General features: G+C 40.2%; 2 protein-coding genes across 5 annotated transcripts in view; one reads left to right on the top strand and one right to left on the bottom strand.

Annotated features, from left to right (window-relative positions):
• Nucleotides 1-5,572: 5,572 nt before the first annotated feature.
• magi1b (membrane associated guanylate kinase, WW and PDZ domain containing 1b) lies at nt 5,573-230,519 on the bottom strand. 3 transcript variants are annotated; one of them, XM_036559163.1, is made up of 23 exons: nt 229,723-230,519; nt 130,440-130,556; nt 92,618-92,737; nt 89,282-89,482; nt 83,773-83,977; nt 82,253-82,335; nt 77,814-77,849; nt 72,069-72,126; nt 70,490-70,575; nt 69,201-69,314; nt 66,056-66,241; nt 64,470-65,108; nt 46,809-46,840; nt 41,857-42,100; nt 37,496-37,587; nt 35,096-35,288; nt 31,770-32,075; nt 24,050-24,253; nt 18,285-18,378; nt 18,083-18,170; nt 14,653-14,793; nt 11,549-11,687; nt 5,573-7,458 (listed from the first exon to the last, which is right to left on the bottom strand). In XM_036559163.1, exons 1-23 carry the CDS (start codon nt 229,997-229,999, stop codon nt 6,224-6,226), a joined length of 4,890 nt encoding a protein of 1,629 aa, XP_036415056.1. In that variant the 5' UTR covers nt 230,000-230,519; the 3' UTR covers nt 5,573-6,223. The 3 variants fall into 3 exon arrangements, with proteins under 3 accessions (XP_036415056.1, XP_036415058.1, XP_036415055.1); XM_036559165.1 differs by having other exon boundaries at nt 24,050-24,217; nt 41,851-42,100; XM_036559162.1 differs by having other exon boundaries at nt 41,851-42,100.
• Nucleotides 230,520-282,112: 51,593 nt separating this feature from the next.
• Nucleotides 282,113-288,358, top strand: part of slc25a26 (solute carrier family 25 member 26) — a 91,757-nt gene continuing 85,511 nt past the window's right edge. For both annotated transcript variants that reach the window (XM_036559740.1, XM_036559741.1), the window contains exons 1-3: nt 282,113-282,272; nt 284,169-284,325; nt 286,330-286,439. In XM_036559740.1, the coding sequence (XP_036415633.1) occupies nt 282,240-282,272; nt 284,169-284,325; nt 286,330-286,439 (300 nt within the window). In that variant the 5' untranslated portion in view covers nt 282,113-282,239. The remainder of the gene's footprint in view (nt 282,273-284,168; nt 284,326-286,329; nt 286,440-288,358) is intronic.

Raw genomic sequence — 288,358 nt, forward strand, 5'->3', positions numbered from 1 at the left:
GTGCCAACCCACTCAAGCTCTGCCAAGACAAAGAAGGGAACTTGCACCAAGTTTATTCAGTCCTCGAGGTATAAATCTCATTTCCGTCAATAGAGCTGTTTAGCGGCAATTTTATTAACTCATCAATGCCACCCAAGAAGAAATGATGGCAGTGACAGCCACGTCTTCAATACCTGCTAAACTGATTCACTACCACATTTCAGGAATCGTCTGTAAACACAAAACGGTGCCGCACCAAGGAACATGAATCCATAATTGACATCTAATTTACTGTGGTCTCTGACAGGGGGGGATAAAATGTGTTCTTGCTGGGCTAAAAGCCTGCACTCGGCTCTCATTTATAAAAGTCCACTGAAAGGCACTTTCTGCTGTTTGACTCACTCACTTGAGTGGTTTATTAACTGGAGAGTCACAACCTCTCCTTTCAGTAGATGTTGGCTTGACATTCTGTGACCTGAAGAGCCTAAAATGTTAGAAAAAGAACATTTAGTTTCTTCCAAAACACACTAATCAGGAACATAGGCTAGGCTATGGGTTAGCCAATTGAACCTAATGGTCCATTTATTCAAAAATGGATTCATTTCTGACACATACCCATATGAATTTAGGAAAAAAACAAAGAAGTGTAGTGTTTTGTGAACCTATTTTGACTAGAGATTGGAAAATCTTAGCTACGTTGCTGTCGAAGTCCTTGTTAGGGAAAAAATATTCCGGCCAGCTACGTTGAGAAACAAACAACAGTATGTTGGGTTGAAATTTCACTTTGACTGAATGTGAAAACATCAAGGAAGACCTAAACCCAAATAGCAACATATAGCTAATAGCTATGAGAATGCTAGCTGTTATGGAGAAAAGGTGGAAAACATGCTAATCAGGGGCACAGAAAAGGATGTGTGAAAAAAAAAAAATCTATTGTTTTGTGAACACATTTTGACTGAAAGTGAAACAAATGAAAAAAGAAATGGTTGCTAGCTATGTTGCTGTCAATCCTTGTTAGGAACAAGAAGATTCCTGCTAGCTACCTTTCAAAACATGCAACAGTATACCAAGTCAGTTGTGATTTCCCTTTGACTGAAAGTGAAACATCCAGGAACACATAAAATAAGCCAGCAGCACATTGCTAGTAGCTAGCAGTGGTGAAAGCTAGCTGTAATGGGGGGCCTGCTGGTGGAAAACATGCTAATCAGGAGCACAGAATAAGATATGTGTTAGCTAACTGGACCTAACGGCCTGTCCAGTCAAACGTGGATTCATTTGTCACAAATTCTCATCTCAATTCCCAAAAATGAAATAAAATCTAGTGTTTTTTGGACACATTTTGACTGAAAGTGAAGACCTAAAACAAGACAGCAGCATATTGCTAGCAGCTAGCAGTGGAGAATGCTAGCTGGCACTTCCCATGAATAGAGTTCAGTTTATCTTCCATTACCTTTTCAAAAGCAAAGAGAGGCTGCTGTTTTTATTTCTGTAAAGGGATCTGTACTTTAACTTTAACTTCAAATAAAATGATAAAAATTAGCATTTAAATGACCACAAAAACACTCCAAATGCCTGTCTCCAGCTTTAACATGATTTTGGGCTGTCCCACCTCACTGACACTGAACTTCTCTAAGAAATATATACATTAAAATCCCTCAGTGACACCATGATTACAGTGTTATTTTCTTCGGTTTTGAGCAATTTGATGTTAAAAGAATGATTTTCCCTAATAATTAAATTAACACACAAAATCCTTTTAACCAGAGTCTCATATTTTATGTGCAACCCAAACCTGATGCTATATATAGGAAGTTGCATCATCTTATTGTTTTCTGCAGAATGACCATCAGACAAGTAAGTATTCTTATTTTCTCAATTTACACACACGAAAAATTGATTTGGCAGCTTGTGTATAGCTTGATCATTCAACCCTGTTAACAAAATTACTGTTAGAAAAAAAAAATATGCATAAGTACGTAATCTATATGGTTATTAGTAGTTAGCATGTAGCATGTGTGCCCTTTCAAGCTAACCACTCCTGAATGCTAGCTTATTTTAGGCTAAGTTCGCAAACCTGTTACCCATCTTTATAAACTTTTACAAGTTATTTTAAATGAAAATGAAATGAAAATGGCCTGAGACAAAGATTTTAATGAAAGTGTTTTGTCCAAAACAACAAAACAAACATCTTTCTGTTCTGCTCTATGTTCTATACTTCATATGTTTTTTATGGCATTAATATCATCTAAATGGTGACTATGACCTCTGTGTTCAGCCCTGTTACCCAGTCAATTATGATGAAAATAGCACATATATTATCTGATTTGACAGCCTGAAGTGGGAAAATAACATTTTCTGAAGGTTAAGCACTTACCTTGATTTATACTTTGTCACACTAAAGGAAAAAGTACACTTTTATAGAGTTTCAAGGCATAAAATGAACTCTACTCACAGAAGGTGCCAGCTGTTATGGAGGGGATGCTGGAGGGAACTAATGTCAGCGCTAACCCTCTTGTCATAGCTTGAACTACAGAGGAAGCTTTTGCACCTCCGAAAAGTAGTTTAGTAGTGCCAGCAGCTCTGTCTCTCGTTTATAACTTGCAATAATTTCCAGGAAGGATAATATCAGGAAAATCATGCTTCCATTCATTCATGAAATACTGAAATGACTGGAGTTTAGTAAAGGCTATAGAGAAGCCTTCAGACACTTCCTTCAGGTAATGCAACAGAGCCAGCTTTAGTCAGGCTTTAGAAACTATTTTCAAAACATGAGAAACAGCATCATTTAGCTGTTGCCAAGCTAAAGGCTTACAGATCCATGAAGCCTGAGGCTAAAGGTGAGCGCTAAAGCAACTGTAAGAGGGCTACAAATGTTTATTTCATGGAGAGAAACCACTAAGCTGTTAAAGTGTTAAAGGCCATCGTTATGATGTGTGAAAAGCAGTCAAGCCTCAAGTGAATGTAAAGTTTACCTGCACTGGAAAAAACAGGGTTGGTTTCTTGTTTGATTTGAGCATATGTAGTATGTTTTTTTCATCATACTTCAACACGTCCCTTCTAATATGGCAAGAAATAGACCTCTGAAATCATGCATCATTCTACAGATGACATCATTCCCATATCAGGAATTCCAGGGTCTAAGCCATTTTTCTCTGTGGGGAGAAATGAATGGAGTACAGTATGACACCATGACTTCAGCGGTCTATGAGGCTGAAACAAAGGTGGAGGTAGCTGCAGGTAGCTCTGAAAGAATCATGAATGCTTCTGCTTGCTGCACTGCAAAAATTTCCTCGGAAAGTGAAAGCTCCTTAAAGCAGCACTATGTAAGATTTGGGGATTTGGAGACCTCTCTGGCAGAAATGTGTAATTACACACAAAATGTGCGTTTTGTAATGTCGGTTGTGCTTTGGACCCCACAAGTATAAATAGGTGAAGGATGTGTCTTCTGAGGATGTGAGTGGATGATCTCGTAGTTTTATCATACTTTAATCAGTATAATTAAGCAATAAGACATGAGAGGTCTTGTGTTACTGTGATTTAATCATGGGGAAGGGTGTTCTTAGGCATGACACAAAGTGGAGCCCCTAAAACCCCCTTCCCTGTGATAAAATCGCACTGGCCTCTTGTGGCTTCTTGCTTTTATAAAATGTTAATTATTATTGATAATAAATGACAAAGTAGTATTTCATCAAGAAATGTAGTTCCTTAAAAGCATGATGTTGTGACCAAGCAACCATAGACTGCTGAATGAGAACAACATTCAGTTGTATGAACTTTTTAACTTTTTTCTCCTTGTGACTCAGTACCTACTTCTTTCAGTTTAAAAAAAATGTAGTGCAGCTTTAAATATAGGCAATGTATGTAATACTTGCAATTATGATGTAGGAATATTTTTGTGAGTATGCAGCCTATTAATAGATGTCACATATTTTGAGAAATGTCAAGTAAAACTGCCCACAACTACAAGAATTTATCTTTATGCAAAGACCAGCATCAGTGATCAGTCGCTGCATCACACTACCAAATGAAGAAAACCTCATATTCAGTTGGTAAAATATTTACTTTTACATATTTCACTATGTTGAAAAGTGATTTTGTTTTTGCTTCCACTTATTTTGAATAGCTCCATACTTTTAAGTAAGACTTTGACACATTATCAGTGTGTTCACTTAAGTGTAATTTGTCTGCACCTTTGCTCACCTCTGCTTAAAAGAATCTTGATAACATTGCTATTAATAAATAAATAAAAATAATAAAATTAGTAAAAGAGAAGTGAAAAACTAAATATCACACATTTCAAAAAATTGGAATTTTCAAAAAGGAATTTTGGAACATTTCTATTGCTTCATTTATGATGAGATTTTCACAAAATGTAAAGGACAGGTAATATGTAAATATATTCTTTGGACAGCAACAATATGCCTCAGTCATAAAGTCTGATAATGAGATGTTTCAATTTCAAAAAAAAATATGAATTTCATGATGAATGGACCAAAAGAAATGCTTCAAAATCATTTGGAACAAAATCTCTTCTCACCTTACAAAGAAAGTTTTTGATGTCTCCTGTAAACTTGCCATTTTGGAGATACTTATGACATTCTGGACAGTGACAATTTATAGCCCACATTGCATATATAAGCTTTTGATACGCTTTACCTTCACAATCTCTTCTTGCAGTGTATTTGTAAGTCGACCTGCTGAAGATGCAACTAGAGAAAACCAGTTAAATCCATGTTTTAAATGAAAAGTTTTAACTATCTTAATGACGTCCAACAATGTGAATAACAGACGATTACCAACCTGACTTGGATAATGGGGGTCAAGTCAGAGGAACTTGCTCACCAGTCCTGGATCACTGCTTTTCGATCAGGTTAAAGAGAACCAAGTGATCCAGAGACTGTCTATTCAACTATGTAGAGTAACAGCGCTGAGTCATAGATGTCTCTTTTTTCCTTGTTCCTTTCTATCGTATTTATGCCAGTGCCTCTGTCTGTCAAGGTTCCTGGAACGATGTTCTGCTTCCATGTTATTTTATTCATTAGGATATGACATCAATATTCTTTACTCTGAGCGTAAGCATTATAAATACAACCCCAACTGCCCTCTATTCTTTCTCCCCCCGTCCTCATCTTGTCATCCTCTCTATATCGGAGAACAGGCGTCTCTTTGCTATTCAGCAGATAACCCCGGAGAGAGACCGAGAGGGGCACCTCGCTGGATTTTTAAGAGACGTCGACTCCGTGGGTTGATTATTGAGTCTCTCGCTCTCCTTCCCCTTTTGAACCAGCATGGAAATAAAGAAGTCTTTCTTCTCTCCTTCTCTTTATTTGAGACATGTTTGCACAGTCTTGCAGAAGAAATCCACATCTTTCAACAGCTTAATACACTATTGGCCTCCCCCACAAACCCACCTGAATGTACTGCTACTTCCTCCTGTCAAAACCCAAGGCTACATCTCGCTCTTCTTCCCTTTCTTCTGTCTGTTTCAGTCCCACTATTTTTTGTTTCCACACTTGCCTGCTAACATGAGAAGGGCAAGCTTTGCACACTGTACACACTGGATGTGTATTAATCAACACAAATCAAAAGAATCTGTATATATATTACTTTTATTTTCACATTATCATCATAATTTTTCTTCATTTTCCCTTCATTCTCGTAAAATGATCACCTCTGAATGTACACATACTGCAAACTGTCAAAAATATACAAATGAATGCAGACTTGTGCTATACTCTGGTCAAATGTTTAAAAAACATTGGCACTGAGGGAGAGAAAGAAAAAAATAAAAGGAAGAAAGAAAAGACACTGAAAAGTGTGAAGACATGCACAGCATACGTGAGAGCACCAGGTGAAATGAGGTGCTCGCTGCATGGGTTTGTTCTTTGAAACCGAAGATACTATAGTCAGACAGTAGTTCAAAAGGCTGCCCTTTATAAAAGAAAAACCATCAAGAATGGTACTATTAGGCACATAATCGTTTGCTTTATACATAGTTGTCAATCTCTGATTGAATGTAGAACTGTTTTGGAATTGTAGAAAAAGAAAGGAGAAAAAAAAACAAAAAAAAACAACCAACAATTCCTGGAACGTACAAGAAAAACCATTCTTCCGCTGTTACAAGTTGTCAAGGAATCTCTGTCTAGGAAAACACAGGAATGTCAAATCCGTAGCATGGTATCCAGGGTCTTTGTGTGGTCCTCAGGTGAGGGTTGTGGAGTTTGCCGGTCCGCGTGGCGGTGTATCAGATGCTGAGATCTTTGGGGTTGTCTTTGTTGGCCTTCCTCCTGGGCTCGGGTAGTTTATCATTGGCTTGGCTGTAGCCAGACTTGAGCTTGCGGTAGTAATCCCTCACTCTGTCTTCTTCCTCTGAATCTTCCTCATCTGTAGACAGGTCTCGGCCAAGGCTTCTGGTCCTGTAGCGGGACGGCCCTGGAGACTCTGCCTTGGTGTATCGGCCCCTTCTCTCAGGAGAGCGACCCCTCAACAGTGAGCTGTACCGTTGGAAAGCTGTGTCCGAGTCAGGGGTTCGGACACGGGGAAGGCTCTGGTCCTGGTAGGCCCCTCTAAGCAGGCTGTCCCCTCTGTATGTCTGCTCCATGGATGTGAAATCCTGAAGGCGGTCAGATGACTTGCGGGTAAGAGTGTCGTCCTGGTTCAAACGGTCATATGACCGTCGAGTGAGAGCGTCATCCAGGTTCAAGCGGTCATAAGATCGTCGGGGGAAGACACTGTCCTGCTCGTACAAAGGTCTTGGCAGGGGACTCTCCCGGTTCAGCCTGTCTAAGGCAGGAAACTCTCTCAAGACGCTGTCTACGCGGGATGGAGGCTCGGGAGGTGGAGGCTCCCTCAGGACTATGTCCTCTTCTTGCTGGGGCTTGCCATTGCGAGGCCTGTCTGAGGAAGGGTTAGAGGGCAGGTGGGGGGACTGGTATCTGTAGCGGTGTGGGGAACGATATGGTGATCTACGCCGGTGGGGGGAACTGTGGCGGTGCCCTGACCGGTATGGTGAACGGTGCCTATGAGGGGACGAGTGCCGATGGTGTCGTCTTTCTGGCGAGCGGCCATGCCGTTGTCCATTGCGGCTGTCCAGGGTATTCTCTGCGCTCCTGGCCCTGCGCCTCCTTTCTGGCGAACGGTGCCTCCGGTGGTGCTGATGGTGCGAGTCGTCCTTGCTGGACTTCTTGTTGCTCTTCTTCTTGAAGAATTTGCCAGCTCCGCTGCCTTCCTTGTTGTGGCGCTTGCCCTTGCCCTTCTTGTCTGGAGAGCGATGTCTGTGGTTGGAATGGTGATGGTTGGAGCGGCGGCCGTGCTCATGCTGACCCGTCTCTCGTGCCCTTTTGTCCTCATTCCGGGATGGTTTATGGTCTGGTGGAGAGCTGGAATCCAATGGAGGATGGGATTGAGTGTCAGGAGGTGCTGTGTTCACTTCCGAAACAGTTTGAGCCCCGACGACGGGGCCGTTGTCGATGTTGTTGTCTGGAACATAAACAATCAATTATAGGTAAAACAAAGAAAAATTTGAGCCAGGCTGGCCCAGTGCTTCGAAAAACATTAAGATCATCACACAAGGGTAAAGAGTGATTACCACACATGATCTTAGCGCTATCCTGAAAAACCACTATGCGACTGACATATTTTGGTTTGATGCAAAGGACTAATTTTTGGCAATGCCTTGTCTTCAAATCGACACTGTAGTCCAGGCATCCAGATGTCCAGCTAAGGTCATCCAGGGGTGCCACAGCACTGCAGAGTTGAAGACTCCAGCATACCTGATTCAACTCCTTTGTTAATTAACAAGCTCTTAATGAGCTAAATCAAGTTTACCCAAGTGCTCTGACACCCAGAGCAATCATCAATAGGAAAATTTATTAGCAGTAGCATATCTAGTGACATGACAAAGGAGTCATTAATCACGATACTGAAAACCCATGAATCATTTTAGCACATACTAATTGCTTTAGCCAATCCAGTCCTAAATCTAATTTAAGGGAGAAGACGATGAAATATAATTGCAAGCCAGAAAGCAATGTCTCATATGAGGGCGATGATTCAGCCAAAGCATACATGGCATAAATGGCAAATGGTTTTATGTATCCAACACAGCAATATGTTCAAGCTCCCATTTAGAACAATCTTTGGTTTGGCTTCAAGACAAAATCTTGACATTCATGCATTTAAGTAGTTTTACCCAACTGAGATGATATGTTCAAACTTGCCCAGGGCATACACAACGTATGAGTACACAGTCTGGGAAAAACAGTGGTACAGAAATAAGCACATTCAGGCTAGTCTTAGTGCTTTTCGTGCTCTATTAACAGTAACACTCCATTAAAAGTCCTATACAGCCTACGCCTGTAATTACAGGAATAGTTTGGCAAAAAAAAACTGCTTCTTTAGTTTAGCTCTGGAGCTACAGGGCTAATGTTGCTGACAAAAACTTGAAGTCAACAGTCACCCAAATCTTTTTTTTTGCAAATCCATCCCCAAAATGTCTCTCAATCCACATCCAGGTCTTCATTAAGGCTGTCCAGACTTGTCGATGTGCTTGTAGGATACAAAATATTAACATACTATTAGATTAAAAAAATAAATAAATTTGCCATATAGCTAAACATTGTGGGCAGCCAGAATCAGCACACCTGCCCTAAATGGGCTGCCACCTGTGTGAAGCTACACTGTGAAGTCTTTACAACCTTAATGACCACCTAGATGCGGTTTATCAAAGTTTTGAGCAAGTATTTATGGAAAAGATTTTGGGTAACTATTGGCTTATAGTATTTGTTTGTAATGTTAGCCTCATAGCTTCAGTGCAAAAATGAAGAAAATTTGGACACCAAACATGTCTTGGCTGAACACATTTTTGGGGTAAAAGGAAAATTATGTAAATATGATCTTCTTAATTAAACCATTCCTTTACTCAGACTAATAAACCTTACAAAGCTATTAGCACATCTTGCTCAGCCTCTTTCTTAACAAATCTACAACTTTACTGAGGCCTATACTGTGTTTAGCACCGTACAACATGGGAGGGTGTGATGTTAACCTACTTTAGCTAGCCAGAAACCCAAGCTAGACAGAAATATTGAAACTGTGGGATTCTGCGTATGTTAATGGTGTCGAAAGATGGTTCACATTAATATCAAAATAAAAAATAACGGAAGACACCTATACCAAAACTGATGGATGGCGACTTGCGCATTTCATCTGTGAGAATGTGCAGCCACAGTTCAAAGGCGTGAATCCATCCCCGTTGGGACAGCGCGACAGGAGTGGCCATAGCACTGGCAATGCATTGAGCGTAAATGGATTCGTCTGCATGGAGTGGAAGACGGCGCGGATGACCGGCTGAAGCAATGACGGAACGGCATGGACAAGGCAACTACAAACCGTGGTTTGGTTTTGGTAGAAACCAGGCTCTCCTGCCTTTTCGTTTCTCGCACCGGCCGCGGCTTGGGGAGCGGCCATCGCTGAGACAGGAGAAGAAGAGAGCCCGGGACGATAAAAGGTATGCAGATTCAAATGGAAACAAAAATAAAGAAGAGAAGAAAAGAGAGAGAAGCAGAACATTTAGAACCCTGAAACAAAAGGCCATGAGATAGTGATAGTGGTTTTGCAATGGAAAAAGGTGTTTATTTGTTCAATTAGTCAATCAAAGATAGAGATTGTCCATAAAATGCCCCCACCCTTGAGTGAAAAATAAAACATGAAGAGAGAGAGAGATCCACAACACCACACACAAGCACCCAGCAGCATTATAGACCCAAGCTCCATAGACACTGTGAGAGTGGATGCTTTAATATGTCCATACAAATACAGTCCTGTGTAAAAGCTGACCCTTCAAATATTACATTTGCACTCAGATCAGCCATTAAGTACAAGTTATTCCTTATTTAGGAGATATTTCTGAGTAGATAAGGAAGCCTAAGGAAGGAGAAAGTCAAAGGGAAAATAAGTGGTAAAAAACAGGTTTCCAGAACTGGAGTCAAAGCTACAGAGAAAATGGGACTCCTAGCAACCACCTGAAAGACCTGGTAGACCACCACAACTGTTACTATCACTTAAACAGTACTTTAAAGCTCAAAACAATGGACTGCCCACCCCAGAGCCAGGACATTGCTGTTTGGGATTACTTGGATTGTGAGAAGCAGGAAATGCAACCAAGACTGAACTTTAGAGGAACTTTCAGAGGAAAAACTGAAAGCAAGTATCCTGAAAAGAATAGAAGCTGTAATAAAGGCAAAGTGTGTAACACTGACAACATGATATTATATTTAGCTGTTGGGGCGTCTATGCAATTTTCCATTAAATATGTATTTCCTGTTTTTCCTGATGCTGAAAAATAAATAACTTGTACTTAATGGCTGTTTTGACTGTAAATGAAATAAATGAAGTGTCTCTGACTTTTGCAGAGTACTGTAAACACACACATACACACACAGTCGCTCACTCAAGTCACACACGCACAACAGTGAATGAAGCGATTTACATTGCAAACAGAAACTGGCAAAAAAATGTGGAAGAATGAAAAAAGAAAACAAAAGTACAAAAAATGGTACAAAAATATACAACCTCACAGAGTTATCATATTTTGCGGAAAAAGACACATCATATCACATTCTGAACTTGACAAAATACATGAAAGAAAGTAGAGAACGAAAAAAGAATGCATAAAAAATAAGAACATCAATCGAGATCAGTTGGAACAGGTATGACGAATCTTCCATAAATATTATGGAAAATGAAGTCTTTAAAAAAAATGGTTTTCACTAAAGACGTCATGCAGCAACAGACATTTTTAATGTTCGGCAAGTGAGCTGGATTATGGCTTGATTTTCAAAATCACACAGAAGAACGAAACCTAATGGTAGTGGAGAGCGGGTGAAGTCCACGAAGCGTCTGTTCAGAGTGCAGCCTGCTGAGTCTGCAACGTTACATAAAGCATGTGTGGCGAGATCCGTGCGTGAACAGGTTCTACTACAGTATCGAGTGAGTTCTCACTGGAAAGGGTAAAAGGTCCTAGAGCTTTCATAGTCATCAAGTCTCTACAAGTCTTCTCAGTAGCGTACATTCACCTTCAATAAATAGCATAAATATGTTACTTACACCGCACTGACTTGGTAACGCCATCAACCAGGAGGGTATAAAAAGCAGTTTATCAAGTTTATCTTATTATCAGCTTTAAAATAGATCATTTCATGAGGGCTCTGAGAAGTAGTAAACTTAGAATCCAGTTTTAGTTTTACAAACAATCTTCCTGCTTCCTTTCAGTTGCTCTTTGCTTTCGGTTTAGCATTAAAAACATGTGCCCAAGAACGTAACCACTACCCAAAGAAAAGGAAACAAAAAACAAAAAACGAAGTAGAACTACATTTCCCAGTGTCCCCTGCTAGGCTAGCCTGGTGCACAGAAGCAGAGAGGAGGGCAAAAGGCAACAGGAAGAAGGCCCATCACCCAGTAGCAGGAGCCCAGGAGAGAGAAGAGGTGCTGCTGTCGCCCCAGAACCCCCGGAAGCTCTGTCAGGGCGTGAAGACGGGGGAGAAAGGGATGTTTTCGTAGATGGACCCACCATATTCGGGCACGGAGCCGTCACCCCTCTTCAGGACGAGGTGCACTGTCCGGCCACCGTTTTTGATCAGTTCTATGGCGCGCGCGTGCTTCATGCCTTTGGTGCTCTCGCCGTTAATCTCCAGAATCTCGTCCCCTACCTGAAAGAGATCATTGTTATCAGAATCGTTATTATGATTATAATTGCAGGTATTATTACTGATCATATTGTTGTTGCTATCTTGAACTGAAGTGAATGAAAGAGAGAGAGGCGGAGAGAAGACAAGAGAGAGTGAGAGGAGATGAAAACAGAAAAACAGGAAATGAGACAAAGAAAGAAAGAAAGAAAGAAAGAACAAAGAAATGATAGAATGAGAATGGCAGAGAGAGAGAGAAAAGAGAAAGGAAGGATAAGTGTAAGATAGGGAGGAAGACAGAAAGAGAACAATAAAAAGTAAGGAGAGAGAAAGAGATGAGAAGGAGATAAAATGGAGTGATAAGAGCAAAAATGAGAAAGAAATGAGAGACAGAAATGAGAGAAATGGAAAAAAAGGAGAGAAAGAGAGAAAGGAGGGGTGAGTGAAAGATAGGAAGGAAGGCAGAAAAAGAAAAATGGAAAGGAGGGAGAGAGAAAGAAATGAGAGAGAGAGAGAGAGAGAGAGAGAGAGAGAGAGAGAGAGAGAGGATAAGAAAGAAAAGGAGATAAAGGATGAGAGTGAGACAAGAGAGAAAGGAAGGAGAGAAAGATAGGAATGGGTACACAGAAAGAAAGAAAGAAAGAAACAAAGAAATGAAAGAGAGGATGACAGACAGAGAGAGAGCAAGAGCTGAACACGGAAAGAGGAGAGAAAGAAGAATGAGAGAGACAAGAGAAAAAGAGAAAGGAGGGAGAGAGAAAGATAGGAGGGGATTCAGAGAAAGAAAGGAGAGAGAGTGAGAGATGAAAAATCAGAGAAAGGTGGGAAGAGAGAGAGAGAAATAGAGAAATGAGAGACGAGAGAAAAAATGAGAGAAGGGGAGAGAGAGAGAGTAGAAGAAAAGAGAGAACAAAAGGAGAGAGAGAAAGGAGGGATGAGGAAAAGGAAGGCAGAAAGAGAACAGTAGAAAGGAGAGAAAGAGAGAGATAATGAGAAAAGCAGAGAGAAACAGCAAGAGACACAGAGGAATGAGAGTGAGACAAGAGAAAGAAGAGAAAGTCAATGAAAGAAAGAGAAGAGAGAGAGAGAGAGAGAGAGAGAGAGAGAGAGAGAGAGAGAGAGAGAGATGGGAACAGAGTAAATTAAGTCACCAGCAAATCAAACACAAATCCAACACCAACATCTCCACATTTCTACAATCAACACTGTCAACACAGCAGTGACGGGCGGGAGAGACGCACAGAGACGGAAGCTATCGAGACTACGAGAGACACACGGAGAGGGAATGATGCAGGAGTCCTTTTGTTCTATTTTCCTCCCCGCCTCTGGCTATCTGTCAGTTGTGTTCTCCGGGGGAACGCCACTCCGACAGCCGCTCTCTGTTCCTGACACCTTCTCGCTCTGCTTCCCTCAGCCTGAGCTCCATTATCCTCTCATCTCCCTCTCCGAACCCAAGTCGCGCTCCGGCGCTAACTGCCAGCTAAAGCTGCATATCTACAGCTTATTAGCACGCAGGAGCTGTTGCTAATGACACCTATAGTTAACCCTTCCGCTGACCCGCAAACGAACCTGCGAGTAACAGGACAGGTTCTCAGTGAACCGTCACATTTCGAGCAAAGACACATTTGTGAGAGAACTCTGGAGTGAGAGTTCTACTAGTGCTAGGAGTTCAAAGCTACGCTGCTGAGGAACAGAGCTGGAGACCACGAGAGACTCCTTCTCTATAGCAAGAGATTGTTATGGAGCATATCAGGGTGTGTGGAGATCTGATCTAGGAGCAGTTTTCCCAGCTGATTTTGGTGAGCTTAGTAAAACTAAAGAGCTCCTAGACCGGCTAGCTAGCTACTCCTGCATCTCCATGCCCCAAAGCCCTTCAGATTCTCCTTAGTTAGACTGCTAGCAGTAGAAAAGTAGTACACAAGTATTGAAGGACATTGTCCACATTTGGCTGCCTCACCAGTCTCCTTTATCCTGGTTTCGCCTCTCAATATACCCACTGCCCTTAGTCTGTGACACTGTTTGACATGTGACACTGTTTGACAGGGACTGCATTCTAGTAAATGACACTGTCCCACAGCTATCAAATAGATGAATATATAATAATCAATAAGTCTGGGCCCATATTGTCAAAATAGCAAGTGTATAATTTTACATTTTAGAGACAAACTTAAAAGTGACCCTCACTCCACCACTGTCCATGATTTGTACTGCACTGCCTTTGAGAAATTCACCCCTGATTGAGTATTCAGAGTCAGATGTGGTAATCAATAAGTCTGACTATGAGGGGTGTTGAGGTTTATGGAGTCAGATGTGCAAATCAATAAGTCTGATTAGGAGGTGTGTCCAGGTTCTGGGAGTGAAACGTTGTATTCAATAGTTGTGATTAGGATGTAGGTTGAAAGTTAGTTATACGTAAAAAAATGTTTCGTTACATTGTTCTATATTATTAGTTAATTATTGCTCAATTGTTCAGTCTGAAAATTTAAGGCTTATTTTAGTCGAAGTACAAATAAAAATCTACATTTAGAGAACATTGCACTATTGCTACTATTGAGTCTTTATATTTTCCATTCAACAAGCAACAAAACGGATGAAAGTCAATAAAAATAACCCTGAAAAAGTTAACAAGAAACTGTTGCTGAAATGGATGTTTATTTTTTTTTGGCACAGTATTCTGTGATGCTGTCCTCAAACAAGGTCTTTTTTAATCTCTATAATTTCAAAATAATATGAAAAAGATATCCAGCAACTCTCCTAACTGTCCCTCTGGTTATTCTGTTGCTAGTGAACGACTAGACTTCTTCTCCGGCCCCTTCTAGTAAGTAAAAGGTGTGCACTGGCACCTAGTGTACCAAAGTAACAACTTTTCAAAGTTCAAGCCTTTGCTGCTGATTTTGAAACCTCAAATATGAATTAGTGATTTGAAAAATGTCTGATTTTGATAATCATCATGGTGTAACTGTCCAGGCCTATGTGAAAGGAGACGTACCCTCATCTTGCCGCTACGCACTGCTGCTCCATCCTCGGCAAGTCTCAGGACGTACAGGTCCATGTTGTACTCACGTCCTCCTCGCAGACTGAAGCCAAAACCTTTACTGTCCCGCTCCAGGTCCACTGAGTAGAGCTCATCCTGATGCATACAAACACATAATTATGGATGTAAGTACAAAGAAAGCAACATGTATATGGACACCACTTAGACAGGCATGTAAATTTGTCACCTTAGAAATGAATGGATTTGATTTAGCTTGTTTTGGAAATGCATCATGAAATATCAAACGTCACCATGTTTTAATTTGATTTGGTTCTTTTGATATAGTATGTAATTATTTGTACACATACACTACACAGACAAACGTGGCTGGTGGAGATTTTACAAAGCAGTGGAATTCAGATAATAAAAATAATAATTTTGAAAACTAATGGCCAAAAATGAGCACATACTTCATTAAGTTGGCTTAGTTTTTTCTTCTATGCTGAAAATTTAAACACTTTTAACTTCTACAGCTTTTAAACTAGAAGAACTAAATTTTAAAAGCCTATATCCAAATACTGTGCTTGTGCTTTTTGAAATGATCAGATGTACGATTTTTGTACTGCGTTCATTCAAAGATGATTTTTTCTTTAGAACGTTCAGAAAACTCACATCTAGCTGCCACAAAATGTCACAGTAGACGTCTCTCACACTCAGACATTACATACAAATTCACAAATTTACCAGCATACACTTAAAATACTATAGCTACCATAACAACCATGTAAAAATAACCTAGTAAACACCTGGAACACCACAGCAACCACTTAGAAACTCCCTAGCAATAACGAGAGAAAACATAGTAACCATTTAACCACACCTTAGCAATCAGCTCCAAAACCTCAGTAACACCTTAGCAACAACAAGAGATAGCAACCATCTGGAACACTATAGCAACCACCTAACAACCTTTTGGAATTACTATATAAACCCAATTATCATCAAGAAACTTTCCCCGATTCTAACATTACAAAATCACCAGCTTCAGATTGATTGCCTTTTACACCTCTAGTAAATGTGCATCCAGAGTGCTGCGTATGTACAAACACACAACCACACAAACACAAACCCCCAAGGTCAGACTCTGTGGTGTTTTTTTCCCTTTTCTTTCTTTCTTTTAAAGCGAGGCTTTGGTTTCCAGAGAGCAGCCCACAGTCACCTGCAGGAAAGTCACCCACATATTTGATAGCAGTGGCGGCTGAAGCGCTGCATGAATAATAGATAACAGCAGGCCTGGGCCGCGTGGGTATTTTTGGGCCAGGAGAGACAGAGAGGAGAAAAAGGAGAGAGAGGGCAGGGGGCATCTCTAAAGCAGCAAAGAGAACAAAGCAGGAGGACACACTCGCTCGACCGAACTCTCCACCACGTCACAGCCGCAGAATGTCAAATGCTGGGCTGAGCAAGAAGCCAACACTGCAAACAATCGTACCTGATAACATCACGCTCTGGTCAAGACTTTGACAGATCACTTTTAATATTCAGACGGGGGTTTTAGACTGTAAATAACACTCAGAGTGTACTATCTGCGATGTGAAAGATGTTGTAGATACTGAGTAGGGGAACTAAAAAAGTGCTTATTAACAGGGATGTCCCAATCTGATCTGAGAGAAAAGCCTGTGTCTATTTTAACTGATCTTTATCACCTAAGTTGATTCAATTCTGATGCTTTTTTGTATTTTACCTCACTGGGCTCTATTTGTGCTATTGTTATAGATGTGACATTAACTGACATTCAAAATTTATGCACAACTCACATTTAAGAGTTAACAAGCAGTTTATATTCACCGATCAGTCATAACATTATGATGACCTCCTTGTTTCTACGCTCATTGTCCGTTTTATCAGCTCCACTTACTATATAGGTGCACTTTGTAGTTCTACAATTACAGACTGTAGTCCATCTGTTTCTCTGCATACTTTGTTAGCCCCCTTTTACCCTGTTCTTCAGTGGTCAGGACCCCATGGACCCTCACAGAGCAGGTACTATTTGGGTGGTGGATCATTCACAGCACTGCAATAACACTGATGTGGTGGTGGTGTGTTAGTGTGTGTTGTGCTAGTACGAGTGGATCAGACACAGCAGTGTCACTGCTGGACTGAGAACAGTCCACCAACCAAAAACATCCAGCCAACAGTGTCCTGTGGGCAGTGTCCTGTGACCACTGATAAAGGACTAGAGGATGACCAACACAAACTGTGCAGCAGCAGATGAGCTATCGTCTCTGACTTTACATCTACAAGGTGGGCCGAGAAGGTAGGAGTGTCTAATAGAGTGGACAGTGAGTGGACACAGACGCTGCGGATAGGGCTGCCCACGGCTCCGGGAAAGTATGCTTACTGCCCCCTAGTGTGTGTGGATTCACTAGTGTGTGTGTGGTGTTTCACTGCACGGATGGGTTAAATGCAGAGGTGAAATTTCCACGTTGTGGGACTAATAAGGGTCACTTAATTTTAATCTTAAATTAGCAAGTAATTGGCAGCTTAGCACATCTGACAATGTGTTCACATTAGGAAAGTAGGCTGTAGGCTTTGTTTACACAGCAGGTAAAAGTTGCATGAATTCCGATCTGGCTGTTCAGACTGAGTCGCATTCGCCGCATATCGGATACGTATCGGATTTCAGTACCACATATGAAAGCGTCTCAAATCGGAAATGAAAATGTCACATTCAGTGTGTTTTTGCTGTTCACACTGACACACAGACACACATCTGTGTCACATATGAAGAAAAAGATCAGATTTGGGTCACTTTCACCTGCTGTGTGAACAAAGCCTTAGAGACTTAGGAGTAGCTGCGATTTAAGGACAATCAATGAGAAATGTGGCAACAGGACTATAAGCATATAAATTATGACACTGTGAAACAACAGTGTAAATGATTTGGTCCAGCAAATTCCACTGACCAATCATAGACATGGGTTGCCTGAGGTCCCCAGGCTTTACTCTGAATATTTTGTTTTTATCAGTACTTTCTTCTGATTCTCAACACATGGAAGAGAATCTAATAAATGATATAAATGTGTAAACTTAGAACCATTGTTCATATTAAAAGGGATATTTTTAAAAACGCTGACAAGAGCTGCCTTGACACCCACCGAAACATTTGGGGCCACATTAGTGATTTCTTGCCCCGATGTGAAAGTACTGATTAATAGTCGGTATTGGCAGATACTAAATATTAGGACTTGGATCAGATCAAGGTTCAAAAAGAAAATAACTACAGAACACCACTAAGTATAGAGGCACCACAAATAATGTAAGCTACAATATAGATCTGTGCATCTGTGTACACTGTACAGTGATGGTGCTGGCATACATGAAAAGAACCCCAGCATTGGTGTGTGTGTGCGAATGTTGGTGATGCAGCGTGGAAGAAAAGCTGTACCTGATTTTGAGCTTGTGTTGGAGCTGCTGGAGGAGGAGCTTGAGGCGTTTTGAACTCGAAAGACTCCTGTTTTGGTTTGGTGTTGTTCCTGAAAAAAAACAGAAAAGAAAAAAAAAAATCAAACAATATAATAAATTTGTGTTCTGAGCTCAGCAGAGTTTGAAGCTCAGATGTATGTATGTGTGTGTGTGTGGGGTGCTACCTTGGCTCAGGTGCAGTTTGCTGTTGAGGTGCGTGTGTGGTTGTGATGGTGGCGATTTTCTCAGCGTTGGTCAGCAGTGAAGCGTTGGAGGATTCTGAGGATTGAGAGAGAAAGGCACTCTAACAAACATGCACTATTAAACAGAGTGAAAGCTATAATTATTGCCACCCTTGGAAAACATTTGTCGGTATGTTATTATTTAATAACTGTGTGAGTGAATGACAGAGTGAGAGACACAGAGAAAGACAGAGTAAATGTCAGTGAGAGAGAGTAAATGTGAATGTGAGTGAGCAAGAATGAGTGACAGAGAGAGAGTTACAGAATGAGACAGAGAGAGAGAGAGAGAGAGTGAGAGTGAGAGAGATAGAGAGCGGTTGAGTGAAAGTGAGAGAGTGAGTGAGAGACAGACAGATAGAAAGTGAATGTCGGTGAACGAGAGTGAGAGACAGTGAATGTGAGTGAGCAAGAATGAGAGATAGAGAGAGACTGAGTGAGAGAGTAAGACAGACAGGGAGACAGAGAGAAAGTGAAAGAGACAGCAACAGAAAAATAGAGACTGTGAGTGAGTGAGAAAAATAGAGATGTAGAGAGAGAGAGAGAGAGAGAGAGAGAGAGAAACAGCATTTATGAGATGAGTGAGAGAGAGAGAGACAGACATAGCTAGTGAGAGAACGTGTTTGAGAGTGCGTGAGTGAGAGAGACAGACAGTGAGAGAGTGAGTGAGTGGGAGAGAGAATGAGTGAGAGACAATGAGTGAGAGAATAATTTAGTGAGAGAGAGACTTAGCTAGTGAGAGAAGGTGTTTGAGAGCAGGTCAGTGAGAGAGAGAGCGATAGAGAGAGAGAGAGAGCGAGGGAGCGAGTGAGACAGTGTCTGAGTGTGTGTGTGACGGATAAAGCAAAAAAAAAAACTAGGATTTCTCAAAAGCTTTAGGTTTTTAAATCTCAGAACTCTATTCTCCACAGCGCGTCTATAGAACAGTCTAACTGTGACTGCGGTGCAATGTTCCATGCGCGTCCTGCATTAGAAACCCATTTCCAACCCACCTCAACTGTAATGCGTAAATGCACCAACCGGCTTAAAGCGCTGCTCCGATGCTGGCGTAGCGCGCCAAAGCCGGACGGGGAAAATAATTGCACATTTATCACACCGAGCAAACGCTGTCACTGCGGCGGTTCCGTTTCATTCTACACAAGGCTGCTGTCTCCAAACCCCCGCATGGCCTCCACTCTCCAAAACACTTCTTATCGTATCAGAGTGCTTCTTCAAAATGACTGCGGTTTCAGTCACTTTAGCCAAGAGCTGTGAGACAGACTACTGTTCAAAAGTTTGGAATTACCATTAAAAATCTGGCATCACAGTTTTCAATAATGTAAAGCCAAATTAGCTGCAGGTAAGTGTATAAAATGATTGTGATATGATGTACTCTCCAAATAATGAACAGAAAGTTGATATTTTAGATGTGGCAAGAAATTAATAGATAAGAAATGAGAGATTAAAATACAGTTTAAGAACTTCTTATGATATTGAATAAAGCTTCTAAAAAGTATACTGTAGTCTCTTGCTTATAATATTTCAAAACATATTTCAATAAGTTAAAACTGAATAACATCTATTAGTATGATAACCTACAGAGCCCCGCTGGTGACATCCTGTATAAATAAAAATAATGCATAGCCATTACTTAGTAAGGCATGGGAACAAGATAATGAAGTCATGGCCACGGCTTAGTAAGGCGTGGGAACGAGATCCTAATGCATGGTCACGACTTAGTAAGGTGTGGGAATGAGATCCTAATGCATGGCCACGCCTTACTAAGTGGTGGCCACGACTTAATTATCTCATTCCCACACCTTACTAAGTCGTGGCCACCCATTAGGGTCTCGTTCCCACACGTTAATAAGGCGTGGCCGGGCATTATTTTTATTCATGTGGGATGTCGCCAGCAGGGCTCCATAGATTCCAACTTTTTAAACAGTAGTTTCCGCTACATTAGCTGTCTTCATCTCATTGGCTGAGCTCCTGTTTCAGCCACCGCCCATCTTGTTGACTGAACTATTCCTTCAATTCAGTCTTAAAATAGCAGCCTGTGTCACTATTTTCTCTCCGTGTTTATCTCCCTCTCTCTCTCTGTCATTTCCACTCCAGTGGTCATAGAACACCCCCCCGCCCCCACACCCACTCTCCATCTCTCCATCTGAAACATTCAACACACAGGAGTGTCTCAGGCTATGGCAACGTGTCATGGGATAAATTATAGAGAGCGGAGAGAGAGATAGACAGGTTAGAAATATACAGGAGGGCACGAATTTCCTCCAGTGGTTCTACCCACTCTATTCAATGCATACGCATATGAATACACCAACCCCCACACAAAGACAAAACAGGGCGCCCTTCTCCTCTGATTAAAGCTCAGATGGACCCCAGAGGCAAATGTAATGCAATTGGCATCATATATTACAGCTGAACACAGACTAACTGAGGCACGAGGCCATTTGCTATGAGCCTCTCTCTGTCTTCTAGCCATACAGAGTCTTTATATTGTGTGAAAATGTCAAGATGAATGGAACAATAGAAAGGCTCCAAAATCACCTGGAATAAAATGTCTGCACACTAACTTACATTAAAAGTTAGGAATGTAAGTGTGTTTGTGTGTCTCCCTGTCTCACACACACACACACACATACATATATACACATATACATACATACATAATATATATAATGCCCGTTATGTACTTGTGTTTTATAATGTATTAACAAGCTTAACTGTCTTATCACAATCTTTACTGTCTAAAAAATATGTATCTCTATTTTTTCTATTTTTATATTCATCATTCACACAGAGCAGCTGTCCTTTACGTTGTGTTAAAATTTCATGATGAATGGCCCAAAATTAATGGCTCTAAATTACTAGGGGCAAAAAAAATTTCATTGCATTGACCAACATTTTTTTGATCGTAATGATATGTAATATGCATATGTAGTAATATGTATTATGTGGATTATATACACGTAACAGTATATAATATAAACAATATCCTCAATATCCTCTACAATCTTTCCCCACCAAATGACTCAGAGAAAACACGCGCTAGTGTCACATAGCTGGAAACACAGGAAGCCACAGTGTAGAACATGCAGTGCTGCTTCCTTCAGTTCTCTCTTCATTATCCTGCACTTAATTAAGCTGAATGTTCAAGCTACCGTGGAACAGGGCGTCCACACACAGATACATCAGGTCATTAAACCATAGCAACCAAAACAAACTGCCTGAATTGTACTCAACTGACCAGCTCTAACTAACACAGTGTCCAGTTTCAGGCTTGGAGAGCATCAGTCCAGCTGAACCGAACAGTCCAATCTGTGTCCAGCTTGGTGATTTCCCTGCTCAAACACACCTGATTCAACTCAGCAGTCAGTTAGCTGGTTTATTAGCTGTGTCTGAGCTGGAAAAATGAAAAAATAGAGCCAGATTTCAGCCCTCCAGGACCAGACCTGGACCCCATGACTAGGCGGTACTGATAAAATTCAATATCCTGACATTTTCACAGAATATCATAGAATCAGGGTATTTGATACTCACACTGCCAGAGTACTGGCACTCTATGCTAAAAGAATGTCGTACAAACTTGACATTATTTTGACAATGTTCTGTTTTCTTGTCTTAAAATGACACGCAGTCTTGGAATTGATGGGCAGATAGAAACCAGACTTATTTTATTTATTTATATAGAACTGATCTTTCTGTTCTTTCAAAGGGGTCTCACTAGTATACACACTTAAAGATGGTTCTTCAAGGATTCTTCAGGCAATGTTTTTTTTAGAACCATGTGTTTCAATATAGAATATTTTATGCTTAAATGGTTCTTTGCATGGTGAAATGCTTCTTCAGCTTAATGGAGAATGGATACGGTTCTACACAGCACCAAAAAGGGTTCTTCTATTGTTACAAGCTTAACATTGGATAGAGCTCGACATATTTTGGATGGAAGAACCATCTTTAAGTGTGTAGATGGTGTAACACCCTAATTCTCAACCACAGTCGTTAAAAATGGTTTAGTGAAAAATCGTATTTACACAATTTCCCACAAACCACAGATATAGTCAATCAGCCAAGGTATGTTTGGGGTCAGTTTTGTGCCTTTACTTTAGCACTGGAGCTAACATTGCTAACAAAAACTAGAAGTCACCCAATAGTCACCCAAATCTCCAGAAGCTGAACATCCAGGTCTTCATTAAAGTTGTATAGACTTGTCGATGTGGTTTAGGACACAGCCTGATTTAATGTGAACTACTGAAATGAACAAAACTTTGTGTACACTCTTTAAAAAGTGGTTCATTAAGGGTTCTTTAGTAAAGAAAATGGTTCTATGTAGAACTATAAACACTCAAATAATCATTTGCATGATTAAAGTTTCTTTGTATCATGAAAGGGTTCTTCAGATTGATGGAGAATGTGTTGTAGTTGGTTCTATATAGAACCTTTTTGAAAATTGTTCCATATAGCACCCAAAAGGGTTCTTCTACTTCTACTAACAATAGAAGAACCCTCTTGGGTGCTACATAGAACCCATTTTCAAAAATGTTGTATGTAGAACTGTTTATAGCACATTCATGTAAATTCATCCATCTATGTGCTGTAGTTGGTTTTATATAGAACCTTTTGGAAATAGTTCTATGTAGCACACAAAACGGTTATTCTATTGTTACAATGTCAAGTTTGTAACAATAGAAGAAACCTTTTGGGTGCTATATAGAACCCCTTTCAAAAAGGTTCTATTTAGAAAAATTTATAGCACATTCATGTACATTTTCCTTCAATTCAAAGAAGCCGTTCATAAGGCAAAGAATCCTTTAATCATGCAAAGGGTTCTTTGAGTGTTCATGGTTCTATATAGAACCATTTTCTTTACTAAAGAACGCTTAAAGCACCATCTTTTTTTGAGAGTGTAGTTTTGAGGATGTTTGTCTGGAAAACATCTGAGGTGACTGTGTTTATTAGTGACAGGAAATTGTTTAAATTTGATTTCTCACCCAACTTTAATGTATAAATTGTCTCAGGGGTGTGTAAAAGAAGGAATAATGCAGACTAGAATACTGCAAACTGACCGTGTTTCCCCAGTTAGGAACAACTAACCAACAATTGACCCGTCCACCGCAAATTGTCACTGTCCAAGGAAAAACAAATCTCCAAAATGGTAACTTTACAGGAGAGGGCAAAAACACCCTGAACTTTAAATGTAACTTAATGTTAAAGTAACTTAAAGTTTATTCTTATTGATTTTGGGGCTTTTCTGTTGGTCCAATCATCATAAAATTTTCATAAAATGGAAAGGAGAACTGCCGTGTTCAAATGACGTAGAAAAATGAAAATCACCAAATTGAAAATACATGTGTTTTTTAGGACAGCGACGAGATATATTTCTTTCTCAGCAACTGCTGCAAGGTTAGACAAGCTTTACAGAAAGATAAAGCCTAATAAATTAAATCTAGAGTTTGATTTGCTCAACTGAGCTGAGCTGGATGTATGAACTTTCACATGCATGCAAAGTAAATACCATAAAATGAACACTCTAAATGTAGGAATTTTGACAAAAACTGAGATACAACATCTCATTTAGATTGAATGGCATTTTGTAAAGCTTATATCACAGTAACTACAAATGAACACGTTTATAGGCAGTGCATGGACAGACCAACTACAGCCAATCAGAAAACTGATTTCAGATCAGTGATAATGAATGAAAGCTATCATGATCTCACCGTCTCCTGGAATGATGCGCAGAGTCACCGTGTTTCCCGCCTCCTTGATCAGGTTGACGATGTCCGAGTGGGATTTGTTGGTGATGGAGCAGCCGTTAACGGCCAGGATCCGATCGCCCACCTTCAGCTTCCCGCAGCGGTCCGCCGGGCTGCCCTCGATGATCCGCCCTATTTTATGAGGCATGGCCACACATGTGTTTCCAGCTTTTGGTATGTGTGTATGTGTGTGTGAATTGTGTGTTTTGGTAAAGAGGGTTGGAGGGTTTTTTGGAGGGAGGTGCAGTTGGGTGAAATGGGGAGGAAGTGTAAGAGAAGGAGAGAAGGAAAGAGAGAAAGAAAAGAAAGCATAGGGGTTAATACACCGAGCCACCAAGCCAAAGTGACAAACTGCAGTATAATGAAGAACGACCGTATAGAGCGCCCCATTCAAACTAAACACAGCTGAGAGAGAGAGAGAGAGAGAGAGAGAGAGAGAGAGAGAGAGAGAGAGAGAGAGAGAGAGGTTTAAAATGACTAAGTAACAGAAAGAGAGAGAAACAAAAAGAGAGAAAGTCCCGAGTGGGAGACCGCAAGACAGGGAGAGTGAGAGAGAAAGAATAGAAAAGAAAGTGAGAGACATACTAAGGTCACAGAGAAAGCGAGAGAGACAGACATTATGAATGAGATAGAGAGAGAGAAAGAATAGAGGGAAAAAAAAGAGTGACAGTAAGAGACTGCGAGAAAGAGTGAGAGAGAGAGGGATAGAAAATAAAACATTGAGAGAGAGACATAGAGAGGAAATAAGAGTGAGGGACAGTAAGTCCCTCAAGAAAAGACCACTGACCCCATGTAGCACAGTGGGGCTCTTCTGAAACTTTAAAAGCTTTTATCATATCAGTGCCTTGGTAAAAGGGTTAAAAAGTCACTACAGTGCATTTCAGCTCAGGATTTCATTGGGTTAACTTTTAACCTTTAGAGTTAATCTAATCTACAACTGTGATATAATAAATGCTTTTTGATTTCCAGAGTTCTATGGAAATTCATTATTGTGATTTTTGAAGCCCCATCCATAGACCATCACTAGACAACAGATACCCAGTTATTATACAATACATACAAAAAAATCATAGTGATTAAATGGATGCATATTGCAGCTGCAGCATGTCTTGTAATATATCACCATTGCTGGACCATAAATAAAATATTATTAAAAATACACAAGTGGTCCCCTTTTTGTGACATAGTTGAAGACTGACCTTTATTTGAACCATGTTTGAGGCCAAGATGCTCACACCACACAATGAATAAAGTGACGGGTAAGTAGGCTCACTTGCATTTTGCAGCCTTCTGCAGTGGCAGTACTGCAAAGGCCAATATCACCATAACGATTAAAGATATACTGTGCAGCCGTAGTGGAAAACAATAGTGAAACCCTCTGTGCTGAAAACAGATCTTCAGCCTTACAGCACACATACACACTCACCAGTCACATTCACTAACATTACATTTAGCCTGTGTAGCTTTTATAAACTCCTCCAGTCCCTTTAAATTATTCATCCCACTTTTTCAACTCTAAATATGTTCCAAACTCTTGCTCGTCCCCACAGCGCTGTGCATTGTGCCCTCGCTCTGCCCGCGTGATAAATTATGGAAAACACAGTGATAAATTATGATGTTTGAATGGAGAGATTTTTTTGTGTGCTTTGAAAAATTGCACACAGACTCAAAACTCAAGATTTGAGGCCAGCTTGTAGGATCAGATAATTACACTCCTATCTAAAGTTACGGAATCTTCTGAATTAGTTATGCTGGAAATGAATTCCATCTGTGTTCTGAATAAACCCGTTTGAACTACTGCATCAGTTAATATTTAAGGTATGAAGGTTGTGCTACACTATATCAATGCATATAATCATATCTATATATGCGTTAAAGGAAAATTTGAGTGCAGTCAATCAGCCAAGACGTGTTTGGTGTCTGAAGTTTGCATCTTTAGTTGTGCACTGGATCTTCGAGGCTCATGTAGCTATTGCAGATTTTGTCCATTTTGATATATAACAATGTCACATGGTGTCAGTGAAGGAATGTACTGATGTGTAATGTGTTTTAGAGCTGTGTTATAGGCTATTATATTCAGTACTGTGTGTGCTGTATCTAGAACATTCTGTTCTGCCTATTTTGTCTATCCCTACATGGTCATGTCTTTCACACCTGTCACTTGTCATGTATAGGCTGGGCCTAATCTTAGCATCAGTATATAAGTATATCGCTGTTGCTGGAACAATACCTCGTATCTCCAAAACGGTAACTTTAGTCCATTCATCATAAACTATAAACAATGTAAAGGGCAGCAGGTATTTTGAAATTATGTCAAAAACTGAAAAACAATACAGATACAAGGTTTTGTCCCGACAGAAGCGATATAGACATATATAATTGTGACCATCCATTGTCTAACGGACTGGCTAAATGTCTGGATACCCGCGCAAGAAATAATCAATTTTCCAGACTTAAGGCTGCTCCCTGGTTTGGTGAGGGTTTGGATTCTTCATCAGAAACCACATAAACAAGCCTATGTGGGATTACTTTACAACTTCATGTGGTTCAAAGCCCCAGGGAACCAAATTTATGTTTTCTTTCAAATTAGGGCAGTCTTGCATTTGTGGACACACATTATATGTCTACAAAGTGTCCTATAAATAATATTCCAACGTCTAATAAATTACCAATGTATTTCAACCAAAATTCTCCATTCTCAGTGTAAACTGGCCAGCCTTTATCTTGGGTAACATTTACATAAGTGGTACCCTCACCATTGGTCAAGACTGATATAGCTTGTCCCGCATACACAGCTTGAACAAAACTATGCATTCCCCAATGGTCTCTTTACTGGAGAGTGAAAGCTAACAACCAAGCAAAAGCTACACTAGCAAGCTTTACTGAAATATCAAGCTAGCTCATATAGTTTAAGCTAGCAGAGCACTTACTGCTTACCCCGTTGTGTTTGGTTGTGTTTTGGTGACACAAGAGGCTGGGAGTGTTTGATAGAGGGAAGTCAAGCACGCTCATTAGAATATTAGGACCACACCTAGATCTTTCTCTGATAGGCCGGATTAGCAGAACATTCCCGAATAGTCTTTCTCTCTGTTGGAGAGCGAAAGCTAACAACCAAGCGAAAGCTAAACTAGCAAGCTTAACTGACATATAAAGATAGCTCATCTAGCTTATGCTAGCAAAGCACTGTGTGCTTACACTGTTGTTTTTAGTTGTGTTTTGGTGACATAACAGGCTGGGAGTGTTGGATAGAGGGATGTCAATCATGCACACTCTTTAGAACTTTAGGACCACACCTAGATCTTTCTCTGATAGGCCTGATTAGCAGAGCATTCCCCAGTGGTCTTTCTCTCTGTTGGAGAGCGAAAGCTAACAACCAAGCAAAAGCTAACCTAGCAAGCTTAACATTAAGACCACGTCTAGATCTTTCTCCATTAGGCCTGATTAGCATATTTTAAGCATTTTATTATTATTCTGTCCCATTCTTTTCACCTAAACTTTGACAGATGTTTAATGTAATGCTTAATCTTGGCATCATATAAACATTAAACATTTTTACTGTGTTCAACGGGACTGTGATGTGTTAGGCACAGTTAGCATAATAAGCTTCCTTTACTTGTTAGCTACCTACATTAGCCTTGCAGCTTCAGTGCAAAGCTATAGAAGCAAACCTCAGACACCAGACATGTCTTGGATAACTGACTAAGCAGGGAAATGGTGTAACTTAGATTTTTAACCAAACCATTTCACATGAAAGACACTGAGCTTTCAGCAAAAATAAATAAATAAAGAAATAAATGTTAAAAAGGCAGATGAACTGCAGGTTATTTGTGAAATAAGTAAATACAAAAATATTGAGCTACACTTTTATACGTGGGATGCTCAGTTTTATGGGCCGTTCGTGATCTTTAGATTACAGCTATATATGTTGCATAAATAACTGTGTACCGTGTGACTGACAGCATCTCTGTTTTTTTTGCCCCGAGGCCTCTATCCTCCTACACTCTCTCACTAGCGTTAGTGCCAGTTTCATCATTGCTGAGAATGAGCGCCACTGCTATCGCTTTTCATTCCTGTCAGAGTCAGGGTCCGTCATGCCTCGCTCTCTGCCGTTTTCCGATGTGTTGTGAGCACCACGCCGATGCCATAGCGAGGACACCTGCTCATAAACGGAGCAAACAGTCCAATCTTGGTCGGTAAACATTGCTTATTGGAAGCAGAAAGCCGCCAAATCCTTGGCTTTCTCCCTCCCAAGTTGATCTCTTTATCTTTCGTGGCCATGAAAACTATGAGTGCTTTCCATCTCTGCGCAGCTAAGTCCTATCAGTCTTTGTTTGATGTCTGTTGAGATTAGGACAAGCAGTGTAAGACCCAGGAGAGCAGCCCCAATTCAACAGCTATTTAAAGGAACAGTTTGGCTTAAAAAAAAAAACGAAATATACACAATTTTTCCCTCAGATTAAAGCAGTCCAGCACCCAAGAAATATTTGGGAGGTTTGCTTCTTTAAGAATATGCAGTGTTGCTAAAAACAGTAGCAGCCTCCACACTGTAGCCATATTTTGTAGCCTACATTTTTGTTCATTTTCATAGATAACAGTGTCATACACTGTCAGAAACCATATAAGCAAGTCTATTTGAGATTACTAAACAATCTGAGGTAAACTGAGGTTCAGGCATGCAGTCTGCATGATGCTAACTGGTAAAGGATAAACTTGAATTAGCTACATTAGCCTCGTAGCTCCAGTGCAAAACTAAAGAAGCAGACTTCATGTCTTGGCTGACCAACTACATTTGGGGTCAGGAGAAAATTGTGTACATTTGATTTTTAAAAACTCTTCCCTTAAAGCAATGATGGCATGTAGGCTTTGTGAAGCTTACACTCTTAAAAAAAGATGGTTCTTTAAGGTTTCTTAGTAAAGGCAACCGTTCTATTTGGATCCATGAGAACTATTTTGTGCTTTGCATGGTGACTTGGTTCTTCAGACACACTGAGAATGTGCTGCATATGGCTTTACATGGAACCTATTTGAAAATGGTTCTATATAGCACCAAAAAGGGTTCTTCTACCGTTACAAGATTGACTTCATTACAGCAGAAGAACCCTTTTGGTGCTACACAGAACCATTTTCAAAAATGTTTCATATACAATCATATACAACAAGTTATCCAAATAGAACTAAATAGAACCGTTCCCTTTACTAAAGAAATCTTGAAGAACCTTCTTTTACGAGCATAAAGGTTAACCATGAGAACCATTTCATGTTTTGCATGGTGAATTGTTTCTTCAGACTGACTGAGAATATGCTGCATATGGTTCTAGATGGAACCTTTTTGTAAACGATTGTATACTGCACCAAAAAGGGTTCTTCTAGTGTTTGACATCGTAACAATAGTAGGATCCTTTTTGGTACTATATTGAACATTTTTCAACAATGTTCCATATAGAACCACATACAAGTCCTCCAAATAAAACTGAGTAGAACCATTGCCTTTACTAGAACCCTTGCAGAACCATCTTTTTAAGACTGTAAGGCTATGGTATGAGCAAGACCCAAACAGACAGAGAGAAGCAATGGGCTGCAACCTTTATAGAATTCCCTTGTTAAAGATAGAAGATAGAAAAGGTGGCAGACAGCAGAAAGCAGGACATGCAGAAAGGCACAGAGAGGGATGACATACGCGCAGTGGAGACAAAGTCAAGTGAAGTTTTTAATATCACAAACAAAGAACTTGTTCAAAACAAAAAAGGGGTCACTAAGACTGCAAATCCTGCAATCCTCTTCCCAAAAGCAGCTTTCATTTTCAGCAGAAGAGGATGATCAACATAAAAACTTAGTAATTACTTACTTTATAGTTTTTTTTTTCCTAGTACTCTGCTATGACATTTTTATTTTTAAGCCAGTAAGCTGTGCAAATGTCATCCAACTAAATTTTCACGTATCTGATTTGGCAAACTGGAACATAATATGCATCTCAGCAATCTATAAACTAAGAAGAAAGAACACTTTGGCAAAAAGGTTTAGTTTTCCCATTAGAGCTGCACAATACATCATTCTTATTGTTATTGCGATGTGAGTTTCTATGATCAACATATTGTTAAGAGCTGCGATAACAGCACGGATCAAATGACCTTGAACGGAACAAAGTATTTGAAGCCCTACAAGTGCTTCCCTGTACTGGGCTTAAAACCTGCTCCACACGGTGAGCCAATAATTTAAACATCTGATTAAATGTCTAAAGCAATAATGCAAAAATGGCTATTGTCACAACAAAGCTGCATCATGATGAGGAGCTTTTTAAGTAATTAAATATATATTTGTATTAATTTTTGGGATCTACATTAAAATTAAAATCTATCTTTTTAGTTGTTTTTGTAGCCTTTGAAATTTTTGCTTGTAGGAAGCTATTTGCATTTAATTATTTTAACTTTGCATAACAGTGAATGGTGCTTTTAATTTCTTTTTTAGTTTTTTGCAATTAGCTTAAAGGAGATGTTAGTTAGATTTCAGTTTGTGCCAAAAAAAGAGGAACATCCAGTCAGAGGCACACTATTTTAATCAGAATTTAGCACTTCTCATATCGACATTCAGTGTGTTCACATGCACTCAATAATCTGATCATAATCGGATTTATGCAGTTATCCAATAATACAAATGGTCATGTAAACACCATACTCCGATCTAGAAATCCGATTAAGAAATCCGATAAAGAGAGCTGGATTTTAGCTCAGCAATCGGATTTCTCTGTGCATGTGAACTCTTACTCTGATTTCTTTCAGATTTCTCAGTCAGCATATGTGCGAAACAGACTGCGATATGGAAATAAACGAGCAGCCCTGCCGCAAGAAGCAGCAAAACATTTTCAAAGCGACAATGAAACCAATTACATGCTTGACGAAATGAGGGATTTAAATATTCTTCCTCTTCTAAATGATGTATGTTCATATTTTCAGGTAAAGTGGTGCGATGATTTAAAAAAAAAAAAAAGTATAAAGCATGAAGTTTAAGTTTTACATTATGTTACGTCACGTCTTCTGTGAGTTCGTGGCTGGTTGCAAAGCAGAAATCTGATTACTGCCTGACTCATGCAGACCCAGAGTTTCCCATTATCTTATTATTCAAGTGCATGTAAACGCATTGATCTGATTACTGACAAAATCTGATTTTCTGCAGTTATCAGATTATTAACTGCATGTAAACGCACTCATCCTAATATCCAACAGCTTCATTAGCATTGCATTTTATGACCATATCATGCAGCCCTATTCCAATATATTGTCTGAAGTTTCTTTAGTTTGGAACTACAGCTACATGGCTAACGTAGGTAACAAGAGATGAACACATATAACCAGCCAATTAGCACTTTGCTAACTGCATCCCTAAATCATCACATATTTGCTGTAAACTATGTTTTCAAGTAACATCATATAGACCTGCTTATGTAGAGTGTTTTTGTTTTGGTAGTTTCATTAATCTTCATTAAGATTACTTGCTAGGAAAATTATTTTCTTGTTGCGTACCAGTTTTCTTCACTATTTTGTTATATATTTATCATATTTCATATATTCAATTGAAAGAATAGACTAAATACTGTATATTTGATTCATGCGCATAATGAAGAACATGTGCATCAAAACCCAACCTACTGAACTGGCCAATCAGCACTGAGAAATGAAGCAAGTCTCACCGAAAGTGGTTCCCGCGTCGGGTCTGGACACGGACGAGACGATGACGAAGCCGAAACCTTCATTCTCGCCGCGCCGTATCTCCACATCGTATGGCTGGATGGCGTTGGGCACCACCGTGCTGGCTCCGCCTCCTCCGCCCCCACCGCTGCCGATGCCGCTGGTGGAGCCAGAGCCGGAGCTGACCGTATTGAGGGAGTTCTGGCTACCCTGTGGAGTCCGCTTATCCTCCGTCAGCGAGGCTGCCTGCGTGCTGCTGTGGTGGGACGAGGCCGGCGAGGGAGGAACGTCACCATCCACTTTTGTTACTGAGGAGACAGATGGAGAGTCGTTATTGTGGGAAGTGTTTAAAAGGCTGATATGGGCCCTTTAAAAACGAAAACTCCAGAAATCCAAAATAGTTTTCTATAACAAACTGGAATTGATCTAATAACCTATACACAATGAGATGAATATACATGGTCTTATTCAATGGAGTTATGCAAAGTTGACCGAATATAGCATTCATGTTTATTATACCTCTCTATAAAGTGCATTGAAAAGAACAATTAAGGGCTAACAAACCACATAACATCACCTCTATATAATGCAATATGCTCTATATGGTAGCACTCATTATTACAGTTACCATCATGATATGAAAGGCAAAATCAGTGATCAGTACTTTCACTCTGAGACTTCAGATGAGTACGATCCCTTTGTATTTTAACCTGAGAACACAGAGGATATGCTGAAACATCAAAGGCATCACAGATGCTCCATTTGATGCAATCAAAAAACCTTTCCCTCCAGATAAACAATACAGTAGACTCCATTCTCACAGCAGTGCAATAATAACATGCGGAGTCTGTGGGGAACGTGCTGCAGCTCTATGACCTATTTTCATTTTCATATAGTTCACGGGAACCGCTGCCTCAGATCAGCCACTCCACTGCCATGGAACAACGTGACAAAGTGGTGTTTTGGGGGTGCTGGGGGAAGATTCACGAGCCCAAAGTGGAGGAGGTGGAGTGACATTGCGCCTAAATGCCGTACTTTCTCATCAGCAGGCGGGACGGAGGAAGGACTGGAGCGCGCTCAATCACATTTATGGTCACTGTTTGTTCCCTGGCAAGGCCGCTGCGTCTTTCCACACTAACGACAAATGGACAAATACACTTCTGGACAGCTCAAATGTGTTTTTTTTTTTAGACGAAGTTAAAACATTTAACCATTTCTCTTAGAAATGTTCATAGACTTTGGCAAAAAAATGTAATTTGCACATATTTTCCTTTACCCTAAAAGCCACTGACAATGGACATGCCACATCAGGTAGAATCAGTTAGCAGATACAGCGCAAATGCTACATACTACAGTGCGAATACTGCTATCCTACATAGAGTGTGTCGCAGTGAGAGGGTCTCAAAATGAATGTAATTAAATGAAACTTATAACAACTTAATATAATGGCAACTCTTCATAGATTCTTTATGAGCTGAAAGATACAAGCTAAGAAAAAGACTAGGCTAGTAATGCTAGCTGTGGTAACAAACCATTAGCGTATGTCTACAAGACTGCCTGCTTTTCTCTGTGTGAATTTTAAGCCACAGGTCATCTATTATGACTTTCTGTAGTCTTCATTTGGCTTTAATGTAACATAGTAATGGTACAATGCTGAGAGGAGCACTGTGACTTGCCACACACGTTTTTGGATGTTGTGCGACGTAACGCAGCCAAGTTTGGTGTGCAAAGCCTGCTTCTTGAGTTTTACTCTATAACAACGAGGCTAATGTAGCTAACAAGCAATGGAAACTTACACCAACCAGTTAGCACTGCACTAACTGGTTTCTGACACACTAACATTCTGTTACCAATAAAAATGGACAAAAGTATGTTGTATAAGTAAGAAGTTGCATTCTTAAAGACTGAATTTGGTCTATACTTACTTAGCTAACTTATTACTTACCAACTCAACATATTTGGGGCAAGTGTATGATGATTTAAGCATGCTAACTGGTGTACAACCTCCTATTGCTAGTTAGCTACATTAGCCTTGTATTTCCAAAAACTGGACTAATCAAAAGGGTTTTGAATGAAGCTATTCCTATTTTTAAAGCTCTTATATTCTAAACTATAACATATTTCTCTTATAAAGGTTAGGGGAATAAGTCATTTGCACAATTTTCCCCTTAGCCTCTAATCAGCCAAAACATGTTTCATGTGTGAAGTTTTGCACTGGAGCTTCAGGCTAATGTAGCTAATATAATCCATTAGTTAGCATTATGCACCCTGCTGAAAAAACAGAAAAGTTTCTGTTGGTTCATGGTGGTTTCCAATAGTCATTAATGGTACTAATGGTCTTTTTTTCATCAGGACACACTGGTTTCTGACACTTTATGACACGATAATCTACAGAAATGGACAATAGCATGTTGTATAGCTAAACAAATGGCAGAAACCATGAAACCTGACCGTTCGTCCATAATTTTGTCCATTTATTATGTCATACTGTGTCAGAAACCACTTAAGCAATTCTTCTTAACAACGCTACAAGGTTTGAAGTGTGATGATTTACGTGTGCAATTTGCATGATGCTAATTGGCAGAGTATACTTCCTTTACTTATCATCAACATTAGCCTCATAGTGCCAAAACTAAACAAGTTAACTTTAGTCACCAAATGTGTCTTTGCTGATCACCTACATTTGGGCTAAGAGGAAATTAGTGAAAATTTGACTATTATTGCTTTAAGCAGAGTGTTTGTGATTCTTTCCCGGGGACCTTCCTGCACAGTTTCATGCTGCCCTGATTCTCCACACCTGACTAACGAAAGTAATTAGCTGAGGGGTTTGAATCAGATGTTTTAGAGCAGGGAAAAACATGGAGCTGTACAGGGTTTCGATCTCCAGCGCAAGGACTGAAAACCTCTGGGTTAGGATTTTATTAGACACTAGACATAGATCAAGATTCAGCGAGTGCTCCTTCATTAACATGCGCCGTGAACTCTCATTTAAATAAAATCTGTCTAGTACACATGAATAATTAGAGCGTATTTTGCATTATTCATAATTCCATTAAGGTCATAGAGCATTCCAGGCCAGGACTTAAATACTACATATGAACCGCTGGACTACGGTTGTCTGAGCACAGATTTTAAACCCAGATCTTAAACTTTGATCAGATCAGAAAGTTATGAAAACTCGCTGTATCAGGAAATATCATTTGTTCCTATTAGATAAGGCAAGTAATATGTAAATATGTATATATATATTAATCATTTACTCATGGCTTCTAGCCTGCTATGTTTAATACTAAAGTCACTGTTCTTTATGGGTCCAAGTGGTGCTCACCTCCGTATCCAGTCTTGCGTCTGACGGTCAGGTTAACGTGGCCCTGCTTGGCAGCTTGCTGCATGAGTTGTACCACCAGCTGATGGGACTTTCCCACCACAGCCGTCCCGTCCACACAGATCAGTTCGTCTCCGGAGCGCAGGCGGCCATCTTCATCTGCTGCCCCATACTTCACAATGTGACCAATATAAATCTGGATAGGGGCAGAAAAAGCTTTATGTCATATATATATTACACACACACACACACACACACACACACATATATAGAAACCTTTATTACTTCCTGCTCCCATACTTTTGGCCTACATTGTAGTTCTAGATTTATAATTCAAAAGACTCAAATGTTTTGGACAAGGCACCCCCAATTAAAGCATATTTTAAGGTTTGACGATCATTAACTGTTTTTTATTTTTAATGTATTTTAACAGAAACATGCATCACTGGAACGACTTGACAATTAGCTCTGGAAGACTTCGCCTGTTGGCTCCAGCTGAGTCTTTAGCGCTGGTCGTCTTTATGCGCTCAAATTTCTGTTTATTTTGGGCCTAAATTGATGAGTGGTGCTTGCCATACAGATAAACCCCTCATGAAATGTTTGGGACCAAATCCCGTTACCACCCCGGCCAAGAAAAAACCTCATGGGGGCCATTTTATCCTTTTCTTTTGAGAAATGCAGGCCAAATAAGCAACGTGTGAGCTTGAACAAGTTTCAAACTTGGCTTCTTTAACAGAGAACATGGGTGGCCCAGAAGAGATTTTTTCTCTGCCAGTATGAGACGGCACAGTTGAGATGAAAGCAGGGACTGAGTTGCGGGGATTTAACGACCACTCGACCACACACGCATAGACAGGGGATGCTTTTGCTGGGCCCGAGTCCTGCCAAATAGTGAGGGTTTCGTAACGTAGCATGCAGCTCACTGGACATGGAAATGGATGTCATAAACAAACTGCAAAGGCTGAGAGTTGAGGCCTGCCAAGCAAGCCTACTCTATTACGTTTGGAAAATCTTCAAAAGCCTTGAGATCTGTCTTTGTAGCTGTGAGAGAGAAGGCTCCGGCTTCAAACGACTGATGAGCCTCCGACTCCTCTAATTAGAATTTTTAATGGACAACATTGTGGAAAGCCTTCAAGTATGCCGAGAATTCAAACTTTTACAGATCAAGTAAGCACCCAGGCTTGGTTTCATCACATCTAAAAATAGAGCGGACCTCATCAAGATGTACTTGACATGACCTCAAGCAGCAAATGTAGTAAAAGAACAACTTAATAGTGATGAAAAGGGGCCTACCACTAAGATTTAAGTTCAAATCCCAGTTCTGAGCTCACATGTGGTGCAAGAGGTTTGCACAATAGGCCTTGGTGATCTCTTGATGGTACCAGACTCAGTAGGTGACGCAACTTATGACAATGTAAGCTGGGCAATCGTGCTGCCTAATGTCTTTATTGGCCCCCTTATATCGCTACTTATCGCTACTTTATGCAATTTACACTCGGCCTTATTGCTCTCTTGATGTGTTAGACTCAATAAGTAGTGTAATTTAGTGCAATGTAAGTGAGGCAGACAATTTTTTTAATCATTGAAGGTAATTTTTGAACGGGGTTCCCATGTTTTTTTTGCAATGGAACCCACATGATCCTAGCAAAAACACTGGTCTTAATACTGCTGTTTATGGTCAGGATGTCTCCTCTACTGTAATTCCATAACCATTAATAGTGTCACCCATCATTTGGCAGAATGGGACACTTCAGGCTCGCTCCTCATCTAAGACACATTAACATCAACAGTCTAGCCATCTTGACCATCTGGGGTGTAGTCAATCACACCTAAACATAACGTCCGTCTGTCTTTAGAACTGTGTAAAACTTATGTTGTCGACAGAGGATAACTCGACACTGACATGTTGCCGCTGTTCTCTCAATTGCCCGATTTTGTCTGTAAATACACTACATTTCCCATAATTCTATGAGCTGTGATGCTCCTTGGAAACCATGCATTGAGAGACTAAAGTCTGAGAGTAAAAAATATGGGATTAGTTCTTTTCTCCTGCCCACAGTGATTGATGGTGCACCATTCATCGCCTGATGAGTTGAAGCAGCATTCATGATCCACAACTAATCAAAATACATCAGTACTTGATCTCACTAATGCTCTTGTGGCCCTCTGCAATCAAATCCTCACAGCTATGTTACCACATTTAGTGTAAACACGTCTCACTAAAAGAGTCAAGAAAATAGCTATTAAAATCCTTGATTTCAGAAGAAGCACTGGATGAGCAGGATGGGCATATCCAAACTCTGGGACACAGTAATATTAGCATGTATTATTCGTGCAGTTCAGAATATGAAGCTGAATGAATGAAAGCTGAAAAAATAAATAAAAATAATAACAACAACTCACCGGTTCTCCTGGCTCGTTCCCTCCCAGGATCCGGAAGCCGAAGCCTGTGTCTTTCCTCCACAGGAAGATATCCTGCTCTTGGTAATCCGGCACTGAAAAGGGACAAATAACCCAAGGCCACGATCAATTCACCTGCAGCATGACGCAAATGGTCTGAATCATTCCACTCTGTTCCCTTGATGTCAAGTGCAGCAGCTGCTGGGGAAGGCGGTAAAAAGCAATGGCGAGATGTAGCGAAATGGTGTCAGCTAATAACATCATCGTTTTAACGACTGCACTCTGGCTGGACCCAATCAGAATTATGGTCAGGTTCAGCTTCAAACTCCAGGCCCTTTTCAATCTTTAACAAAGCCTTACAATTGACAGCCAGGCCTGAACCGGCAGCTATTATTACGAGAAAATGATCCAGTAAATCAGTACACCCAGAATGAAGTAACAGAACTATAATACAGTATTATTATTTAGCACCGTGGAGGAAAGGAACAAAGTACAATGCAACAAATCTTATTTGGTAAAATAGCTGGCTTCTCATGTAGTGACTCATTGAATTACCTGAATAAATGACTCACTGAATTCATTTTAAAGCCTTACAGGTTACGAAAGTACCTTGTTCATTGCATAAAACCTCATAATTCTCAAACAAAAGACATTTCAGACATAACTACATGGAGGATATCACAAAGAACAGGCATTCGCAGAGTGACCTGATCCATTTCAGAGCTCCTCTGAAGCACTAAACCTGTTTGATGCTTTCTTGCCCTTGGGCTTTAACCTCACTCTAGCGAAAAGACACTGTTACCTTCTACCACTCCGTGTCAAATCGGCCAAGACGATTGACAGCACTGCCACTCCTTCCTCTGACGTGTTTGCTAGCACGCATCAGCAGGATGTCAGGATGCTAGGCTGCTTAAGTAAAAGAATCACACGCCCCTCGCTCAATGTTCTGCCAGATGCACAATTTCAAAACAAATGCGTGCTAAGAAGGCAATTAGCAGGCAGGGTTACTCATGCGATGTCTGTTTCACTTCATCAGGTTAGTCTCGTATTGACGATCTGCAGATGTGTGCAGAAAGCAAACAGGCAAATGCACTAGGGTTAGGTGTGGGGCTGATGTTGCAGTCAAAAGGCACTCTGTCTGAGAAGGTATCAAGTTTTAGATTGTGCCTAAACCCAGATTAGGGACAGCTGTTGTTAAGTCATCTCAAATAGACTTGTGCATTCTGACACTAAGACAAAAGGCCTGCTTAACATCTTTTGCTTAGCAGCACAGTTTGAGGCTCTGGTGATCCAGACGCATCGTTTACACAATGATAATCAGAGAGGTACAAGCGTCCGTTACTTGTTAACTTAAAGAATTTGATTATTTTGCCGAACTATTACTTTACAGCTACACTGTGGAAGATTTGGGGATGTAGACCTTCCTGGTAGAAGCAACTTCATGCAATGTGCGGAAGAACAATTTGTAACTTCAGTTGCGCTTCGGTTCCCTTCCCTGAGGGGATGAATCTGATGATTGTGAGTGCATTGAAAGAGTATTCCAAAAGAACTAACTCTGTGAAAGACGTTTCCTCTGAGAATTTGCATGAATAACCTACTATTGTCATAGTATTTTCATCACAGTAGTGTTAATTTTGCATTTGAAACCCACACATTTATCTGAATCTTCTTTTTAAGTCTATGCGCGTAATACATTAATTATGACACGATCTGAAAAACTCCGGCCAAATCCGAATTGATAGCTCTGACTTTTAAATGGTACTTTTAGGCTTTACTGGGTGACTCACAGCAGCGCACAGACATTACATTTTATCTTGTTGTTTTTCTCGTGACTCATTAATGCTACTCTGTTCAATTTTCTTCAAACCATATATGGTGCAGGAAGATCTTTGGGTCGACTGGTGTTCATATAAGAAACCAAGTGCTAGAGGGAGTTACTCTGACACCATCCTGAGACCACTTTTGTTGCATGGCATATGATAGGGATTTGGGTGATGGCGAGCTGTCTGTTGTGAGAACAGGCACTCCTCCATTGTCGAGCCAAGCCGATGCAGCAGGAAGCAATGTGGGAGCACCAGGAGCAGGAGCAGCTTGGGCTGCAATCTGTCCACTGAATCGACAATTAGGCATGCGGTGTTCTACCCTGTCTCCACTCCAACAGCAGAGGGCAAGGCAGCCCGCACACAGAACAAGAACAAGGTTTACTTCGACACCATTTCATCTGCGCAGTTTAGCAATAATGCCTGGATTCTGCCTGGTTTTACTGTGGAATTGGATGCACAGACCTCATGCAAGGGAATATGATAGTAAATCCTGCCTTATCATGTCTCTGTGATTCGATTCGCTGGAAGCAAATGACTGACTTGAATCTCTTCCCCCTCCCCAGTGTTTCACTGCGGTGTTGCACTCTGTCAAGGTAATCAAGGCTAGTTTGATCCAGACTAACTGCGTCTATGTTAGCAGTCCAGACAGAAATGTCCATATATGAGTATAGTTGGAATAAGACAGTAAATCCCAGCTCATCATGCCTTTAGGATTAGATTCGCTTGAAGAAAATAACAGACTTCAATTTGAAATGGCTTCTCCTCGCCCTTGCAACGTTGCCCTCTGTCTAGGTAATCAAGACCAACTTGATCCAGACTATCTGGGTCCACGCTAGAAGTCTGGACAGAAGTGTCCATCACACGGCCAATCAGAGGTCTGAGTGCCTCCAGCGGCATACAAAATGGCCCCAGCTCGGAGAGATATCCCGGATCATTCCATCTCCATTAAGCTGCCGGAATGAGTTTCCAAATTGCGCATTATGGCTTGCCCCAGCTTTCAACCTACATTCACTTAAGCTGCAGTCACTTAATGATACTTTTGTGTGCTTAAGCTAAACTCTGAAACACCCACTAAGGGGTGCTCAAGCCGGGCATAACAGACCTCTGGCTGGCTTCAAAAATGGCAGATCGATCAGAATCTCATTGATCTGCTGCTAATTCGATTCAGGAACTCTGAACCACAGCTGACTGTGGAGGCCTATATTGGCTGTTCTCGGATGCAGACTTCATGTTTGATTGGGCCCTGGACTCCAAAAAACTGCACCACTGCAGAAAAGAAAACACAGAGGTGACAAGCCTTTTCTGAAGCAACCCTTTCCTCTTCCGCCTCTCCTGGCTCCTCTTCTGTTCTCCCAGCCCAGCTAGGATCCGTGGGCGGTGCTGCCGGTCCCAACCCCCTCCTTTGCTGTAAGGCGTTCAATAATGAAAGAGCAGCATGAAAGCAGGGTGCACTGGAGGAATGATTAGCCACTGAAATCTCTTGACCTGAGGGCCGAGCCTTCAACACCCGCAACCTCCCGACAGCAGCTGAAGGATATTCCTGCTAATTAGCCCACTCGTCCGTCCACGTCCGCATCACGTGGACATGAAAGAAATATGGGATTTTGCCATGTTCCGTCGCCACCAATTACACACACGTTTGTCAGAGATGGTTTTGAGGGGCACCGATGCGTGTAAGATCGCTGATAGCAGGACGGTATGTAATTGGTCAGAAGGGCTAGACGGTACGAGATGATTTCTCGCGCCTTTGTTCCAGAAGTCCGACGCATAGAGGAGGCAAGTGAACCAGGCTAATTAGAACTAGACCAAGTGTGGATGGCACAGCACTACAGTATAATGGTCCTTGACAGCAAAAACACACAGAAGAGTCTTACAGAGGGCTAATGGTTTTCACAGAAAGATTCACTTGGCATGCCAGAGTTTAGCTCAAAGCACAAGTTGGAAGTTAAGGCAAGTGGCAGGACAGTTTCCGGGAGTGCATGTCTAGACTTCAAAACACTTAATGGGAGCTAAATCAATACAGAACTTTATCATGCTCTTTGATGTTAATCTTATATTTGCTCTTGGCACTTTTTTGACCAATACTGACTGAGCCAATGGCACAAACAGACCAATTTTGAAATCAAGAATAACACACTACCTTGAGCCACACATGAGATAAAACAATATAGTTTGACAGTAGGTCAGAAATCAGATCTGAAACTTGCTACATCTGATGAAAGCCTTGAACGTGACCTGAAACCTCAGGTTTTTAACTTATAAAAAAGTCTGTTTCTTGCTGCAGTATAGAGTGAATGTATGTAGCGAATAGAAAAGCAGACCACAGAGAGTAATTGTGTTAGTAAAAGCATCATGACTAAGGTTAAATAAATAGGAATGCATTGCCTAGTCCACTTATCCCAATATAGCACTGCTGAGCATCCATATCCCTCTTTACTACTTGTTACTTGCCCCTCTCCATTTTCCCAGTGGACCCAGCAGCCTCCAGAGATCCAGCTCCCCAAGCTCCCGCCACCAAAATCCCATATTACTTACGCCTACTTTCATACATGCTCCTTGACTGGGCCCAGATTTTGAAGGGGTCTGGTTTCTTGGCGAGGGTGCCGTCTGCCGAGACGTCCTGCTGGGGCAGTCCGGGCAGCGGCTGGACCGGAGCAGGTGGGGCTGCCGTCTCGGTGGCCAGAGCCTGCGAGGCGTGGAGGGGCGAGGAGTCCGATGGGGCACTGCGGTGGCTGGACACACTGTGCTGAGAGCTGCCTTGGCTGTCCTTTCTCTCCAACTGCTGCTGTGTGTGAGTGGGTCAAAATGTGTGGGTGGATGAATTGAGTGGATGGTCATTATTAGCATGTGGGTGTTTGTGGATGTGAGAGAGAGATAGAGAAACAGGAGAGAAAAAAAAAAAAAAAGAACAGTAAGGAATCAGAAATGCTCAGTTTTAACCACTCAGTCAACGTTATTAGATCAGTGAAATGTATCTTATTAGATCAGTGAAAACTCAAACTCGAGGTTTTCCCCAAACTCCAAATGCAATCGACCGGCCAAGACATGCTTGGTGTCTTAAGTTAGCAGTTTTGCGCTGGAGCTACAAGGCTATCTAACAAATGAAGGAAGCCTATGTACAATAATCAGCATGGTACAAACTGCATGCATAAATCATTGCAGCCCCTCCTCAATCCACATTAAGTTGGGTAGTGATCTCAAGTAGACTTTCTTATGCACTTTCTGATACATTATATGAGAGCTAGTTCCAAGGGCATGATCTGATTGGTTGAGAGGCGTTCTAGAGGTTGAGAGGTGTGCTGTGACAGCATTTTTTCCATAACAACTGATCCATTCTACTGAGCATCAATTAACAGCTTTTATGCTGCAGATAACCATTGCTAACTTTTAACTTTAGCAAATACAAAAACAAAAATGGATATGTTATATGAACGATAACACTTTCTATGAATCCTGTATTCATAATGCTTTATGCATGAATTTATAAAGCATTACATGGCACACATAACACCTTATAATACCATACATGCATAAGCTTGTATAATTTATCTTCAGTAGGTATAATTACATGCATAACACTTTATAAAGCAAGACTATATGACATAATAAATTCAGACTCAAATTCACACAAATTTTTGTCCTTTTTAACCAATACTTCTGAATAATGCTTCTTTTTAGCAATGTTGGTAACAACTGTTGTGATAGGTCAGGGTGTTATACATTGTGAAGTCTTTTCTTGCTTAACTGTTATGCATGTAATTATAACTGCTGATAAGCATTCATACTGGCTTATGCCAGGCATTAATAGGTTTTATGCATGCTATATAGTTAATATTTGACCTGCAACTCTGAAGAAGTCAAATTTCGAACCTGTTGTTGCTCTTAAGCAAGCTTTTGTGTTTGCAACTGTGATGGCAGAACAACCAAACAAAGTGGAACCAGCCGGAAATAAATAGAATATAATTCGACACACCGGACAGGTTGTGAAATTCAGGTTAATCTTGCAAATACTGAAAAAAGCGGAGCTGAACCCGCTATTCTGACAGCTTTATGGCTCTATCCGTAGCTCAAAAGGCTGAAACTTTTTTTGGGCGGAATGAATCCCAACATTAAAGCACGTGATTCAACATTTAGGGCCTCTTTGCTTTAAGCAAGGTCATGCGTTATTCACAAAAACATGCCCTGCTAATGTTCTATTGCTTAAATATGATGAGCTATTATTGATAGAAAAATAGACCAAAGTATGTCACAGAGCTCTGCTGGTGACATCCTGTATAAATAAAAATAATGCGTGGCCACGATGTAGGAAGACGTGGTAATGAGATAATTAAGTTGTGAGCACGTCTTAGTAAGGCGTGGGGATGAGATCCTAATGCGTGGCCCTACTTACTAAAGCGTGGGAATGAGAAAATTAAGTTCTGACCACGACTTAGTAAGGTGTGGGAACGAGATCCTAATACATGGCCCGACTTGGTAAGGCATGGGAATGAGATGATTAAGTTGTGAGGATGTCTTAGTAAGGCATGGGAACAAGATCCTAATGTGTGGCCCAACTTAGCAAGGCGTGGGAATGACATAATTAAGTTGTGACCATGGCTTAGTAAGCCATGGGAATGAGATAATTAAGCTGTGACCACACATACTATAGGCACAGTATCATTATGAGGCCTAGTACTTAGCGTATATTTCCATCTTCTAGTCTAACTCTGGTTCAAATACATCACATCTGAACCCATTCGCTTCTTCTCAAACATATTTCATGCACCAGCCATTGCCTGCTAATTGTTTACAATCTTTGTTTCGGAGAAAAAAAAAAATCCACTTCCAGGAGCTTAATTTTTAATCATAAGCATGCAGAGATATGAATTCTCTCTGTGCTCATAAAGCGCAAGCAAAGTGGATTTTCCTTCGCCGACCCGAAACTTTCAGTCCTTTGAGGCTCGACAGAGACTGATCAAGCAGTTACAGTGAATGGGAAAGGGGCGGGCCGCTGTGAAAGTAAGTAAGGCGCGCAGTATTCATTTCCTCTTGATCAACAGAGAGAAGAATTCATCAGTAGACGGAATGCCCTTAATCCCAGAGATGGCTCACGTTGTTCCAGAGAAGGAACAGCCTCCAACAGGCAGAATTCCACTGAGAACGGTTTTTAATGAGACGCTGATAACACGGTAAGTGAATGCCAGTAGTGCAGCGTGACAGAGTAGCACCGTTTGCCTCTCTGCTGAGCAGCTGCATGACGTCTTCACCTATGACTTAAAGAGACGGGGGAAAAATCTATTTTCTGACCAGAACTGGGCAGTGAGCTGCTTATACTGCTGCTTCCCCAAAAAGGCCTAATCAATCATGTTCTGCGTATGTACAGTACCGTGCAGAAGTCAGAGACCAGTTAAAATGACCAATAACTCAGCTTCCATTCTTTTCAGGAGACTTGCCTTTAGTTTTTCAAAGACATAGGCAGGGATATTTTTCACACCTTCACAGTTCGGTCTTAGAAGTTGGTTACATTTTCTGCTTTTCATGATCCAATTAGTTTAGACTCAGTCTCAACAGCTACACATCCTTTCAGACCCATAGTGCTGAGTTGTCTTCGCACTGTGGAAGGATGGACAGAAACACCTGTGGATTCTTTCAGATTTGAGTGGAGCTTGATTTTCTCCTCTCTCTCAAAGATGAAAGCTTTAAGTGTTGTTTATCTGATGGGGACAGTTTTGGTGTCTACCAGGTCTTCCAGGTGGTTGTTAGGAATCCGTTTTTTTTTCTTTATCGTAATTATTTTTTGAACTTCAGTTCTGGAAATTCCTGTTTTTCCACATACTTTCCTTTGACTTTCCCCTTCCTTATGCAAGTGGATTAATTTGTATCTCATATCAGTAACATATCTCTTTTAATCATTTTAGATACATGCGAGAAGGAAATCTGCAAGGCAGCTGAGGTGAGTTTGGGTAGTTAAATGTGTGAATATTACTGTCAGTGAGTCCTTTGGGAACAGCTTTAGTTGGGAGGACTCTGCTGTAACTCTGTTTTAAGCTTGGAAAGATGGAAGAGCTGAAGTGGCAGATGATTTAAGTGCACAGAAGAAACCAGTGGACAAAATAAATACTAACAGATATTATACTATACTGTACACTAAACACATTAACAAAAGGGTGGTCTCTGAGTTTTGAACAGCATTATAAGTACATAGTCTTAATAAATCCTATTCAACTTCCACACCCGTCCTTGACCTAAACCTACCACAACCCGCACCACGTCATACACAATACAGCACATTTTACAGCTCATCCTCTGCAGACGTATATATTATCCAGGCTTTACTATTAAGTCAGACACTCCTGCGCTTCTCAGATTGCTCAGACTCTCATGCCCAGAGGGATTGATGCAACTCTTAGACTAAAGTGGAAACTAAGATTCTCTTGATTGTATCTCTGGCTATACACTCGCTTACATGAAACCATGAGGTATCGACAGATTTAAATGAAATACACTCAATTAAACATATTAACTTATAGCTGTGGGGGACATACCATAATCAAAAACATAATATCACTGCATACACCGCAGAATGTGAAAATAAATACAAATATAAATTGTATTGATTAAAAAAAACAAAGTATATCAATATTACCATACCTACTGATAATAGTAAGTACTAAAATACAATAATGAAAAAAATGTAAATAACAAATAAAAAAATAAGCCATAATAACAACAACAACAATAACAAATCATAAAATGTAAAATAAAATCTACAGGATATAATTAATAATAAGAACTGTTGTTGGAAATAGTACTAATAAAATGCAATAATGTCAAAAGAACTTAAAAAGGAAAATAAATAAAAAATGTAAGAATTAAGAAGAACAACAACTACAATAATCATCATCATCATCATCATCATCATCTGCTGTTCATGAGCATTTTCAACCTTCCATAATAAAGCATGTTGACCATGGAGTAGCAAAAGTCTGGTTTTTAAACACCTGCTATGAGCAACACCTTTAACAGTGTGCTCCTGCAGGGGGCGCCAAGCAGCCCTTTTAGCTCCATTAGGTCTTCAGGGATCTCTCAGAGGCTGGCACTGAGAGCGCAGTGAAAACAAACCCTCTTCACATGCAGGCATCAGAACAGCAATGCCAAGAACACATCCCAATGCCCCTCTCACACACACACACACACACGCACACACACACACACACACACACACACACACACACACACACACACACACACACCCCTAAACCACTCCAATTAACTCTCACACACAGCTTCAGCCCCCAACAAACACACACCATGAGAAACTGCACACGCTGAGAAGAGCGAAGCAAAGTAAAGACAGGTGAAACAGCAGAGAGAGATAAGAGAAAATAGGGAACGGGGGAGAGAGAGAGATAAAAAAGGAGGAAAGCAAAGTAACAGTAGGTGAGAAAAGAAAGGGGGGGGGGGTAAAAATGATGGCTAAAAAAGATGAAAGAAAGAAATAAAAGAATACTCACCAGTTTAGGGCTTTTCTTTGCAGGAGCCACCCCTGAAAAAGGCAACAGAAGGAAACATTAATCGGACGTGTTAATATTCCACCTTCAGCAGACAAAACAAGCCAGAATCCCAGACGATCGCAGCGCTCGGCACAGCAGCAACAGCCTCCTCTCTCTCTCTCCCTCTCTCCGTCTGTCCCTCTCTCTCCTCTTTCTCTCCTGCACTCTCTCCCTCTCCAGTGCAAAATAAATGAATAAAGGGCAGTGTGCTCTACCCGCATTCAGCGCTGAGCGCAGGAACGATCCATAAAGCTGAACATAGTGAACAGCTCAGCGAGAGAGAGAGGGAGAGAAGAGAGAGAAGGGGAAGAAAGAGGGAGAGAGAGAGAGAAGGGAAAAAGAGAGCAAGGGACTAAGAGCAAACAAATGAGAGAGTAAGAGTAAGAAAAAAGAAGAGAGGGATAGAGAGAGGGAGGAAAGAGAGATAGAAAGAGAGAAAAAGGGAGAGAGAAAGAAAAGACAGAAGGAGAGAGAAGGAGAAAAAAGCAGTGAGAGAGCAAGTAAGAGAAAGAGACAGCACAAGAGTGAGACAGAGAGAGATGGAGCGTGAGAGAGAGAGCGCGAGAGAGAGAAAGCGAGAGAGCGTGAGAGCGAGCGTGAGAGAGAGAGCGTGAGAGCGAAAGAGAGAGAGAGAAAGAGAGAGAGTTAGAGAGAAAGAGAGAGAGTCAGTCAAAGCAAGCTCCAAATCTATTACCCATAGAGAAGGAATCCAAGATACTGAACATTAAATTGTAGGCGACGGTCAGTTCCCCTCTTACTGAAACCATCTTCCAGCAGAGCTCCTCCTGCATCTACAGCCGCTCCGCACTCCTCCCCTCTCACATACACTCCTTTTCCCCCCTCTCTCTTCCTCGCTCTATCCTCTTTCACCCTCCCCCTCCGCATTAGGCGGCCATGCATCAGCATCCCTCTATCGCTCGCTCGCTCTGTCTGCCTCTCTCTCACTCTACTCTCCGAGTCTCTTTCCATCACTTGTTCTCGCTTACATACTCTCTCTCCATCTCTCTCTTTCTCCATTCAATTCAATGTTTTCTTTGATTGACACGACAAATTTACATATATATTGTCAAAGCAATGCGACCAGCAACACAATACATACAGAACAATAAAGTAAATGCTTCTCTCTCTCTCCTTCTCTTGCTCGCTCTCTCGCGCTGCTTTTGCAAAAGCTTAAACGTCGAGCCCCATTTCTAACCCAGCCTCTCAGCACTACACAGACATACACACGCTCTCTCGCTCTCTCGGTGGGGGCTGACAGCCCCCTGTATAAATAATGTTCATACATAAATAGCAACCCCAGCTTCACAGCTGGATGATATGAGCGAGGGAAGTAAACGGACAGATGAGAAAGTGCAACGCTGAAGATTCCATGCAAGATGCATTAGCATCAGTCCATCAGTGTGCCAGAGCGCTCTGATCTTACAGCTGTATGTTTTGCACGTCCTACTGAGGGTCCTGATCCCAGCCTGGCCTGGAAATCATTGTGCGCGAGAGAATAGCGGACACGCGAGACTGGGGGTCCTTATCACCACCATGGCTTATTCACACACCAGTAGCGCTTTAAACAGAGAGACACAGCTGTGCTTCATTCATATTTTTTTCCCTCCTTCAGACACATCAGGGATCTCTCTTTCAAATTGAAGGGGAATTCCACCTCTTTTTCACATTTTCTGGTTTGATATGAAGTGGCTCATTGCAGAGAAACTTACTGACTTCTTTACAGTGGTGGTGATAGGAACCAGGGGTCGCAATGTCTACAACACTAACATGGCCATTTATTTACTATCCAAAATGACCAGGGATCCTACACACGTAGTGTTGATATTAAAAACGTCATAATCTGAAAAAAAGAATTGTTAACTTTGGATACTGCTTTGCCTTGCATGCACCATTCTGTCATGAACACATTTGAAAAAAAATACTTTTTTGGGTCGAAATCTTGTCTCAAAACTATCACAAAACAATGTCATCATCAAGCAACATATTACTAACCACTTTATGTAATAGCTTTCTGGGAGGGAGCTTTTAAAGGCAGACGTCTGGTTCCTATCACCACCACTGTGAACGATTATTATCCTTTGCTTACATTCTAACTAACCCATGTAATTGTGCAGAAATTTTGAAAAGAAAGGGTGGAATTGCTCTTCTTAAACAACACCTTGGCCAAAATCAAGTTTACTTAACAGACATTTGGCGTCTGAAGTTTGCGCCTTAGATTTGAACTGGAGGCTAATGAAAGTAATAAGAGCTTATAACCCACCAATCAGCATCATCAGCACCATGGAGACTGCACACAAAGGGGCGGGTGCTCATGCTGCATTTTGCTCAAGGCTGAAAAAACGTGTAGAGCACTGCACTGCCTTTTTTTCCCCATTTTCTGAAGCCTGCTTCTGGCTGTGTGTCTCCCTGTTGCTAGGCAACAGAAGCATCATAGCTATTATAGCTATATTTCAATACGTACAAGCAGAAAGCTCTTTAAAAGATGCTTTTTGTTAAAGCCTTGGGAATTCTGAACGCTGAAACTGTACAGTGCCACTTACACTGAAGGCCTGCCTTCCTCTTGATCTGACTGGTCAGCACAGAAAAAACAAGCAAACAAAAAAAAAAAGCTCATGATGTAAGCTGCTTGACTGCTTTGAGAAGCAGCGCCACACAAAAGACAGCCCAGCGCTCATAATGCATCTCCACCATTAAAAAATAACTGGAAATAAGCATATGAATCTGCAAAAAAAAAACTTGCATAATGTGACGCCCCCATCACACCTCTCAGTTTTTTTTCTTTTCATTTTTAGTTGCAGTGCAAAAAAGGTATTGTGTTTTACTCTGAACTACCACTTTAATGAGGAGAGGCCAATGAGGACACTGGACCTGTATCTCCTTTCATGCTACCTTCATCTGCTGCCCACACAGCCAGAGGCCACGCCCCCTTCAGCATCCATACATTTCTCCTCAGCGGCCTTCATCCTCCTCCTCTTCCTCCTCCGCCTCTCCAGCTGTGCTACAGGCCATTAAATGTTAAAACTTTCTCTACCTCCACCCCCTCTTTTTGCTCACTCGTTCTCTTTCATTCCTCCTCCTTTTCTCTCTTTCTCATTCTCACTCTCCCTTTCCCCTTTCTCTCTCACTCTTTTTCCATCTTTCTACCTCATTCCGTTTCTTTCTCCTCTTATCCCTTTCCCTTGTTTCTCATTCGCTCTCTTTTTTTCCATCTCCCTACCTCATTCCTTTCTTTTCCCTTTTCTCTCATTCGCTCTCTCACTCTTTCCTTCGCCCCTACCTTATTCCTTTCTTGCTCCTCTTCCTTCTTTTCTCTTTTCTCTCGTTTGCTCTCTCACTCTTTCGTTCTCCCCACCTTATTCCTTTCTTTCTCCTCTTCTCCCTTTCTCCTTCTTTCTCATTCGCTCTCACCGTTTTTCCATCTTCTTCCCTCTTTTCTTTTTCCTCTTCTCTTTTCCCCCCTCTTTTTTCCTTTTCTTCTGTCTCTCTCTCCCCTATTTCTTTTCCTATCCTCTCTTTTGCCTTTTCCCATCTCTCTCTATTCCCTTTCCCTGTCCCCTTCTTTCTCTTTTACCACGCTCTCCCTTTCTCTTTTCCTTCTCTTCCCCTTTCTCTTTTCCTCTTCTCTCTCTCCTCCCTTTCTTTCTCTCTCCATTCTTCTCTCTTTTTCTTTTTCTCTCTTCCCTTTTCCTGTTCCCATTGCTTTGACCTTCTCTCTCTCACTATTCCCTTTCCCTGTCCCCTCTTTCTCTTTTACAGAGCCCTCTCTTTCTCTTTTCTTCTCCTCTTCTCTCCCTTCCCCTTATTTCTCTCTCCATTCTTCTCTTTTCTCTTTCCTTTCTCACTCTCCCCTTTCCCCGCCCCCTCCTCCTTGCTTTTACCTTCTCTCACTCTCTCTCTCTCCCCTCCTTCCGTCTGCTTCAGTGTCTCTCCATCTCTATTTACCTCTCACCGCCTTTACCCCCTATCTCGTCTCAGTCTCCCGCTCTCCATCATCTCCTCTTCGCTCCAAATGTCTGCTCTGTCTGCTCTGTGTAGGAGAGGATTGGAGGGGAGACAGATGTCAGCTCAGAGGTGTAGTGTGAGGAGAGAGCAAACGAGGAGGCCGGCCAGGGAGACGAACACTCAGGCAGGATGAGGACGAACACAAGGTGAGCACAGAAAAAGACAGGAGCAGAACCCATGGGAGGATCCATTTCACCCCACCTGTCCTCCTGACTCACAGCTCTTAAAGTGATAGTTACACTCACCAAAAAATATTATACCATTTCCCACTTTAACCCACGTGTAGCTGACCAGTCAAGATGTGTTTGGCATCTGAAGTTTGCTTCTACTGTTTTGCATTGGAACTGCGAGTAGCTAACAAGAAAAAGAAGCCTATCCTCCCCACCAATTAGCATCATGTAAACTGCATGCAACCCATGTAGAGTTAAAAAGTAACCTCAATTAGATTTGCTTGTGTGGTTTCTGACACTGTATGACAGCGTTTTCTGTAAAAAGGACAGACATGTGCCACAAAATCAGTAGCAGTGGTCTGAATTTTGTGTGTACCTTCGTCCATTACTATATGTAACATTATAACATTACACAACAGCTATGTTAGCCTCACAGCTCTAGTGCAAAAATAAAGAAGCAAATTTCGAACCCCAAAAATGTTTTGGCTATGATATTGTAAATAATCGTGAATTTTGCCTTTAAAGGGAAGCACTATGCTGATAGCTTTGAGAGTCATTCTACAGAAACGTCCATTTTTGTGTCCCTAGCGGAAAAAAAAAAAAACATTTTTCTGCAATTTTACCTGCAATAATCTATACATGACTATGAAATATATGATTTAAATGATAAAGAAAATAAATGGCAAAAAATATTATAAAATATATGATGAAAGTTGTGGTCCACAGGAGTTGTGTCACTGTTGTTACTGCATAACAAAAAATCTCTTATTTTGAAATAAAAATCACATGGTAAGTTGACTGTCATTTCAGTTATCAGATATTTTCTCATTTAACTCATGATTTCATATGAAGCTTTTAGCTGAAGTCACTGGTGTGACCGACTTTATTCTTAGGTAATTGTGAAAAAAATAGAACACAAATGGATTAAATTACATATTTTAGTGGATATTCAATGATTGATAACGTAGTTTGATGCTCTGTAGCAGCCACTTTGTAAAATGCATTTTCATTAAAAATGTCTCTGGCGTTACCTTTCTTATGTGTAACACCAGTGATGATCAGTAACACCAGTGACTCCTATAGACAGATTAAAAAGTGGACGTTTCTATAGAATGACGCTCAAGCATAATCATCCAGACCACTGAGGCCCAGAAACACTGAATAAACACCCCGACCACAAGTAATAAAATAACTGTTTTCTTACGAGACTATGTTCAAGTACGAGAGAGAGAGAGAGAAAAAAAAAAGGAAAACAGCACTTATTTTTCACTGTCGCTGAGGTTGAGAGTGGATGGCACAGGGCTTGTTCTGAATTTAAGTGAGCATCTAGAGGCCAGACAGAAGCACTAAATAAAGCTTGGGTAGAGCATTAGGTCAGAAACTCCTTTTGTACTTCGGGCGAAATGGAATTCTGCTCAGAAATGTGTGTGAGGAGCCCTCGGAACAGCGTGAGCCTCGTCAGGCGCAGCAGAAACTAATCAGACTGTTAAACGAGAGGAGATTATGATTAAGTGGGGTGCGGGGGGCACAGATTCCAGCAGACCAGCCCATCTGGCGGTGACTGACACGTAAAGGATAGAGATATTGTCTCCCAGGCAACAGTCAGAGAACAACCACGCGCTTCTGACTGACTGAGAGTAAAGTGGCCTGTTCATTAGGCATATGCACCTTGTACCTGTATACTACTTGCTGGCCATTTTATCAGAAACACCTAACATATGGGTGCAGCTAATTACAATGCTTCATAGCCCTAGACGCTGGTCTGTCCAACAGTGTCATTTGTGCCTGACGCCATCAGGTTGATCAGTGATCATTCATGGTGAGCTGTGTGTTTACTGTGTTAGCTGTGTTTTCTTATTTATGAAGATGTTTATTTTAAGTTGTATGTAGATGTATCTGTGTTATATGTTTGTGTCATATGTTTGTATAAATAGTCATGAATTGCCTTTAGGATAAATGTATTAATTAGTTTATTCAATTAAATTCTACTCAATTCAATCGCTGCTCGGTCCATCAAAGGAAAGCGACCACCATTGGACAACCACTGACCAGACATTATGTAGGTGCTGGACGATATATATATATGTATATAGATACACACATACATATCTCAGCCGTATGGTAATGTTTGAATATATATACACATATACACATACATGCACATATATAAAATACCCCGTTTTAAAACACCCCCAAAGTACCCCGTTTTTTTCTTATGTTATATGGAGTTATACTTCTATAAACATGCATAGTCTCGTGCCTAGTTACACACATGAATGTAAGTCCAAGGCCATGATGAGAAGGAATGCTGCGCTGCAGCTGGGGACAAACACAGGCAAATGTGCTTCATGCCGAAGACACGAGGTGCAATTGGAATTGACAGAGCATGAGGGAACATTAAAAGGGTGGCCTGGTGTGCACCCAAGCAAGAGACACATACACACACGCAATAAACACACACAGGCACACCTCACGCGCTCCAGGTGGTGACAGAGCAAAGCTGTCAATCCATAACGTCACCAAGCATCTCTTCTGATAAATGCCAAATATACCTCTGCACAACACACACACACACGCGCACAACACACACACGCAGATCCTGCTGGCTGGGTGACGGGGCTGTTTATAAATCTCTCCTGGGTGTAGCCGTGTTCCTGAGACTAAGCAGCCAGCGGTCTTTCAGAGTGAAAGAATAAGACAGGAAGCTTTGAGAGTATAAAACACACAGAGACACACGCAGACAGCTATCTGTCTAAAGCTGACAGACACTGCGCTTTGTGTCTGTGCGTGAGCATGCATGGATGTTTGTGTGTGTGTGTGTGTGTGTGTGTGTGTGTGTGTGTGAGTGTGAGAGAGTGCATACAGCATGTAATATCCAGTCAAAATAGCTATTAAGTTACTCATATTCAGCATCGAGAAAAAAACCCAGAAAAAATATATTTAACAGAAGCTTCAATAACTGAATATAATATCAAATATTTCAGTATTTCGTGTCCACTTTTTTGTCATGATCATGGTTGGGAGGGTTACTTTACAAGTGTATTCTAGTACACATTACCGATCACATCATTAAAAAAAATCAATTGTGACCTAATTCAAAGGTGCAAGGTGTTCACCCTCCATTTCTTTTGATGTATGTATTGCATGTGTTTAAAATGGTATACTGGTAAGCAGTGAGGCCTAAAAAGGCCTAAAAACTGACCATCTTTCATTTATGTCTGTTCTATCTGCTAAAATGCCTAAGGCTTTGTATAGGTGCATCCTGTTGGGGTGTAATTTGTAGATGCTCCCTTAGCTCCCAGAAATCTCTGCATCAACATGTCCTATGAGGTTAAAAAGGCATTATTTCACACCAAAACTGGTTGTCTTAGTTGCATATAATGATAACGTGCCCATATTAACATTTTGCACCCATAATCTCTAAGGTTTTGAAGAAAAAATTCATTTCTACAAAAATGAAACCAACTTTCCTGCTCAAGAGACTTCACTTTCTTTTTTCGCATTTCGGAACTGTCGGTTAATTTTAGCTCACTTCAGCATTAAAATCTGACAAGTAGCATTAGCAAAAGTTTGATGTATATGATGTATATCCAGTCAACTGTAGAATTTTACTGAGCTGTAAAATCTGGCAATAAGGAAAACCAGGTGCAGATGCCTAATTATGAATATCTTCAGGGAAATGCTGCAGATCTTAGTTCTGCCAATAAAAATAATACGCATTAATTTTTCTAGAGATTGCATGGCTTTTTAAAGTAGTCCCATTTTCTCTGTTGCTCTTCATGAACTCCAGTTTTGGAAACTCCAGTTTGATTTTTTCACTTATTGTCCTTTGACTTTCCCCCTCCGTATGCAAGTGGATTGTTTCATATCTAATATGTTCAGAAAAATCCCCTTTAGCCATTTTAGACACACAAGAAAAAAAAAGTTTGTGTATCTGCTTGTGTGAACGTTGTTGACGGGGAACATTATATTAATATTTGGAAACAGCCTTTGTTGGAATGACACAGCTGTAACCCATTGATTTTAAGACTGGAAGGATGGAAGGGTTAAAGGAGAATTCCACTATTTTTTTCAAATATCTGCATAATTCAGTCAGTGAGATTTAAACAAAGACATTCAGAGTGGTTTGATGTGATGTACTTTGTTACAGAGAAACTAACTGACTCAGATTTGTTTACAGTGGTGGTAACAGGAACCAGGGGTCATGAATGCAAACATAGGCATTTTATTTAAAATGACCAGGGAACCTTTTTTTATGTAATATAATAACCTAATATAATATAATAATCTCAAAACCATCATAAAACAATGTCTCGGGTATCAGGCAGTATAGTCATAACTTTCTGTGAGGGAGCTTTTGGAGGTGGACATCTGGTTCCTATCACCACCACTGTGAGAAATTCTGACTCAATACGTTTCTCTAGAGCATTTCACATCAAACCACTCTGAATGACACAAAACATCTTCATTTAATTTTGCAGAAATTTTTAAAAATCGGTTGAACTCCCCTTTAAAGTGGCAGGAGAGTGCACAAAAGTAAAGAGTGGACGAATTAAATACTGTCAGATTTCATATTACCATATTTAAAAACATTTTTTTGTTAAATATATGTTTACTGCTTTTTTTCCTGACACTAAAAAATGAATAACTTGTACTTAATGGCTGTTTTATGAGGAATAAATGAAAGGCTGATCTCTGACTTTTGCACAGTACTATATGAGCAGAGCTGTGCGTGACCCTCCATCTCATTCATCACACTGGCCTCACTGTGTGTGTGTGTGTCCCTCCGTCTCTTTCATCATCATCATCATCAGAAAAATGCCCCCCAGCAAAACGCAGAAGGCCATCGTCATGGAAACAAGCTGCAACACACAACACAGCTCCACCCCTCAGACTAAAGTGGGGTGGTGGTGATGAGGGGTGGAGCACCTAGTCATCGTTATAGCGAGCATTTCCCTCCATAATATTCACCAGCATCATTATATATCCTCCAATAACAACATTACAGGCCCCTGGCTCCGCTGGCTTTGATCCGCAGCCTGGGCGCATTTATTAGTTCATTGCTTTTCCGAGAAACAACGTCGTTCATTATTGCTGCGCGCACGGTCAGCAAAACCTTAATGCGAAGGGGTGCAGGAAAAGTGGCCGGCGCCTTTCTTTTTAGAACGTTAGATCAATTCCTGTTTGTGCGCGCTGCTTGTCGCTGTCGTTTATCTTATGCTTCTCTTTGTCTGGCTGATATAGGGAAACGTATATGTGTATTGGGGCTGTTGTGTTTGTTTGGTGGTCCTCTGAACTTCTCGAATAAAGGAATCATTATCTGGGTATTCTGGCGAAAGGCCAAACACATAAAGGACTGCCAAGATTTACTCTGCGTAAGATTTTCATGTTGAACCTCAAAGTCTACTGCAAAGTTTAAAATGATTAACCCCTTAAAATCCCAGGCTTATTACATACTAAGGCTTTTTTATTCAGTAACTACAGGGACTTCAGTGCAAACTGGCTTCTTAGGTTATAGAAGGTTATGGAACTGTGTAATAAAACACTGGGCCCTCTGTGGGCCCTGGCCATTTTTTGGTTCTGAGAGAATGAAGCATAGATATATCCACTCGTCCGCACTGTTGACTAGTGGAGGATAGTTCCTGAGTTTAGTAATGAAATACAGTGGTAGGAGAAAACAGTGCTGAATAGGCAGGAGAGTCAATTAAGTGTTTTCTTCTGTTATCCTCAAAGCCAAAAATACTTTACTAGACCGAAAATAGGCCCATTCCACTGCAATCTGTGTGACTGTGTTATTCACTTCTTTGCACTATTCACTGTGTATTCTCTGAAATAGAGTTCTGTAAGTCAGACAATGCAGATTTCAAGAACAGCCTATTTTAAAATGGTCCGTCTACTTATGTTGTCAATCTGTTATTGCTACTGCATTGTACTGCACTACCACTTTACTGCTGACTGCCAAATAAAGAACAACACTGGTCATTCAGGTTGAGAGTGCTTTTTGTTTCTCCTCGGTTCAAACTGAGTTGGGTGGGACTATATTGGAAGATGCTGACGTCAAGTGGCCACACCTAGACACTGTACTGCGACTGGCCAAACTCCTACTTGCATTGGCCACTTACTCCTGGCTGAACGTAACTTTACCTCCAAGACCTGACAGCTCAGATTTCAAGTCTGACCTCTGCCAGAAAATAAAAGCTTAGAAAACAAGAAAAAAAAAAAACAGTTGTCGTGGGGTCGATTACGTTGCTGTGGCTACAATGCTGCACAGTCACAGTCCAGATCCCAGTTTTTTTCAGCTTTTAACTGCATTTAAAATTAGATTTATTGATTCCAATCAAATCTGGTTAGTGATAAGTCACAAAAAGGATCATTGGGATTGTTTTAATATCTGCACTCGAATTGTCAGCTCCTTAAATCAGGAAGATCCATCTGACTGACATGCAAAACCAACCACAGATCAAGGTTTTAGAGTGGCATGTTGGGGCAGGTGGGTCAAAATGGTGCCACAAGAGAAACAAACGAGTGAAAAAAATTGTACACCAATTGGAAAATGTGATCTCATTTACTAGTCTGGGCTTTAAATGAAAAATTGAAAATGAAAGAGTGAAAGTTTTCAGTGCATAGACTATATCTCGCTCTGAAAGATGCATTGTTGTTGAGGTGGGTGGCTGATTGTTACTAGCTAGCTACGATGTGCAGAAGCAAAGACATGCATAAAAGGGTGGTCATTTTGGTCCAAAATACACAGTAAAGACCACAGTCCATGTACCTCTGTGGGCAGAGTGACTGAAATACACCACAAATGCTTCTGCAATGCATATCCACCTCAAAAGGCAGAATCTGCTGCTAGCCACTAGTGGAAAGCTACCAACAAAATGTCCTTTTTCCCCCTACAGGGGTGGGCCAACACTGGACCTGGAGATCTACCTTCCTGCAGAGAATAGTTCAAACCACAATTTGCCACATCTGCTCCAGCTAATCAACCTCTTCCCAAGTCCCTGATTGGCTGGATCAGCCTTATTAGAGTTAACTAAGGAGCAGGGCAGCTTACTGGATACAGGTTGGAACTAAACTCTGAAGGAAGGCAGCTCTCCAGGAACAGGCTGGAGACCACTGGTCTAATGACAGGCTTACTCACTGCCTCACTAATACATTGACCCTATACCTGTCCCCCCTTTCTCTCTCTCTCTCTCTCTCTCTCTCTCTCTCTCTCTCTAATTGGAATGCTTAAGGTGGATGTGAGAGAAAGCAGAGAGAAAAGCCTATAGCCTGTAGCGGATCCACCGGGGAGACGACACTGCTGCTGCTGTCAGCGCTGACTGATGACTCATAAAAGCAGCCCATCAGATCAGGAGGACGCTACACACCTTTCTACCCCTCCTCATCACACCGTCCACAGTCTTTACATCTCTCTCTCGCTCTTCCTGTCTCTCTCTCTAGCTCTTATTTTCCCTCTTTTTATCTCTCTTGCCCCCCTTTCCTTTTCACTCTCCTCTGCCTCACATTCTCTCTCTTCCTCTATCTCTCTTGCTCATTCGCTCTTTCACTCCTCTCCCTCTCGTATGTGAGTAACAGTGGCCTAAGTAACTCTATGTAGGCTGGGTATTGAATGGCCATTGTCCTTATGTCAACAATCCTCACTGGAGGCCAATTAAACCAACTTAAAGTCTATAAAGCGCACAGTAAAAGGAGGTCTACGCTCGTGTACACACACTCGTTGGTATTCCTATCTTTTTGAGGGCATTAATGTCAGAAGCAAAATTAAGCCGCTTTTCTTGCGCGGACCAGCAGAAACGTCCTGACAAATATACAGTTTTAATGTTGTGCAATAAAAAAAAAAAGCTCAAATGAAATTTCCAAACGAATAAAATATATCACAAGATAATTTTGTCTTTTAGTTGATTTCTTGCTGACACAAGCATGCACACACACGCTTCCACTGTACACAGCTGATTACTTCAGGCACAACAGATGCTGCTTCCCCATTCACTGTGGGTTATGTGCAGTGGCATTTAGAGCCAATCAGTAGCACCATCTCTGGCTACAAATTAACACACACACACACACACCCACACACACACACACACACACACCCACACACACAAAACCTCTCAGAATGGGGAGACACACACCCAAACAGACTCTCACACATAAACGGCACTTATAAGCACTGCCAAATATACAGAACATCCATCAATCGTAACAGCCGGAAAACATAGGAGAGAAAACAAATGTCACAAAACATTCCTTTAATTGTTAAAACTGTTGGATTTAACACAACACACCCCTAGACACACACACACACACACACACACCTACACACACAGAACAGCTGAGCATGTTAGAACTAAGATCATATAAAGAACACAAGCTGTGAGCCAGTGCTGAATCTTCCTCTGTTTGATTGAGATCCGAGCCTCATAACTGCACCAGTCAATTAGCCAGCTCTCCCACCGAGACAAACACACACGCATGCACACACACACACACACACACACACACACACACACACACACACACACTCACACCAGGATCTAAGACACACATGCTGAGCTGCCTTCCCTACAGATCTAAAACAGGTATTTGTGTGGTACTTTGTGTGTGTCTGTAAAAGACTGCACGTAGGGGGATGAGGGGGTGTGGGGACGAGGGGGTGGGGGGAACCAAGAGAATCATGCTTTTGACAATTATGGCCTTTCTCTGTGTGTGTATGTCTCTGTGTGCGCTTCGCCGACTGACACACAGAGTCGTAATTAAGGTTAAGGCGAAAGCAGAGAGTAATTAGAACATGTTGGGATGATCCACCCACCGGGGGGGGGGGTCTCGAGCATGGCTCATGCCAGCTGCTCACACACACAGGTCTGACATCATCCATCCAGAGATCAGGGTCTGACCGATGTATCATTTGGATGAAAATATCAATACTAGATTAATCAATAATAAGGTTGCACTGATTTGTGTGTACATATACATATGGTTGATGAGCTGAATGCATGTGTGTTTAATGAGGCAGTTTGGTGAAGTCTGCAGTGTTTTGGCCCGCGAGGACTGGCAGGGCACACGCTTTCAGAAACACAGATACCACAGACCAGACATGGCTGAATCTGTAACCACCATCTTATACTAGAATTTGGATAAAATCTCACAGCTGCCAGCTTTTCAGAACAACGGTCCTTACATCGAACAGTTGTTAGAAAAGCCTTGATGGTCAAGCTCCTTGTCCACACATTAAATGTTAGCTTATGAAAGGACCACTTCCTTTAAAAGGTCCTGCCCAAAGCTTCTCCTACACACTGCCCAGAAATGATGCAAGCTTGGGACGTGCTCCTCTGACAGGAATTGACTGTCAAAAATGACTAATTGGAATGTTTAATAAAGCGAGAAAAGTTGCGGCCTCACTGCGCGCGGAGCCCCGCTTGGCAATTTTCGGCACCCGTTATAAGCACTTAGCCTAAAACAACAGATAAGAGGTCTTTCAATTCATCAAATTAATAATCCATACAGGCCGGCTGGCCTGTGTCAGCCCTGAAAACCGTCCAATTACAGCATTGACAATGTAAATTCAGGGTGCTTTTGAGACCGCTGCTGATGGCCTTGGGGTTTTTGAGCGAATAAGCCGCCAATTCAATTGCGCTCTCTTGCCTCTTTTCAGACACTGCTGGAGAAAGAGCACAAATCCCACCGTCACTCAGTAGATCCCACCATTCAAGGACCAAATAATGCGTTTCACGCCAATGCCCTATACGTGTGCGCAAACACGTGGGCAAGCGACTGTGCACAGGCGGAAACCAATGCAAGCTCTCATGCACATTGACGCACTGTGACATAATCGTTATCTGCCTATGCTTCGTGCAGCTGGTTAATGCTGCAGCCTCATGAGTAGGAAGGGGCTGCAGGTTTTCTCTTTAATACGAGTCAGTGCTAAAAAGATCCTCCTCCAAATCCTACGTTGGTGGTTCTCGATGCCAGTTGCTATCTGACGTAAGGATGAACCAATCTAATTTATTATTTTCAGGGATGTACCAATATGGGAATTCTGGGCTACATATCGGACATAAATATATAATCAAATATCAGCTTTAAGTATCGGCCGAAGTCTGATGTCAATAATATTTAACACATATCTGCCACTACCAATGTGATTCTGTTATCATTGCACATCCTTATGCTGGCTTTACATGGTGAAACTTTAATGCAAATAGTGGCATGTTGTGAGTTGCCTGCAATATAATTTCCATGCAACTTGCCTTACACAAAATTCAAAAACAATAAACCGCAGAAATAAACCAACTTGTGCTTTTTATCCTCATCCACTGATCCAGTGAAATCAATCATTTGAAATTATGTCATTTGACATGATCACATGATGCATTACCGGCATGTTGACTGGGTGTTACATGAAACTTGTTTCACAAAGTCAAGATGGTTGCAACCGTTCCAGCTGACTTTCAAAAGAGTCGCAGGACACTTTACATTGTGTAACTCAAGTGCAATTTATTTTCATGTAGATTTCAGGCAACTGAAAATCAAACATTTGACAAAAAACTAAAGTTTGACAAGCAATTAAAGTTTGAAACTAAAGTTTCAAGCAACTAAAGTTGCATGACGCCTTACTGGTATTTTGATTGTGAAATAAGTTTCATGAAACAGTGTGGTTGCTCAATGACACTTACGGGAAACACAGTCCCAGCAGAGTTTCAAATGAGTTGCAAGATGCTGTGCAACTCGTGCAATTTATTTTTATGTACGTTTCAAGCAACTGTAATCAATCATTTGACATGATGCCATTCGATGCGATCATGTGATGCACTTCTGCCATTTTGATTGGCTATCTCACAAAATTTGTTTCACAAGACTGTGATGGTTACAACTGTTTTGGCCAAGTTTCAAATGAGTTGCAGGATGCTTTACATTACGCAGCTCAAGTCAATTCATGTCTGTAGGTTTCATGCAGGTTTCAAGCAACTAAAGTTGCATGAAAGCTTCACTGAGGAAAGCCAGCCTTGGTCTTTTTTCACCTGGTTCCAATCCCATTAAATATTGTATATTTAGGTGATTACCGGAAAAATACAATATTTACATTTCATAGATAATACAGCTGCAATCCACACATCACAGACGTTAAAGTCAACCTTGCCCTTTTATCGTGTTTTTTTTTTAATTACAACACCGTGCACCAGCAGACAGGGAAAATAATATTAACCAACAATATGATCATTTAATATTTTAGTATAAATAATTAACCAATAAAATGTTTCACTTCAACACAAAATCATTCAATAAAGGAAAATATATGCTAGGCTGCTAACTACTTTAAACTGCTACAGTAGCATCACATCATTTCTCACTTCACTCTGAAACGATACATTTTGTTCATTGGACTATTTTTTGAAATTCCTCTTTTTTATAGTCTGCTTCCATATTTCAAGTTGCTGTAACACAAGCAAAGTTGTCTTTTCTCTGCTTTGAACTTGCTGTTACTTTTATTAGCTTCAAACTCAAATTTCACATTTAGTTTAATGGTGTTTTAATGAAGGCAGCTAGTTTAACTGCAGCCAGAGACATTATAAATGCTTGTTGAGTCGATTTTTAATTTCCTGGGAAAAAAATCAGTTCATGTTGCAGATACTTAAATTACCTGTTATCTTCTGAAAAGATACTGCAGCAAGCTGTAGATAATATTAGCTAATGATCTCTATGACTGTGGTGCAAATATAGCACAATGGGATAAGGAATTAGACTGGGCCTAAAAGGGATTTTTCAACATTTCTACATAATGAAACCATGTAAACAAAGTAATTCAGAGTGGTTTGGTGTGAAATGCACTGTGTTGTAGAGGAACATAGAGTCAGTGCTGTTCAGAATGGTGGTGATAGGAACCAGACGTCTGTAGAGTTTAATTCCTCTAAAAGTTTCCTTACAAAAAGTTATTACATGAAATGGCTATAATCGCTGCCCGGTGCCTAATAATAGTTTTAAGAGAGGATTTTGACCTAAAATGTATCTTTTAAACTCCATTCAAGGTGCAAAGATACATGCCAGGCAAAGTAGTCAACAAAAGAAAATGTATTTTTTCCACATTTACCACTATTTTAACACAATCAACATGAGATATAAAAGCTCAAAAGACACCTGTATGTTCACTGGTGGTTTTGATAGTAAATAAAATGGCTATATTTGCGTTGTAGACATTGCGACCCCTGGTTCCTATCACCACCACTGTAAAGAAGTTTCTCTACAAGGCACCATTTCACACCAAACCACTCCGAATTACTTTGTTTACACATCAAAGACTTTAATATGGAAAATTTGAACAATCAGTGGAATTTTCCACACTTTCATACACCTCAATCAGCTCCGATACCAACCTCTCAGCCTGGATCAGGACATCCCTACTTTAACAGCTAATACTTGACCAGTAAGTATCATTCTGTTAACTGAGTCAGGAGAGTATAAGAGGAAAACACAATCGTACAAACTTGCACTGAGCTATTGCGCAGCCAGAAAAGCTAGGAGAGTTAGAGTAGGTACATCACTGGAACCAGGCATGTCTGAAGGAGAGAACGGAGTCTAGCAAGTCTCCAAAAATGAGCACGAATGTGAGATTCCATAGTCAAAAAGTTTGTCCTTCTCCTGCTCTGGCCTCCATCTACACCTCTCTCCCACACCGCGCTCATCTACTCTGACAATCTATCACAATTACACTCAGTCTCCCCTTCGCACAATCATAAATGCCATCTCTTTCCATCACTTCTCTCTCTTTCCATCATTCCCTTTCCTCTCTTTCCATTTGCTTTCATTTTCCCACCTTTTCCTGGTACGTTCCCATTCCATTTTCAGTGCCTTGTCTCACATTTTTCTTCCTCGACTTTCTTTATTCTTTATCCTCAGTTGAAGCGCATCACATTCACCCTTAGAAGTTGAGTTGTTATTGTTGTTTATTTGATTTAGGTTTGATTATTTTATTTATTATATTTTTTGCTTAAAGCTACACTATGTAAGTGTTGGGGATTTGGAGACTTCTCTAGTGGAACGGAGATTTTATAATGTGGGTTGTGCTTCGGACCCAAAACAACTGTAAATTTGACAATAACTGTGTAGCAAAAAAAATATCTGTATTAAACACAAATGTGGTATTAAGTTACAGTTTCTTTGTTTCAATGAATAAGTAATTAATATCAAATAAAACATTTAGCACTGGTCACAACTCAAGCTTCTAAGGGTCAAATATGTACTACAAAAGATTTCGTTAAAGAAAGTCTAATGTTGCTAACAGTGAATTACAGCGAATTACCACCAATTAGCATTATGCAAATAATATCATTATAATGCTCAATATCATCTAAAGCTTTCAAACAAAATCAAAATCCAAAATGTCTGGACTGGACATCAGAACGTCCGGTGCAGGGACACCGTAACAGACAAGTAGATCTAAATGTCCACTCACCTCTTTGGACCAGCATGGTAACCTCGCTGCCTTTGGGGCACTTGCTGAGCAGGTCCACCACCTGGTTGTGGGTGAGGTTCTGCACGTTCCTCTTATTCACCTCCATGATGATGTCACCCTCCCTTAGCCCTCTGCATCGTGGGTAATCCACGATCTGCTTGACCCGCTGGCCCCCTCCGGACGGGCTGTCCGCTATGGTGAAGCCGAAGCCCTTGTCGCCTTTCTCCATGTGTACTGTGATCAGCTCTGGCTGCGTGGCGATGGATGATGCCAGGGTCACCACGTCGCTCGGGTAACGCTCCTGAGAGCTGTCGGAGGCCACTTCATCAGATGGGCTGCGGGGTCGCGGGGGGTCACTGGAGCCATTCAGACTCCCTCCAGCCCCAGCTGTCTGACTACCGTGGCTGGATGGAGAGTCATAGCTTTCCTGGCCGTTGACTATGATGGGCTCCTTGTCCACGATGGCCACTGACGTCACCAGGCTGGTGTTGGGGTCGTCGGGGTCGAAGGGCAGAGGGTAGCCCCGGCACAGCTCCAGGTCCACCATGGAGCCGATGGGAATGGACTGGAAGATCTTGACCACTTGAGCATGCGTGTAGCCCAATACGCAGGTGTCGTTCACGCTGACAATGACGTCGCCTGAAGGAAGAAGATCGAGGTCCATCACAGATATGAATGATCTTAGGCCCAAGTTACTCCTTTAAGGCTAATATTTAGTTAATAAGCATAATTACTGAAACTAATACCTAAAGAATTAAAGCAATAATTAACAATAAAATCCAAATAGTCCAATTATCCCCTTTAAATCGTCTCTGTCCAAACTGGTAACTTTGCAGAAGAAAGCAACAATGTTCTTAACTTTTAAGTAAGTTAATGTAACAAGATTTTATTCTGAGCAATTTTGAAGCATTTCTATTGGTCCATTAATGAAATGTGTACACAACATAAAGGATAGCTGCTGTGCTCAAATGACAAAAATAATGGCGCAGTCTTATTATGGCAGCAATGAAATGTAGTTGATTTGCATAGAGATGTCCGAAGCTATTTTGGTTTAGCAGTGGAGCTATGAGGCAAATCATGGAAGCTGATGTCCCATCAATTAGCATCACAGCTGAGCATCATACTTGCCTCAAAATGTGTCAGCATTCTAAAATAATCCCCATTATACCCATAAAAAAATGGACAAAGAATCCAGGCTTCAAGATGTCTAGAACAGTGTTTTTAGCTAGGGGTATATTTTTGAGAAAACTAAAGAAAACTAAACAAGAACATACAGTGTCATTGAGGTGAACCACTGCTCTTATGATGCATCAAAGTCTATTTGGCGCCCCCTTATGGAGATTCTTTAGCCTGCTAAATGTGAGCGAGTGACAGGCCAGTTCAATGAGGTGCTATACATCTATAAAGTAAATTTCAGACAGCAAACAAGCCTCTGTGAATTGATTATATTTGAAGAAAAGGGGAAAGTTGTGTTAATTAGATTTTTCACTTCAGAGAGCCGAACCAAATCTACATCATTAACATGAAACATCTGAACTTCAATTCATAGGCAAACACAGGAAGAATCGGCCTGTTGGTCTTCTTACCCGTCTCCATCTTGCCGTCTAAGGCTGCCGGGCCGTCCAGCACCAGGCTTTTGATCTGGAGAAACTCGTCCGGCTCATCTCCACCCACCACAGTGAAGCCGAAACCACGACGGCTCTTCTTCAGTTTGGTGTTGATGAACGTGCCCTTCAACTCCGCTGGGTTCCTCGTGAAAAACGGCTTCCCTCCTGCAGAAAATGACAAAAACCATGAACATACAGCGACGAATACTGAGGGCAGGACTGACTAAGTCTCTCTTCACATTTCGTGTAACATATCTGAATGATATACAACTTTAAGAGTAATAATCAGCATTTTTATGGGGAGCAGGTTTAAATGTAAATCATAATAACCTAAATATTCCTCATGCATACTGCCTACAAGCACATTTCATGCATTATAAAAAGCGCAACATAATTATTTAAGCCAAATTATATAAATTAGTTTGAATTATTCATGGACAATTTCTACTGAACGCTGTGTAAAAGATAACACATTTGTAAAAATGCCAGTTTTACCCCATTATAAAATGAAAACATAAAAGCTGAATAAATAGGTCAAACTGTTTTTGAGCTGTTCAGGTCCTATTCACTGGACACAGTTGGTGGTTGTTTTAATGGGTGGTGAAGATGATCCTAAATCAGTGGGAATACAAAGTGAACTGTGTGTGGAAGCAGTGGACGATGGGGCGGATTAGAAATGACTGGGGGGGGGGTTGTGTGACAGACACTTAAAATGACATGTGACCTGTTCATCATGACCTGCTATGAGTGAATTATCACAGAATGAGAGAAAGAGAGAGAAAGAGTAAGAAAAATAGGGAGACAGAAAAAGACTGAGACAAGGGGGAGAGAAAAAGAGCAAGATAAAGAGAGAGCAAGCAAGCACACGAGAGAGAGAGAGAGAGAGAGAGAGAGAGAGAGAGGAAGGGAGAGAGAGAGAGAGAAACAGAGTAAGAAAGAGCAAGAGAAACAGCAAAAAGAAGAGAGGGAGACAGAAAGAGTGTAAGATATGAAGAATGTGATAAACAGTGAGAGAAAAAAAGCAAGAAAGCAAGCGAGAAAGGGAGTGAGTGAGTGAGAGAGAACGAGAGAGAGTGATTGAGCCCAAGACAGAGAAAGAGAAAGCCATGCTTTTCACAAGACATCACTGACTGAGACTCTCTCACTATAACAGAGTTACAGTCTCTTCCTCAGTTGTATTGTAGAGAACTGAAAGCTGTGGATGAAGCCAGTGAACAGCGGCTCTGTGAAAGAGCTGAAAGAGTTTTAGAAAGTGGAGCTGACCGCTGCATTAGAGCACTATTACTCTTATGTGAGATGTGCGTTATTCTGTAGCATACTAATATAGATGAATAGGACTGCTTTCAGATCACACAAAGAATGAGAGAGAGAAAGACAAAGAGAGAGAGAGAGATTAGCAAAAGTGTAGAGACTGATTAGATATCTAGACTAGATATTGGCTACTAGATTACAGTGGTGGACGAAGTACACAAACCATGTACTTGAGTTAAAGTAGAGATACCCAAGGTAAAATATTACTCCAGTAAAAGGAGAAGTTCCTCCCTTTAGACCTCCACTTGAGTAAAAGTACAAAAGTATTCGCCTTCAAATGTACTTAAGTATCGAAAGTGAAAGTGCTAAAAGATTAATTATGACTTTAATGTCCTATTACCATTTTTGTAACAAGACTCTTGCTTTCTCAACTCATTTTAGGTGAAAATACTCCAGTGTCACTCTTGTAACACCAATCTTTTAATAGAATGTGATTAATTAGTGACGCTGATGTCTATTAAAATTATCAAAAGCACAAAACACTGAAGGCAAACAATTCCCATTAGGTAGAACCGAGTGACCTTTTGCGAACAAGCAAAGTTTCAGTTTAAGATTTAATTGCAACTTAGTTTAAATGAAAATTAGTTTAAATTTAAACAAGTTTAAGTTTAATAAAAACTTGCTTTAATCACAGGTTCACAAATGAGTTTTCCTTTACTATATTACATCTGTAGGCCTCTGTTCATAAACATAAACTAGCCAAAACGAATTTACTATAAAACGAAAGTGTTTGTAGAAATTCAGAAAAAAGACACGTCAGTCACTGCATGTGTGTACATATTGCTATACTGTGGTCTATTTACACAAAGTTATGTTAGCTCCATAGTTTATGTAGGAATACGCGCTCTCAAACTTTTATGCTGTTACACTGTCATTAAACCGTGCGCTATGTCCAACAGGTCAAAACAAGCTCAAAACAAAGTGCGCGCTGTGCCCTGATTGGCGTTCTTCCTTCGCGCTTCTTTTGTTTTGACGTTACTTTTTATGCACACATAAACCAAAAGGAATGGCAGATTTCGCATAATGTAGTGGAGTAAAAAGTAAGATATTTGACTTTGAAATGTAGTGGATGAAAGTAAAAAGTCACCAAAAATGGAAATACTTCAGTAAAGAAACACAAAAAAACCACTTAAGTACAGTAACGAATTACATTTACTTCGTTACAGTCCACCACTGCTAGATTAGCTGATTACCTACACTAATGTAGGCTAATTAGACTAGCTCTGCCTTGCTGCAATAGACTAATCATACACTTCTGTCCAAGTGAGCATTTGTACATGTAAAACAGAGTATCTGTGACTGCTTTAGCAAAAATTTACAGACGCTTAAACAGACGTGTGATCTGTTCATCACGACCTGCTAAAAGTGAATTGACACATTTGTAAAGAGAGAAAGAGAGAGAGAGAGAGAGAGAGCAATAGTTTAAGAACTCTCTCAAAACAATGTCTCAACTATTAATCAATGCATTCATAACCATTTTGTGTTTTAATTTAATGAGATGTAGCTTATAGAACCGTTAAATGCTTCGGACGTCTGGTTCCTAGTACTATAATGGTGACTCTGTAAATTTCTCTGGAAAGGTGCATTTCACACTGAACCAGTCTAAATAATCTTGTTTACATCTAAACCATTGAATGATTAAGTAATTTTGTAAAATCAGTGGAGTTCTCCTTTAAAGACAGATTTGCGTTACTTACCTACATGAATGTGAACCACGATGTTAGAAAGATCAGATTTGAGCAAAAAAATAAATAATCAGATCAATGAGGTTTGTAATGTGAACGTGGACTATGTGTGAGGAGGGATCACATACGTTTAGCCCCTATCTGAGGCAGTGGAGCGGCGGAGCCCGGCTCTCTGTACGTCTCCTGGTGGTTGGTGGCGTAGCTGGCTAGCGGTGCTCCTGATGAATGCTCTTCTATCCATTCTGAAAGAGTGAGGGGAACACTTTCTAACTCTGTGTGTACTTATTCACACCCATCCAACAGTGGAACCACAGCACAACTGCCAGGGTGGCCACTGCTAGTGACCAAAACTATCCCTGAACTACAGGGCGCTTCTCACATGATGCGATCTCAGCAACAACACGGGTCAATAGTGGAAAGAAATTTTTGGACAAATAGTGAAGACGGGGGGAAAAACTCGGTAATGAAGAAGGCGCCGTTTAGCTGAGCAGGCTGGAAATGCGGCCTGAGCGGTAAGTCCCATGAGGTCCAACCTGCATTTAAAGTGGGCCTCTGCAGGACACGTTAAATATAGAACAGGGCAGAAACGACGTCGCTGATACAAGCGAGCTCTAATGGTCATATTGGACTTCTGATGATGCTATTAAAAGGTCAGTTTACTAGCAATACATTGATTCTACCCTGAGAAATATGATCCCAGACTCCCTGAAAAACTTGTTACAGTAATGATAAATGTGTCGATCTAGGATCAGCTCTCCCCAAACCCAAACCCCTCCTGTTATTTTTACATTATTTATATTATTTGCATGTGTACTACATGTTATTATGTTAGTTATATGTACATACGTACATTCTGCATTTTTAATAAAGGTTTAAATGAAGGTTTTGAACCTGAACTGTAAACAGCTGCTATGTATGTACAGTGCTGATGTATATATTCCTTAATTAAACTATGCGGACCTCGAAGTGGGAAAACTGAAAATGCTATGTTCCGGGCAAAAACAGGGGTTTGGTAAAAAAACTATAAACTTCAGTTCATCACAAACAAATCATACAAAAAAAAACATCAAAACAACAACAGCAGCACTTTTGAGTTTATTCAAATAAATGCAAATAAATAACAAACTAAATTTAAGGCAATATAAAAATAATAATAATAATAATAATAATAATAATAACAATAATAATTGTAATAATAATAATAATAATAATAACAACAACAATAATAATATAATAATAATAAACCATAAGTAGGATTATTATAATTATTATTGCCGTTGTTTGTTGTTATATTTACTAACTTTTACCCATCTAATCAGACTAAAAACAAACATTTAGCCTGAAGAACAATCACAGCTGTGCAGTAGTGAATAAAATGTGTTGCTGGTCAAGAACAAACCTCGGGCACACAGCTCACCTTCAGCAGGCTGAGACTGTTCCAACTGCTTCTTCCTCTTAGCCTCCAGTATAGGATTCTCATACTGAGTCTTTCTGTTAATGTGACTGAGAGAGAGAGAGAGAGAGAGAAAGAAAGAAAGAGAGAGAGAGAGAGAGAGAGAGAGAGAGAGATAAATGGGAGCAGCGAGTGATGATCAGCTCTTCATTCTCACAGCTCTCACTCACTGCACACCAAACAGCGCTGGACTCACAGAAACAGCACCACACAATGACACTGAAGTGCTGGCTGACATTTGGGCCTGTTTTCCAGAAAAACGCCTGAATCAGGTGTGTGGTGGGAAACTAGAAAACCATGTATAGCACTCAATACCCTCTCTCTGCCTGAGAGACTTTACTTTGAACAACATCAAAACACATGAATGCATTCATGTTTGTGCATAACACACCCAAGGGTCCCCAGCGGGGGGAGAGAGAGAGAGAAAGAGAGAGATTTGAAACATGATAAAGGCATCAGCAGAGGGATCGACCTCACTCAGCATGACCGCGAATACACTGAGCATACGCTCGTCTTTTTACTGTGAGGAATCTCATAAGCTACAGTTACAGGAAGAGTTAGGAAATTATATTTCAAAACTGGGACATTTGATTTGCTACATTGACTTTATGTAGTAAACTGTTCCTTTACATAGGAAACTAGTTAGCAAGAGCTACACAACTCAGAGCAGTGTAACATGAAAGAAAGAAAAAAGAAAAACGAAGATTAAGAAAGGGTGGAGAGAACAAGAAATAAAGAAAAAGAGGGAGAAGAAAAGAAAAACAAAGACGAAAAAAGAAAGAAAGAAAAAAAGGTAAAGAAAGAAAGTTTGAGAAGGGGTAGAGGGAAGAACAAGAAAAAAAGAAAAGGAAAGAAAAAGGGAGAAGAAAAGAAAAACAGAGAGAGATGACAGAAAGAAAGAAAGAAGAAAGAGAGAGAGGAAGATAGAACAAGAAAACAAAGACAGTAAGACAGACAGTGAGAAAGAAAGGTACAGTGAAAAGGAACGAAAGACAGAGAAATAGATGAAAAAGTAAGAAAGAAAGAAAGAAAGAAAGAAAAAGAAAGAACAAGAAAAGAAAGACAGGTGTGAAGGACAGAAAGGTACAGGGAGAAGGAAAGAAAGACAGAGAGAAATGTGAGACAAAGAAAGAAAAAGAAAAAAGCAGAGACAGACAGAGAGAGAGAGAGAGAGAGAGAGAGAGAGAGAGAGACTGAGACTAAACACTGCCTTAGGAAGCCTTTCATAGGTTTCCTTAATGCATCATACCGAGTTATGATGTATTATATAAAGAGCTGAGGAACGTGTCGCCTATGAAGCCTTGAGAACGCATGTTCGCTCCTGCTGTTACCACTGTTCTTGTCTAGCACCGTATTTTTGTCCCCTTTTAACTCCAGCAGAAAACTAAAGAAGCAAACTTCAGACACCAAACTTGTCTTCACTAAAAGACCTCATTAAATATAAGAGGAAATTTTTTTCTCTTTTAACCAAACTGTTCTTCTAGAGGAAAAAAGCGGAGATGCAGTGTGAGTAAAAGACTTGTGGAGTTGTTTCATCACTTACTCTACGTAATAAACCCCGTACACTGGATCGTCAATCTTCTCCCAGCCTGCAGGCAACTCTGCAAAGGAGAAGAACAGAAAGAGGAGAGGAAATGAACTCCAGCGCTACTGCAAATTAACACGATCCTTCTTTCCCTGCTCAACATGCACTTTTACATCTTACACAGGCAATAAAACAATCAGGATGAAGCCATCATTCCAGCATTAAGAGACAAACAGCAGTTATGAGGTGACCCGCCAGAGACTCACCCATTTATAAGATGCCATGCGAATGGAAGTCTTGACTGTAAAATAATCTCACCCTCGTCCCAAAACAATAAATGAATCTGCACATTGCTAGAGGTGCTTTGTGCTAATTGAGAGGTCTAACTTTCCCCCTGAGAGAGCTGTATTCAATACAGCAGGACTAAAGCTGTGCTAATGGCTCCCTCTTTGGCGCGGCTTCTGCTTTCTAAAATCTGAATGTGACACGCTCAAAGTCATCGTAAAGGAATTTACATTGAGAGCAGGATGTGGCCAAATTGTACGGAGCCCCAAAGGTGACATGGTGATTATTTTTAACAAGGCATGGCCACAAATTAATGTAATTTGGCCATGAGTTATGTTTCTCATAACCCATAGCCTAAAAATGTTAATTTGTGGCTTCAATATATTAAATTGGCCTCAATATAGTAGTTTATGGGTACAGTATATTCATTTGTGATCTTAATATATTAACTTGTGGTGTCAATTTAGTTATTTGTGACAATATAGTAATTTGTGGCCTCAATATAGTAATTTGTGGCTTCCATATAGTAAGTTGTGGCCTTAATATAGTAAACTGTGCCCTCAATATAGTACTTTGTGGCCTAAATATAGTCATTTGTGACCTCAATGTAGTAATTTGTGGCCTCAATATAGTACTTTCTGGCCTCAATATAGTAAATTGTGGCCGCAATGTAGCAATTTGTGGTCTCGATATAGTAATTTGTGGCCTCAGTATAATAATTCATAGATTCAAGTATAGTATTTTGTGGCCTTAATATATTAATTTGTGGTCTCAATATAGTAATTTGTGACCTCAATGTAGTAATTTTTAACCTCAATATACTATTTTTGTATATTTTTGTGGCTTCAATATAGTAAGTTGTGGCCTTAATATAGTATATTGTGGCCTCAATATATGAATTTTTGGCCTCGATATAGTAATTTATAGCTTCAGTATAGTAATTTGTGGCCTAAATATAATAATTGTGGCCCTGATATAGTAATTCATGGCTTCAATACAGTAATTTGTGGCCCTGATATAGTAATTCATGGCTTCATTACATTAATTGGTGGCCTAGATATAGTACTTTATAGCTTCAATATAGTAATTTGTGGCCTTGATATATTAATTTGTGGCCTCAATATATAAATTTTATGACCTCAAGGTAGTAAATCATGGCTTCAAAATAGTAATTTGTGGCATCAATATATTAATTTGTGGCCTCAATATAGTAATTCATGTCTTCAATATAGTAATTGTACCCTCAATATAATAATTAACATTCATTTGTGGCCACGATTTTATTAAAAAATAATCACAATATGACCTTAAGGTCTCCATAAAATTGTGAGCATGTCAGTTGTTTTAATTTGCTTCATAAGAAGTCATCACTTATCCTATATACTTTAGTGTAAAAATGCTTATTTCCAAAGAGCACCTTATGGGTTTTACAGTATTGTGTTAGCACAGGGGCAGAACACAGACATTTGGAGCTCATAACATGGACATTTAAAGCTTATAACTACTCATATCAAACATTCAAGTAAGATATATTTTAAAATAATTAGTCCATCAGTAATAATTTGAACTTAAATCTTGTGATGGTCTGACCATTAGTTAGCCAGACAGCTTATTTCCCATTGCTGTAGCTAGGGGGGGGCTCTCAAATGTGATGTTGCAATGCCATCACTAGGGAGTCGCATGCTAGGAAAATTCTTAAATGTGCTCAGCAGGGTGGGAGAAAAACTGCTTTGAATTCAAATGCAGATGCTGACATGAGGACCACCAAGGTACACCTGGAGAAGTACACAAACTGAATAAGCGAGTGCTCATATAAAAGTGATGGTTTAATATTCAGATATGAAGTGCGATCTTGACACGTTGCGGCGAATGATGAATACAAACGCAATTCTATGGAATTAAATATTCAGACGTGTGTTGTCAGTGACACCGCAACACACCTCTGGATGAAAATGCATCTTCTTTCCGACTGTTTTGACAAGAACGTCGAAGTAAGCGGTGGATTTGCATAAGGCCCAGAGCCAGTGGGGCTTCATCATTAACGGTTTTTATGGAAAGAGCGCCTTTATTGCGCTGCCTGTTAATTGGCTGGCGAAAGCAGGAGCACGTTTAGGAGTTCTCTTTGGGCAAGAAGAGAAAAGTCGTTATCTCTGGCAAGCAGAGTGATAACAAATTAGCCAGATTGGTGTTTTGTTCTAATGAATCCATAAATGTCAGACGACGCTAATTGCTTGTGAATAATCTTGTGGTGACGGATTTTCCTCAGAGGACAGCTGACCTGAACTCCTCAACTTCCATCTCTGCTAATAATCATAATCATTTCTGATATCTGTCAGAAGTTTGGACACTTAAAGGGGTTTTATACATTTTAGAACAACTGTAAAGATATCAAAACTACTTGCTGGAAATGGGGAGGAGCTTAAAAAACATTTTTGAAATATATATAAATATATACACATGAATATATTTGTTTAAGCTAATTTCAAGCATTTAAGCAAAAAAAAAAAAGAATCAAAATGTCAACCAAAGATTTGGCTGAAAATGTACTTTGTTTATTTATTAATTTATTTTCCAAGAAATCCAAATCAAGCAACACTGAAAGTCATATATTTTTCTCCATAAAAATCAGCTACTTATCGCTGCTGTCGGAACAAAATCTCATATCTCCAAAATGATAACTTTACAGGAGAAGGAAAAAACATACTCTGCTTTTAATGTAAGTCAATGGAACCAGAGTTCTTTCCAAGTAATTCTAAGCCATTTGTTTTAGTCCATTCATCATGAAATTTACACACAATGTAAAGGGCAACAGGCATTTTCAAATTATGTCAAAAATTGAAAAATGAAGATACAAGGTTTTGTTTCGACAGCAGCGATATGCAACACAGCAATGGGCTACATCTTGCAAACTAAAATAATTTAGCCACATTTTTTATTATACATTATTTATCAATCATTTTTTCCTCTGCTGAAAGCCCAATCCACTCAGGTAAGCCTGAGATATCTGCTTTAATTCTGAACAGTTGGACTGTCAAGACAAGACAACATCCGAATCTCTCTTGCTGCTCCAAAGCATCTCCAGAGAGGTATAAAGCAGAATGTTTTAGTAGGCCACAGCTCTGCAATGCTAATCTAAGTTCTGCTTCATGTGCCTTCCTGTAATGATAATTGGAATTTGAGTGCCGGACATTGATTCTAGATCAGTCTTTTAAAAAGATAAACAGAGTATAATTTCCGTGCCTTCCTTCCCCACAAAGCAGTGGTTCCTAAACCTGGTCCTGAACTCTAACGCATTCACATTAACTCAGGAAACAGGTTCGGACAGTCTACAGTCGGGTTCTGATGGAAAAGTTTTGAGCTACAGTTAAGTTCAGACAGAAACTTGTCAGGCTACAGTTGGGTTCAGACAGAATTTTGTTGGACTACAGTCAGGTTTAGATGTTCTTGGGCGACAGTCAGGTTCAGTCAGAATGTTTTCAGGTTACAGTTTAGTTGTAACAATTCTGTCAAGTTAGGTTGGGACAGAATGTTGTCAGGCTACAGTCGGATTCAAACAGAATGTTATCAAGCTACAGTCACTTGTGACAATCTTGTTAAGCTACGATCAGGTTGGGCTACAACCTGTCAGGCTTCAGTGAGGTTCAGACAATTTTATCAGACTACAGTCAGATTCAGATAGAATTTTGTCAGGCTACAGTTGGGTTCAGACAGAAAGTTGCTGAGCCACAGCTGGTTTCCAAGAGAATGCTAGCAGGCTATAGTCAGGTTCAGGCAGAATTTTATCAGGCTACAGTCGTGCTGGAATAGAATTTTGTTGGGCTACAGTCGAGTTGGGACCGACTTTTGTTGGGCTACAGTTGGGCCGGAACAGAATTTTGTCAGGCTACAGTTGAGTTGGGACCGACTTTTGTTAGGCTACAGTTGGGCCGGAACAGAATTTTGTCAGGCTACAGTCAAGTTGAGAAAAATTGTGTCAGGCTACAGTCAGGTTGAGAGAATTTTGTCAAGACTACAGTCAGGTTGGGACAGAATTTTGTCAAGACTACAGTCAAGTTGGGACAGAATTTTGTTGGGCTACAGTCAAGTTGGGACAGAATCTTGTTGGGCTATAGTCAAGTTGGGACAGAATTTTGTTGGGCTACAGTCAAGTTGGGACAGAATCTTGTTGGGCTATAGTCAAGTTGGGACAGAATTTTGTTGGGCTACAGTTGGGCTGGAACAGAATTTTGTCAGGCTACTGTGACATTTGGGCAGAATTTTGTCAGGCTACTGTCAAGTTGTGAGAGAATTTTGTTGAGCTAGAGTGAGGTTGGGACAGAAGTTTGTTGGGCTAGAGTTAGTTTCAGACAGATGTTGTCAGGTTGGATTTGGGCTAGGACAGAATGTTGTTGGGCTACAGTCAAGTTGGAACAGGATTTTGGCAGGCATCAATTGGGCTGAGACAGAATTTTGTTGGGCTGTAAGCAGGTTTGGATTGTAAACTTGATGCCGTGGGTCTACTTGGGTTGAACTCATGTTCTTGGGTCACATTCATGTTCAGATAAGATATTCAGACACAATTAAACCTCCAAGACAGGGTTGCGAATCACTGTTGTAGAGACTCAAGTGATAGATTGTTGTTAGATTGTTCGTGTCTCATTCTGGTCTGATCTCAGAATGTGCTCTCTCTTCTATGTCAGTCGATGTCACTAAGGGACCCTTCACATCTTGCCCCAAGCCCATGTTCGATGGCATCTGGTCAATTTTTCCAATTTCTCCAATTGATATCTATTGACCTTGCTCCTCCAATTTGTCTGGGTAAAATAAAAATGCTGCTCCCTGAAGCCGATGCTAACTACGTGAGATCCATTTCCACCACAGTGCGGGCCTTCGATTGTATTGTGGATACAGCTCACAGAGCTGAAAGAGGTGGGGGAGGGGGCAGTGGGCCTTTGGATTGCGAATAAATACATGGTGCTAGACGCACTGATATGAGAAACACGTTTCAACACAAAATGACTGTGGCTGTGTCTTCTGCGTCATCGTTTCTGGGATACCAAGTCATATGGGTGCATACAAAAACACCAGCCACTGTGATTGCAGTGGAGTCATATTACCGATACTGCCTGGGTTGCAAGAACAACGATGAATATTTTATGTTAGATGGAGCAAACGACAGCACAGCAAAGCTTGTTTTGAAATTACGTCGTGACTTTTCACTTGGATCCCTTCCTGATTGTGCGGATAGAGAGCATCTAGGCAGAAAAGCATTAGCGCTGGAGACTGGAGGATTAAGACACACAGAGACTGCGTGCAGAGAATGGTCAATAAACTCGTCCGTTGATACTGATCAGAAACCAATTCCGTGTTTCTTAATAGCTGGAGATAGGATTGTTTAGGAAATTCTGCTGGGCCAACGAAAGGTCTAGGTCTTCCAGTAGCCAAGTATAGTGAGTGCCCAACAGAAAAGAGCAAATACCTCAAAGGTTAGTGGCCTACCTAGGTCATTGTCCAGTTCCTCGGTATGTACCCCTTCTTCTCAACGCCAGGGCGAGGTAGAGAGGGAGGGGATAGTAAGAGAAACAGTGAGAAAAGAAGGATAGAGGGAATTAGTGTAAAAAATGGTTAGTCATTAGTCAATGCAAAGAGTTCAAAGATGTCCAAAACATGGCCTGGTTTTTCAAATGCTCTACTGTAGGGATTACTAGCCATTCTTATCCTTAGCCACTCTTAATAAAAGAAGACAAAAGACACTGACTGTCAGCCGATGAATGGGTTTTATCCATCATTTAAATCCATAATTTTAGGGAATACTTGCCTACACAACAGCAACTTGGACATCAGAGTTGGATATTATGTTTAGATGAAGCCAGAGCCCAATGAGAAAGCACATTTTTTTAAGCTTCACTCAGGAATTGCCAAAACAAGGCAACAGATGTGCTGAGATTAGGTTCTTAGATTAACCACAGAGCATGCTAAACATACATTGTATGGAATGTTTGAATATTTGACATTGGTTTTTGAAGATTTCAGTTGTTGTGGTAAGAACCAGCAAGGAAGCAATTCCTGCCTGGGATTTTAATCCAAATAAACGTTAATTAAACATTGCTTAATATGGGACTTGAAAGAAGAACCAGCCAGATATGCTACAAGCAACAAACCTCCTGGGATTTTACTCTCAGAGTAGAAAAAACATGCACTCTCGGATTGCACCCTACTACACATGATGTTCAGGGAGATGCTTGAACATGGTAATACCCACTATACTATTATCTCAACCATGATTTCAAAGTGCAGAACAGCCAAGCATTCATGTTCCACTTTGCATGCATTTAAATCTTTTGACCAAAATGAGGGTGTGAAGGCGTGAGGCAGGGACTAGCTTGGGATGGATGGCTAGTTTAACGCTTTTGCATGCATTATAGGCCTCTTCAATCACTGATAGAAATGAAGGCCAGTGTGACAGACAAGCATGAGTAACATATGGGCACAAGAAGATGGAAGGCTGGGCTTGATGAGATGATCTAGGCTCAGTTTTTTAACCTATATCTGAGCAAAGGTGATTGCAAGGACAAGGAAGACCTGTTCCTGGATGAGCATTATTTATATGTCTGTCTATAAATAATCCCACAGCAGGAACGCCGATTCAGGATCATCTTCTGTCTTGATGCTGTACATGCTAGTATTTAATAACACTATTTTTCTATCTACACTTATGACACTTGATTGACCTCATAGAAGAAAGTCTGTTGTACAAGCTCTTATTTTACAATCTACTCTGCTTAGTTAAAGGAATAGTTTGACGAAAAAACAAATTAGCCCAATTTTTCCTTCCCTCCCTAAACACAGTCAACTAGCCAAGACATATTTGGTGTCTGAATTTGTTTCCTACATAAATAGAGTATACAGTATGTTGGTTGCTAAGAATTATCTTGCAAACATTGTTAGCTGGACTATGCAATGCTCTTTTGTCCATTTTAGGCAAATTTCCAGAAATGCACACTCCATCCATCCATCCATGCATTAGCCCATCAATCCATCCATCCATGCATGTATCCATCCATGCAATCCACCAATCCATCAATCAGTCCATCCATCAATCCAGTAATCAATCCATGCCTCAGACGGTTCATTCATCCACCAATCCGTCCATTCATCCATCGATCAGTCCATTCATCCATCAATCCATCCATCATCCAGCAATCCATCCTTACATCAATTCATTAATCCATCAATCCATCCATCCACCCATGCATCCATTCATTAATCCATCAATCCAGCAATCTAACCATTCCAGCAATCCACCCAGGCATCAATCCACCCATGCATCAATAAATCATTCAGTAAATCATTCCATCTATCCATGATCCGAATTGGTCGATTATAAGCTTCCATTACTCGTTAGCTCCATTAGCCTCAATGCAAAACTAAAACAAACTTCAGACACCAAATGTGTTTCAGCTTGTTGACTGCATTTGGGATAAAGACGAAAGTGTGAATGCTTGATTTTTTTTTTTTCTTAAACTATCACTTCAACAGAGTACTTGCATATCTGACCCGAGTCTGATCTCTTAAAAAGCCACTTCCATTCCTGGTGGTTCAAACTGAGCCACTGAACTGACAGAGCCTGTAGGAGAAGGCCTGAGCTTCTGGCATATAACCATATAACTGTGAATATTCTCATTCAACATGTGCTGAAGAGCCAACACTGGTTGGGAACATATAGTCCAACTTAGTTTATGAATACAGAATCAGAGTCTGTGTGTGTGTGTGTGTGTGTGTGTGTGTGTGTGTGTGTGTGTGTGTGTGTGCTGAGTGTGTAATTAAGATGGAAAAGCGGAGAAGGCAGAGGGCGGAATGATGTACAGTAGGCCTATTTGAGCTGGATGATGCGAATAATCCAGTCCCTCCTTAATGCTTTGAAGTGTCTGTGTCAGACTCTCTGAACAGAGTTAAGGATTATGGCAGCATGGAAAATACAACTATAGCTCAAGAGAGCCACCTATAGGCCACTGAGGGATCAGCTGCATGCATATGGTATGGGTGGAGTATACAGACAGAGACTAAACACAAAGGTGTGGAGCAGAATTTCATTTGAGTCTAGACTGAAAGTCCAATCTAATTCATTTTCATTCCTAAAAAGACTATGAATATGTAATGTTGATCGTGATAAACTAGCGATGAATACAAAAACAAAGAAGCTTTCTTTGGGTTCTACTTTATAATACCTCTCCGCCATGAGTGAACCTAAAAATATATTTGTTTTAGGCCAAACCCTTATCTAAACTATCATAAAACAATGTTCCAAGCCTCGGGCAGTGCATTCATAACCATCTCATATAATAACTTTCAGGAAAAGAGCTTTTAGAGCAGCTGAGTCCAATCTTATCCGCAAAGGGCCAGTGTTGTTGCAGGTTTTCATTACCACAGAGCAGAAGCACACCTGATCAGTTGTGTGAAGCTTGACCAAATGATTAAACAAGTGGAACCAGGTGCGCCCCTGCTTGTTTGGAATGAAAATGTGCAGCCGCACTGGTCCTCTGGGGATAAGGTTGGACATCCCTGATATAGAGGCATTAAACATTGTGGACGTCTGGTTCCTATCACCACCACTCTGAATTATTTTATTATTTATTTATTCGTTTATTTATTATTATTCATATTCTTATTTTATGATTATTTAGTTATTATTTTAGTCATTTTAATTATTTTTTAGTTTCCTTTTTGATCTTATCCTTCTTTTGTTTTATTTATTTTCTTTTGGTTTTATTAACTTTTACATTTTAACTACATTTTAATTAGTGTTTTATATTTTCTACTGTATTTTTATGTATTTTTATGATTAAAGTTTCATTTTTTTTTAAACTTACCTGATTTGAGTCATTTTTTATTAAATTTACTTTTATTATTTGATATGTTCTTATATATTATCAATCGCCTTTTCTGTATCAACTCGGCAGCATTGTAAATGAGGGTCACCCTCAATGTTCGAGGTTAAAGAAGGGTTGATTGATTTATTGATTGATCGATCAATTCTGACTTGCCACATTTCTCTAGAAATGGGTGCCCAAAATTTTGTCCCAAGGGGCCAAAGCGCAATGCTTATGGTGGGCTGAGGGCAAAAAAACAAAATAATATAAAGTAGACAGGTTTAATTTAATTTTGTTACCAAAATATTTACAAAAAATAGAATTTTTTAATTTTTATGTAAAATAAGATTTTAAGTTTCATATAGCAGTGGTTCTCAAACTGGTCCTCTGGAACCCCTAGATCATTCCCGAGTTAGGTTTGAGTACAAATGTCGGACTGCTTGGAGGTCCCTGAAGACCCTGAGAACCACTGATAGATAGGATAAACATATGTTTGTTCTTTTTTTGGGTGAGGGGGTGGAGTTAGGGAGTTAAGGTAACAATCTGATGAGTTAAGGTAACTATCTGATGGGCCAAATTAAACATCCTCATGGGCCATTTTTGGACACCCCTGCTCTAGAATAATGCATTTAACATCAAGTTTACATCTTAAAAGGTGCACTATGTAAGATTAGGGCATTTGGAGACCTCTCTGGTGGAAATGTGTAACTGCATGTGGAAGATAATTTTGTAACGCTGGTTGCACATATACCTCCACAAATGGATGAACCTGACATTTGCGAATACACAAACAGTAACAAAATAGAACTCAGCTAAAGTCTGTAAGTGAATCTATGACTGTCATCACAGCTTCATCAGTATGATGTTGATGTTGCATTTGAGGCCTAAATACTGGAGAGTCTTTTTGAGTCTGTGTACATGACATGATCTGAAAAATTACCACAAAATCTGACCCGACACCTCTGATTTTTAAATGATTATTTCAGGCTTTACAGGTAAAACACATAAGGACCTACATTCGCAACAGCAAAGAATTAAAGACATAAAATAAACTGGAAGTGACCCTACCATCATCATCACATTCTTCCAGTGGCTTCTGGGGCTTGTCCAGGCACCGTGGGTCTAACCAGGACGTGGTCTTTGTGTTGTGGCTAAGAAAACACAGCAGAGGAGATGCAGTCTTTGTTTTAGGGGGATACAACATGCCCTGTTATTTACACCACAGCTACAAAATATCGCATTGCTTAAAATGTTGCTATTTTATCGAAAACAGAAACTGTGCACAGGGTAGAGAAATATTTTAGTCATAACAAGGTGAAATGTCTCCAATATTCACTGTGTTTCAGAAATAAAACACTAGTAACAAGGCAGTACCTGCCACTGGTGCTAAAGATCCCCCACAAAATTGGCTTACTTGCTTAACAATGACCAGGTAGCATGGTCTTATATGTCTAACTCTACCAAGCTTTTGTTCAGCTTTAGCCACATGGGTGAGATGTTTCAAGAAAGGAATAATTAAAGAGAAATCCCAACATTTTTTTTATTTCAGCATATTTAAATAGTTAATTAAGATGCAAAAGTAATTCAGAGAGGTTTGGTGAGAAATTTTGAGTCACACAATTATTCACAATGGTGTAGATAGGAACCAGACGTCTTAAGAGTTTAATGCCTCTATATGCTACCTAAAAGTTGCCTGAGACTAAAAGGTGCCTACACTAGTTCTGAGGTAAGCTTTTGGCCTAAACTGTTTTTTAATGCATTCAAGGCAAAATAGTCTCTTTAAGATTTTCTACCTTTTTTACTATAATCACTATTACATATAAAAACTCAGACCTATGTAGGTTAGCTGGTCATTTTGGACAGGTTCCCATCAGCACCACTATAAAGAAACTGCTGAGTTTCTTTATAATGATCCACATCACCACTCTGAATGGCTTTGTTTACATCTCAGTGGCTGAATTATGCAGAAATGTGGAAAAGTTGGTGGAATTCTGCTTAAAGCACTTAAAACAGTCCACATAAGGTCTGATTTTAAGGCTTGTTTCCTTTGTTTAAATGCTTCACCCACATGAATATGCTGATGAATTGACTCTGTTCTTCCACCTTTGAGGTTTGCTACCCCAAAGCACCAAGAAAACAATAGTGGGTAAAATAATCAAAGCCAAAAACTACACTGTAAGTACAACAAAGCATAACAAGAAACAGGAGAAAACAATTCAACTACTAGTTCAATTCAAATTCAGCTGATTACAGAAGTGTGAATCAAACCAAGCCCATATAAACCAAGGACAATGAGTAAAATGAGCTGAATTTGAATTGTTTTGTCCTATTATATCAAGTAAAAAATACAAATAAGTACTTATAGCATAGCTTTCCAGCTTTTGTGAAGGAAAAAAGCCCTATTGTTTTGCTGGTGCACAGTTAGAAACCCCCCAGTCTAACGTACCAAAACAATTTATCAGCATTTAAACAAAGGCAAAAAGCACCAAAATTAGCCATTAGCACCATAAGCTATGCTAACAAAAAGCTGTAACCAAAATCAAGCCCATACAATTCAAGCATAATAAGTGCAATAAGCTTTTTCTTACTCTATAAAGTAGACCTCTCCGCTCTCGGTGTAAGCCATCTCCCAGTTTTCGGGCAGAGGGCCCAAGGGGTCCTCGTCCGAGGGGTGGCTGGGGTGTGTGTGTGTGTTCTGCGTGCTCTCCGTGGTTGACGCCAAGGCGTTGTTGAGCCGGTGGGACGGGGCGAAGGGTCGCACCGAGTGGTGCTCGTCGGGTTCACTCGAGTCTCCTGCGCACAAACAAAGGCAGGTGATGTAAGCTGGTCAGAGCTGGTGGGATCTCTCACAGAGACAAAGCTGCCCAGAGACACATAAATACACAGAGATTGGCTCCCAGTGTTGCTGCTGAAGTTGAAATAGTTGCTGTGTGCTTTACTTTCCCCTCTGCTCAACTACCCCAGACAGGGGGGTGGGGTCACTTAACACCCCCTCATGCTTCCTGACCTATTCGCATTAATCAAAAGCCATTTACACTTATTCTCCCTCTCACACACACACACACACTTACTTGGCTGCCTGCAACCGTCAGACGCATACAAATGAAATCAACAACCTCTTTAACCAATGCAGAAAAAGGCAGGAGTGGAAAAAGTACAGAGAAACTGCACTTATAGGCACTTGGTTAAGATCTCATGGTTAAAAGTGGAAGTGTGGAGTCAGGAATAAACTCGAGTCAAGGTAAAAGGTATCAACATTTAAACACAGTCAAGTATATAAAAGTAAAAATGTTTTAACAGACAACTTACGGCATTTTATATGTCCGGTGGTGAGTGATGCAGCGACTAATGGGTACCGGTCATTTCACACAGACAAATTAGCAAAGTTGTGGGCAGTTTCATTTTGCACTAGGAGTGGGCAATATGACAATATTTATCATTATCATGATGGATTAACTCACTGTCAGAGCCAAACCTCGTATCTCCAAAACAGAAATATTACAGGAGAAGGAAAAAACATTTTTGAACAAGATCTTAGAGAGCAATTTAGGAGCTTTTCTTTTGGTCCAGTCATTATAAAACTGTCACAGTATTAAGTGCAACTGTTGTTTTAAAATCAGGTGAAAAATGGAGATACAAAGCTTTGTTCCAACAGCAACAACATGCTTACCTGATTATACTGTGGATATCATCAGTATTTAAAGAACAATGACATCTCCAAAACATTCTTAAAAAAAAAAAAACATTTTTAACTTATAATGGAAGTAAACGTGTGTGTGTGTGTGTATATGACTTCCATATATATATATATATATATATATATATATATATATAAATATAATAGTATCTCTCTTTGCATATTTACGTAGCACATTAGACAGATGAGAGCAGGTATTGTACTAATTGGTATGAGGTAGTTTACAACACTGACAGTCTTAAGTGTGCAGTGAAAGTGTCATTACAGTAGCGGTTTTGATATACTGCACAGTGTGTAGTAACAAGAGAGGTAATATAGTGATGTGATTCAGTACAGTTCAGGCAGCAGGAAGTCAGTACTCTCTGCAGTGAGGAGACTCTTTGTAGAGCCGTATATCAGTGCGTGCATATATATATATATATATATATTATATTACTTACTATATTATTACTTGGTTAGTTTTTTTGCCACTATTGATACTTCATCTGTTCAAACTTACCAAAACTCAGCAAAACAGATATCACAGTGCACATCATATACATATATCATGATATCACGATGCACATATATACATTATATCATGATATTCTATTTTCCACATGCAGCTTGATACGGATTTGGTTGAATGTCTTAAGAAATAATTTATCCAAATGCATGTGCACTAAAATGATTAGCAAGAGAAAAAGATTTCCTCATCTTTGAGATTTGTTAAGAGTATTTCAAAAGTCTAAATGAAAATATAATGAGTGAAGAAATGTTTTTTTTTTCTCTTGGAAATGTAGTCAAGTAAGAGAACAAGTATTCACTTTCAACAATACTCAAGTAAAGTATAAGTTGTACAAAATAACACTTAGGCGCAATTATGAATTACAATTACTTGAGTATTTTCCACCCCTGGAAAACACTGTCAATAACAACAACAACAAAAAAGCTTTCAACCTCTTGCAAAGCTGAAATATTCAGATGCTAATTGAGACTGGAAGGCGGGGTCAAGTAAGTGATAAAGAGGTAAGGGTGGGTCATACGGCATAAAAAGTAACAACAAACAAAATAAATTAACAAAGCATAATAGCATCCAATCAGCTACCTGTTACTATGCAGTTTATGCAGTTGCTATACTCTGGTTGGTTTTGTTTACAGCCTCTCTGTAATTGGTCTGTACTGTTGTTCAGTGTTCTAGAATTATGATACCCATAACATACACAAGAGGAAGTATCGCACCATCATTTATCACAATGACAATAGCATATCATACTGACCGCTCCTTCAAAGCTGCTCAGGTAAAGAAAAAAATAAAAATAATAATAATAATAAAAAAAATTTCAACGTTCTCAACAAGAAACATCAGTATAACCAAATAAGCAGCTGCTACTCCTTGAGACAAATGACAGAAAATCCTTAAAACAAACTTCAAAGACGGCAGAGCCCATCCACACTGTCACATAATCCAAGTTAATTAGAATTAGAATTTATAGGAATCTGCTGCAGCTTCTAATTAATCCAGTTACGTTCTAATTACCACCCAGAGCTCTAGGACCTCCAGCAGAAACACTGACACACGACTCATATTCAGACTGTTTGTGAAGCTAACAGATTGGTTGGCTCACTACAGAGAACTTTGCTGTATTAGAACGCAAAGTCATTTATCAGAGCGTCCAAGCCACACCCCTGGAATACACTAACATGCACTACATGTTTTTGCTGTTGAATAAAAAAGCCGACACCCATCGCCACAGCCAGAGGGCGCTGTTTCGTCTCAATTTGCCAGCCAGACAGCAACACACCTCTACTACAAGTCTTATTGTTCAGTCTTCCTGCCTTGAAAGCTCACCTTTGTGTTAATACGTGACCCCTATCTGTTATCAGCACAAACAGACCACTGCTGAGAAAGTGTCTCAAGCACGACAACAAAAACATTATTTTTTAAACAGTCCAACGTTGGGGTAGCAATAAACTGATCGCACTAGAATCATAAGACTACATTACACAGATTGTTTGCTCAGGAGTTCAGCAAATATACAGCAGGTATTTCACAGGCCCTTCACTGAATAATCACTGCTGCTTTTTCCTCCACATTAGCCTCTGCTGACACGCTGCTCACACCTGATAACGACCACAGGATGTGCCCACGGGAGAGGGGGCCGGTTTGGGGGATATGATAACATTTATCACTAGTGTGATAAATTACGTCACGTTATACTTTTCTGAGCATATTGTGGACACGGTCAGCACTTAAAGAACACTGAGCAACTGCATGTTTCATTACAAAGAGAGCATAACTAGTCCAGATGTGTATCGTGAAAATGTCTTCCAGTAGCTTAATATTATATTTTTGCCATTTTCACCCACCCATATGCACATGTGAAGTGCAGGCTGATGCAAAAAACACAGAGGGTCGAGTCAGTTTTAGACAACAATCCCCAAAAATCTCACCTCCCTTTAGTTTATAAGTACGGAGCCCTGCTGGTGACATCCTGTATAAATAAAAATAATGCGTGGCCATGCCATATTAACTCATGGGAACGAGATACTAATCCGTGGCCACGACTTAATAAGGCACGGGAATGAGATAATTAAGTCGTGGCCACGATATAGTAAGGCATGGGAACGAGATCATGCCTTACTAAGTCGTGGCCATGCATTAGGATCTCGTTCCCACGTCTTGCTAACATAAAAATATTGTGCGGCCACAACTTAATAGTTAATAATTAAGTTGTGGCGATGTAATATTTTTATTTATACAGGATGTCACCAGAGGGGCTCCATATATAAGTGAAAAAAAATGGCCAGGGCCTGTTTTATTACACACTTCTATAACATAAGAACAGCTCAAACAGTTTGCATTGAAGTCCCTGTAGTTACTGAATAATAAGCCTTACTATGTAATAAGCTTGGGATTTTAAAGAGTTAAGCATGTCTAATACTTTAGATTTACAGCGGTCGCCACAAAAAGCAGCCAATAAGAGACCCTCAGAAGAGACAAAGGGCATGCTACTGATAAAAGTTTAAATTTCTATAGACTGTTTTGACACACACACACACACACACACACACACACACACACACACACACACACATACACACACACACATACATACATACATATACATATACATATACATATATATATATATATATATATATATATATATATATATATATATATATATATATATATAAATAAAGACACCCTATTGAAATCATCACATCCTCACCATACATATACACTATATGTCCAAAGGTCTGTGGACACCCCTTCTTATTAGCACCCACTGCTGACATAGGAGTTCAAATACACAGCTTGTTCAAACATTGACCAACAGAATGAGACGCTCTGGAGCAGCTGCACATGAGCCTAAAGTCATCATGCCTAATGCCAAGCATGGGCTAGAGGGGTGTAAAGTCAGTGGAACTGAGTTCTCTGGAGTGATGAAGCTCCATCCAATACCTCTGGTTGAGTTAAGGTGACGTTTGTGATCCAGAAGTAATCACCCAACATCAGTACCCAAACTCACTAATGCTCCAGTGGCTGAAGGCAGTCAAATCTTCACAGAAATATTCCAACATCTAGTGTAAAGCTTTGCCAGAAGAGAAAAGGCTGTTACTGCAGCAAAAGGGGAAAAGACACTTTTGATAATCTTGATTTTGAAAAAACGATGTCCACAAACTTTTGGCCACAGATGATATTGTCTAATTTTGATATTTGAGTATATGTAAGTTAATGAATTGATATTTGGCTAATATTTGGAGAAAGGGAAAAAATAAAATAAAATAAATTAAAAACTTCAGGCAAAAATTATGTCGGGCAACAGGCATAATTTAGGGGACTGCACCCAAAAAAATTAAAAATGCAAAGAAATTCATCTGAAAACATGACTTACTGTTCAAAAACCGTTGGACAGTGTTTGTATCTAATGAATAACAGTGGCTGCCTCTTCAGACGAGCTAGCAGAGCTAATTGTGACAACACTGGATGCTGATGAGGACTCATCGTCTTCTGCATGAGGACTCTTCTCCTCAGTGGATGGTGTGTATCTCTGACAAACTAACATGCTGGCACATTTCTACCGATTCTGGACCTAGCTAGCTAGTCTAGTTAGCACAAAAGCCACATCAGAACTGCCCGTGCAATAACGAGCTTCCCTTTTCTGTCACGTCCTTAGCTACATATTAAAATACTCATGATTCGTAGAAGTACGTGTAATACAATACGCATACTCACAAATATGGAAAGGGAGGAAACCTTTCATATTTTACAGTCCTGTCAAAATATAAAACCTCAGCTTCACAGAACTGAACGTGAAGAATAACTGAACAGTGATTTACTGGCATCTTAAAAGGTCAGCCGAGTTCTCTGGTACCCGGTCACACCCCTGATACGGAAGCGCAGACGCACTGACCTGTGAAGCTGCTGTTCATTTCAGGAAGCTCCTCCTCATCCTCTGTTTCTGCTATTCCAGCATTCTGCATCTCATTGTAGGATTTGGTGCGGCGGGGCGTGAGCTGCTGAGAGACGGGCCGGCTGGCAGCAGAAACATCACTGCTGACCACTCTCACACCAGGGGGCTGCGGAGAGGGCTTCGGGGTGCCATAGTAGTTACCTAGGCAACAAGGGGATACGGCGTGAGTCGACAGAAGAGGAAAAGGGAGAGGGAGGAGAAGAGGGAGGATTGCAACGGTGGAGGGATTATTTGACAAATAGAGAAAGAAAAAGACGGCCTCGCGAAAGAGTGAAATGGGTGGTATGAGAAAGAGAGAGGGGGCAGAGTGAAAGAAAGAGACAAATAGAGAGAAAAAGAACGAGCAACAGAAAAAAAGCAAGAGAGACGGAGAGAGAGAAAGAGAAGAGCGAGGCAGAATGAGAGAGAACGAGAGAGAGGCACAGAGATACAGAGGTAGAAGGAGATTAAAAGAAAGAGACAGAGAGACAGAGAAGATAGAGAGAGTGAAAAAGTGAGAGACAGAGAGAGGGAGTGAAAGAGAGAGTCAAAGGAAGAGAAACAGAAGGAGAGTGTGAGATAGAGTGAGTGAGAGGAGAAAAAGAGAAAGAAAAAAGAGAGACAGAGAGACAGACATAGATATAGAGATAGAAAGAAACAGAGAGAGAAAAGGTAAGTAGTGAGTAGATGCAGAGTGAGCGACAAAGAGAGCAGAGAGAGACATGTTCAGATTGAAAGAGAAAGATAGAGAGAGAGGAAGTGAGAGAGAGAAAATGATGGACAGAAAGATATAGAGTGAAAAAAGTGAGAGAGAGAGAGAGAGAGGCAGAGTGAGAGACAGAGAGAGAGAGCTTCAGAGGGTGTAAGAGAGAGACATGGACAGAGTGAAAGAGAAAGATAGAGACAGGGAGTGAGAGAGAGAGACAGAGAGAAACAGAGGAAGAGAGTGTGATAGAGAAGCACACACAGAGAGAGAGAGAGAGAGTGAGTGAGAGAAGGAAAAAGAGAGAAAGAAAGAGAAGAGAGGCAGAAAGAAAGAGACAGACAGAGAGATAGAGAGAGAAGATAGAGACAGAGTGAAAAAGTGAGCGAGAGAGGCGGAGTGAGAGACAGACAGAGAGAGAGCTTCAGAGGGTGTAAGAGAGAGAGAAATGGACAGAGTGAAAGATAAAGATACAGGGAGAGAGAGGGAGTGAGAAAAGAGAAAGAAAATGATAGACAGACAGTACAGAGCGATACAGAGAGAGACACAGACAGAGTGAGAGAGAGAGAGAATGTGAAAGACAGAGTGAGAAAGAGAGATAGACACAGACGGGGGGGGCAATATAAATGTATTATTGTTGTTATTGTGCTGTTGCTCCAGTTATTAACTCCATCTTTACTGTCACTGAATATGATCAGCTACAAACACTCAATACTGAAATACTGCAATAAATACTGTATTTGATACAGTCCTGACACACACACACACACACACACACACACACACACACACACACACACACACACACATGGCTCTGCTGATTTGATCAGCAACATCTACAGCTCATTAAACATGAGGTGAGCTGATGATGATGGTGATGAAGATGATGATGGTTTATTGGAAGTTGCTCTTATATTGATTAGAAACAGCCCTGATGACACAGTTACAGTACCGGCTCAGAGAATTAGACCAGTGTTCAGCAGCATCTCTATTGTTCTGTGTAGAAAAACGCGTGTGTGTTTGTGTGTGTGGTGTGTGTTGTGTGTGTGTGTGTGTTGTGTGTGTGTATGATGAAACCACATGAAATTTCCACGACTTGATGGTCTAAATACAGGTACAACATGTAAAGCCGTCTGAATCCTTTATGTAAAAAAAGGCCTGGTTACTGTACAGAAGAAGGAAAAACAGTCCTCACTTTCACATGTAAATTCATGTAAAAACACTTTTTTCAGAGGAATTCTGAAGCATTTCTATTGGTCCATTCGTCAAAAAATTTTAACATAATGTAAATGACAGCTGTACTCAAATTATGCAGAAAACTAAAAATCGCAAAAACTGGAGAAGGAGACAGTAACGATAGATTTTTTTTTTAGACAAAAATGAAATCTGTGCATATTGTTTATATCGTTTTATTGTCCACTTTCCGCTACTGTGTAAACACTTTCTCCAGTTTCTCCACTTTCAGTTTTGCATTCTGCACGTTTTTAAAATTAATTCTCAGTCGTTTCAAAATAACTGAATCTAATCGTGATTAAATGAAAAATTCTTGATTTACTGAATCATTTTGTAAAGATTCAGAAAAGAGGTGAATCATTACGAGGTTAGAGATTTTCACACCTAAGACAGACGGACAAGCAGACAGACAGATGGACAGACAGACAGACGGAAAGAGCCGTCTGTCCTTCCGCAGTAGCCTGTGGTCTGACTGCTACAAACTGAGATATTTAAACTGCTGCTCTGAAAAAGAGTCACTAAAAAGTGTGCTTTGGGCCTAAATGACCCAAACCTGCATGTTAGGCTGTTTGTCTGCTAAAGTCTGCAGTAGAGTTTGGGTTATTAACACTGCATCTGTCTGTGGCTTGATTGGTTCCACATTGCAGTGACTAAAGAACTCCACTCATAGCTGATCACTGACTGGTCAAGTTCAGCTGGTCTGCACAAAACAAGCTAAGTGAGATTCAGATCAGAGAGAGAGAGAGAGAGAGAGAGAGAGAGAGAGAGAGAGAGAGAGAGCGAGAGCGAGAGAGAGAGAGAGAGAAATACAAGAGAGAGATACAGAGATAGAAGGAGATTCAGAGAGACAGAGACAGAAGGCAGAAAGCCAGAGAGAGGGATACAGAGAAAGAGATAAAAGGAGATGCAATAAGAGAAAGAAAGAGAAAGAGAGAAAGAGAAAGAGAGAGAGAGAGAGAGACAGAGAGAGAGAGAGAGAGAGAGAGAGAGAGAGAGAGACAGAGAAGACAGAGTGACAGAGAGAGGGTGAGATAGAGACAGACAGCCAGACAGAGAGACACACAGATAGAAGGAGATACAATAAGGGAGAGACACAGAATTTGTGTGTGGGTGCCGGGTGTAAAAACACCGTTCTTATCACGACCCTCACTTATGAGAAACTGGAAAGCCAGCTGATGTATAAACACTGATGAAAACAAAGCAAACATTTTAACTGTAAAAGACACTTTTTAAAACTTCTTCCCAAACCACCAGCTTTCATTCAGCGCTTTAGTGAAATTAAGGGCTAAAGAGTACAAATGTGGAAAACTCTTGACGAGGAGGTGTGTCCAAACGCACCGGTGCTACTTCGAGGCTTTTACCTTCATAAGAGCCGATTTCCAGAAGCGTCCCGCTCTGTTCGAGTTTCAGGAACTCATCCACAGACAGGAAGTTGTAGTCAACGCCGGGCACCTCTCCGTCACGAGGAGGGCGCGTCGTACCTGCGAGGAACAGCAAGAGAAACAGACTCGTGAACTTTACGATGCAAAACTTTAGGCAGTTTTTTTTCTGATTTACATTTGGTCATTTTAGCAGACGCTGTTATCAGTGCTTAATGTGGTAAAACATGCAAACAGGAGAGCGCAAGTTAAAACAAGACCAATCAGATGCTGTTAGGGGTCATAAACAGTCTTTTTCTAGCTTTACTGAGTGCAACAGCAGCAATTTCAAATTATGTCAAAAACTGAAACTGTTCCAAAAGCAGCGATATGCTTATTAATTTGTAAACAGTAAATAGTTTGCTACGCCTGTAAGGAGTTTAATATTCCTTTATTATTTAAAATAACTTTTATATTTGTTTATAGGTCACCTCATAGTCAGACCCTCCACCAAGGGGCCCTCAAGACCTCTTATATAAACCCTGTGTAACAGTGAGTTCTACAAAAATGAGTTGGACTGAATCTTTGCTATTTAGTATGTATTGATTGTATTGTTGGTCTTCTGAGTGAAAATAAGTGAACACATCCTCTACAGAGAACACCTGCACATTTTAATACACAGTTACTGTTTACTTGCTTGTTCTCTGTAGAGGACGTGTAGTAACGTTATACGCATGCACTGCTGCATGTGAGATAATGGTTAGAAAACACTCCTTATAACTTCAACATCAATGGGTGGGGCTAAACTGCTGAAGGCTAAATAGGTGCACGGGATTCAAAACAGGTTTTCACAGCATAGCGTTCATATATGGACTGTATGGAAAGGGGGGGTGAACAGTACGTTTTGAAACAGTAAAAATGTTTACATAACACATCGAACCATTTCATTTTTAACCCTCTGGGGTCGACAAACACACCAGCGCATCAAATTAGATGTTTCTCAGTGATTCTTTTAATATCTCTGCAATAATACAGCACAGAAATATGATTCAAACAGTTCCTGAATCTGCAGAGTCGCCCTTTACATTCCATCTCATCCTCCATCTCAGTTATGAGCCAACGAAGACAAGTTGAGAAACACTGTCTGCCTCTCACTGCGTGTTATCTGCCTCTTGCCTGTAATTAGTGGATTTGTGTGTTCGTCTATATTTTGCGTGAAACTGACCAATGGACACTCAGGAAATCACTAAGCACTGACCAATAACATCGGAAACCTTTTGTTTTTCATTCAGTCGACTCGGATGTAGACGTGAAAGGGTGTGTATAAAGTTTTTAAAAGTTTTTTTTGTGCATAAACTTATTAAAGTTTTACTTTTGTGAACCTAAGACTTTGGTAAACCCATTACAAGCACCAAAAGAATTATTCCAGATGAATAAAGCTATAGAGCAAGATATTAAGAATTCCTAAAACCGCGCTTCAATTTTTCAGCTTTAGGGCGCATTATCTCCTTACACAGTGCTCCAGGTCAAAGGGGTCCCATTATGGAGAGAACAGACTATCCTGAATATTTTGATATGTAACATGTGGCTATCATGTCATATGCAAGTGCCTTTAAACATGCATTTATAAATATATGCAAAAATCAAGAAAATGCCCTTGGACCTCAGAGGGTTTTCCATGATATGGGCCCTTTAATCCCTATTAGGTGAGAATCACCAATGAGTCCCTGGTTCTGAGCCCACCAGAGCAGTAAGCAAAGACGTTATCACTTATTCATGAAGCTGTGAAGCCGCGTGACAAAGCACATTCAGGCGTCACGCAGCAATCTGGCCACAGACGACCTGCATGTGCTACATACCAACAGTGTGCCGCTGGGCGTGAGCCGTGTTGGAGGCGGTGGGGGAGGAGATCAGGCAACATATTGGAAGGTAAACGATGACAGGAGGCAACAGAGAGCGAGCTGATGTACACCAAGGCCTGCCCTCTGTCTGACTGCCAACCTCTCTCTCACCTTCTGTGTCTCTCTCTCATTCTCTCTGCTAAACGCCCAAAGATTACAGAAGCCTGGGGATCAAAGAAATCCATTCTGCAACCCTGCCTCCACTAATTCTCTCTCTCTCTCTCTCTCTACGCTTATTACGAAAGAGCCCATATTCTACATTTTTTTAAAAATACATTTTCTTTTTTCCACCAAAATAATTTGAACATGGCCATTTTCCAACCTCTCCTTTACCCCTCACCTCTCTTTTATGTAACAAACCGTTTGTGTTACTGTGCCTTTACAGCTTATATATGTAAATTACCTCTATTCTGATTGGTTGCCCTGTATAGTGCCTCATTCAAAAAGTAGCCCATTCAGACATGTACACAAAAAAACTGCTCAATTTGAACTGATATCCCTGGAAACATCACAGAAAAATAAACTTCAGCCTCTTCTTTCAAATATGTGGATCGTCTGAAAGGCTGCAGTGATCCTTTTGGTTCCTGACGGCCAGGAACCGCACAATGTTTAATCCTTCTTCCACTCCAATAACCCTGATACTGTCCATGTGCAGGAACGAGACACTGGGTCACAACAACATGACATGAATGTCTGGGCCTAAAGTTCTGTAGGCAGATCTGGAGGTAACTTATAAATGCGCTCATGTGCACCATGTGACATCACCATGACATCACAACCATGAGGAATTCAAATCAGGCTGCTTTTGCAGCTTAGCGATCACATATACATTGTACTGGCTGGGGAGTGAACATTACATCAAGGGACATTCGGGTTTTCATGGTAAGAGCCCTTCAAATTGAATTTAAACACCTGTAGTCAGAACTTAAGACCTCATCATCTTTCCCAGTTAGTGCTCTTGGTGATTCTGTAAACAGAGAATATTCTCGCATATCAGCACCAAAACAGACATCAGACAATCAAACAACGCACTGCAACAGAGATTAATAGTCAGTAACACACAGGCCAGTCTGCCTGTCTCCAAACAGCCTCTAAGATGGCTACATGATAACATGGCACTCTGTCAGGGCAGATGCGTTTTTGGCAGCCTTTGCAGTGGCCACTGGTGATAAATCAGAGCTGTGGTGATAACTTGGATAAGGCTGAGCTTCTGTTTCCTTAATAAGCCTTGGAATGCAGGTTCAGTCAGTTCATGGGGCTGTAGCAAAGAGTAGCAAGGTCGTCGGTACAGTTAAAAAGTGGAACGTCTTGGTGCATGACTCCATCTACATCTACCTTTGGGAACCAAAAACCACATCTGCGTTTGCGTTATACTGATCCAGACCCTATGCTGATCAATTAGATGATTAATACAGCAATATATCTGTGATACCCTGTGCATTATTTCATCTGTAAAACAAAATCATAATATACCTGCCAAATTAGCCTGCATCACATTACAATGTTGAATTCATTCTTTACAGTCTGACAGTAATAATTGTGGAGTGATTTTAATCCAGTATGAATCTGCAGTGTGTGTAGTTTTAGAGTCTGACAGTAATAATTGTGGAGTGATTTTACTCCAGTATGAATCTGCAGTGTGTGGAGTTTTACAGTCTGACAGTAATAACTGTGGAGTGATTTTACTCCAGTATGAATCTGCAGTGTGTGTAGTTTATACAGTCTGACGGTTATAATTGTGGAGCGATTTTAATCCAGTATGATTCTGCAGTGAGTGTAGTTTTTACAGTCTGACAGTTATAATTGTGGAGCGATTTTAATCCAGTATGAATCTGCAGTGTGTGTAGTTTTTATAGTCTGACAGTAATAATTGTGGAGTGATTTTAATCCAGTATGAATCTGCAGTGTGTGTAGTTTTTATAGTCTGACAGTAATAATTGTGGAGTGATTTTAATCCAGTATGAATCTGCAGTGTGTGTAGTTTTTATAGTCTGACAGTAATAATTGTGGAGTGATTTTAATCCAGTATGAATCTGCAGTGTGTGTAGTTTTTAAAGTCTGACAGTAATAATTGTGGAGTGATTTTAATCCAGTATGAATCTGCAGTGTGTGTAGTTTTACAGTCTGCCAGTAATAATTGTGGAGTGATATTAATCCAGTATGAATCTGCAGTGTGTGTAGTTTTTACAGTCTGACAGTAATAATTGTGGAGCGATTTTAATCCAGTATGAATCTGCAGTGTGTGTAGTTTTACAGTCTGACAGTAATAATTGTGGAGCGATTCAGTTTTAATCCACCTCACCAAAATGGAATAACAAAATCTGCTAATAGACACAGCTGTGTTGTTATTGTTGTTGAGTGTGTCCCATGGCTTAACAATGACATGACATCCAGGCTATCTGTGGTCATTTTGGGAAATTATACAAATACTTCATCTCGAACCAATCAGCCAATCAAATCTCAACAAAATATATCAAGCAACTGCATGTGGTGAAACTAATCCTAATCTCTAATAGCATTAACAACAACATAAAGATGAGCAGGTATAACTGCAGACAGTCAATGATTTCATGCTTATGCAATCACAAGTCCTACCAGATAAGTAAGCAACGAATATGAGTCAAGTGTTGCACATGTAGTGTCTATTGTCTGCGTTTTGCATCCTAATGATGCTGCATAGTTGTGCGCATTCGTCTTCTATGAGCAGATGCTGCAGGACTACGCATCCTTCAGTAAAAATAGCAAGGCCTTGCTCGTAGTCATACATTCTGTTTCCGTTGCTAGGGACAACCCTGCGAGGCTGGAGAACCACTCGCAGGCCCGTCCCTGATGACTGTGGAGTTTATATGCAGTTTCAGCTCAAAGCTCCACGCGCACACACACGCATACATACTGTACAGATCAACCTTTGCTTTACGTAAGACAACAGCCACAAAACAACAAAGATTAGAAGAGAGCGTGTGTCAGACTTCAGTCCTCGTGGATCACAGCTCTGCAGAGTGCAGCATTCTGCATCATTAAATGCAACTGATTCACACGCACACAGTTTCTATGCCGGTTATCCTTCTGGGTCACGGGGGGACCTGGAGCCTATCCCAGCTGTCATTGGGCAGAAGGCAGGAAACACCCTGGACAGGTCGCCAGTCCATTGCAGGGCAGATAGACACACATTCACACCTATTTAGCTAAACACACTTGATTTTATTTATAAGCCTTCATGACTTGAATTCAGAGGGGTCAATAAAGCTGTGGCTCAGAAAGAAGCGAGTTTGATGTTCGTAGCATGGAGTAGGAGGGGCAGGTCATAGAGATCAAGCAGACTGAGGCCACAGAGGTGGTCAGAGGATCCAAATTTTGCAGAAATTAATGTAACATTGCTGTTGTCAGAAGAAAACCTTGTATCACCATTTTTGACATTTTTCAGTTTTTGACATAATTTGAAAATACTTGTTACCCTTCACAATATATTCATGACAAATGGACTAAAAGAAATGTCCCAAAATGACTTGGAAAAAAGTCTGGTTCCATTGACTTACATTAAAAGTAAAGCAGGTTTTTTCCTTCTCCTGTAAAGTTACCATTTTGGAGATACAAGGTTTTCTTCTGACAACAGCGATATACTGGTTGTTCTTGCAAAAGCTTGACCAGTAGATTGTTTGGCCAATAAAACCAGCCAGTATTAAGATTCCACAGATTTATCAGCATCAGAAAAATTCTTGCTGATAAAGCACGGATAATAAAGCAGTAAGCCATGAGAGGCGAAAACCACATTTAGGTTTTGATGATTGGTAACTAATCATTAAATTCAAAAGGAAATCAAAGCACTTATAAACACACTTTCGGAGTCTGTTTTCACACTTTACCATACCGAACTAAATCTGTTGATATCAGATGTTTTAGCTTTTTAATGGACGCCTATTATGGAAAACCAAATTTCCCTTACTTTTTTGAAATAAAGGAATTTGAAGTAATACCTAACAGTGTAAGTTTCAAGTTATACCATTCACTACTAAGCCCATGCAGTCTGTTTTTGGAAATCATGATGTAAAAACAGCCCATTTTGAATTCAATGTTTTTGTGATGTCAGGAGAAACAACACATTTACCTATACTGACCTATTTTTCAATTTAGCTCCGCCCACTGATACTGTATTTAGAGATTATACTTCATCCCCTAAGTGCTTTTTGGATGATCTTTGATCTTGAAGTAACAAAAGCAGCCTGTTTACTGGTACTTGGTCATGTAATAATGCATTGTGACCATTTTTGGCACATAAAAGAGGCTCTCAAGGGAAAAATAAAACAAAAAAACAGGATATAGGCCCTTTCAAGTCAGTATCAGTGACACTTTCATATAGTTTGGGCCGTTGTTTTTAAGTTCTGAGCTACAGCAGTGGCCCCAGAAGGTCTTTTTCCCCCATTTAGCTCCCTCGCTCATGCACATATGCACCCATATCATGTGTAGTGCTCATGGTATTATAGTGCCTTCATATAATTATGGAAGTTTATGCCAGCAGAAGTTAACAGTGCCGGCTTTCTGACAATACGAGACAATTAGTTGGAGCAGCTGTCAGGCCTTACTGTACCAGAGGTAATTACCCGACATCCACGAGCAGTCAGTGAACTTCACTAAAGCCAAACCCTGTAACACCAATCCCAGAAGAACATGTCCTCAGGGACCATACACAAACGGCCTGCTAACCCTCAGGTGTGTATGTGTGCACGTGTCTGCCTAAGTGTCATGTGAACTGTCTAGAATTCCAAATCATAATAAAATCTCATCTTTTACTTACAAACACAAATACAGAATTTAGAATCTGCACTTTCAACAGAATTTTTCAGACTGAGAAATAATTAACGGGAAAAATGAATGGCATTTTTCAACATCGCCGCTGTTGCACACTGTGGTGGACAGAAATGTTCCAAGGCTGATACGTTTTTCACATGTACATTTTCCCCCTGAATATCTAGAGCAATCTGTTTTGCTCATATGTTGCTCTTTTACCTAAAGTAGAATTCCCCCAATTTTTCAAATTGTCTGCATAATTAAATGGTTAAGATGTAAACAAAGATGATGGTTCATTGAAGAGAAGCGTACCAACTGATTTCTTTACACTGGTGGTGATAGTAACCACACAATTATAGCCTTTTTGTTTACTATCCAAATAAACAGTGAATCTGCATGTGTCCTCCTGAGTTTTATATGTAATGTTGATCATAGTGTAACATCCTGCTACTGGCTGAGCTGCTGGGGGAGTGCGTGAGGCGTGGCCATGCAGAGCGGCAGTGCAGGAAGGCTTGTGGGAAGCACCACGTTTGTGGTAGGAGAGACGTTTACTGCAAATAAGTTGTTGTTAGCTTAATGAGGTGCTGATGTGTTGCTCGTGCTTTACTGAGTTGGGCTGTGGGGTAGTAATGTCAGCAATAGTATTTACTATGAAAAAGAGTTGTGTAGTTAGAAGTGACCTGCCTACTCCACAGCCATATCAGTTAGTGCTAAGCAGCAGTTCTCCTTTGCTGCCTAAAGAGCATTCGCCTTTAAAAAAAACAACATTTCCTGCATTGTGTTCTTCACTGATGCTACACTGGTGTCAGAAGTGGGAAAGCTTTTAGAGGCTCTTCAGATGTCTGGTTCCTATCATCACCGCTTTGAACATTCTGAAGCATTTCACATCAATCCACTCTGAATAACTCTGTTTACATCTTATCCATTTAATTATGCGGACATTTCTGAAAATTAGTGGAATTCCCATTCAAAGGAGATAGCATTAAACAAAAAGGAGATATGAGCCACTTCTTGCCCAGTTGAAATTATACTGGTTACTTGCAGCATTGAAACTGAGAAGGTGCTTGGTCCTAGATGAGCAATGGTTGAGTTCCTGTCCCAACTTACACACCTATGCATACACCCTCATCATATACTGTATAAACTAAGCAAAATACTTTTTTTATAAAATAAAAAAATGACAAAATTCCTTTAATAGTAGGTCGTCATTTTTGTTTTGTCAGCATGAAATGGTTTCTCTCTCATCCACTGAGCAAGAAACTGCAAGCTAAATATGTAATTCAAGTCCAATACACACTATATGGCCAAAAGGCCCTCCTAATTATTGAGTTTAGATGTGTCAGCCACACCCATTGCTAACAGGAGTATAAGAATAAGCACATACGATCTCCACAGACAAACACTGGCAGTAGAATGGGTCGTACTGAAGAGCTCAGTGACTTTAAATGTGCCACCTTTTCCACAAGTCAGGGAAATGTCTGTCCTGCTAGTTCTGCTCCGGTCAACTGTAAGTGCTATTGTGAAATGAAAGGAGCAACAACAGCTCAGTCACGAAGTGGCAGACCACACAAACTAAGAGCAAGTGCTACAGTGTGTAGCATGTAAAAAACTGCTTCTGTTGCATCACTCACCACTGCCTCATGAAATGGGTTTCCATGATCAAGCAGCTCCACACAAGCCTAAGGTCACTTTGCACAATGCCAAGCACAGGCTGGAGTGGTGTAAAGTACACCGCCACTGGACTCTGTAGCAGTTAAAACATGTTCTCTGGAGTGATTAATCACATCTCACTCAGCAGATGCAAGGAGAATGCGACCTATTGGAACGCACAGTGCCAATGGTAAAGTTTGGTGGAGGAGGGATAATTGGCTGGGGCTGTTTTTCAGGGTTTGGGGCCTTCAGTTCCCATGAAGGGTGATGTTAATGCTACAACATACAAGGGATACAAAAAATGTTTAGACAAATTAAGTGCTTCTAACCTTGTGGCAACAGTTTGGGTACTTTCCTGTTCCAGCATGACTGAGCCCCTGTGCACAAAGTGAGCTCCATAAAGACATGGTTTGACGCGTTTGGTGCGGGGGAACTCCAGTGGCCTGCGCAGAGCCCAGACCTTAACCCCACTGAACACCTTTGGGATGAACTGGAATATCAAATTGTGAGCCAGGCCTTCTCGTCCACCGTCAGTGTCTGAGTTCACATATGCTCTTTTGTCTGAATGGACACAAATTCCCACAGACACACTCCAAAATCTTATGGAAAGCCTTCCCAGAAGAGTGGAGGCTGGAGGGGCAACTCCATATTAATGCCCTTGGTTTTCAAAAGGGCTGTCCAACAAGCTCACATCAGTGGGATGGTCAGGTGCCTACTTATTTTGGCCTTGTAATGTATCATTCCACCTTTCTAGCTTTATCTAGAGCCTAAGACAAACCTTTTTTGATTGTACTGGACTTTGGAAAATAGAACAACAGTAGTGACCTACTAGTAGAGGTGTTTTGCCTCGTATACCAGTGCGAAACTAAAGCTCTGGACAGCAAACATGTCTTGGCTGATTCACTATACTTGGGATAAAAGGGGTGGGGCTGTAAATTTGTTTTTTTCTTGCCAAACTATTCCTTAAACTGAGCACTGCTGTGGGTGTATATGTAACAAGATGTTCGCTCGCTGGAAAAGAGCAGTGTAGCTTCACAGCGGATCAGCATCAGCCGTCAGAGCTGCTACACTGCTGCCTGAGAGCATGTCAAACACACACACAGAGCACAAGCCGCCGCTGTACAGTCTTTCATAATTGCACAACTACAGCTGCACCTTGCACTTTCCGTATCCGAAGACGACTGCAGACTTCAACACTGCTTCATCATCCGAGACCAGAGCGGCACAATATGGCCAAAATACTAGTATTGCGATTATGTTGCTACATACTGCGATACGCCTTGTAATCAGGGGCACAGCCATGAGAGAGCCTGGGGGAGGATTTCTGACTGCTTAACGAAAATTAAAAATTCCCCTAATGCCATTGAAAACATTTCAACACGAGCAAAACCTAAATTCCAAATCACCTTTTACCTGTATTTAAACCCAAACAGTACAAATGTATCATCACTGTCCAAAGAAAACGATGTATCTCCACTTTTATTTTTCGACATCATTTCAACACACCGTCTTTTATGGTGTGTGAAAATTTCATGATAAGTGAGAAATAGAAAGGCTCCAACATCACTTGTAATAAAACCTCTTACCTTTAAATATAAGTTAATGTAAAGATTGTTTTGCCATCTCCTGCAAACCTGCTATTTTGGAGATACTTGTTTTTCCTTTGGACAGAGATCATATATAACGTTTTAATCAACTGCAATGTTTTCTGCAAATAGACCGATCAGGCATAACATTATGACCACCTCCTTGTTTCTACGCTCATTGTCCATTTTATCAGCTCCACTTACTACATAGGTGCACTTTGTACTTCTACAATTACAGACTGTAGTCCATCTGTTTCTCTGCATACATTGTTAGCCCCCTTTTACCCTGTTCTTCAGTGGTCAGGACCCCCATGGACCCGAGCAGGTACTATTTGGGTGGTGGATCATTCTCAGCACTGCAGTAACACTGGCAGTGGTGTGTTAGTGTGTGTTGCACTGGTATGAGTTGATCAGGTTTTTAAACACCTCAATGTCACCACTGGACTGAGAATAGTTCACCAACCAAAAATATCCAGCCAACAGCGTCCTGTGGGCAGCGTCCTGTGATCACTGATGAAGGACTAGAGGATGACAAACGCAAACTGTGCAGCAGCAGATGAGCTATCATCTCTGACTTTACATCTACAAGGTGGACTGACAAAGTAGGAGTGACAGTGAGTGGACACAGTGTTTAAAAACTCCAGCAGCACCGCTGTGTCTGATCCACTCGTACCAGTGCAACACACACTAACACACCACCACTACATCAGTGTTACTGCAGTGCTGAGAATGATCCACCACCCAAATAGTACCTGCTCTGTGAGGGTCCATGGGGGTCCTAACCAGTGAAGAATATGGTGAAAGAGGGCTAACAAAGTATGCAGAGAAACAGATGGACTACAGTCTGTAATTGAACTACAAAGCGCACCTATATAGTAAGTGGAGCTGATCAAATGGACAATCTGCGTAGAAACAAGGAGGCCTGATCGGTGTACACATATTATATATATAGACCTGCATTATTTTGACCAAAATAACTCACATATGTTGGATTACATCAATACAACAGCATACACAGCATATAATACCAACAGAATCTCATCTGGAACTGTGATTGGTCAGGAGGCTCAAATCACACTATGACTGGTTAGAGATGCATTTGCATATTGCAGCCCTCTATGATATCAACATTGCAAGGGCCAAAATTGCAAGAAGAATTAATAATCAATATACTGTACAGTCCTACTGGAGAATCATCCAGCATCACCGCACTACGCATGTGTTTGTCTCATCAGTCGTCCACCGCCACCCTGTAGCATAGCAACAATGAGAGTAGCCTCTACCCCAGGAGAGACTGGATTAGCACTCTACTCTTCCTCTCTCATTCAGTCTTTCTCTTTCGCTCCTGTTCTCTTCTCCATTATCTGTTTCGCTCACACACTCATACACACACAGACGCAGACACAGAGGCACACATACAGATAAACATGCCCGCCTAGACACTCAGACAAGCACAGAGAGAGAAACATACAGACTAGGGACGCATCGAAATCTCTGATCTCGTTGGTAATCACTCAAATCACAGCACCTCCCCAGACAAAACTAATCCAGCTCCAATAGGGCTAAAGACAGTGTCTGTGATAATCAACCCTCAGCTATAGATGCATTAAGAAAACATTAGGTTAAAAACAGTCCTTGCTTGACTTGAGTACTTGGTGTAGTTCTGAAGCTGAGTTGTGTAGTTTGTGTACTTCTGCAGCTGAGTTTGAGACAGGCCGGAGCTTCGCTGCGTATCTGGGGCTGTAGCTACAGCACGTTGGCAGGCCAAACAGAGAAACACATGCATTTTTAATGTAAAACCAGCCTCTATTTTAAGTCATCTGTCTTCAAGAATCTAAGCTGACACAGATTTTTCAAGGAGTTTGTGTCCCAAAAATGTAACAAATAAACAGGATGAGAAACCTGAAGACGACTGAACACATGTTAATGGCCCCATAACATGCAATATTATGGGAAAAAAAAAACACGAAGCTTTTATCCAGAGGCACTGGCTGGGCCTGTAACAGTCCAGGGCTCAGACCGGATGATAGTCTATTAATAGTTATTAATTAGGTCATAAGCACCTTATAAATCAATAAGAGGTAGGTACAACACAAATAAAAAGGGCAACAGTGACCCATTTGCCTAACATTGAACCCATTTTCATCTATACTCAAACTTCAGATCTTGCTGGTTACTCATCTTTCTTTGTTTACCTCATCAATCGGCAAAAAAACCTGTCAGGTATTCATATTCATCAGATATAACGGGTAACTTTTGCCTTTTTATTAAGGTTTTATAGCAGTTTCATTCATAAACCCGTTCTAAGGGTGGCTTTATAATAAAGTAGTACCTCACTTTTTTCAGTATTAAAGATTTTGATGTAGTATGCAAACACTGTTTCAAAACATACCATTCATTTACCAGTCCACACAGTCTATGTACTGAAACTATATTGCACTGCCCAAGCATTAGCTGCGTCCCAATTCAGGGGCTGCATCCTTCGGAGGTTGCATTTGAAGGCCGTCACAGCGTCACACGTTTTGAAGACTCCTTTATATGCGGCCAAGAACCTTCGCCAGCTAACATAGCCCGGGGTTCATTGAGTGCCGGCGAGGATTCGAGAACATAGCGTTGGCAGCAGAGGAGCAAACGGCGGCTGAGGAGACACTTTTAAATGTAAGTACTGGGTTTAAACTGAGTCGAGTAGCTAACGATGCAAATGTTAAAAAAAACTTACGCTAATGTTTCTTTTTGTTTAAGTGAGCAGGGAGCAGACAGAGAGAAGCACCTCCAGCTCTAATAAATGAAAAAAATAAATAAATAAAACTAAAATCAAACTTTCTGGCTCCATCTTTAAAGAACATTGAAAGAACTTGACAGGAGCGGCGTTTCATGATGCAGCGGTAAGGGTGGGAACGGCGGTGCTGTGACGCAAACAGAAAATCCGCCGTAGAGCGAAGTCTTATTTCCGTTCAGCCTTTGTGGGTCTATGCAGCCTTCGAAGGATGCAGCCCCTGAATCGGGACACAGCTACTAACTATACAGAGTGGTTCAGCCTGGACTGCTACACAGGACAGCCAACCAGAACAGACCTCATTTACACATACTAGCATCAAAGGCATGGAAACAAAAACAGCTTGTACTTTTAAGGGACCAAAAAAAGTATGTTTATGTACATAAATCTACACAAAACCTTAAAAGCATGTAAAAATTTGGGTATGGGTGCCTTAAAGACAGATTTTTTTCTATAAACTGATATATTACTTTAAGGTGTTTTATTGAAATATGTTGTTGTGCTCCAAATAAACACAACTGCACTACTTAAATTCACATATGTAGTGTTTACAATGTATTCTTAAAAAAACTGTGTGTGGTTACACACCTCCAGCCTTCCACACAATTAATAACACCATGTTTCCATGTCAACACTGGCAGCTTCTAAGGGTCTAACCACCTGTCCTGAAAACATCTATGGGAAATAATGAAATGGAAACCATGTTTATGTACATTGACTATGGGGTCAAGATTTTCTGCACACATTTTCTAAATTCTGAATTGTACCAAAATTATCAACTCAAACTGTAGTGAAAGGTGAGATTTCCTCACACATCGAGTTGCTTCTTATAAAACCACGATGAAAAATCATTTGCACATCTTATTAAGAGCAAAGCTAAGGACTGGAAGCAGAGGTAGATGCTATACTGAGCTCCAGACTGCAGACTGCCATGTTCCAATCAGCACATTCCTAAAAGCCGCAGGTCGTGTGGCAGCGTTCAACAAGCGTCTGGTTCGAAAAATAACCCTGTATGAAAATAAATAAACAAAAAAAAACCTCTTTTTTCCGTTACAGCGCCCCGGAGCATGGGGACGAGGCCCCGAGTCACCCGTCCCCCGAGCCATCCGCTCACATTTCACACGTGACCTACATTCAAACCCCTTCACTCACATGAGTTTGACATCCTGGCCGACTTCTTGATGAAGAAACTGATTGATCTGGCTCTGCGGTTATCAGCTCTTGGGTCAAAGGCTTTGCTGGGTTTCCAGGACTTATAACAGGCAGAAAGAGACACTAAAGAGGAATAAAATATGGCAGAAAGCATAAAACAGAGGCCTTCTCTGCCAGCGGCACTTTTAAATGCAGGTAAATCAGGCCTCTTTAAGGAATAGATTGAGGAAGAATCAAATGTACACAGTCTTGCCCTTTCCTTTAAAAGCAGGTGATCAGCCTTGTTTAGTGTCTGAAGATCGATTCTTTAGCTTCTGTACCAGAACCATGGGGCTAATGCAGGTAACAAATAATGGAAGCTTATGGTCACCAATTAGCATTGTACAAACTGCATGTCTAAATCATCACATGCCTGCCTCAAACTGTGCTCAGCTGTTAAGTAACTTTAGGCTGTATTTGGAATCTATAAAATGAACAAATGTATGGACAAAATTCAGGCTTTGAGATAGCCGCTGCAGTTTTTATCTATGCAATGTACTTTTTTTCTGTTTTTAATGTTTTGATGTTTCCCTGCTGGCTGAGGAGTTTTCCAAGACAGCAGCCGAGAGTGACTTTCTAACTCCGGCTCAGAGGCTTCTTAGGCTGGCCGTTTGGGTAACGCTACATCACAGCTATGATGTGCCCTGGATCTATTTTAGTAACGCTGTATTATGGCTATGAGGCGTCCTGGACCGGGGACCTGATCGACGCTACATCACAGCTATGTGGCTGCTTGAGCCAACTGCATGGACGATGCCGCACTGCAGCTGTGGGGCTGCCTGGACTGGTAGTGCTCGGCTCCGGAACCAAAACTACGACACCTGGGAGGCCTCTCGAGCCAGCTGCCTAAGCGATGCAACTTCGCAGCTATGAGGCTGCCTGGACTGCTGGTGCTTGGCTGCAGGAAAATGATACCCCTTCATGGCTAAGGACATTTTCGGCCTTTGAACCTTTCTTCGCCGGCCTCCTGTGTGACGCACTGTGGTTGTGGAGTGAGACTTACCCCGCGGTTAAGAACTCTTGTCGGGCTAGCTAAGTGACTCTATACTGTGGTCATTGTAATCCCCCCTCACCAGCTGTTGGAACTGTGGAGTTCACCTGGAAGTCACCTGACGCAAGTTTCAAGCTGCATGGTCTGTTTATAGCTATGCTGTTTATAGCTATGTTTATGCTAACTGTTAATAAGTTTAAGTTATCCTTTATTAATCCCACAACGGGGACATTCACCTCCGCATTTAACTCATCCATGCAGTGAAACATATACACTAGTGAAAGCACACACACTAGGGGGTAGTGAACGCACTTGCCCAGAGCAGTGGGCAGCCCTATCCACAGGGCCTGGGGAGCAGTGGGGGGTTAGGTGTCTCGCTCAAGGTCACTTCAGTCACGTCCTGTCAGCTCAAGGGATCAAACCGGCTAGGCTGGTTCCCTCAACTCCAGCCCACGACTGCCCCTTCTGTTATGTCAGCTAATGGGCTGGTTGGATTGTTACGTTGTTAGCATCTTCATCTTATTCAGCACTGAGTGATGGAGGAGAGGGAGGACGAGTCTACCCCCCAGAGACAGTGAGGACAGTCATGCTGTCTTGGACGCCCGGCCATGGATGCCTGCAGCATCGACCAGGGATCAAACTAGCGATCGAGTTTGACAACAGGGCCAAAATTGAGATGGTTGCACCACTTGGGAGCAACCTGAAGTTTGCTTCTATAGCTTTGCACTGGAGCTATGAGGCTAATGTAGCTAACAAGCAATGAACCCACCAATTAGCATCATAACTGCATGCCTACATCATCATACTTGTCTTAACCTGTGTTGAGTGGTAAACTCTGATAGACTTGCCTAATGTGGTCAATAAAAAAAAGCATGTAGCACAGCTAAAACAGCAGCAGCCTGGTATGCAACCATCTGCAGAAGAACCTTAATGAAAGCTAACTGGGATGAGATCTGAAGGTTTGAGCTACTTCATCACTGACAGAGTTCATACACACTTGTTCACAGGCCTCTTGTTTCTGAGAAACGTGGCCCGAGGCTCTTCACACGCTCCTCAGAAAGGGTGATGGAGAGGAAAGAGAGAGGATGTGAAAACGCTGACCCATGGGAAATGAAAAGCAGAGGTAGGAGACCATCTAAAAAATTTGGTTTATGGATTTGGTTTATTTACTGTAACTGTGACAAATGTTTACTCAGAGGAAATATCCATGAAATCATCATCATCATTATTGAGAGAGAGAGAGAGGGGGGGTGGAGAAAGGAGGGGAGAGAGAAAGAGGAATTGGAGAGAGAAAGAAAAGAGAGAGAGAGAGAAAGAGAAAAGGAGAAAAAAGAGGAGAGAGCAAGAAAGAGGGATAGAAAGGCAGAGGGGAGGGAGGATAGAGAAAAAAGAAAAGGCAAAATAGTGGTAGAGAAAGAAAAAAATAAAGAGCGAAAAAAGAGAAGAATTCAAAAGAGAGAGAGAGAAAAGAAAAGGAGGGAAAGCGAGAGAAAGAAAGAAAGAAAAGGGCAAAGAAAGGGAGAAAGAGGAAGAGAGAGAAAGAGAATAAAAAAAGAAAAGAAAAAGAAAAAATAGAAAGAAGAAAAAGAAGAAGAAAGAAAACAGAAAGGCCATGGAGAGAGGGAAGGAAAAGGAGAGAAAGAAGAGAGAAAAGAGAGACAGGGGAAAAATAAAGAAAGAAAAGACAAAGGAGAGAAAAAGATGAGAGCCATAAAATAGAGAGCAAGAGAGAGGGATAAAAAGGCAGAAGGAAGGGAGAATAGAGAAAGAAATGAGAGAGTGAAAGAAACATAAGAAAATAAAGGTAGAGAAAGAAAAAGAAAATAAAGAGAGAGAAAACAAGAGAGGAAGCAAAAGAGAGAAACAAAAGGAGAGAAAGAAAAGAGTGGAAGGGAAGGAGAGGGAGAGAGAGAAAGAATAAAGAAAAGCAGAAAAAAGAAAGGCCATGGAGAGAGGGAGGGAAGAAGAGAGGAAGAAGAGAGAAAGGAGAGGCAGAAAGAACAGAGAGAGAGAGAGAGAGACGTGTGATAGAAGACAGTGATAAACGACTGCGTGAACTGTTAGGATTTCTTCAGGGAGCTGAAACGCTCTGTGTTGTTAAGAGACGTGGGTAAATATAGACGGTAAGCAGGAGGGCAGAATAATAAGATCACACTCTGAACCTCATTCCTCACTCCACACTGCCTAAAGGTGCAGCTGCTATTGAACCTGGGACGACATGAGTGAGCATGAGCAGGTTCACTACCTCAGATAACCTTCCTTTACATCAGCACTTTACACACGGCACAGTAACAGCAGCGGCGGGACAGTAACTGAGGGCTCGTGGTGGGCTGCTGGTTCAGTTCTTGACTGAGGATGAACAGGCAACAAAGATTTTTGGCCAACTGATACATCGGCCAGGCCCTATGGAAAATAAATTGTATCACTGTGCAAAAATCACAATATATATATCAAGATGTTGTGAATTTTGCATATTGTTACACCCCTACACCTCTAACCAACCTCTAACCCGCATGTACTGCAAATTCCATCACGTTCTTTACCAGTTCAGTCAACTCAAACTAATCCTGGGCTCCTACATGGCCCCCTCATATCCTCCCATTACACCCATCAGCAGAGCTGAGAGAAGCAGGTACAGTGTCATGAATAAAGGATACGAGACGTGGAACATGACATATGAATATTTGAAGCTGCTGGAAGACTGAATGGGGTTAAAATCTTTCCTAGAAAGCTTTGTTTTGTGGGTTCATTTTGACATTCAGCCCTGGAACAGCAGCATCAGGGAGTGTTCCAGAAAGAGAACGCACTAACAGCACTGTGAGGGATTTGGGGGGTTGGTGGGAGGGGCTACGACAGAACTATTGCACACCTGAGACGCAATACTACAGCAGCACTACTGCATACCAAAAAAACAAAAACCACAACAGAGAGAGAGAGAGAGAGAGAGAGAGAGAGAGAGACTGAAAGAGATACGGGGAGGGATACTGAAAGAATGAATAGTTGAATAATGTAATATATTTCATGTATTCATTCTGCTGTTTTTTGGATTTTATATAAAATCCAAAAAACAGCAGAATAAATACATAAAATATATTACATTATTCAACAATACCTTTATGTGAAACATTTTTTTTCTTCGAAAAGTCTAAAAGTCAGGTACAACTGTATGTTGATTAAGTAAAAGGGTAATTTTGTTATAGAAAATTCTCAACAGTTTGGCATGATTTTGTGCTGTTTATGTTTAATATAAGGCAAATTTAAAAGTACTCAACTCACTGAAAAACTTTATTAATTCTTACTTCCTCAAATGCCAGGCAGCACAACCAAAAACAAATAAACTTTTATTCTGAAATGCTTTTACGAAAGAGTGGCCAGGGTACTGCATCATGAAGAGGATCCCAAGTGATCTTCATGGTGCAAAACCAAGGTCTGTAGCCCTTTCACAAATTTTGTAAAATGTTTTTGAGTTCACCATGTCAGGGGCGTGACCTCAGAAAAACCATGAAAATGTGTAATTATTATAATAATATTTATTTCTTTGAAAAAAATTTAAGTATAAACTCAAGTTCAAGGACAAAGGTTTCTAGGGTTAAAGTAGATGCCTGTTTGATTTGAAATTAGTCTGAGAAGTCAGGTGGCACAACCAGATAGATCATATGGTGCAACCAGACAAGTACAGTTTTAATTAATTAGAGGCAATTAAAAACACACACACATACATACATATATATGAGTGATATGGAAGCAGATGTCTGCATGTTTAGAGATGCTCAATCACCCTTCACCAACGTCTTCTTCCAATAATAGGCAGCACTATTATTATCCCTCTCTGATGTTTATTCTTATCAATATTTCATTATTTTACTTTTTTCTACTATTTTTGTTCTGTGTAGTCTCACTTGTGTAGTTTAATTCTAGCAGCACTACAGATGATCTAAAAATCAAAGAACCTCTCTGAAATACCAAAAATGTCACAGTAGGATGGATTGTGGGACGTTCAGCACTATCTCACAGACCTCGTTCCTCACGTTTTCACGGCCCGCCCTGTTAAATACATAAACAGCTAATTGAAATAAATATGAAGCGCCGCTGCCTGGATGGAGTCGTGTTTGTTCTGAGCTGTGAGGTTGGACTGAATTTTTTATAAGCGTGACCCAGTCAGTAATACAGGCTGCTCTTGCACACCCTGCTTTTCTCACTCTCTCTCTCTTCTCTCTGCTGGTTTTTCCTCCCCATCTCACACTTTTTCATCTCTTACTCATATAAATGAAATAAATATCACTCTACCAGCCCTGTGTATTTTATTTTTGGCTCTAAAAGAAATGACTGGTATTCTTTTAGAGGACTGATTTAGATTTAAATAGGTATATAAAAGCACTGTATGTCCAAAGGTCTGTACATTGATCTGCTCATCTAATGTTTCTTCTGAAATCAAGGGTATTAAAAGGGAGTTTGCTGCAGTAACAGCCTCTACTCTGCTGTGAAGGCTTTACACTAGATGTTGGTGAGGATTTGATTGCATTCAGCCACAGGAACATTAGTGAGGTCAGGTAATGATGTTGGATGATCAGTTCTGGATCACTCCAATTCATCCCCAAGGTATTGGATGGAGCTCCGTCACTCCAGAGAACGCAGTTCCACTTCTTCACAGCCCAGTGCTGGCAGGCTTTAGACCCATGTACCATTGGCATTGGGTATGGTGACCTTAGGTGTCAGAATCTTAGTTAACCAAAAATGTTATGACTAATTAGTGGACTAGATGACAAAGGAGGAGCCTAGTGTCTTTATCAAGCTGATTTACACACATATATGCAGTCTTTACTGTCTGAGGAGATTCCATCACAATACACATTCCATTACATTACATTAAACAATACTGACCACCAACAACCAAGTTCTTTTGTGTTTGCGAATTTGATACAACATCCAACTAGTAACTAATGCTATAAAGGCCTGATTAACTTGGACTCCACCACCTGATTTAGTCTAATGTTTTGGAAAATATAACAGTTATGACACATGCAATGACATATATTACTTTGTGACGATTTGATTCATCAAATTTCATTTAGATTTCACAAGAAAAGGCCTCGTAATACCCATATACAGCCAACAATAGGGTGGGGTGAGATGGGGTGACCCAACATTATACATATTGGTCAACCGCTGTACAGAGCAAGACACTCTGTCAACAGACCTATGACAAGCCACTAGAGAAACAACAGGTGCTACAGTAACAGATGTCAGTCAGCTGCCCTTTCTTGCTGTTTATAACAGATGTAAGATCTTTTGATGCAGTCCAAGCATAAAGTAAACCATGCTAATTGTTAAAAATATTTCAAAACAAAGAAGGGATCCAAAGTGAGAGAGAAAAAAAGAGAGGGTAGTTGGCTCTTTGCACCTCTCATGTTTGGCCATGTGCAGAAGGGAAGGCTTTGGAATAGAGCGACCTCGGGAAGGAGGCCCATGTTGATGGTGACAGACAGGCTTTCTGGCTCAGTGGGAGAGAGAGCCATCTGTCCCAGCAAAGGGTTAATCCACAAACACCCAGCCCATATTCCAGCATTCTCTACCCCATACATCCCCATTCTACTTGCAAAACAGATTCAATCCAACATACTCACACACTACACCATATCATCCTATTCTACCTGCATACCCCACATATTACCATTGTACTCTACATATACGCACTATACCCCACACATAACCAGTCAACCCTACATATATCCACTATACCCAACACACAACCATTCTGCCCTACATATACCCACTATACCCAACACATAACCATTCTGCCCCACATATACCCATTATTACCAAAACATAACCTTCTGCTCTACATATACCCACTAAACCCACACATAGCCATTTTGCCTTACATATACCCACTATGATCCATAGATTGCCGTTCTACCCTACATATACCCACTACAATCAATAGAGTGCTGTGCCACCCTACGTATACACACTATTACCCACATATACCCATCCTACCCTACATATACTCACTATACCCTATAGATTGCAATTCTACCCTATATATGCCCACCCTTACCCACACAACCATTCTACCCTACAAATACCCACTTCACCCTATAGATTGCAATTCTACCCTATATACGCTCATTATTACTCACATATAACCATTCTTCCCAATGTATACCCATTGTACTCCAAACACATTACCATTGTACCCTACATATACCCACTACATCCCACACATTTCATTCTATTCAACATATGCCAATTCTACTCTGTATTACTAGACTACATACAACCATTCTACTCTATAGATACCTACTCCACCCCAAAATATTACCATTTTACTCTAAATATAAACATATCATACCCATTATACCACATATTTTACCATTCTGCTCTATATATACCTGCTCCACCCTACATAATCACTATACCCACTGTACCATACTATCTAACCCAAATTTTACATCCTACCCTACACATACCCACTAGACCCACATTTTACATCCTACCTATGACTATGCCCATATATTACGTTGCACATTATCTTCCTATTCCACAAATACCCACTCCAGGCCGAATATTACCACTTTACCAAAAAATATGCATATGTCCACTTCAGAAACTTACACAGATCTCTGCTAATCCATCAGGAGGACTGCCATGGTAAATGCAGGGCTAATTCTATCACACATTACTATTCTACTCTACATATACCCACAATACCCCACATAACCATTCTACACTACATATATCCACTACACCCCACACATAATCATTCTACCCTACAACTACCCACTATACCCACAGACCCACATATTACATCCTACCTTACACACACCCACTATACCCATATTTTACCTTACACATTATCTTTATATCCCATAAATACCCACTCCAGGCCAAACGTTACCACTTTACCCAAAATATGCATATGTCCACTTCAGAAACTAACATCTGTGTTTTCTTACACAGATCTCTGCTAATCCATCAGGAGTACTGCCATGGTGAAAACATGCCAAACAAAAGCAGGATATTACTTCACCAAAAATATCTTGGAAATAACTATTGGAAACTGCTTGTATGGCAAGGTTCAGCACAATACTGAGCACAAGATTTAGAAGAAATAATAATTCAGCAAAGGGAACACCATGTCCCAGCATTCATGTGCCTATGCTGGGAAGAATACTGCACCCAATCACCTCTGTAATACTAGCGATGTAATATCCTCCCCAAACTCCAGATACCTTTCATGAAATCACCTGTATATACACAGAGAACACATATAAACATCCTGGGAGGCAACACTGATGCTTTGTCATTTTTATTGATTGATACTGTGATGAACTGATAGGAGCTGGTGAGGAGGTGTTTAGATAACAACTCCTGAATGAGGGGGGAGCTCACACAGCCTCCAGCACCCTCCATTTTTCCTCTGTCAAGCCTGAGCTTTCTATTCTGAAGGTGGAGGGGAAGAGAGAGAGAGAGACAGACAGAGAGCAGACAGACACTGAGCACAGACCTGTAGGCTAGGCAAAGGAGAGTGAAAACTCAATTACCCAGAAAACCCAGAAACCTGCCTAAAACACATCCAAGGCACAAAGAGCTTTGAATGCACCCTGAATACACATTCTCTAAAGGCAGAGAAGATTGTAAACAGAGGGAGAAAGAGACAGAGAGAGAGAAACAGAGAGAGAACTTAAACACTACCCATCTGTAAAGGAGACAGCGCATCCAGTGTAGACAGATAAATAGTACATACAAAGAGTTTCATTCTAAAACAATGTATATCGCTGCTGTCGGAAGAAAACCTCATATCTCCAAAATGAAAACTTCACAGGAGAGAGAAAAAACCCACTTTACTTTTAATGTAAGTCAAAAGAACCAGACGATTTTCGGAGTCATTTTGGGTCGTTTCTTTTGGTCCATTCATCATGAAATTTACACACAATGTGAAGCGCAACAGGCGTTTTTCAAATTCTGCCAAAAACTGAAAAACGACAAAAATGGAGATCCAATCCAACAGCAGAACAACAGCTGACGTATAACTGTGTTAATCATAATCCCACATTTTTGTATGTGCAAAACCCACTTCCAACAACATATATTAAAAAAAAGTTATAGAAAGAGGTCAACAATGTGATTTGGAATAAATATATACACAACGAAGGTTTTTGCAATTAACTGTATGGTGAGAAACACAAAATGCAACCAGCTTCTAAGACTGAACTTTGGAGGTGTAGAAAAACATCCTTGTAGCTTTCTTTGAAAAACTGAAAGCAAGTGGTACAGAAATAATGGAGGCTAAAGGGCAAAGTGTGGACACACACAATTTGACATTATGGGCCTACTGTATAGTTGAGACTTTGTCATTTTTTTAAAAAGCTTTCAGCTTTCTTTTCCAGGTGTTGAAAAATGACTAACTTGTAATTAATACACACAGACACACACACACACACACACACACACCTCACTCACCTACTGTATCCCAACCACAGACAGACATCTGTACAATAAGCCACCGTGCATTACAGTGAATGTACCAAGGTTAAGGGGTTTATTCTACTTTGTACCATGCCTAACACCACCACTTACCAAAAATAAAATCACAGTAAAGCATAGCCTCTTGCAGTTTATTGCTACAATAAACTCTTAGAAAAAAATCTCAGGCTTTTACAACAAATAATGATAAATGATAATTTTGAATCATAATAAAAAATAAAATGGAATCATTCTGAAATTCAAGGTCTGAACTGTTTAATCATTTGAATCATAAGCACGATGCACTGAATTGTTTCCTGAACATACACACACATACATATATACACACACATACATTATATATATATATATATATATATATATATATATATATATATATATATATATATATATATATATATATATATATATATATATATATAAGAGAGAGAGAGAGAGAGAGAGGGAAATTACCCTTTTTACCATACATATTTGCACACAAACAGGCACACAGATGTACAGACAGACAGGAACATTCTTCAAGCTGCCTTCCTGAGCGCCTGTCACCCAGTGACAACACACACACACACACACACACACACACACACACACACACACACACACATAATGGCCTCCAACATGTCAGCTCACACAGCTAAACTCACGATAACACTGCCTCAGTCTGTTCACACATACACCTAAATTGCCACTGACACAAAACAATGCGTTCTCTGCTCTGACTGGTACACAAGCACTCACACGCGCACGCCTGCACACAGCTGCACACAGCCACGCACACCATTTTCCACATCTCACGTCCACGGCTCACGTTAGCACTGCTGCTTCCACTAGCATCATTCACAGCTGTGCTTACAGCTTACTGCCCACTCTCTTATTCTGTTCCGCACTCTTTCCATCTTCCTAACATACTCTCTATTATCCCTCATGCCCCACCCCCCCACCAGCCAGACCCCGGAAGCCAAAGCATCATCATCCTCCTCCTGCTCTTCATCATCACCGTGTCAAGGAAAAAGGCTGATCAAATACCTTTGAGTGGCTGTTTTCCTTTAGAATTCTCTGACTGCAGAAAATCCAAGCATGGAAAATGAACGAAAACACCAAATTCCACTATTATCTCCTTCTTCTGACCACATCGGATGCTCCGATCGTGGCTAGCACTGCCCAGTCTGCGTTCCCTCCTCCCTCCTCCCTCTATTTCTCCCTCTCTCAATCTCAGTCCGGCGCTGAAGCTCAGCCAATGTGCAAGACTCGCACACCAAACGCCGTCTGACAGAAACAGCCTCGCTCACCCACATACACCCGCCCACCTCTCTCTCTCTCTCTCTCTCTCTCTCTGTCTCCCCCACCTCTTCCTCACATACACATTGGCAGACAGCATGCTCCCCCTGCAAATAACACATTCAAATAAATCTCTCATACACACAAACACAACGTGTGACCAGGGCTACTGGCAAGAGAGAAGGAAAACAGTGGACTAGGACTGAGACTAGAGTCTAGAAAGATAAAGACTAGCGCACACACACCACGTCCAGCCATTGTTTTCATTTAACCCCCCCGAGCAAGTGCAGTGGGCCATGGGGGCGGGGTGTGTATGTGTGTGCGCTGCCTCATTTCACCCCTCGTGGTTCAGTCACTATGTTACATCTCCATCAATACAAGCCAGCCACAATCTAATAAACACATTCGACTCAGATCAAACTGCCCAACCGGCCTGCTTCAGGCATTTGCACATAATGGCCTACAATGCATGTTAAGCAACACTTAACAACTGTAAAAAGATATTGTTTTTTATTTCTATTACTTTAAGCCTGTTTTCACACTTAGCTCCTCACCAGAGTTTGGACTTTGTGTGTTTTTCATTTGGTTTGGTCAGCTTCACAATTCAGTCGTTAAAGTGCACCAAATCATACATGTACATATTCTTTATATTCTTTGACTGATCAGAAAATTGGCAGGCGAACAACATTGGCATAAGCAGCCATACATTCTTGGGTAGGTATGTTAAAAGTCAGTTGATACCACTTCCACCCTATGGAGATCCAATACAAGAGTGCCAAGTCTGTGTACACATCAACTAAAACACTGGATTCACATAAACACAATCAACACCCTTCACTATAAAGCATGCGTTCTAAAAGGCACAACTTTTACCCAATGAGAACAACATAGCAGAGTTCAAATCAGACAGCTGATATATGCAAAGATGAGGAAAAAACAACTCGGCAAACTTAAAAACCTAAACCGAAGCATCCTAGGCTAAAGCATACTGCCGTAGCAGGGATGATGTTTATAACGACTTGTGTTTTAAACTGCTTGGTGTGGCCCCAAGTACAAGAGTGTTTACATTTGCCCAACGAATTGAGCTAAAGAAAGAATTTGATTGGTCCACATCAAACAATTAGCTGTGAAAGCACCCAACAACAGGTGTTAACATGATGCTGAACTTGGTTTGGTGGTTAATATAAATATAAAGTACAATAAGAGCAATTTTTTAGTTTCTCACCAGATTTAGAAATAAACGGCTTTGTTACTGACGCCAGATCTGTTCGGACATCTAAACATAATACTTTACAGACATATGGCTATTTTTCTGTTACTTTAAGACTTTAAAACTTAGCCTATAAGATTCTATATTGATGATGGCTAATGGGGATAATATAGACAGATTACAAAATGTAAATCTTTTCCTTTTCAGAACCTATTTTGAAATAAATTATGATACTGAAATAACTGACTATTTTATGATTCAGAAAAAGTGCTAATGTACGCTCCATGAAAGACTTCCAAATCTACAGCATTGGCTCACCAAAGCAGAGGCATAAACAACCCTGTACCATTCCAAACTTCATAGTAACCCTAAACACAGATCCCAGGCTGAACGCTGGGGGAAACTAGGCCACAGGTAGCTACAGGAGTGCGGTGCGTCCCCTAGCTTCTGCTTGGCCTGCTATTTTTGGGGACTGAAGTATGATTCATCTACAATCGCCGTGGAGCGGTGGCTCTGCTTTGGAGCTCACCTTGGGAGGGAGTTACTTTTTACGTAACGCTCAACTTTCAACTACTAACTCCTGAACACTTGAGTCACAAATCTCTTGAGTAGGTTCCATCAGTTTCAGAGCTCGTCTTCACTGAAGATCCAATGAAGTGGACCATACACAACACCAATACGCAGCCATATGCTTGGATTCCACAGTGCTAATTCACTTAATTCCTCAGAAGAAAAACTCCCAGCCCCCTAAAATGAATACATTTCCAAACAGAACAAACTCCATTCCCTGAAAACAGAGGACTGATGCCAGATTAGCTATGCTAGGTGATGCTATTGTCAGAAAACAAGAAGCTAGGCTAATGATGCTAGCACACGTCTTTTTAGGCTTGTTGAGATGCAGATGTGGCTTCTGCTTCTTTGCTGGAGGGTAACTGATCACTGTCATGGTGAATGCAGATCTCACTCTGGGAGGTTAAATAGCTGTTCACGTGTGGATGCCATTCTTGCCTTGCGGTTGAGGTTTAGCCCTCTTTGCGGTGATCTAGGGTCAGTAACTCCTGCTGACAGTCTGATTCTGATGGATAGAAAAGATAGCACAAAGCTGATCTCAGTACATCTCCAAAGGACTCCAGGACGACCAACGCCAGTCACAGTACAAGATGATCTCAACAGGGAAGTGTTTAAAGAGACATTCTTTCTCTTTTGTTCTCCAAAGCTCTTTATTGTGAAATCTGCCCATCCAAAACAATACTCCTAAGCCCTGCTACTCTCAGGCCGAATCACGGTTTCTCTGGCTGCCTTTGACTTGCAAATGAATCGGGAAAGAGATTTAGAACTAGGAATGTGCATATGTGTGAGTGAGAGCGAGTATAACTGGAGATGGAAATCCTTTTCATACAGAATAAGACATCGAAATAATCCGTGCACATATGATTCAAAACAACATAGCAATCTTTCATAGCTTCTGGTTTTATGGATCTGAAATGAATCCCTCACACATACAGCCAGCACAAGCTAATATGTTAGCCCTAAGCTAATATACTAGCCAAAAGCTAACCTGCTGTAGGGGTGGACGATGTAGCAAAAATATATCACGATATTTCAAGACATTTTCACGATACACAATTTTGATTTTTAGTTTTTCTAAGACTTAATAAGTTGGAACAGACAAAAGAGAACCTGTAGAATATAATAATATTAATAATAAAATCCAGTTAAACAGGCCTAATTATGCTCACTTTGTAATGAAACATGTAGTCAGTGTTCTTTAGGTACTGATGATATCCATGATATGTTTAGAAAAGCATATTGTGATATAATTTATGACAACAACGATAAAACATCATCACATTGCCCACCCCAGGGGTCGGCAACCCAAATGTTAAGAAGAGCCATTTTGTCCTTTCAACAAAAATCAAACCACCTTGGGAGCCACAACATTTTATGTACATTTTATTTAAGTAATGTTTTACCATCTTGGCTGTAAATATGTGCTAATGTACTAGAACAGGCTAAAAAATAAAATATAAACGAAAACACAAGACTCACTTTGCTCTGCATTAAGCTTTAGCTCAGCTATAGTCGCATTTCTCGCATCTCTGGCAGGAAACTTTTTCACAAAGTAGAATAGTTTCTTGTAAAATGTCTCTCAATGTTCGTCTTTTTCGAGGCTGATGTCATCTTCTTGTTCACCAGCTTCTTGTTCGAATTTTCCCATTTCGAACGAGAGAATTCGAATGAGAAGCTGGCTTCAGCTTCGCGACTTTATCGTGTTTGACAGTTTCTCGCAGAAGATTAAACGTATCAGGAAACCAGCAGAAGTGCTTATAAATGCAAATAAGTAAATTCATCTCCAAATTATCAATGTTTATCCTAAATCTCTTTCTTTGCCACTTCGTTAGCTACTAGCTAGCCAAGATTGCTGCTATGTGACCAGCAGTCTGCACACCAATCTTCAGGGTTAAATGCTGAATGAGCACGTATATATTATCTCTAGCATTTAAAACCGTTCATTGTTAAAACTGTGTTAGAACAATCAGCAGAGGTTCATTTTACTGCAAAAGAGGATTATTTTATTTTTACCTAGAAATCTAATTCTGTTGTGGAGCCGCAAAACGGCAGTAAAAGAGCCACACGTTGCACCGGAGCCGCATGTTGCCGACCCCTGGCCCACCCCTAACCTGCTGATCATGAGGCAATGACGAAGATGTATTGTTACACCCCAAACAGCTAGCATAATACTGCTTCAAAACCTTGCGCTCAAAAGGAAACGGAAGTTAGTCTGCTTCAGTGTTCATGGCTTAAACGCTGCAAGAAACCAAATCCCATGTAACTGACCCACATGTAAGTAGCGTACATTTGACAGACCACTGTAAATGACTGCATCATCCTAGCTTCACACAGTGACCCTTCCTAGAGGTGCAGGTGTGCGTGAAGTCTCATAAAAATTCAGGCTGGCTCCGAGATGTCAGATTGTCTCAGTCTAGCTCCTGCAGCCTGCGTTTCTATCCTTGTCTCCTGTTTTATTTCATTAATTTGATGAAGCACCCAGGCTGGACAGAAACTAAGTGTTATAAGCTATATTAGAGCACTGATGCAGACGAACTGGCAGCAGTTCTGACGGAACAGACTGTTAGAGGAAAACGACTAGCGACTAGGGGCGGTGGTGAGATCGGACTGTTGATTAGCTTGCTAATCGGCGACGACTAGCGACTGGGGTGTTCTTCAGACCTCATCTCCCTGCTTCATTCTCCGAAGTGATTGCACTGCAAAAGACAGTAGACAGACCACCTGAGATTAGCTCACATGCTAATGCTAATAGGCTAGCTCTCGCTGGTTGAACTACAGGGCATGGACGGCAGGCTGAGAAGCTGAATGTGAAGCTAATCAACCGCTAAGCAAGACAAAAGTAGCAGTTTTTTGCTTTTTTGCTGCCTGTTTTATAAAAATGCTTTCTTTGCTTGATAAGACTGGCTAGGAGATTGTCTCAGGTTAGCTTAGGCAGCCTGTGTTTGTCAGTTTTATGTAGTTAATTCATTATTGAACCCAATGCTAGCAGCAAAATTGTATATATATATATATATATATATATATATATATATATATATATATATATATATATATATATATATATATATATATATATATATACACACACACACACACACACACACACAATATGTACATATAGTACATACATATATATACATATGAAACTTAGTGCTAATTTATACTATATATATATATATATATATATATATAGCATCATATGTACTAAAATCAGATTTCCTGCTAATAGATAGATAGACAGATAGATAGACAGATAGACAGACATATCGCACTTAAACTGCACATACTGCAGCCAAGGTTCCAATTTTTCTAACACAGAAAAGACCACCTGATGACCAGATACCCTGGCCAAAACCACAGGGTCATGCACAAAACACAGTCTGCGAGCCGTCTCGTGTCATTCTGCTGTGGGGTTTGATTTGCTCAGCCACTGAACGCTGCTATTGTTCAGGTGACATCTGGAGCTGATCACGGCTGTGGCGGAAGGCGACAGGCTTCATACACGCTGCCCTCGCCGCCATTCCATCACACACGCAGGCATGCTTGCACACGCGCACCCCCTCACTGGAGGGAAAAGGTCCGTGCCCTTATGGGACTGCACACAATAGCCTCAGGATGAATTAGATTAGGGGAAAAAATTGCCGCGACACATAGCCATCTGTCTCTCAGCGCTGGATGTGAACGAATGCATGAGCCTGACTCAGCCTCTCCCTCTCTCTCCCTCCATCCTCGTTCCCCCTCAACCCAACCCCCACCACCCCAACCCCCAAACCATCCCCCACACGCCCCGTCCAGTCTTTTAGCCTATATACACCCTCACTCAGACCACAATACAATCAGCTCGCCCGCCATCCATCCATCCAGACCATTAGATGCATCTCGGGGGCATCTTCTCAGATAAAGACAACGATAGAAGATGAAAACAGAACAGCACAGAGGTTAAGAACAACAAGACTTGCCTGAATTTGTGGGGAAAGACGGAGACCCTTGATGCCCCCCCTAAAAACAGAGAACTAATCCGGTCTGGCTGTCTGCTGGAGCAGCAGCAACCTGAGCAGCTAGCACCAGACGACTGCTGGCGAGAGCCAACCGAGCGAGGGAGAGAGAGAGGGAGAGCGAGAGAGGGAGAGAAGGAGGGGGAGGTGGCCAGAAGGAGGTTTGTCAGAGGTTAAGATTGTATTGTCGTGTCAGGATGCTAATATGAGCACCTAATTGAGAGGAGGGAGGAGAAGAGCTCTGCCATTTAACAGCATTGGCAGCACAAGCACAAACACTGGGGGTGGAAAAGTGCATCAGTGCCTCAGGATGCATCGATCTGAAAACGCAGATTCAACTGAATCAATTTTGGAGTGTTAGAATTGATTGGGCTTCGGCCCTAAAATCTGATGTAAAGATTCAGTGTACGCACACCTATGATTGCATAACAACAACTGAATTCAGAATTATGATCATTTTTTACCCTCCAATGTAGTCCCAGCCATAAAAAAAATCCAACGCATTTTTACGAATTGCCGTTAATACTTCATCATCGGACAGCTCAATGTGCTTGGAGAAGAACACTGACTACCAATTTTGTTATGTTAGCTAACAGGTGCCCACATTGGCTAGCATCAATCTGAGTGATGGGGAAGAAACCAAAGAGCATTCAATCCACCCAGCGGATTGGAGCAAGGCCAATCATGCTCTCTTGGACTCATAAGCCACCGTGCATTACAGTGATTGTACCACGGGTAAGGGGTTTTTACTCCACTTTGTGCCATGCCTAAGAACACCACTTACCGATGATAAAATCACAGTGATGCATAGCCTCTTGCAGTTTATTGCTACAAGTCTCAGGCTTTTACAACAAATAATGATGGTAATAATAATTTTGAATCATATTAACAGAATCAAGCAGTTCAAGCTGAACAAGTTTGAAATTCGAGGTCTGGATTGTTCAATCATTTGAATCATAATCATATATTGCAGTGATGGAACACTTATAGCACTGCTCTAAAAGGACAGAGGGACACTATCTAAAGTAGTTCTACACAGTGGACAAGCAGCACCTGTTCACACCACCACGAGAAGAGAAAGCGAACAGGGGGGTGAAAAAACAACAGGAAGACAAACAACCTGATGAGAGGAGAGTCTGAACCAAGACTGCTGAATGACAGAAAGGAGACAGAGACAGACAGAGACAGACAGACAGTTTCACAGCAACCATCTTGTTTCCCCCTTCCTCACAGAAACACATCTACTCTCTCTTAAAGGGACAGGGTGATATTAGCATTGCAGCCAGTTCTCCATTTCATTTGTATGAGCTAATGCTTCCAAATTTATGAATTTCTCCAATGCCTCAAAGCCTGAACATAAACAATCTCTAGAAACGGAACTCTTGGAGAGATTTAGATTCACATCAAATCAAAACTGCTCTGACCAAAAATGACCTAATTAGCTAACCAACTAGTTAACTATCATGCTAGCTAGGCAACTAGCAAACTATTTAGCCAATTAACCGCCTTACTACCCAGCACAGACCTGCATAGATGGTCACCACCAAAACCAGAGTAGTAGGATGTTGGCATTCTGGACAACAAGCATGACCTTGCATGAACTCCAAGCTGTTTTTTTTTCAGCAGGGTAACTATAGACTGTCTGACTGACTAATTCACTAGTTAGCTTACTAACTGATAGACTAGCTAACTACATATATTCCCTGTTAATTCAGGGAAAATATTATATTACAAAGTAGTAAAGCTGTGCTGCTAAAATCTGTCTCAAAACTTCTCACAGCAGTGAAAGCTGCTCTGCTCGGGTCATGCATCCTTATTGTCACCCTTGACCTACTGACCTCCCCCTCCACACACACACCCAGCCACTGGCCACCTGGCAACTCAACCCACTGCTCAGGCCATCAGGAAACAAAGCAGCAGCTGCACCCTAACACACTCTCACGCCTCACCACCACAAGCTGACCCACACACACAGCTGTTTGGCTATCTGAGAAAGGCAGAAATAAGCAGAAGCTGCAGTGTTTCCTACAATTAGTCTTTTCTTAAGATTAATACCAGCCCCAGCTCCACTGCATTAACCTGAGGCAGTATCACATTTGCACAGTGGCGGTTTGTCTTTGGTCTATGCATCATCTAACTTCCTTACAGTAAGAGCGCTCATCTAGGACCAGTGTCTTCCTTCCTCATCTTTATAAGCATGACTGGACGACCCAGGGGAGTCGATTCTAGATTAGCACTCTTACAGTAGCAGGCTTGCTAAACAATACCTTAGAAATGAGGCCAACAGTCCACCCATTCAGCTTCTCCAGCTGTCTCTTATCCATCCACCACACTGACATCACCAGCTCTATCAGCTGTTCCTGTAGGACTGCAGTGATTAGTCTCCCCAGCCAATTAATCAGTAACAAAGGCTGTTTATGAACAAAAGTTGGTTGAAGAGTCATTTACTTAAAGGAGAAAGCTGCTCTATAATGTGTGATAATTCATTTGATTAATGTAGCCATTCTGACAGACTGCAGTGCACTACAGGAAGCGTAGGGGGCGACATGGCCGCTGTTTTTTCACTGCATACTTAAAGATGAAACTGCATGCAGGTACTGCCCAATTCAGATCTCCAGACTCCAGACCCAGAGCCTTATACAGGGGTTCTCAACGTTACTAGAACGCATGAAGGCCCACAGGAAAACAATTTTTTTGTTTGAAATTTCATTTTTGGGACATTTTCAACATGGCAGTGTTTGAGTGCCTACCCACCCAAATATGCAATATGTATCAGCGATGATATTATTTTTCATTGTTAAGTCAATTATTTTTGATGATTTTTACGATGAAGTGCCATCACCGGCCCATTTCAACCCGCTGGTCCTCTTCAATATTGGCCGATGGACCACCAAAGGGTGCTTTGCAGCCTATTTGTGGTCCATGGCCCAGTGGTTGACAAACCCTGGCCTTAACGACTTCAGACCTATGTTCTGTGATGTTTGCCAAAGCACTTATCAAGTTTAATTTGTCTGGGCACATAATTAATTAACTGTGCACCACAAAAGACCTGCATTGAGTGTTGATCTGAACTTTGATTATTTTCTTGTTACTCTTCCCATTTTATTAATGTCAAAGTTCTGCAATACAATCGACAAGCAAAGTCTGCTGAAGTCTTGATTTCATGTGGACTCCACATTACACTTTTCAGACAAGACGGTTTAGCAGGGCACCTGTTAGCTAACATTGCATCACTTTATCTGAAAATAAGAACATACATCATCTAGAAGATGAAGAATATTTGAATGCTTCCTTTCCTCAAGCACGTATTTGGTTTCAGCATCACTCCAAAAATGTTTTGCTGCATCTCGTGGCAACACTGTTTGCTTATTTCTGGTATTGCAAACTGTTTTGCACAAGCACAGACTGAGAAATCCGAAAGACATCTGAGTAAGAGTCTACATGCACTGAGAAATCTGATTACTGAGCTAAAATCCAGCCTCTTTATCAGATTTCTAGACATTACTCTGATCTAAGAAATCAGAGTGTGGTGTTTACATGACCATTTAAATAATCAGATAACTGCAGAAATCCAATGATGATCGGATTATGTCCTAAATTTAGATTTTGGCCTAAAATATTGTATTATTAATAATAATAATAATAATAATAATAATCATGGTCGAAGGGCACATGCACGGTGCTGTAAGGCAAAACTGTACCCTAAGAGAACAGATTTTTTAGGATTTGCCATAATTTAACTGGCATTAACATTATATATAAACATGTAGAAGACACATATTGATTAACTGGTATTTTGGACAGTAAATAAAATAGCTGTATTTGTGAGCCCTGGTTCCTATCACACCACTGTAATGAAATCCCAGTCAGTTTTTCCTACAAATGCCCCATTTTCCATCAAAAAACAATAATTTTGTTTTACATCTCAACTGTTGAATTAAGCAGAACTTTATTTTGAAAAAGTCCTTGGAAGGGTTGAAAATAACACAACCAGAAATCTGGTGAGGAAGTTTGGGGGACATTTGCAACAACAGTTTCAGTTAGACTTCCCACTGCACAGGTTTCAGCACTTCTAAATAAATTGCCATCCGAACCAAATTACAAAGAGGCTGACGGATAATAAACGGTATCTTAGGCTAAATAAATCCCAAATTCCAAGACCTATTCAGCTAGCAGAGCTCACTCCAACACTTTATGGAAAACAATTATCTTGATTCATCTGTCCTCATGAACACACGAGTAAATTAAGTTAGGCCCGTTTCATGAGGCGATGTAATCGTTTTCCCTGAGCCATCTGAGTAAACTCAAACTAATTGGCTTTTATAGAGCACTGTCACTCACTGAGAGAGGAGGCTGACAGCACGTCATTAATCAGGCAAGACAGATGTACCGGAGAAGCTACAAACAAGTGCTGCAGAGTCTGCACAGCTGGTTTACCTACTGCTTAATGCAGTCCAGAAAAGGCTACTGTTTCATATGTCAGTCAGGAACTGCAGTACCAGTCAAAAGTTTGGACACACCAACTCAGAAGAGGTTTCCTTATTTTGACTATTTTCCACATTTTAGAAGAAAAAGCAGCTATTAAAATTATCAAAGGACACACATGGAATTACACAGTGACCTAACAAAATAAATAAATACAACTTAAAATATACTATCTTCTACAAAGAACAGAAGAGAAGAGAAGAGAGGAGAAGAGAAGAGAAGAGAAAGCCAAAGATGAGAAGATAAAACTGAAGAGAAGAGAAAAGAGAAGAGAGGAGAAGAGAAGAGAAAACCGATGAAGAGAAGATAAAACTGATGAAGAGAAGACAAGAGAAGAGAAAACTGATGAAGAAAAGAGGAGAGAGAAGAGAAAAGAAGAGAAAACCGATGAAGAGAAAAGAGAAGAGAAAACTGATGAGGAGAAAACTGATGAAGAGAAGAGAAGACCAATGAAGAGAAGAGAAGAAAAAAGAAGACAGATGAAGAGAAGAAAAGAGAAGACAGATGAAGAGAAGAGATGAGAAGAGCAAACCAATGAAGAGAAGACAAGAGAAGGGAAAACTGATGAAGAGAAGGGGAAACTGAAGAGAAAACCAATGAAGAGAAAGTCTAAGAAGACAAGAGAAGAGAAAACTGATGAAGAAAAAAGAGAGAAGAGAAAAGAAGAGAAAACCGATGAAGAGAAGAGAAAACTGATGAGGAGAAAACTGATAAAGAGAAGAGAAAACCGATGAAGAGAAGAGAAAACTGATGAAGAGAAGAGAAGAAAAGACCGATGAAGAGAAGAGAAAACCGACGAAGAGAAGAGAAGAGAAAACTGATGAAGAGAAGAGAAGAAAAGAGAAGACCGATGAAGAGAAGACCGATGAAGAGAAGACCGATGAAGAGAAGAGAAGACCGATGAAGAGAAGAGAAGACCGATGAAGAGAAGAGAAAACCGACGAAGAGAAGAGAAGAGAAAACTGATGAAGAGAAGAGAAGAAAAGAGAAGACCGATGAAGAGAAGACCGATGAAGAGAAGACCGATGAAGAGAAGAGAAGGTATAATCTATATTCCCGCACTGTCTGCAGAGCTGACCTGTCTGTCTACAAGATCAAATTCCCCTCTTAATAGAGCTGAATTTGAGAAGGGGGAAACATGTCTATGAATAAATGTCATATGAATTTGACTGCAGCTGGGACAAGGTCACAGCTGTACCTCTGTGAAAATGAGTCTGGGTGTAATCAGTAGGGTTATTGATCCATGCAAAGCAATCTGGAGTTATTGACTAGGTGACGGATTTGACTGGGAAAGGAATAAAGTCACTGTGTCAGATGGAATGAAGGAGTAAAAAGCAACCAGCTGCCAGATAACTAGTCATCACTTCCACTATCAATACTCACACTGTGCTTATACAGTATGTTGACAGACAGATCCATGAACCTCTCAAGAGAACACGGCTGCCACCCACTCAAACATGGTGTGGATTCCACGGCATCTCCTTAATAAACACACACACGGAGCTCTGCCTCCTACATTCTAATGACCCCAGCAACACACACTGACAACACGACCATGACACCTCGCGCTACTCAACTTTGTGTGCTAGCAAAACTTCACACGTCGTGATGTAACCACAGGGAACAGAGTGTGACAAGCCACCGATAAATAAGGCCGGCCGCACTGCTGTCACAGATGCTAGCTTCTCCTCTGAAAGAGCGGCTGAGGGTTCACAGTCTGCCTTTACCTCTAGTAGAGCTGCACGATTAATCGCTGGTTAAACGATATCACAATACTGGCCTTTGTATATTCAGATCACAGAAGGCTTGAATATACAAAAGAGTTCCTGACTAAATCACTGAATGTTTTATTGTTGTGTTGTGATTATTTGGACCAATCAGAGATGCTTTGGGATGAATTAAGGCATTCAGAAGATCCGACAAACACAGCAAAAAAACAGTGCAAGCTAAACTTTAACCATGCAGCATCACAGGTTTACTAATGTTGTCAATATACTGTAAGGTAGACTTTGTGACCCCTGGTTCTTATCACCACCACTCACAGTTGGTGAGTTTCTCTACAATGAACCATTTCATGTCAAAACACTCCGAAAGACTGTTTGCAACAATTGAACCGAATGACTGTTCTCAACGATTGAATTGTGTACAAATTTTGAAAAAAATGGTGGAATTCCCCTTTAACAAACTACAATTAGGCAGAAACAAAAAGAATACAGTTCAGCAAACAAGACAGGCTGGGAAAAGCTCTACAGACTGGCTGAAACAAAAACACATTCAGGCTAATCTGGCAAATATTGAAAAAGCTGAGCTGAACCTGATATTGCTAGTTTTGTGGTTCTATCTATAAATCAAAAGGGTACTACTTTTGTGGTGGAAGAAACTGACAACATTAAAGCCCATTTGATTCAATGTTCAGAGCTTTTTTGCTTTACTTTGGTCTTTATTTTGCAGCACTGTTGTCTAAAAGCAATAGGGCACTTGAGATCAATACACAACATCATGGCTGTGAGGATCTACGGTACTCATGCATGCTATCAAATTACACTTATGTGGTTGCAATAATGCATGACTTTGAGATGTCTATTCCTTGTTAGTTGCAATATGGGGTTTTATACAGACCTATTGTCCTAATTCCTTCAAACACCTTCTAAATTGACAATTTGTTTGGTGGAACTATACCATTCTGGGTAAATATCTTCCTTTTGTTCTTTAAATATTGCAATATTTATCACAAAATCATAAAATATTACAGCGTGACTTTTTCACAGTATTGTTCAACGGAAGTGTTGAACTTGTTGAACGTTGGTACTTAATAATCATCATAACGAAGCTCTAATTGAGAGTAATGGAGATGAGACAAAGTAGACGAGAATAAGAGAAACGACAGTGTAAAGAATTTGAGAGGAAATGATTGACTCACAAGGCACAGCGTGGCGGTAGAGGTTATCCCGTATGGTCTGTTGGAGCTTGTGGTCATCTGAAGACTTCTGGAACCTCTGGCTCAGGTAGTGCTTCAGGTCCTTATTCAGCTTATTTCCTGAGGAACAGGGAGGAAAACAGAGATGATCAGTCAGTCACAGTAATTTACAGTCAGTTTACATCATTAGCTAGCATTACAATTACCTAGCAAGCATCTGGAAATATAATAAAAAGGAAAAAACTTAATTTTCTCTTTATTTTTGTTGTGGTAAATTCCGCTAGTGCTTCACTTGGGCCTGAAATTTTGATCCAAATTTGAATACAGAGAGAGAATTCCAACCTGACACACAGCATTGCATTTTAAGACCGCATTAGTCCCCAGTCTGACAAAATTCTGTCTAAACCCGGCCTGACCCGCCCCACATCATCTAGACTGACCCAAGTCTCATAACATTATGTCCAAAACTGACCCAAATTGGCCCATCATCACCTAAAGTGCTGAAAAAAGCCTGTCTAGACAGTGTCAGTCAAATCACAGCAATAACAACCATCATTAGATCAAAACCCAATAAAATAAAAAATAAAATTGTGATAGAATAAAACAATGAGCTGCCCAAAATTATGTTTTAATCCTGGTTCAATGTCTTTGTAAAAGCATTCCAAAAGGTGTTTAGTCTGTATAAACTTTCCATACAGCCCACAATCATCATACATCATCTAGAAGCCGAAGAATTTTTAAATCCTTCATTTCGTCAAGCACGTAGTCGATTTCCGTGTCACTCCAAAAGTGTTTTGCTGCGTCTCGCGGCAACGCTGCTTGCTCAATTCTGGTACCATCTGTTTTCGCACATGCACAGACTGAGAAATCTGAAAGAAATCAGAGTAAGAGCTTACATGCACTGAGAAATCTGATTACTGAGTTAAAATCCAGCTCTCCTTATCAGATTTCTTAACCAGATTTCTAGACCTTACTCTATCTAAGAAATCAGAGTATGCTGTTTACATGACCATTTAAATAATCAGATAACTGCAGAAATCCGAATATGATCCGATTATTGAGTGCATGTAAACACACTCACTGTTTATTTCATTTTACTCACTCATTTTCTCACGAGAGTGGGCCTCAGTGCTAAAGTCTGTCACCAAAACCACTGTTGTACCTTTGAGGGAACATTTACATTGTTTGTAGCAGTGTAAACACCCAGACAAGGTGCAGACAATTATGTTCTCTTTGACTTCGAACTCTGGTAAGGAGCTTTAGCTCAGTGGTATGTAGTTGAAGTGTAATGTACTGATTTACTCATTTGCCTTTCGCTAAGTAAACATGTTAACACAGTTATTGGAATTCAATGGGAGCGGAATGGTAGTCCAGTGACCCATGCTTTTAACACAATCATAGACTTCCTTTCACATTCCTGAGGACACCTTGCTGGCTTCTAGTGTGTGTGTGTGTGTGTGTGTGTGTGTGTGTGGCTGCACCATCGCAGCCAGGCCATGTGAAGAATTTCCCACCCTCAGCTAGACCATCTGTTTTCTAAGACACAGATCGCTTACCCAGCACTATTGCAAAGAGATGCCGACAGCCAAATGGTGTTTATGTGTTAATGTGAGTCCCCTGGGTGCCCACTCCAACGCCAGACCACTCGGCATTATTAAACACAAAGGAGCTCGGTTCAGAACAGTTATGAGTCAAAACGATGGCTTAATTAAAGACTGATAATAGGCTAGTAATGTAGAGCAGACGTTCCAGTGTAAAAACATTACAGGACAGTTTTTGTCTAGACAAGTTTATTCTTGGGCCGAATTACAGCTGCACCATATATCGCTTGTTAATAATGATCACAATTTTGTAGATATGTAAATGAGCCTTTTTACCAATTACAAAATTGCATATTGTATGCTATAAGTACACAATAAGGATTTAGCGATGGGTTTTTAAAGCCCCAAATTTTTTTTTTCTTAGATTTTATTCATTTCTCAAGAGGTCCAATTATGATAATCATGTGGTTTTATGTACCAAAACTAATAACGATTCATTTCATTTACATGACCATTTTCCAACATTTCTTTGTCCCTTAAAATTAAACAGGCTGGTTTTGTTACGGTGCCTATTTTAAATTAGCTCTGTTCTGATTGGCTGCCTCTGTATTGTATTCTCATTCAAAATGCAGTCCAGGCGAAACACTCCTTAAAACTTCAGTGTGAATGGGCGGAGCTAAACTGTGTCAAGCTGAAGAGGCAGATATACACCGACCAGCCTTTTCCTTAAGTGTGGATCAGACACAGCAGTGCTGCTGGAGTTTTAAACACTGTGTCCACTCACTGTCCACTCTATTAGACACTCCTACCTTGTCAGTCCACCTTATAAATGTAAAGTCAGAGACGATAGCTCATCTGTTGCTGCACAGTTTGTGTTGGTCATCCTCTAGTCCTTCATCAGTGGTCACAGGACGCTGCCCACAGGACGCTGTTGGCTGGATATTTTTGGTTGGTGGACTATTCTCAGTCCAGCAGTGACACTGAGGTGTTTAAAAACTCCAGCAGCACTGCTGTGTCTGATCCACCCGTACCAGCACAACACACACTAACACACCACCACCACGTCAGTGTTACTGCAGTGCTGAGAATGATCCACCACCCAAATAGTACCTGCTCTGTTAGGGTCCATGGGGGTCCTGACCACTGAAGAACAGGGTAAAAGGGGGCTAACAAAGTATGCAGAGAAACAGATGGACTACAGTCTGTAACTGTAGAACTACAAAGTGCACCTATATAGTAAGTGGACAAAGAGTGAATATAGGAGGTGAAGCGGCTGGTCAGTATACAGTACTGTGCAAAAGTTTTAGGCACCTAAGCACATTATGTAACATCATATCATATCTTTTTTTGCATATAAAATTTGCTGGGTATGAAAAAAAACACAACATTTGAGAATCATACAAACATTTTTAATATTTTACGCTGGGACTTTAAAGTCTAGAACTAAGCTTTTGACATGTAGAACGTCATATATGTACAGTAAAGTGGCCGAAAATAGCTACAGTACCGTAGGATAGAACTGTGCATTTATTATAACCAGTCTTGCTCGCTCACTCTCTCTCTCTCTCTCTCTCTCTCTCCCTCACTCTCCCCCTCTCACACCCCACCTACAGTGATCTCCAATGTACGAAGCGAGACATCTTTTCAGACATCGTGGATGAACAAACAGTCCACCGAGTTGAAAAGCAGAGGGTCCTGTTGCCATGGAAACACTGAGAGCAGGATTGCTAGTAAACAAACCTACAGACCTTTAACGAGATGATGGAGGGAGGCAAAGCTATCTAAATAAATAAATAAATAAATAAATAAATAAATTCAGGTTGTGTGTGTGTGTGTGTGTGTGTGTGTGTGTGTGTGTGTGTGTGTGTGTGTGTGTGTGTGAATTAGCTCAGAGAATAGGACTGGAGTTACTAGACTGTGATTTCCCATTTGCCTCTGTGCTTCCAGCCCTCATCCGCTACAGTTACAAACAGACCTTTAGTCAGCACTGCTGCTGCGCACTGCTGGAATAATACAGGTCTGTGAACTCAGTGAACCCAGCTGGCTTCTCTGCATGAAGGACTAAGTGTAAAGTGTCAAATCTGAATCTTAATCAAAAGCTCATCATCCACCAGAAAACCCTGCTGTGGCAACTGACCTCTCTGTGCCCCGCCCACAATGCCAACTTTCATGGCTACTCTTTCGAGGTTGTAAAAGCTTTACAGACAGTTAGCATGAAACCCATTCAGTGTAATAAATTTAGGTTTGCTAAATGCTGCCTAGATACACTGTTGTTGCAACTAATGAAAAAGAGTAAATATAAAGGTTGTCTATATATCTGAGTGGATAACTCACAACCAGTCAGCATGGAAGCAGCTCAATTCGCAGTAAAATTTACAATAAACGCAAACACCGGCAATAACGCTAAAACCTTGACGCTGAAATGTTAATTGTACCCAAGTATGAAATAGATTTTCCTAGGTTTTTCATGTTTTCCAGCTTTCCAAAAGCAAGAAGAGCTGATGTGTATATTCCAGTTTCCCTTTTTGTAACACTTGCAGCTGAAGCTAATGCTAATTTAGCAAATTCTTTAGCCTTCCAGTCAAAGAAAAAGTTGCTAAGCAATATTGCATGACAAATTTAGAGCACCGGAATGTAAATTAGGATGGTATTTTAAAGTGTTAATTGCTACTTATAGAATTTTTATTTTGTAGAGAATTTGACCAAGGGTGACCTAAGCTAACAGTATTAGCATTTATGCTGGCAGCCACAGAATGAGTGTTTTTGCACATATTTTATCACCAGACAGAGAAAAATCAAAGCTTTATTTGATTCTACACCTGATTCTGTTTAAATATGGACATTTGTATGAGTGCATGCACAGAACAGGACTGTATATCGTTTCATATTAGCCAGTAAGATAAGCTAACTAGCAAGCAAGGTAGATAATTAGCCGAATTAGATGCTTTAGAGTGACAAAATGACCAAAAAGACTATGAAATCATTAATCAGTTATTATATCAGTTTCAGAAGCCTCTTAAATCAGGCGAAAAATGAACTAGAACTGTTACTAAAACCATAACAGCCAGGATTAGCGCTAAAAGCTGTTGTAGCAGTGCAACACTACCAGTGCTATCCATCGGGAAGTAAGTTATTTGTTGCAACACTGATTTATCGTATATATAAGACAGGATATATGCTTGTCCAGCCTTCCACCAACTTCCTATGAAAGACCACATTTGTGAGCAGAGCACAGACCAATTTTAACATATAACTCAGTTTGTCAAAATATCTAAAGGGGAAATTCGGCCTAAAACTAGCATTTAATATGCATTTAATACCCAGCATACATTGTGCATGTCACATAGCTATTGGGAATCCCTTCCATGGTGATGATGACATTCTGACTGCTCAACACTGACTGCAGAGGTTAATAAATACAGACGTGATATTCGGCTTCTTAGCATTAGCATAAACCATGTGGCTTCCTTCTGCATTAGTCAGCTAGTGGGGTTGGGTCGGGGGTCATCTGGCCCAAAGCACTTGTAGTTTTTCAAAGCACTTGTAGTTTTTCCCTCCCACCTTCAAGATGCATCATCAGAAGGTGGTTTTCGTAGAAAAATATACTACTATTATTGTGGCACCACTGTAAGAAGTGAGAAGTCATGTTCACAACAGACGTAGCAGTGTGCACGTTTCACTATGACTGGAGTTTTCCTTTAAAATTTTGGTATTAATTTCAAATGATATTTATTTTCATGTGCAAGTGAAGGGTCACGCTATTAGGACAGATGTAAAGCTGCGAAGCTTGTCCAACCTAGCAACAGTGGCTATGAAAGAACACAGTTGTGGGTGGAGCATGGATGTCAATTACTTACAATTCCTCAGCCTTTTACAGACAATTCAAAGCCACAAACAAATAAATATGTCTAAGCTTTTCACAGCCGAGCTGTCCCGGACGCGCTCTAAACTAGGCTATTATCATTAGCGCTGACAATTCAAACGTTAGCAGCGTACAGAAGCTCAGTGACTGTCATCATCACAGTCACAACGTTAACAGCAGAGAAACTCAGCAGAGAGAAAGCGAGAGAGCAGAGAGACTGGAAAATGCCTTAAATCTTTCAGATTTATCCTTACGTGAATAATACCGCTAGTTTCCTCCCTGCGACCAACAGCTCACTACATTCCCCTCGTTCCATGTCACTGCAGCATTGCGAAGGCTGAGAGAATGGAAAATCTGGGGAAACCGCTCTTAAAGAGCAATGCTTTCAGTCCACAAATGTAAGGGCCATCATAAATAAGCCTTAAACCATCTTCATGAGAAAAGACACAATCAAAACATGCTTCTCGGAGGATTGCACATTCAGTGATGTAGCTCATATGGCCTGTGAATACTGACACATAATGTAGTCAACCACAGCTGTGTGGGGAAAAAAAAAGGACCATGCACAGCAAACCCGCTCACTCAGACTCACCGCTAAATATTACAGATATCTGTACTACAGTTATCATTGGGCAAGGTGTTTATAATCCATTATTTAATCCATATTTTTGTTCTATTCAAGCTCTAACACACCTGAGCCAGCACTTGACAGTCCTCATTAGGGAGAAGTTACTGAGTGTCTGCATTGAAGGCCCATATTCAACATTATAGTCAAAATTATCTAATATTTGTTGCTTTTATGTACCAAAAACAGTCATAATTCATCTTTACACAACCATTTTCCAACCTCTCTTTATTCCATAGAGCAGGAGCGCCCCCATTTTTTGTCTTGGGGGTCCAAAGTGGGACATATGTGGTGGGCTGAGGGCCAAAAATATGCAAATAAAGGTAGCTTCACAATGTGTTATATTTTTTTTATGAAATATAATTTCTTAATAATAGTAATAAGTATGAAAGTATGTTTGTTCTCTCACTGCGTGAGGGGGTGGGGTTCTGGTGGGCCGAATCAAAGGCCTTGGGCCACACTTCAGGCTGCCCTGCCTTTAACCTAAACAGGCTGTTTTGTCACTATGCCTTTAAAACTTCTATGCAAATGAGCTCTGTTCTGATTGGCTGCTCCTGTTCAAAAAGCAGTCCATGCTCTGCTACAGCCTGTCTGGAGTAACAAAATCTTTCACAGATCAACAGTTCAGCTAAACCGCTGTAGACTGAATAAGCAGTCCCATGTAAATGTTTTCATGGTTGTGACATCACAACCATGATCAATTTAAAACGGGCCATTTTTACAGCCTCGTTTTTCAAACTTTACCAGTTTGTTTATACAGTATATCAAATGTGAAAAGGCAAGGAAAATCTGGTCCCCTACAAAATGAGCCGCTTAAAGCTTCCGAAGCTCCAGACCAAACACCAGCACGTCAGTGCAGCGTTAGGGCTACATATCCTGGTGAATTAATCCCAGGAAAAGGTTCAGATTAAATACTCAGAATTCGAAGCCTGGCTGAGATGCAGACTGGAGCCCCCTCCCCCACAGACCCCCCCAAATTCTTCCCCCAGCTTCCACTTTATCCTCAATTAGCTGCTTAGTGGACCACCAGAGCATCTGCCCAGGACCCCCGGCTAGCCAGCCAAGCTGCCGCCGTCTGAGCTTTAATCAGGTAGCTGTTCTGGACATGTAAATCACATACAACAGAATTGTGTTACAAAAACATGCAGAGTCATGCTGGCTGTGAAGGTTGCTAGTGCTTTGAATGCACTAGGGGATGTATGGTTATATCTGAATCATATCGGTATTGCCAGATGCAGACCATTGAAAAATATCGTACAGATGTTTAGATGTGACTGATATTTCAAACCAAAATTGACGAGGTATTTATTGTACAGAGCAGAGCATCTGGCCAATGCTGGGCTACTGGGCTGAAACATCTACATTTTATTCAATTTATTGCATTTGTAACCCTGTAAATGTTATACTATATATGTTATAATGTTATTATTTTTCCATAATGCTAAGTTGAATTTAGTCCCAATTTCTATGTGTATCATAGAATAATACATGTATAATATACAATAAATGTATCAGTATAGGATATCATCACTGACCCACGATTTCCACATTTGTGCATCCTTACAGAAAAATGCTAGCCTCATTGCTCAAATCTGATTTTTTGCTCAAATCCGATCTCTCTGACATGACGGTTCACACTAGCTTACGTAAGTGATTCAGATGTGAACGAACCGGTGTCCTGAAATGACCCGCATCGCACATCCCACTCAGTAACGTCACCTGAACGAATCACGTTCATCATCAGCAAACAAACTAACGGTCAGAACGAGCTTCGCTGGGAAGATAATTAACTCTGATCAGCTCTCAGCTTCATTATTAGAGCGAGACGAAGGAGAAAAAGGTGAGACATGTTGCTTTTCCACTGTTTACAGGCTTTAACTTCTGTTCAGCGCTGCTGCCATGGTAACGCTGAATGATGGCGCACGCGCAGTGGGGAAAAAAAAAAAACACATGAATTCCGATCCGAGCATTCACATTAAGGTCGCATGACCACAAATCGGATACGTATCTGATCTAGGACCACATATGAAAGTGGCTCAGGTCAGGTTTGAAAGGATCTGATTTGCATGTCCACCTTGCCCTAAAAAACATCAGATCACATTCGGGCGAAAAATCAGATTTGTGCCACTTCAACCTGGTAATGTGAACGCAGCCTTGCTGTGTATTCCACAGTAACAGAATTTCGCTTATTTAACTGCTGCTCCATTATGTTGCATATTCTGCTGTAAAAGCTTTATTTATTTGACTGGTTTAGCTTGATTTTTCTTACCCATCCTTTGGTAGAACAACTTGTGTGCTTAGGGTCGCTGTGTGAAAATCTGATGAAGTTGTAGGTCAAACTTGTGCATAAAGAAATACAGAAAATTCTAAAGGGTTCACAAACTTTCAAACACCTCTGTATGATCATGAACATCCCCCAAGCCACACATTTCATTTCAGGGAATAGGGAAGCATTTGTTTTGTAAGGGTGTTTTCCCACAGCACTTGCAAAAACAAGAACTGAGCCAAATATAAACCAACTTACAGTTCTAGTTCATTTTTTACCTGCTTGAGAGAACGCTGGACCCGTTTATCATAATCAAAATTAATAACTTAGTCATTTTCTTCATTTTTTTGTAACTACAAAGCATCTGACTAATTATTTACCTTGCTTACTAGTTAGCTTAACTTTCTGGCTGATGGTGAACTTGCTATACAGTAAACTTCAGTGCAGTATTTTTGCTTTGTTATGTTGTGCTGTGGATCACATGACCTTAACCAAAGACAGTATTCAGAAGTAAAAATGAGGAACAAAAACATTTTTCACCAAAGCTTATCAAAAACAGGAACAAAATCAGTTTCAGCTGTTTTTAACTATGTAATTAGCCAGTAAATAAAAAAAAAAACCTGTCATTTTAATAATGTGGACCTAGTATAAGCACAGAAGAATGTTACAAACTACTGTTTCATTTTGTTTTTCCAAGTGGTTTGCCACCCCACTAAAAATACAGGGACTAAACTGGCCACCTCATGGTAAACATTCTGACTACACCACTGGGCAGGACAGTGGTTAATTAGCCTTTACCCGCAGTGGTCCTGTCAGCAAATAACATAAGGCGGTTAAATGCAAGCTCAGTAACTCTGTGTTGTAGTATAAAATGCCATTATTTTCTCTCTGGTTATGTTAGCTCAGAAAAATGGTACTAAACTGCCACCACCATTGTACCTCTTGCATCACTGGGGTTGTACCCTCGAGGGTACATCTTCAGTACCTTTAGTTAGACGACACAATCGCACCATATTCCATTGCATTTATATACACAAAAGTTGTGTTGACTCCATACTTCCCGTCTTGACTCCAGGCTTTTTAATTGTATATTTTCAGATTGCGATCTTGCCAATGTCCTGCCAAGGCTCGACGTAGCTCTCAAATGTTAAATGAACATTATACTGATGAAGATATGATGACCATAGTAGATCATTCACTCATCCTCAGAAGACACGCCTTTTATCAAGTTTTGACTGAGTTCTCTTTGAATACACTTTCAACATGCTCACGATCATCAGATTCATCCCCTCAGGGAAGGGCTCCGAAGCACAAGCCACATTACAAAATGTTTTTTTTGCACGTTGCATGCCATTACACGTTTCCACCAGAGAGGTCTCCAAATCCCCAAAACTTACATAGCTCAGCTTTAAGTTTATTTAGAGAACATGTCCAGTTGCCAGTGTGCGCATATGAATGATCTAGCGGCACTTTGTTGATGTAGCCAATTTTCATTACAACATTTTCATGTAAAAAAGTTAGTTTTTTTAATCTCAAGTCTGTTGCTCTGCATTCTAGCTTCTAAGAGACACACTTTAAAACAAGTTAGATAAATATCAGATTTCTACATTGCTACATCCCCCTCCAAAACAAACAAAAAAATACTTAAATATTGCCTCAAAATTTGAGAGATGCTGCTGAAAAATCAAGCATTTTTGTCTAAAACCACATTTAAAAATTACAGCCTCAAAGTTCTGGTTGCTCTGTATTGTAAAACATTGAGTGGGAAAGTAAATGTCCACCTTTAAAACATATGTAAGGTACCCAACTGGACTGTATGACCATCCCCTCCTGACTCCAGCCATTCTGCTTTAGTTTTCTTTGTATAAAAAGGGACCACTGTGGGTCTTTCTCCTGGCAAAGTGAATGAAGTGTACCTTTAAACTCAACTGAACCTTAAGTACCTTTAATGGTACATTTACACTGTTTGTACCTTGATGAACAAAAATGTGCCTGTACAGTACCTTTTGTTTTGACTGTGTAAGCTAGTCAGCTATAGTCGATGGCTGTCAATTGCACTTCAGTAACGTATCTGGGACAGTGCTTCCTGTCTGCCCCCCAAACCCCCCCAAGCTGTAATTAAGCTCAACATTAAAATGTAATTCTGGTTACGCCACTGCTGAGACTGTCATGGTCCATTTTTTAACACTCGTGTTTAACAGTTGCTTATTCTTAAAAGAAAATATATTATTTATCCTCAAGGTCTACATTTGCATTTATTTATTTATTTGAATGCATAATAGGGCTCCTGTCTTTAAGCTCACGAATCCTCACAGATTCTCTCTGCACTTTTTCTGTCTGTGTGTGCGTTTCGTGAGAGCGTCTGCCAAACGAATAAATGTAAATGGAATGCAAAGTAGTTCTCTTATCACACTATTGTCCTATTTCCCAAAGTTCCTAATTACCAAACTCTCAAACTGATATTCACTCTGCTGCCATATGATGAGCTGGCCTAGGTCACTTACTCGAGTGTGTGAAGATGCCTGTTGGTCTTTGAAGCCAGAAAGTGCTATAAATTCAACGTGCACATGCAGAGTGGGTCTTCAGACGTCTGCTGGAATACGATACATTGAGATGAACACTCAAACACAGCCTGTGCGGCGCAGATTACGGCATCAGACAGACTGTCCTCCTCTAAAAGCACTCGTGTGTGGTGCGTGTATGAGAATCTCAACCCTGGCAGGCCTGACGTCTTTGCTCGCTGCTCTGAAGTGAAAAATGAAACCCAATAAGAGCCAGACTGGCCTCGTTTCCTCGCTGGGCTTTACTGATGGAAAGTAAAATAACTGGAAGATTCTGGAATTACAGACGGACTCTGACTCCTTCATTACTCCCACTTTATCTGCCTGAGAGACAGAACCGTGGCTTTGGAGTGCAGGAGCCAGCTGACAAGCTGCTGACTGCCCAATGAACACAACAGGATGTAATATATATTTAGATTAGGGCTGCACAATATGGGTAAAATACGCTGCCTGGCCAGAAGTATGTGGACACCTGGCCATCATACCTATATGAGGTTACTGGACCTTCCATTCCAAAACCAGGTGCATTAATATGGAGCTGTAGCCCTCACACCCCACCCACCCCTCCCCTTTTGCAGCTACAACTGCCTCCACTCTTCTGGAAAGGCTTTCCACAAGGTTTTGGAGTGTGTCACTCAAAACAGCATGTGTGAGGTCAGGCAGTGATGATGGAGAAGAAGGCCTGGCTCATTCTAATTCATCCCAAAGGTGGGCTTGAGGTCAGGACTCTGTCCAGGCCGCTGGAGTTTCACCACAGCAAACCAGTCAAACTATGTCTTTATGGACCTCGCTTTGTGTACAGGGGCTCAGTCATGCTGGAACAGGAAAGGGTCTTCCCCAAACTGTTGCCACAAAGTTGAAAGCACATAACTGTCCAGAATGTCTTTGCATGCTGTAGCATTAACATTATCATTGACTGGAACTAAGGGGCCCAAACCCTGAAAAACAGCCCCAGTCCATTATCCCTCCTCCACCAAACTTTACTGTTGGCACTATGCATTTCGGTAGGTTGCGTTCTCCTTGCATCTGCCAAACTCAGGTGCTCCCTCTGTGAGTTTGTGTGGCCTGCCGTTTTGTGTCTCAGCTATTAGATCACAATAACAGCACTTACAGTCGACTGGGGCAGATCTAGCAAGGCTGACTTTTGGCACTATATGTTCAGTGCTACTGGTGCTATGTTTAAAGTCACTTAACACTTCAGAACAACGTCATTAGGCAGCCGAACGCGCTCGGAGGAAAGCGCCAACCGACAGATCTGTTACGTCAGCTAACGGTCGCCTGCGCTGACTAGCATCGCGCTGAGTGAGTGATGGGGGGAGAAGGGCAGCCATCCCACCCACCAAGAGAGCGAAGCCAATTGTGCTCTCTCGGACTCCCGGCCACGGATGGCTGTGGCATCACCAGGGATCAAACTTGCAATCTCCTGATGATAGGGCCAACGCTTAGATGGTTGCGCCACTCGGGAGCCCCTACGGCCAGTTTTTAAGGAGACGGTATGACTACACGCTCGATGTCATACACCTGTTAGCAATGATTATGGCTTAAACAACTGAACTTACTTTTGGCCATACAGTGCATCATATTGCCATTATATTGCTACATACTGCGACTGCGGTATGCCTTGCAGTAGTGAAATTTAAGGAAAAACCTGACGACAACCTGATGAGTGCTGTGTCAGACAGCGCTCCTCACTACCATCATCAACACACCAATGCAGGGAATATTTTTTGGAAGAATGGCGTTCCATCCCCCCAGTACCGTTCCCAAAACTTGTGGAATCTCTGTCAAGGTATATTGCAGCTGCTCTGGCAGCTAAGCTGACCTTACTAAGACACTGATTTTTTCCCTTTGTCGTCCATCAGTATATACTCCCACATTTCGTTCAGCAAGTCCTTTTAACAAATACTCAAAGCCAACAGTTAATGATGGTTTCTGTGCTCGCTCTCTCTCTATGGGCCTAATTACATGCATACAGTAGGACCAGACTGTGCTAAATACTGTGTAGCATGTACTTCATTACTTCCTTTTAAAATCTCCCTCTTAGCTTCCCTGCAGAAAGGCCTCTGGAGCGTCCACTCTTCACAACGCACCATACTGAGTGGACACTACACCAGTGAACAGTGTAACATGGTTTCAGCAGTGCACTCCAGCAGCATGAGCGCCTTAAAACGAGGAAAAGAGGAAAAGCTGCATGTGTGTTTACTCCAGCACACTCTCTTAAGTTTATAGCAGTTGAGAAAGTCTTAATAATGCACAAATTAGTAATGTATAAATTAGATAAAAAGAAAAAACAAAAACAATAGATACAATAAAGACTCTGAAAGACGTGCTTACTAACATGAAGATCACACAACCGTGTGTGTGTGTGTGTGTGGTGTGTGAGAGATACAGTCCCCTGCATGATTCTTTATAACAACTAGCCTTCGTCACTTTATGGCTCGTTTCTATGGCAACCAGAATTCATCTCAAACCTGACAGCTTGTGTCTGCTGCCCCCTACTGGTAGACAAAGGGAGCACACAAACATCTACACTTGCACAGACACACATTGATGATGTACTTAATGATGAACTTTCCGCTACAGCATTTATTTTGCTTTAAGTTACATTAAAAAAACAACCAAACACAGCAACAACAAACAACACACACATTAACCCACGTAGCCTGTTATGTCGGGCTTTTTGCCGCCTACCACTATAGAAACATGCACAAAACAGCAGGTTTAGTTGGGCATGATTTCTTGATTGCTATAAGAAGATACAAAATAAAAGTAATTAAAAAGAAGCTTTTAGAATTATAGTGGCTGAAATTACATCACATTTTCAGGGACGTTCATGTACAAACCAAGGAAAAGTTTGGGTTTGCAAACTTTCTCACAACTGTCCTGACCCTCAACGACAGATACACATAGAGTTCCCTTTATTCTGATGTGAGACTCATTCCCAAGAAGTAGACACTAAAGCTGTACCAAGAACTGGGTACTGAGAAGACATGGACCTCAGAACAACATTACATCCAGTGATTGCTCTACCTACTAAGCAGCATAAGCAGCTGTTTAGGGCCCTGCAGCCGCCAGGGAGGATCCTAGCAACTTCTGGGTTATTATTTTTCATCAAAAATAAAAGCAAAACATGAAGAGGAGTCGCCAAAGATGAAAAAAAGGAAAAAAAAGCTTATAAAGTTAGCTGGAGAAGCAAGAAATGCTGCATGGTGAGCCCTGGATCCATAATGCTAAGAAGGTCTTTTGTGAATTAAACTTTTTAGATCCCCAAATAAGCACCTAATCATCAGCAATGCAAGATTAGATAGCGATAAGTGTCTATAATGTAGACAGCTTGTGGTGTTGATTGTTATAGCACATCATTTTATAGTACATCAGCTAGAAAGTTCAGGGGCCCCCTGTTTGGGGCCCCTAAAAGGCCAAAGTCGGCCCTGAAAACATCCACTAATGCAGGGGTCGGCAACACGCAGCTCTTTTACTGCCCTGTTGCGGCTCCACAGCAGAATTAGATTAGCTAAATTAGCTAAAAATAAAATAATCCTCCTTTGCAGTAAAATAAAGCTCTGCTGATCTTTCAACACAGTTTAACAATAAATGGTCTTAAACACTGGATTTAATGTATAACTGCTAATGCACCCTTTAAACCTGAAGGTTGACTACTCGCAGACTACTGGTCACCATAGCAACGCTGACAACAATCTCACCTAGCTAGTAGGTAACAAAAAGGCAAAGAGGGAGATTTAAGACGAACATCGATAATTTGGAGACTAATTAAGTTATTTGCGTTTATAATCCCTCCAGCTGGTTTCCTTATATGTTTAATCTGCATCGAGAAACTGTCAAACACTAAAAAGTCATGAAGTCGCTTCTCATTCGCCAACTTCTTGTTCAAATTTTTCCGTTCCACCTTAAATTGTGTGCAGATCCATTCATTTAAGATGGAACGGGAATATTTGAACATGAAGCTGGTGAATGAGAAGCGACTTCAGCCTCGTAAAAAATCAAACGTTACAAGAAATGATTTCACTTTTGAGGAAAAGTTTCCTGCTGGAGATGTGAGAAAAACAGCTATAGCTGAGCTAAAGATTAAAGCAGAGCAAAGTTAGTCTGTGTTTTCTTTTATAATTTTGTAGCCTATACTAATACATTAGCACATTCTGAGACATATTTACAGTCAAGATGGTAAAATGGATATAAAATATTGTGGCTCCCAAGGTGGTTCGATTTTTGTTGAAAGGATAAAATGTCTCTTCTTAACATTTGGATTGCTGAAAGCTGCTCTGGTGTGTGACAATTCTGACTCTGTTATCAACTTCAGAGCTGATCCCATAGACACATCATTCTGTCGTCTTACTCTGCTAAATATGCGAATGACCCCTCTAACTAAATCACAAAACCGTTTATTGTCTGTGTTGTAAACATACCAATCTTTGGTTGTTTTAATGGATAAAGGCTTTCAGATACTCCAAAAAAGTAACTCTTTTGGTCAAAATAACGCAGGCTAATTTTAAACCATGTAGTGACATAAACTCAGTGTACTACGCTGTCCATATCGTGCCACCCTAGTGGGCAAAAGTATCTTCAGTACTGCCATTTACATGATGACCACAATAAAAACATGTACATTCAGCAAGATCTTAGGCCTCTAACAGGGGAACACTAAGACCACAAAACACCATCTCAGTGTAGTCAGTGCAGTGAAGCTTTGTGCACAACCCCCAGCTTGGACCTACGTCATGGGAAACCCAGTCAAGTTGTGGAATTTATGGCATTACCGGGGCACCATGAAGCCTGATTCATCCCCATAAACAGGAGCAATCACCAGGAAGAGGAAAAAAGGCAGAGCAAGGCAGCATCTCTCTCTAGTGGCAAGTGAAATTGTTTACCACTGGGCAGATTGCTTTTATTGATCTGAAGCGTTCTCAGCAGAAATATGCTCCGAAGCCTTCATCTCGGACAAGCAGCTCTGTCATTCACACTCTCTCTCTCTCTCTCTACCTCTCAATATCTCTGTCTACCTGTCTCTCGACCTTCTCTCTCTTACTATCTACCTATTTCTCTGTATCTCTCACTATGCTCCAAAGCATTCATCTCAGACAAGCAGCTCATTCACACCCTCTCTATATCTCTCTCAACCTTCCTCTCTCTCTATCTTCGTATCCCTATCTATTGTCTACCCATCTCTCTCTCACTAGCTACCTATCTCTATTATCTGCTTATCTGTCTCTACCTTCCTCTCTCTCTATTTACCTATCTCTATCTACATATCTGTCTACCCATCTTTCTCTCTCATTCTCTTGCTACCTTCCCCCCTTCTCTCTTACTAGCTACTCATCTCTATTATCTACCTCTGTTTCTACTTTCCTCTCTCTTACTACCAACTTATCTCTCTCTTACTACCAACTTATCTCTCTCTATCATCTATCTCTCTCACAATCTACCCACGTCTCTACCTTCTATCTGTTTACCTACCTCTCTCTCACTATCTACCTATCTCTATCTTTATCTACATATCTCTCTAACTCTCAGCCCATCTCTCTCGCTCATTCTCTACCTTCATCTCTTTCCCTCTTACTAGCTACCTATCTCTATTATCTACCCACCTCTCTCTATCTACCTACCTATCTGTTTCTTTCCTCTCTCCCTTACTTCCAACCTATCCCACTCTATCATCTACTTATCTCTCTCTGTACCCATCTTGGTCTCTACCTTCCTCTCTCTCGTTTACTATCTACCTATCTCTCTCTATCATTTGAATCTCTCTCTCACTATATACCCATATCTGTCTCTATCTTCCTGTTTCTTACTATCTATCTATTTCTCTCTGTCTATCTCTCTCTCTCATTAGCTATGTATCTTCTCTTTCTAACCATCTACCTATCTCTCTCTCTCATTCTCTCTACCTTCATCTCTTTCGCTCTTACCAGCTACCTATCTCTCACTGTCTACTCATCTCTCTACCTTCCTCTTTCTCTCTTACTATCTAGCAATCTGTCTCTCTCACTATCTACATAGCTCTATCTATCTATCTATCTACTTCCTCTCTTCCCATCTATTCCTATTCTCCTCTCTCTTACTACCAACGTATCTCTCTATCATCTCTCTCTTACTATCTATCCATCTCTGCCTCTACCTTCTTGCTCTCTCACTGTATCCCCTCTCTCTGTCTCTCACTCCATCTTCTACATCTCAAAGTATTTTCTGCTTTCACTCTCCTTCCCTCAATCTCTCTTCCCATCCTACCTTTTTGTATCCATCTCTCTTTTTCCGTACCTCTTCCTCGTTCAAAATCTCTCATCTGTATTTTTCTCTCTTTCCTTCCATCTCTGTGTCTCTCCCAATTTATCCTTTGTATCTCTCTCTTTTTCAATACATCTCTCTCCCTCTCTTTCTAACTCTCTTCATCTGCCTCTATGCATCTCTTCCTGAATTTCTCTCTTCTTATCTCTCACAGTTTAGATCTCTCTTTGCAGCTCTCTCTCTCTCTCTCTCTCTATCCATCTCTGTTGCATCGTAGAACCTTATAGATGTCAGAATACTGTTATTACTATGTAATTAATTATGTAATTATTTAATTAGGACACTAAAACAGAAATAACAATCCTAGACTTAAGTCACGAGTATGCATTGCGATCATCTTCGCTAGAACCAATTACTGTCTAGACTTTGTATTTTCATGCCAGAAATTCTGCCAGGCACAGTAGCTCTAATGGTGAGGCTTCCTTAAAATCCTTTCAAAATAAAGAGAACAAAAGTCCCTCCAGAGTTGACGTCAGCAGGAAAGATACAGGAAGAAAAACAGGTTCTTTATTCGGCCTCCATGGAGTTTGCTTGGTTTGTACTGTACTTAAGGATCAAGAGAACTGAATCAATTATATCTGTTTGTTCTAGGGAGATTTTTTCACTGCAATTAAAAAAAAAAAAAACACAATTCAAACCGTGAACAATAAAGGAGGCTTGTTTATGTTTCTGAAACATTGAAAAAACAACTGAACACGATATGACATCACCTACCACTTCTTAGTGTTCACAATACATAAAGGGCCAGAAGCTTTTATGTGAGATTAACAGCAGGGCCTTAAGCCTTCCCCAACAAAGGCACCGTGCTACAGTAAAAGTGTGAGACTCATTAAAGACAGTCCAGCGCCCGTCCATCAGCTGCTGCACTGACCTGCTCCATCAAGGCCCAGGTACGATTGGCAAGCAGATTAGCGCTCTATTTAGGAGCACTGCTGAGCGTTTGGGATGCAGCTGAACAGTGTGCTCTTTGGGGGAATTAACGAGGTGGATTTGTGCAGCCGTATTGATTTAGTTCTGTAAGCGTGATTGAGGGGGGGGGTTGGTGGAGTGGGCAGTGATTAGTTCTCAAGCCTTTCATCAGCCTTTACGCTCCACAGCTGGTTAACCACAGCTCTCACCACCAACTTTAACATGGAAACAGACACATATGGAGCTGTTCACATGAATCTATGGCTGTGAGTCTGGAAATAAAACCTGTTTTCACAACATCAGACAAGGGCTGGGTGATACAGTTCATTTATATTGGCTTTTAGACCAGAAATTCTACAGTACATGTTTCATATTCATGTATTCTGTCTGCCATGGATTAAAAGAGGGATTTTTTCTAACAGAATTTGGACTAAACTGTCATTTATTAAATGCAACAAGATACGTAAATACAGAACTTTGTTACGCACACTTTTAGCAGACACTCTTTTCCAGAGTGGTTTAATATGATGAAATGCAGCATTAGGAGACCTGCCTGAATGGGGAACTGAACCCTACTCTCTTGTCTGCATTCAACTTACACTCAGTATTTTCTTTTCTTTTTTTTTTTAATCTTAAAGGTGTCTAATTCTTGTCTTAGATGTCTAGAGGTAACTCTGGCTTTTGCTGTAAGGAAATAGCATATATTCGTTTAAATTATTGTAATCACATTACGGTTATTACAGTTTATGAGAATTGTGTCACTTGTGTTACTTATTAGGTTTGGCCAGCCCCTATTTTTTCACATCTTCATGACATTTCACTGGGGTTTATGGTATATGACAGTATTTGAGTTTTAGAAAGAAAAAGAAAATGACAATGACACTGCCACATTGGATACAGACACATCAGTGGGCTGAATGGGAATAGGAATTGTTCATATTTTCAGGTAAAGAGGCGCAACGTTTAAAAGCCACAGTATTAAGTTTCAGTTTTACATTATGTTTATGTCGCGTCTTCTTCTGTGAGTTTATTGTCTGGTTGTAAAGCACAAATCGGATTACTGCTGGAGTTTTCCCATTATCTGATTACTCAAGTGCATGTAAACGAATTCATCGGATTACTAGCAAAACCTGATTTTCTGCAATTATCGGATTATGAAGAACATGTAAACGCAATCAATGTGACAGCTAGAGATGAAACGGTTACCGGTTTCACGGTAAACCGCGGTAAAATTAATGACGGTTAGTAGGACCGTTTGAACTTTAAAGTATCGTTAAAACCATGGTTGATTACCGCGGTGTGAAAAACTTGGAGATTCAGAGATATTTCAGCCTTCTAAGAAGACCAAGTCTGACGTTTGGTCATATTTTGGGTTTTATAAGAATGCAGAAGGAAAGTTAATTGAAGATGACCACCCTGTCTGCAGATGACCACCCTGTCTGCAGATGACCACCCTGTCTGCAGAACACGCCGAAAGAAAATAGCGGCGAAAGGGGGCAACACATCAAACTTTACGAGTCATTTCGCGACCACCAACCGCTACTTTTTAGAGAATGCAAGGTTAACTTTAACGGAGAAGTCTGTGGGGACTTCGAAATAGAAGAAATGTCACGGTTTGTGTGGTTTAACTTATGCTTATGGTTTGTTAATCATATAAAATGAAGCTTTTAGCGTCAAAAAAAAGAAAAACAATCGGTGAATCAGCTGTGAATCGAAACTAAAGCTTTTAACACATTTCTGTGGAGCAGAGTCTCCAAAATGAGCTCTGAGTTAACAGTCACACGAGCTCTGGAACGAGACGCTGCAGAGGTTCAATCTGCACAGCTCCCCTTTCTCGTCTCGCTTGCAGTGTTTACTGTCTGAGAGGAGAATAACTGTCCCAAATCACTCAGTGTCCCCTACATAGTGCGCTACTGTTCAAACAAACACGATCATCATTAACAAGCAGTTGAGTTTTAAATAGGGAATTTGTAACCTGTTGTTAATGTTGATTATAGATGACTTAGTCGAACGTTTCACGCACTCTTTGGGTGAAGGATTTGCTATTTCATGATCCACGAAGTGCACTACATAGGGAAGATAGTGTGCTTTGAGACGGGACCTCACGCAAGTAAACACTGTGTGCTGCTTTTGGGAAAAGCAGAGTTTCAGAGATTAAACTTTAGGAGTGTTTCTGCCGCAGCTCAGATGCGCGTTAATTTTAAGTTATGTTTTAGTTTTAAAATGCTTTTAGAGAAGCAGCTCCACAGGTGAAGACACACTGAGTGAGTTCTACACTGTCTGCCGCTCACAGCGCGGTCACGCAATTCCTCTGTGATTTTGGCTGTTTTTCCTGGTGCACTGTATTGATTAGGGGTACAGCGCCACAACGGCACAATAATGCTGCAGCTGCAGTTCGGACAGAAATCCCCCGAGTGCAACACTTCTTAGAAGTAGTAATTTTCCATTAAGACCCACCTCAGAGTTGGTCCAGATTTAATTCTCTATGCAGGGAAATCCCTAATTACTGTAATTAATAATAATAATAATAATAATAATAATATAATAATAAGAAGAATAATAATAACAGTAATAATAATAATAATAATAACAATAACTAATAATAATACATTTGCTATTCTTTTGTTTACAGAGTATTACAAGTATTGTAAGTAATATAAAAGTAATACTAAAAATGTATTGACCTTATTAAAATAAAAGTTGGTGAAACGAGTTTCAGTTTGTGTATCAGTATTTATTTTTTTTATTCATTTTACTTTTCAAAACATTTGAACAATATTGCGATAATACCGATAATCGTGATAATTTTGGTCATGATAATCGTGATATGAAACTTTAATATCGTTTCATCTCTAGTGACAGCACTGTGTTACAAATACAGTACTTTGACCTGCAGACCTTTTACAAGAACTGAGTGCAGCACATTCTGATGCATATTCACTGCAGTTTAATGAAAAATAAAGCCAAACTCCATCATAAACATGACTATGACTCCCAAATCACCCCTAAATTGGTGAGCACACAAACAACCCCGCTGCCAGTCCGCAGGCATGCACCTGTTAATGTCAGTGTTATCAAAAAGCCCTTTTACACATCCACACAAAAACGTATACAAACAAATAGCATTCTGAAAATCTCTGTTTTCATTGGATGAAATGCCACTTCAGTGTGGACAGGAGGCCTGAACTGGACACCCCCGTTTTATCCCCTTTCTCTTTTCTGGTCTTTCTTTACAGCTCTATCTTTCTTCCCTCTACTCCTCTGTTTCTCGCTGTGTAGTGGCTACTCCAGCGCTGTGGGCATTTATAGGCTTCCTGATAAGAAGCACAGCAGCTCACAGCAAGACACCTGCTCCCTGCAGCACACACAGAAGATAACACTGGTGTTTGACAGCTCCTCACACACCACTCCATCTCCCTCCTTTAATTTTGCTGAAGCAGTGCGGAGGCCAAGTCCGGTCCTCTACTTCAGCTCAAGGAAGAGTGTGAGACGACTCAGTAAACATCCACTATCCTGCCAAAAACCTCAAAACACAACACCTGGGGCGACCGTGTGGTAAAGATGATGCAATTTCTGACTCTGCCACCAGGGGGCAGGACTTGTCAATGCCATTCAGTGGTAGGAAGCCAGTGCATTAAAAAAGTAGTGTATGGATGTTATTGCTTTGTTTTATTTTAAAAATAAAAAAAATAATTTTAAACAAAAAATAAAAACAATAAAAACTTAAGTATATCAGAATAAAAATAAAAATTTAAAAATTCAAATAAAACAAATAAAAATTAAAAAAATATATTTAATTAAAATCCAATGTGTTTTGTCTGTATTTTTTCTTCAACTGCAATAAAACTAAAAATAAATAAATAAATAAATAAATAAATAAATAAAACTGTTTTTTTCTTATCTTCCATGCTTATGTCAAGACTAGCCTATTTAGAAGGAAGAGTGAAGCGGATTTGTTGTTGATTTCAGATTATTAAAGCCTTCAGGGATCGATGGTTTGGATGAATATTGATTTCTGACATAACTGTCATAATTCTGAAATTTCCTGCCTCAGGATAAACTGATAAAAGAAAAACTGAGTGAAATCTTGAGGAGCAAAAGGTTCTCAGGTAAACAAGTATCCTACCGCAAAAAAGAAAATGTTGTGCTTTTTAGTGCAGGCAATTCAAATTTCCTGCCAGTGAAACGTAAATCTTTAACGAAGTAAACAAAGTAAAACTCGTTCTCAAAGCAATTAGCTGAGCTGAGGAAAGCAGAGAGGAGAGGAGATTCACATTAGCCACTCATGAGCGCATGAACGTGTGCATCACAAACAATAAGTAATCTGTAGTGGAGCTGTATATGGTTCTATATAGCACTAAAAAGGTTCTGCTGTTGTTATGATGTCAATCCTGTAACAATAGAAGAACCCTTTGGGTGCTATATAGAACCATTTTCAAAAAGATGCTATACAGTATTATATACCACACATTCTTTATCAATCTGAAGAACCATTTCTCCATGCAGAGAACCATTTCAGCATGAAATAGTTCTATACAGACCTCATGGTTCTAAGTAGAACTGTTCTACTAAAGAACCTTCGAGGAACCATCTTCAGGTGTGTATGTGGGGCAGGTTGGCACATAAGTAATAAGGCAGCTAGTGTAGTCAACCAGCATTTCGCTGCTGTCAGAACAAAACCGTATCTCCAAAATGGTAACTTTACAGGAGAAGGAAAAAAACATACTTTACTTTTAATGTAAGTCAATGGAACCAGACTTTTTTCCAAGTCATTTTGGGCCGTTTCTTTTGGTCAGTTCATCATCAAATACACAGACAACGTAAAGGGCAACAGGCACTTACAAATTACATCAAAAACTGAAAAATGACAAAAATAGAGATACGATGTTCAGACATCCTCTACAGAGAACACACTTTGTCACACATCCTCCCGGCTCCGACGTCCACAAAGACTCCATTTCCCAGAACTCTCTGGGAGATCACGTGACCCATAAACTTCCACGATCCACCAACTGACGCTCCAGTTCACCCAAATACTAACCTGTGGCACCTGTGATGTATGTCACATGACTAGCTGTAGTTTTGTATAAAAGGCCAGGCTTTAGCATAAAGTGACTGTGAGGTATTGCATCTCTCTGTAGAGCTACTGAGCATTTCTGTTTCTGTGTTATTTTGACTTATTGTCTTTGCCCTTTCAGGTCAAATACTTAAATATTGTATTGTTTCTGCAAATATTCATGATCAGTTTCTATTTGTTTGCTGAGTTTAATATACTGGAAAATGATCAAATGTTTTTAAGTGCCATAACTTTTGCACAGGCCACATTTTAATATATCTTATATCTTACTATAAATATATGATTATTATATATTATATCTTAAATATCTTAAATTCAGCAAATATACAGTAAAATGTGCAGAAGTGCAATTCATTTATATTAATTTATCAATTAAAGAAGCAACAAAGCCTGTCTTTTGATCAGGGCCACTCAAACTTTTGCATACAACTCGTACTACTAACACTATCACCATGGCAACGCTTACATGGCTGCATGCCGCCATCGGTCACATACCGTCGCTGTTTGCAGTAATTCTGCTTTGAGGCAGTGCCAACATGCAAACGCAGCATAAGGATTGCTACAACAACAACAACAACAACAACAACAATGCTCCATCCATAACTGTGCTCTTGTGGAAGAACTGTTACCAGGTTGTTTTACAGAACATTAGTAAAAATCATATTGATCCTAATGACAAACTGACGCAGACAGTTTCCAGTGTAAAATGCTACGCTACTGAGCTGGACTGTGTTGTTGTCGCTAAACAAAACAAGGCAGGTTGTAAATGACGCAGGATTTCCCACCATGCTAACGCTAACATGATTACACCTTAAAAGAAAGCACACCCTTTCCTAATAGTGTGAGCTTCTGCTTATGTATAACATTTAAACTTATTATCAGACCCTAAATGTGATATTTTGACAATATCTGAGTTGACGGGACTTTTACTAAAGTTTTCCCTAACTAGCAACAGTTGCTATGAAAGAATGCATTTGGTAAACAATTTTGGATACAATTGGTAAACTTGACCATGAGGCCTGCTCCATGTAGAGCAGGAGTGTGCAAACTTTCTATCCTGGGGGACGAAAGTGCAATGTTTGTGGTGGGCCGAGATACAAAAAAACAAAACCATATACTAATAAAAAGGCAATTAGGGGGACATTATAATCAGCTTATTAAGAATCAGCTTTAAGAAGCCTGGCAGCTGTTCATTACTGCATTATTAAGCAATAACTACAGTGAAATAAGCACTTTCCAGTGCACTTTTATCGTCCATTATTATGTCCTTATTAAGCCTTACCAAGCCAAAAATTACTAATTAACTGTCAGCTTATTACTACATTATTAAGCAGTAACTAAATCAAATGCCCCAGTAGAGACTCTTTAGGACAGGACTCCCCACTGTGGTAAAATCCCTCATCTCAGACACACACACAGACAAACACACACACACACACACACACACACACACACAGACACACACACAGACAAACACACACACACACACACACACACAGACACACACACGCACACACACTCCTGTCTCCAGATCCAGATTCTCTCTATCCCTCTCCTCCCCTCGTGACCCCAGGAGCCATGACCTAGTTTATGTAGCTCTGATGATGGTGCTGAGTCAGAGAGCAGGACGTTAAAGAGAGAGAGAGAGAGAGAGAGAGAGAGAGAGAGAGAGAGAGACATTATCTACATCACAATAGTATGTCACAACTGCTTCCATCTAATTTTAGCTGTAGGAATACGAGAGAGACAGACAGACTGAGGGAGAGAGAGAGAAATGGGGGGCTGAATGAGAACACACACACACACACACACACACACACACACACACACACACACAGTAAACAGGACTTTAGGCTCCGTCCCAAACTATCAGGGTTTTTTTCCTCAAACTAAGCTCTAAGCTAGCAGCGTCCCAAATGTACCTCTCTGTCTCTCTCTGACCTCTGACTCTCTCTCTCTCTCTCTTCCTGATCTCTGACTCTCTTTCGCACTGACCCTTTCGCTCTACGACTCTCTGACCTCTGACTCTCCCTCCATGACTTAACCTCTCCCTGATCTCTGACTCTTTATCTCACTGTAACTCTCTATCCCTGACCTCTCTCCCTTTGACTCTCACTACAACTCTCTCACTGACTCTCCCTCTAACCTCTAACCACTGACCCTTTCTCTCTATGACTCTCCCCCTCTGTCTCTCTGACCACTGACACTCTCTCTACGACTCTCTATCCTTGACCTCTGACTTTCTATCCCTTTGACTCTTTACGATTCTCTCTGACTTCTTCCTCTCTCCCCGACTTTCCCTGACTCTTTCTCTCTGACCACTGACCTTTTCTCTCTATGACTCTCTATCCTTGACCTCTTACCCTCTCGCTATGAGTCTCTCTCCCTCCCTCATCTCTTACTCTTTAAGACTCTCTCTCTGACTTCTAGCTCTCTCCCACCTGACTCTCTCCCCCTGACTCTCTCCCCCTGACTCTGACATACACAGCATGTGTGGTGAATGTCACAGCTGAGGGAGACCTGGAATTTCAACACAGCACAGTCATTTCTGACTTAAGTCAAATTATTGAGAAAATAGGTAATTATGATAGAGTAAGAGAGAATTTTGAGAAAATAAGTCAGTATTGTGACAGTCAGAACTGAGATAATAAGTCATTATGATGACATTTTGAGAATATAAATCATTATTTATAGAGCAAGCCAGGTTTTCAAGAACAAATTTGACATACTGCTCAACACATCCACCTAATCTGTCAGGAACGGCCTTCCATATTCAGAATGACCACAAAACAGAGGAGGCCTAGCATAGTTTATAATTAGAAAACATAAGAGAATTCAAAGAGGTTGTTAATGCTAACGTGGCATTTTACCAGATTTTACAATATTACAAGATGAAAGACGGTCATTAAATCCATTTCATTAGAAGTCTTCAGTATATAATGTGGCTGGAAATGTGAATTGAATCAATTCACTGAATAGAACTGGTTCAAAAGTCATAACACTGCTACAGCATGAGTGAATGCATTGGACGCCTGTGTCGCATTCTGGCACTCCATACGGCTCCAACAGGCTCGTATCGGGCAAACATAACAACAGTCAGAGACATAAGCAAATCCACACCAGTTTTATAGATCTGGCTGAAAAACTGACCCTGGGTCAGCACAAATGAAGCAGCCCAGAGCTAATCTCTCTTCACACTGACCTCAGATCAGTAAGAAATGCCAGTGCCCTTTAAAAGGGGAACCAGAGAGTCTTCAGTCCTCAGCCAGCACACAGAGAAAGCTGATAAAGTATGACACTCAGGTCCAGTTTATCCAACCCACAAACGCAAACTCGCACAGAAAGGAGCTTTCAGCAGACAAGCTAACAGACAGAATGTTTATGCAGTGAGCCAGAGCGGCCTGTGAGTGTGGCCTGTGTGGTTGTGACTTTGCTGTGATCTCAGTCCAGTCTGAGTTCGTGTATCCGCTGGATCTTGCCGATTTGCGCTCCGGGTGTGTTTTGGAACATGCTAACCCAAACAACTCTGAGGGGGTTTGGGGATTCTCTTACCAAATAACATACTTTGGATTTCCAGTGGGTATTCCTAAATGGCAAACAGTACAATATTCAACCCAATACACTGTCATAGTACAATACAGCTTATTGCATCAGTTACAGCAGCACTGAATGATCAATATTCCATTGATATTTCTTAACAAAGCATGAACCAATGACTTAAATACAGAACTCTAATACGTTGTAGTTTATCACATTAACTGTGTATTTCTATTAAAATAAAACACTCTACCTCTATCTTAATATTGCCAGAGACAGATCTAATTCACTGTAATACAAACTGAGCTTTAAATACATCAAAAAGGCGAGACTTACGAGGCTTTTGTAGCTACTGCCATCTATAGGCAATAAGTAGGTACTTTGTTCAAATTCACTAATCAACAGCATCGAAGTCCAAACTTTTTTTCTTGGGGGGGCAAAAGCGCAGTGTTTGTGGTGGGTCAAAGGCCAACAAGGCAAGACAAAATACCAACAAAGAATGTAGGCAGGTTAATAATTGAGTTTTTAAAATGGATTTTTAACATTACCCTATATTTTGTTCCAAAATGCTTAAAAATACAATTAACAAAGGAAAATAAGAATTAAGAAAGTTATATATAGTGTAGAAGTGTTTGTTCTATTTTTAGGCGAGGGGGTCGGGTTAGGAGAACTTTCTGGCCGGCCAAATCAAATGTCCTGACCTGTTAACAGCAGGCTTGATCTGCAGCAATGGATATAAAATGTGATGACAGATAAACAAATAAATACATAAATATAGAATGCCTAATGATTTCTGGGAAATACAAAAATGCATGGCCATAATTTGTAGTTAAGCTTTATGTAATAGAATCTTGCTTGTATTTAAGCTAATATTATTAGTTTGCTAGCATTACAGTACTACTCTTATTTCATTGTTACGTTCTTGATGAAAACTAAAAAGTTTAATTCTTGAACCGTGAAAAATTGGCCAATCAGGAATTGTTTTTCTCAGTGGTATCTAGGTAGATACACATAAGTGAGCTCTCCTATTGGTTAGGACTTCAGGAGCTGAAGAGTCGGGCTAATGTGTTAGATTTACTATCAGCATAATTACAAAGTGACAGAGGAATCAACCAATCACATTTTGATTTCCAATTGATGGGACCAATTTCAAGAGAAAAAAAGTCACTCTAGGCCTTCTGGAAGTCCTAGATATTTCCTCATGTTTTGACCATGTTTTGACATTTACGGCTCAAACTGAACAGTCATGGTTAACAATTGCCTGATGTGTTTCGGAGCCTGTGGTGCTTCCACTCTACTTTTATTTAATAGTGCATTAACCATTCCTGCAAAGCTGCAGTTCAGGCCCCGCCTCCCCTCCCACAGGCCCCTCCCACTCAACACTTTCTAGACTGCACTGTTTACAGCACATTACAGCACCGGAAACCAAAACAATGCATTTCATAAGAGAGTGACCACGGTATTGCAGCTGTTCTCCATAACTCATGAAAACATGATTACCTTCCCTCTTTCTATCCATCAGTGTGAGTCTCTCTACTCTTCCTCCTGAGATATTCAAATGAAAAAGAGTTTGCATTGAAATTTGTCTGGTGCAAATGCTGACAGACAAAAGCTCCTCTGCTTATCTTCTCAAAGAAATCCAAAAAACGTGGAGAGCACATCTCACTCAGGAGACTGATTAGTTCCCTCCCCTCCACCAATCCATCCATCCATCCTTATCTCTGCCTCAAATATATGTCTACAGTTTGTAAAGATAAAGAACAGTGAGATGTTCCTAAGGAAGTTGCCATGGAAATGTTCAAGGCTGATTCAAAACTTCTAAAAGTTTTGGCTGAGGGGTTCAGTGGTCAGTACAGTTCAGGCCTGCACCAATTAGTCAACACTCTTTGATATGTTAATTAAACATATAAAGTTATTTATTTCACACATGCTCACTCTGACACTGCAATACACTGCAGGAAGTGTAGGTGCTACAGTGGAGCTTCAGTCTGTTTTTGTTACTGGGTACTTTTAGACTGATACATGTAAATCATCTCTGTTTTGATTGGCTGCCCTCGTCCCCAAGCTAAAACACTCCTTGTAATTTAAGCATGAAGGGGCGGAGCTAAACTGCAGCAGGCTGAATAGACAGATATATGTAAATGTGGTGGCTTTTGTAATATCCAGAAAAAAAAAATAAAAAAAATACTGTTTTTACATGTGGACTGTGTGGTCTGGCGAGTGAATGGTACATTTTGAAACTTTAATACTTTCACACTACATCAAAATATTTCTTTAAGATCTCCATGTGTGTCTTTTTTCTGTTTTTGACATAATTTGAAAATGCCTGTTGCCCTTTACATTGTATGTAAATTTAATGATGAAAGGACCAAAAAAAATGACTTAAAATGACTTGGAAAAAAGTCAGGTTCCATTGACTTACATTAAAAGTAAAGTACATTTTCCTTCTGCTGTAAAGTTACCATTTTGGAGATACAAGGTTTTGTTCTGACAGCAGCAATATGTATCATAAAAATGTGCATTTTTGCCATATCGCCCACCTCTACCTGGACAGCTACTGTACTGTAGTGAGGAGTCACCATAAGCTCTTAAGCTTTTCTCTCTCTCTCATTGGAGTCTTTACCTACAATGCAAGGCCTCACCACCTCTCTCTTTCCCTCCATCCATTCTCTCACTCTTTGTCTCTCGTCCTACAGCTGAAGAATGTGAGCTTTACACAAACCGAGGGAGAACAAATTCCAGACTGAGCAGGCCAATGGAAAAAAGCCTAAACATTCAGGTTCCTGAAACTCAGGCTGGGTTTCACCTGGAGTGGAAAGAGACGGTCATACTGTACACAGAAAGAGCAGCCGTGTGAGTGCACACACACACACACACACACACACACACACACACACACACACACACACACAGTAGCAGTTTCATTACATTCCATTCTCTGCTCTGCAGTAGGAGGTTTTATTGCTAATTTACACAAATATGAGATTATATGCTGCAAATTTCAAACTATAACCATCACACTCAATACAGCTCTTAAATTGAGACAATTTCTACAGCTTTCAAGCGGTGGAAAAATGTTTGCTTTCCATAAGGTGGCCGATCTCTGCCCTCATCATTTGTGTTACCACAAATTCTTCCCTCCAGGAAACTAGTCCCCTCTTTGAAAATATGCCAATTTGCATTCAACACACTTAAAAATGATGGTTCCTCAAGGGTCAGTAAAGAAAATGGTTCTATATAATAGATCTATGAGCACTCAAAAGAACCCTCTGCTAAATTAAAGGGTTTTCTTGCATCATGAAATGGTCCTTCAGATTGATGGAGAACGTGCTGTAGATGTGACATCAGCTTCTCGAACTGTCCCGTTCCACCTTAAATGGTGCAGCAGTTACATTCTGGTGCCTCAGGCACCATTTAAGGTGGAACGGGATCATTAGAACAAGAAGCTGGCGAATGAGAAGCGACTTTAGCCTCGTAAAAATCAAACGTTAAGAGACATTTTACAAGAAACCGCTCTACTTTTGAGGAAACGTTTCCTGCCAGAGATGTGAGAAAAGCGGCTACAGCTGAACCTTAAACCTTAGCTGAACTTTAGATCTTAAAGCAGAGCAAAGCAAGTCTGTGTTTTTGTGTATATTATATATTTTTTTATCCTATGCTAGTACATCAGCACATACTGAGACGTATTTACAGCCAAGTTAGTAAAATGGATATAAAATGTTACAGCTCTTCTTAACATTTGGGTTGCCGAGCCCTGGATTAGACAGTCAGTACTCTCTATTGGCCGATACTTAAGGACTGGGTATTGAGAGTAAAAGTGGTATCAGTGCAGCCCTAAAAACTATGTTTCACATAAACGTTGACGGACAATTTCAGTGACTGCTCACTGGTTCTGTTTTAAAGCCCACACATTTACATGGGACTGAACTTGGAAACAAATAGGAAGTGTGAATATGAGCTGGAGCTGAAAGATTAACGTGCCAGTTTTCCTGCATGAGGCCTTGTACAATTCCAAGACAAGGCACTTTGCTTTTTTTCAGTTGAGTCTGCAGTTTTAATGAGAGAAAAACATCACAGAAGTCTATTTTGTTCCTGATTCTAGTGGCATAACAGCAATACACTGTGTCTGCTACGGTGCAACAACACAGTATGAGACAAAGAAGAACGACTGAGGTGTATTTTGTACGATTCAGAAAGTCTAACTGTTTATGCTGACGATGTCACATTGCAATTCTGAATAGCCTAAATAGTTGCAGAAACTTTATGCTGGTGATGCACCAAGTTTAAAGTGTGAAAGCTCTGTAAGTCTATTCTTTATAATTAGCAGGCACTGCACTGCTAAAATCCTAGCAAGTGAAATACTGGTGTCAAGGCAATAAATGCCCTTATTTCTCAGATAATATCACTTTTCTCACAAATCCCTGTGTTGAAGATTATTTCCTTTATTTTGAGAACAATAAACTTGCAATCCAACAATTTGAGACATTCCAACAAAGCCTTTCACAACTAGCAACACAGCTTCATCATGATGCTTGGATGATAGAAACACATTCAAGTTCCTGTATTATATTGTTTATTAAAAACAGTCTCCTAGATTCTTATATCATGTTTAATATGCCATATTCACACATTATCTTTCTAGTTTTAAGATATTACATCTCATTTTTAAGATGTTTTTTCTGATATTTTTTGGAATGGCTTTTCTGCACTGTGATGCTGTAGGTAACCACAACTGCAACACAACAAACCACTACTCAGCATTTACTCCATTGGCAATTCAGTACACCCCCCCTCTCTCTCACTTTAGTTTCTTTCTCCCTCTCTCGCCCCAGAACTGACTAAGCACTCTGCTCTAAGTATTTTATTAGTGTCATATTACACAACTTTATTTCTCCACCTTCATTATCGCTAATGATTTGGTCATCATCCAGCCACACACACAGCCACACACACATAGGCACACATATACACACACACAGCCACACACAAAAACACAGACACAGGAACACACACAAAAACACAAGCACATATATGCACACACCAACACACACAAGTACACAAACAAGTACAAACACAAGCAAGTACACAAACACATGAGCACAAAAACACACACACACACACACACACACACACAAAGCATACACAAGGCAGATTCACCCATAAAGGGCATTTAGAGCAATCGACAGAGGCTGGACAGACTGTTGTATCTGCGTCTGTCCTGCCCTCTCTGACTATTTCCACAGTGTCTCAGTTTCACAGATGCCATAGCAGACTAAGATGGCAAACTTCCAACAGCACACACATACACACAAACACACACACACACGAGCATGCACACTTTCCCTCTCTGCACTCCAGATGTGCCCCGCTGCAGAATGTGCTGACTGTTGAAGAATGTGGGGCCGCTGCCCTGGTGCTCTCATCCGGTTACAGGCCTGAGGCCAGTCACCATCACCTACACCTAAACCAGCACACACAGCCCTAGAGGACTCAGCCAAAGACTCCACCTGAGAAACTGCTGCTTAAAGCTGTGTCTCACTGTGTTTACTTGCTCTGAAAAAAACTACACCAACATTAGAAATATAAATAAATATTAATACAGTAAATAGTGATTTTATGTGTAGGAGTAAGTCAGCTTAACCATTTCCAAACTTCTCCTCGAGGAAGCCCAGATTTACAGTTACCATCTAATAAAGTAAAGTATTTTAAATTAATTCTTAAATTAAGCTAAATCAAAGAACTTATCAAGTTTAATCACTTTTTCCTGATGATAGAAAAATGGCTGGAGCTGTATGGAGGAGAAGACATGTCAGTGTTACTGAGAATGATCCACCATCCAAGTAAGACCTGCTCTGTGGAGGTCCTGCTCACTGAAGAACAGGGTAAAAAGGGGCTAACAAAATATACAGAGCTTGCACTTAATGGTTGTTTTACCTGGAAATTACATAAACAACAGGGTGGTCTCTGACTTTGCACAGTACACCATAAGGACAAAAGTACTGGGACACCCCTCCTAATTATTGAGTTCAGGTGTTTCAGCCACACCCATTGCTAACAGGTGGATAAAATTAACCACATAGCCTTTTAGTCTCGATAGACAAACACTGGCAGTAGAATGAGTTGCACTGATGAACTCAGTGGTCAAACGTGGCAGTCATAGGATGCCACCTCTGCCACAAGTCAGTTTGTGAAATTTGTCCTGCTAGATCTGCCCCAGACAACTGTAAGTACTATTATTGTGAAATTAGGATTAAGAGCCCCTTATAAGTCCCACAAAGGGGAAATTTCACCTCTGCAATATAACCCATCTGTGCAGTGAAACACCACATACACACTAGTAAACACACACACTAGGGGGCAGTGAGCACACTTGCCCAGAGCGGTAGGCAGCCCTATCCACTGCACCCCGGAAGCAGTTGGGGGTTAGGTGCTTTGCTCAAGGGCACCTCAGTCACGTACTGACGGCTCAGGGGATCGAACCGGCGACAAGGCTGGTTCCCCAACCTCCAGCCCATGACCTCCCATGGAAATGAAAGCATGCAGGAGCAACAACAGCTTAGCCACGAAGCAGTAGACCGGTTAGTGCTGAAGCTCTGTTAAATCACTCACTAATGAGTTCCAAATTGCCTCTGGACACAACATCAGCAAAAGCCCTGACCTCAACCTCAATGAACATCTTTGGGATATACTAGAATGGAGACTGCCAGCCAGGCCATCGGGTCCAACATCAGTGTCTGACCTCACAAATGCTCTTCTGGATGAATTGGCAAAAATTCCCACAGTCACACTCCAGAATCCTGTAGAAAGCTTCCCAGAAGAGTGGAAGCTGTTATAGCTGCAAAAGAGGGACCAACTCTATATTAATGCCCATGTATTTAGAATGGGATGACATAAAAGCTCCTGTGGGTGTAACGTGTAGGTGTCCCAATACTTTTTGTCTATGTAGTGTATATATTCTCACACATACACAGCAATTGTAGAAAAATGTCAAAATGCCCATTACGTGCTGGACTATACTTATTACAACCTCAAAAGAACTAATTTTTAATACGCATTCAAGTATTGCAATATTACTTTTTTTGTCATATTGCCTACCTCTAACAATAAAGTACTGCACTATACTACTGAGGCTACCATTGTGTTAGGCCAGGGGTCAGCAACCTAAATGTTAAGAAGAGCCATTTTGTCCTTTCAACGAAAATCAAACCACCTTGGGAGCCACAACATTGCAGCTCCAGCCATTTTTCTGTCATTTTACCATCTTGGCTGTAAATATGTCTCAGTATGTGCTGATGTACTACTATAGGACAAAAAAATATAAATGAAAACACAGACTTACTTTGCTCTGTTTTAGCTCAACTATAGCTGCTTTTCTCACATCTCTGGCAGGAAACTTTTCCTCAAAAGTAGAAAAGTTTGTTTTAAAATGTCTCTTAACGTTCAACTTTTTTTTTAAAAGGTTGGTGAATGAGCAGTTACAGGCTACATTAACTCCCGCGTTTAAGACCATTTATTGTGAAAACTGTGTTAGAACAATCAGCAGAGCTTTATATTACTGTAAAGGAGAAATATTTCTTTTTTTTTTACGTAAAAATCTAACTCTGCTGCAGAGCCACAACAGGGCAGTAAAAAAGCTGCATGTTGCCGACCCCTGGGTTAGGGTGTATTTTGGAGTCTGGAAGTAAAAACTGTAACATTGAGCAGATGTTTGCACTGTATATGAAACCTCCTCACTCTCAGGCCTGACTGTTCAGCATAGCATTCAGATTTGGAATTGAGCCGTCCGCTACATCCAGCCTGCCGTCCAGCTCTATGAACCTGAGTTGGGCTGAGAGTTCTGAATAGGGCTGCAACTGATGAGTATTTATAAAGCTGATCAGTCACGGCACCACCATCATTATAAACTCCATCTTTGTAATAAGCAATTCTTCTTTTATGCTCCACATCGCCCCCTGCCCTTCCTTAAGTGTGTCACAGTCTATCAGAATGACTGCGTTTATGAGCTTCAACCTACAGCGCATTGTTAAGCGCTTTTGCTTTTAGGTAAACATGTGTTGACTTTATTTTATAATCAACATCACTGATTTTGCCAACTCATCACTGCAGCTCTAGCTTTTAATCAGCAATAAGAGGCGGGCGGTGTACCACCAGTGAGTCGTCACCAGGTTGTTTGAGGGGGCTCTCTGAGACGTGGCCGTAAAACTCAAGGGGGCTTTAAGTGGGGAAAATGTCATTTTTATAGCATTATGACAGCTGTGATTCAGCTCAAAGAGAGAGCGAGAAAGCAAGAGAGAGGGAGAGAGAGGCAAGTCTGGCCAGGTCTTTTTCATTGCGCTGTGTCAGCACTCTGGTATGCCTCTGTCTTTAGACCCTCCACATATAACAGATTCAGACCGAACCACTCCACCTTCACTCACCAGACGGACAAAGTATTATATTGTAACTACACTGTTACAGTGGAAAAGTATGACTATTACAGCTTGGCCTTCAGTTTGGGCCATAAATGTCAAAAGTCAGTCAAAAAAACAAGAAACAAAACACCTACATATGTATACATATGACAATGTTCATTTCTGCTAGCACACCTCTGGGACTCTAGCAGTACATAAGCACTAAGCTAACAGTGGTGCACATTAGGATTTTTTTAACTGCTCGAGATTAAACATCAGCATTTGAAGCGCTTTAAAGCCATTCCATACATTGCCAACAACATTAACAGGTACTTTACATTGTATGTAGCTGTTGTGCACTGAGTGCCCTGCTGTTTTCTATTTCTAACTGACTGAAACCTTATTAGACTACAGCTCGAATTCACAGTCAGTGATGTAGATGCCAGAGTGATGTTTTGGTTTCACAAAATTGGCCCCACCCATTGTAAATCAAAACGTCCACTGTAACTTTCCCAATGTCACTAATTATACTGGTGGTTAAAGGCCTTCAGTCCAGTCAATGAGAGAGCTAGCTTGGCTGTATCTCCCCAAACGTCACACAGAGAAAGAAATTCTGTTTGGCTAAGATTCTGCTGGGCCTTTCAAGATTTTAACCCTTCAGTTTGCAGCAAACACATAACAGTGACATCACAAAGTTACTACAATACCCACAGAGGTTAATACAATAAGTATAATGATTGTATAAAAAATATGAACCCAAAAGTTCCTAGAAATCATTAGGTATTTTCTCAAGGTGCAAAAGGCAACAAAGGCCGCCCATTGTAGTGTTGTCCCCAGGGGGCCAAAGAGCAGCACAGTTGGGTGCCTTCCCTGCTCTAACATACCTATTGAACCTATTAACCAACTGCTGAGTTGAATTACAAGTGTTTGAGCAGTGTAATCAACAAACAGTGCTGGACTAAGGTCCTCTAGAATAGGCAATGGACTTGTGATGAATCGTATACCACAACACCTTCTCCATCTACATTACTGGAGATCTAACACACCACAAGGCTTTCATCTGTATTACTGTAGCTCTAATACACCAACCACAACACCACCTTCTCCATCTGAAAAACACATGAATTCTGATCTGACCGTTCTCATAAAGTTGCATGATAATGATTTGGATATGTATCCGATCGAGGATCAGGTATGAAAGTGCTTCAGATCTGAATCGAAAAGATTTGTGTGTCCACCGGATCAGTGTAAAAATTAGACAAAAATATCAAATCTGTGGCAACCTGATGACACGAATGAAATCCAGAGCCTTTTAACAATGCTAAGTGTCTAAAAGTACTTTTTATAAAAAAAACTTTCCAGTGAGTTTTTCAGGTGAGTACCAGATACTATCAGGTGCACATCAGATACATGGTAATATTTTTAATAGTATCTGTTCCTCACCTGATAGTATTGGGTGCTCACCATATATTATCTGGGGCTCACCTGAGAGTATCGGGTGCTCTCCGCATAGCATCAGGTGCTTACAACTTAATATCTGTCGCTCGCCTGATAGAATCTGGTGCTCGCCTGAGAGTATTGGGTGCTCGCCTGAGAGTATCTGGTGCTTGCCACTTAATATCTGTTGCTCACCCGATAGAATTTGTTGCTTACCTGAGAGTATCAGGTGCTCACCACTTAATATCGGTCACTCACCTAACAGAATCTGGTGCTCACCACATAGCATTGGGTGCTCACCTAAGAGTATCTGGTGCACACCAAAAAGTTTCAGGTGCTCACCACTTAATATCTGTTGCTCACCACATAGTATTGGGTGCTCAACAGATTTTTTTTACTTAAAAAAAATAAATAAATACTTAAATAAATAAATAAATAAAAGGGGCTTCATAGAAATTCTGCCTCCTTTATACCATTTTTTCAGTTTTCTGAACAAACTGCCAAACTTTCCTTTTTTCTTGTACCTCTTGTGATTTAGAACCAATAAAGCATAAAGGCCCAGCATAAATTCTATTTTGTTCATTTCAGAAGCTCTGAAAAAAATGCAATTTGTATATATTCACATCTCTTACCTTCAGATGCAAATGAAGAGCAGATTCATGACATCATGGGAGCAGAACATGAAAAGAAAAGAAGAACAATTTTATTAGTTCTAAGAGTCCAAACATAACATACACATTCACTAATGTATGAACAAAGACCAAAAACACTGAAATGATCTTAAAAAAGAAAAATGAGAGAAACACTATAATGTGTGTATGTTAAAGGGGAATTCCACCTAGTTTTCAAAATATCTACATGATAAAATGGTTTAGATGTAATCAGACGTTTCAGAATGGTTTGGTGTGAAATGCTGTGTTCTGAAACTTACAGGAGTCAGAACTGTTCAGAGTGGTGGTGATAGGAACCAGTCGCCTGAAGAGTTTAATATGTCTAGAAGTTTCCTCACAGGAAGTTATTACTCGGCACATGATTAGAAACATAGTTTTGAGAAAGTTTTTTGCCTAAAATGTATTCTTTACATACATGTAGAGTGTTGTAAGGAATTTACCATTATTTTACCATTATTAATTTTACATATGAAAACTCTTGGTCTTGGATAGTAAATAAAAAAAGCTATATTTGTGTTTTAGACATCGTGACCCCTGGTTCCCCATCACCACTGTACATAAATCTGTCAGTAAGCCTCCCTACAATGAACCATTTCACAATAAAACAATCTTAATGACTTTATTTACATCTCAACCATTGAATTATGCTGAAATTGTAACAAATCTGTGGAATTCCTCTTCAACGTGTGCCGGGCGAAGGCCTTGTCAGCATTGTGTTGTTTGATCCTGAGGAAACAGAGCTTCAACTGAGAATAATTTCACGGCTTATTGACTCCATTTACAATCCCTGCACAAGGATGACCCCAGATGTCAACACTAATGGAAACCATGTGTGAGTGATTGTGTGTGATGGACAGCGTGTGCTCGCAACGCCCAACGAAAACACTTCATGGCATACACACAGGTTCTCTGCGGTCATTTAGCTCAGCATGCTGGACTGAAGAGTATAACATACCCTTCCCACCGGCGCTACAGGAAACACACCCACCCTAACCCCCACCCAGATACATACAGTACGTCCACATCTGCACTACGCTGCAAAAGATGATGTCTTCATGGCTGAAATCATATTAAATATACTCAATCTATCAATTAATTCTCTTTTTGAGCTTCTTGTAAACATATAGAATTATTCAAATTATTTCTGCAGGTGCTGTACTTGTTTGAGGTTATTTTCTCAAGTGAAATTATCTTGTTATTTTGGTAGATAGCTGTGCTTATTATTTCTTAAAATAAGCTAAATTATGTCTTGAAACAAGCAGAATTATTAAACGTCTAGAAGGTTGTGTGTTAAAATCCCAGGACTGACTTGGTACGACTTGGTATGAAACAAGTCCATTAGCAACACCCTATTAACCATGTGGGATATCATAGCAAACACCTAGCAACCACCTGGGATACTACAGTGACTGCCTAGTGATCCCCCCCAAAAAAAAAACAACAAAAACAAAAGCAAAAACACCTAGGATACCACCCAGCAACAATTTTGCAACCACCTGGAATACCACAGAAACTGCCTAGCAACACCTTAGCAGCCACTTGGGATACCATAGCAACCACATAGCAACAACTTTGCTAGCTTAAGCTGCGCAATCACTGTGCTTCCTCAGGAAACACAATTATTATTATTATTGTTTATTTTTAAAACACTACTACTACTACTACTAATAATAATAATAATAATAATAATAATAGTTGTTGTTATTATTATTATTATAAAAATAGACACTCCAACAAAATCTCAGATTATCTTTTGATCTGACTGAACACAGTATAATCTATGCAGCCGTGTGAAATCTGCTGTGCATGTGTATTTACATGACACTGACAGGAAGAAGTGTGGCGAGATCACCGTGGTGACAGCATGGCTCAGTGGGGGTGGAGACGTTAATCTGTCATATAAATTGACCACACCAACCAAAAAAGGACAGACGAAAAGAGCATAAAAGGAGAGGGAATTCCACACACAGCATCAAATCACTGACTAACGTGTGTGATCCAACATAACCAGACGTGGAAGAGGCCTGTCTGCACCGCACAGGTCTGAGTTTTCTCTTCTCTAAGACCAGGAGCTCACCAGTTAAAGAATTAGTTGTGTAAAAAACTCATTTCCACAGGTGCGCTCCCCCCCAACCCCCCAAAGATGAAGTCTGCACATTGTAATGGATCAGGTATTGGTTATATGAATCCCAATTAAACTCTGATCCCTTGGTTCTTTGTGCTGCATATAAGACACTTTTATAGGTGCAAATATCTGCACTGATAGTGTTTTAACTGTGATTGAGCTATAAAATGTGTAGCTATTAAATGGTGGCGGGTTTTTTTTGTTTTTTTTTTTTCCTTCTTACTATTCGGGGACTAACTAGCTAGTAATAAGCATGCTAAAGCTAAGTAATTTTTATTCCCATTGGTCTCAAAAAGGTAAACTTGGAAAATTATATACATATATATAACAACCACCTCTGCTGGTCAAAGCTGGTTTAACATGCTAAGCATTAGTCACTTAGACACTTAGCTCCCTAGTCAATAATGGTCCGTGAAGGAAACGAACGCTGCCCCTGCTGGTCAAAGCTTATGTATCATGCTAAGACATTTTTTTCCCCCTCCATACAGTAGGTGTTTGAGATTTTTGATGGCTGAAATTGCACAAGTGATGCTAGAAATATTTTTGACTGTTTCCAGTACGTTAAACAGGTAGAAAAAATAAATTAATGGAACGTAGATTGGCCTTAAATGGCCAGAGTTTTATTATATACGTCTATAACCTAAGAATAGCCCAGCCAGTTTGCATTCAAGTCCCTGTAGTTACTGAGTAATAAGCCTTAGTATGAAATAAGCCTAGGGTTAAAGTAACTAGCCTAAAAATAACACCTCAACACAGTTTGATAATTTAGTAAATCTGCCAATGCTATTTTATAGTGATAAATATGCACACTTCTAAGGCTGGAAGGCCACTGTAAGGCAGCCCCATTTGTCCCAAGAGGCAGCAGTGGACACAACCAGGGTTTACGTAACCACATGCTTCACATGCCAGCCACACACTCCACCCATCGGAGGAGATTGAAGAGGAAACGGTCGGTTATCTTTCTCTGGCACTACTCCCATCCTGTCCCACAACCCTAATGACATACAGAGATAGGACGAGAGACAAAGAGAAGCCACGCGAGAAAGGGAAGAGAGATGGAGTTGTTGCAAAGCAAGCCACCCTTTCTTATCAGATATCAGGCATGGAAAGAGACAGACAGAGAGACACAGCTTTGACGGAAAGGCCGTCCTGAAGGCCGTATCCTCCTCAGATGAAATCTCCCCCTGATAGGGGACAGGCCAGACGGTAACGGTCAGCAGTGACAGCATTCGGTGCCTATCGAGCCTCCAATTACTGCCCAATCAGTTCAGCCCTGCACTGCAAATTCACTGAAACTGGAGGCTGCAGTCTTTCACCTTAAAAGTCAGAGTTAGCGCTCATGCTAGTGTCCATTTTATAAGAAACAAATTATTTTTGACATCAAAATAAATGGAAAAAAGCCAGAAATGTAGATTCAAACTCATGGATACAGAATTGTTATGTAATTACATGTAAATAGCATACAAAAATGACAGTTATAAAGTCTATGGGAGGAACAATACATATATTTTCAGGTTTGATACCATTTTTTATTCTGAGCTCAAAATTATTACATTTCTGTTTTTTTGTGATAATGTCTTCAATCAAAGGCCTGAATAAAATTACTTTAAGTAAGAAACGGCATTTCAAAATTAAGATACTAAGATATACAAACAGCTCTTAACATGAAAGGCAAAGCAACAGTCTGCCATTCTTCAGCTGGGAAAATGTCTTTTCCACAGTAGACAGAGTGACCCTGGAGATTGCTCGCTCTACTGCTCATGCTGAAAACAGTCTTAATTACTACTTAATTAATGCTTAATTGAAGTGACAAAGCCCAGCCTACACATGATCCCAGGGGTTTCTTGGCAAAAGCCAGTAGAACAGAAAGATGTTATGAACTTTTTCCATTTAAAACAGCTTTAGAGGTCAACATTTGGTGTTCGAATTTTGAACAGTAACCTACACGCCGATTAGCAACCAAACAAACACGAACCCACAGCATGGTGGTCCAAGCAATCGCCAGACTATTGTGTTGACAATACAACTGACAAGTGTAGAACATGCAATGGAAAAATAAATGCAGAAAAGAGTTCACAGTAGGGACTCACTGATGTATTACTTCTTGTCGCAGTCAGAACAAAACCTCATATCTCCGAAATGGTAACTTTACAGGAGAAAGAAAAATAAATTCTTACTTTGTAATGAAAGTTACGGCAACAACATTTTTTACCTCATATCATTTTAGACCAGGGGTCGCAACCCAAATGTTAAGAAGAGCCATTTTGTCCTTTCAGCGAGAATCTACCACCTTGAGAGACAACATTTTATGTCCATTTTACCATTTTGGCTGAGATAAAATGACTTGGGCACAAAATATCTAGAAAGTTGAACAATTTTACAATATTTTCATTATGAGAATGATTAGATATATTTACTACATTTAAGCCGTCTTCACTTATTAAGACGCCATTTTTTGCAGTGCATCGGTGGTGATAGGAACCAGACGTCTGAACAGTTTAATGCCTCAAAGATCGCTCACAGAAAGTTATTACATGAAAAGATTTCAAATATGCTGCCTGACACCCAAGACATTGTTTTTATGACAGTTTTGAGGTTTTGCCCCTAAAATGGATGTTTAAAACATATGCAGGGAATTTCATGCTAACATAGTTCCCAAAGAAAAAACATCACTTTATCATCACATTACATATAAAAACCAAGAAGACATGAACCATAATGACCAGTGCAGGTTCACTGGTCATTATGGACAGTTCACTGGTTTCTATGCAGGTTCACTGGTCATTATGGACAGTTCACTGGTTTCTATGCAGGTTCACTGGTCATTATTGACATCGTAACAATAGAAGAACCCTTTTCAAAAAGGTTCTACATAGAATCATCTACAGCACATTCTCCATCAATCTGAAGAACCCTTTCACAATGCGAAGAACCCTTTAATCACGCAAAGTGTTCTTTGAGTGTTCGTGGTTCTATATAGGACCATTTTCCTTACTGAAGAACCCTTAAAGAGCCATCTTTTTAAGAGTGTAGTCCACAGTCTTCCTCCACCTGCTGCCAATCAGCCACAGGATGCTACACATTACTGTTTGAGCACTCAGAGAAAAAAACACTGGTTCATTGAACGCAGATGAACCGGAGCTTCTGCCTTAAAGGGCTTCTGTGCTAAAGCTGGACTGCACTGGTCAAGCCTGGCTGAGTCTACTAAACCAATGACAGAAAGGCCTCAACAGACTGTAAAACATTTCAGCTGACCTTAAAATCTTTCACATAGTTTCTACACTCACTGTCAATTTTATCAGCTCCACTGACCATATAGGAACACACTGTAGTTCTACAATTACAGACTGTAGTCCATCTGTCTCTCTGCATACTTTATCCAGTTTTCACCATGTTCTTCAATGGTCAGGATCCCCACAGTACCCCCACAGAGCAGGTATTATTTGGGTGGTGGATCATTCTCAGCACTGCAGTGACACTGATGTGGTGGTGGTGTGTTAGTGTGTGTTGCGCTGGTACAAGTGGATCAGACACAGCAGTGCTGCTGGAGTTTTTAAACACTGTGTCCACTCACTGTCCACTCTATTAGACACTCCTACCTTGCTGGTCCACCTTGTAGATGTAAAGTCAGAGACGATAGCTCATCTGCTGCTGCACAGTTTGTGTTGGTCATCCTCTAGTCCTTCATCAGTGGTCACAGGACGCTATTGGCTGGATATTTTTGGTTGGCGGACTATTCTCAGTCCAGCAGAGACACTGAGGGGTTTAAAAACTCCAGCAGCACTGCTGTGTCTGATCCACTCGTACCAGCGCCACACACACTAACACGCAACCACCATGTCAGTGTTACTGCAGTGCTGAGAATGATCCACCACCCAAATAGTACCTGCTCTGTGGGGGTCCTGTGGGGGTCCTGACCACTGAAGAAAAGGGTAACAAAGCATGCATAGAAACAGATGGACTACAGTCTGTAATTGTAGAACTATAAAGAGCTCCTATACGGTAAGTGGAGCTGATAAAATGGACCTTAAGTGTAGAAACATGGAGGTGGTCTTAATGTTATGGCTGATTGGTGCATCTGCACACACAAAAAAAAAAAAAAATCAGCAGTATTAATCCTGGATGTGCCCGAAAGAGCATGATCGTTAAGCTACTTTATTGACTTTGCAGTTTTCTTTTGATTAATAGCAACTGTGCATTGCTTTATGCTACTTGATTCAGTTCCGCTTCTCTTTGATTAATAACGATGTCGCTTTGCGTTTAACTTTTTGATTCATTTCAACAACATTCGACGGCTACTTGAAAAACGAGCACACTTAAAAGCTTTTTGGCCTCTTTTTAACAGCATTCATTTCGGCAGGCTGGACCGAGCTGCCATTAGCCAGTCATCAGTGAAGGATCCACCGAGATTTTCACTGGATGTTATGACAGAGGCGTTTTCCGCATGTGCTGACTCAGCGCTTTCACGAATGCGACTGCACTGCTTGTTGTGTATGTGAAATTAACTCTAATCTGATTTTTCCACACTGCGTGCTCCAACAGCGTGAACTGCACAGAGGTATTGAGCGGTGTCACTTCTGAAGGAATGGGTACTTTAGAATCCATTGTACTGCGAACTCAGCAAAAGCCATGTCAAAGTACAGAGAAGGTAAGAGCAGCGCACGGCCAGAATTGTGTGTGTAGGCCTAGAAAAGGGATTGGCAACTCTTACTGCCCTGTTCTGGCTCCACAGCAAAGTAACATTTTCAGGTAAAAATAAAATAATCCTCTTTTACAGTAAAACAAAGCTCTGCTGATCGTTCTAACACACTTGCAACACAGTACAACTGCTAACTGACCCCTTTAAACCTGAAGGTTGGTGCGCAGGCTGCTGGTCATCATAGCAACATAGACAACAATCTCGCCTAGCTAGTAGCTAACGAAACAGCAAAGAGGGAGATTTCAGATGAACATTGATCATTTGGAGACAAATTAACTTATTTGCATTTATAATCACTCCAGCTGGTTTCCTGATACGTTTAATCTGCAACCAGAACCTGTCAAACACTAACAAGTTGTAAAGCTGAGGTCTCATTTGCCAACTTCTTATTCAAATTTTCCTGTTCCACCTTAGCTGTTACATTTTCACACCTCAGGTATCATTTAAGGTGGAACAGGACAATTCAAACAAGAAGCTGGAGAATGAGAAGCGACTTCAGGCTCATTAAAAAGTCGAACGTTGAGACATTTTACAAGAAACTGTTGTACTTTTGTTTCCTGTTGGAGATGCGAGAAAAGTGCCTATAGCTGAGCTAAAGCTTAAAGCAGAACTGGCAGAACTTAAAGCAGTAAATCTGTGTTTCCATTTATGTTATATTTTTAGCCTGTACTAGTACATCAGAACATACTTACGGCCAAGACGGTAAAATAAGTCCTAAGAAAATATCTACGTCAGATTCATGATGTGTCCTTAAACCACAGAACTGTTCACACCTTTGTGCTGTTGAGTGTGTGTAGATTGTGTTCTTACCCAAGAACAAATCCCAAATAAGAAAACGTTGGTGAATGTCAATCAAAACTGAGTAAATGTGTTTCAAGAAGAAATTTCTTCTGAAGAACGGTTGGTGAACGAGCCCCGTTGTGGTTTACAGCAAGTGTGTGATCATTTAAGCATGAAGCTAATTGGTAATTAGCTTCCAAGATTTCTTAGCTATTATTAGTCTCGTCAATCCACTGCACAACTTTATATATAAAAACACATATGATACCACAAACACCTGTTCTTTTCATTAGAAAACACTCAGAAACCTAATCCGACGTTTAATAGCTAATCACTGATAAGTGAGAACATCCTGTTTGTATAAAAACTAAACAGAAACAAAACCAAAGTCTTGTAATGAGCCAACTAGAATGGAAACATTCCAGGAGAACCAGAGGAGCTCCTGATATGAAACACCCTTATGTATTTATTCCTCTGAAACCAGTGAACCGTAGGGAAACCAAGCACCTGTTTACATTAAACAAAGACTCCGAGGAGCCTCACACACATTCAAACACTTGTCTTTCCGGACCTTTTGCTTTCAATGAAGATCATGAGAGTTCAAGCCTATCTGAGATCTGATAAACACTACTATTTATATTTTGTGGCAGTTTTGCATTAAAAACTGGTATCAAACTGGTTATATTTTACTGTGTATCACACAGTATAAAGTGACATTCTGGGACACATTTGGCAAGAACCACTTCATTTGTGGGTGATTCTTCAACTCTGGACACTTCTCTCTATCTAAACATACCAAATATATGCTAACATGGCTTACAAACCTGCGACCACCAATTAGCACGATGTCACTTGCATAAAGATACATGTTGGCTATTCACAGTCACTCATGGGCAGCAAAATAAGTATTTCTAATAAAATTACTTCTTGCACATTTTTGCTTGATGTGCCCCAAAATACAAGATATACTCCGTAGCAGGTAACGATACATATTCACATTTCATCTAGATCTGTCTCTGATACGCTCAGAGAAACAGCCCAAACACATCTATATGTAAACGTTCTCACAGAAAATAGCTGACCTATGGCATCTGCACTATAGCGACCGGCTCGCCATGAACGCTGTCTTTTTAAGTTTCTGAAAGCAAGTGAACTGAGCAAGACCACTAAAATCTAATGAAATTCGTATGTCCTGCATCAATTACTTCAGCCTGCTCCTTCCCACAGCACAGTGGCACAGCAGCACTTTGCTTAAAACATCCCAGAAGGCCAGTTCTTTAACCCCTTCCACCCACCCACCCCCCCCACACACACACACATACACACATACATATATATATATATAAACACACACACATGCATATTAGGAATACATAGTGGCTTAGACATACATATATATATATATATATATATATATATATATATATATATATATATATATATATATATATAAATATATATATGCATACATACATACATACATACATGTTCCCTTTCCCTTTCTGACAAAACAGTGAAATCATGATTCCACGTACACCTCCCCCACCAACCCCCCCCCCACCCCCCTTACCGCCACCACCACCAATGACGAGACTCATACATATTTGGCTTTGAGCAAAACAGGGTATTTTTAAGAGCTGCTGTACCTAATTACTCTCAGACATAGCCATCAGTGTTTAAATATACAGAGAGAGAGAGAGAGAGAATGAGAGAGAGAGAGAGAGAGAGAGAGAGAGAGAGAGAGAGAAATATAATAGGAGTTGAGACAGTTAAATAAAACACTGTGGAGCTAAAAGTTCCACTACCACTGTTTTTAAAAAGAGAAACTTTCCATGAACCAATCTCTGCAGAAACCCCCCAGTACAGTGTGTGTGTGTGTGTGTGTGTGTGTGTGTGTGTGTGTGTGCGCGTGTGTCACAGGGTGTGTGCACTTTTTGGCTCAGTTTGAGTTGCTAACAGCAAAAGTGTAAACTGAACCAGAACCGCCCATCCGGGCTGATCAGAGCGGCATCTCAGAAGGACGATCAAACGCACAGCTGAGGTCAGCCGACGCTGTTGGAGACATATGGCCGTTTGTCTGTGTGGAGGTGTTTTGGAGGGGAAAACCAAATATGTTTTCCTGTTAAATTCCCCTTCATCCTCCTCCAGCCCGTCCCGTTGTGTTGAAATTATGGCCGTAAATGTCTGAACCTCACAACAGTCGACCTGCCCACAATGCTTTGCCCATGAATGTAGTCTTTTGTAGCAGATGTTGTTAGGCTGGATGAGCTTTGTAGAGAGTCGGCAAAAACATCATTCAACACGACTACACAACTCTGTTTTAGTCAAAATATCTACAGTTAGAGTGCACTATTAATTTCAAATCATATACACCAGGGGTGTGTCATCTTATCTAGTGTGGCTGCAGGTTTTCGTAGCAGGCCGGTCAGAGTGACCTTGCAAGCCCCTGCCCACCTTTGAAAACGCCTACAATGGGACTTTGGAGCAATGGAAGAGGGTTGCTTGCTCTGATGAGCCCCACTTTCTTGTACCTCACATGATTGGTGCAGCATTTCCATGGGGAAGTGATGGCACCAGGATGCACTGTGGGAAGAAGACGTGCTCGGTGATGCTCCACAAGGAATCTGTGTGTGTAGGCATTAATGTGGACGTCAGTTTGACATGTGCCACTAGGAGTGGGAATCTCTAGGCACCTCACGATTCGATTTAATTACGATTCAGAGGGCTGCGATGCAATTATAAAACGATTATCGATGCATCTTTTTTTTCCTATACTCTTTTATTATTAAAACAAATGGAAGTGATGTGGCAAGTGAACTGGAAGAGTCTCATTCACTGCTCTTGTCTGAAGCACATGAGACATTGGCTGCGGCTCATCTGTGATAAAATACGCTGTTACGGCGACATCCAGTGGCAACAGATGTCCACGCAGCACGTTACAGCTGTTCTACCTGTTTTCTTTTAGATTTTTTTGATTTTGTAACTTTGGTTTTGGTCTCGTAGAGAGTGGGGGGTCGCTGAGTCAGTAAAATATCTTCGAGACGGGACTGTATCTCGGCTCCAAAGTGCGCAACATAATGCGAAAGCCCTGGTTCTCAACTACAGAGAACTGGTGTGCAGACTGTAGGTCACATAGCAACGCAGTCTCGCCTGGCTAGTAGCTAACAAAAAGGCAAAGAGAGAGATTTAAGACGAACATTTGGAGACGAATGGACTTACCCACATTTATAAGCAGCGTAATTGGTTTCCTGGAATATTAAACCTGCAATGAGAGACTGTCAAACGCTAAACAGTTGCGAAGATGAAGTCAGCTTCTCATTCGAATTTTCCCGTTCCACCTTAAATGGTGCCGCATTTACATTCTGGTTCCTCAGGCAGAATTTAAGGTGGAACGGAAAAATTTGAACAAGAAGCTGGCGAATAAGAAGCAACTTCAGCTTCATAAAACAGTCGACCATCGAGAGACATTTTACAAGAAACATCTACTTTTGAGGAAAAGTTTTCTGGCGGAGATGGGAGGAAAGCAGCAAAGTAAGTCTATGTTTTCGTTTATATTTTTTGACCTATACTAGGACATCAGCATATATTAAGACAAACTGGACATATAATGTTGTGGCTCCCAAGGTGGTTTGATTTTTGTTGAAAGGACAAAATGGCTCTTAACATTTGGGTTGTCAACTCCTGACCTAACCTGGCTTTTAATGCAGAGGTAGCCGGTCGTATTTCCTGCTCATCCAGTTGTGTTTTTGTTATGTGCAGCCACAGACTGTCCGGACGCTGCACTTCCGCACTTCCAAGTTCCGCCTTTTGCGTTCCGTCAACGTTACGTTATAAATTAAAATATAGAAAATCGATTTGACATTTGTGAATCAATTCAGAATCGTCGATGTCTGCATCGCCATACATCTGAGAATCTATTTTTCCACCCACTCCTACGTGCCACCTACCTAAACATGGTTGCAGACCAGGTACACCCCTTTATGGCTATGGTATTTGCATGAATGAAGTTATTGCAGTGGTGTCTTTCAGCAGGACTGTTCAGGAATGGTTTGAGGAACATGACGAAGAGTTCAGAAAATTGCCCTGGCCTCCAATTTCTATATATCTCAATCCAAGTGAGCATCTGTGGGATGTGCTGGAAAGCCGATCTGTGGCGGTCCCACCTTGCAACTTACAGGACTTAAAGGATCTGCTGGTAATGTCTTGGTGCAAGACCCCACAGGGCACCTTCAGAGGTCTTGTAGAGTCCATGGCTCTGTGGGTGGGAGCTGTTTTGGTGACACATGGAGCACAAACAGCATTTTTTTTTGCTGTAATCAAGCAAATTTTTGCATGATGGCAAGATTTTCATTTATATTTCCAAGTCATCTGATGTTTAGCCACAACAGCATGGTCCAGTTCCAAAACATAGCATTTTAAAGTAAAAACTCAACACTTTGTTGCAACTCATTACATGTCACTACAACACATCATTACACTAAATGGGATTTTTGATAATCTTCTATAAAACCTGTTCAACCTCACAACAGCAGTTATGAAAGAAGATGAGGGCTAATTTGATTATGATAGTGTATTGAACAATTCAATGCATCATGACAGCTCAAATTTCTCCACAATCAGATTATTTGGGTATGATTCACAAACTGCACTGAACGATAACTATTCACATGTGTGGTACAGTAAAAATATCATAATTCATTATAATCAACTCCCAAAATCAACGTAGTGGAACCATAACTTTCACATTCACACATCCTCGGTGAAATGAATATAAACTAAACCTGTAATCTGACCATTACAATGGAATAAGCGGTGGTCCACACTAAACGTCCTGTCATAATTACGTCGTTAAAAATATATTTAGCGTTAACAGAGCTGTATCCACAGAGGTATCAAGCCCAAGCGATTGTCTCTAATGAGCCAAATAACTTGTTCAGCATGGCGGGCTGGCCGTGTTCTAGCGTAATTGCCTGAAGCACGAAAACACCCAGACGGACGCGTCGATGAGTCACGAGGGGAACGCGCTGATTTGGAGGCTTTCAATTGATTAATTGTGTCAGTAAACAAAGCGTTCTTGTGTGTTCAGCTCCGCAGACGTATGAAAAAAAGAAAAAAAAGAAAAAAATAAAAAAATCACATGGCATCTGTTTCTGCTTCTTATTTAAAGTTACAATCAAAACTCCACTGCTTTTAGTAAACCTCAGGGCCTGCAGACGTTCTAGAGAAAAGCAGAAACGCTTTGGCAACAGCGAGATAAGAACCACATTTAAGCGCTCTAGCGTGTTTGTTTATGCTGCTGTTGTTAGTAAACTACTGACAGACCAAGACGGTATTTCACAAAGCAGGACCTATCAGTTAGATAGACAGATGAAGCCAAAAGTCAAGCCTATCCAATCAGAGAAGAGGTAATGGATGTATAGAAAATATAGGCAGTTAGAAACAAAATGGAGAAAATTACATGGCATTACATTATGGTTGAGCAATGCTTTGCTCCGGGCTTAATCGGATGCACGGTTTCCACGTAGCAACAGAATTTTGTGTCATTTTTTCCCCTATAGGAATGAATGGGGTGAAAAAGTGCATGACAGTCTACTGTACTTCTGCTTGACCAAAAGACACCGTTTTGCATATATTATCTCAGTGCAGGCCCACAAGCACAAATTCAATGTTGTTCTTACCCGCACTCTTCTGTTTGTGTTTTTTTTCCATCCCTCGTTTCTTCCAAAGACTCCCATTTATTTTTGCCACCACACCATTTCGAATACTTCTTTGCCCGACAGCCACCAAAGTACATGTACTCACTCAGGGCAGGTCTACAAGCTCTAATCCACAGCTGCACTGACCCGCACTCCTCTGTGTGTCGTTTTTTCATCCCTCGTTCCTCCCATAGACTGCCATTCATTTTTAACAACATGTAGCTAACAAACACTTGGCAACTCCCTACGAACAAATAAACACATACTCCATACACCACGGCAACTGCCTAGCAGTAATCTAGCAACGGCATAGCAACTGCCTAGCGACACCTTAGCAACCACCTGGGATATCACAGTAACTGCGGCGCAACCACGTTTCTAGTTATTATTATTATTATTATTACCACTATTATTATTATTATTAGCAGTAGTAGTAGTAGTAGTTGCTGTAATTTATTTTTGAAGACTGCAGTTGGGTGTTCAGGGACAATGCTGTCTGTATTTGCTTAACAGTATTTATATTCATTACTATCAACCAATCAGCAGTCTCGATTTTGGAACTAGCATGCTAATTGGTTCACCAACTATTTAGGTATTGAAATTTACTACTGAGTGAGCCAATTGTTTTTTTAAAGTCTGGAGTATTAAAGTAATTGCATCCTTCCCATTATACTACTGAATTTCAATACCCAGCTCTAAATCCTACTGAACAATCCTCACCTTTAGGAATAAGACAGCCTGAGAATTTCCTGAGAAATGTATTGTGAAGAAATACCCAAGTTACTGAGTCAGAATAAGATCCAGTCCCAGAAAAATGGACTGCTGGGCCAGATAATGATTGTTAGGATGTGGAGAGCTTGCTGGGGACACTGTAGGGTAGAGTGGGCAGCGTGACTGGACTAAGACAGCAGCTCTCAGGGAAGCTTACAGCAGAAAGAAAGAAAATAGGGAAAAGGAGGGAAAAACACTGACAAACAAAAGAAAAAGGGGCTCATGTTTGCTTATCTTTGCGCATATTTGCCTGTCAGCCGAAAATCCTTAGTGATTACATAGTAATTATATAAGTAATTACATATTAATTACATAAGCAATTATATAGTTATGTCATAAGTCATGTTTCTGTCATTGTTTGACATTGAAACACATGGGACTATGTAATTATGGATTACATAAGTAATTACACTGTTCCATTTGTTCGTCAACTGACGAGGCCAGCGTTAGTTTCATGAACATGTGCGCTCACTGGCTTCTCCAATCACTAGATCTGATTCCAATGAAGCACATTTGGGATGCTGTAGAAAGGAAGATACAAAAAACTATACTATTAACTACACTGATATGCTTTGCAACCAATCAGAATGTCTGGTTGGACCGAAATGTTGTATAAAGGTGCATTAATTCCTTCTACATGTGATAGACCTACAGTTGTCACTCCTTAGGTAATCACCACACTGTTGACTTAGACAAATTACGGAACTCTTTGGCAGGTGTATGACGCGCGCAAACACAGCCACATGCATTAGATAAGAATCCAGGTGTGGTCTAGACCCAGCCTACCAGAAACTCACGCATTATGTCATCCTCGTTTGCAAGGCTCGTTCTAAAGTAACTGAGCGGCGCACAGTGCGCTTGTGGTTTGATTCAAAACAGGCACCAGCCATGAATGATCATATTCCTCATGAATAATTAATAATTTTGAAGTGTACAATATGCCTAATCAAAAGCTTACTGTAGGCTTATAAGGCCTCGGGTCCGTCAGAGTGATACAGTGCAGTCCGTTGGTAATTACAGAGGGACTGTTTCTGCTGGTTTGCCTCTGTACTCCAGCAGATTAGATTTGAAACAAAACAGTGACTAAGAATAAAACACAGAATGTCAGGTTTAATTTGAGTGTCAGTCTTCATTTTTAACTTTAATGTCAGGTTTTGTTAGGTTCTGTAGTGGCTGAATCAAAACGAAATTACAGCCCATATCATGTATTTTTCTAAACGTTAAGGTAACCGGACAGTTCATACTTGGTCAGCTGTTGCATCCATGCTCATGAAATGTTTACGGTTCTATATTCTACATGTGGTATTTACATCTGGACTCTTATTGTTGCCTTTGAACATGATCACTGAAGAAGCGCTAATGCTAAGGGTGTGGCGATCTCTATTATAAATAAGTGTCGTCAAGTCATTTTCAACTCCTGGTGACCAAATGGATAGCGCAAAATATCCTGCCTTCTGCTTGGCTTTTTGTTAAAAGCTTACACATTCAAGAGATTGCATTTTTTTTTGGGGGGGGGCAGTATTTGGTTAGAAGGCTGGTGTGGCAAACACTGAAAGTTCTATTGAAATACATTTATTGATCCAATCCAAACACAGTGTAGTATATAATTGGAGCTCAGTGGAAAAAAACTCAGACCTAAAACTATGTATCTTTGTTTCCCTATCCAATGCCAGTATAAGACAGAATGATAGGGCTGAAAAACTATTATAGCCAACCCTTATAGATCTTTTACATATATGCTTACAATAAACTGTGAATTTAAAAAACTAGAAGGTAAAAGTCTGTGAATGAGCCAAGTTGGCTTGACAAAGCCATTTTCCCAGGTAGTTGCTAAGATGCAGCTGGGCTATTGTTGTGTTATCCCAGGCGGTTGCCAAGATGATGCTATAATATCCCAGGTGGTTGCTAAGGTGATGCTATAATATCCCAGGTCGTTGCTAGAATGTTGCTAGGCCATTGCTAGGGTAGGCCAAATGTGAGCGATGTCCACTTTGACACCATTTTTGGCAGCTAGATTAGAATTTTCTTAACATTTGGCTTTTCATATCATATGGGAAAAATGCGTTTGAACGAATGCTGTACAAAAACCATATGTGGCATTGGGATTTGAAGTGCAGAATAAAACAAACAGTAAGTTGGCTTCATAAAGGAAACTTAGAGATTTCTAAAATGTTAATTTTCCTGCAACACCATCTCTAACAGCGTTACAATACTGTTCAAGTTTTTAAATAAGAAACAGCAAAGAATTATTAACAGCAAGCCAACAAAAGACAAAGCATTTGTTTTGATACAGCCAGACTTCTAGACTGGGCATCTGCGCATTGTCTGACCTGTAGCCACAACTGTTAGCTGCTGAAATAATTGCTAATTAATCCCAGAAAAGCCATAATTAGGTTACAAAACAATCAAGAGAGGTTTTTCCCTAGGAGGCCGATTGTCTCCTTTCACAATGGACTTAAGAGCCGTAGCCCTTTGCACTGACCTAGGAGCAGCTAGGCTGACTGCAATGCTAAGGTTAAGTCTTTATGATGATACCAGTAATTTGTCTAAGCTGGTCTCTGATCAGGAGTACAGAGTGAGGCTATCACTTAGTTCAAGACATTAGACAAGCCACAAGTCAGTGATCCAAGCTAATAATGCTAGTGGCAGTTTAAATGGGGTCAAAAAGTTAGCAAAGCACTTGCAGAAGCCAAAGGGAGCCTAACTTTAGGCACAAGCAAATAGTTGCTCTAGCTCTACTTGAAAAGTAGACTGTAATGAACATTTTCAGCACATTTTGCTTAATCAAAACTAGCTACCACTAGCTTTTAGCCTACGCTGAGCTCAGTAGTTACTAAAGACGTCCACCTAATCCCACAGCAACCTGTTTTAACTGAGTGTGTAATGTTTAACTCAGTAAACAAAGAGATCAAACTGGCCTGTGTTTGAACTTACATAAAGCTTGTGCAACTGGTGTAACCAGGTATGCTAGCAAAGCCACACACCGCTATGAATGCGCGTCTGTTTAGACTCCTACTGAGTTGTCTTCCTGCTCTGCTCCTTTTCCCAGCTGTGACAGTAGAAAGCAGTGTGTGGTAAAGGCAAGCTAATATAAGCCTCACAGTAAGCTAGCACGCTAGCAGACTAGCAACAACCATCCCGTTTCTTTACCCTTTACAGCCACTTCTCAGAGACGTGTGTAATTAACTGAGGGCAAACAAAGTGTGTGAGGGGTGGGTGGTGTGCGAGTGTGTGCGCTCACCACAGAGACGCTCCACACACTCCTCGAAACGGCATTAACTTAGCACCTCCGAGCTTAGATTAGCAGAAACAAGCACACCACACAGCAGGAGTCTGCCTCATGAAACACGTTCAACCTAGACAGGGTTCCTGACCAAAGTACCAAGTTTCAGTTTCACAGAACCTCCTTTTTACAACGCTGGTTCTAAGAGACCCCCAGGTTAAGATACTCAAGATGTGATTAATCCTTGTGTGCATGCTAAACTAGCATGGTCAGCCAGATTATCTGAAACAAGAGCCATTTCCTAATAGCATAGATCGCTATAAGACTGCAAAGAAAATGGCTTATCGTTCTAAAAGGTTAAGATGGCATACATAGCACAGCGCCCAAGGATCTAATCAATGGCCATCATAAATTTGATGCAGAGAGGATCAATATAGGTGTTGTAGTTCATTAAATTGCCTCTCATAGAGTTTTACACCACTGAGTTAAGATGCTAACACTATAAAAGTGGACCCCGCATGAGCGCAATGCTAATGAACCCCTTCTCGCTGTAAGACACACTATGACGACCCCCAGTACATTCAGCTGCGCTAATGCTGGTCTAACTTTTGTAACTTTCCATGCGTTTCACAAGTACAAATTAAAGAATAGCCACACTTAGAGAAACAAAGATTCTCCTAATTTGACTGCGGTGGACGAGTTTTTAAACCAAGTAGCGCTGGGCATGTTTCATTGCTGAGGCATTAGGTTGGAGCCATTAAAAGTCCATTAAGAGGATCGTCACAGTGAAGCAACACTAGCTTGTAGCCTTCAATGGACCCTAGAACTCCTCATGTCTTCTAATGTGTTTTCCTTCACGGCCTACAGGTTTCTAGTATGTATTTAATTCTAAAATGACTACCAGAACAGCATGTAAAGCCAACAGTACTATCCTGTAGGTTGACGCAGGAAATTAAGCTAACGGCAATGATAGCAGCGGTGCTAATGTCCTCCCGCGCAGCTGGGCTTTGGAGACGTGTCTGCTGATAAGACCCTTTGATTGGGCACTTTAATCAAAGGCCAGCGCCTGGGTTTCAATCTAATTAAAACCGGGAACAGAGGGCCACGCGAAATTTAATTAGCCTCCAAGTGTGCCGCTAGCCTTGGCGAACGGCTTGGTCTGAAGACGCTAGCTGGCTTGTGTTTGTAAATGAGTCAAAGTGCTACATGGAGTAAACAAAAGAAAGTATTTAGTGTGCATCGGCTTCCTCAGCAAAACGGCTTGACTGAATACCTAGACAAATTAGCTGTTAGCGAAACAGCATGGCTATTGTTGCTGCTCTCCTGTGAGTACAGAGGGGAGATGAAACAGACTCCACTCTTTATAATACATGCTCATTACGCCCACGCAGCAGCCTTGATCCTGAAGGTGCTATTAGGGCAGTCCTTGCGGACGGTGACAGTGGTCAGTACTAAACGCTACTGCAGTAAATGGGAAAACTTAGCAAATTTGCTGTGTTAAGCAACACGTGGAGGAGGCAGCCGAGGCTGAGACTCGGTGGATTGATTTTTCTCAGAGATGCAGAGACGGATTATATGAATCCGAAGATTTATAAATCAAAGGAGAGTTATGGCTTTTGTTTGAAACATGCATGGATTTACGGCCTATTAATATTCTAGATTTCAGCACTGAGTTAATGCTTCTCTAGACTATTATTTTGTGTGAACGTCTTGCTTTGACTCAGCAAAATGGATTTACCCAGTACATCGACACACATACACAAACACACACTCTGCATTGCCTTATAGAGAACACTACTGAAGGAGAATTCCATCCATTTTTCAAAATTCCCTCATAATTCAATCTTTGGGATGTAAACAAAATCATCAACTTGGATTTCTGTACAGTGGTGGTGATAGAAACCAGGGGTCACCATGTCTACAAAGCAAATATAGCCATTACATTTACTATGCAAAATGACCAGTTAACTTACAAGTGTCTTCAGGGTTTGTATCTGTAACACTGACAACTGTAAAATAGTCATAAATGGAAACAATATATGTTTTCGGTGATCTAACAATGCAAAAAATAGTATCGTCAAGTGAAATGATGTTAAATCTAGTCAATATATCTAATATTTCCCATTTTGAGTTGGTTGTGCACTTATAAGATTATCTAGCTTATTTCTAGATATTATTTATTTGTTTTAGGTCATTTTATTAAGTAAAATGATCTCACTATATTGCCAGATCTGTTAGTTTTAAGTACATTTCTTAAAACAAGCACAATTATCTGTCAATATAGTGAGATAAATTTACTTAATAAAATCACTCGAAACAAGTCAAAATGTTTAGAAATAACTTGAATGATCTTAAATTAAGCTTACAACAATCTTAACAGGAGAAATATTAGATTTACTAGCTAGATTTAAGATCATTTCACTTAACACAATACCATTTTTTGTAGTGTACAACATCCCGCATGTACCTCTCTGCCAAATGGGCCTTAAACTCTGACATATTTGTAACCATTTCATGTAATAACTTTGTTAGGTAGCTTTTATAAGCAATAAATGCTTCAGACGTCTAGTTCCTATCACCACCACTGTTAACAATTCTGATTCGGCAAGTTTCTCTAGAATGGAGCGTTTCACATCCATCCACTCTGAATGACTTTGTTTACACCTCAACAGCTTAAATATGTTGAAATTTTGAAACAACTGAGGAATTCCCCTTTAATACAAATGATCTACGCTCACTCATTAGTACATTTACATGATAAAAACCCCATTCAATCATCGGTTGGACTACTAAGGGTTAATCTGTGTCCTACAGAAACTCTAACATACAGACAGGCCATAAAAAAATAACCATAACTGCAATCATAGAAGCGCTAAACCATACATGCCTATATTGACTGTTCAGCAAACTCTGGCAAACTCCAAAACAAATGAGGCTTGAAAAACTGTAGCGCTTCATCACTGCTGAGGGAAGGAACATCCTGACAAACAAATCATTAAAAGTATCCATCCAAAAAGTCCTGAGTCATGGGGGCCGTTTCCTGGCCGCGTACGAAGCTGCCGAGTAAACACGCAGATGTAAATCTAATAGAAAAGCAGGGCACGAAGAGGACATCGCAGGACAGAGCGCTTCAGTCCAGCCTCAGACATCTCAGACAGATTGGTTGATTTTCTAAAGCTCAAAATGACCAGGCACTCGGAATAACAAGTATGACCCTGGTTTTGTGTACTGTTGTTGTTGTCTTGGACGGACGGGGAACAAAAAAAGGACAATAAATTTGATTAGCTAAGATGGATATAAAGTGGAGTGTCAAAAAAAAAAACTGGCTACAGTCCAGTTATAGCAGCATCATCATTAGCATTAGCATTTTCCCCCTTACCACAAATGTAGCTGACCACAAAAGGCATGAACTTGCCTCTATAGTTTAGCGCTGGAGCTAAAAAGCTAATGTAGCTAAGCAATAAAAGCTTAAAAGACATTTAGCATCAGGCAAACTGCAGGCCTAAATCACACACATGTGGAGTGATCTCGATTAGTCTTGTTTGTGTGGGTTCTGACACTGTATGACATATCGTTATCTATAAAAATGGACATAAATATGCCATATCGCTAAAAACAGTACCAGCAGTCTTGAGACTTTAATTCTGTCTGTGCTTTTGTCCATTTTTGTAGATATACAGAGTCAGAAACCACATAAACAACACTATGTGACATTATTAAAGAATTCTATGCAGTTTGAGGAAACAGCATGATGATTTAAGCAGTTAGCATAATGCTAAGTAGTTGTTGTAATGCTGCATTCGACTATAGCTTGTGACTGGGAATTTCCAACTGGGTGGGGGTGATGGGAAGACCCTTAACCTTGGGAATTCCTACTCAGAAAGTCAGGATGGCACTTTCAATAGCTAAAGAACCATTTCTCTAATTTTAAAGGTAAAGAAGGTAAATACATCATAAATGTATCACTGGCATTAGCTAGCTAGCAGGTTGCTAACAATCCTCACTTTCACAAAGGCATCCATCTTTTTTCCCCCCAAATTTGTGGAAGTCAAAAAGCTCCGGCTCCCCACTTCCAAGTTAAGTCAGATGCAGCATAAACTTCCATTATTTGTTAGCAACGTTAGCCTTGTAGCTTCAATGCAAAACTAAAGAAACGATCTTTAGACACCAAACAAGTTGTGGCTAATAAAATATGTTTGAGGTAAGGAGAAAACTGTTTACATTTGATATATTTCTTATGATATAACACAAAAAAATACCACAAATACTTTTGGTCAAATTAGCAGAACTGGCTAAGGCAACAGCTGCAAAGCCAAAAGCAGATTAGATTAGCAAGCAGCATAGATTTTCCCTTCTAATTAAGCACATTGCTAAACAGGGGCTTAAAAATATTCCTCAGAACTCTCACTTAGTGCTGCTAATTTGAGGGGTAATGATTTACTCAGGGCCAGATGACGGCCCACCCGAAAGAGCGAGAGCGAAATCGCTGAATATGTCTCATTAGTTAGCAATTACACAAGCAGGAAGGTTTCGGCTCTTTGCCCTGAGTTTGCCTGTCAATACACTTGACATTTGCAGACCGAATTCAGCACTAATTGCTTTTTTTGGTGGTTTCTGATGCTGTTCCCAAATGCAAATATCCCCTCCCACAAATCAGCCCCTGAGACGTGAGGAGAGCTGTGCCGAATGCCATTGATTTGTTTGTTGCTGTCAGAAGAAGCTGTGAGATTAAATTCAAGGAAAGCCCTTTCTTCACAAACGTCTGCACATGCTGATAGTGTCCACAGCACCCGGCGGGCAGTGCTTTCGTGGTGATTAATGGAAGTGTGGGGACACCTTTACGATCTTTACCATTAGCTCTGGTCACTAGGACGCGTATCATAGCAACCAAAGGGTCTGAGAGTGGCAGGGGGCGGAGCTGATGCTTTTATGGGAAACCTCAAGAGAGGTGAGGGAATTTAACACAATATAGCTGACCCCACCTCCTGTCACACACGCACACTCATGCGCAGAATATAGATTTGCACAATAAGAGATGAAACACTAGTATGGTGATTGCACTGCTACATACTGCAAGTGTGATATGACTTGCAATGCATTCAAAACACATCGGTCGGGATTGTGACTGGTCAGGATGCACAGAGTAAAATATAGTGATTGGTTAGGGCTCATTAGCATATTATCAGCATAAGAATAGCCAATATCACAATAATGATTAACAAATGACATTGTGCAGCCCTAGAAGACGTGTTTTGAAGTATATTGGGACAGTATGTGAAATGTAAATAAAACAGGAAACAGTATTTTGTAAATCCACTTTAACATGTATTTCAACAAAACCAGACCAAGATATTTAATATGTTCTCTTATCAACATCATTGTTTTTGGTAAATATAGACTTATTCTGAAATTGATGCCTGCAACAGGTTCCAAAAAGACTTTAAGACTAGAACCATTGTAGGATGCAAGGTAGTTCACCCTCTATGGGCATTATATCATCAAAACATTCATTGTATCCAAAGAACTCTGTGCATATTGGCCAGACTGAAAATCACAAATGAATGCCAGTGACTTTTGATCCCTCAGACGGCATTACATTATAAATTCATGCCACATGGGCTCAGGAATACTGACAAACCATTGTCAATGCAAGTTAACACTTTACTTCGCCCTGCGGAAGCCACTTGTCAACAAGCTCATCTGAAATGGACTGATGCATAGCGGAAATGTGTGTTATGGACCAATGAGTCAATCTTTCAGATTCTTTATGGAAATAGGCATCGTGTTCTTATGGCCCAAGAAAAAAAAGGACCAAGGACCAGATTGTTACCAGCGTAAAGTTAACAAGCCAGGATGTCATGGTATGAAGGTGTGTTGATGCCCATTGCTTGGGTGACTTGAGTAAATGGGTATCTCTGAAGGCACCATTAATGCTGGAAGATACATACACATTTTGGAGAAAAACATATCACTGCTGTTGGAACAAAAACTTGTACCTCCAGAAAGGCAACTTTACAGGAGAAGGAAAAATGTTCTTAATTTTTAATGGAAGTAAGTGGAGAAATATTTTTTCCAAGTCATTTTGGAGCATTTGGTCCGTTCATCATGAAATTTTGAAACAGCATGAAGGGGGACTGGTCTTTTCAAATTAGGTCAAAAAATGAAGAATGACAAAAACGGAGATACAAGGTTTTGTCCAGACAGCAGCGATATGCTGCCTTCTAGACAACGTCTTTTTCAGAGACATCTATGCTTCTTTCTACAGGTCAATTCCACTGTTGGAACAAAACCTCATATTTCCATAAAAGTAACTTCAGATGAGAAAAAAAATGAGGAAAAATAAAATCTTCACTTTCTATGTAATGGAAATAAAACAAGTTATTTGGACCATTTCTCTTGGTCCATTTAATTCCCATACCGGTGCATCCCTACTTACAAGCAACATAGCCTTCACTCTCCCTCACTGATTAGCTCATCGATGGCACATAAACTACCAGCAGGCCTGCATCAGTCTCAGGAGAGGTCATTAATAGGTCAGTGTGGGGGGGTGTTACTCAATCAATCATGTCATTAACACGTACTATTCAAACAAGACAAACACTGACCCTACTGAGAGGGTCAAACGTAGACTGTACAAATGCCTGTTTCTCATAAAGCAACGTTCATGAAGCACCTGAGGGGCGCATCTGGCCCTCTTTGTTGTGAGCCCAAGGACATAGTTCATGACCGCATGGTAATATCTACTTGAAAAGCACAAATATGCGTGGTTCATATTGCTCTCTTTCTCTCTCTCAGGTAAGTAGAGGGCAGATGGAGCATCCTCACATGAAGAAAACACTATGATTTCCCTTTCATAATGACTCATGACAGCATTTCATTATATGCATCACCGCCTCGTCATCGAATCAACACACTCGCCTCACATTTTTTCTGTCTTTTCGCATTTTAATACTTCAGTACACTCTGCATATCGCTCTTATGCATCAGAGCACCGACTGAACTGAACCGCAACTACATTTGCAAACATGCAAGGAACAAAACAGTGATTACCTGAGGCATGAATCTTTCCAGAAAACCACAACAACATTTCCAAGAAGACTGAAAGCAGAAGCTTATGTAGCAGAGTATTTAAGTTAGGGAAAACAGGAAGACTGTAGCATGTACTAGGATTATACGAGACTCTTCTCTCACTGTGAATAAAAATAATAAGACATTTGGTTTTGTCATTGGCCTCATGACCCCAGCACCACAAATTAGGGCTGCTGCGCTTAGACAAAAAGGTCAATTACAGTACATGTCCACTTGCAACTTTGCAACACCTATTCATTTCAATGGAAAGCTCTGCCGGATCTGCATGATGCAAGACTTGCAGCACTTCAAAATCTGCCTCACCATGCAGTAGAAAAGTTTCCTACTTCATGCAAATGAGATGCCTGCCGGTATGTGTTTAGCCACTCAGAGAAGAGTCTTCATCATCAATATTTCTCAGAAAGTAGAGAGGAGAAAACAATGACTCTTACATTTCTCTGAATCTATGACAGCTTAACTTAAATGAAAATATCTGGTTTTATACAGAACTGTTGACAGTAAAGATTTGGAAGGAGGACATTTGACTGGATGTAATTTAGAGTGGAAAAAGCCAAATTTAAATCAGTTTGAAGCTCAGAGGTTACTTGTTAAAGCTGCTAGTAAGACTGAGCAAACTTATTTTCTAGCATTGCCAGCTTCAGTGTGACCGTAAAACAAGGAAAAAGCAAACAGCATATCAAATTGATTACTGCCCCAGGCATTAGAGGCAGTTTATCTAGTATATCTGTAGAAATTCTTCTTAAAATGTAAATTTTGTCATAACTGTTATATTGGTATGGCAAAAATAAATGCAGATTATGCAATATACACAGAGCAAAACGTACTGCACACACAGAAGTGTGATATATGGCCACATATGGATTTAGCATAAAGAGTCAGGGATATATTTTAAATTACATGGACATATATGTCATGTACATATATGCAAGCATCAAATAAGAGCCATATGCATAATATAGATCATACACAAATGTCTAATACATGCTTAAATCCAGCCAAATATAGTGAGAATTGTTACTATTACATGGCTGATATATGTCCCACATCTGAAAACGACCTATCCATACATGACAAATATATGTTGGATACACAGTATAAGCGAAATCCATACACGGTAATGTGTCATATATTTGAAATCTCTAAATCGCATATATTAGATTCCTGTATGGGTGCCTCCCAGCAGCGTCTGATATGAAATATGAAAGCTTAAATGTAAAAGATGCTTGTCAGAGACAAATGACTTGAGAAATTCAGATGTAAAAACACATTAGCACTGGGTTAGAAAGCATTATATACAACAATGACAATATATTCTTAATTTTCATTTGCCTAGTAAGGATTACGGTTTTTGATAAAAGTGAAAAAACATCCTAGAATAATGTCACTATTAGTCTACAAAATTAGTGGTATTTAAGCAACACAAAATAGTTTCATCTGATATACATAAATACACTCTACCATGTTATATACCAAAACCATCAGAAGTCTTAAATATGCAGTGGTATTTATTTTTGGCCACACCGCCCACTACCAGATGTGTTTGATATGGTTTCTTCAGTTCCATAACAGCAGTAACATAGAAACGCCCACCAGCAGTGAGCAGAGGGATGCATTAGACATTATTTACAACACTAAATTATCTCCGTTTGTTTTCCATTTTTGATTTTGTACATCACCCGAGCATCTTACATTTTCAATAACCCCCATTTATCTTTAAACCCCACCAAGACCAAAGCTATGTGGTTTCGCCGGAGGGGTGTGGGACCCCCTCCTTCCTTTGAGATCACCACCAGGAAGTGAATGGTGTTGGAACAGGTCACCACTTACAAGTACTAAGGAATCTGGTTAGACAGTACATTATCTTTTTCCCCCATTACATCTAAGCTGCAGTCAAAGGTTAAGGAAAAACTTATGCTTATTCCAATGTCTATACTTGTGTTTGATTATGGTGACATAATTCATAGATTTCCACCAAAAGTTTGCTTCAAAAGCTTGACCCTCTCTATCAGCCTGCTATACGGTTTGCTTCAAATGCCCCTTTCAAAGCGCATAACCGTGCTCTGTACTCACTGGTTAAATGGCCTTTTTTGACTACTCAACATAAAATCCACTGGTTTTTGCACTCAACTACAAACCTCTGCTTACCAGGCCACCATCGTAAATAAGAATATGCTCTTAATGGCTTGCCTGGTTAAATTAAAGGCTAAATAAATAAATAAACAAACATTGTGTTGTGTTTTTATAATGAGTGGACCAACACAAATGTTCCAAAACTGCTGGGAATAAAATCTCTTTACATTAACTTACATTAAAAATAAAGAACGTTTATGCCTTCTCCTGTAAAGTTACCACTATTAAGATGGTAAATAGACTACAGGAAGCATAGAGGGTGGTGTTGCTTCTATGAGTTGTTGGCACTATAATAGAGGAAAATAAGGATGTGCATTTAGGACTGTAGGCTTACTTGACAGCACTGTGGTTAGGAGGCTAAAAATCAGGAACTCTTTAGCAGCACAAAGTCCTGTTCAAAGATTAAATAGCTGTTCCACTGAATTTGTTAGCTTATATATTTTCTCTGTAAAATATACCTGAAAAGTGATTCCAGTATTCAAGTACTGACCCCTATAAAGGTTAACTGAGAATATGAGTACCCTTGAACATCCCTAGAGCACACTGCTGGTTGCATAAGAGCAGTTTTGAATTAAAGCAGCACTGTAACAAGAAAAGTGAGACTAATTCATTTAGTCGATTAATCAAATAACAGCTGCCAGATTAGTTGATTATTTGCTCTGAAGTGATACCTTAACAGGAAAAGGAAAACTTTCATGCCTCTTTTATTTTTATTCATTACCTCTGACATGCGAAGGAGAGCAAGGCTGAGATTGAGTGCCGCCTTGACCATGTGAGACATTTATTTAGCTTTAAAGACCATCATTTTCAACCAGCATGTGGTATGACTGCTAAAGCCTGGGAAAGAAAATCCACAGAAACTGAGATCGGACACGAGACAGCCCAGAAACTGGCTGGGGCTGCATTTGTGAATGATGACATCAGACCACACGCATTCCGATGGAGCAGGTTCATCAGCATGTGTGGCATTCTCTCCCTCTCCCCTCCAGTTTCTCACTATCTCTCGCCCTTTATCTCTCACACATGCACAAAGAATGTGTACAACTTTTACACAATCAGTACACACATGGCTCTCCAGGGCTGCCAGAACTTCCAGAAGTCATTAACCTAAATCCAGACCACACCTCTTCACATTCTCTTCTGCTTCTCATTTCAGATTGATCTGATTTGAAACTAATGCTATGAACCCGATCTGAGAGCAGCTTTGCCCTGTTACTAAGCTTAAGGTTAGTTTCCTAATGGAAAACAATCCCAGACCAGTTCAGACGAACATCTATCTTTTCATGAGGCTTGAATGGGGCTTCCCCTCCAGCTCTTAACAGAGGTTTCTATGGTTGAATAAACAGAGGAGATCCACTACTATTGACTACAAACACCAACTTGGCCATCGCTTCCCCTTCTGTAACGAAGACGCAGCTTCTAGATTCGACAATAGGGTCCTGACAAAGACCCTCACAAAGTTCAAGACCCTCACAAAACTCTTAAGTCAGGAGAAGTGGTAGTAATATATGTCCAGTCTAAGTTAGCCGCTAAGCTGCTAAACCTTTAACGTCTCCATTTGTTGTTGATTGGTACGGAGGCCTGTTTGTGACATCCCATATTAATAAAAATAATGCAAGACCATGCTGTATTAACATGTGGGAACAAGATCCTAATGCGTGGCCACAACTTAGTAAGGCATGGGAATGAGATCATGCCTTAAACTGTGGTCAAGGCTTAATTATCTAATTTCCACACTTTACTAAGTCGTGGCCACACATTATTTTGATTTATTCAGGATGTCTCCAGCAGGGCTCCGTAGATTGGACTCTCAGTTACCGTTGAAAGAGTTAATGTGATTGGAAATCATACGTTTTCCTTTTGTACTGTGACATATTTTGGGTGAAACTGTGTTCGGGAGGGTCCCTGAGCTGGTTGAGCATTTTCTCTCCGAGGTAGGTGAGGGTGGGATGGGGGTAAAACATGATTTTATTGGGTAATATTATTTTTCCCCACCCACTGGCGCATGGTGATGTAATTAAAACTCTGAAAACATTATAGTTGGACATAAGTCAGAACATTTTGATTGAATATTATAGGAAAAGAAGAACTTTGTCTTTTAAAGCGGGGGCTCCCAAACTTCTTATTAGTGCAGACTGAACTACAGCCAACATTTCTGAAGAAGCAGTAGATCTCGTGCGATGATGGGAGGCAAACTTACACAATTAGCCTATGATTTGATGTTGTGGAGAAATGTTTCATCTCCTTAGCTTCTCCCTGGAACACCGCAGCAGATTCAGGGCATTAGCATCCCCTGCAGCTACTAATCTGTCTTTTATGTAGCTGTCAATGTATGTTTCTTTGTATCCTGTTTGTTTTTGTTTTCAACATTGCTTTCTTTTTTTTTGTAGCCTCAATTAAAAGTCTCTTAACGAGGTCAGTGTCTTTACTGCTGACTTACACTAGCCATCAACTGAAAGCAGCCATAGCAACCTTTAACTGTAAAAGATGACTGACCAAAAGGTTGTTCTATGCATGGTCACTCTACAGTTGCCACTTACTGCTCCCCTGTTTTCTCGCTTTGTAATAAACTGGCAAAGTATTTCTGGGGCAAGATTATTTATGCACTTAGGAATTAGGAATATTAGAGCTTGGGAATATTAGCAATATTATCTATTCAGTGGATGAATTTCGAGAGGTAGGGATCACGAGATAAGTAGACAGGCAAATCTATCAACCAGGCAACAGCAAGCAAAGTCAGGAAAAAGTCAAAAATTAATGAGGCTCACTTGCAAACATGGATAATTACATGAAAATCGCCAAGAACAAAACCAGAGCCAGACTAACACAACAAGTAGCAACCAAATGATGAGACCTGACTGCTGCTCAGATCTAAACTTTGAGGTGTAGCTCTGGGACATCTTCACCCGAGAACTTCCAGAGCCACACTGTGTGAGGCTGATGACTTTCGGAGTTCATCATCTGCATCCTTCACAGAGGGAGGTGTGCCAACTTTCTCATCACTCACAACAACTAATCAGGGCGCTAATAAGGCCGTGACCAACTCGAGACGTCAATCCTGAGGTGTTAATAACAAGGCCTACAGCTGCTGAGAGCAATGAGTTCCAATTATCATAATGCATGGCCTGATTTTCACATCACAGCTAAAGGTTACACCGCAATGGATTCACATCCTGAACAAACACAAGATGAGTCACGTATGCAAAACTGCATCATCACATAACAAAGCATAGAAAACCATTTTAAAGCAGGTGAAATGGAGTACAGGAGCCTCCACAAATGATGTAGCTCAACTTAACTTTTGGCCCTGTAGGAAATCACACCCGGCCTGTAAGTATAATACTTGAATAAACATCTAAACTAGTGTACCAGATTCACATTGAATGGATGTGGGCATTTGCATAACTCATTATCTGATGACCTCATTAATAGAACCTTGTGTTTGTGCTTACGTGTTGAAAGAAACCTTCCGAACGCCATTAGCATGTCCAGTTTTAGGCCTAATTTCAAACGAATGGAAAAATTTGGCCTAAAATCTAATCAGTTTTCGCTTTTGTCCCAAAAGGTCAATCGGCCAACACAAACTGATTTGTTTTGTGTCATCCAAAGTTTGCTTCTTTTGCCTGGCTTTACATGCAACTTTCATGCAACTAATTGCCTGCAACATAACGTCGATGCAACTTAATGGCAACTTACACAAAGCAATTCAAACAACCAAGCTGCACAAAACACACTCAGATACAGTTCCTTCACTTCTGTTCCTAACTTTGTGTATGAATTTTCCTGGTCAGCTTTGGTACAGTTTGCAGTTATTACTGCAGCTCCGTTCATCTACAGCTCACAGTGGCATCAGGTTCCAAGCAGCTTCACATAATGAGCCTTGTGCTTTAGCAAAGAACTTGCACATGAATGAAGCTCTACATGCAGTAAACAGGGTTTAAAGGAAAGAGGCAAAATACCTTGAAACTGCAGGCTAGCATGTAGTTTGGATAGCAAGTATGCTAGCTAGCAGAACTGCTAATTTAGCCAACTTTGTTAGCTAATTTAAAGTTTTACCCTGCTGAAAAAGACAGCACAGACCAGTATGGAATTCCACGCTGGACTAAGCTGGTTCAAGTTGACCAGCATACCAGCATCCAAAACGCAGCATATCGCTGTTGTCGGAACAAAACCTCGCTGGATTAGCGACTGTACAAGTTAGCTAGCATACTTGGTATACAAACCACGGTATAACAAAGTGTTTCGAGTTGTTTTTCCTCTTTTACTGCAAGTAGCCCTTCAGTTCTGTATTGCAGACTGAAGGCTTTTTTATAATGATAACCTTGTTGTTTGAAGCCATGTCAATTGTGACAAGCTTTTAGTAAGGCTGACATTTGTGCAACGTGTTAGCCGCTAATAACACCAGACTAAAACTCTCTACTAAAGAATTAAAGTTCAAATTCTCACAACTGATATTCAACATGCAGTATGTTCTTTATTAACCCTACAAGGAAAATTGAGCAGGTGGAGTAGGGGGGTTAAGTGCCTTTCCCAAGGGCACAGACATACCCATATCCAGTCTTGGGATGTGAACCTGCAACCTTCTGGTTACTGCCCAATATTATAAGTGCGTTTTGAGTAAGCAGATTATTTTCTAAGTGCAGTGAAATTCACAAACTTTGTGATGGTGGACTGTATGCTACAGATGTTGCAGATTGATATTTGGTTGAAAAACGCTGAAGTATTCCTTTAAACAAAAGATAACCTGCTGTTGTTGTTGTTTTGTGAGGATGTTGAGGTTCCAGTGGAATTTCTCGACGTCCTACGCCCGGTGCGAGCTCCTGCCCCGACTACAGGGGGCCCGGAGCCCATCTGGCTGGTGTGCATTTAACGGATCCGGACCGGGCCGCTAATGAGCTGTTTACAACCAGCCTGAGAACGCGTGTCCTCAAAAGCCGACCTGTCCTGCTTCTGCTGTACTGAACAACTACTGCTGTATGGAGGAAATGAGAGTGGAGAGGAACAGAAGGAGGAAAAAAACCTTGGAAAGACAGAGAGAGACAGATGGAGAGAGAGAAACAGAAGCACAAGGAAAAAAAAAAGACAGAAAGAACAAAGAGGGAGAAGTGAAGTAATTAAAAATGAAGAGAAAAACAGGAAAAGGAAGAAGTACAGAGTAATGGTGCACATATGCTCATGCTTAAAGAATCTGGTCACACCTTAATTCATTCATTTTTATTCTATTAAACATTTAATTATATAGAAATAATGAGCATATATTCAAATAAAAACAACGCCTGTCCCTTTATGTATGGTACCACGGAGCCTTGAGGATAAAGCTTTAGGTTTAGCCTAGCTAGTTATAGTAGCCTTAAAGGGTAATTCCACTACGTTTTCAAAACTTCTGCATAAACAAACCATTAATATGTAAACAAAGTGAATCACACTGGTTTGGTGTGAAATGCTCCCTTCTAGAGAAACTAGAGTCAGAATTGCTCACAGTGGTGGTGATGGGAACCAGACGTCTGAAGAGTTTAATGCTTCTAAAAGCTCCCTCATAGAAAGTTATAGCATAAAAATAGTTATAAAACTGCTGCTTGGTGCCTAAACGTTATTTTACAACAGGTTATAGAAGGTATAGAAGATTTCGGCCTAAAATCTTATTATTTTTTTAAAACCTATCATGGTGGAGATGTACAAGCAAGGTGTTTTAAGACAATAGTTCCCAGATAAAAAGATATTTTTTTCACATTTATCACTATTTTGCCTTCAACATTACATATAAAACTCAGAGGATGTGTAGGTTCCATGGTTATTTTGGACAGTAAATAGAGCGGCTATATTTATGTTGTAAATATGGCAACGCCTGGTTCCTATCAGCACCACTGAAAAGAAATCAGAGTTGGTTTCTCTACAATGAACCATTTCACATCTTCTGTATGACTGTCAATGAGTGCGTTTACATGCACTTAACAATCCGATAACTGCAGAAAAATCAGATGTTGTCAGTAATCTGATTAATGCGTTCACATGCACTTGAGTAATCAGATCATGTGAAAACTCCAGGTCTACATGAGTCAGACAGTAATCAGATTTCTGCTTTGCAACCAGCCAATAAACTCACAGAAGAAGACGTGACGTAAACATAATGTAAAACTCAAACTTCATGACTTAGCTTAAACATCGTACCACTTTACCTGAAAATATGAACAGACATCATCTAGTAGTTGAAGAATATTTAAATCCTTTATTTTGTCAAGCATGTAGTTAGTTTCAACATCTCGCAGCAACAACGCTCGCTTATTTCCGGTACCGTTTTCGACCATGCGCAGAATGAGAAAAACGAAAGAAATCAGAGTAAGAGTTCACATACACTGAGAAATCCGATTACTGAGCTAAAATCCAGCTTTCTTTATTGGATTTCTCAATCGGATTTCTAGGCCTTACTCCGATTTAAGAAATCAGAGTGTGCTGTTTACACGAAACTTTAAATAAGTGCAGGAATCTGATTATGATCGAATTATTGACTGCATGTAAACTCACTCACTGACTTTTCCAATTGCACAGAATCTTTAAAAAGTCTGCATCACCCTAGAGCTCTAGTTTGCAACGTAGTTTTATTTTTCTTATCATCAAGTAATATATTGTTATAAATATTAGGAAATGTAAGCTAAGTGTGCTAAGCAATGATTGTGCCTTAGAATGTCTGGCAAATGGACAATTTTAAACATTCAAAATGTGATTTTAGATCAAACTAATAAATTATTGGATTATTATTATTATTTGAAGGCTCATTAATGATAAAAGGGCCTTTGCTCACCAGACAGAGTTGAGCTTGAGCTCTATTGTGATACAGAGAGACTGTTTAATACGCAGCTCAGCGAGATGCTGAGTTAAAGACTAAAAACTGGTGCTACTTTAAAACCACTGAGCTCTCTCTCTCTCTCGAGCTCTCTCTCGAGCTCTCCATATACACCATATACACCATATACTGATTTCATTATTTCAAAATCTCTGCACTACTTATCGATCCAGTCACTGCATTAAACTAATAAAGAGGCTGAAGAGCAACTCCTGATGATGAACATCTCCTCAGCGACCAGGGCCTCCAGCTAAAGAGGAGACGGCGCTCTCACAGCACACACTTAACCAGCTAAGAGTATTATACTGTAAACACTAATAAATCAAGACCACTGGATAAAAACAAACCAATATAAATACACTCAGTACTGTATATTTTATATTGACGGTGGGCTGCGTTGTGCGTCGTGTTTGAAAGCTACTTGAAGGTTATTTAGGAGTTGACTGTTGTTTCTATATGAAGACAGTTAGAAAAGCTAACAGCAAAGCAGAGTGAGCAGCTTCCAGCGCTGTCATTGGCTACTGTACCCGCATTTTAAAAGCTGCAGCTGTGGACGTTAAACACTTATTAACTCAGGGAGATTAAAGATGTCCTTCAGAACAAAATCGCATTACGCTGCAATATGAAAGCTATATATTTCGGGGTAGAGAGAGACGGGGGAAAAAAAAAGAGAAGCAAGAGTGAGTGTGAGAAAGGGGGAGAGAAAGAGAATGTGAAGAAAGAGTGAAAAAAGAAAAGAGAATGAAAGAAAGACAAGAGAGAACAAGAACGAGAGAGAGACAAATTACAAAAAGAGAGAAAAGGGAGGGAGTAATGGGGAGGGAGGGAGAGAGAGGGGAGAAAGAGGGAGTGAGGGAGGGACAGAGAGAGAGAGAGAAATAGAGGGAGTGAGGGAGGAAAAGAGAAAGAATAAAAGAGGGAGCAAGAGAAAAAGAGGGATGAAGGGAGGGAGGGAAAGAGAGATAGAAAAAGGGGGGAGTTAGAGAAAGAGAGAAAAGGGGAGGGAGGGAGAGAGAGGGGGAGTGAAGGAAGAAAGGAGAGAGAGGGAGTGAAAGAGGGAGGGAGGGAATGCAGGAGAGGAAAATGAAGAGAGAGAGAGAGAGAGAGAGAGAGAGAGAGAGAGAGAGAGAGCACGAGAGAGAGAGAGAGAGAGAGAGAGAGAGCACAGCAGATAGAGGTGATTATGCTGGCAGGCTGCAGCAGCAGACACTTCTAAAGATGCAGAGCATCAATCAAGCAGCATGTAGACGTACACACACAGTTCTGGCAAACAAAGATACACACACACACACACACACACACACACACACACACACACACACACACACACATATACACAAACATGGCCTGACAGCTCATCAAAAAGCTCGAGCGGCGTGCGCTTTCACTGGTGGACAGACAAAACCCACCGGGACTGATTTAATGTGATAGTGAGAAGAGCGCGCAATAAAACATCACTCATCCAAACGCTCGTCCATACACAGATACATGTGGTGTAGTGAGGGGCTTTCCCACTGTGAATCTGGAGAACGGACCACTCCAGAAACATGGTGAAATATGGCCGCAATATCTGCTACCTTCTGCTCGAATTTCCACCAGTAACATAATGATCTCACCCAGTACCATTTACACACAGCAACCCCGACCCACCCAGCCCCCATCTCTCTCATAAACCCTCCATTTCCAATAAGCTCTGACATCTCCAGCGGGAAGAGGCTGAGGAGTTGTCTACAGCAGGGCTTCTCTGTCCTAATCCAGGACCATCACTGCGCATTTCACAGCTTCCCCTGCTCCCAGTACACCTTACTGAATTTGTTGACTAATTAGAAGCCCCTCCTGAGTCGAACTGGGTATGTAGAAACATAAGAACATGACAGCATGCAGGGCAGTGGTACTACTGGACTGGATGGATAAAAGGGCTTATATTTCCTATGGGACAAGAACTGCCAGAAGGCCTAAGACAGTCATCAGTTTTAATGATATTCTGTGGCATAAAACTCCAATGATAATCATGCCATTTCAGGTCCTACCAATTCTTATAATTGTGTACAATTACTGTCACAATAGAGGTAAACAGCCCACTGCAAAGCACATGCCAGGACAATGCATGTTTACACAGGTATAATCTGGACAGTAAACTATGGAAGCCCATTCATTATCGCGAGAAAGGGAAAGGGAAAAATCCTTCTTCTGGCTGTTTCTGGCAGCAGTATCTCAAAATTTTGACTTAGCATCTCAAAACAATGTCTTATTTTCTCTCCAAGTAATTTTTAAAGCATTTTTCCCTTATAAATGTCAAAATACTTGCTTACTATCTCAAAATAACAACTTTCTTAAAATATTTACTTACTAAGTCAACCAAAACAACTTAGTATCTCACAATAATGACCTACTTTCTCTAAATATTGACTTATCAAAATAACAACTTAGGATATCAAAATGATGACTCACTTCCTTGAAATGTTGATTGTCAAAACAGTGACTTTTCTTGAAATCTTGAATTACTAGTCATTATTTTGACATTTTGTGTAGGAATTTTGTCTTAAAAACTCAAAATTTTGAGAAAATAAGTAATTATTTTAAGATACTAGGTCAATAGTGTGAGACAAATCATTACTTTGAGATATTAAGTTATAAGTTATTAATAGTCATTACGTTTGAGATATAGAGTCAATATTTAGAGCAAATATGTCTGTTTTGAGAAAATAAGTCAAAACTTTGGAAAAAAGTTATTTTGATAAAGTGAATCAACATTTTAAATAAATAAGCCATTATTTTGTAATACAAAGTCAAAATTGTGACATATTTCTGGTAGGAAAAAAAATCTTGACAATTAATGATAATTTCACATTTCACTATGATCATTTCGGACATTGATATCATATATAACTTTCAAACTGTCCCATCCCTAATTACCAGGTAATAGAAAAGAAAAAGAAAACAGGATATATGAGAAGATCACTCATGCAAGAGAAGTGGGAGGACTCATAAGTGTCCAATTAATTCCAGTTAAATGCATCTGACCAAAGACCTCATACAAGAGCGAGCGATACTTTTGCCCCCAGCAGTGACCCCTTCGCCATCAATCTTTCCTCTCTGGGTTCACAAGGCTGTCAGTCAGTACTAGAGGGCAGGGGAACCACATGACCTATAAACCACGACACAAGACCTTGGAATGGAAATGATGGAATAGACAACATAGTGTATGGCGTCACTTCTGTGCTGAGAATGATCGACCACCCAAATCATTTCAGGTCAACAGCAGTCCTATGGTCAGGAACTGACCACTGATGAAAGGGGTAGAGGGTGGCTGTTGCTGTGTATCAACAGATAGGCCATAATAAATAAATGTATGCATATACAGTGATGTTTCTGATAAAGTGGCCAGTGAATGGAAGTACAAGGTAGGGGTTTCAGATAAGGTAAGGTGAGTGTATGAATTAGCCAAGTTCACTCATTTGTTTGCCCAACATTAACTGGTGGCCCCTTTATGAAAGGCAAACATATGAAAACCTCCTCTTTTCATATGACCTCAAATGAGCCGCTTATAAATATAGTTCTCCAAGCTGTAGTGGGAGAAAGGAAGTATAAACACACAACACTCTCATTTCGGCTCATTTTACAATGGAGCAGTTTGTGTTTGAGAAGAATGACATCACTCTTTAGCTTCCCAATATACTAGTGGTTTCACCAGAACTTGTGTGGGGGAGGGGGCAGGGGGAATCACCTTCCTGGCCAACACATCTAGACATAATTGTTTTATTTCCCTCTGTCCCTCCCTCGTGACTGCTGGCTTGGAATGAAAAAGCCCATCAGAGCAGATGTAAACACCACAAGCGTGTTGTCTTCCCCCTTATCCTCAAGGCACACTCCAAAAATCGAGACTGAGGCAGCAGACCCAGACATATTAACCCTTTAAGCTACTACACCAACACAAAGCAGGGCCTTTACTTACTGAATACTGCAGAACACTGACCAATGGCATGTTAAACCAAACGCAGTATCAGAATCAGAATCCAAATGCAAATTAAAATTCAAATTGGCCTGATTCAGAAGGACAGATCTCTACGCACACCTGAGGATACCTTCATACCATATCCAAGTTATGAAGGGCTAAATTCATCTCATACATGACTTATCCACTAAATTTCGAACAAACTACCAAATTCTATGAAGTAATAATTGGAAAATGGCTAAAAGTGTGCAGTTTGAGATGATATTGTGTTATAGTGTAAAATGAGCTGGTAAGAAATAGTGCTGGGCTATATGACCTCAAATCAATGTCGATTAATTGTACATTTTACCTCAATTACAATTAATGAATGATTATTTTGTTTTTCGCCTGAAAAGTTCACTGACAAGGTCTGTACTGTAAATACTATGGTCTACTATGGTCAAGTGGAGGCATTACCTTTGGTCGCTGAAATTGTTTTGCCACAGTGTTTACATTTGATTTCTTTTCGTTCAGTGTTGTCTTCACTAAAGCCAAAATGTGTCCAAACAATGGACACAGCATTTTTCTTTGGTACAAGCTGCACAAGTTGCTTAGTTGGCTCGGTGTTTGAGCTTCCATGTTGCAGACTGGACTACACGGCCAATAGTGTTTTTTAAGGTGACACATGAGTACACGAGCACATAGTAGGGGAAAGTATCGACAGAATAAAAAAATAAATAAATAACCGACATGGCCAAGATTAAGTCGGTTAGAGGTTCTAAAGGGGGTTCAGTTAAATTTTCGATTAAATGCCCAGCCCAAGTAAGAAGCCATTAAAACTCAAAACCAACCCAACATTGAAGACATAACTACATTTACACGTACACAATAGCCTTTAGTTAGTGTCTAAGATCTTAGTCTAAGAAACAAGACTGTACCAAGAAATTTACAAGAGCTGCAAAAAGACTAGGCCACTTACAATCCCATTTACAATGACGGTAGTATTGTTCATTGACTTTACAACATAAAAAGGCCATCTGTGATGTTTTCCATGTAAAAGTTAAAAAAGGTGTCCTTTTTTCCCCTCCTTCCTCTTTTTATATATCCAACAATGTATATTTCGGACTAAATGTTTCGAATAATGTGGCACATATCAGCCTGGACCACATCATGGCACTCATCATGTTAAGCTCACTCAGCACTGCATTCTAAAATGTGATACCAAAAGTTGTGTTATGAGCGTATAAGCCAACCTGCCAGTCTGATGGACCGAATAAAGTGCCTTGGATGCGTCATGAATGCGGCATTTAAAAGAAAGAGGCAAACACAACTTGAAACTGTGGGCTAACACTCAGTTTGGATAGCAAGTATGCTAGCTAGCGCGCTAGCTAACGTAGCTGAAGTTGTCACTTAATTCAGCTGTTGTTTTAACATATTACAGATCTCATTCCTGTAAAACTAAAGTTTCAGCTGGATTAGCTATTGTGCTAGCTAGCTCACATGCTATATAAATTACAGACCAACCAAAGTTTCCTATTAAAAGACTTGACTTATGAGCGTAAAAGCCAAGCTGCCGTTCTGGTGGACAGAACAAAGTGCCTTGGATGCACCATGAATGTGGCGTTGAGAAGAAAGAGGCAAAACAACTTCAAACTGTGGGCTAACACTGAGTTTGGATAGCAAGTATGCTAGCTAGCGCGGTAGCTTTCATAGCTGAAGCTGTCAATTTAGCTGGTGTTTCAATACGATTCCTGTAAAACTTTCAGGTGGATTAGCTATTGTGCTAGCTAGCTTACATGCTATACAAATTACAGACAAACCAAGAGTTTAAGGTTGTTTGCCTCTTTTTTAACACCACATTTATCACATGTAGCAGGTTTTTACTGTGGGTTCACTTTTGTACAATGCAATGCCTGCAGCTGAAGTTTCCTACTAAAGACTTGAGACTTATTTTGACTTGAACATCTCTAAAACATGCACCGTAAGTCCATCCTGAGCCAAACACATAAACCCAGCACTATCCTTCAAACACCAAATCTCATGTTAGCAACTGGTTTCATAAAGTTCAGAAAAAGAACTGGCAGGTCAAATGAATTAATACAGTATGAACTGGGGAGAACAGAGCCTCCAACAAGTGCACAGAGGTAAGGCACATCAACCCAACACTTCATTGGGACTTTTGGTTTGGAGTGCTCTGGCCTTTCTGTATTCTTCTGTAGAAATATGTTCAGCCAAAACTGCTCTTGGAAGCCAAGCTGGTCCCAAAGCTACTGACTTCTGACCATTTGACCAATAAGAACTTACCATAGCCACTGTTATAACAAAACCTCATTTTTTTAAACACTATTTGAAAATGCTATTTATATGTGAAAGTAAATCTACATGTGAACAATAGCAATGATCCAAAATTACTTGGAAGAAAACATTAGCATACATATAATACATATACATTCTCTTTTCAAAGATGCTGTTTTAGAGATTCAAGCATTTGTTACCAACGATTCTCATGGGTCAGATTTGTGAAAATGGAAAAAGAGATGACAGCTCCTCCATTCTTCTGCAAACATGCCAACCCTCTCCTAGGAGAACGTTCTAGAAAAGTGGAAAATCTCTTGGACGTAAAGCGAGAGCACAAATGACAAGACCTGTGAAACGTACGCTGTAACTTTTCCAGTAGTGAAATTATTCCATCGTTAGCATGCAAATCTCCTCAACCTGTCTTTCCCTGCTTAGATTAATGAAAGACTGCATTAATGTTTCAGCAGATTAAAAAACGCTTGACCCCCTTACGTGTCAGAACTCTGTTCGGAAGAGGTTTCCCGCAGAGCAGCAAGGATCAGTGGCACCCTTTCACACGCCAATGTATACATTACACTCTCAGATGAGTTCAAGCATACGTGTAAGGCCTGGCTTGAAAAGAGTTTGGATGAAACTTGATCTTGGATCACTTGGAGCCATTAAAAGAGTGTGAAATATGAGGGATTTCACATCAAACCACATTTCAGGCCTGGAATAACAAGAAATAGTGTGCTTTTTCATGTTAAAATGCCCCAGCGCAAATATGCTACATGCTAACAAGAGTATCTAACCAGCAATGGAAGCTTATATACCAACAGTCATCACTGTACAAACTGCATGCTAAATCATCCCAATCGTGTCTGGAACACCTGCCTAGAACTAGTAAAAGTGCTACAGCACAGCATTGGATCCCATAGCCTCATCCTGCATCCTGTTTTCATCCATTATTGTTTGCTCACTACAATACCCAGCATGCACTACTACACAAATAAATCACACAACCACTGGGAAGCTAATAAATGCATACGTCATATTCGGCTTCCTTGGTTGAGCTATCGGCTTGCTTTGCGAAACAAGTATCTGCCTCAAAGAACTTTAGTTTGGAAGTTTTACTCTCTGGACTGTTGTGGCCGCACTGTAGGAGGTGGACAGTACGCAACAGACGCAGCGATCGTTACATTTTTAATTTTGGCTCTAAGTAATCTCAAATAGAGTTGCTTAGGTGGTTTTTTACACTGTTTTTGCTATAAAAAAAATGGACAAAATGTACGTAGCATCTAAAAAAGCTGTTACTTTAAGACCGTTCTTCCTCTGGGAAGAGCACAAACAGCTCAGAAGTACCTGCTGTGGTTAGATGCCTGTCATGCCAAGCAAAAGCAAAACAACCCAAGAAAATGAAAGTTAATTCCAAATACGTGTCATGTGGCGCGTTACGCAGCACCGTGTGCATGTGTTTGAGAAAGTACCCTCCAGGACATCAGCGCTCATGAGATTTATTTATCAATCAGCATAGCGGGAGCAGCACTGGCCTGGGGTAACAGGGCCGTTACCGTGGTTACCAGAACACTTGACTTCAATCATCCACAAACAGACTGTTTGCACAGTCCATTGGTCCAGGGGTACGGCTCTAAGCAACCAGTCACTCTTATACGTCGCTTTACAGCTGCTCAGGTTTAGCTTAAAAATGAATGCTAACATCTGTGAGCTGTATGGGGGTATTCAGTACTGCGGCCAGCTAGCATGAAAAGCAGCGTTATGCAGTAGGGCCGTCTGAAATGGTGCAAAAAGAGGACGGACCTTCAGCTTCTTAAACAGTGAGCATCTAAAAGAGCTTTCCATCCAGCTGTGTGATCCGTACCAGCAAACAGATGGAATATTGATATGTGTGTGTGCGAGTGTGTGTGTGTGTGTGTGTGTGCACGCATCAGTTTCACCCTAACCTGTCTGACAGGTTGGGCTCAGAGAGCAGGAGCACGAGCTTCCGCAATGAGCAGTAATGCAAATCTCTGACCACACTGATTTGATTCCATTACAATTCCATGATTCATGAAACCTGAATTCATCATGATTCATAAGATCATATGAACACTCTAAAGCAGAGGGCTTCGTCTTCAATTTATGAATTAAGAATTATGTATATATCGTGGTGTGTGTGTGTGTGTGTATTATATATTGCATTTTCTTTTCATTTGAATTGTACTTGAAACATCCCTGACTCACCCAATTAGCTAAACGGAATAACGTTGGACTGCTTGTACGTTGTGTATTCAAATATAACAAAACTCATACTTGAAGAATTTCTACTACTGCCCACTACTGCTGTTTATGTAACTGATCGGCCACTGAGTGTCATTCATACCTACAAACGTTTACAAAATCCAGGACTGGAAACTGGATTCAGGACTTCAGAGCTTCACAGATGAAGTAAATGACAAAAAAGTAAACGATTCATGATTCATATGATTATATGAACATTCCAGCTTTATAGCTTTATAGACACTTTTTTCCTTTAAGGAAGCAACAAAAATTACATTTTTTTGTGATTGGTAATGTTACTGATTGTTGCAGCTCCGAGTGTAAATCTCTAATCTCACAGTTTGATATCATTTCATTCCAATGATTTAACGTATCAATTGAACCGTGATGATTCAATTTTTGGTACAATACAGAATTAAAAAACACTGAATATGGAAAAGTGTCTAACACAGTCGAATACAGACAGTTTTAGACTTTTATATTTGAAAAAGCGAGAGAATTTCATTCAGGCCATAACTTGACTGCTTTACTGAATGTTGTTATAAGCGATTTCAGAAACTATGCAGGTGAATCATCTTTACACTGATTCATACAGATGCACTCATACACTCCTAGCATCCAGCTGTAATCCAGCACTGGCCTTGTCGTACTGTACTAGTGCCAGAGCCTCTGACACAGCACTGGCCGCTGTACACCTCCACTTACAGTCAGATTAAAGGATGAGCGAGTGGAAGTGCAGAGGGAAGTAGGACACGAGCAGATCCACAGCAGACCTACAGCAGAGCACAGTCTGAGATACGACTGGAGCAGATTCAGACACACACACACACACACACACACACACACACACACACACAGAGAGAGAGGAGAGAGAGAGAGAGAGAGAGAGAGCGCGAGCGAGCGAGAGAGAGGTGGGAGTGGGACGGAGAGAGAGAGAGAGAGAGAGAGAGAGAGAGAGAGAGAGAGAGAGGGGGGGAAAGAAAAAGGTGAAGAGAGGGAGAAGAAAAAGAGGTAGAGAGTGAGAAAGAATTAGAGAAAGAGAGAAAGAGAAAAAATGTAAGAAAAAACTAAGAAAAGAAGAAAGACAAAGGAGAAAGAAAAGAGGGGAAAAAAGGAAAAAAATGTGAGAGCGAGAAAGAGAGAAAATGAAAGAGAGAGAAAGAGAGGGGGGAGAAAATGGTAAAAAAAAACCCAGAAAGAACAGGAGAAAGACAAAGGAGAAAGAAAGCAAAGAAAAGAGGAATAGAAGAGAAAAAAATGTGAGAGAGCGAGAAAGAGAGAGATGGAGAGAGACAGAGAGAGATCCAAAGACAGAACAGAACAGTAGGTGGAAAAAAAGGAAACAAAGGAAACCAGTGACAGGCGGAGAGATAAAGTCTGAGCAGCATTAACCAGCAGGGCCGGATTCCAGGCGTTCCGGAGCTCAGGCCCCGGCCCAGGGCGCAGAGACGTGTAAACAAGTTACCGGAACATTCTCCAGCTCTACTCGCTTTGTTAAACAAGCAGGTACCATGTGAGGCCTCAGGCACTGCAGGACTGGCCAACTTTCTGATAGTTTAACACGGCCTAACAGCGAGCCTTCTCAATAAGGGCGGGAGTGGTTACATACACATACACATACACATATTTAAACTCATTAATATTCGTTAATACCTAATCAGGTTTTTAAAAAAAGGTAGACATTTAAAGTGAGTCATTGGGAAACACCCAGCGTCACATTTAGTAAAATGGCCAGCTTTGAAATGTCACATCTGGAGACAACTTTCCAAATGTTTGGTGCTGGTTTGTGGCAAAATGAGCTGCAAACAAAAAAGGTATGCCCCCTCCAAAATGCCCCCCAAACTCCTCTACTCCAGGCTATTTTAATGTCTGGAGTATAATCGATAACACAAGCAGAACAATCGAGCTAGTAAAGCTATTGTTAGCTAATTGCAAGAGGTAAGAGGCCTATTTTTACTGCATGTAACTTTTTCTTTGCAACACATCTACATGCTTAACTGGAGTGTTTCGGGGGACTTTTCAACCATGCTAACATTCATGAGCTAACGACAGGCTTGTTTTCCATCAGACAATGTTGATGACCACACTAATCGCCCCCTACTTTGAGCTCTGCCTTCACATGGCGTTGGATTGGTTTAGAAATGTTCATAATCAGTTAGTTCCCAGCCTAAAAAGTTATTCGCACCCACATTTAGCTGTAAATTTCTCATTGCTGTCCCCAAATGTTCTCGTTATGAGACTAGACAGGGTCAGCTAGTAAGGTACTGGAAATCATGCTGCATTTTCCTTCCACATGGTGATGTATTTGTAAGTGAAATGCTGTTGAGGTTATATGAGCTAGATGAGTGTTTTCTCTTGATAAGTGGTGGGAGAGATGATATTACTGGTTAGTATTATTTTTCCCCCACCTGCTGGTGCACGGTGACAATTAAACCTCAGAAAACATTTTAAAGGCATATAAAAAGTCAATGCATTTTGATGGAACAATACAGAAAACAAAAAAAACTTTAAAAAGTGTGATACTGTAACATCAGTAAGGAAGGGACAATAAACAAAAAGCATCCTGGAACGGAAATGCTTTTTACTGCTGATGCACATTTACAGCATGCAGGGTGGCTAATCTAGACTAGACTAGACTAGAAAGCTAGAGGAAACTGGCAGGGGGCTAACTAAACCCGTAACTCCCTCTAAACATGCAGAGTGGCACACTTGCAGCTCACAGTAATCTCTAGCAACCAGCAACATTAAACCGCACTGTAACAAACAGCCGTGGGGGCTCAGAGGAGAAGGCAGATGAGCTCTAGGTCGCCATAGTTTGATGAATCATGCTTAGTATGACCAGGAACATGAACTAACAAGGTCAACGATCTGGTAGAGGTGGGCAATATGGCGATTTTTATTATCATCATCATCATCATCATCATGATAAACTGCATCACCTGATGCTCTTCTGAGCATATTGTAGATCCTGTCGGTACCTAAAGAACACTGACCAACTGCATGTTTCATTACAAAGAGAGCATCATTAGTCTGGTTTCAGTGTAGCGTCATATATGAAACGCTGAATAAAAGTCACTGTATTTATTATTTTTGAAAGTTTCTTTTTTAATGTGGCTTTACTGGGAACAACTTATCAAACCTTAAAAAGGACTGAATATCATGTATGAATCATGCAGTGTCATATTTTTGCCACATCACCCACCCCTACACTCAGGAACGGATCACCTCTTAAAAAATCTAAATTACAAAAGCATTTTTGCTACTCAAATGAGAACAAATGAATGAAAGCACATGTAGTATGCAATGTGAGGCTGAATAAGGGCACACATATAATGTCACTATATATGTCACTAATGTGAAGCACTGCTATTGTGAAGCATCAAAAGCTATTTGACTGCTAATGGCGCCCTCTTGTGGAGAAGCTGTAGCCTGCAAAATGTGAGTTCCATGAGCTGCTTCAGTCTAAAAACAGACAGTATTTATTTTCAATATAGGCCAACCAAGTCACTCTTAGCTGCACGTGCAAGGTAATATTATCCATTCCATCATTGCGGCCCTTAAAGATGTGTTTATCACGGAAATTTATCACAGTAACGATAAAAATACTATTTATCAGGCAGCCTTACCTCTTATGCAAGCTACATGTAAGAAGCGAATGCTAAACCCCACTTAAAAATTACAATCCATTTAAAATTGTGGATGTTTGAAAAGTCCAATTGTTCCTTTTGACCTACATGAGAATCGGAACTGATGGGAACTGACAGTTTGGAAAAACTGAAAAGTGACAGGAGAGATGCACCTGAGTGAAAAGGCAGGAAGTGACCGGATCAGTGACACTGGAGGAAATGACAGGCCTGTCAACCCAAAACCAGCGAGAGCTAATTGTGCGATTTATCCTAATCCTGTATAAATGCTCTAAAAACGCTCCCAACACCAAGATTCCACCATCGCAGCAAAAAGCTGTGCGAGTCAGCAGGCCAGCTGCACTGAACAAACTGCGGCTCAGCTCTTTTGCTCTTCGTTCGTGAGGTGGGTGTTCTTAGCAAAACCCCAAAAACACAGCCTACGTTCTCAAACACCTGCAGGAATATTAGCTGAAGGTCTTGTAATCTTATCCCCCTTATGCCTCACCACCCCCACCCACGACTTTGGCTTGAATAGGCTTGCGGCTGGTTGAGTGTTTTTAATAGCTGAAAGCCTCCTCTCTCCACGTATTAAATAGATGAAGAGATACATCAAGAGTGCATAGTGTTTTCCATAAGAAGACCAAAGCAGACAGACTGTATCTGAAGCTTCTTCCAAAAGCATGTATTCTCCCCTTCCAGCCATGACAGACAAGCTAAGAAAGCCACTATAGATTCTCCTGCACTGTAACCGAGGCCTGACGTTTTGTTTAGCGATTGATCAATCTGTGCTCCACCCACAAACGCACTGTTTCGCAACCTAATGAACACAACTAGTACACACTTTGTCAAAATATGTTGGTTACATCAGACTACTTGGATGTCCGTTTTTAGTCACTATGTGAGATTTAAAGAACTGCTACACTACCAAGCTGAGGCCTAAAGCTCAGTCAGGAACCTTGTTGAAGTTGAACTTGCTTTGCTCACTTCAAGAAACCTAATAAATGGAACTACAGTCAACTCGTTTAACACCAGAGGTTAATAACTTTCAAGCTCCTCTGCTGACCCAGAGTTTAGATACTCAAGCTGTGATTAATCCTTGTGTGTTTCTATTTTTGATATCTATGTAGTACGTTTTCTTGACCTGAACAGGACTGGTAGTTGAAACTAGCCCAGTTGCAAACAATGGCAAATATGCCACCATGCTAACATTAGATCAACTACATTAATTATGACAAAAGTGTGGGTTCCTGACTGGTGTCCCGAGCACTGGCCCTTTCAGCAGGAGATCATAAGTTTGAGCCCCGGTGCTGCCAAAGCCATCCGTGGCCAGGGTTTAATTGGCCATGCTTTCTCTGAGTTGGTGGGACAGCCCACTCGAGCCTTTGTTAGGCGATGTAGCTGAGTTGGCAGTTAGTGTTCTCCTCCAAGCGTGTTGAGCTGTCTATTGATGATGTGTGGCACTTCATGCGTCCCAGAGGAAGCATTGCTAGCCTTTACCCACCCAGTATGGTGATACTGTGTAAAAATGGGATAAAAACCGAATAATAATAATAATAATAATAATAAATAAAATTATGTCCTACGCTTTCTCATTAGGCTGAATGGGATTCTTGCTAATGTTCTGTAAAACTTGCCCAACTTAGCAACAGCAAATGCAATAGTTCAGTACTGTGCATGGATGGGTCAGTTCTTAACACAAACACGTAGAGAATAAAGGAAGCCATGTAGTCTCCTAACCAAACTGTGGGAACAGTGTAGAATAATAATCCTAAAAACACTTCAATTTAAAGGTAAATTGAGGAAAACACTACATAAAAACAATATAAAGAACGCTGCATAAACTTTGATGGATTTCAAGAACTCGGAATACGGGCTTGAGCTTATAAATGAACACGACGGAACACTTGACACATAATTACTTCCTCTCATCCTTCGTGACAATGACCGAAAAAGAAAAAGAAAGAACTTCAAAGTGTATGCTATTTCTTCCCTCCCCAAAAAGCGACAGATAGAAAGAATGGATTTGTCATGGTTCTTCTGCTCTCTGCTCTGAGGTAGCAGAAACAAGTCCCTTCCGCTGCGAGAGGAGGAAGCAGAAACTATGCCATTACAATGGAAAAAAGAGAAACGTTCTAAAATACCCTCCCAAAGGAAGAGGAGAGAGCAGGGTAAAAAAGACACCGTTTTTGGCCCAGGCCGACCTCAGCCTTTCCTCTTTAAAAATAAACGACCCCATCTACGGAGAGAGCAGAAAGAGAGGGAACCTCCGACTCCTGAGGCTGCAGCTCTAGGAGTGGCGCTTTTTCTTTTGAAAGCGAGGGTGAATTACAGGCCGTGGCAGCTGATCTGTTTCTCCAGCCTGATTTAAACCACAGCACTGCTACACGACCACATGAGAGAGTTCAGAATAGCATCAAACGCTACAGAGCGCTCCACTCCCTGAGAGAGAGAGAAAGAGAGAGAGAGAGAGAGAGAGAGAGAGAGAGAGAGAGAGAGAGAGAGAGAGAGAGAGAAAAAAACTGGAGTGAGAGAGAAAGAGTCACAGACAGAGAAAGAGGAGGATAGAGGAGAGAGAGAGAGAGAGAGAGAGAGAGAGAGAAACTGAAACAGACAAAGACACAGAGAGAGAGAGAGATAAAGGAGAGAGAAAAAAAGAAAAAATAAGAGTGAGAGCGAGAGAGAGAGAGTGCGCGAGAGACAGAGAGAGAAAGAGTCACAGACAGAAAGAGGGAGATAGAGGAGTGAGAGAGACACAGAGAGACAGAAAAAGAAAAAATGAGTGAGAAACTGAGACAGAGTGAGAGAAAGAGAAAATGAGAGTGAGAGAAAGAGAAAGAAAGAAAGAAAAAACAAACGGGAGTAAGAAAGCAAGAGACAGCAAGAGAGAGACAGAGAGAGAGAGGGTCACAGACAGACAGAGAGAGGGAGAGAGAGAAAGAAAGAGAAAAATGGGAGTGAGAAAGTGAGACAGGGAGAAAAAGAAAGAAAAAGTGAAAAAGAAAGAAAAAAGAAAGAAAGAAAGAAAGAGACAGAGGAGAGAAGGGGGGGGGGCAAAATAGCACTGATGTATTAGAATGTGTGTGACTCCTGTCTGAAGGGTCTGTCCAGCTCTCCATCCTCATCATTACACATCCCCGCCACATCACTGCCACTCACATCACAGCACCATGACGCCAGTTACCATGGCGAGGAAGATGACCGGCAACAAGAACGTGCAAGGCAACAGGCCCTAATTAATAATTAACGTGACTGGACAGAGGTTTCAAGCAATTAAAAAGGTGTTGATGAGAGGTGGAACTAAGTACACCCCCCTACCCAACACACACACACACACACACACACACACACACACGGCATTGGAGAATAAGCACAAGACTGCACATGTTTAAACATTAGGGAGAGCCAGCACAATGCGCAGGGCACAGTTTATACAGCTGGACTGCGTGATGTATCATTTGTATCATTATCCAAAAACAGCAGGAGAATCTCCGTCCAACCACTGAGCGTTTTATTGAGTGCTGTGCAGTTACAAAAGTCATCATTGTTTCAGTGGCATGTCACATCAAGACTAATAGAAGGTATATTAGTGTATACAGCAGTATGCAGTTTGGGTGCCCTTGGTCAATTTACATATTTATTATTTAACATAAGATTTACATAAAGTTAACACATCCTCTACAGGGAACGAGATTAAATATGGCGTAAAATATGGCGTAAATTTCTGCAAATTTTAGTGCACAATTTATATTTATTAGCTGATTTAACATACTGAGAAAGGTAAAACACATAAAAATTGTGGGATGTGCCCAAACTTTTGCACGTGCTATAATGTATGGTTTCTGCCCCTCAATAAATGTCATTGATTTTTCTGTTAAGCTGCTTTGCGACAACACCTGTTGAAAAAAGCTTTATATAAATAAACTTTGCCTTGACTTGAGTTAGACCAATCAAAAGCAACCCTACACCCATTTTCTGTGACATCATAACTACAACTAACTGGCAGTCTGGCGAGTTCAAGACTCAAGCTGGAAAAACAGACATTCTTGGCCCACAAAAAGAAGAAACTACTTCCTTCACAGTATGGCTTTGCCACACATCGAAAGAGGCATTCACTGCACTGTACCACCTTTTCTCAATCAATGAATTCCATTGCACACCCCGCAGTTATTTATAGCCTGATCGTCTATGTGCAACACTATCTGCAGGAGCCTGAAGTTATTACCACCCTGGACCACCTGTGTCATCATGCAGAAACAGACACATTAACCAAAGCTTTTAAAAATGTCACCCCATCCTTTCACACAAGTTCCAATCAAACAGTCAACCAATCCAGCAGCTAGATCACAACTGCAACTCTGCATTTCCTGATGGCTGATAGACTTTGACAAGCCGTACCACAACTATAAACATGGCACGTTCGGCATTTTATGAACATGGTGCAATGATCAATGAACACGTTAAACACAAAAAAGACAACAACATCTGGAAAAAGATGAAGAGTGACAACCGCAGCTCCACACACAGATCCACTGATGATTAATTCTGCAAATGCAACAAACAAAAAAGGGAAAAAAGTAAGTAATTACAGACGGAGTCACAGAGAGTTCTAGAGGGTCTTTATAGTACAGATGCTGATTTCCTTTAGTAAGCACAAACACATGGCTGTTAATCTACAAAACCCACTCCGACTGTTCGGCTCAAAGTTCCTCGGATGGGAAGTTCTTCTGGAACTTGAGGAGACTATGGAGGAACAGAGCCAAGCTGGCTGATCTGGATGTCTGCGCTACATGGTCCTCAACACAAGGCCCAAATTGCACTGGATGAATGACTATATATTTTGTTGACTATTGTCCACGAAAGAGGCACAGTCTGACTTCTGTTACGCCACACTGACCCTGACAAACCCTAAAAGAATTGTCTCTCTTTCCTGCAGTCGCACATGCACACTCCACCCCCATTCACTCTGCATGTTGCCCAACCTGTAATTAAAGTCAACAAAATAGAAACAAAAGAATCAGACGTCCAGATTAGAATCCACACAACTGTGGACGTCACTTCAATTTCTATACTGCAATTTTACTGCTGCATACTGCGATTATAATACACTTTGTGGTTCCCAACTCAGTCCTCTGGGCCCCTCAGACCGTCTACATTTTCCTTTCTTCCTTGGAGCAAAAACGTGGACCATTTCGGGGTCCCTGTGGACCCTGTGGGAACCACTGCCTTACAAATGATTAAAAACATTTAAAGGTGAATTCCATTTTTTAAAATTTCTTAATAATTCAAACATCTAGATGCAAACAACGCAAGTCAGAGTGACTTGAAATGGTGCGTTTTCAAGAAAATTGCCAACTCAGATTTGTTTATAGTGGTGGTGATAGGAACCAGGGGTCGCAACGTCTACAGCATGTCTGAGTTTTTATTTATAATGCTGATGATGGTAAAATAGTGGTGAACCTTAAAAAAAAAAAAAAGTTTTCTTCTGGGCACTTTTTTCCTTTACAACAACTTGCAGGTATCTGTCCATTTTAGGTCAAAACCTTATCTTAATGTCTGTATTTGTAATGACCTTATTAAAGACCTTATGTGAGGGAGCCTTTAGAGGCATTACAATGTTCAGACATACAGTTCCTATCACTCCCACTGTGGCTGACTTCAGAAGTTTCTCTAGAACGGAGCACTTCACATCAAACCACTTTGACTTTGCTTACTTCTTAACCATTTAATTATGCAGAGATGTTCCTGAAAAGTTACCTGCATTATTATGGATCAAAAGAAGGAGAAGCAGAAACAAAGGCAAACTGTCACAGATGCAAAGCTACTATTTGACTGCAAGTGGCGCCCCCTTGTGGAGATGTTTCAGGTTGCTAAATGTGAGTGAGTTTAATAAAAAAAAAATGAAGTTCTTGGATTTAATGCATGCAATTTTGGACCAGTTCTATTGGTCTATTCGTCGTGAAACATTCCTACAGTAAAAAAAAAATGTTTTCAAACAGTGTAAAAATATTTAAAAATGAAACCAAGAAAATTCTATATGATCTGATATGACAGCAGCAGTTTGTTGGATCCTGTGACTGCCCTGCTTCATCCAAACACCTACAAGAGCTCATCTGAAGCATTTGCGGATACTCAGAGCACACAACATAAATCATTTAGTGATTGGTTAGAAGGCTCATTTGCATATGATGACATTCTGCATTTACAGTATTGAAAAGGACAATATTATGATAGCAACAAACAATATATAGTGCAGACCTACGACTATCGTTAATAGGTGAATACTTGTCTTAATGTGTATGAAGGCCTATAATTAAGCAATACATTTAACACCAATCAGGAATTATGTAAGAACAAAGGAAATGGTAGAAATCTCAAAGTCATTCTAACTTGCCAATTGAGGCAAATACCTCTGAACATTCCACTCGTTTTCCTCATTTTTCACATTATGGACAGTTTATATTTGTTATAGGCAGCCCAACTGTCAACAAACATGTACTACTTTGGTAGTACATATTCTACACTACTTATTCTTGGGTAATAAGTCGTTCTTATACATGGGTTTTCTCAGGTCACACTCAAACAGCACTAAACTCTAGACATTCCTCCAGCTAACAAACCTCCGGTTGCATATCCTAATTAGCATTTCTCCTTAGCAGCTTGTTTTCTTATGAAAGCATCTGTTCTTTCACAGGCACATTTCCCACATTCCTTTGCTGTTTGTGTCACTGGCATGCTGCAAGCATCTCTGCCATCTTTTAGCCAGCCCAGCAAAGGAACTGGAGACACCATGCCTGGAAAGAACATTACAACAAGTCCCTAAAAGCCACCAGAGAAAGAGCAGAATAGCCTCCAAAAAGGCTAAGTGCTAACTGAGGCCAATTCTCATTAATCTGAGACTAGTTTAGTCATGTTTCTATTGTCAAAGCCATAATCAGTGCCTATTGGCCTAAAGATTCTTGGCTCTAGGCCTTGTCTTTTCCCAGGTTTCTCAATGCAGTGTGGCTAAATGGTCAGCAAAAAGCTTTGCAGGAAATGAGGTGGTCCATATAATAGTGTTCAACAATGCTGGAGGGTCCTTGTGTACTTTACTGTTGTACCTGCTCTCCTCATCTGACCTACCATATGAAGGGCTAATCATTAGCTGATGGCTTCAGAGAGATTTATACAAGAGAGGAGAACAGAAACTTCATTCTTGAAGAGTATTGGTGATTTTAAAAGTGGCTGCTGGAGCCGTAGAAGAACATTTCAGCTGCCTAAAGAATGATTCAGTAGATGGTTCTTGTGAGAATGTGAACATGTTACAGTTCCATACTAATTAAAGTTGAAAACTTTACATCCAGGCAAAGAACCATCTGGGAACCTTTATTTCTAAGAGTGTTTAAGGTGTTCTCATTAGGTCAGAACAACCAGGTCACTGCAGTTTCGTTGAGAAGATAAATTTTGGACTACTTTTTATTTAACTAATTGTGATGGGCCTAAAACCAACAGGTGCCTTTGTCACCCTCTTGGGTTCTACATAGGGCTGCAACTTACGATTATTTTCACTGTTCATTAATCTGTTGATTATTTTCTTGATTAATCGATTAGTTGTTTGATCTATAAAATGTCAGAAAATGGTCAAAAATGTCGATCAGTGTTTTCCAAAGCCCAAGATGACGTCCTCAAGTGTCTTTTTTTGTCCACACCCCAAAGATATTCAGTTTGGTGTCACAGAGGAGTAAAGAAACTACAAAATATTCAAATTTAAGAAGCAGGAATCAGAGAATTTTTTTTTTTTAATCACTCAAAACGTTTCATGGGTTACAAAATAGGTGGCGATTAATTTAATAATCGACAACTAATCGATTAATCGGTTGATTGTGCCAGCTCTGGTTCTACATCCACCCTAATTAGAGCTAACTAAAAGGAGGCCCCGAGTCATGAAAGTCTGACAGCTTCAGTCTGGACCCACAGAGAGAGAGAAACCAACAAGAGAAAGGAAAAGAAAATAATAAGAGAAAGACAAAGGCCACTTCCTCTAAACCTCTCTGGTGTGACCAATTGCCCTTTGCTGTTCAACAACAGGCCACATTTCACTCCAGTTCAATAGAAAGAGAACTAACGACAGCAGAACAAGCACAAGGCTGCCTTCCTCTTTAGTTCAGCGAAGGACAGCGTCTATCTTTGTCAAAGAATAAAAGAGAGAGACAGTGACTCTTCACGGGTCATTGGCTTGGACGTCCCTGCCACTGTAAACAGAAGGGAAGGAAGATATAGTTACAAGCTCTGAAGCCAAAACCACCGTTCCGCTTATTTAAGATGAGTGTAAAGATCCTAAAATGGCTACTAGACAAGCAAGATAAAGTGACAATAGCTTCAAGATTCTACTGAAGACAACAGCTTCTTTAAGCTAATCTATGTCAACCGCAGCTCAATCATAAAGTCGATTATCAGTCATTTATTATCATGTGTTTCCTTGTTGTTTGAAAAGAAAACTTCACTCACAATGGAAGCCAATGGGCAGTTGCTACAGCAGCTGCTGGAGTGGACCTTTAACATACTATTTATCTTTATAATGCATTAGCAAAGTCTCTGTCAAACAGAAATGACACGCTCTGGGTTAATCCCATTTAGGCCAGGGGAACAATAGGCAGGTCTTCCTGCTTTACCACTGATCCTGGCTCATTTGGAGTCTGGGTTGGGCTAAATCCCCTGATAACTGAGCAAACAGCATATTGTCACGACACAACGTCATATCTCCGAAATAGTAACATCACAGGAGAAAGAAAAAAATATTTTTCTTTATGGTGAATGGAAATTAATGGAACATAGTTACTGCTCCATTCAGTATGAAATTCATTTTCAAATTCTGTAAAACATTACTAAAGCTGCAGCAAATAGTCAATTAGCCCTCAATGATAACGAAAGGAAACGTCTGCGTTAATATGCCGTTTATTATAACAAGTTCATGTACTATAATGTTCATGTGATGCATGCGGCCATTCTGACAGACTGCAATGCTCCATGGGAAGAGTAGGGGGTGATATGGCTTTTTTGTACAAATAAATGCTTATTAACTATGAGGAACAATTTAATTTTGAGAGAAGGCTCACAGGAGTCACTCAAGAAACTGCTTAATGCATAGATGGAACTTTGAATGATGGTGGTACTGTGACGGGATAAAGGGAAGAACCTGAAGCAGCCAATAATTTGAATAACAGTAAATATATAAATTGATTATAGTGATAACTTTTAATAGCACTTCTACATCATTACATTTACAACTTGTTGCTGTAAGAAATCCTCATCTTTTACACCATTTGAGCCCTTCTTAAATCAAAATCGTTTAAATTAGGGTTCAGAAGTGGCCCTTTTCCACTGATTTATGACCAGCTTCCATAGCCAGTACCTTAACATCAACCACCATAAGGAAAACAGTCATATGTCAGGGCTGTATCAGCATGAAAGATTAAAAACTCCCCAAATTTTGACTCAAATTGTGTTAGAAAGCTTCCTTTACTTCATCTCAGAGAACATAAATCTCACACTGGACCAGGCAAAAAAGAAACAAGTATTACGTGTGATTGGCCTGCCATCCCACTGCCAGCTCCTGAAGCCCACTGCCATAAAGCTATCAGCCAGGCTTATGAAATTCTGCTTGATAAACAACACATGAGCACAAACAGTAACTTGGAATCTGCTCCTGCTCCTGCAGCAGAACATCAAAAGCATCTCTGGATGAGGTCTTTGTATCGGATACGTCATCGTCCACCAAGGATTACAGTACATGTATACGTGTGTATGTCTTTAAAACCCACCGCGCACAGTTACCCAGCAGGCTAACGCGATCCAGACTCTAAGTACCTTCACTGTGACCTATGACCCTCCCCTAATGGCATTTCTTGCTACTCTATGCATTGGCTCAGTATGGCTTAGCATGATCCCAGTGCAAACAGAGGCTACAGCCATGCTAAATAACCCCCGCGCGCATTCCGACCGCCAGCACAGCCCGGCTAATCCGGCCTGATAGCAAATCCAGCGTGGCCTGGAGGACGGGAGGGATGGATGGTCGGTCCAGGGAGCCATTGTTCAGTTTTTGACCAGGTGGTCAGAAAGAAGATCAGGCTGAGAACGCCAACTTCAGACTTGTCTTAACAACCAAGATCAGAACTGGAATCTGCTTCCAGATCAGTGCTCTGAAAGACGATGATCCAGTGGAAAAACCTGCTGAGAAAGACTGAACACTGTGCTAATCCCGCTAACTTCAGTTCATTCTTAAAAGCAAAAAAAAAAAACAAAAAAACAATTTTATATATCATAAAATTCATGGACTCGACTTCAAAGCATATCAAATGTAGTCAAAAGTATAGACAGGCCTCAGGCTGCTACTACTGACTATTGTTTTTAGCTTTTTTAGCAGTGGAGCTCTGTCCATTTTTATGTATATCAGTATGTAATAGATGTCAGAAAAAGCAAAAGAGGGTGTATTTAGGATTATTTAACAACTATACATGGTTTAAGGCAAGTGTGTGATGATTTAGATGTGCATGTTGCACAATGGTGAGGTATAAGCATCCATTACTTAGCTACATTAGCCTCATAGCTCTAGTGCAAAACTGAAGAAGCAAAGCCGTGGTTTGCTTTATCATCGTAAAAGATTCAAGCGGACTTGAGGACAGATTACAAAACCACTAAAGCACAGATAAAGAACTACTTTCATTCAAAACAAACCCACAAAACTGCCCACTGAACAATCTCATCCTGCCTTGCCAAAGAAGTTAGCGACTTTGGACTGTGTCCATCTACTAAGTTTAGAAACTAAGGAAGACGTATGATGAGTAAATAGCAGGATTTCCTCTACAGAACTAGTAAAACAGATACCATCAACTGTGCTGGGGCAATTTGAGTTACAACAAAGATGGCTCCTATGGAAGGTTAAGGGTTATTTGCTATGATACTGGGATTACTCATGTGGCCAAGGCTGAGAACAGACCCAATGTAGAGCCTAAAGTACAACAAGAGCGCGTATTCTTGTGCCTAGTCTTTTATTTTTCTCCCATTTGTATTTTTTTACACAATTTTCAAATGCAGGCCTGGCCAATATGACAATATGTATCATTATTGTGATTAACTGTGTCACAATGCAACACAATATGCTTTTCTGAACATAGTGTGGATATCGTTATTACTTGTAGAACACTGACCAACTGTATATTTCATCATAAAGAAACAAAATTAGTCCCGTTTAATTGGATTTAGTGTAACACAGTATGCCAAATGTTGAATAAAAACCAATGTATTCACAGGTTTTGAAAGTATTGTTTAAAATGTAGCTCTAATGGTTCTTATTCTCAGTTCCAACTGACTAGATGTCTGAAAAAATTAAAAATTGTGGCATTGGGTATCATTAAATTTCTTGAATTAACAATATTTTAGCCATATCGCCCACCTCTATTCAAATGCTACATTTTATGTCTAATGGGCCAACAGAAATGACCCACATTGACATTTTTTAAGGTAAAAATACTTTTCCTTCCTTCTCCAATAAAGCTACCATTTCAAAGATACAATGTTTTGTTATGAAACAACATTATGTAGGTTCATATATTTCTATTAGAGGTTGCTCCGATCCAATACCAGCTATCGGTATTGGGCCATTATCAGCAGCTGGAGCAGATATTGGAAGGACAAAAAGAATGAATCTGATCCAATCCTGTAACAAACCTAACCATATTCACACTCTGGGGGAGTGGTTTCAGCATGACAGCCTACACTTTTATGGCATTTCTCCAAATCTGTGATCATGCATTCTCTCCTCACCTTCACTGTCAAGTCAGCTGTACCTGCGGTTACAACTTTAGCCCTGCAATACTACAGAATAAATTCAGTAAACAGATATCTATGCTCACAATGCAGTCTAAGGCAAATAGATATCAGTTCAGCCACAGAACCTAATTATCTCAGTTATCATACTAAAGCGTTGCCTAGTGCCTAAACATGTCACCAGTAGCCCATTTTGTCTTGGACAGACAACCGAAAATCTGGACAATCCAGGGAAATCCTGAACGGGTGGCAACCCTAGCCGTACTGTACACTCTTTAAAAAGATGGTATTCAAGGGGACTTTAGTTAAGGGAATGGTTCTATTTAGAACCATGAGTTCTATATAGAATCATATCATGCTTAAAAGGTTCTTTGCATTGTGAAATTGTTCTTCAGATTGATGGTCAATGTGTTGTGTGTGGTTCTGCATAGAACCTTTTTGAAAACGGTTCTAGATTGCACCAAAAAGGGTTCTACTATTGTTATATGTCAAGCGTGTAACTCATGGTTCTAAACAGAACCATACACTTTACTAAAGAAGCCTTGAAGAACTTTTTAAAAGTGTACCCGAGTGCTGAATTTGGTTACCCTTCTTGTTGGAGTAGCAAGTGTGCCAAGCTGGAACATGTGGGAGGAGCCAGTAATGGTGCAAAGCACTGATTGGTCAAACGCAATCGTCACAGAATGCCAGGGCAGTCAGATGAGCACACCAATAAATAAATAAATAAATAAAATCAAACAACTGTGACTTCATAAAAACCAAACTTTGAGTAAAAAAGTAAACCAAAACTTGAAGCTCCTCTACTGTTTTTTTTTTCTGTTAACTGTTAATGCTATCTTTGTGTGATAACTCGTGACCACACAAGCTAAAAACAAAACAAAACAAAAAAAAAAGTCTACTTTCAGGGTTTTGTTATGAAAAAAATAGCTTACTACTTAAAATTTGCTCGATATCAGCCGATACTCAAAGTTTGAATATCTGTATCGCTATAGAAAAATGTGGTATCGTGCCACCTCTAATTTCTATGACAGTTATTCCATGCATAAGTTCTACACTCCTCAGACGCCTTTCTATAATATAACTTTATTACTTCTGAAGGCAGTGCTTCCAAAATGTAAACAGTCAGCAAAGTCAGGAATGAGATGCAAGCCATAATGTAAAAATCAATAAAGATTAAAAGGCAAATCAGAGCTGCATTAGTTAACAGCGCTGCAGGCTGGAGTGCAGACTACAGGTTATTCAGACACAGCCAGAAGAGCCTCAGTTCCCAGAGAACAGAAGACATTCTCAAGGCCATTTCATGGTATGACCGCAGTGCTGGCACTGCAGACTACAGAGAATGCAGGTGTGTGTAAGTGGGGAGGGACAGAGAGAGAGAGAGAGAAACAGAACTGTGGCAGTTTTAGGGATTAGAAACTCTACTGTACAGTTATAAAAGTGATGAAATACATCCGGAATAAGAGACGATCTGAATAAAACACTTCCGAGTAAACTAAGAGCAAACATTATGAGGTAAACATAACTTCATTCATTGACCGTCAGCTCAGTGCTGTGCTGGAAGTGCCAGTTTTTAAAAGCGTGAGTCAGATTTCACAGAACACAATGATAAACATCACCTTCCTCTAAAGATACGGGCGTAAACACAAATTAGCCTGAGCTGCCAAACACATTTTCTCAATTAAGACCGATTTCACCAAAACTACCAGCCACAGCAGAGCATTCAAACTGAAAATATACACTAAACACCATGTGTATGTGAGAGAGAGAGAGAGAGAGAGAGAGAGTGTATGAGAGAGAAAGGGGTGAATAAGAGCGAGAGAGAAGTGAAAGAGAGAGATGGATGAGGGAAGGAAGGAACGAGACAGAAAGCAAATAAAAGACTGAATGACAGACAGAGAGGGGAAAGAGAGAGAGAGAGCTTTAGAAAGAGAAAGATAGTGAAAGAGTAAGTGAACAAAAGAGAGAACAAAGAAAAAGAATGAGAGGGAAGAGAAAGAAGTGAAATAGAGAGGGGGAAGACAATGAGATTGAGGGAATGAGAGAACAGAGGTAGAAAAAGAGAGGATGGAGGAGAGAGAGAAGTGAGAGAGAGAGAGAGAAAGAGAGAGAGAGAAGTGAAAGAGAGACGGAGAAGGGAAGAAAGGAAAGACTGAAAAAGAGACAGAGGGGAAAAGAGAGAAAAACGAAAGAGAGAGAGAGATTAAAAAATGAGAAATACAGTGAAAGTGAATAAAAGAGAGAAAGGAGAAAAGGAATAAAAAGAATGAGATGGAAGAGAAAGAAGTGAAAGAACTGAGGGGGGAACGAGAGAGGATTGAATATCTGAGAGAGAAAGAAAGAGAGAGAGGATGGAGGAGAGAATGAAGTGAGAGAGAAGTGAAAGAGAGAGATGGAGTAGGGAAGAAAAGAAAGACAGAAAGCAAATAAAAGACTGAAGAGGAGAAAATGAGAGAAGAGAAACAAAAGTGAGAGGAAAGAAAGACAAGGTGAAAGAGAGAGATGGAAAGGAGAATAAGAGAGAGAAAGAGCAAAGAGAACTAGAGCAACAGAGGAAGAGGTAGTGAGAGAGAAAGTGAATAAAAGAGAGGAAGCAGAAAAAGAGTGAAAAGAAAGAGAGGGAAGATAAAGAAACAGGTGAATGAAAGAAAGAGAGGGGAAAGAGAGACAAAGGTGAAGGAGAGAGAGAGAGCTTGAGAAAAAGAGAGAAAGACAGTGAGAAAGTGAATAAAAGAGAGAAAGGAGAAAGAGAGAGTGAAAAAGAATGAAGGAGGAGAAAGAAGTGAGAGAGAGAGAGGGGCGGAAGAAGAGAATAAGGTAGAGAGAGAAAGCGAGAGAGAAAAGAGACAAAGTGAGTTAAAGAGAGCGAAAAGATTGAGAGAACAGAAAGAGAGACAAAAGTGGACAAGAGAGGGAGAGAGAATGAAAAGTAGACAGAAAGAAGAGAAAATGAGGAAATGAGTGAGGGGAGAGAGAGAAAAACAGAAAGAAAGAGAGAGCTGAGAGAGATGGAAGAGTGCCCGGTGGTGCTGGAGGACTGCAGTTGGAGCCGATTGGCCGGTTTCCTCGTATTGTCTGAAGTCATTTGGTGAAACGGGGCAGAAACGGCAGAGCGGCTGAGGCCGGACACGCCGTCATAACTTAAACCATGTGATGAGAGAGAGTCGCTCCACAGGGAGCATCTGTACATCAGCGCTGACCCCACAGAACGTCGGGCCTCCACCTGAGATTTACAGTCCGGGGTCAGCGCCGTCCACCGCGTCCACGCTGATATGATTTACCACAGAGTGAAGAGCTCGAAACAGAGCCGTGATCTGTGACCGGAGAGAGAAGGAGGCCACTGTACGTATGATTTCTACAGCTACTCAGTCCTGTTAAGCGGCTCAGACCATCCCTGACCTTCACTGAGTCCTTCTAAGTGCCGTCAAGTGACGTAAAATAACATTTCACATGTCAACTGGGTTCTTCTGATTCACTGCATTAACTGATCTTTAATGACCACCCACTTAAAATAGATGGTTCTATGGGTTCTATATAGAACTACCTGAATTCTTAAATGGTTTATTGCATCGTGAAATGGTTCTTCAGATTGATAGAGAATGTGTTGTATATGGTTCTGTGTGGCACCAAAAAGGGTTCTGCTATTGTTATGATCTCAAGCTTATAAAACGAAAGAAAGCTTTTTGGTGCTAGAACCATACACAACACATTCTCCATCAATCTGAAAAACCATTTCACCATGTAAAGAATAGAAATGGTTCTATTTAGAACTTCTACACAGAACTCATGGTTCTAAATAGAACCATTGAGGAGCCATCATTTTAAGTGTTTACACAGAACCTGTGGTTCTAAACAGAACCACTGTCTTTACTAAAGAACCACTGAAGAACTTTAAGCGTGTATATAGAACACATGATTCTCACCATTTCTTTCAGTAAAGAAGCCGTGAAGAACCATCTTTAAGTGTGCATATCGAACAAATGGTTCTATACAGAAACACTGCTTTACTAAAGAACCATTGAAGAACCATCTTTATATAGAACACATGGTTCTATATAAAAACATTGTCTTTACTAAAGAACCCTTGAAGAACCATCTTTATATAGAACACATGGTTCTATATGGAAATATTGCCTTTACCAAAGAACCATTTTTATATAGAACACATGGTTCTATATAGAAACATTGCCTTTACCAAAGAACCCTTGAAGAACCATCTTAAGCGTTCATATAAAACACATGGTTCTACACAGAAATACTGTCTTTACTAAAGAACCCTTGAAGAACCATCTTAAGCATGCATACAGAACATATGGTTCTATATAGAAACATTGACTTTCCTAAAGAACCACTGAAGAACCATCTTAAGCGTGCTTGTACAACACAAGGTTCTATATAGAAATATTGCCTTTACCAAAGAACCCTTGAAGAACCATCTTTAAGTGTGCACAGAGAACACATGGTTCTATATAGAAACATATTCTTTACTAAAGAACCCTTGAAGAACCATCTTTATATAGAACACATGGTTCTATATAGAAACATTGTCTTTACTAAAGAACCCTTGAAGAACCATCTTAAGCATGCATATAGAACACGTTTCTATACAGAAACATTGCCTTTACTAAAGAACCCTTGAAGAACCATGTTTAAGTGTGTACAGCAGAATGACAGCAGTTGTGGACAGCAAAGGGAAATATAAACTAATAAGAAAAACAATAAAATGCACAATAATAAACAACTGACAAAATAAAAGTCATAAAAGTCCTCAGAAAAGCAATGTATGAAGTATGAATGAAACAGCCCCACATATCAAAACACATCTCGCTCCAGCGCTGTTTACCTTGTGGTACAGTTTTGAGTCTGACCGCTGCTCCTCTGCAGTTCTGCACGAGGCTCAGCACGTCGTAGAGCGGCAGTCCGGACACGCTGAGCCCCTCCACCTCCAGCACGAGCTCCCCCTGCTCCACAGCTCCGTTCAGCGCGGCTCCGGTGTGCACGAACTCTCCCCGCTCCGCGCCGCCCAGCAGCCCCTGAGGTCCCGCCAGCGCGTCCCGGGACAACGCGCTCTCGTGCAGCCTCCGGCTCCAGTGGCCCTTCCGATCCCCCGCCTTGGACATGGCACGAACAGGTACAGGTGGGTCCCCGCTTTAACAAACACCAGCACCAGCACCGCGACTAGGCTGCCTTCATAGGTCACAACATCCGCAACAAAGTTTCTCAGCTGCCCTTAGAAACATAAACACAAGCCTGAATTCTCCTTAACTGGGAACAAAAATAAGAAAAATGGGAAAAGAGAAAAAAGATCAAGCCATTATTTTCCGCTCCAACTTAACGAGCCGCAACTCCGCGCACAGCTGCTTCTAATTCCCCTTCATTATATTCCTCCTCATCATCTCCTTAACATCCACTAATCCACTCGGTAAGTCCTCGCTAGTTTTCACTCTCCAAAAAAAGTCCTCTCTTCTTCCTCAGACTTTCTTTCTTTTTCCTCTGAAACTCCTCTTTCGCTCCTAATCCACCTCCGGATCGCGGCTCCTTTAAACAGGTACTCCGTTTGTCGTCTCCTCTTTTTCGTTTCGCCTCCGCTGCTCCGCTCAAACGGGGGATGGAGCGATAGTAAAGTTTCGCGCATGCGCCGTGCGGAGTGTGTTTTTTTTCCCCGCCCGTATTCAGACAAGAGCCTCCCCCACATGTGCTGCGATTGGCTGCCCACGCGGACGGCCGCACTATATCCCCGCCCCATTTAAGGCTATTGGCCACTCACAAGCGGACAGGCGTTCTAGAGCGTTAAGTGTGAGCCCCGCCCCGTTTGCTGGGATTGGCTACTTTCAAGCAGTCCGCCGTTCTAGAGCGCAAATGATAAGCTCCGCCCCCTGGCGGTGGGCTTGGCTACTGTGGTTCTCAAACGGCGGTCTGATTGTAGATATAAATTACTGACCAATCAGAGCACGCGAAGGCGGAGCTTATTTGAAAACTGGTAGGGAAAAAAACACAAAGTCCGAAACAACACGGGGTCCTAAAGCCTGCCTGATTTTGTCTCCCAATGTAATGTTTACTATATTTATTTATATATGTTAACTCTTTTTAGTTCCTTTTCAAAATGTTTTAATTTCTGCTAAGTTTAAGAGAAAAAATGTAAAAGCACTTTGTAAAGCATTCACTTCAGAAAATTAAATTATTATAATTATATTAAAATTTAATTATAATTAAAATGATTATTATTATTATTGTTAGTAATAATAGTAGTTGTAGTAGCAGCAGTAGTAGTAATAATATGCCTGTTATTAGTATTAGCATAGGAATTGTCTTATCATTTGACATTATTTGTCGTTTAATTTATTAAGTCATTCACGGCACCTAAAAGGGAAATTCCACCAATTTTTCAAAATTTGTCCACAATTAAATTATTAAGACAAACAAAGTCAACCAGAGTGGTTTGAAGTTAAATGTGGCCTTCTAGAGAGACTTACTGAGTCAGAATTGCTCACAGCAGATGTGACAGCAACCGCATTTTGTAGTTCTGCAATAATTTTTTGGCCTAAAATCCATTTTAAGGTATCACAGCAAACAAAAAAGCTTTTTGTTTCTTAGATTTACCTCTATTTTACACTTATTGACATTACATATGAAAAATTGTGCATGTATGTTCACTGGTGGACAGCAAATAAAATGACAATTTTTGTGTTGTAGACTTTGTGACCTCTGGTTCCTATCAAGTTCAAGTTTGCCTTATTTACATGATAAAATAGGATTTGTGCTGTTAAAGCATTGCAACAATAATCTACATGATAGAAGTTTTAAAAACAAGATATATAGCAACATAAGAAAGAAGAGAAAAAGTCAATTAGCAATTGATAATATAAAAAAACAAAGCCTATTTTATATATGCATGTGGCATAAAACAAGAGGGAAAGAAGAAGAAAAGGTTGTGGTTTGGTGGTCACTCCCTGTCCTGGAGTGTATGTACACATATCTGGCTGCAGTGGACGCTAATGGACCCTCTCCTAATATAATCGCTAATTTATCATTATCTCTGAATGTTCTGAAGTTGTTTGTATGTTTTTTTCAAACTGATTAAAATATTAATTCCTGACAAATCCATATTTTGGGCAGTTTAGTAGGAAGTGCACCTCTGCTTCTAACTCAGCTGTCCTGCAGTGACCACACTTCCAGTAACCAGGACTTTTTAAACCTACCTTTCTCAATGGCCAGGCTGTTGTCACTAAGTCTATATCACCACCACTGTAAAGAAATCTGTACGTTTATCTATGATGAAGCCTTTCTCATCAAACAGATCTGAATGACTTTGTTACATCTCAGTGATATCATACATCTTATGCACAAATTGTGAAAATTGGTGGAATTCCAGTCCAGTTTGAAGTGATTTGAGTAGTATATGGCCAAATGTTTCATTGTACAGGGCCTAATGGGATGAATTCACATCTCCTAAAAGACAGATGGTGAGATGCTTATGGATTTTAATGAGATTAACAGGCAGCAATTAGCAAATCGTAATGAAAGCTCACAGCAGGACACAAGTCTTTAAAATTAAGACTTTAATTCTGATATTCAGTTCTACTCAATTCAACAATTCAATTCAACTTTGTTGAATATATCTTTCTACACTCATTGTCCATTTTATCAGCTCCACTTACTATATAGGTGCGCTTTGTAGTTCTACAATTACAGACTGTAGTCCATCTGTTTCTCTACATACTTCGTTAGCCCCCTTTTGTTCTGTTCTTCATTGGTCAGGACCCCCATGGACCCTCACAGAGCAGGTATTATTTTGGTGGTGGATCATTCTCAGCACTGCAGTAACACTGACATGGTGGTGGTGTGTTAGTGTGTGTTGCAATGATATGAGTGGATCAGACGCAGCAGTGCTGCTGGAGTTTTTAAACACCTCAGTGTCACTGCTGGACTGAGAACAGTCCACCAACCAAAAATATCCAGCCAACAGCGTCCTGTGACCACTGATGAAGGACTAGAGGATGACCATCACAAACTGTGCAGCAACAGATGAGCTATCGTCTCTGACTTTACATCTATAAGGTGGACCAACAACTTCATGATACGGGCTCGACTTGCTTTTGGTACCAGCTACTTCATAGCTTCCACTGCAGATATAGTACCCTCTTAATAAAATCTGCTCTGTGGTGGTGCTGGGGGGGTCCTGACCATTGAAGAACAGGGTAAAAGGGGGCTAACAAAGTACGCAGAGAAACAGATGGACTACAGTCTGTGATTGTAGAACTACAAAGTGCACCTATAAAGTAAGTGGAGCTGATAAAATGGACAATGAGCGTAGAAACAAGGAGGTGGTTTTAATGAAGTGGCTGATCAGTATAGTTTGAGTTGTGTTTGTATTCATGATCTTTTGTATGCTGTGGGTGTGACCAGTTTAACAGCTCGAGGGTGGAAACTGTATTTAAACCTGATGATTCTGGCTTGAATGTTCTAATATCTCTTCCCAGATGGCAGCGGGTGGAACAGGAAGTGGCTGAGGTGTTTGGGGTCTGAGTAATACTGATGGATTTCCTTAGACATGTCCTGCATGGGTGGGAGGACAGCTACAGTGAACAACTGGGCGGTGGAGCTGCCATACCAGACTGTGATGCAGCTGGTCATAATGCTCTACACTGTAAACTTTTAGAAGTTGGAGAGGAGTTGACAGCTTTGTTGACTCTCCTTAGCCTCCTGAGGAACTGAAGGCGTTGCTGGGCCTTTTTGACGAGGTGTGCTGGGTTGAATGACCAAGTGAGATCCTCAGCTATATGAACTCAAATTTAAAGCAGTTCACTCTCTCTACCATGGTCCCCTCGAAGGTCAGAGGTGTCTGCTCTGTTCTTGAAATCAACGATCATCTCTATCGTCTGTGCACCACTCTGTGAGAAGTTTCATCTCATCTTTGTACGCTTCCTCATTGTTGTTAGTGATAAGGCCCACTACCGTCATGTCGTCAGTGAACTTTATGATGGTGTTGGAGTTGTGCTTGGCGATGCAGTCTTGTGTAATAAGACTCAGCCTTGTGGACAGGCCTTGCTGAGAGTGAGGGTCGCAGAAGTGTGGCCATCATCCTGAAGTCTACTGGTGAAGAAATCCAGAATCTGGATGAAGACTGTGTGACTGATTCCTAGGATCTTGAGCTTGGAGACCAGTCTAGAAGGGATAACTAACTGAACGCTCAACTGAAATCAACGACCAGCATTCTCATGTAGGTGTTCCTGCCCTCCCGATGGTTCAATGCGCTGTGCATTGCTAGGGAGATGGCATCTTAGATTGATCTGTTCGCATGCTGGGTGACCTGATGAGGATCCAGAGTTCAAGGGAGACAATTCCTAACGTGAGCCAAGACAGTGAAAACTACATGTAACACATTTCTTTCGCTTGTTTCGAAAGTCAGGTGTGTTATAACCAGGCAGAAATGCTGCACTGCGCACACTTGTAGGACCTGTTTTAACTGTCAGTGGAGGAATGTAGAGTAGAAATGAATGGATCACAGGGCTATGTTATGTGAGTATCCTCGTCGTTCTAGTTCAACCAGATTGTTGCTGCTTTTCCGGCTGACTTCATTTAACACCAATTGTTCCGCAAATGAACTCAGAAGAGTCCTGTAGAACAGGTTTTTTGCAGTCATTCCGTGAAACCAGTGTCTGTTGATATGTGACATAGTCTTTGATCCTTGGAAAACAATGTTGTCCACATTTCACAATATTAAGGACACAGTTACCAAAAACATATTCTATTTTTTATCATTCAACCCTTATTATTAAGGGAATATGATTTTTAATCTAATCTCTATATTGCGTATCTTTAGTATGTGGTCAGTTGCTGTGAACAATGGTTTCTACAGGTTTCCTTGTGATAGGTACAAGAAGAGAAAACCTGTTAGCGTGAAGGATGCATACAACAGAAGCCAGTGGGTTCTATGTTTTGAGTTAATGTGTTTTGCTAATGTGATTTCTGAACTGAGGAAACTGTGTCAACAATAATTGACCATACAATACAGATAGAGATTAGGTTGAGAAATGCTGGAATATTACAATAGTAGGGAGATTTTATGTATGGTAGATGCTTTATTGGTCAAATGTTGCCTCTTTAAGTGTTTCCTGAGGACAAGGACACTTAAAATGCCCCTATATTGAAGCAAAATAGGGCTGTTTGAAGCCCTTACACAAGATTTTTTTTGAAGTCATATTCAAATGACCCAGAGGTCAAGAAAGGCAAAACCAGCAATAACCAGCAATAGTCAACTCTGATCAAATTAGTTTATATCAGTGATCACAATTTCACACTATTGCAATCGTTCTATTAGCCTTTCTTCTAGTAGTTATCATGCTGTTTGTCATTCATTCATGCATCGGCAGCAGCATCACTTGCCCAGCAGCAGTTTAATCAAGAGATATTTGCAAGTCTTAAATGTACCAGCAGAACATAGCATTAGGAAAGTCATTATTCTGATCATCATCACTGTCTGTCTCCTCATCATCATGATTATGCATGGAGCTCATGTGATTCACTTATTTATTTGTGTGTGAATCATGTGAGCACCACACAAAAACATGCGCATAGATAAGCCAAAGCATTACCTGCTTATTATGCTGTTGTTCCACTGCGAGCTGCCAAGCAGTTCTGACCCACCGAGGCATGGACTCTGCAAGACCTCTGAAGGTTCCTGGTATCCGGCACTAAGACATTAGCAGCACATCCTTTAAGCCTAGTAAGTTGCGAGGTTGTTGTTCCAGGACGTCCCACAGATGCTCGATTGAATTGAGATCTGGTGAGATCTTTGGAGGCCAGGGCAACATCTTGAACTCTTCGTCATGTTCCTCAAGCCATTCTCGAACACATTCTAGGCCACTGACTCTGGGAAATACCATTGCCATGAAGGGGTGTATTTGGCCTGCAACTATGCTTAGGTTGGCACATGTCCATGACATCACATGAATGCCTGGACCCAGGATTTCCCAGCAGAAAATTACTCAGGGCATCCCACTCACTCCACCGGCTTGTCTTCTTCCCACACTGCATCCTGTTGCAATCACTTCCCCAGCACATACGTACCCAGCCATCCACAAGAAAATGAGGTTCATCAGACCAGGTGACCTTCTTCCATTGCTCCAAGTTCAAATTCTGCTTGCCTGTCCATTGTAGGCACTTTCAACAATGGACAGGGGGAGCACTGACCAGTTTGTGGCTATGCAGCCCCATACACAGCAGGATGTGATGCACTGTGTGCTGTGAAACATTCCTACTGTAACCATCAATTAAAATGTCGGTAGTATGTGCCACAATAAGTCTTCTGTCGGTTCGGACCAGATGGGATAGCCTTTGTTGCCTCGGGCCTTCAGTTCCTAACGCCCTGTTGCTGGTTTGTAGTTTGTCCCTCCTTAGATCTCTTTCTTTAGGTACTCACTGCTGCTGACCGGGCGCAATCCACAGAATGTTTCGACTCATTGGCTCAACAGATTGTTGGGCATCCCAGTCCAAAACCATGGAGATTACTATGGAGCTGGACTCCTCTTTGTGACTACAACAGGCTCCACTCTTCTAGACAGACTTTCCACATAATTTTGAAGTTTATATGTGGGAATTCAGTCAAAAGAGCATTTGTGAGGTCAGATATTGATCTTGGACTAGAAGGCCTGGCTCACATTGACGTTCCAATTCATCCCAAAGGTGTTCAGTGCGGTTAAGGTCTGGACTCAAACCATTGTTCACAGGGACATAGTCATGGGTCTTCCCCAAACTGTTGCCACAAAGTTGGAAGCATATAATTGTCTAAAATGTCTTTGTATGCTGTAGTAGGCTTATGTGCACCTGCTCTGCCATGGAAACCCATTTCATTATGCTCCTTCACACAGGTCTTGTGCTGATGTTGCTTCCAGAGGCCATTTGTAGCTACATAGTGAGTGATGCAACAGAAGACAGGGTATTTCTATGCACTACGCACTTCAGCACTCAGCACCCCTGCTCTATCAGTTTCCATGGTTTAGAGCTTCATGGCTGAGTTGTGATTGCATTCATTTCAAAATAATAGCACTTACAGTTGACCAGGGCAGATCTAGCAGGGCAGAAATTTCACCCACTAACTTATGGTAATAGTATCATGCTATGACAGTACCTTGTTTAAAGTCACTGACCTCTTAAGTACAACCTTTTCCCCCAGTCTACTGCCAATGTTTGTCTACAGAGACTGCATATGCAGATTGCATATGTCCAAATATATATATATATATAATTCACATATGTAAATGTGTGTGTTTTAGTCAGTCTGAACACTCTGTGCTTATTTGTCTGTGTGCTTGTTTGTATGCATTTTAACCCCACAGTGTGATGAGTCTGACTGTGTGGAGATCAGATGGCCCGTGTAATTCACCTTTGGGAAAAGACAACGTGTTCTCTTCTGCTAAAAATAACAGTAAAAGTGCCCCCTCTCTCTCCAGAGATGCTGTGCTTTGGTTTGAGTGGGGCAGAAAGAGCTTTTAAAAATCCTAAACCCAGATCCCTCCCTAGATGCATATTCCACAGATCGAGGACCCTAAGTGACACTTGGAGCCCCCAGTGTCACTTGAGTGACATTTTTTCTTAAGAAATTGGTCATTATATTGTCACTTAAAATGCCATTGGTTGATTGGTGGTTAATCTAACATGTATGGCCTTCTGTCCAGCTCCCGAAGGCCTGATCAACGGAAAAGCTCACTTAGCTGTGTCATCGTCAATACCACAGACAAAAAAAACATTTACACTGCATGCTACAAGAATTTAACCATTTTATTTCCAACCAATAAAGATTAGCTGAAATTACAGACATGGATTGGCATAGAAGGCCCTAAGGATTCCCCGCTGAGTGAGTCATAATGCTGTGAAATGCAGTCCTTATAACAATATCAAACAATATACGCGTGCAGTTTATTCTAGAGTTCTCCGTGTTCTTGAATTTGGACAAAAACCCACTGAAAGTCAACCTGAATGGATCTTTCTCACCTTATTAATGTGCTTCATCATATTAAGTGTAATTCATCATGTTTTACCATTGAAAAGACAATGTTTGAATTGGAAGCTCTGTTGTAGCCTCATATGCAGAATCCTCAGCACAGCAGCCATCAGCCCCACTATGGCTTCTGCTCAGCTCAGCGAGCGGCGATGATGTAACATGTCTAATCCCATTTATTTGACTGCTGAAAGACGCTGGAACACATTTTGAGAATTAAAGTAACGAGTCCCAGGACGCTGCTGCTGCTGCTGCTGCTGCTGCTGCTGCTCTGATCGTCCCACATATTTCTTATTTAGGGCCACTGCATGTAATATTTACATATATTATATTTATTCATCTGTGGTAAAATGACAGCTATTACTGTCACTGCCACTAATTTGACCAGCGCTATCGTTAGAAATATCAGTTTTCATTACACACTTTGAGTGATGATGGGCTGGTTTGAGTCAGTTTCGGACAGAATATTGTCAAGTCAAAAAAATCAGACCAAAATTTCACACCCAATTAACATAAAACAATAACTAATAACTTTAAAACCAATATCACAGGGACTTTTATGGATAAATAGCATCTTTTCCTCCAAATGTGGGGACTTCCAAATATTGGAGATATTGTGTGAGTGGTTTTACTCTCTTTTCTGTAAAACCAGAGAACTGGAGACCAACCTGCCTACAAAACCAATGTTTCCAAATATCAATACGAGGAAAATAGTCCTGTATACAGGACTATTGATTGTACAGACACACACACACACACACACACACACATACACACACACACACACACACACACACAGTGTTGGGTAAGCTATAATCACTTGCATGTTGAACAAAAGAAGCATGTAATGATGTATTGAGATATTGATGAGATATTGCTTCTTTAAGGGGGAGAAAGGTAGAGAGAGAGAGAAGGGAGAGAGAAAGAGAGAGAGAGAGAAAGAAGGAAAGAGAAAAAGAGAAAATGAAAGAGAAAAGAGAGGGGGAGAGAAGGCAAAAAGAAAGAAAGAAAGATGGAGAAAGAGAGAGAGATAAAAAGAGGGGGTAGAGAAGGAGAGGGAGAGAAGAGAGAAAGGAGGGAGTGAGGAGGAGAGAAAACAGAGAGGGAGAGAAAAAATGAAAGAAAAAAGAAAAGAAAGAAAGAAACAAAGAAGTCAGCGACTGAGAGAAAGCGCAAAAAGGAGATAGAGTAAGTTTTTTTTTTAATCAATTAGAAAAACAGATAAATAACTTCAGGACGTTGGGAGATAAAGATAAATTAGTGATTATATTAGGAGAGGGTCCATCAGCGCCCACTGCAGCCAGATATATGCGTACGAGTGTCATACACTCCAGGACAGTGAGTGACCACCAAACCACAACCTTTTCTTTTGCTTACAGTTATATATGTGTGTATGTAATATAGATGCCCCTTTTTCTTTTTGCTCTACTTGTTCTCCACTCTTCTCTCCACTGACTGCACCAGTTTACTGCCAGAGAGACTCAGACTGACTGGCCTGATGTTCAGTGACGGCTGGAGCTTTTTCTGTTTCAGAATCAATTATTTCTGCTTTTATATCAACCCCCACAACCCCCCCCCACCCCCCCACCCCCCAAGAACCTCTCTCTCTGCCTCTTTCTTTCCTTTCTTTCTTTCTTTCTTTCTTTCATTCTTTCTTTCCTGTCCTCTCTCTCCTCTCCCTCTCCTTCTCTATCTCCCCCTTTTTTACTTTTTTATCTATTTGCAAAGATGCTACAACGTATCCGAACATTGTGACTGAAATCAGCATTAAACCTAATTCAGCTCCAGATTCCATGAAGAAGTCAGGATTTGAACTGAGCACAGCCTGAAAAAGAAACCATTCATCAGTGAAATGAACAGACAAACAGCCTGAGAGAATCTATTAGACATGCTGGAGGAGCCCATGGAATTCTTGATAATTAATCAGCACAGAGTATTAATTGCAGTATAATATACTAAACAGCATTAATGTGTGTTATGAACCACAAGGGACAACAGCACAATGTCTTTCTTTAACACATTGCAGCAAACCTGTTATCAACATTTAATAAAGTAAGATATCAGTCTTGGTCAATATGCTGTATCTACATTAGTTCAATATTGGCAAATGTGGCATCAGTATGGCTGCAATGATCTGTCAGATAGAACCACTGATCAGACACTGGAAGACAAATCAATGACCGATATGGAGTGTTTTATTCATCACATGGCCCATGGGGCAGTTTATGGGTTTATTTATCACTCAGATTCCACATACACATCCTTTACAAGTAAAATGAATAAAATGTCCATATTGCTGTCATATATTTAATATTGTTTCAAATAGTCATTTGTGGTTTTTAAAGCTTTTTACAAATCTAAGCACTGTGTAGAACAAAAGGGCTTGTTTATGACCCCAATATGTCCTTTCTGTACTGAATAACACCTGAACCTGGGAGGTGATTTATGGAGACCAGGTGTAATATTAAACAGCCCCTTCACAAACGGCTGTATGAAAGAGAGAGTTTGGCAAAAAATCAGATTTACACATTTCCCCTCTTGCCCCAAATGTGCTTGATCAGCCCAGACATGTTTGGTGTGTGAGGTTTGCTTTTTTTAGTTTGGTACCGGAGCTATGAGACTAATGTAGCTAACAAGCATTAAAAGCTTTTAGCTTTCCGACTCTTATCTGTTGGCTTCTTTTAGCACCATTAGGCCGCAGAGAGACCTGCATAGATCTCTCAGTGAGAGGCTACATACTGAAGACCTTTTTGTCCTTTCCTTTCTGAAATTTAGTACTTGAGAGCTTGTAAATAAAACCCTAAATCCAAATTCTGCTATTGAATGTACACCAGATAGCCGAAAGTATGTGGACACCACTCCTAATAATTGAGAGCGGGTGTTTCTGCCACATTCATTGCTAACAAGAGTGTATAAAATCAAGCACATAGCCATGCAATCTCCATAGACTAACAATGGCAGTAGAGTGGGTCATACTGAAGAGTGACTTTAAATGTGGGACTATCATAGAAAGTCAGTTCCATTGTGGAATGGAAGCATCTAAGAGCAGCAACAGCTCAGCCATGAAGTGATAGACCATTTAATGTGTAAAACTCTTCTGTTGCATCAGTCTCAGATTTCCAAACTGCCTCTGGAAGCAACATCAGCACAAGAACTGTGCATTGGGAGTTTCGTGAAATGAGTGAGCAGCTGCACACAAGAATAAGATCGTTATTCGCAATGCCAAGAGTTGGCTGGAGGGGTGTAAACCACGCCACCACTGGAGCAGCGGACACATGTTCTCTGGAGTGATGAATCATGCTTCACTATCAGTCTGATTGACTTAGTTCCAGTGAAGGGTAACGTTAATGCTACAGCATACAAAGACATTTTAGACGATTATACTATATATTATAACTTTATGGCAGCACTTTGGGGAAGACCCTTTCCTGTTCCAGCATGACTGTACCCCTGTGTAGAAAGTGAGCTCCATAAAGACATGGTTTGACATAACTCCAGTGGCCTGCACAGAGCCCTGACCTCGACCCCACTGAACGCCTTTGGGATGAATTCGAATGCCAGGCTTTCTTGTCCAACATCAGTGCCTGACCTGGCAAATGAGCTCAAATTCCAAAAATCTCTCTCTCCAAAATCTCATGGAACGCCTTCTCAGAAGAATGGACGTTGTTCTAGCTGCAGAGGAGAGCAACTGGTTTTGGAATGGGATGCCCAATAAGCTCATATAAGTGTGATGGTCAGGTGTCCACATACTTCTAGCCATATAGTATACATGTATGCACGATTACACTTTACGTTATTATTCCGAAGAGGTTTAAAAATTACACCCATGCTGTTATTTATAGACAAAATATGGGCAAAATTTACATCGGTAGATGCTACTACTTTGTTCAGCTATGAAACATATTTACTTTTTATAGATAACAGTATGTTATACAGTGTTAGAAACCACATAAGCAAGTCTAATTGAGATTACATAACAAATCAGTGTGGTTTGAGGCAAGCGTGTGATGATTTAGGCAGGCAGCTTGCATGATCTTAATCGGTGGGGCATTAGCTTCCATTACATGTTAGCTACATTTGCCTCAGAGCTCATGGTGACCATATGGATAGTGGACATCCAGAATGTCATGTCTTCTGTTTGCGTCTTCAGGCTGCTGAATGGCTTGTTCAAGATTTCCTCTGATTGTACCCATCCATCTTATAGCTGCTCATCCTCTTCCTCTTTTATCTTCAACAGTTCTTCTCAAAACATCATAATCATCATCATCAGCATCTTTAACCACTCCAGATAGGGTTGCGGTAGCAGTTGGGAGAGTAGAGAATCCCAGACGACCCTGTTTCCCACAAATTCCTCCAGCTCATCAGCTGCCCAAACCACCTCAACTGGCTCCTCTCAATGCAGAGGAGTAGCGACTCTATTCTGAGCTCATCCAGGATGACTGAGCTCCTCACCCTACCAAGCAGAGTGTAGCCCGCCACCCTGTGAAGAAAGCTCATTTCTGCCGCTTGTATTAGCGATCTCATTCTTTCGGTCGTTACCCACAGCTTATGACCATAGGTGAGAGTGGGGATGTAGACCGACTGGTAAACAGAGAGCTTTGCCTTATGGCTCAGCTCCCTCTTCACCACTGCAGTCCGGTACAGTGACTGCATTACAGCTGCTGCCTGTCCCCCTCTTCCCATCACTCGTGACCAAGACCCTGAGATACTTAAACCCTCCACCTGGGGCAGGTCCTTTCCCCTTACCTGGAGTGGGCATGCCATCCTTTTCCAGGCTAGGACCATGGACTCCTGACCTCGGCTACGCCTTGACACCCTGTCCATGAATATCACAAACAGGAGTGGAGACAAAGCACAACCTTGGCGGGGTCGTTAGCTTGACCTAATGCCGAATATATGAACGCAACTCTCACTCCGGAAGTACAGAGATTGAAAGGCCTGGAGTAGTAGCCCCAGCACCCCATACTCCTAGAGAACCTCCCACAAGATATCTCAGGGAACACGGTCATAAACCTTCTTAAAGTCTATGAAACACATGTAGACTGGGTTGGCAAACTCCATGGCCCCTCAACAATCTCAAGATGGTCTATTATTCCACAGCCGGGATGGAATCTGCATTGTTCCTCCTCAATCCGAGGTTCGACTATCGGTCGGAGTCTCCTTTCCAGCACCTTGGCATAAACTTTCCCAGGGAGGCTAAGCAGTGTGATACCCTGGTAGTTGACACGCACCATCCGGTCCCCTTTACAGGTAGACTACAGTCTATAATTGTAGAACTACAAAGTGCTCCTATATGTAAATGTGAATGTAGAAACAAGGTGGTTTCAATGAAGTAGTCGGTCAGTGCATGTTTATTATATACTTTTCCTTTTTAGCTCCAATATAGTGTCCTTTTGCTTCAAGTCCTGCAGACATCATGTTCTCATGACTCCGTTTGCTCCACTTATTAATTATTGTGCTGCATATTTCTGTTACGAGGCATATTCCCTGACCAGATCACAGTGTTAGCCTGCTAACCCCTTTACGCAAGCTGCCCGAGACAGCAAGAGACAGAGAGAGGGAGAGAGAGAGATGTGGATTTTGTCTAATCTCCTCTTTTCCCATGACTCAATAAATCTCTCATCGTCACAATATCCCAGAAGATCAAAAAATCTGTTCTTTAACTAAAGCAGAGTGGCAAAGCCGTGTTTGGCTTGCCAGATTAAAGATGAATGTGGCTTTTGAAAAAGACCAACTGATTATCCTCTGCTGCTTAAACTCGCTGGCCATTCATCCGCCAATGAGAGCGCTTTTAGAGCAGCCAGTGACCGGCAGCCCGGCCTTCATAAACAAAAGCAAAGGAAAAAGCATATTCATGCAGCTCACGGCATCACAGATTTTTATAGCCTCGGAATGTTGGTAATGCAACTGCATTAGAATAGATTAGAAATAATAGAATAGAATCGAAATAATGTCAGATTAAAGTATGCACATTACTTTACCTTAGTACTTAAAATGGGCTTAAAGTCAACTTGCAATTAAAAAGGGCCTTTTATTGTAATTGAAAAATATATGCTCATTTTGAATTTGATGCAAACAACACAATCTAAAAAAGTTGGGACGGGGCATGTTTACCACTGTGTTTCATCATCTCTTATTTTAACAACACTTTCTAAGCGTTTGGGAACTGAGGAGGACCAATTACTGTAGTTCTGAAAGTGAAATGTTTTCTCATTCTTGTTTGATACAGGCTTTCAGCTGCTCAACAGTTCGAGGTCTCCTTTGTCATATTTTTCATTTCATATTGCACCAAATGTTAGTCAGTCAGTGGGTGACAGGTCTGGACAGCAGGCAGGCCAGTTTAGCATGCGGAATCTTTTAATACGGAGCCATGCTCTTGTAATACATGCAGAACTTGGGTTGACATTGTCTTGCTGAAGTAAGCAAGGCTTTCACTGAAAAAGACGTTCAACATTAATGGTGCCTTCACAGATGTGAAAGTCATCCATGCCAATCTCATATCCTCACAGATGCTGGCTTTTGAATTGTGCACTGATAACAAGCTGAGTGGTCTTTAGCCTGGAGGACACAGTGTCCATGATTTCCAAAAAGAATTTCAAATGTTGATTCGTCTGACCACTTTTCCACTTCACCTCAGTCCATTAAATGAGCTCAGGCCCAGAGAAGGCAGCAGCGTTTTTGGATCCTGTTTATATTTGGTTTCTTCTTCACGTTTTGAGTTTTAACTTGCATTTGTGGATGCAGCGACTAACTGTTTTCACAGGCAGTGGTTCTCAGAAGTGTTTCTGAGTCCATGCAGTGATTTCCTCTACAGAATCGTGTCTGTTTTTAATGCAGTGGCATCTGAGAGCCTGAAGATCACGGCCAGCAAATACTGGTTTTTGGCCTTGACCCTTACATACAGAGATTTCTCCAGATTCTCTGAATCGTTTAATGTTATTATGTACTGATGATGATGAAAAGCAAAAGTTCTTTGCTATTTTATGTTGAGAAACGTTATTCTTGAATTGTTGCACTATTTGCTTGTGCAGTCTTCCACAGAGTGGTGAACCCCTCCTCATCTTTACTTCTGAAAGTCTCAGCCTCTCTGAGATGCTTTTTTATACCCAATCATGTAACTGACTTGTTGCCAATTAACCACCAGGTGTTTTTTTAGCATTAAACAACTTTACCAGCCTTTTGTTGCCCCGTGCCAACTTTTTTGGAACGTGTTGCTGGCATCAAATTCAAAATATTTTTCAAAAAACCATACAATTTCCCAGTTTCAACATTTGATTTGTTTTCTTTGTACTATTTTCAATGTAATGCAGGGTTTAAATGATTTGCACATCATTGCATTTTGGTTTTATTTACATTTTGCACAGCGTCCCAACTTATATATATATTTATAAAGACATATATGTACACAAGTATACAGTACAAGTACAATATTTATGTACATAAAACGTCAAACATGGCCTGTACAAAAGTTATGGCACATTTTTTATTTTACCATTATTATAAATTAAGAGGATGTATTAGCTTATTTTCTCTTATAAAAATCAACAAAATATTGTTTGACCAGGGGTGTCCAAATGTTTGCATACAACTGTTTTAGCTTTCAATTAAAATTGCCAAATAACCCATTATTATCATTTGAAGCTGTTGGAATCCAGGGACTGTTTTTCCTACATAAGCTTTCTTTCTTCTTTGAGCTGTGAACCAGACACAGACACTGGAGTCAGCCTCAGCCTCAGCACACCTGAATGCAGCAGGAGAGGGAGGGGGGTATTTTCTTTTTCTTTTCTCTGATCTTCTTTTGTCAGTGTGATCCAGCTGCTGTGAAAACAGAGAAACAAAAGCCAGCACACACAGATGAAGCCAGCCCACACTGGATGGGAACCTAGTGACCTTGTTGCCGGCCTTGACCCCTCAGCTCTGACCCGCCCGCTTGTTTGCCTATATCTTGTATACAGGCGCTATACTAACACTGTCGTGAATTTTTCACGCTGTAAACAATTCACTGATGTCTAACTTGTACTTACATAGACTGCTTGTCAAAAAAGTGGCTTTGTCACTTTTAAATATCCCTTTTTCAAACTGTTTTAAAAGCACATACTGAAACTCTGTTGATATACTATATATATATACTATATAGAGGGCGGCACGGTGGCGCAGTGGGTAGCACTCACAGCAAGAAGGGCCTGGGTTCCATTCCCGGGCCGGGTGACGAGGGTCGTTTCTGTGTGGAGTTTGCCTGTTCTCCCCGTGTCTATGTGGGTTTCCTCTGGGTACTCCGGTTTCCTCCTACAGTCACCTCCTACAAAAACATGCAGTCAGGCCAATTGGACATGCTGAATTGCCCCTAGGTGTGAGTGTGTGAATGTGTATGTCTGGCTGTCTGCCCTGCAATGGACTGGCGACCTGTCCAGGGTGTATCCTGCCTTCCGCAGGATACACCCTATGTATATATATATATATATATATATATATACACACACAATCAGCTCCAGTTACCATATAAGTGAACTTTGTGGTTCTACCACTAAGACTACCACAGACTGTTCTACAATGGTCAGGACCCCCACAGAGCAGGTATTATTTTGGTGGTGGACTATTCTCAGTCCAGCAGTGACACTGAGGTGTTTAAAAACTCCAGCAGCACTGCTGTGTCTGATCCACTCCTACCAGCGCAACACACGCTAACACACCACCACCATGTCAGTGTCACCGCAGTGCTGAGAATGACCCACCACCCAAATAATACCTGCTCTGTGGTGGTCCTGTTCACTGAAGAACAGAGCAAAAAGAGGCTAACAAAGTACACAGAGAAACAGATGGACTACAGTCTGTAACTGTAGAACTACAAAGTGCACCTATATAGTAAGTGGAGCTGATAAAATGGACAATGAGCGTAGAAACAAGGAGGTGATTTTAATCTTATCAGTATGTATGGGGAAAAAACTGGCTGTAATCCAAAACGCAGTGGAGAACAGCACCAGTATCTGTAATATGGTATGTGCGGTGTGTCTGTTTCCTCTGAGCCTATGGGACGGTGCTGGGTGTGCTGCAGTAAAATGATCCCCAACACTGATAGTATCCACTCAGTAAAAACACTACTTACAAATTATACAGCTTTCTTAATCCCTTTGATTGTTTCCAAAGCCAGAACTTCGTAATCTAAGAGAAAGATAAGCATCTAGCGCTGTATGTAGCTCACTCATGGGAAAGCCATAGGAAATCAAACCCATACTGAAGAAGTAACATTGAAAATATATTCAAAATGGCTTTTATTTTGAAATGTATTGATGATATATTTCATTTTTCACAAACTACATCATCTCCACAGGTGGTACCCACCCACTAGGCTAAGGGTAGGGATTAGCATGCTTGGAAACCTCTCTGGGAGTGAGATTTTATTGCCTGCTCACTCGGGTGTATGTATAGAAAAGGCTTGTGTAGAATAGGGAAGGGGAGGGGTGCTATAATGGAATACAGTTGGGAGAATGAAACCTGAGCTGGTGTTTATAAAGCTTCTCAGAGCAGAGGCTCTGCACCAGGGTCAGGTTTTAGGCCTGAAATCCGCATAGTTTGTGGTGGCGTTTCACAAAAGTCTGTAGCATTTGTAGCACATGCTAAATCTTCCATTTGCTATAGGAAAGCCAGCTCGCTGTGACTGTTTTGATGCTTCATTATCCGTTTTTCACTAATATCATCTATAATATCACTCATTTTTGTTTTGCCACATTGTTTACAGTAATTCCTGCACATAAATGAATATTTAGTCACATAGTGATGCAATTAACACTTATACTCAATTTACATTCTGTATCGACCAGTTCGAGTCTGCTGATTCAACACTTTTCCACTTGAAAAAGTCTTTTTTTTACAGAAGAAATGATAAATTTTTTTGTCAAATTTGGAATGTATTTTCTTTTTGCAGAGTAACACTGTACATGCAACACTAACTTCACCAATTCAAATCCTAATATATGAGCTTTTTTTAGAATCTGCACTTTCACCAGAATTTCTCCACTTGTTTTCTGAGCTACAAGGGAGAATTTTTTTAATTCGTTGGAAAATACCAGCAGTCCTTTATATTTTGACAGTGTCTATTTACACTAGGTGAAAATAGTATTAACCAGGCAGCCTGGCTATTTTCGCTCCACCTGGTAAATCAAGTGACTATAGCAACCCAAAACACTTATTTCTTCTCATTTTTATACTTTCCATGAACAAAAAAGAAGCACTGAATAAAGCTGTGTTCAGAAGAGAACTGGAGAGTATGGTCATTTAGTATTAATCAGAATAAAAGTGAGTGCAATTTTCCATTCACTACACTAAGTATTTAATAAATTCATATGTAAAATATCAATCCAACAATAACAATTGCTGAACAGTTGTTGGTGAAACATTATCTACGATACGTGTCAGGCTCCAGTCCTCGCGGGCCAAAACACTGCAGACTTCAGCAAACTGCCTCATTAAACACACCTGATTCAGCTCATAAGCTGATTAATAAGGCCTTTATGAACTGAGTTCAGAGTGTTAGATGAGGGTAAACGCTAATATCCACAGCACTCTGGCCCAGAAGGTCCCCAGTTCTAGCCTGATCTAGGACAATAGAATGATGCTGGTTGGTATAGTGTAGTGGACAACAGCACTGTCCCTCATGTTTAATGGCGGGTTGTGATTCCCCATCTGGGGGAAAAGAGAATTTGCACACTATTTTCAAAAATGTTTTGTTAGTATAATTTGGCTCTTGACTGAGTTTAGAAGTCAAGAGTGTATGTTTGTGTACTTCAGGTATTGTCAATTATTATTGTCTTACATGAATGATTGTTCTAAACCGCTTATCCTTCTGGGTCGCGGGGGGTGCTGGAGACTATCCCAGCGGGCATTGGGCGTAAGGCAGAATACACATTGGACACGTCGCCAGCCCATCACAGGACAGAGAGACATATACATCCACACACATACACTCACACCAAGGGGCAATATAGCATCTCCAAATCACCTGACTGCATGTCTCTGGAATGTGGAAGGAAACCAGTGCAGACACGGGGGGAACAAGCAAATTCCACACAGAAAGGACCCTGGTTACCCAGCCAGGGAATCAAATGCCCATGAATGAAGGCCTTAAATTTAAATAAAAAATGCACTTTTAATAGTCATATGGACAATTTTTTTAAACAAAAGTGCACATATACAGATATAAGTAAGGGTAGATGTAAGCAATAGTGGTAACTAGAAAGACAGAAAGAGAGAGAGCGAGAGAGAGAGAGAGAGGTTGGTACAGCTCAAGTACAGCTTGGAAGAAAAGCAGAATTATTTGATTGCTGAAATATAGGCTAATACTGCTGAGTCAGTATCAAGAAATGCTGTATAAAGTCATATACTTATGTAAGTTTAAATAGCATGATATTACTATCTGTGACTGCTTTGAACACTAAGTGTAAATAGTCAAGTCATGCTATTTACACTAAGTGTACATAGCAGCATAATTCTATTTGCACTATATAAATAGCGTCTGATATTTATATTTTTGTATAATATTTTGTCTAAATTTTATGATTAAAGCACCGATAGGAATGCAAAATGAATAAAATTTACACTTCAAATTTACATACATGTTAAATTAATTTACATTGAAAGTTAAGAATGTTTTTCCTCCTCCTGCAAAGTTACTCGCTAGGAAATAAAAAAGGTTTGATTATCATAATGGTTTTACGTTTTTGCTAATGCAGTTAATAACTGCAACTTCTGAGGATTACAAAACTTTTGAAGGACTGTTTTCTCTTCATTTTTAAGATTTTACTGTCTGCAGACATCAGACACACTGGAAGGGTCAGCATTCCATAGCAACCAGTTCCGTAGCCCTGTGCATGCTCATATTATACATTTGGAAACTAGTAAAACATGACAAATCTGATTCTAGATCAGCTTTAATGGCCATCTGGCTCACACTGTTCCACTTTATCGTGATGCTAAGCTTTGGCAGTTGCCACACTCTACCATATGCAAGTACCTCCACTAGAAGAGACTGACCTCAAACTATTTCAGCACTATTTCTTTGACTGCTTTTATGAAGTCCAGGCCAGCGTTTTTTCCTCTGACACATAAACCGTCTGGTGAGTTGTCTTAGCTCTCAGGGTTGTGTAGGTGGATCCTGTTTAATCCTGACCTGGGAGGGTCAGTGGCTCTGGAGAGAAGCAGAACAAAGAAACTGTGGTGTTGAAGAGGTGGTGTCTACACCACAAGCAACCTCTGGGGTCCAAGCACTTAGAGCTGTCTGGAGAGATGTTTTTGCACATAAAGAACTTTTGTGCTGCTTATGTAATTTCTGGCAATGTACAGTGCTGTGAGAAAGTCCAAAACTACCCTTCTTTATTTAATTTTCGGCCAAAACAATCATTAGGTACAAGTTTTTCATTTTTAGGAGATATTTCTGAGATTAGACATACGAGATTCCACTCCTAACAACCACCTGCAAGACCTAGTAGACCGCCAAAACTGTCCCCAAAAGACTGCAAATCAGGCAAAGAAGCTGCTGATGTCCAGAGCTCAACATCATTGAATGCATTTGCAATGCTTGGATCATAAGAAGCAGAAAATGCAACCAACTTCTAAGACTGAACTTGAAGAATGGATGCTGTAATAAAGGTAAAGAGTGGACAAACTACCTAGATAGCAAATCTGATATGGACCAAACCTGGGCCACATCCGGCATTTACTTGGGGCTCATATACTGCATGGAATGCTTGCCAGAACCCAGCCTGTTTACTGCCATTAGAGGGCTGTATCTCAGCCTCCTTTAACCCCTTAAAATCCCAAGCTTATTACATACTAAGGCTTATTATTCAGTAACTACATGGACTTCGGTGCAAACTTTCCAAGCTATTCTTATAGCTATTCTTACTGTAATGAATCTTTGGGCCTGCTGGTGGGCCCTGGCCATTTAAGGGGTTAAAACACCACAACCAGAACTGACCCACCACTCAAAAGCACTATTACAAAAACCAGGCCATTGCAACAACTTTCCTGTTGGGTGGGACTTCCACTGTTGCATGGTGCCATAGTGCTCAATGAGTGGAGGCCAGTTTGTGCTTCCCCAGACTCCCAGCTGTAGATGGCTGTGGTATTGACAGGACTTGAACTCCTTGAATCTCCTGTTTATGAGCCTACATGTCCAAAATGTTTACTACACTGTGAAAATGATTTGTTTTAATTTAAACTAAGCTGAATGACTTAAACATTTGAGTTCATTGAACGTCAGATTATTTTTACTGTGCTTTTGACTTATTATATGATGTTCAATGAGCACAACAATTTAAGCAGCCACAAATCACTTGAAACTGATTCTGAATTAAACTGCAAACAATACTCTTAAAAATGATGGTTCTTCAAAAGTTCTTTAGTAAAGAAAATGGTTCTGTATAGAAATATGAACACATCGCATCATGAAGTGCTTCTTCAGTTTGATGGAGACTGTGTATTAAATGGTTTTATACAGAACCTTTTTGACAAGGGTTCTATATAGCACCAAAAAGGGTTCTGCTGTTGTTACGTTCACAATCACACAAGATGGTTCTTAAATGGTTCTTTAGTCAAGAAAATGGTTCTATGTAAAACTATGAACATGCAAAAGACCTCTTTGCAAGATTAAGGGGTTCTTCAGATTAACGAAGAATGTGCTGTAGATGGTTCTACATAGAACCTTTTTGAAAAGGGTTCTATATAGCACCAAAACGGGTTCTTCTATTGTGACAAGCTTGATGTCTTGTTGATAGAAGAACCCTTTTTTGTGCTTTATGTTTATGTTTGGTGCCATATATTTATTATTCATTGTTATACACATATTTAATACTTAGTACAGATGCTTCTTGAAGCATCTCTTGCATTCTTTTCATGTGAACCTGTACAGAAGTCTACATTTTTTTGTATTTTGTATTTGTGCATACATCTTTATTATTTTTTTTTTGTTTATATATGTAGTATGTTGTTATATGTTCTGTCTTTTTGGAGCCACTCTTGTATGTGAAAACACATTTGGCTAATAAACGAGTCTGATTTTGATTCTGATGACAATAACAGCAGCAGCTATAATACTAATACTAGTACTAATACTAATACTAATACTAATTCTAATACTACTACTACTACTACTACTAATAATAATAATAATAATAATAGGAAAACACTTTATTTGGATAGTCCACTTTAGATGCTTTGTAGATACTTAGTTTATGTTACATTCAACTAACTATCTACTAAACTGACCATAATTTTCTTTAACTCTAAATCTGGCTCTAATCCTGACCCTAACCTTAACCTCAACCCAAAACCTAAACCCAAACCTCACCCTGGTTCTAGACCTAACCCTGGTCCAAATCCTAACCCAAACCCCACCACTGTTTAGAATCCATTGAGTTTCAACATCTGTAGATACTCTATAGGGGACTATAGTGGACTATCCAAATAAAGTAAGACCAATAATAGCATACAAATGAATGAATGAATGAATGGATGAATGAATGAATGAATGAATGAATGAATGGATGAATGAATGAATGAAAACATAATCCTCTCTGCTGAAGGTGTAAATTATTATTTTTTTCATATTTCTTTCTCCTGTAAAGTCCAGTGTTTTGCTGTGGACTGTGTTTCCAGTTTGTGTGGGAATAAGCTGGTGCACAGCTAAAGAATTATGATGAAAGCTCCTTATGACAAAGCCACACTCGCTTCTTTTCTTCTTTGAACTTCTCGAAGTATTCGGGAGGCTCCTTAAATCTGGAGGGAGAAAGAGAGCGCTCTGAGGAGACACGCATTAACTTCATCTGACCGAGGACTGTGGCACTCCAGCCATTCAGGGAGACTCCTCTCGCACACAAAGGCGGCCATTATATTCCAAACTGGGGCGTGATTAAAGGAAAATGATGTTGCCATGGTGATGAGATACAACGTGCATGTGTGGACTATAAGGAGAGGTTTATCTTAGTCACACGTAATGAACCAACCTCAGGTCATGTCCTCATGATGACCCAATACAGAGATGTTTATATCAACAGCTTTGCTGAGCATGTAAACAGCAAACACCTCACAAAAACAATCTTCCTTAAAGCTGCATGATGTACGATTTTTTTGTTCAGATTGAAAGAAGTAGTGTTACTGAGGAAGGAGAAAAAAATGTGCTCGCATGTTACAAAAATGGTCTTCCGCACATTTCTGCACATTTGGCCTATGTTGACAAAGATCCTAGACCAGCAGTCCTACTCTGAGGAATATGGGCCATTGTGTGCAATTACACATTTCCACCAGAGAGGTCTCCAAATCCCCAAAATTTACATATTGTAGCTTTAAGAAAATCTCATTTGGACAACTGTCAACTTATACCAAATGTAGTTAATCAGATGTTTGATATCTGAAATTTGCTTCTTTAGTTTTGGACTACAGCTTCAGGACTAATGCCTTGCAATAAATAAACTGTGTTTCCATCTAAAGTTTTTTTTTTATACAGAAAATCATTCTAATACTTAAAAAGGTTTGTTGACAGGAAATTGTTGGTAATATTTCATGCATGTCTTCTTTCTGTTGTACTTTGTTTGGTGGTATTTTAAATGTTATTAAAAGTGTTTTTTCCCCCCATGTATCTCTTACAAACAACAAATAAACAAACACAAACAGCATAGCAGAGGTAGAGATAGACTGAAGAGATGATGGCATCATTTTTAAAAGGAATGCTGACACTTTTTAGCTCTTACAGAAAAGACTACAGCCTTCAGAAAAGACTACAGCCTTTCTCTATGGAAAGTGCTCAAGCAGCTCTATAAGGCAGAGTGCTCAGTCATGTGTCGGAGTATGAGCCTGTGCCCACTGTAGCCTCAGATTCCTCTTCTTGGCTGACAGGAGTGGAATCCGATGTGGTTCTCTGCTGTTGTAGCCCATCCACCCCAATGTTTGAGGTGTGTTCAGAAATGCTTTTTCTGATCAATGCTGTTATAAAGATTGATTGTTTGAGTGACTGTTTCCTTACAGTTATCTTGAACAAGTCTAGCCATTCTCCTCTGACCTCTCTCATCAACTAGGTGTTTCTGCCCAGAGAAATGCTGTTTACTACATGTTCTTTGAAAATCTCAGATTTCTGAAACATCCAAACCATCTCAGCTAGCTCCAACAACGATTCCACAGGCAAAGTCACAAAGATCACATTTTTCCCCATGCTGATGCTTGACATGAACTTTAACACAAGTTCTGGACTGGGGTTTGAGTGCTCATATTTCCCTTTAACAACCTCGGAATGGTTCTCTCGTGGTTCTGGAATAATGGTCATTATGGAAAAAATCATTAGAAAGACATAAAAAAATCAGTATTGGTATGATATGGGGAGGTCATCAAAGTCAGATGCAAGGACGTTGCAATATACATGAGACTGGGGATAGAAACATGTCAAACACATCATTTAATCTTTAAACTGTTAACTGTCACCCCATTTTAGCCTGAAATGGCAAACCCAAAGTAAAAGGAACAATGCTCAGACTAGTTGTGTAATAATTACTGGCACAGAGTACCAGAGGCTAGAATGGAGGAGATTATTTCTGTCTGACTCATAGATCTCTAAACTGATCTCTGACTCTTGCCATGATATAAAGACCACATGTTTTGGATTATGTCTCTGTGGCAAGGCCCTGAAGGTAAGGACCCACAGATTTGCTAGCATTTGCTCAGTTGGTGCTTATGTTGCAAATGATCATTACTGCTGTGAACAGTGGATCATAAAATGGTTTGTGGAAATCAAACCCTGATATTTCAATCTTTCTAATATTATGTTGCATCTTCATACTGCTGGACGATTTGATGTATGAAAATGACGTATAAACAACCAGATTTGAACCTTTTGATGGAAGTGTACTGGTACCAGTACAGTCATCGATATAAGGTTAAACCAAAGCAGTTTTTTGCAAGACATGATGTCATTACATGAGCATTTTCGATTTGATGGAAATCACAAATATGTTTTATGCATTTTCATTTTATCCCTTGCAATTTGCACAAAAGGTTGATGGAAACACAGCTATTGAAACCTATACCTCTACAATCAGCATGTAAACTGCATATCTACATCATCACACATGCCTCAAACTGAGACAGACTTGATTAGGCCATGTGGTTTCTGACACTGTATGGCACAGTGTTATCTACAAAAATAGACAAATACATAGCATAGCTAGAAACACTATTAATAGCCTTAATTCAGTGATGTTGTGGTCTGGATTCTGGGCTGGTCAGTCCACTTTCCTGAGAACACCAGCAGCTTCTTTGTTTCTTTTGCAAATGTTCTTCATTTGCAAGTTGTCTTCTCACAGTGGAAGGATGGACAGAAACACCTGTGGATTTTTTAAGATATGAAGCAAGAGTGTCACATGATTTTCTCCTGTTTTCTCCTGTATGGGGACAGTTTTGTTGGCCTACCAGGTCTTGCGGGTGGTTGTTAGGAGTCTAATTTTCTCTGTAGGTTTTTTTTTTTTTTTTTTTATCATTTTTCACTCAAGTTTTGGCAACTTTAATCTAGTCTTGTCAGAAATATCTCCTGAAAAATGAATAACTTGTACTTAATGACTGTTTTGACTGGAAAGTAAATAAATGAAGGCTGGTCTCCGATTTTTTGCACTACGCTGTATAGCATAAAAGACAAAGTGTGTCAATTTCTATAGAAAACTCTTCAGATGTTCTCTCGTTCATGTATTAATGCTAATCTTTTTCCATATGAGGCAGTGATGATAAACTCTAATTGCTGACCCACTTACATTAGATCCACCTTCAGTTCATTAAAGTCAGAGCTTATTACGAACGTTAATACAAAAGGAGGGGATTAGCCACCTTACGCTAGCGCGCTAATTTATGCTAATGTCTATTGTGTGTGTTAAAGTGCTCCTCGAGATTTTCTACAGGAGACACTCCAGGTCTCTGGGTTTCTTCTGGTTGAGTGGAGCACAATGAAGGCCTGGAACGGGTCCAGAGAGAGAGGGAGAGAGTGAAGGGGTGGGTTAATTGTTGCAATACTCAGTGCAAGTATTTCCTACACGTATAGAGTTTCAGACAGGCAGCCTCCGCAGCTTCAAACAAGAGAGTTTGCCAGGAAACACACAATAATTTAAAACAGGTCCAGAAACGTCTACAGGCTGCCTATAGCAGGCATTCATTCATACTATATGCTAGAGTACAAGACGATTGAACTACATGAAGAAATAAAACCTGTAATACAATGCAGTGTCTTTGTTCTTTTCTCTCTGTATCTCCCTTACAATCACATAAACATCCAGCAAATGAACTTTTTGGCCCAATCTCTTGTTTTCGAGGGTCACCGTGCCCCTTGGAACTGAGTTACAATGGGGTAGTGGTTGAAATCTTCCCCTACGGAATGGGACCCTCAAATAAAAAGAACATTACTTCATTAACAGATACTAGCGCTGCTCTGTAGGCGACCCTGCCGGTCAGCAGTGATAGCAGAGGAGGTTAAAGTTCAGCAACCGCTGGGCTTTAGTTACATTTAGGAAGTCATATGCTTTCAAAGGGGGGGATGCAACAATTATTTATTATCACCCGCTCCTAATTCTTTTGTGATATGAAGCTGAAGTGAGATATTCGCTAGCTTTTTGTTCGAATTTTCCCACCTTAAATGGTGCAGGCGATTGGAGGGCCATGTAGCCCTAACACTTTGCCCTATCTCTCTATCTCAATAAAAATCGGCACACCCTACCCCTAGATGTGGCACACAAAATGAAGGAGTTGGGCTATGTGGATGAAATGGGATCGGGCCTTTGCCTGTAGAAGGTGAGGCCAAAGTTGGCCCACAAAGTTGGCACCAGTTTCCGCTTCCAATAAGAGGACACATTTTTAGCTTATTACTTTTTTTTAAATGTTGTTTCTGAAGCACTTTTAGTAATAAAACGTACAGTCGTATGCAGAAATTTGGGCAATTTGTTTTCTGGAATAAACTTTTAAACACACCTTCTACAGAAAACACACTTTTTCACATTTTAATATGTTTTAATTACTGTTTATTTGTCAAATTTTACATTAAAAAAAAAAAAGAAAGTATAGCCAGTGCAAAAGTTATAGTGTATTTAATGTTTTATGTTTCTTTTTTCCGATATCTTAAACTCAGCAAATAAACATAAATTGCGTGCTAACATTTATAGAAATAAATGCCATATTTAAGTTCATCACTGTAGAGGATGTTGCTGCTATTTTTACTTAGAAACAACAACCAACAGTTTAAACAATTTGCATACAACAGTATATTATTGTATAATTTAATATCATGATATAAAATAACGTGAACAATGAACTGTGATCCTTGACGTCATGCAGTTGGCATTGACTGCAACACATGCTACAACATAGTTACGAGCTAATAGTGTGTAACAGGCGGTGGGACACTGGCATAAAGAGATTTAGAGACCACCAGAGTGAAGAATATGTGTCCCCTGAGTTTATAGGCAAGGCAGTGTGCCGCATGCGTAAAGAACCCACTGGAGGGAAAATATAGTTTCTCCACATTGACTGGCAACATGCAAAACCATAAGACTAACAAGTTCCTAACTAGCCGTTTTGTCTTTTTGGCCCTTGGCCCACTATAAGTATTACATGTTGGCCCCTCAAGACGAAAGTCTGGACACTCCTGGTCCATACTATACAATATTATAATTATAAATGCAACAAATTTACTGACTGTTTGAAGATTGTTTCTTTCTTTTTGAGCTAAAATTCAGGCTTTGAGATTGCTGAAGGTTTGAGGTTGCTGCTCCAGTTTTTAGCTATGCAGGTAACATTATATGAGAGGTAACATTATATCATACAGTGTAAGAACCCACATAAGCAAGTCTGGTTGAGATTATTTAACAACTTAATATGGTTTTAAGCAAGTGTGTGATGATTTAGACATGCAGTTTGCCCAATGCTAAGAAGCTAAATTCCTTGTTAGCTACATTAGCCAGTGCACAACAAAAGAAGTTAATTCCAAACCCAAAATATGTCTTGGCTGCTCAACTGCATTTAAAGTAAGGAAAAAAACCTGTGTAAATATGATTTGACACTGAACTATCATTTTAAACTGCATGTTAGAAACTGCTCGACAAACAGTGTGGTGGTGGTGTTTTCCATATAGGGTCATTTACCATGAGATGTGACAGTAAGGCAACATTAGAAGCTTTGATGTGATGGATGGAGTGAAGGTTTCTTTTTTTCTAGCTGCTCTGCTTTGTTATTCTATCGCTTATAAAGTATCTGAAAATATGAGCTTGAAGTTTTAATAAGTATCATATGTCTTAAAGCAGCACCGCCTAACGGTTTCACAAAACATGACCCACCTTACAGATGCTGAACTTCTGACACTGTCAGACAGGCACACCGGTCAACATCTTGTTTATGGCAAAGTGCCATGAAGGCCTGTTGATCTCACACTGGGCTTTTTTTTAATACTTGCAGCGAAAGGTTCACTACAGTTCTCACTTGAGTGCACACACAGCTCATGTAGATCTACTTTTTTGTGTAAGTCTGAATATTATATTAAAGGGAACATTGTTTCAGATGTTTAACACTTAAGTCTGAAAATCATCGTTAAACATATAGAAAGACATTCCTGTTCATATTCATTGTCATGAGGTCATACATATTTCTATATGTGATACATATATCCCTGCAGTTGGAACAAAACCTTGTATCTCCATTTTTGTCATTTTTCATTTTTTGACATAATTTGAAAATGCCTGTTGCCCTTTACATTGTTTGTAAATTTCATGATGAATGGACCAAAAGAAACAGCCCAAAATGACTTGGGAAAACGTCTGGTTCCATTGACTTACATTAAAAGTAAAGTGTGTTTTTTCCTTCTCCTGTAAAGTTACCATTTTGGAGACGTGAGGCTTTGTTCCAACAGCAGCAATATATATGTGGCATATATACATATATATATATATATATATATATATATATATATATATATTATATATATATATATATATACGCACACACACACAACAATCAGACATAACATTATGACCACCTCCTTGTTTCTACGCTCATTGTCCATTTTATCAGATCCACTTACTACATAGGTGTACTTTGTAGTTCTACAATTACAGACTGTAGTCCATCTGTTTCTCTGCATACTTTGTTAGCCCCCTTTTACCCTGTTCTTCAGTGGTCAGGACCCCCATGGACCCTCACAGAGCAGGTATTATTTGGGTGATGGATCATTCTCAGCATTGCAGCAACACTGACGTGGTGGTGGTGTGTTACTGTATGTTGCGCTGGTCTGAGTGGATCAGACACAACAGTGCTGCTGGAGTTTTTAAACACTGTGTCCACTCACTGTCCACTCTATTAGACACTCCTACCTTGTCAGTCCACCTTGGAGATGTAAAGTCAGAGACGATAGCTCATCTGCTGCTGCACAGTTTGTGTTGGTCATCCTCTGGTCCTTCATCAGTGGTCACAGGACGCTGCCCACAGGACGCTGTTGGCTGGATATTTTTGGTTGGTGGACTATTCTCGGTCCAGCAGTGACACTGAGGTGTTTAAAAACTCCAGCAGCACTGCTGTGTCTGATCCACTCAGATCAGCACAACACACACTAACACACTGCAGTGCTGAGAATGATCCACCACCCAAATAGTACCTGCTCTGTGAGGGTCCATGGGGGTCCTGACCACTGAAGAACAGGGTAAAAGGGGGCTAACAAAGTATGCAGAGAAACAGATGGACTACAGTCTGTAATTGTAGAACTACAAAGTGCACCTATATAGTAAGTGGAGCTGATAAAACGGACAATGAGCGTAGAAACAAGGAGGTGGTCAGAATGTTACGCCTGATCGGTGTGTGTATACATATATATGTGTACACAGGTAAAGACTGTTTATGCCTATCTGTAGAATGGATGCTATAGTATGCCGACTTAAATTTGGGTTGGACCTCCATCCACTTTCTGTACTGTGAAAGCCACAGTTGATGGTGTGGCCTATAATTAGTGCCTACATTTACTGGAAATTTGAGTTTAGTATGGTATTTACGCAGTGTGCAAAATACCCCCTGGTATTCGGGGGGTCTCATGTTGGCTGACTACTTCAGCTTTGGGTGTCTGCTAACTCACTCACCATACAAGTGCTGGTGCGAGCTTCATTTGCATTAAAATATTTGGTTGAACAGTTCTTCTTTTGGAAATGCTCTTTTCTAGTTTGGTAATGCGCTCGTCCTCACATTATCTGAGGTCTTACACATCTCTTCAGTCTTCAGTTTGAAAAATAAGTCACATATAAGCTGATTCAGTAGGTTCGCGTTGTTTTTCTCTGGTTCTCATACAAAGTCAGAATTTTTGACCTAAAAGTTCACACACACACACACACACCCACACACACACACACACACACACACACACACAGACATTCCAAGCTTTTATGTAAGTGCGGAAGCAGACTGATCTGAGTCAGTGAACACTCAGTAAAGCGTAATGGAGCTGTTGTTGTGTGGGACGGGGAAGTTCAGCCACAGTCTGTCAGAGCATATCGCTCTGTTCCTGTCCTCACCACTGTCATCACAGAGAGAGAGAGAGAGATACAGAGAGAGAGAGAGAGAGAGAGAGAGACGCAGATAGAGAGAGAGCGAGACAGAGAGAGAGACGCAGATAGAGAGAGAGAGAGACAGAAAGAAACAGATAGAGAGAGAGAGAGAGAGACAGATAGAGAGATTCAGACACAGAAAGAGAGAGCAAGAGAGAGAGAGAGAGAGAGAAAAAGTGAGAGAGAAAGAAGAGAGGGAGAGAGAGATACATATAGATAGATAGATAGATGGATAGATAGATAGATAGATAGATAGATAGATAGATAGATAGATAGATAGATAGATAAGGAGAGAGACAGAGAGAGAGAGAAAGAGAGCTTGTGACTGCATACATGCATTTGCGCGTGACTGTGTGTTCTGGTGTTCCCTTTGCATGTGTGTGTGTGTGTGTGCGTGTGTGTGTGTGTGTGTGAGTGTGTGTGTGTGTGTGTGTGTGTGTGAAGGAAAATGTAACATCCCTGTCAGATCAAAGAGCTGCTCTTTACTACGTGCAAATGTTTCGTAATGAACGAACTGACAGAGACGCATCCAGGATCTTGTTATATTAGAGTTTATTAAGGTTGAGATCTTTTTCACTTCTACTGTGAAGTTATCATTTCAGAGATATGAGGTTTGTGACAAAATATGATCTGAGTTGTAGTATTGATGCCTGCAGGGCAGCTCACAGAGCTGAAACAGCCACACGGCCTGCTGTGGTAATGTAGCATAATGTAGGGATGGATTTACTGCTATGCTTGGATAAGATAAAAAGCTTAAGCTGCAGACAAAGCCAGATTTCCATTAATGAGCTGAACACAGAGGGGGTCGATACACCTATACACACACACACACACACACACACACATATCCTTTTAGCCTACTACGTCCTACACTTGCCATCATGAGCTTGCAAAGTGGAAACCTTCTTGGCAGTGGTGGACAATAACAAAGCACATGTACTTTGTTACTGTGCTTAAGTACACCTTAAAGAAAGTCTGTTAGCAAAGGTGACAGATAAAACTGCTTAATTAACAGTAAAAGTATGTTTTTTTTTGAGAAATTGTAAAAATCTGTAAAATTACGGTAATTTAATGCCTTAGAAATGCTGCCTCTTACTGTAATTTGTCAGTTTCACTAGTTCAACAGTTCTATACCCTGTAAAAAAAATAAAGGATTTTCTGTCAAAGTACTATAAAATTTAATGGTCTATACCAGAGGGGCACAACTCCGGTCCTGGAGGGCCAGTGTCCAGCACAATTTGGTGATTTACCTGCTCAAATACACCTGATTCAACTCATCTGTTAATTGCCAGGTTTAGTGGATGTGTTTGGGGTCGGCAACCCAAAAGTTGAGAAGAGCCGTTTTGTCCTTTCAACAAAAGTCAATCCACCTTGGGAGCCACAACATTTTACTTTCATTTTATTGAAGTAACGTTTTACCATCTTGGCTGTAAATATGTCTCAGTATGTTTTAATGTCCTAGTATAGACTAACAAATATAAACATAAACTCAGACTTACTTTGCTCTGTTTTAAGCTTTAGCTCAGCTATAACTGCTTTTCTCACGTCTCCAGCAGGAAACTTTTCCTCGAAAGCAGAACAGTTTCTTGTAAAATGTCTCTCAACGTTCGACTTTTATGAGGCTGAAGTCGCTTCTCATTCACCAGCTTCTTGTTCGAATTTTCCCGTTCCACCTTAAATGGAGCCTGAGATGGCAGAATGTAACTGCTGCACCATTTATGGTGGAATGGGACAATTCAAACGAGAAGCTGGTGGACAAAAAGCTGATTTCAGCCTCATGACTTTTTAGTGTTTGACAGTTTCTTATTGCAGATTAAACGTATCAGGAAACCAGCTGGAGTGATAATAAATGCAAATAAGTCCAGTCGTCTCCAAATCATTGATGTTCATCTTAAATATTTCTCTTTGCCCTTTCATTAGCTTCTAGCTAGGCGAGACTGTTATCTGCGTTGTTGTGTGACCAGCAGTCTGTGTGCCAACCTTTAGGGTTAAAGGGTGAATTAGCAGTTCTACATTAACTCCAGCGTTTAAGACCGTTTGTTGTTAAAACAGAATGATCACCAGAGCTTTACTTTTTATGGCAAAGGAGGATTATTTTATTTCACCTAAAAACCTAATTCTGCTCTGGAGCCACAACAGGGCAGTAAAAGAGTCGCATGTTGCAAGAAACTGTGGACACCAGCCCTCTAGGACCCCTGGTCTATACATATTTTTAAAAATAACAAAAAAGTTAAATGCATATAAATAAACTATACATGTCCTGTATTTTAACACTGCTGTCGTTAATTAACAGAAATAGTATGTAAATTCACCAAAACATATAATAATCTCTTTTTTACAGACATTTGCATTTATTTTAATGATCGTTACCACTAATGTTATGGAAAAACACTGTATGTCAGGATAGCTAGTTGAACATCAGAGGGCCTGCGGAAAGAGGCCACAGCTTAAAGAACCCCTACATGATGTCAAAATTCTACACCAAAGGTTTCCAAGCCAAGAACCATTTAGGAACCTTTACTTTTAAGAGTGTATATGTGCTCTAAATGCAGTATGCATTCATAGTCCTTCATATTACTGTTTTTGTTTAATCTTGCCATTGAGTTTTACTTTGAAAAATGCCTCTATTGCTAACCTAAGGCCAAGTTTTAGTATTGCCCATTATAGGATATGATTACCATAGCAGTAAAGTAAAACATGTCAAGAATCAGTACCAACTGTACCCGGAGAACATCCTGCCTAACGTATGTTGGGTTAAAAATATAGTCATGTTTAATTGAAGCATGAAAAGCCTTGCCTGTGGGGCCAGAGTGTTTCACAGCCTTAATGGATTTCCCTTTTATGGATCTATGGGTCTATCACTTGGGTCGGAGCTGTAATCCATCCACCTCAAAGGCTCTAAGAGGAGAGCTTGTTAAGTTATGTTTCTTGTTAGGGAAAACCAAAAAAGACAGATGTGCATCCACAAGTCTGAAATGTTAATGGGGTTACACAGCTTGGGCTGCATGATACGGACAAAATACTAGTATTGTGCTTATATTGCTACATATTGTGATTGTGATATGCCTTGCAAATACATTTTTGAATCAATAATGTGACATGGGTCACTACATTACACAAATACCTTGATTCTGAACAACACCTACCCAAACTCATCTGGAACACAGTAAAAAAACACTGTGACTGGTTTAGCAGGTTTATTTGCAAAATAGCATTTCACAGGTTAATACTGTTATACAATTTTCAGACACAGGTTTGCCATGTAACAGAATACAAGTATTGGGAATATGTGTTCAGATTACAGAAATTACGTTTTGGAATTCAGTTAAATTTCATAAAGGAAGTATTCAAAATACAGTTACTTTTTACATTTAAACAGAATATCTAAGAACATTACACACTAAATGAAAAAAAAAATATGTGATATATATATATATATGTATACATATATATATATATATATATATATATATATATATATATATCTCGCTCCATATATATTAGTTTATTAACTAATCAGTGCATGGCATGCAGCCAACATGCTCGTTAGACAAACTAACAAACTAACTGAAAGTAGACTGATAAATCAATGTGATCATCGGTTATTCATCTCAGTGTTACTGAGCTCTGCTAAAGTCTGAGTAGACTGATAAATCAATGTGATGATCAGTTATTAATTTCAGTGTTACTGAGCTCTGCTAAAGCCTGAGTAGACTGATAAATCAATGTGATGGTGAGTTATTACCTTCAGTGTTACTGAGCTCTTTTAAGGGATGATCAAGCAAATAATCTCAGTAGTGGACATGATTGTGAGTGATATTTAGCATCTGTCTTGTGCTGAAGGGATTGAGGGAGCAGCAGTGGACTGAAGCAGGCGATGAGAGACAAAAAAAGTTGAGACGTTTTAGAAGTGAATTTAAATGATCAATGAGTTTTTCATGAAACATATTTCAAGAAACAGACTAATTACACGAAGAAAACTGACAATCAGTAACAGTAAGGAACAGTGTGAATAAAAAAAAAAGGTTTTCCAAAGTGTCTTTCCGAGATGTATTGTAAATGTTTTCTGAATATATTACTTTTTTACAAAATGTTTAGTTCAGTGAGTTAAGAAAATGACTGTTGACTCTTCTTCATCCACTTTCACAGGTCAGTGACAAATGGATGCCTCTGCTGGCAAAAGCTACAAATGCTACCATCTACTGGTACAAATGGAACCTATTAGTTTTAAACAGATGTTGAGGTCACACTTTATTTGGATGGTCCCCAATAGATGATTTACAGATACTTATATTATTAACTAACTTTCTGGTGATACTCAGTTGATTATCAACAACATTATGGTGAGGGTTAGGTTTAGGAGTAGGTGTAGGTTTTGCCTTGAGGTGAGGGTTAAGGCTAGGTTTAGGGTTGGATCTAATAGAATCTTTCACTCACAACTTCAAGTTTAGTTACATTGAATAGATATTTAGTTGAATGTTAGTTAAAGATAAACTGAGCATCTGCAAAGCATCTACAGTGGACAATCCAAATATAGTGTCCAAGTATCCAAGTATCGATGTTCAGACTTACTCTCTATGAAGCTGATGACAAAATTATTTCCACAAATAATGATACATAAATAATCAATATTTATAGAATTCAGTTCAGGTCATGATTTTTGAATAGAGATTTTTCTAGTTTTTATCTAGATATTGTTATATTTAGATATTGTTGCCAAACACCTTTTCAGCAATGTGGGTCCAGACCACTGCTGAGTGTTGCCAACAGGGACTGTGGCCTGAAAACGTCCTTAAGAAGATGCAGAAGAAACAGAAAGAGGAACCAAAATTCAAAAGGAGAACCTCCCTAACAACATGAGGAAGAACCACAAAGAAGAACCAGGGCTCAAAACATGCATCTTTCTAAAAGCTTGAGGAACAAACTGAAAGGAACCAAAACTGAAAAGGAAAAACTTCCTAGAGCCTGAGCAAGAACCACTGAGAGGAACTAAGACCCCATAAAAGCCTGAGGAAGAACCACTGAGAGGAAGTAAGACCCCATAAAAGCCTGAGGAAGAACCACTGAGAGGAAGTAAGACTCCATAAGAGCCTGAGGAAGAACCACTGAGAGGAAGTAAGACCCCATAAAAGCCTGATGAAGAACCACTGAGAGGAAGTAGGACCCCATAAAAGCCTGAGGAAGAACCACTGAGAGGAAGTAAGACCCCATAAAAGCCTGAGGAAGAACCACTGAGAGGAAGTAAGACCCCATAAAAGCCTGAGGAAGAACCACTGAGAGGAAGTAAGACCCCATAAAAGCCTGAGGAAGAACCACTGAGAGGAAGTAAGACCCCATAAAAGCCTGAGGAAGAACCACTGAGAGGAAGTAAGACTCCATAAGAGCCTGAGGAAGAACCACTGAGAGGAAGTAAGACCCCATAAAAGCCTGATGAAGAACCACTGAGAGGAAGTAGGACCCCATAAAAGCCTGAGGAAGAACCACTGAGAGCAACTAAGACCCCATAAGAGCCTGAGGAAGAACCACTGAGAGGAACTAAGACCCCATAAAAGCCTGAGGAAGAACCACTGAGAGGAAGTAAGACCCCATAAAAGCCTGAGGAAGAGCCACTGAGAGGAAGTAAGACCCCATAAAAGCCTGAGGAAGAACCACTGAGAGGAAGTAAGACCCCATAAAAGCCTGAGGAAGAACCACTGAGAGCAACTAAGACCCCATAAAAGCCTGAGGAAGAACCACTGAGAGGAAGTAAGACCCCATAAAAGCCTGAGGAAGAACCACTGGGAGGAAGTAAGACCCCATAAAAGCCTGAGGAAGAACCACTGAGAGCAACTAAGACCCCATAAAAGCCTGAGGAAGAACCACTGAGAGCAACTAAGACCCCATAAAAGCATGAGGAAGAACCACTGAGAGGAAGTAAGACCCCATAAAAGCCTGAGGAAGAACCACTGAGAGGAAGTAAGACCCCGTAAAAGCCTGAGGAAGAACCACTGAGAGGAACCGAGACTTAAATGGTAAAGCCCATAGAGCACAAAGAAAACAGTTCTGTTGTTTAAGAACACGTCGTAAATCTGACGTAGACTTTTTCTTAGGACCCTTTTTAAGAACACATTTAGTGAAAAATTTAGGAAGTTATTGGAGAATGATGCCTATTGTTTGGATTATAGTGAACAGTTTTAATACGTAAATTACAGGCATCTAACTGTAAAGATATGCAACATTATTAAAATATTATAAGCATAAAATGTGTGCAAAAGTTATGGCACATTTTAGATTTTATGTTACAATTTTTTTCCAATATGTCAAACTACAACAAAACATGTCATTTGATGGGGCTGGGAGGGAGGGAGGGTTCAAATATTTTTTACGGTAAATAAAGATGATGTTAAAGTAATATTACAGTAATGTTACAGTAGAAATTACAGTACACTAATATATTTGATACAGTATAATCTGCCTGTACTGTCACTGTTTTCCCTAAACGTAACACAGGATGCTGTATAAATCTAGAAAAAAAAATTGAAAGTAAAACACTGGTCTAAAAACCTTAGAAATTCTATCTTTTCCTGCTAGTATCTAAGCTGATGTGAAGTCAGAAGCACACCGCACTCCAACAGAGCATTAAGATCTGCATTCTGTCTGGATTAGCTAATGCTCACTGCGTCTCTCTGGGCTTTGTGTGTCTGTTACTCCAGCGATCGCATGATGTCATTCTATAGCAGACGGAGATTATTTGATCAGATTAGCTGCATTGTAATGTTGTGTGGGTTTGGAGTGTCCACTAGAAACACACAAAAGACTTTAAAAAAAGCTTAACGAGAGCCCTCAGCTCTCTGGTCAAGGCTGAGATAAAATACAAGGCTTTTTCTGGGCAAGCTGAGTGCATTCAGTTACTCTTGCTATGGACACGCAGAATAACAGAAAAGAACGGATAAAAGAAAAAAAAAAACATTAATAATGGCTTCAGCCAAAGGACTGAGTTCAGACCTGTCACTCAGCCAGGCCTACTTTAAACAATGACTGACTGATAGAAATGAATGCATTAAGTTAAATTTGATTAAAATCCATTAAATTGTACATTTGACAGTTGAATGTACAAATGATAATATTATTGTATATTACATATATTTATACAATCCCATTTCCAAAAAAGTTGGGATGCTGTGCAAAATGTAAATGAAAACAAAAAATGCAATGATTTGCAAATCATTTACACCCTATATTTAGTTGAAAACAATACAAATACAACATACCAAATGTTGAAGCTGAGAAATGTTGTTATTTTTTGAAAAATACATGCCTGTTTTGAGTTTGATGCCAGCTTCACATTCCAAAAAAGTTGGGACGGGGGCAACAAAAGACTGGTAAAGTTGTGTAATGCCAAAAAAAAAAACATCTGATGAAACATCTCACATCTAATTAGGTTAATTGGCAACAGGTCAGTAACATGATTGGGTATAAAAGAGTATTTCAGAGAGGTTGTGTCTTCAGAAGAATCTGGAGTAATCTGTGTGTGCAAGAGATAAGGTTAAAAACCAATACTAGCCAGCCGTGATCTTCAGGCCCTCAGGCGGCACTGCATTGAAAACAAATACAATTCTGTAGTGGAAATCAATGCATAAGCTCAGGAACATTTCTGAAAATGCTGCTGCCTTCTCTGGGCCCAAGCTCATTTAAGATGGACTAAGGCGAAGTGGAATAGTGTCCTGTGGTCGGATGAATATATTTCTTGTACTTTATTTTCTTTCCATCAGGTCCATTTATGTGATTTTATGTACCATAATTTATTTTTACATGACCTTTCCCACCACTCTCTATCCCTTATAATCAAAGGGATGCCTTTAAGACTGACATATGAAAATGTCATCTATTCTGATTGGCTGCTCTGTACTGAGCCTAATTCAAATAGTTGTTAAACACACACTTATAACTTCAAGTGTGAATGGGCAGAGCTAAACTGCTCTGAGGTAAAGAGGCATTTATATGTAAATGCCTTGGTTTTCATGACATCATCAAACTGATGAATTTAAAACGAGACGTTTTTGCATGTTGGTTTACATATCGCTGCAGTCAGTACAAAACCTCGTATCTCCATTTGCGTTTTTCAGTTTTTTACATAATTTGAAAATGTCTGTTGTTCTTTACGTTGTGTATAAATTTAATAGTGAATGGACCAAAAGGAACAGCCCAGGATGACTTGGAAAAACGTCCGGTTCCATTGACTTACATTAAAAGTAAAGTGTGTTTTTTCCTTCTCCCGGAAAGTTATCGTTTTTTGAGGTATGAGGTTTTGTTCTGATTACAGCGATATATGGACTGCATACAGACTGGACAGTGAATGATTTCGAAACTTCAGCAACATTTGTATACACTGAGATGCCACATCAAATGCTTTAAATATATTTATTTATTTAGATTCTGTTGATTATAGTGAACAGTTTCAATATGTAGATCACAGAGACTTTGCATCATATCACCCATATGATCTTTACAAACATTAACCAATAAACAGTTTTCCTAACTATAATCACAAGATAAAAAAGCCTTCCATTCATCATATAAATACACAGTCTGGTCCAGTTACATGGTGTGTTGATTTTACACATCATTTCAATGCACAATTTTTGTTTACTTGTTTATTTGTTGGATTTAATAAACCGAGAAAAAATATCAAATATAAAAAGTGGCCTGTGCAAAAGTTATAAAATTATATATACATACAACAGAGTAAATAGAAATTGGGATAAAATTTGCTGCTAAATCCATTCTCCTAAAATTTACAGAAAAAATCCGTATTTAAGCGTGTGCTCTGTAGAGGATGTGTAACTTATTTTCACTCAGAAAATCAACAAAACAGGTAGCTTGATCGAAGAGTGTTTAAACTTTTACCTACGACTGTACATATACATGCAGAAAAATGATTCTAAGAATATAATATACCATCATCCCACTAATTTGCGATAAAATCAAAATCAAGTGTATTTTCAGATCTCAATCATTGAGAGTTTACTGAATTTAGCATTTAGCCTGGGTGCAGTACTGAAACTTCCAGAGATGGTCTCTGTAAAAAGAAATAGAATAACAACTCATTTCAACACATTTCAGATATTTCTTAAAAAAAAAAACTGCAAAAGAAAAAATATACATTTTTTAAAAATTAATTTTAGTACAATAAATAAATAAATAAATAAACATTAATTAACACTTATGAAAACCTGGTATCCCAACAGCTTGCAACTGCAATAAGGTAGCTGTGACTGCGCAACTGCAAAGCACCAGGCTTTTTATAGCCATTAATGTAAGGCGTCCAGTAGCACTGGCTGTAGCACAGCTTGTTCACACTGCAGCATTTGTATCTCCACCTTCCATTACAAAATAAGAGCTTTTAGTAATAGACACCAACAGTCAATAATAAAACGAATACTTTTATTAACCCATAATAATCACAACTGTACAGTGTGTAAGATGCATCAGAAGACAGTTTGCTGTGGGTATAAAATGCTGTTTAGCGATATAAAATGCTGTATTTAGAGTATAAAATGCTGTGTTGATGTAAAAATGTATGTTCTTGGATCATATGATGATGGTTTGGGGTTGTACAGTGCTGTGTATAGAGTATGAAATGTGTTTTTTCAAATATAAAATGGTGTTTTTGGGATATAAAATGATGTTTTTGGTGTATTAAATGCTATACTTGCCTGCGATCCTGGTGCAGTTTACTGTAAATGCCGATCATTCCTGTTAGGACGTATTGATTTGGATAGGAGAATCTAACTTGCTGGTTAAAGTTGTTCACAAAGCCGCTCCAGATGCATTTGTGTGAAACAGTGTGTGAGCTCTGACACTGAATCCTTCTGCCACTCACTGTACTGACCGCAAACACAGTAACACATACATTATTATGTACATTATCAAATATGCAACAAACCTTATAACTAATCCTGATTATAACACTGCAAACTAATCAGAGTAACTTCAAAGTTTCAGCCATAATTCTTTCATGATTTAAGTGAAACTGACTGTTTCTGAAAGTCATTTAAGAAAAGTTGTTAAACATAAAGATCCTAAAGATAATGGTAAAAATGAACTCAAAGAACAGACAAAGTGTAAATATTTCTTCGCCTCTGAATGCGAGAGATGTACTGCTTTGCTGGACATTCAAAAACCAGTGGAAGGCTGCACTTCGTCCACTGAGGCAATGAGCGTTTCTCTATGTTCAGCTCAATGCTCTCTGAAAAGAGGAGGAGACTGCAGGTCTTACTTAAATCTGACATATGAACATATAAATGTAAACATAAACACAAACTTTTTGAAATATAGAATTGTTCAGTCACTTCGGAAAAATATATATAGTAGTATATATATATTATACAAGTTTTTTATATATATATATATATATATACATATATATATATATCACTGTTGTCAGAAGAAAACCTTTTATCTCCATTTTTGACATTTTTCAGTTTTTGACATAATTTGAAAATGCATGTTTCCCTTTATATTGTGTGTAAATTTCATGATGAATGGACTAAAAGAAACGGCCCAAAATGACTTATAAAAAAGTCTGGTTTCATTGACTTACATTAAAAGTAGAGTATGTTTTTTCCTTCTCCTGTAAAGTTACCATTTTGGAGATACAAGGTTTTCTTCCAACAACAGTGACACTATACATACATATATATATATATATATATATATATATATATATATATATATATATATATATATATGTATATATATATATATATATATATAGTAACATTTACAAACAAAAGTTTGATCAGTGTCAGTGTGACGTGGAGAAATAAAAGACACAAACACACACCTGGATCAGTCTGGATGTCAACTGCAGTTTCATTACTGACAGATTCACAACCTGAAAGCATCAGTGCAAAACTACATATACAGCAAATATCATACGTGAACAGCTCATGCAGAGATATGTGTTCAACTTTACTGTTTAGCAAAATTACAGATAATATTCTGCATCCTGCTCAATGCAGTACAAAGCCCCACTGGTGACACCTCTTCTTAATAAAATAATGCATGGCCACAACTTACTGTGGAGTGGGAAGTGGCCCTAATACGTGACCCCGACTCAGCTGCTCTAGCACATCAATGCACGCAACATTTCCCATTCGTTTTCAATGCAAATCTATGTGTGTTTACCTCCAAAATGTCAAATTTGAGTGGGAAAATGATCATTTGGACGTAAATAATAATAAAATAAATGACCGACATTGACTGACAGTGGTAATCAACAACCATAATCCCATACTGTTCAAGTTTAACCTCATTAACGTTTTGCAAACTAGTAGCAACATGATGCAAACTGCACTGACTTTCTGATTATTAAAATATTAAAAGCATTACTCACTCGAATATTGACTTAGGCTACATTTCAAGTGTATTTCACAGAGAACAAGTTAGTTAAGTCATGATCGCAAATTAGAAAAGTGTGGTAACGAGATAATAAAGTTGTTATAGTGAAGTTGTGGCCATGACTTTGTAAGTTGTGGGAATGAGATAATTAAATCTTGGTAACACTTTACTGTAGGGATCTGTTCATAAGGCTACATGACACCTACATAAGGTTATCATGACGGCTGACATAACCCTATATAAATGTTTATAAATACTTTTTTCCAATAGGCATCATTCACTATAAAAGTTACATCTGCCAAATCTGATCAAAGTTAGCTAAAAACGCCTTTATGACAGATGACGTCTATTGGAATAAGCATTTATGAACATTTATGTGGGGTTATGTCAGCTATCATGACAAGCTTATGTAGGTGTCATGTAGTCTTGTGAACAGAACCCTGTAGTAAAGTGTTACCTAAATCTTTATAGTTAGGTAGCAGGCTAAAACTTAGAAAGGTGTGAGAATGAGATAATTTTGTTGTTGTAGTAAAATAATGGCCATGCCTTAGTAAGGTGTGGGAACAAGATAGTTGAGTTGTTAAAGATAAGGTGTGGGAATGAGATAATTAAGTCACTGTAGTTAAGTCATGACCACGACATAGTAAGGCATGGAGGCGACAATAAAGTTGTTATAGTTAAGCTATGGCCAAGTATTTGGTAAGGTGTGGTAAGAAGATAATTGCCATCACAATTATGTTGTGGTCACAACTTAGTAATGCATGGGAATGAGACAATTAATTTCTTAAATGTAAGTTGTGGCCACGACTTAGTAAGGTGTGAGAACAAGATATTTAAGACATTATAGCTATGTTATGGCCATGACATAGTAAGGTGTGAGAACAAGATATTTAAGTAGTTATGTTATAACCACGACTTATTAAGGTGTGAGAACAAGATATTTAAGTCATTATAGCTATGTTATGGCCATGACTTAGTAAGGTGTGAGAACAAGATATTTAAGTCATTATAGCAATGTTATGGCCATGACTTAGTAAGGTGTGAGAGCAAGATATTTGAGTCATTACAGTTATGTTATGGCCAAGACTTAGTAAGATGTGGGAATGAGATAATTAAGTCATTAAACTTGCGGCCACGACTTCATAAGGTGTGGAAAGAGATATGTCATTAAAGTTAAGTTGTGGCCACACAACTTAGTAAGGTATGGGAATGATATAATTATTTTATATGTAAAAGTTAAGTCATGGCAACAATTAAATCCAGCGTGTGAACGACTAATATATCTTAAATATTCTTGTGCCTTAAGTCGTGGCTACGCATTAGGATCCTGTTCCCACATCTTAGTAAGTTGCCACGCATTAATGTTATTAAAAAAGTCACCAGTTTCTACGTGTCTGTTTAAAACATTGCAGTAAGAAATAAACCATACAAATACAAAATGCTGTGGTTCAAATTTACAAAAATAAAAGGTTGCGCAGAACAAATGTATAGTATGTTAGCGAAGGTTACCTGCCAAGTGAGCCAGAATGAGGAAGCTGCAGAGAGTGAGGAGTTTCTTCTCCATCTTAGGGACCACCAGCTGTTAGAGAGAATGAGAGAGTGAGAATTAGAGTGTGTGTGAGAGAGAGAGTGAGAGAAATGCAGGATCCTCAGGGCTTTTATAATGAAATGTTGTTTGTATTGTGTTTATTATCAATAGAAGTGGACGCTTCTTTGGAAGTGTACCAGGTTTGGCTATTGATGGGTCACCATCTTTCACTGTTACAGAGTAATTAAAGTGCAAACTGTATGAACCTATAAACCTATAAACAGAATTTTTGTGTCATTTCTGTAGAATCCGTGAGATACTGCTTAGTAATAACATGTGATCACTGAGCAAACTGACCATCATGGTCTCATGAGATGTGTAACTAGATGTAAACTATGCAAGAGTTTCTATGGGAACATTGTTCTCTTACAGGGTGTTGAACTGTAATCTTAAATAGCTGTAGTAATTTAGTGGATACAGTAATGTGCAAAAGTCAGAGATCACCTTATTTATTTTTTAGTTAAAAGGACTTTTAAATACAAATTATTCAATTTTCAGACTAAGGAAAAAACAGAAAACACATTTGATAGAAATTGCACCTCAGTATAAACATAATAGTACTCCACTTTGCCTTTATTACACACTCTCAGAAAAAAAGGTAGTAAACTGTCACTGGGGCAGTTCCCCTCTTGTCACTGGGGTGGTCTCCTCAAGGGTACATCTCAGTACCTTTAGTCAGGGAACATGATTGTGCCATAATTCCCTGAAATTATGTTATTATATTTTCTAAGTTGTACTGACTCCACACACCCCGTCTCGTCTCCAGGCTTTTTATTTTATTGTTCTGTTTTAAAACATTAGATATGAAAAGATACAAATACATACTTTTACACTTGGAAATGTTCACAATTGGACCTTAAAACCACTGTTGTACCTTTGAGGGAACATTTACATTGTTTGTACCTTGATGAATGAAAAAAGTACCTGCACAGAACCTTTATTTCTAACAGTCCAGCTTCAACTCTTTTCAGGTGACTTGCTTAAAGATTTTCAAAGAACTGTGCTGGGTTGTTTTACACACCTCCAAAGTTCAGTCTTAGAAGCTGGCTCAGCATTTTCTTCTCACAATCCAAGCAATCAAACACATGCAGTGATGTTAAGGTCTGGACTCTGGAGTGGTCAGTCCATTGTTCTGAGAACACCAGCAGCTTCTTTTGATGTGTCTGTCCCCTTTTCTCAGTAAGTTCTTCTTGTCAGCTACACATCCTTTCAGACCCATAGCGCTGAGTCGTCTTTTCACAGTGGAAGGATGGACAGAAACACCTGTGGATGTTTTCAGATCTGAAGCAGCTTGATTTTCTCCTCTCTCTCAAAGGTGAAAGTGCTGTTTATCTGATGGGGACAGTGTTGGGGGTCTATCAGGGTCTTCCAGGTGGTTGTTAAGAATCTCAATATCTCTGTAGCTTTTTATCATTTTGAACTTGTTTGAACCTTGATTTGGAAACTCCTGCTTCCCACTTATTTTCCTGTAGACTTTCCCCTTAGTTACGCTTTATCTTATATCTAATCTCCTGGATTAAGTGTTAATATATAATTAAAGTTAATAGTGAACTTGAAAAGAACTTCTTGTTTTAGCTGCAAAATCTGGCACTGAATTAAAGTACAAAACAATGACAAGCTAAGTGACCAGACACACAGTCATGACCATGTCTGTACTGTATGCATGCGAGTAACGATCTGTGTTGTCAAAAGGATGAAATGATCCAGAAAACAGTGCAGTAGGAATCTACAACTAATACAGATGTAGAGGAACTTTCTATTTATGTTTTAGAACTTTTTTGGTCCATCACTGCACCAGTACAATGAAAAACTTTCATCTTGTAATATTGCTATGTTTTCCCCCTTTAAGTAAAGTTTTAAACGTCTCAGTTTGCATGTTTATTTCTTATAAGGAACTAGCTCTGCTATTGCTATTGCTCTTCTATTGCTATTGCAGAAGGATATGAAGCTCTTCCATGGATTATGACCATAAAGCAGGTGGTTGACTGGCCGCATGGGGCTGCAGGAGGTGAATTACCCCAATAATTAGTCGTGTGGGGAAGATACTGTTGTAACAATTTATCTGGAACTGTAGCTCTGCTCTCCATAGGTTACAGTGTGATAACAGCAGCGTGGCAAAGACTGCTGTAAAAAAGCTACTGTAAATACGTGAATTTTTTTTCCACTCTATTTTCTTTTGCATTCCAAACAATCACTGTGTACAGGTTATTCATTTTTCAGCATCAAGAAAAACATACATTTAACAGCAAATAAATGTAATAATACATAATAATAAATTAAAGAAGAAATATAATAAACATAACATCAAATGTTTCGGTATTTTTTTCCTTGCAAAGAAATGTACAAGGATCGTTTTCCAAAGTTCAGTCTTGGAAGTTGGTTGGATTCCGAGTAATTTTTTTCAAGAACAGAGCTTGATTTTTTTTTTTTCTCATCTATCAAGGATGAAATCTTTAAGTATTATTTTCCTCATGATGACAGAAACAGAACATTCTAAAAAAAAAAGAAGAAACTCTTGAACAGCTGTAATCTGTTCTATACATTCAATGTAGGTGTATTTGTTCAGGAGCTTTGCTAATAAGTTTTTCCTCTTTGCTAAATAGTCAAAGTCATGCCACCATTTAGCTTTAGCTTTTCCCCATATCTACATTCTCCATGTCCATGTCATGGTTTTCTCTATGGGAAAAATGAATGGGGTTTTTCAAAAGGAATGCTACACGCTAACCAACACTGCTACACATATATGGCATTATAAGACTGACAACCTCACCAAAATACCCCAGGGAGCTTTGTCAAGTGTGGTGGTCTGGTTGCTTTGCCTGTGCCAGCCTTCAGTTTAAGTAGCTGGTGTTGTATTTAACCGTAATAGTAGACTCAGGGTGTGTTTATATTTGCAGCTATTAAGCAAAGCAGAAAACGATGAATTGTTGCATTTCAGTTCTGGTTCATGTAGCGTTCACACTGACATATTTGACACTGAATCAAAAGATGTAAACAAAAGTTATTTGGAGAAAAAGTCACTGATTGGACAGATGTATGACTTACACATGGTGAAAATAACTGGGATAATATGCAACAGACTTTCTGAGCCATGCTATTATCTGGCTTAGCTGAGCTTGTGGGTTTTATGTATGTCTTGTTTTATATGTTTTGTGATGTTGTAGAGTAATAAGTAATGAAAGGATACGCTTCAGTTAAATCACTGTAACACACGCCCCCAAGTGGCTTACGGATTCATAAAATGTCAAAAACTTGCCACATTATTATGTAATGATGTATATATTATATTGTAATAATGTATAAAGTGTATAATAATGTAAGGTATGTTATATAATAACATAATCATATACATGTATAACAATATATCAGACTATATACTCTATATACTCTATACTATAAATTTCATGATGAATGGACCAAAAAAACCAGCCCCAAATCACTTGGAAAAAACTCTGGTTCCACTGACTATACATATGTAAACATATATATATATATATATATATATGTCGCTGTTGTGTGTGTATATATATATGTTTTGTTGGCTACCAGATAAAGTCTGCAGAGAGGAGATGATGGTTAATTCCGTTTTTGGTTTAGTTCAGTTATCTGTGGTTTTGTGTTCATATATGAGGGAAACTATGCCAAAGTCATATTAGAAGTGGACAGAGACTGACCTCCTCATTATTGGCTTATATTGGCACGACATAATGGCAATCTGAAGTCTATGAGGTCAATTCTCATGCAGTTAAAGATAAAATCCTATAATCTGATTGGCTAGTTGGACTGATGACATCAATTTTAAATTCTGCAATGTGATTGGCTACTGAGCAGAAACTCTGTCCATGTCCATTCCCTTATTAACTCTATAGATTGACTTAATTACATTTAATAAAGGACAAAAAATCATTGAAATCATTGCCTGAGGGGATTATTTATAGTTTTTCTGTCTGGTGTGCCTGCAGTGTAATAGTTGTTCTGAGTTTAACTGAAATCCTCTATGAAATGCTGCCCTCTTGTGGGTCAAGCAACATGCTACAACATGCTACTATGAACTCCAGCAGCACTGCTGTGTCTGATCCACTCAGACCAGCGCAAAACACACACTAAAACACCACCACCACATCAGTGTTACTGCAGTGCTGAGAATGATCCACCACCCAAATAGTACCTGCTCTGTGGGGGTCCTGTGGGGGTCCTGACCACTGAAGAAAAGGGTAAAAGGGGGCTAACAAAGTATGCAGAGAAACAGATGGACTACAGTCTGTAACTGTAGAACTACAAAGTGCACCTATATAGTAAGTGGAGCTGATAAAATGGACAAGGAGTGTAGAAACAAGGAGGTGGTCACAATGTTATGCCTGATCAGTATATATGTATATATATTCAGCCATTATCTAACTTGGTTAATAGCTTGCTACACGTCTTTGCAGTGGTGCGTCTGGTGAACTGAGCTCAAAATCTGGCTTTAGAATAACCTGATTAAATCTGGACAGTTAAGGCTGAGTGGAATCTTGGCCTTTCTGTATATTTTGTAGCAGTCGACTATAACCTCAATAGTTTTGGTGACCTAGAAGAAATGGATTTTGGTAGAACTGAATAATGTACCAGACTATTTACACCAGGGTGAAAGTAGAACCTGCCAGATTAATTTAACTTACACTGTCTGTTAGAAAGTCTGTTTAAAAGTATTTCTACGTTACAGTGTGCACTGATGCCATTATGTATAAAGTTGAAAGCCTTTCTTTGAAGCCATGATTTGGCACTGTAACTCTGAATAATATACTGTTAGCCTACCCCTGGTAAATATTGTACAAAGAAACAGTGGCCTGATTTAAAATGCAACTCCCATTTTTCACCACTAGAGGGAAGAATTTTACACAGAAAACAGTAAACCCATATGGAAATCTGATATATGGCAATTTATGGATTTGTATATATATATTTACATATAGGGCGGCACGGTGGCGCAGTGGGTAGCGCTGTCGCCTCACAGCAAAAATGGCCTGGGTTCGATTCCCGGCCGGGCGACCAGGGTCGTTTCTGTGTGGAGTTTGCCTGTTCTCCCCGTGTCTGCGTGGGTTTCCTCCGGGTACTCCGGTTTCCTCCCACGGTCCAAAGACATGCAGTCAGACTGATTGGACATGCTAAAATTGCCCCTAGGTGTGAATGTGTATGTCTGTCTGTCTGCCCTGCGATGGACTGGCGACCTGTCCAGGGTGTATCCTGCCTTCCGCCCAATGACAGCTGGGATAGGTTTAGAAGATGTATGTATGTATTCACATATATATATATCTATATATATATACATGCCAATGAGCTTTCTTCAATTTTGGGCATATATTTTAGCCATATATCAACATACACTACATACATCTACAATTACAGACTGTAGTCCATCTGTTTCTCTGCATACTTTGTTAGCCCCCTTTTACCCTGTTCTTCAGTGGTCAGGACCCCCATGGACCCTCACAGGGCAGGTACTATTTGGGTGGTGGATCATTCTCAGCACTGCAGTAACACTGACATGGTGGTGGTGTGTTAGTTTGTGTTGTGCTGGTACAAGTGGATCAGACACAGCAGTGCTGCTGGAGTTCTTAAACACTCATACTCTGTCCACTCACTGTCCACTCTATTAGACACTCCTACCTTGTCAGTCCACCTTGTAGATGTAAAGTCAGAGACGATAGCTCATCTGCTGCTGCACAGTTTGTGTTGGTCATCCTCTAGTCCTTCATCAATGGTCACAGGACGCTGCCCACAGGACGCTGTTGGCTGGATATTTTTGGTTGGTGGACTATTCTCAGCTTTGTACTTTATGGCCATTTTTGACTGGAAACAAATAATAATAATAATAATAATGTTTAAAAAATGCAGATGAGGTTGCTATGGGAATATGAGAAGATGACCAAAAGCACGCTCTACTTAAACTTGTTTTATTATATCCCCCTGTGTGAGGTCGTGCTCTGCTCTCACAAACTTTCTTTTACTTCAGTAAAGTTAAGTGAGGATGTAGATGACCAGTAGAGAGAGAAAGAGAGAGAGAGAGAGAGAGAGAGAGAGAGAGAGAGAGAGAGAGAGAGAGAGAGAGAGAGAGAGAGAGAGAGAGAGAGAGAGAGAGAGAGTTATTCCCCCAGCTGGATCCCTGTCCTCATACTACATTTCAATAAGACAGATTGCAGGCAGGATGGCTCTAACAGTGAGTGGTGGTCTCAAACGTCGGCCTGGACCTACAGCAGGGTTACACTCTAACCTCTCTCCCTGCACCCTCACACTGAGACCGAGACAGCAGCCCATAAATCTCTGAGCTGCTCTGAGGGACAGTGGACACTGGTGGGGGGAGTTGAGATGACATGAGATAAAACTCTACCAAACTAAAAGAACATCAGGCCACACTGAGCAGCTGAGAGAGCTGATCTAGATCACTAGGATGGAAGACCAAGATTCATGAGAAGTTTTGTACCTTTTGCTGAGAGCCGATCCCTAAAAGAACCGGCACACGGTGACAGGTTTGTCCACAGATGTGTATGTGTCCACACCCTACTGAAAAACAGACCAGCATGAATTGCTAATGCTGATCTAGTGTTGGTCCAGTGCTGGTTTAACTGGTCACCCAGCATAGTCATGCTGGTCAAGAATGTTTTTGCCCTCTCCTGTAAAGTTGTCATTTTGGAGGCACCTGTTTTTCTTTGGACAGTGACGATATGCTGGCTTTACTAGTGACCAGGCATGCTGGTCTGTGCCGGTTTTTCCAGCAGGACAGACTGTCTGAAAAACACATTCTTCCACAACACTCACATTTTGATAGTCCAGCTGTATTTTACTTCAGAGAAAGTGGAACACAAAGTAAAATGTAAAATTTGTAACAAAACTATTGGTGTACAAACCAAACAACAGCAGTGCTGAAGACTTAGCTGAGGTCATTTAACTACCGTTAGCCAAATTTCTCTGCTAAGGTCAAATATAATTAACCTTGATAGTAGTCTATGGCCCAATCCCATTTCTAATTTTCACCCCTACCCCTCGTTTTTGAGTGTCACCTTGTCAAGTTACAAGGGACGACCCTCAATTAAAAAAGAACATTACATTAACAGGCTACCAGCGCTGCTCTGTGGGCAACCCTGCCAGACTGCAGTGACAGCAGAGGAGGGTAAAATTCAGCGCTTCACTGCTGGGCTTTAGTTACATTTAGGACATCATATGGCTTCAAAAAAGGTGTGTGTGTGTGCAGGGGGGGCAATTATTTATTATCGTACACCTCTAATTCTTCTTTAATATGCAGCTGAAGTCAGCTATTCGGCAGCTTCTTGTTTAAATTTTCCTGTTCCACCTTAAATGGTGTTGCAATAATGTAACTGCTGCACCATTTAAGGTGGAATTGGAAATTTAGCTAGCTAGCTACTGAGACATTAGCATACTACTAGCACTTTTTAAGGCCTGTTATAAAGAAAAGGACCATAATACATTTAAATGACATTAAACTAAGATAAAACAGTGGTTATTATAATTTTAATGGAGAAAATTATCACATTTGTGGGTTTCTTTGGTCGCTCGCTCAACCATCTTGCCGGTTTTTCTTTTTTTTCACTAACACTCTGTTTGGAGCCTCTGAAAAACCTCTGTTTGGAGGATCATGTAGCTCTAACACTTCGCCCTACCCCTCTATCTCAACAAAAATCGGGACACACTACCCCTAGACGTGAACACGCAAAACAGAGGGCTAAGGGTTCAGTGGTAGGGGCGAGGGGTGAAATGGGACTGGGCCTATGAGTGTAAAGTGGAGGAAGAGGATGTGACTGTCCCACTTTCATTCATATTATGCAGATACAGATCTTGTTTCTCATAAATAAATAAATAAATAAATAAAAGAAAGAAAAAAGCTGTCAGCAAAGAAGTAAAGTCAGTACAAGTTATAAACACCATAAACATGCTTATGATAGTTTGAGGGTGCGTTTGACCCATTTATCAAAAACATAAATTTCCTTTTTTCTCACAGGCTTCAGGGAGCTTCACACAAAACTATTATTATAGTGTTATAATATTTTATAGTAGTAAAAGTTTTGTCTCCAATACTATACAGTATAATACAGGGTGTCCCAAACAAATGTGACATCATTTTGTGGTCTAATAACAGCAAATTCTCCCTCAAATGATCTCAAATTTTAACTAAATGTGTAAAAAATAACCAAGTTTAATTTTTAATGTTTTTTCAGTTTGAAGAATGACATTCACTAGAAATAAAAAAGGCATTTTGTGTGTTAGAATATACTCGAACACAGTCAAACAAGAGTGTCCAGCGTGCATTTTCGAGGAAATTCAATAAAACTTCTCCAACTGGAAAGCAGATTTCGACACGGCACAAAAAACTCAAAGAGGAAGTCTGTCTGTGCAGGACGAAGGGGTCTGGACGACCACCAGTATCAGAAGATATTACATTTGTGAAGCTTCGTGAAATCGGTTATAAAATCTACATCCCTCTGAATTTCTCGTTCGAATTTTGATAAACAAATCTTGTTTTGTTCAACATGACGCTTCGTTTCGTTTGCCAGGACATGTAGTTACTCAGACATTCACATCTCAGATGATGTCAGTTTTTTTAGGACACCCTGTAAACTTGTTTTAGTTGCGCTTGATCGTGTAGCGAATCTGCGAAGCTGAAACGTGTGGGAACGTCTTGCGTCACGTGACTTGGCCTAGCCGAATCCAACATGGCTGCGCCCTTCAGGAGCGTGTTTGTGCTGCAGTAGAGAGTCAGAGAGGACGATCTGTGGATTTCAGACTGACAGTAAAACTGCAGCATGGAGAGGCGAGAGTTTATGGCGTCGCTTGTGGTAAAGCGCCTCTTTTTTATCTTTTAGCGCTGTGACAGTTAGAGTTAATCTGGCTAATCTGAGTTAATCTGGTTGTGAGAGTTTATCTGGCTGCGTTTACTGCCTTTAAAGGGTAACTCCACCAATATTTAAAAAGAATTCTACATAATTAAATGGTTGAGATGTTAACAAAGTCATTCAGAGTGGTTTGGTGTGAAATGCTCGGTTCTAGAGAAACTCACCGAGTCAGAATTGTTCACAGTGGTGGTGATAGGAACCAGGCGTCCACCTCTAAAAGCTCCCTCACAGACAGAAAGGTGTTACATGGTTGTGAATACGCTGCCTGAGGTCTGACACGTTGTTTTATGGTGGTTTTGTGATAACCTTTTTTTTCTTAAAATGTGTTTTAATCCACTCATTTTAATCCATTCATGGTGGACGGATACATACAGGGTGTTGTAAGGCAAAGTCCCCAAAGAAAGAGCTGCCTTTTTTCAAATCTATGACTATTTTAACATCATCAGCATTACATATAAAAACTCATGTATCTGAAGATATGTGTTGGTTTTGGATTGTAAGTAGAATGGCTATATTTGTGTTGTGGACATGGTGACTGCTGGTTCCTGTCACCACCACTGTAAAGATATCTGACCCTTTACAATAAACCACGTCACATCAAACCACTTTGAATGACTCTGTTTACATCTCAAGGACTAAATTACTCAGAAAATTTTGAAAAATGGGTGGAACTCCCCTTTAAGCTGATCACAAGTCCTATTTTTTCATCCAAATCTGTTTTTTTTTCTTCTCTAATTTAGTGTAGTCGACCAACTTACAAAGAATTGTTTTACTTTATTTTTCATTTAAGTCGCAGTCAATGATAAAAGCCCATGTTTTGCTGCTTTCTACCATATATTCCATAACAGATATCAGAATGTTTCAAGAGGAATTCCGCCGATTTTTTCAGATCTCTACATAAATCAGTGGTTGAAATGTAAACAAACAAAGCCATTCAGGGTGGTATGATGTGAAATATTTCATTGTAGAGAAACAAACATTCTCTTTACAGTGTTGGTGATAGAAACCAAGTTGTAGTGTCTACAACACACACATATCCATTTTATTTAAAATCTAAAATTGACCAGTGAACCTACTTGTGTCTCCTGAGTTTTTATATGTAGTTCTGATGATAATAAAATAGTAGTAAATCTGAAAGAAAGCCTTTTTTATGTATTATCATGCCTCACAACACTGTAAACAATAAGTTTTTAGGCCAAAACCTTCTCAAAACTATCAGAGTAAATGTCTCAGGCATCAGGTGATATATTTGTAGCATTTCTAACAGCTTTCTGTGAAGGTTTAAACAGTTTGGACGTCTGGTTCCTATCACCACCACTGTGAACAGTCCTGACTCAGTACGTTATTCTGGACCATTTCACATCAAACCTCTCTGAATGACTATTTAACATCTTAACCATTTAATTATGAATTAAATTAGAAACACAACTGGAATTGCCCTTTGTTCCCTTTTTGCCATTATTCTATTGTTTTTTTTATCTTTAAGCAAAACAACAGTTCAAACTGGACTGTTTAATGCTGTGGAGGGGGACAAAAATAAGGCTCCACATGGTTTTAATGTACTTGAATAGGAACTAGTAACTTTTTGAATGATTCCATATTTTCTAATAAAGTTTCTACAGTTGAGGAAAACTATGTGCTGGAAGAAATCCACCCTTTTTTGTGTAGCATAACCACATCAGCTGCTTCAAAACTTGACCCAGCATCTGGGCATGTTTATACCTTTTGGCATGATGTGTTTGTGCCTCTGTTTAAGCACCTGTACATATTCCTACTTGTTTTTTTTTCTAACACTGTCATCAACAAACCACTCAGTGCAGGCCTTTTTCTGCCCCCTAGGCTGGAGGTTGTGCCGGGATGTGTGTAGACCTCACCCTCTTCCCTCTGGACACCATTAAAACCCGCTTACAGAGCCAGCAGGGTTTCTACAAGGCCGGGGGCTTTAGGGGCATCTATGCTGGAGTCCCCTCTGCAGCTGTCGGCTCCTTTCCTAATGGTATGTCTCATATTCAGGTTCATTCAGTGCACCACCCCACAGAGAGGCATGCCATGGAGAAAGCTCCACAGAGTCAGATTTTTCTTAAAGAATGTTTGTTTCACTAACGCAGACTTTTCCAATTAGGCTTGAGTGATGAAACAAATGGGGTAATCATGTTTAGTAAGCATACTTTAGTATTACATTAACCTGGCCAGGGGCTGCAGAGAAAGATTGACCTCCTGGCTAAATTTGGCGTATAAACATTATGAAATAATTATGTTGATAATAAACAAATAGATTAGTATATGTGATTGGTTTCGGCCTTTAATTGACTTGGAAATAAAGAACTGGACATTCCATTTTATCACTGTCAAAACAGTCATAACGCCACCAAACCTTTACAGAATGTTTCGGTAGTGACTCTTTTAGCTAATTTTGAGCAGAACTCAAAAACACTAGACAGTACATTGCTAGTAAACACAGCTTTGAATAGTTGTACACATTAAAGTGTAATATTTTCAATAAAACACAAACATTTACTTAATCAGAGAAAATGTGTGTTTCGGTAATGACGATTCTTAATGTTCCGCGCTAATTTTCAGACTTTGGGACACATTTACTTCAATGCAATGGGATCTAAAAGCTCTGCATGTCGGCAAATAAAGTTTTTTGGTTTAAAAATGAAACTCATGACAAATCTAAATCTTTCAACTTCAAATCTTTTTAAAAACCACATTGAAAAAATACAAAAAAACAAAAGAAATTAAGAATTATTTTCACAGATTGAAATTTAGGGGTAAAGGTTTGAGGCAGACACCGTCCAATAAACAGGACCCCACATATAATGGTTTTGTTTATATTTAGCTTATTGCTGTGTCTGTCAATGCATTCAATTCAAACAGGTCATAACATGATTTTGGCTTAATGGCAAAATGTGTTTCGGTAGTGACATTTCTTAATATTCCGCACTGATTTTCAGTCTTTGGGACACCTTTACATCAAAACAATGGGATCTAACCCACCGTGTGGCCGTGAGAGACGGGGATGCAGTCTCACTTCCTGCTCTAAAATGCAGGGGTGTGGTTAAAATAAGGCTCCGCCTACAGACTGAAACTTTTTGTGTTTCAGTAGTGACATGAAAATGTCGGACAGCGTTTTCTGAATGAATTTTTGTAAATGTATAAATTAAACATATAATGAATCTAAATCTTTCAACTTCATTTTAAAAGATCTTAACAAGACATTAAAAAACCACAAAAATGTAAGCATTATTTTTTTACTCATTGAAATTTAGGAGTTAGTGTTTGGAACAGACACCCCCCAATAGAAAGAACCCTATAAATGGTGACTTTATACATATTTAGCTTATTACTATCTCAATTAATGCCTTGGGTTTAAACAGATCATAAACCAATCCTTGTAAATATCTAATGTCTGAAAGCTTGTTTTGTTTTAAATAGTTTAATAGTTAAAGGAAAGTTTTACCTTTATGTTTTTACTTTTGTACTTTTATCTCTTTACTTTTTATCATTCTTTTTATTCTTTTTATTTATTTAATTATTGTCAATTTATTGTCTTACATCTATTTCTTTTATTTCATTAATTTGTTTTTATCCTTATCTGCTCTGTTACTTGATAAGTTGTTATATTGTAATTTAAATCATTTATTGATTTAACAGTTTATTTGTACCTTCTTATTATTAAATTTTACTTTTATGATTTTTGTTATTTAATTATAGCATTTGATTTATTTTTTTGACTGTACAACTTCTCAATCCCTGATTCCTGTATTACTCGGCTACATTGTAAATGAGGGTCTCCCTCAATGTATTCCGAGTTCAAATAAAGGTTGATTGATTGATAATAATTACATTTTTTACAGTGGAATGGTCCATATTGGACTGTGAGAGGTTCAGTAAATAGATTTAGCCCTAATTTCTAACACTAATACACAGTGTATCACTGAAATCTTGTAGGCTGACCAGTTGACCCTAGACATCCTGTGTTTCTGTTTGCTTCTAGCTGCAGCGTTCTTCGTCACTTACGAAGGCACCAAGTCTCTCCTCGCTGGCTCCATCTCCACACACATGGCTCCCGTCACACACATGCTGGCCGCCTCGCTCGGAGAAATCGTACGTTCCCTTCTCTCCTCTCCCTTTGTTTTCTTTCCCAGCTCTTGCACTTTGTGTATGTCGTCACTCATTCCACATTATGAGTCCAAATGAGCAGTTTGAGCCTGTTTGCCTAAATGAGAAAGTTCATGGTGGAACGAAAAAGGGGTGAAAAATGTGGTTTTGGCCCAGGCAGACCGGCCCAGCTGGGGTTCAGCTGCGTCCGGACCACATGCTGTTCATCAGTCTCACACTGGCTGCAGGAAAGTGTTCGTTAGTGTGCTCCATTACCATCTTCTATCTACTACATAGATAGTATGTCTGTTTGCAGTCAGAGCATCTTTACAGTAAAAAACACAATACCTAAATAGTTTTTGGCTTGTATGCTCAGTCTTTACATTACATGGGGGTTCCTTAACTTTAAACATGTTCTTGGCACTCTCACGTCTCATGTTGTAAAATGATTATTTTAAGACCCACCCAATAAAAGGTCTTTAGAGAACTAAAATTAGTTCTACTATGGCAGGGGTTCTTAACTTGGGGGTCCCCACGTGGTCACAGGGGGGTCACAAGTGCGGTGCTACAAGGACATTGTACCTTAAAAAAACACAGAGCAAATAATTCTGATGAATGCATGCAAGCTATGCTGAATTGCTCCACCTAGAGGCCATGGAACACAGGCTAATGCTGCTGTTACACTGAACATGAAAGAAATCTGCCTGGCGAAAAAGCTGGTTCAATTGAATGGAGGAGAACTCGAAAAATGTATTCATTTGTGCCAACTTTAACACTGCGCATTCACAAGCCTCAGAAGTGTCAGCTAATAGAAAAAGGGGGCGAGCTGGGGCGCGCTCTTTCCGAAAAACACTAAACAGAGAAATGTTCCTCAGTCAGCATGCTGGAAAAAACAGACTAGTAGCCAGCTGACGCTAACCGTTTACCGAACTATACGTTCCCTCCAAAACCACCTCATATTAGTATCGCCGTCCTCGCCTGGCTTGTGCTCCACTGCCATGAAGAAAACTTTGAGGCGGCAGTGTTTGACTGCGAATTTACATTGATTATGATTTTCTATTGTGTGAGCTGGTCACTGAGGGAGGGTCCTGATTGAGGTAAATGACCGATTGAGTGTTAAACTTGAAACAGTTTTCAGCACAAAGCTAAAAATGTGTGGTTTATGTGGAAGTGCTAGCTGAGGAATGCAGGCCCAGTCATCCCATTAAATGACTAGACTTACTATTTATTTATTCTTCTATAATTTTTGTTATGTGTATACTGGTGTGTGTGTGTGTGTGTGTGTGTGTGTGTGTGGGGGGTGGCCCAGTGAAGCAGTGAGAGAGGGTTGCAAAATATTTTTAACCCTTAAAAGGTTAAGAACCCCTCTTTTATGACATGGCTCCCTTTTTGGCACCCTTATTTGTGAAAAGTGCATAGAAGTTACTGTTTTATATCCTGTGGTTTGTCTCATCAGACAGGATTTCTTGCTTATTCAGCTGACTTTAAACTTAGTTCAATCTAGTCTCAGGGGCAAGACGAGAGTACACGTCTGGGGACAGCTTGTTGATGGATTGTGGCACATTCCACCCCGAAGAAGTGTACGTCTCTTAAAAAACTCGCCCCAGATTTAACTGCTGTTAACTAACGTTCATTCTTCAAAAATTTAGTTGCTTTGTTGATTCATAAGTTTAATTGCTTAGTGTTGTCAGAGTATGAACTCCACATACATGAGTGCCACATACAGCACTGTCAGTATGTAGTTATAATTGCTTTTAAATAGCAGAACAAAACAATTATATAATATCACTAGATGTCTAAGAAATAATGAACCCTTCATTTGGTGTGTCAGGTGTTTGCAGGAGGTTTGAGGTCTGTGGGATGGAAGTAGGACTGGCCAAAAATATTATAACCATAACATTTTTAATATCATTTGATATCAATAC

The sequence above is a fragment of the Colossoma macropomum genome, unplaced genomic scaffold (assembly GCF_904425465.1).
Source record: "Colossoma macropomum unplaced genomic scaffold, Colossoma_macropomum, whole genome shotgun sequence".
Taxonomy (NCBI): domain Eukaryota; kingdom Metazoa; phylum Chordata; class Actinopteri; order Characiformes; family Serrasalmidae; genus Colossoma; species Colossoma macropomum.

Coding starts and splice junctions, on each gene's coding strand:
- magi1b (XM_036559162.1), bottom strand. CDS start 229,999: ATGTCCAAGGCGGGGGATCGGAAGGGCCACTGGAGCCGGAGGCTGCAC. Junction 130,557..229,722: donor ACTCAAAACTGTACCACAAG/GTAAACAGCGCT, acceptor CCTGTTCCTCAG/GAAATAAGCTGAATAAGGAC. Junction 72,127..77,813: donor GGAACTGGACAATGACCTAG/GTAGGCCACTAA, acceptor TCTCCTTTGCAG/AGTTGCCTGCAGGCTGGGAG.